The 203,864-nt window shown below is 41.9% G+C and overlaps 6 protein-coding genes, 2 long non-coding RNA genes and 2 pseudogenes across 9 annotated transcripts; 4 read left to right on the top strand and 6 right to left on the bottom strand.

Moving 5' to 3' along the window:
- Nucleotides 1-16,246: 16,246 nt before the first annotated feature.
- LOC146712905 (nuclear factor 7, ovary-like) lies at nt 16,247-18,030 on the bottom strand. The gene has a single exon (XM_085445467.1). It carries the CDS (start codon nt 18,016-18,018, stop codon nt 16,627-16,629), a length of 1,392 nt encoding a protein of 463 aa, XP_085301593.1. The 5' UTR covers nt 18,019-18,030; the 3' UTR covers nt 16,247-16,626.
- A 13,420-nt stretch (nt 18,031-31,450) lies between these two features.
- Nucleotides 31,451-178,679, top strand: LOC146712896 (coxsackievirus and adenovirus receptor-like). Of its 2 annotated transcripts, XM_085445090.1 has the most exons (9): nt 31,451-31,674; nt 37,291-37,617; nt 44,556-44,894; nt 47,582-47,914; nt 48,643-48,981; nt 53,743-53,747; nt 109,950-110,283; nt 176,518-176,856; nt 177,088-178,679. In XM_085445090.1, the coding sequence occupies exons 1-9, from the start codon at nt 31,614-31,616 to the stop codon at nt 177,264-177,266; spliced, it is 2,256 nt and encodes a 751-aa protein (XP_085301216.1). In that variant the 5' UTR covers nt 31,451-31,613; the 3' UTR covers nt 177,267-178,679. The 2 variants fall into 2 exon arrangements, with proteins under 2 accessions (XP_085301216.1, XP_085301224.1); XM_085445098.1 differs by lacking the exons at nt 31,451-31,674; nt 37,291-37,617; nt 44,556-44,894; ... (2 more) ...; nt 53,743-53,747; nt 109,950-110,283 and adding an exon at nt 175,051-175,366.
- On the bottom strand, nt 67,428-69,196 carry LOC146712904 (nuclear factor 7, brain-like). The gene has a single exon (XM_085445224.1). It carries the CDS (start codon nt 69,194-69,196, stop codon nt 67,808-67,810), a length of 1,389 nt encoding a protein of 462 aa, XP_085301350.1. The 3' UTR covers nt 67,428-67,807.
- Nucleotides 84,540-86,792, top strand: LOC146712903 (complement C1q-like protein 2; annotated as a pseudogene).
- Nucleotides 101,055-102,639, bottom strand: LOC146712902 (nuclear factor 7, ovary-like). The gene has a single exon (XM_085445482.1). It carries the CDS (start codon nt 102,625-102,627, stop codon nt 101,236-101,238), a length of 1,392 nt encoding a protein of 463 aa, XP_085301608.1. The 5' UTR covers nt 102,628-102,639; the 3' UTR covers nt 101,055-101,235.
- Nucleotides 117,057-118,040, bottom strand: LOC146712901 (uncharacterized). The gene is made up of 2 exons (XR_014917451.1): nt 117,877-118,040; nt 117,057-117,314 (listed from the first exon to the last, which is right to left on the bottom strand). It is a non-coding gene; the product is annotated as an uncharacterized LOC146712901 (long non-coding RNA).
- LOC146712900 (uncharacterized) lies at nt 123,381-125,656 on the top strand. Its single transcript, XR_014917453.1, has 2 exons — nt 123,381-123,643; nt 125,270-125,656. It is a non-coding gene; the product is annotated as an uncharacterized LOC146712900 (long non-coding RNA).
- LOC146712899 (nuclear factor 7, ovary-like) lies at nt 140,465-142,245 on the bottom strand. Its single transcript, XM_085445502.1, has one exon. It carries the CDS (start codon nt 142,231-142,233, stop codon nt 140,845-140,847), a length of 1,389 nt encoding a protein of 462 aa, XP_085301628.1. The 5' UTR covers nt 142,234-142,245; the 3' UTR covers nt 140,465-140,844.
- Nucleotides 145,623-147,310, top strand: LOC146712898 (urokinase plasminogen activator surface receptor-like). The gene is made up of 3 exons (XM_085452598.1): nt 145,623-145,626; nt 146,436-146,546; nt 146,656-147,310. The coding sequence occupies exons 1-3, from the start codon at nt 145,623-145,625 to the stop codon at nt 146,856-146,858; spliced, it is 318 nt and encodes a 105-aa protein (XP_085308724.1). The 3' UTR covers nt 146,859-147,310.
- Nucleotides 162,176-163,758, bottom strand: LOC146712897 (nuclear factor 7, ovary-like; annotated as a pseudogene).
- Nucleotides 178,680-203,864: the final 25,185 nt, after the last annotated feature.

Genomic DNA, 203,864 nt, shown 5'->3' with positions numbered 1-203,864 from the left:
GAGGTGATGGGGAAGTGGAGGCACCTGGGAAAAAAGCTGACACAAATGGACATAATGACATCACATGGGGAAGAGTAAAACTAAACACATTGGCTGTGTCCAAATCAATGACTGTAGAAAACATGGACGACGCGACAGCGCCTCCTCCCATTGTGCAAAAATGAAGCCAAACAACCTGCCTGCTGCACAGCTGGCTTATGGCACTAAGAGGCACATACCTCCCTCTAGTGGTCACATTAAGTTCAAACATGGAAAAAGTGTTGGCTACCTATAACATAGTCCTGGGATCACTTCCGGGCCATTCACCCCCCCCCCCCCCCCCCCCCCCCTCACACATTGACCCATGTGACCTCAGTAACTCAGTTGACAGCAGGGTGGGTCATCCACTCTCAGGACCTCCGCCAGCATCACAACCTCACTGGGAGTTAAACACCCGAGACTCTCCATCAGCTTTCAGAACTGAAGAGGTGAAGCGCAGTTTGCTTGTTAACGTGTTGACGCCGTCCAGCCCCACGCACGGGGCGATCCGCTGTAGCTCGTTAACGGAGATTTGCCGTGTTGTGGCGTTAACGTCATTTCAACGAGATTAATGCTGACAGCACTAGTGAGAACACAACGAATATGACTGCACATTGACGCCGACATCATCCTAGTGCAAAGACAAGTGGAAGCAGACAAAAACAACAAGCACGCATGCTACAAACTTTACCCGAGTCATTTAGACAGCCGTTAGTACATGATTCTCCTTATGGGGACCTGATATGTTTAATATGCTGCTGAGAATATAGCCCAGAAGAAGCGGATAGTATAGCTTTTATTTTGGAAAGAGACATTTCTCTGTAATAAACTCTCTTTTCCAAAGATGAGTGATTCCTCAATCAGATACAGGGCTTGCAATATCGCTAGCCCGACGTCCCGGAGCTAGCGATTTTTTCATTCGGGCTACCAAAATCTATCTCTTCCCTGCCCGTCGGGCTATTGTAGGAAAAATATATGTCAATGCTTTTGCATTCTTTCAGAAATGTAGCTGGGTAATTATGTCATTGGCATCGGTGAGCCACTGTCAATATGTGACATATTGAAGTCGCGTTTGAATTTGCGCTTGTTTTTTTGCTTTCACTTTGCAATCGTGCGAACTGTGTATAGAGAGCGACAGCACTGATCTGTGAGTGATGATAATTTGTGCACCAATTCCTCTGACATCGTCTTATTAATCGTTAGCTTACTATGCAAACATGACAAGTGAAATCTCCCGCAGCAAGCTTAAACATGTGAGAGGTTGATCGCGCAGAGAATCGCTGAGCTTATGTGAGTGCGTGTGTAAAAGCAGCAGGATTTATATTTCAGTTCTGCTGAGCCAAATAAGACAGGTCAGGGTGAAGAAGTGACAGCCAAAGAAAAGCTTACCACAAAACGGAGAAGTTATGACAAATCAGACTATAAGGCAAAAAGAAAGTGCAGCTTTATGGTTTCATGGACAAAAGAATTTCTGTGGCTGCAATATGACGAGCTAAATAACCAGGGCTGCACATAAGTGGTCCGCAGGTGCGCATTCGCTGTCAAAATAAAAAACACACACAAGGGTTAGGGTTAAATTTAAAAACTGTACTTTTGAGTTAAAATATATATTTATAATTTTAATAAATGACAACTTAAAAATGCATGAACATTTTTTTGTATCGAAAAAATATCGAACCGTGACACCAAAGTATCGAACCGAACCGAACCGTGAATTTTGTGTATCGTTGCACCCCTAAAAAATTATATATATATATATATATATATATATATAAAAACACCCAGCACGCCCCTGCGGGCGGTTTATCCTTCAAGCTCGGGTCCTCTACCAGAGGCCTGGGAGCTTGAGGGTCCTGCGCAGTATCTTAGCTGTTCCCAGGACTGCGCTCTTCTGGACAGAGATCTCCGATGTTATTCCCGGGATCTGCTGGAGCCACTCGCCTAGCTTGGGAGTCACCGCACCTAGTGCTCCGATTACCACGGGGACCACCGTTACCTTCACCCTCCACATCCTCTCGAGCTCTTCTCTGAGCCCTTGGTATTTCTCCAGCTTCTCGTGTTCCTTCTTCCTGATATTGCTGTCATTCGGAACCGCTACATCGATCACTACGGCCGTCTTCTTCTGTTTGTCTACCACCACTATGTCCGGTTGGTTAGCCACCACCATTTTGTCCATCTGTATCTGGAAGTCCCACAGGATCTTAGCTCGGTCATTCTCCACCACCCTTGGGGGCATCTCCCATTTTGACCTCGGGACTTCCAGGTTATACTCGGCACAGATGTTCCTGTACACTATGCCGGCCACTTGGTTATGGCGTTCCATGTATGCCTTGCCTGCTAGCATCTTGCACCCTGCTGTTATGTGCTGGATTGTCTCTGGGGCATCTTTACACAGCCTGCACCTGGGGTCTTGCCTGGTGTGATAGACCCCAGCCTCTATGGATCTTGTACTCAGAGCTTGTTCTTGTGCTGCCATGATTAGTGCCTCTGTGCTGTCTTTCAGTCCAGCTTTGTCCAGCCACTGGTAGGATTTCTGGATATCAGCCACCTCCTCTATCTGCCGGTGGTACATACCGTGCAGGGGCCTGTCCTTCCATGATGGTTCCTCGTCTCCCTCCTCTTTCTTGGGTTTCTGCTGCCTGAGGTATTCACTGAGCACTCGGTCAGTTGGGGCCATCTTCCCAATGTATTCTTGGATGTTCCTTGTCTCATCCTGGACTGTGGTGCTGACACTCACCAGTCCCCGGCCCCCTTCCTTCCGCTTAGCGTACAGCCTCAGGGTGCTGGACTTGGGGTGAAACCCTCCATGCATGGTCAGGAGCTTTCTTGTCTTTATGTCAGTGGCTTCTATCTCCTCCTTTGGCCAGCCTATTACCCCAGCAGGGTACCTGATCACGGGCAGGGCGTATGTGTTGATGGCCCGGATCTTGTTCTTACCATTCAGCTGACTCCTCAGGACTTGCCTGACCCTCTGCAGGTACTTGGTGGTTGCAGCCTTTCTAGCGGCCTCTTCATGGTTCCCATTTGCCTGCGGGATCCCCAGGTACTTGTAACTGTCCTCTATGTCTGCAATGTTGCCTTCTGGTAGTTCAATCCCCTCAGTTCTGACTACCTTCCCTCTCTTTGTTACCATCCGACTACACTTCTCCAGTCCGAACGACATTCCAATGTCATTGCTGTATAGCCTGGTAGTGTGGATCAGTGAATCGATGTCTCGTTCACTCTTGGCATACAGCTTGATGTCATCCATGTACAGGAGGTGGCTGACAACTGCTCCGTTCCGTAGTCGGTATCCGTAGCCAGTCTTGTTAATGATCTCACTGAGGGGGTTCAGGCCTATGCAGAACAGCAGTGGGGACAGAGCATCTCCTTGGTAGATCCCGCACTTGATGGTAACTTGTGCTATGGGCTTGGAGTTGGCCTCTAGTGTTGTACGCCACATCCCCATTGAGTTCCTGATGAAGGATCTTAGGGTCCCATTGATCTTGTACAATTCTAGGCATTCCAGTATCCAGCTGTGGGGCATTGAGTCATAGGCCTTCTTGTAATCAATCCAGGCAGTGCACAGGTTGGTCAGTCTGGTCTTGCAGTCTCGGCTGATTGTTCTGTCTACCAGTAGCTGGTGTTTTGCACCTCTGGTATTCTTGCCAATTCCTTTCTGTGTCCCGCTCATGTATTGACCCATGTGCCTGTTCATCTTAGCCGATATGATGCCTGACAGGAGCTTCCATGTAGTACTGAGGCAGGTTATTGGTCGGTAGTTGGAGGGGACCGGTCCCTTCTTGGGGTCCTTGGGGATCAGGACCGTCCGGCCTTCAGTTAGCCATTCCGGGTGTCTCTCGTTAACTAGCAGCTGGTTCATTTGTGCTGCCAGACGCTCGTGGAGTGCAGTCAGCTTCTTCAGCCAGTAGGCGTGAACCATGTCGGGCCCTGGTGCTGTCCAACTCTTCATACTGGAGACCCTTTCTTGGATATCTGCCACTGTGATGGTTACTGGACCCTGTTCAGGGAGGTCGCTGTGGTCTGCCCTCAGATCCACTAGCCACTGGGCATTGCCGTTATATATATATATATATATATATATATATATATATATATATATATATATATATATATATATATATATATATATATAATTTTTTTGGGGTGGTTTTGGTTGCATTTTTCAGGATTTATGTTCTAAAACATCTGCAGCTCCATGACACTGAAACAAACCAATTACCATGCAGTACAGCAATTTTACATTTTTTCACATTTAATAATCACTTTTTAGTTTAGAGTCCAGTGCGTATGATTAAAAAAAACTGCTGTTGTTTCAACTGGTCAGTTTCAGTCTTCTGACTCTCCACCTTTGCTTCATGCTCTAATGCAAGTGCAAAATGAACTGTGCAAGATCTTCTTCCTTCCGCCATCAATTTCTCTGGAAATTACAGCAATATTGTCATGTCACAAATTACCATTAAGCATAGTCTCACTACCCGACCCAACACTTTACCTTGGATCTTCTTTTCAGACGTAGTATGTGTGTCTGTGCAAACCTGAGCTTTTTATACCATGACAGAAAGAGGGGTGAATGAGTACTTACTTACTTAAGTACTTACTTAAGTACGGAGGCATAAAGGGGATGATATGATAGTTCTATAAATCTTCTAACATGGTGGAATCAACATGTTGTTTAGTTTATGTTCAAGGGCAGTGTGAGTACCAGTCAAATGTAGTGTGGACGGGGTTGTTGGAGTGCAGTCTGCTCGTGGTCTGATCTGTGGAAAAAGAACAAAGAAAACTGCAATGATCTCCATTCAGTCACTGAAAACATAACAGCATCTGTGTCATCTGCAAACGTCAATGATTTTTCTACCTGCAGACAGAAAAATAAATCACTGAGCCGACACAAAGTATAAATAAATGTAACTCTAGAAACATGGATGAAAACAAGAGAGGACAAAGCAGAAAGAAGAACAGAACACTGAATGTTGTTTAAGGTCAGACTCTGAGGTGAGGTTAAGGTTCTTCTCACCATTTTGGACTAAGTTTAAAGAAGTGACTATTTTACTGTGGACAGGCTCAATTCTCTAACAATATACTACACTCTGCTTTTTAACATGACCACAGAAAGAAAAGGCAAATAAAGGAAACATGTTATAAAGCACACAATCTGATCTATTAACTAAAAAGAGAGAAATTATGTTCATGATAATTGGACTCAAATGCAGGACACATTGGTTTACAGTATTTTTTTTATCAAGTTTAGCCAGAATGTGTAATGGGGAGGGCAAGGAGGTCTCTGAGTTTACAGAGGAGAGGACAGTCCAACAGGCACATGGGTGAAGATCCAAGCAGAGGGGAAGAAGCAAAGGTAAGACCAGAGGTAAGCATGAGGAGCATCAGCAGCAGGTAAATACAAAAAAACAGAGATTCAGAGGCCCGAGCAACTGCACCACTGAAACATTCAGTGAGGAAGTGATTGTCAGTGAATCACACCTGCAGTAATGTCACTGCGGCACATGTGTAAAGCTTAACTCATTTTAAATACTTTATATTGTGTTCAGTTTACAGTAATGCATCATTTTCTGTGAAAGAACCACGGATCTCTAAACAGCTTTCAATTAGCTCAGAAAAAAGGCGGATTTAAAAAGGAAAAATGCCACAGCTCAATTTACCCATGGCATATTAAAGTGTTTGTGCTACTTTATGTAATTTTTATGTCATTCTTAGTAGGCAAGTTTTAATTATGCCAAATATTACTCTTTTTTTGCGCTTTGGTTATTATTATTTTTTGTAAAGATACAAATATTTGGGGGACCCATGAGACTCCACTCAAAAGCATCTTATTTTTCCTGCCCAGTTTAAAATCATTTGCTTGTCCTAGTGCCAAGTTTATATCCCATTATTTACATTTTTTGGTACTTCTCCCAATATAAAACGCACCTTTGGTTTCATAGACTGATCATCTCTGCAGTTTTATTCCAAGACTGCAGCACCCCTGTTAGCTTGTTGTTTAGTTTGTATTGGCTGTTGTTTGTGATATTTAATCAGTAGGAGTAATAAACTTTGTCTCTTCCTGATGTGTGTCTTTTATCCTGTCGCCATCTGCCCTCGTCTCTTTTCCGTCACCCCCAACCAGTCACAGCAGATGGCTGCCAAAACACCTATTGGATCAGTGCCTGTATAACCTACGATGGTGTAACAGCAGGCACGTGCAGAGGGGGGGGCTGGAGGGGCTTGAGCACCCGCCCCTTTCCTGATGGGTGCCCAGAGTGCCCTTTTGTTGAGGCAACTTTTAAAATTTTTTTGCGGAGTCTTGTCTGTGCCCCTCAACAATAATATTTAACTATTAATCATAGTTTTGCTAAATAAAAGGATCTGGCTTGCATCAGTCACATGATCACATTTAACCAATGATCGCCCTTGACGGCAGAACGCGCTGGTTACGAGCCGGGAACGAGCTCACAAAGAGCACGCGCATTTTTAGCGGTCCGGAGCTGTAGGAGAAACACAAGTTAACTCAGAGACACAGACTGATGCGACACAACCAGTAAGTAGGTGTACAGCGTACACTGTAGTGTGTAGCACCCAGGAGTATCAGCTTATTACGTACACGTTGGTAAGTTGTCTTGTTGCAACTGACGAACTGAAACAAACGAGCGTGCTGTGTGTGCAACAGGGCGACAAACATTACCTGTCCTTTTATTAACTGCACAAGTAGTGCTGGTCATAGCTGCTGGCTACCTGTGTAAGGCTGTCATGGGTCTGTAGCTCTGTCACCGTTTTAGGGAACATATTTAGTTTTAAAGCAAGTTACATAGCTTTTCCTGCCTTTCTGGAGGGATTATATTCCACTAAAAAACGATCTAATATGCATGTCCACATAATTATGCATTATTATAATTATGATATATTAAAAAACACAAGCTGTATGTAACGTTGGACCCAAGAAATATAAGCTGGAGCGAATTTGACGACAGCCGAACTTTTATTTAATACTGTGCGTTTGTACAGGGACACAGACACTCCCGCTCTCTCTCTGCTGTCATGTCCGCCCTCCTCCTCCGACTGTCACTGCCAACATATAAAGAGACACAATCACTGTCAGATCCCAGCACACCTGTTCACCCCGCCCCTGCACCGCCCCGGGAGCTCACTGCGTCACCCCTCCTCTGCAGCTGGCCAGAGACCACACCCACGCCACACTGTATTTTAAAGAACATACATTAAGAAGCAGATTATATTAGATTTATATTTTAAATAAGACAAAATTTGGATTTTACAGCAGTAAAATTATTGTATCTCTACAGTTTAAACATGTAATAAGCTTTGCCCTGCACAGAGTGGATAGTGAAACAAATGGAATCATCATAAATACATTATTTCATATTTATTACTTCCCCCTCCTCATTGCTTTATTATTGTAGCTCTAGTAATAAATAATAATGTAAGGATTCTGGATCAGCACCGAGATGCCCAAAGTATATACAGTATTCTGAAGGTCTAAAATGTCACTGTGTGTGTGCATGTGTTTGTTTTATGTATATGGATTATTTTTAATTATTACTCATGATATGACATTGTCCAGACAGAATTTTATTGGAATTCCACGTGAAAGACCAACACAAAGTGGTGCACACGTGAGAAGTGGAACGAAAATCATACATGATTCCAAACATTTTTTACAAATAAATAACTGCAAAGTGGGGTGTGCATAATTATTCAGCCCCTGAGTCAATACTTTGTAGAACCACCTTTTGCTGCAATTACCGCTGCCAGTCTTTTAGGGTCTGTCTCTACCAGCTTTGCACATCTACAGACTGAAATCTTTGCCCATTCTTCTTTGCAAAACAGCTCCAGCTCAGTCAGATTAGATGGACAGCGTTTGTGATCAGCAGTTTTCAGATCTTGCCACAGATTCTCGATTGGATTTAGATCTGGACTTTGACTGGGCCATTCTAACACATGGATATGTTTTGTTTTAAACCATTCCATTGTTGCCCTGGCTTTATGTTTAGGGTCGTTGTCCTGCTGGAAGGTGAACCTCTGCCCCAGTCTCAAGTCTTTTGCAGACTCCAAGAGGTTTTCTTCCAAGATTGCCCTGTATTTGGCTCCATCCATCTTCCCATCAACTCTGACCAGCTTCCTGTCCCTGCTGAAGAGAAGCACCCCCAGAGCATGATGCTGCCACCACCATATCTGACAGTGGGGATGGTGTGTTCAGAGTGAGGTGCAGTGTTAGTTTTCCGCCACACATAGCGTTTTGCATTTTGGCCAAAAAGTTACATTTTGGTCTCATCTGACCAGAGCACCTTCTTCCACATGTTTGCTGTGTCCCCCACATGTTTGCTGTGTCCCCCACATGTTTGCTGTGTCCCCTACATGTTTGCTGTGTCCCCTACATGTTTGCTGTGTCCCCTACATGTTTGCTGTGTCCCCCACATGTTTGCTGTGTCCCCCACATGTTTGCTGTGTCCCCCACATGGCTTGTAGCAAACTGCAAACGGGACTTCTTATGGTTTGCTGTTAACAATGGCTTTCTTCTTGCCACTCTTCCATAAAGGCCAGCTTTGTGCAGTGCACGACTAATAGTTGTCCTATGGACAGATTCCCCCACCTGAGCTGTAGATCTCTGCAGCTCGTCCAGAGTCACCATGGGCCTCTTGGCTGCATTTCTGATCAGCGCTCTCCTTGTTCGGCCTGTGAGTTTAGGTGGACGGCCTTGTCTTGGTAGGTTTACAGTTGTGCCGTACTCCTTCCATTTCTGAATGATGGCTTGAACAGTGCTCCGTGGGATGTTCAAGGCTTGGGAAATCTTTTTGTAGCTTACGCCTGCTTTAAATTTCTCAATAACTTTATCCCTGACCTGTCTGGTGTGTTCTTTGGACTTCATGGTGTTGTTGCTCCCAATATTCTCTTAGACAACCTCTGAGGCTGTCACAGAGCAGCTGTATTTGTACTGACATTAGATTATACACAGGTGCACTCTATTTAGTCATTAGCACTCATCAGGCAACGTCTATGGGCAACTGACTGCACTCAGACCAAAGGGGGCTGAATAATTACGCACACCCCACTTTGCAGTTATTTGTAAAAAATGTTTGGAATCATGTATGATTTCCGTTCCACTTCTCACGTGGTCACCACTTTGTGTTGGTCTTTCACGTGGAATTCCAATAAAATTGATCCATGTTTGTGGCTGTAATGTGACAAAATGTGGAAAAATTCAAGGGGGCCGAATACTTTTGCTGTATTTAGCAACCAAGACTCTTCAGCATGCTCTTGTATTGCTTATAAGACTGTTCACTGCATCTGGAGGAGTGCTTGGAGTGGAAGGGTCAGAGATTAATTCATTCTCTGAAAAGCATTGAACACTAGCTTTCTCACCTAAGTGGTCAGAGAAGAAAGAAACAAAAAAGCACAGCTGTGGTTTATTGAACTGGAGTGGGAAGGGTGGTCAACCAAGTGTCATGTTACACATGAAGAGTAGAAGTTCATCTTCAAGTTATACCATGTCAGTGACCTTCATGGTTCCTACATTCACATTGGATTTTCTAAAACAACACGTGCTGATTAATTTTATGAACGGCTGATAATCATTGACATTCACTTGTTTATCTCTTTGTAGTCTTGTACCTTGTAAAAGTTGTAAAGATTACTTTATGCATTTTGTCGCTTAGAGTATTTTTGCTCTGAGTTATTAGAGGAATTCCATAATCAAAGGCAATTACTTCCTCAGTGCCAAAAACTTCCAGATATGTTCTTTCACAGCTGCTTAAACATCTGTATCTGAGCACACATTTTGATATTTGTCCTCTAAGCTCTGGTCAGTTGGTGGAAACACACATGCTCATGTTTTACTATCAGTTGACAATCATTGATACTCACTTGTTCTTCTCCTTGTACTGCATCTGAAGTCATAAAGATTACATTAGTCACTGATTCACTAGAATAAGGTTGAATCTAATGCTACAGTGACCTCCCCTCTGTACTGTGTAATATAAAAGTCAGTCAGGTTTGCAGATGACACACAGATACTGTTGAGTTTTCACTGACAGAATGGAGATCACGCTGTTTTTCTCGCTGTTGCTTCTGGTCTGCTCTGTTTCCACAAATCAGACAGAGGCAGATAATGAAATTCTTGACCAGCAGATTTCAAACCAACAACCCTGTCCACAGGAAATCCATGCTGTGCTCAGAGAGCTGACTGCCTCAGTGGCTGAACAGAAAGTGGAAATCAGGACCTTAAAACAAGAGAATAAAGGTAGAGTATGATGTCAGGTAGTGAGAAAAATGACAGCATGAGGAAACCTTCATATGAGCCCCTGTTACAGAGATATCAATGTCACTTCATGAATCTATCACTAACGTTTCTCATTAATCTTTTTATTTTTATTATTTATTCATTATTTATTCAATAATCTAACCTACTAAAAATGAAAAGATTCAAATGATGCAGATAAATAAAATTCATATTGACTTATTTATGTTCTTTTCTGTCAGACCATGTCGCAAAACTGAAAGACCTGGAAATGCAGAACGTTGAACTTCAGAGACAGAGGTCTGAAATTGACAAACTTAGACAGCAACAAATAATAAATAAATAAATAAACTTTATTTATAAAGCACACTAAAAAAACAAGGGTATACCAAGGTGCTTGACAAAAATAAAATAGGAAAAGGGAGATGGGAGGGAAAAGAGAAAGGACCTGGCACGTATCAATTATAAAAACAATCATAAGATATAAAAGTAGTTCACAAGCATAAAAAATGTACCAGCGCACACAAGTGTTAACTGGGTGGAAAGGCAAGATTAAAGAAATAAGTCTTAAGCCGTGATTTAAACAGTGGCATAGAGTCAGACGCCCGGATAGCGACAGGAAGGTTGTTCCATAAGACCGGGGCAGCTACAGCAAACGCGCGGTCACTGCGAGACTTCAGCCGAGAACGAGGTTGCTCCAGAAGAATTTGGGTAGCAGAGCTAAGTGCTCTGACAGGAGTGTGTAACCTGAGAAGCTCATTGAGGTAGCTCGGCGCAAAGTTATTAATGGTTTTGTAGGTGAAAAGTAATATTTTAAATTGAATACGGTATTTAATTGGAAGCCAGTGCAAGCCAGCAAGAACAGGAGTGATGGAAGAAAACTTCCTGCTACCTGTCAAAAGGCGTGCCGCCGCATTCTGGACAGTCTGCAATCTAACGAGAAGGGTGGAGGAAAGGCCAATGTAAAGAGAGTTGCAGTTCATATCCAGAATCGGATTCTTTTGGTTATTACCCAAAGCTCGTGACCATAGGTGAAGGTGGGGACAAACTGATAGGAAAGAGCTCCTGCCAGCCACACAGCCACCTGCGACAATCACAGACATTTATCTACCGGCTTGACTGGCGGCTGCAAAACATTGCAAGATAATCTTGGTCAGGTATTCTTCCAGTCCACAACTTTACCACGAGTGTTGTTATATCAATTTAATTGTCCCACAAGGGGAAACTTGGGTGTAACAGCAGCAAGAAAACACATATACAAACAAACAGTACACATGACACAGAACAGAAACATACACAATTCTTACATATTTACATGAAGGACAATGGTTACCAAAAACTGAGTACCATACTGTTGTTAAATTAAATAAAATTAAATACAGATAAGAGGCAACCCTGGTTGTAGTGTGAATCAGTTGATAAAACAGTGCACGATACAGCGCTGATGTAAACATCTGTGTTTGTTGGGAGCAGTTCAGATTGTACAGTCTGACAGCTGCAGGGAGGAAGGACCTGCGGAAACGCTCCTTCATGCATCGAGGATGCAGCAGTCTGTCACTGAAGCAGCTCTGCAGTTCAGCAACATCTACATGCATGGGGCGGGAGATAAACTGCTGCTCCAACATACCACACTGTAAAAAATGACAGATGCCACCACAGAGTCATAGAAGGTCTTTAAAAGCGCTCCCTGGACTCCAAATGACCTCAGCCGCCTCAGCAGGTAGAGTCTGCTCTGTCCCTTCCTGTAAAGAGCATCATCCCTGTACTTATACTTTTGTGTTGCTCTCTCATCACATCTTCATTATTCTCATCACTGCTTAAAACAACACACATCTTTTTTTAACTGTCCTTTCTCCAAAACAGAAAGTGGCATTACAGTTGTTTCAGGCTGAGAGACACAAAACACTCTTCGTATTATCATTCATATATCATCCACACAACTATTTTATTTCTTTTTGTCCACTGGGCAGGTGACCTGCAGAATCATGTCTGCCCCAGCTGGATACCTTTTCACACACACCGTGACGTCAGACACACTCACAGTCACTTCATTCGTCAGACTTCTTTTAAGTTTGCAGCAGGCAACGCGACTGAGTATTGTGTCAAGATAAGTAGGAAGACCACGCTATAATGGACAGTTGAAGGAAAAGGTCAAATTTACAGGGAATCTTTTTGTTTTGTTTTTGGACAGAAAGATGAGAGTTTGATGTGTACATGGCTGTGAACAAAAATATAAATGTGGTGGATCATAAATTTGATTAGTTTTGAAGTTGTACATCTCTGTTCCTTACATTTCATGTCATGCCCTTATTAATGTTTTATTTGTTGCTTTGACTGTTTTCGAATAGAATATGCAGTGGGAATATAGAGGGAGATAAGTAGTGAAAGTTTTGCCTGGGTTGATTGTGCGTCGATCCATTGTTAATGCCTCAGGGCTCCAGTAGGTGGGTTCGCGCGCTTCCTCCTTCACTCAATACAGACGAGTGAGAGTGAGAGCTGCGTGTCTGTGCCGCTCTTTCACCTCTCCTCACTATTTCCCCTGTTTAAGGGCACAACATAAACACTGAGGCTTCAAAATGCAGCATCTACAACACTGTCACTCTGCCTCCACCATGGAGACCGTCTCCATGGTGATGAGTACAACTGGCAGCTGAAACTGTTGTGAACTTCTCCATGAGTCATATTTCCTGTTTCAGAGCTGCTGATTGGCTCTTTGGGCCCTTTACCTTCAGGAGGTCATGGACGAAGCACTGAAGTCGTTTATCACGTAAAAAATATTTTTAGTTTATAATAATTTGATAAATAATAAAATATTAATAAAAACTGGAGGTTTTTTTTAGAACTTAGATTTTAAGCTATTTATGCCTTTTTTGCTGCTCTTTTTTAAACTTATTCCCTTTAAACTGTATTTATTCTTTTTAAAATATATTGGTTATTGCACTGTAGAGGCTGCTGAGGAACAGTATTTCGTTTCAGGCTGTGTAACACGAAATGACAATAACCAATAAAGTCTTGAGAGCTGCCATCATTGTTCCAGCAGGAGGCAGTAAAACACCAAACTGCACCTGTTGTTCTGAAAAGGTATGAGCATGTGCAGTAACCCAGTAAGTTACCTGAATATCTCTCTCACACACACACACACACACACACACACACACACACACACACACACACACACAGTACTGATACTAATGACTCGCTCTCAGATCTATTTGGGTTTAATGTCAGGGTATATTTGTGGATGAAAGTTTTGTAGGACACATGATGTGGACAGTCTGGTAATCCCAGAATATTTTAATGTAAGAAAACTCCAGACAGCTCTGGAGAAAGTTTCAGAGTAAAAGCCCTGGAGTGTTTTACATGTTATTCTGTTGGATTAAATCTGACGGAGCTGATTCATAAACACTTCACTGCCAGGTATCAGGTGACCTGCAGAGACTGATCCTACAAACACTCAGAAACAGAGTAAACCAAACTGCACCACAGTGATCAGACGAAACCGTCCTGACATGAACACAGCTCCTCAGTAAAAACTGTGAACCAGCAGAGAGACTACACCCAGCACCATACACCACCTCTCTGACACAGTACACCCTCGGGCAGGTGGTGTCCCCATAAACAGTGTGAGAAGCTCTGATTATTTACTATGTTCAAACAAACTGAGTGTCCACAAACGTCTGAGCTCACAGTGAGAGCTGCTGGCACAGTTTGGAGGTGTTCTGCCCCCTGCTGGACACACAGAGCTACAACATGAGGATCAGAGGAGGCTGGTGCTGCTTCACCTTTAGACACAAGAAGGAGGTCAAAAAATGTAGAAACAGAGATTGTTTTTAAACCTGTAAAGGAGGAAATCCTGACGAACCAATCCACAGCCAGAAAAGAAGACTAACTCTGTGCTGCTCCAATCAGGAATCAGCTCTGTTACTGTGTGAGTGTGTAAAGTCACAGAGTAGCTGGTTTCAAATGTATCTATAAAGTTTATTCACATTTTATTTAGGCTTCAAAAAACAGTCCAAGTTTATTTCTTTGGACTTTGTTCACTTAGCGCCACCTGGAGGACAGTCAGCTCCCTGCAGCAGCTCTGGAGGACTGTTAACTGATGAAGAGCTCGGACTGCACAGCCTGCTTCATCACCGACTTCTTTAAATAAACATGACCACGATCAGTCGCAGCACCTCAGACAAACGTTTGTTACACAGCAGCCGCCTTCACACCGACTGAGCTCCATCACAGCTTCAGAGCTCAGCTTACTAAAGTCAAAGTTTATTTCCTCTCAGGTTTCTTACTTTCAGTAAAGTTTCACTGTTAGAGCCCTGACCAGCATCCTGCAGCATCTGGAGCAGCTGTGTGGTGCTGTCATGGCAATAAGGATCCAAATCTGTGGGGATGTTTCCAGCAGGGGTTATAACCTGCAGTCAGCAAGGTGTGCCTAATAAAGTGGCCGTGTTTATGTCACAGTGCAGCAGCATCAGAAAACGGTGGTTTACATCTCTGTTACAGGAAACCTGAAGAGTTAAAACACAAGAGAAGAAAATCTAAACGTTACACAAAGAACAAAAAAGAAGTAAACTTCATAAAAACTTCACAAATGATGCTTTAAATGAAAAATAAATCCCTGTAAATAATTCAACAGGTCACATGTTAGAACCACCTTAACTAAACTCTGTAGCCGCTCACTGTGGTTTGTCCCAGCAGCTCTTAGGAAACAAACTGCTAACTTCAGTGTCAGCACACACTGTTAGTAAACTATGCAACACTGAATTCAGGTTTCAGTTGTGTTAAGTTGTGAAGTTGTGATGAAAGTCTTCTTACTGACACAGGTAGGATGGTCAGGCGTCCTCTGTTCCTTCACCGTTCATGAACTGTCACTTATAAAATGCTGCCAAACATCAACTACACTCAATAACTAAACGTGTGCAGGTTAAAGTGATGGACGCCCAGATCTGCACTCCAAATACAAACAGACTAAAGGTGTTTCCTCCAGAAACAAAGACAATATTTACAAAGGTCTCACAGGTAAATTGTGAGCGATCACAGCAGCATCTCATCCTGACTAACAGCTTTTAGATGCAGGGAGAGCGTCGTGGTTCAGAGGTGGTTCAGCAGATGATGAAGGCCTTTCTGTTGCATTGTGTAGTGCTGTGGAGGCCATGATGGTCGACTGGGTCTGCTTCTACTGAACTCACAAACACTTCTGAGGTATTTACACCTGAAGCCTCATTGAATGTGAGTCAGAAACAAACGGCTCAGCTGTGATTAATGGATGTTTCCCTGCATTTCTATTTTCACACACTTTATTTCTTACAGCAGGAAAACTGAACAGAATGTATGTAAGAGGTCAGAGTGAGGATGACGTCACTTAATACAGGAAATACATGTTTGTCTGTTTTGATGATGAAGGACTTCTTCAGCTCTGTAAACAGCTACACTTGAGAGGACAGAGGTGATTTCATGGATCAATAACAATGTGTTTATCAGCTTTCATCATCGCAGTGCAGACATGACGTCAGATCTATCAGAGTGAAGGCCGTCTCTCTGATGACGTCACAGAGCAGAGTCCTTCTGTCCAATAAAGGATCTCAGATCAGCTGCTGCCATCTTGTGGCCACAGTTGGTTACTGTCTCTGAAAGTTGTCTCATGTTTCCTGTTGTCCTGCTAACAAAGGCTGGAGCTCATCATGCTGAGAGGGCAGCAGCATTTTGTGGCTCTTCACACATGTTCATTATATTCTGATGATCCTGGATGGAGACAAACTACAGATAAGTGTGTTCAGCCCAACTAGTTTATCTCATTACAGCAGTTTGATGTTTCCCTTTGAATCCCCCTGAAGATCCTGACAGTGAAGCACGTACATAATACTCCAGCCTTTCAACTCTGAGCTTATTTAGTTCTATTAATACACTGAAATCTCATTTGTGTCATGAAGAAAGTCTTTAATCAAACAGAATTCAAAGATCAGAAACATTTCATATATGGAGTTAAACATGAATCATTGTTTCAACAACATATTTATTGTTGTCATAAACAGACAAGAAGACAACAACAAACTGCTCCTCCCATTCAACACATGTCAGTCCATATCCCAGCAAACTAAATCATCTCCATTTACACATCAAATAGAAACATGAATCACTTGTAATGATTAGAAACTTGATAGAATTTCAAATCTAGTTTGGGGAGTCATTCAGTGAGAAACAGTGAAATGATTTTCCATGTGAAAAGGTGGACAGCAGAAACAGAAAGAAAGAGTGAAACTAAAAGAGAAACAAAGAGCTTTGGAACAACGAGGCAGCAGGAGGACAGCTGCAGTTTAACAGCTTCAACTCACTGACAGGAAACAACATTAGAAACATCATCATCCTCAACTCATCTGCTGCACTGACACTGACACCTTCAACGGACACACCTTCACTTTACCACCATCATCAGTGTTAATGTATGGAAACATCCTGTGAGTGAAAGTGTGTGTGAAGGTGTGTATGTGTGTGTTAGTATCAGGATCAGAGAACGACAGCTTTCCTCTGTTCCAGTCCAGATTCACTCTGATCCTCTGGAGCTTCTTCTCTACTGAGAGAGCAGATTCTGCTGATGGTGAGTGTGTGTAGTATTTACCTTTATAGAACCATATTATCCATAATCCAGAGTCTATGTCTCCCTTCCTCTGCACAGACTCTGCTAACACACCCAGTCCCCACCATTTACTGTCTCCAACTTCAACATCCCAGCTTTGAGTCCCTGAGTTAAAGCCCTCAGAGCCCAGGACAGAATAGAAACGATCAATCCTCTCTGGATTATCAGGAAGCTGCTGCCTCTCTCCTCCTTCTCTCACACTGGTCAGATCTTCAGACAGGATGAGTTTTGGATGAGCAGTGTTTGGGTCCAGAATGAGAGGAGTGTAGGAGACCATGTCCTTCATGTTGTTCCAGATGTTGAAGGTCAGGTTGCCCAGGTGTTTGGCCTGGTCTATCAGAGCTCCTGAGGGCAGCTGTGGATCATCCAGCAGGGGGCAGCGCTGGACTCTTTCCACTGCAGCCTTGTAGTTGTGCAGGAATGAGACGTCTTCAGCTCTCAGCTCCTCCTCTGTGGCTCTGACTGTGTCTGAAAGAGCTGCTATCTCTCTGCTCAGAGCCTCCATCTTCTCCTTCATCATCCCACTCTTCTGCTCCTCTTCCTCCCTCAGTGCAGCCAGCCTGGCCTCCTCTTCCTCTGCTAGAAACTGCTGAAGCTTCTTAAACTGCTGCTTAATCTGCCTCTCTGTGTGTCGGGCCTGGACCTTAATGTGTTCTGCTGTTTGATCAAACTTCACTTGAACTTCTTCACAAACCTTTAACTTCTTCTTTAAGGGCTCCAGAGTTTCCTGAAGTTCCTTCTTGTGTTGTTGTGCAGCTTCATCGATGGGTCTGAATCTGTGATTGGTGTGTTTTTCTGAGTCTCTGCAGACGAGACACACTGGCTGCTGATGGTCCAGACAGAAGAGTTTGAGTTTCTCAGAGTGCAGACTGCAGAGAGCCTCTGAAGCTCTCTGATCTCTCTCCTGTAAGAACGACTCACACAGGTTCTTTAAAGCCAGATTTAAAGGTGGATCCTTTGAAGATCTTCTCTTACAAACTGGACACTCGTGTGTTGGTCTCTCTTTCCACCATCTCTTCAGACAGTCTTTACAGAAGCTGTGGCTACATGACAGAATAACAGGATCTCTGAAGACCTCGTGACAGACCGGACAGCAGAGATCCTCCTCTGATCTGGAAGCCATTGAGTCTGTGAGTGAAGCTGAAAACAGCAGACAGGAAGTACAGTCAGTCCTGGCTCCCCTCCCTCCTCTACCACCTTCACTGAAACTTCCTTTGAGTCGTGTTTTTGCTCAAACTCACATTCAGTGTGTGGAGCGTCAGCAGCTTGAAGCAGCAGTGTTGGAGTTTTCCACTTTTCTCTCCTGTAGCTGGACTCACTCAGAGGAAGCTGCTAGTTTGGTCTGAGCTCAGTCTGATCGTCTGTGCGTCTCTCTTTACTGAGGAGGAGGAACTTCCTGTTTCCTGGTTTGTCACATTTGAGTGACGTGAGGGGAGGAGACAAATGTTGCTGTTTGACTTTTAACTAAGGGTGTGTTTCACTCCAAAGTTCAGACATTAACCTGCCAGAAGCTGTAAAAGTTACTGATAAAGAGCTTTTATCTCAGAAAGCAGAAAGAAAAGAAATAAGTGTAAAGAGTGCAGCAAAATGTTTTAGTGTGAGCTGGTTCATCTGATCTGGTTGTGTAAAAGTCACTGCATGACACTGAGTTTTACTTCTGTCACGATTAGTGGAGCGGACTCAGGCGCAGACCACAAGTTTCTTCAAATCAAAAGTGAATTTATTTACAGTGTTCTCCACGGTGACACACACACACACACACACACACACACAACGGTGTCTGGGAAAAAGGGGTTCCAGGGTCCGGGAGTGAAAGGGGCAGGAGTCCAGGGAGGGGAGATTTCCATACAGCCCTCGCAACCACACACAGCTCCTCTTCTTTCCTCCATCACTCTTGCTCACGCTCAGTCACCGTGCACAGGGAAAACAGGTCCAGGGGAAATCTATACACAGACAGAGAAACAGTTAGTCTCCTGGTTCAGACACGAACAAACTTTGCAGAGTGCAGGACGACTGACGCTGATGGCTCAACGATCCAGCAACGAGTAGAGCAGACTCGCCATCTTAAGTAGGACTCCAATTCTCATAATCAGCGGCAGGTGTGCTGATCATCTCCAGGTGCGTGGGCCAGGAGCAGGAGCCCATACTGAGCTCCGCCCCGGCAGGAGAAAGAGAGAGTGGGAGAGGACGAGAGAGAAAGGGAGAGCAGAGGCGAGAGAGGAGAATAAACAAAACAAAGCGCCTGACTGCTGTCAGCTGGAGAGGTGCGGGGACCATGACAACTTCTGTGTTACTGACACTCATCTCTGACTCAGAGAAACGATTTCTCCCCTGTGATGTTCACACAGTGGTGAGTTACATGTGTGTGGAATTTTTCACGTTTTATAGAATTAAATTTCCTCTTACTTTCTTTTTTGTTAACCTGAGTCACTGATCATTTGCAGTATTACAGAGTCTGGCAGTCTTTGCATGATGTCCACGTCACTGTAAGTTTCTAGCTGACTCTCAGGTGTGACAGGTGTGCCAGCAGGAAAGAGTAATAATAACCTGCATCCTGAGGTTTGTCATGCAGGATTAAAGGAGCCAGGCTTTGTTCACACAGCTAGGATTGTATTTTACACTGACCCTGGGTCAGTATAAGTATCATACAGTTTAAACGAAGCACTGAAACTTGCACATATGTATTACAGATGCACTAAAGAAAAACTGGATATTTAGAGTCAATCTGTGGCTGCGATTAAACACTTTACTGGAAACTTTATTAACCAGTAACTTCATCAGTCATGACAGAAGCTAATATTTCTGAGCTAACATCGTTTAAACCAGTGGTTCCCAAACTTTGTTTCACAAGAAAAATTTCCACCCCCCCTTTGTGCGCATGAACACATCCTCCAACCACACACACCCATATTTTGCTCCATTGCATGTGGCTATTTTCACGCCACGCTGTGCGCCACGTTATTGTTGAGATGAATAGCAGAATGGCAGATAGAGACAAAATACTGTTAATCTTACCATCTTCAGGTTTTACACGCTTACATACACACACAGTTACTGTCCCTCCATTTAGAAAGGCAGAGGCGTCACGATGTGATTATTTTACTGTAGTTATTTTTTTTGATGTGTAATAATATTCAATATTACTATCAATGCATTTTCCAAAAAATGCCTCTCTGTGCAAAATGGGTTTAAAAACATAAACAACTGTAGGATCCTGTTTGTCCGTGATTTAAACAGCCCAGCGCTGCTCCTGATGAAGGGAAAACCAATTCTGCAGGGAGACCTACCTCGGCACTTGTGCAGGTGATTTTTCTCTTACTTTCTTTTTTCTGTTATTTACTAAAGAATCTGTCAAAGAAATAATGAATTCTCCACACGTGTTTGAAGGTTGCTGATACGTTCATCTAGCACAGACCTATTGCTGGAACGCCAAGACAATTCTACTACAATGGCAAAAACAAGACGCAAGTCACCAGAGCTCTTTGTGTTGCTCGTGCATGAGGGAGAGAACTGTGACGAGCATCGTTCTCTCTGTTAAGGAATATATTCTAAAATACTTCTTCAGCAAAGACTCAGAGAAGAGAAACACACAGAATTTCTTGCAAGCAAGGGCAGTCTCCGGACTGAGAGACTCGCGCCTGAGAAACTGCCCCGGTCTTTATTTTATACTTCATTGGGTGTGTGTGTGTGTGTGTGGGGGGGGGGGGGGGGGGTGTCAGAGTGTGGCCCCATAAGATCTTCCCTAAACCTGCTGGTCTCAAAGTCCAGCAGTTCATCAAACCAAAAGGCACTTAGACTAAAACAGACATAGCTACGTTAATCCTACCATAAAACAATAAGACAAGGTACGACCTCTCTCATGCTCCTAGGATGTGGGGTGAACACCCTAGAATGTTACATGCAGCATTCTACCATATGCAAACTTATATCACTAAAAGATTATACTGACTACTAAATACAATTTTCCATTGACACCCTCCAAGTAAGCAAATGAATGTTAACAGTCAAACATAGAAATTAACATTTGCAAAATCATTCCAGCTTTGTGGTGCATCTCCTCCAGGTGTGTAAATCACACATGCAGAGTGGTTTGAGTTCCTCAGAGCTTCATAAATGTCTCTTCCAGTTGTTTCTATCACTGTCCATATGACCAGAGTCCAAATGTATGCAGACATGGGTATAACAAACACACCAGTTAGTTTTGCTGTTTGTCAATGTGGCTTTCAGTTATCTTCAAGGCTGCAGGCCTTTGTCAGCACTCCTGTTTTATGGCCTCTATCAACCCTCATCACCTCATTTCATGCATTCTTCCTGTGGGGGGATACTTATGACTCCTCTATTGTCCTTTCGTCTCTGCAGAAAACCTTTTTTGGAAAGGGTATTGGATTCAATGATTTTACTGCTGTTGTAACCCCACCTGTTGAGTCACTTCAGCAGTCTTGTTCATGATGCAAATGACAACAACAATGACACAAAGGAAGACCCTCTTCAGAGTGTCAAAGCATGCATAGCACAGTGACACAGCATTAGGTGATGTTCATAGGAAATTGCTGTCAGTCATTCCCCGTCACCACCATAGCTTCTGCTTTCTGTTCACAGAATCACGATGCCATCCTTGAACTTCCTCTCTGCACTGTCGATTGGAGCTTGGAACGCTCCCCTCATCCTTCAGAATCCATCTGTTGTCCACAATCTCCTCGTGATTACCTCTGGAAAGCCCCGTGGCACAGCTCTCCATCCAGTGCAGCTTTATGGTCATTGCTGTGGTTCCAGAATCTTCTCATGATGACCAGTTGGTCCCCAAACAGCATGACCTTTGACCTCAACCCCTGCCTGGGCTGTCAGCTATGGTCCCTACTTCTCGCTGGGTCTCTGAAGATTTCTCAGGAGATTCCACCCTTGGGATCATTTCTTCCAGCAATGCTCTGCTGCACCTGCATCTCCTCACTAGAGGAAAAACTTCTATTTGGAAAACATGTCAACCATCATCAAACCAAAATTTCCTTTCAGTTCAGTGAACTTCACTTATCAAAAAATATAATTATTTATTATTTATTAATTATATTATTGGTTTATCACGTTTTCACTTTCACTTATAGGCCATCAAAGTGTTTATTATGTTTACCCAAATAATTGGAGCAGAACTTGTTCCATATTCAGTTTTTCAGCAAAACGTGTTTGAGAAAAGATTCATTCTTATATCTGGAGGAATAAATATATTTCAATAAATATTAACGTTAGTCTGCGACTTTGTTCCAGTTTTGAATTTTGGCCCACTGTGTATTTGAGTTTGACACCCCTGCCAGAGAAACAGAGGCAACTGGCAGTCCAGCATGAGCCAAGGGGCCCAGGACACAGGAAAATCTCTCTACTGTCACTGCAGCTTCCTGCAACTTCTGAATGCTGGTGGACTGTCTATTACACACTTTGCAGTGATATCGAGTTAAATCTTAAGGAACTTGTGTATTAACTCAAAAACACAGAATAGGCCTTTGTGAGGTGAGGCATGATTGAATGTGGACAAAAATCAGCTAGATGAGTCAAAAACATTACACTTGTGTGTAGTGGTGCAACGGATCAAACATCTCACGGTTCAGATCGGATCACGGTTTTAAGTCACGGATCGGATCAATTTTCGGATCAGCGAAAAAAGAAAAAAAGAAAAAATTTTAACATTTACTTATTAACTTATTTAAATATATTAAATATTTTTTGCCTATTAAAAAATTCAGCTCAAGACTCATTCCACGCAATTATATAAAAACAAATTAAGGTGCAATATAGGGCAGTACAGGGCTTTGTATCTACCACTGCACTGTGATATAAGGAACTCTCACGGTCACGTGGCTTTCCGTTGACCTGGAGGTCCACCCATTTGTAGTTGGGCAACAGAAGATGCCTGGGACAGTTCAGCCATAACTTTAAACTATTCCTGCTCATATACAACGGATCTTCGGATCATGTTGTAAATGGGCTGAACTGAGGGCGACTGCACAGCAGGCTGAACTGCTACAGGTAGCGGGGCTAATGGCTGAGCTATGGGCTGCAAAAGAGATTGTGAAGTTGGTCCACTCCCACCCGAGGAGTGGGTACAGGTGCGGAGGTTAGCGTTGTCCTGGCGGACCTCACCTCGGGGGTCGGTGCAGATTTTGGCAGCGACTGGACAGCTGCTGTCTACACCCAAGGAGCTGATACGGGTGCAGGGACCAGCCGGCCCCGGAAACTGAAGCAGGGACCAACTGGGCCCCAGCCCCCCTTACCTGGGAAACTGACACAGGTGCAGGGGAGTGGCGGACACCTACTCTGTATCTGGTGTGGTCTGCTAGACAGACCCATCAATGAGACTTTGTAAAAGCAGCTGGTCTGAGTGATGTGATCAGAGTGCAGTAGATAATGTCTGACAGCAGTTTGAAGAGCAAATGGATTCTGTTCTGTTCTTCATCATCACCTACCTGACAGCTGACACCTCACACCTGTTTCTCACCTGCAGGTCACACAGGAGGACAAGAGAAGGATGGACGCAATAAAGGACATCCTGGACTGAGAGCAAGTCTCTCTGTTTTGTTTTTTTTTGCTCATTTTTAAAAGAATATTTTAATTTGAAAATCTGAGTTCACTCTGCTGAGCTCACAGATCTCAGTGTCATGAATGACGTCTATTTACTGCTGCTATGAAAGTTAAATTATTTCACAATGAAACAGCAAAATGAAATGTTTAGAACAAACACAACATCCTGTAAAAACTGTCATTGTTCTTTTTGTACAGAGAGCTTCCTCTTCACCTCCATAATTCATTCAGTTCATTCACGAAAAAAAGCCCAGACAAAACACACAATAGAGTAAATCCAACTGTGATCAACAGTGGTATTTTTCTTTCTTTGTTTATCAAATCTTCTCCTAATATGTTAATAATGTCAATAAACCTTATTCATTACAACTGCTGAAACCTTAGTCCCACCTTCCAGTTTGTATTTGTGCTTCAATCCCTTTTCTTCATTTTAACAGGTGTGTTTGAATTTGTGTTAGCAGTGAGAATGTGGACATTCTTTTCTTTGGAAATAAAACCATTCCTATTGCAAAACTCTGACAGTGTGACAGTGGTGGAAAGCAAAGAAAAAAAATCACCATGTAAAGAAAAGGGTGATGATGACCAGTTTTGCATAACCCAGAATTCAAAATGTACAATAAGCCTGTGGGTTCAGTGGGAACCAGGGGCGATTCTAGGATCAGAGCTTTGGGGGCGCTGAGCACCCAGAGAGCTGCCCATCCAGGCAAGGTGGAGTGGATTTCTGTTGTGCCTGTCACTATTACCTGTCTGTTTTCGTATCTGGTTCTTCCTGACCTTGTACTTCCTCCTCAGGTTCTTTTCCTCTCTCCCTCTTTGGACTGACAATCATACACAAATAGATTCAATTAGATGAAAAAATTACATTAATATGAAAAAACAAATGCTATTAAGATCACTAACAAAAAGTCCTCTCTCAGTGTACTTTCAACCAAAAGGCAAATAACCAAACCACATGTAAGCTATAAATATTGAAACACCGATCCAACATTATCCTTTATTGGCAGGTCATTTGATCTTACACTTTTACCTGAATGTTGTTCCTGGGTTTAATCTTGCCACATGCACATATGACAAAATAACCAACTTCTCTCATTACATTTCAAACAGGACAAAACAAAAACAGGACAGTGGTAACAACAGCAGGCTACAGACAGATTTTAAATAGGCTGTATACATTTCAATGGGAGCAACAGGACGGCCAAATGTCGCTGAATTTACTACAGAGCAGGACGGATTGTAGGGTAGCAAACATCATCGGAAAACACGTTTCCAACACTGCAGGTTACCTGGTGTAATGTTTTTCATCTAAAAAGAAACATGGTCTGAGTCCTACCGAACTATATAAAGAGTAAGTGAAGGTTAAATGCAGCTAATAGGTCCTGTTTTAAGCCAGGCTCTCACACCTCCGCTCCGCTGCGTCTCAGCCACTATCGCTCTGGCAGCAACGGCGCTAGAGCCAGAGCAGAGTGCTTCAGCACCCCCAAAAAATGGGCTAAAATCGCCACTGGTGGGAACAGATAGGAATCAAGAGAATTTATGTCCTGTAGTCCAGGAGGACAGTGTGAGTTTGGGGAAGAACAGTTCCTCCAGCAACAATAATTAAAGTCTATAATTAGATCAAAGATCAACATAATAACAGTCCACTGCCTTCCTCTAGATTAGCTGAAATAATGAAAACCACACGTGCCAGAAAAATAACCTCTAAACTTTATAAGTTCATTTAAATAATATAATAATAACAAAACTACAGATAGAAAAGTGGGAAAAAGGCTGTACCCTATCTCTGACTTCTGGACAGAAATCTGTAACAATATGTTCGAAATGACAAATAATGCAAACTTACAAGTATAAAAGTACAGGTATAAACAGTATAAAACAGCTAATAGGACACACCTCACTCAGAAAACTGTTTAAGCTGAGCCTATCACCAAGAAAACTGGAAATAATCACTCCACCTTAAACACTTGTTTAATATACAGTATTCCTGCGCCACATGGTGGCAGTCAAGTCAAAGTAAACTTTATTGTCATCTCTGCTATACACAGTACAGAGAGATGAGACGAAGAGGCTCCAGTTACATCAGTGCAAAAAAACCAAACAATAAATATAAGAAGAGTAGGAAAATAAATATACACTTTAGGACTCGGGGTAAAGGGATCAATAACAATTTAAAATTTATAATTTACAGTTTGATGATTTAAAGTCTCACACACAACCCATCAAAAGGGGAGGGGCCAGCTGCTTCCAAATAGAGCACATTTCATTTATAATGTTGTAAATACGAGCCCATTATCTATTCATGACTTGAATCCTGGGTTGTGTGAAATCCGAGAAATAAACCTTAGACAAAGCAAATCTTTGAACTAAGGTGTAGGTCTATTAGATCATGTTGTGGTGATCCTCGGGTTGAGGGATTTGTGTTCATACTGGAGTGCAAAATTAAAACCAATTGTCATGGTCCTGGGTCGTGTGACCCAGTGTGTTATGTTTAGCCTATTTTGATGTTTATTGTTTGTTTAGGTTCTCTAAGGTAGTCCAGCCATTTGTATTTATTACCCTTGCATTAAGTCTCCCTTGCCCTTCGTGTGTTTATGTCTGTGTGTCTTATACTGTCAAGTTCATGCTGTCAGTTATGTCATCTCCCCTGTACTAAGTTTCCCTGGGTCATGAGTCCTGTCTGCGTGGTTATGTTTAGTTCTTGTTATGTCTAATCTCCATGTTTCCTGTTTTACTTTGTAAGTCTGTATTCATTGTCAGTGTATTCAGTTTCACTCCTCCTGTCCTGTCGTTAGGTTCATGTGTGTCAGCTGTGATCCCATGTGTGGCCACTTCCCCTGATCATCCCTCATGTGTATTTAGTCTCTGTGTTTCTTATAGTCTGTGTCGCGTCGTCTGTGTTCCCACCCTCCGTGTTTCCATGCCCGGTCTGTTGTAGTCTAAGTCATAGCCTTACCTTAGTTCATTCCCAGTTTAGGTTTCTGTTTAGTTATTGCTTTTGTGCTGCCCTTATTCTTGTTTGTTTCTCTTGTGTTACCAGCCACAATAAAAGGCTCGCCTTCTGTTAAAGCTCACTCCCGTCTGCTCACTTGTGTACGCACCTGGGTCCATTACACGCATTCTCCACTCGGTCCGTCACAGCGGACCGTGACACCAATGTAAGATGGACAAGAAAAGTCCAAAGCCATCAGGTGCTAAGTTTAGAAAAAAGAGAAAAGAAGAGGAGGAGAAACGAGCAAAAGATGCAGGTAAGAAGATTTGTCATTGGATAATGGCAGGTCATCCTGAAACAATCAGAATACTTTATTAATCCCTAAGGAGATAATGTGGGTTACAGTTGCTCCAAGAAGAAATGGTAAAAATAGCAACAGTAACAGACTAAACTCCAAACAATACATTATGTTACAGATTTTAATATTAATTAGTCAATTGTCAATTGTTGATTTGTCCTGTTCTCATTGTATGACGAATTATGATGGCTGTTTGGTAGCCATTTGCATACTATGCATGTGTGTGTGTGTGTGTGTGTGTGTGTGTGTGTGTACAACAGTTTTATGTTAATGTACAGTCCTTAATATGATTTATGTGTGTGTGTGGGGAGGGGACACCAGAGGGAGTGTTCGCCCAGTGCACCAAACAGGCTAGGACCGCCACTGCCAACCATGATTTAATGTCATCGAGGCAGTCTAGCAAAACATTTAAACAGCCTGTAGAATTCTTTTTGAGAGGAAAGTAGATTTGAGAATCATAACAGTGAAATGAGATTCTGTATTTTCTGAAAATAGAGCCTGATGGCAGCATGTCAAGGGGAAAAACGTACAAGGCCAAGGATAGATCCTTAAGGGACCCCACGTGTAACGGGGATGGATGTGAATGAAGAGCGACCAGAAGAACCTCTGTCAGTTAAATAAGATCTAAACCATTCAAGTGCGGTTCCCTTAATACCCTCACTGCTCTCAAATCTTGACAGTAGAATCCCATGATCCACTGTATCAAATGCAGCACTCAGATCTAAAAGCATTCAAATGAGATATCAGGGTCAGCAGTTAATGAAAGATTTTAAAAAGAGACCACTTGAAAGCACATTTTCAGTGCTATACAGCGCTTTGAAACCAGACTGAAATGTTTCTGAGATGCCCCTTAATGTCCAGCAAAGCCTGGAGCTGAAGGAAAACAATTTTCTCCAGGACTTTGGACAGGAATGGTACTTTAGAGATTGGTTTAAAGATGGCGAAAGATGTACCCTTAGGTCCCCTAGTCAAGCAAGCCATTTACGTGAAAAGGAAAGACAACCTCTTAATGGAGGAAGCGGCCTATGAAGAGTCTCTGAGGAACTTTCACCTTTTTCTGATGATTTTTAACCAGCTGACAGGTGGAGCGTGATCATCTTAGGGTTCGTGGACTGTTACTGTGAACACAGCTGAACCATGAGAACACCTTCATTCATGGCTGTCTGTGAGCTCTGACTGAGCTCAGCCTCCATTTTTTACAGGGAGATGCTCAGAGAGGCTTTCAGTTTCATTTCACAGGAACAGCTTTGCTTCTGTTTTACATGCAGGTGCTGCACAGAACACATCCTGTTCAGTCTGTTTGTGTGACTGACTCGAGCTCAGACAAAAGGCTGGATCGCCAGTTCAACAGGTCAGCAGTTTTTATCATTTTCATCTATGCAAAATCCAAACAAACTCCTGTACCTAGTGTTTTTAGTACTGAGGTGAGTCCATGTTTGGGCTTTTCATTCATTTCTACAGCATTTTTCATCCCTGATAACTTCATAAAGCACAGAGACAAAGAAAAAACACTTTGAACAACTAAAAGTTAATGACACATCAAAATAAAATAAATAAATAATAGTGATAACAATAATAATAATCATTAAACATGAAGCAGACTTTGGAAACGCTCTGAAGTTTCTAAAATTTGGAATAAATCAGGGTCAGACATGTGTGAAGGTCTAATGAAGTCTTCTGGATGAAAATTGTTATGTGCAATACCAAAAAAGTAGATTCTGTTCATCTGGACTTTACATTTGCACAATAACTGAAACCAGCGCACTGTTCTTCTAGTGGCACGCATCAAGAAACATTATGTTCAATGATCCAGTTTGACCTCATGCAGGCAGTGCTGTTATACACAGACTGGACAACTTAATAACAGTGTTGGAGTATTAAAGTAAATCTACTTTAAACCATGAACTGTCTTTTTTCTGAGCATTTCCAGAGTGATTTCTGATTAAATCAAATTGTTTGTGTCTTCTTTGTCACAGCAGCAGCCATCAGTGACACCAGCACACAAAAGCAACACAACGGGAGCTTAAAATACTCAGAGGAACAATTCATTTCTAATGTCTGAACAGTTAGTAGTTTATGTGTTTGAGCTCAGTCTAAGAACTTTAAAGTACAAATCACAAGTTTCAAACAAACAACATATAAGGACATAAGATGGAAAGGAAACAAAAACACACAGAGGTGTGAAACAATGTTTGTTTCCTTCCTGGTTTCCTTTTTTTTTTTTTTTTAATGTTGTCACACTTAAATGTTTCAGATCAAACACATTTAAATGTTAAACAAGGAAAAACCCCAAATGCAGTTTCTCAATAGAGGTGTTTGTTATTAAGGGGAACAAATCCAAATCTACATAATAAGGAATCAAAGTGTCTGCAGAGAGCCGTCATGCACTTGATAGCATGACTACAGGACGGCCCTGAGCCCTTAGGGGCCGACACAAAGCTCCGACTGTATATCTGCACATCTCAAACATTCCTCCGTTTGTCTGCAGGCTGAGTGATCTGAATGAGCTCAGCCTCCATTCTCTGCAGGGAGACGCTCAGAGAGGCTTTCAGTTTCATTTCACAGGAACAGCTTTGCTTCTGTTTTACATGCAGCTGCTGCACAGAGCACATCCTGTTCAGTCTGTTTGTGTGACTGACTGCAGCTCAAACAAAAGGCTGGATCAGCTCGTTCAATAGGTCAGCAGCGGTTGTTTGTCCCTGCTGCCGTCCACGCCCAGGTGCTCCACTGGGGCCACACTGCCCGATTCACCTGTCATCCAGGCGTCCGCTGCACCATCACCTTCCTCCTGCGATTTTTCTGGTGGCCCTCCTTGGACAAGGACGCCAGGGAGTACGTTTTGGCGTGTGCCACGTGCTCCCGGAACAAAGTGTACTTAGTGTTTTAGTACTGAGAGGAGAGCTCCTGATGAACACATGAATGGAAACAACAGCATGAAAAATAACCTTAACATAAAAAAACATGTACAAAGTCCAGATGCAGATGAGCAAACAGTCACTGCTCAGTGTGACCAGAATAGTCTGAGCTCCATCCTATACTTCAACACCTGTTCACCAGAATCCTGCTGATTACTGCTCAAAGCTGTTTTGACCTAAAAACTGGGAGATGTATTCTAAGTTTCTGAGGATTTCAGAGATGGTTTGGGAACAACAGGAAGTGGTTACAGATGGATGTCATGTGCAGTTAGTGTAAAGCATCTGATTTACTGTTGGCTGGTTTCATCTGTGAAAAAACAGCATATGAAATGAATTCAAGAGAAGCTGTCAGGCTTTATCTGACACAATATAAAGAAGAAAATCACTTCCATCACAAAGAGGAAGTGTACTCAGTTGCTCTCCTCTACTCTGATTTCTTGTAATTTACAGGAAGTTGCTGAATACCTGATGTGTTCATGCAGTCAGTGACTCTTGGCTTTATTCTAAAACTGTCATTCTCACTAATCCAGTCAAGTTTTTGTCGAAGATTGTTTGACAGATAGGAGATGGAGGCTAAACTCAGTATTCTGGGGATAAAACTTAAACTCAAGAGCAGCTTTAATACTCCAGTGATCGGTCTGTCCGCACAGCAGATACAGGTTCATAATTTTATCAACACATCCATCCACAGATGTAAATCCAGAGCAGCCATGTTTACCCACAGCATTATATTACAGAGGAAGATGTATATTAGTTGCTCAAAGGCACTTCAAAAATAGAGGTTTGTCTGTGATTGCAGGGACAAAAACAATGAAAAAAACGCATTCAACAGGTATATGTGTAAATCTTTATTCAATTCAATTCAATTTTATTCATATATCACCAAATCACAACAAAAGTCACCTCAAGGGCTTTATTAGCCCTTACATTCTGCTCATATTTCATTCATTCACAGAAAGAATTCCCTCATTATCATTGTCTTTAGAAAAATGCCCTTTCCTTTGCAGAGATACAGTGGGGCAAAAAAGTATTTAGTCAGCCACCGATTGTGCAAGTTCCCCCACTTAAAATGATGACAGAGGTCAGTAATTTGCACCAGAGGTACACTTCAACTGTGAGAGACAGAATGTGAAAAAAATCCATGAATTCACATGGTAGGATTTGTAAAGAATTTATTCGTAAATCAGTAATGCTGAAGTCTTGATTTTGTGACCTGAAGCAGAGTTTGGGCCAAGACACGGCTAATGAAGTCTGACTTATCATCAGATAATCTAGGATATGTATTTTCTGTTTTCTGTTTCGTTTTCACCACATACTTACATACATGTATCTGGTGAAAACGAAACAGAAAACAGAAAATACATATCCTAGATGCGTCTTATTAATATAAACTTAAACATAAATCCAAAAACTAGAGAATACAATGAAATATCATCTAAATAATCAAGTACAGCTTAAAACATGTACCTCGCTACGCCTTCCAAATACTGCAATATGTTAACTTCGTCAGAGTCCGGTGTTTTGCTTTAACCTTCACTGAGAACATTCTGGCACATGTGAGCCACAACATCCGGCAGAGCCTTCTACTGGAAACTACCCGTAGATATACAGGCTTATGTCAATAAAAGAAACCCGCACCTGTAAACCTGTTAAACACGCAGACCTGCTTTACATCCCATTGCTTTCGTTATGACGCACTTATTTATGATCGTCCCATAGCCCAACCTACCAAAGACACTATATATTGAATTCCTTACGATATGTTGACTGACAAGTGTAGACGGGCTGAAATACATTTGTTACAATAGTTGATGAATTAAATTTTTGTTTGAACCTTTAATGTAATCTCAGATTTTAAAATCACATTTTAAGTGAGCAACAGAATCAATATCAGACTTGGTCACTTAAACAAACTAAAAGTCAGATCAGCAGATCTTGAGAACACGGACATGTCTGCTTTAACTGCATCACTCTGCTGGACTTTGCTGGTTGTCGTGGTTGCCTCTGCAGGTGAGATTTAACTATTTGTTTCTGGGATAATGAGGAATAAAGTATCAGTCTGGTTTATATTTGAATAATATTTATTACTTATGAGTTATTATCATATAGATTTAGTTTGTCTGTGGTGTGTTGTAGTGTCAGGAGTCAGTATGCAGCTACAAAGCTTTTTGTTCAGTGTATACAAACAGCTGTAGCTCCATAAAGGCAGCATGCAGAGACTCACAGTGTCTTATAATGAGAGGCTGCTTTCTCTCACACATTATGTTCACTTATTATCAGCACATGTTGTTGTTCTGTGGAAGCTAACATCTTGTAGTTTCTGACTGGGGGTGGGTTTGATTATCGATTTATCGATTAAAATCGATTCTAGCTTGGATAACATAAAATTGATTCATTAAAATCGACTTTTAGATATAATTTTATTTCTCCCGAAACGCCAGAATCTCAGGTTAAACAAAATTTCATCAACCACCAAATAGCTATAAACAGATGGTGGTGAAAGCAGCAGAGCACAAAACTGGCACGAGGCTTGCTGCCATTCAGGACATTTGTCTTCAACGATGCCTCTGCAAAGCACACAGCATCATCAGGGACCACAGCCACCCAGCACATCAGCTGTTCTCCTTGTTACTACCTGGCAGACGTTACAGGAGTCTGTCTGCTTGGACTACAAGACTTAAAAACAGTTTCTCCCATCAAGCCATACGACACCTCAACCACAACACTTAAACACACACAACACAGTCCACAGGACGCACTCAGAAGCTACCCTGCAGCTTCACAAGTACTCTGTACAATCTGCACTGGTCACTTCACTTTATTAGTATTTATAGTAAGGGAAAAAATTTGCAATACTGTAGTAACTGCAAACATTTTTTTGTACTACTCAGTCTGCTCATTCCTTTTTGCGATAGATTCTGAAGCTGCAGGTTTTATTTCTCTCCAAACAATATTGACTGAACCAGCAGCAAAAGAAGATCCAAACTACGCTTCACATAAACATCGTCATAAATTAGTTTTGCTTTTTTGCTTTCACTGCGATAAAAATCACACTTCATGCAGAGCTCTCTCTCTCTCTCTCTTCAAGAACAGTTTCCCATCTAAAAATCTGTTTTCTGCATTATTCGCTTGTTTATTACGCACAAGTCTACCGTTGTTTACAGCGCTGTCGGCCGCTGTGTTTTTTTCCCTTTTGCTTACTTCCAAAATGAAAACCTAATTTCTGCCGTTCAATAGGCTAAATGTAAACAAATGTTAATGTTAGGATGCCTGGGTCGTTGACCCAGGAGTTTTGAGTTTATTATATTATTTATACTTTCTAGTCTTTGGTTTCTTTGAGTTCTGTCTTATAGTTTATGTCTCTGTCTTCTCTAGCTGCTCTGTCTCCCCTGTCAGCTGTATCCCCTTGTCTAGTTTGCGTCTCTGTGTCCTTAGTGGCTATATCCCCGTGTCCAGTCAGTGTCTGTGTCTGCCCTGGTCCCACATCTCTGTTCCCTCTGTTGCAGTGCGTGCGAGTCTGTGTCTTTGTTCAGTCTGTGTTATGTGTTTCCTGTTTTACTTTGAAAGTCCATGTCTGATGTTAATGTGTCTGGTTTGCTTCCCCTTGTCTCGTTAGGCCTGATTTGCCCCAGCTGTGTTTCCCTCCTGTTACCCATTCCCTGATTGCCCCCTCTGTGTATTTAAGCCCAGTGTTTCTCTGTGTCCATGTCGCGATCTACCGTTTTCCTAGCTGTGTGTTCTGTCATTTCTCCAGGTTAAGTTTGTTTTGAGTTTTTTCAGTTATGTTATATTTTGAGTATCACATTAAAGCCATTTTGAGTTTATGACTGTCTCCGGAGTCTGCACCTTGGGTCCTATTCCTGTCTGCACACAGCCACACCTAACAGAAGATCGCGACCAGTACATGGACCCAGCAGCACTCGCCCCGTCTGAAGAGCTCAGGGAGGATATAATTTATTCAGTGGATAAATTATGTGACCTGTGGCTGAATCATTCTGGGGAGGAATTTCAGCGTGCTGTAGCGAACCGGCTACAGCGACTGGGTTCTGGTCTCCCCTGGCTTTTGTACTCACTTCACCCACTCATACAGGAGTTTTTCCTTAATGAGCTTGATCTGCATCCCCCTGTTGCTACCGCTCACCTACCCAACTCGGAGAAAGATGTGCTGCCCAGCCCGCCGGACTTGGAGTTGCCCGGCCCATTGGAGCCATCACCGAGGAGGAAGCGGCGGCCGCACCACCGGCGTGTCACCCCACAGCTGGACCCCGGAATGTCAAAACAACCGGCTGTGGTGAGCAAAAAGGACACTTTTTCTTTTTCTTCGGGCCATGGGACTATTTATTCTGGGGCTATATTTTTTTCATCAGCTGCTCAGCCACGGGGTCACTTAGCTGCTCAGCCGTCTGTCTCCGCTGGAGGGTCCGAGGAACCGCTTCAGCCGTCTGTCTCCGCTGGAGGGTCCGAGGAACCGCTTCAGCCGTCTCTTCCTGCTGGAGGGTCCGAGGGGCCCGTTCAGCCACCTGTCTCCGCTGGAGGGTCCGAGGGGCCCGTTTAGCCACCTGTCGTTCAGCCACCTGTCTCCGCTGGAGGGTCCGAGGGGGGGCCCGTTCAGCCGCCTGTCTTCGCTGGAGGATCCGAGGAACCGCTTCAGCCGCCTCTTGCCTCGTCAGCTGGGGGTCCGGGAGGACCCAGCCAGCACGTCCCAGTGTCTGCTGATGGTTCTGGCGAGGCCGTTCAGCTACCACCGGCTCCACCGCCTGGTCCGGCCTCCGAGTCTGCAGCTCCGCCTGATCCTGCATCTGCAGTTCCGCCTGGTCCGGCCCCCGAGTCTGCAGCTCCGCCTGGTCCGGCCCCCGAGTCTGCAGCTCCGCCTGGTCCGGCCCCCGAGTCTGCAGCTCCGCCTGATCCGGCCCCCGAGTCTGCAGCTCCGCCTGATCCGACCTCAGCCTCTGTAGCTCCGCCTGATCCGACCTCAGCCTCTGTAGCTCCGCCTGATCCGACCTCAGCCTCTGTAGCTCCGCCTGGTCCGGCCTCCGAGTGTTCAGCTTCGTCTGTTCCTGCACGGCCTGCACGTCTTGTCCGGCCTGCACGTCCTGCACGTCTTGTCCGGCCTGCACGTCCTGCACGTCTTGTCCGGCCTGCTCGTCCTGCTCGTCCTGTCCGGCCTGCTCGTCCTGCACGTCCTGTCCGGCCGATGACTGGACGTCATTGCCGTCATGGACAGCCCCCTGAACTACGTCGCCGTCGGTGCCTCCCGCCCGGCCGGCCTCCTGATCTGCTCGGTCGCCGTCGGTGCCTCCCGCCCGGCCGGCCTCCTGATCTGCTCGGTCGCCGTCGGTGCCTCCCGCCCGGCCGGCCTCCTGATCTGCTCCGTCGCCGTCGGTGCCTCCTGCCTGGCTGGCCTCCTGACCTGTTTTCTGGGCTATTGGACCATCAGCCTCCGGGCCGCCCCCCTGACCTGCCCGGGTTTGGACTGTTGTGCCGTTAGCCTCCGGGCCGGCCCCCCTGAACTTTTTTGAGACTATTGCCTGGGCCTCTGAGCCTTTCGTGAGCTCTTTTGTTTGTTTGCTTTTGGACTACGCCTGGGCCTTGGTGCTGTTGTTTTGGACTTTGTTCCTGTGTTTTGTTCTGTTGCTTTCCAGGCTCCATTGTTTGTTCTTTTTTTTTTTTTTTTTTTTTGTTTCTGGCTCCTTGTTTGGTTTTGTTTCAAGCCCTCCATCCTGTTTCCCCCGCCGCCCACCCTGGTTGGGTTGTTTTTTGTTTTTTTTGTTTTGATGTTTTGGTTTGGGCTGTCTGGAAGCCAGCCCTTAAGGGGGGGGGGGGGGGGTACTGTTAGGATGCCTGGGTCGTTGACCCAGGGGTTTTGAGTTTATTATATTATTTATACTTTCTAGTCTTTGGTTTCTTTGAGTTCTGTCTTATAGTTTATGTCTCTGTCTTCTCTAGCTGCTCTGTCTCCCCTGTAAGCTTTTACTTTGAAAGTCCATGTCTGATGTTAATGTGTCTGGTTTGCTTCCCCTTGTCTCGTTAGGCCTGATTTGCCCCAGCTGTGTTTCCCTCCTGTTACTCATTCCCTGATTGCTCCCTCTGTGTATTTAAGCCCAGTGTTTCTCTGTGTCCGTGTCGCGATCTACCGTTTTCCTAGCTGTGTGTTCTGTCATTTCTCCAGGTTAAGTTTGTTTTGAGTTTTTTCAGTTATGTTATATTTTGAGTATCACATTAAAGCCATTTTGAGTTTATGACTGTCTCCGGAGTCTGCACCTTGGGTCCTATTCCTGTCTGCACACAGCCACACCTAACAGTTAATGGACAAATGTAAACTTAAAGTTATGCAAAAATTGCAAAACGCTTAGCTGTGCCTCTAATAAAACCTCTAACTTTGCTCTGCCTTACTTCTTTTTTTTTTTTTTTTTTTTTTTTTTTTTACTTTGATTTTTATTAGGTTATTTTATCATTGTGGACATACAGTAAAGAAAATAACAAACAGACATACATATAAACAAACAGAGTCTGGAGTTTACATATCTTTCTCCATTTATCACATTGCAGAAAAAAAAAAGAAAACCTATTATGTTATTTCATTTGTGTCACTTCTGAATGTTTTCCACTTCCTCCATAGTCTGTCGTATTTACCTCCCATCAGTCTAATGTTGAGTGTTATTTTTTCCATCTCTGAGATATCCTCTACAATACTGATCCAATCCCGCTGGGTGGGAGGATCTGGATGTAACCACTTCTTTGTAATTGCTTTTTTTGTTGCGGCCAGAATTATTTTGACTAAATACACGTCCTCTTTTTGTATGTATTCTTTTATGTTTCCTAGATACATCACTTGGCAAGTATTTGGGAATGTATAACTCAAAATATTATCCATATTCATTTTTAAGTCTTCCCAATACTTTTTAATTTTAATGCATTTCCAGAATACATGAGAATGATCCGCTTCCATTTCTCCACACAATCTCCAACAATTTTGTAAACTTGAGGTCAGTTTGCTTTTTATTTTGGGTGTAATGAAAAAACTCTGCCTTACTTCAACAGCATCAGGTAATGTTCATATGTTAATGGTTTTCTTTCATTTTTGATCTACTGCAAAATATTTTTTTAAGGTTATCTGATATAAAATCCCAGACAAGAAAAGTTGCCTTTGTGTTTTTCTGTGTTTTATCCTCAGTTACTTTGACACAAAGGCATCTGCTGTGATGCTTACACTTTTGATAAAGTCTCACAAGTGTCAGATTTCTTTTTATATACATATAAAAACATGGAAATGTACTGATACATAATCAGAATTATAATATTTCTGACGGAGGCAAAATTTCCCTGAATCGAATCGAAACGTGGATCGAATCAATTTGGGACCTTGTGAATCGGAATTGAATCGATTCTAGAAATCAGCGACGATAACCAGCCATATTTCTGACACTTCGCATGTTTAGCATGAGGCTAAAATTCCCCCTCAGTGGGTCACTGGTGACCTGCTGGATGTTCAGAGGTTCATTAAATCCAACATGACTGAAAACTCAAATGTCAAAGGAAATAAAGAAAATATTTAAAGTCAATCATTCTGATCATAATTGTACTTTGACCTTTAACCTCTCTGCTCTGTGTTGTTTCCTCTTTCAGACCAGAAAAACATCACAGCTGAGTCTGGACAGGACGTCACTCTGACATGTCGATCTCCAAACATCAGACGTGTGTATTGGAGCAGAGCTGACCTGTTGCCAGAAAATGTGTTTTTGTACCAGCATGGTCGTTTCGATCCAGACAACCAGCATCCATCTTTTAAGAACCGGGTGGATCTGCAGGACAGACAGATGAAGGATGGAGACGCGTCTTTGATTCTGAAGGATGTGACGATTAATGACGCTGAAACATACGAGTGTTATGTTCACATGGAAGAAACTCACTCATGGGAGCTCATCAGCATCATCTACCTCAGGGTTTCTCCAGGTGAGTGAGTAGAGTTGAGTGTGTGTGTGATCAGAGGTGAAGCTGCTTCCTGGTTGTTGATGTTTGTTTGTTGTATGGATGAGCTGGTGGATGTCAGAGGTAGACAGATGTTTCTCCAGCTGTTGTCTTTGTGGCTGGTAGTCTAGAGTTGTAGAGCAGCATTGTTTGGTTAGAGCAGAAACAAAGACATTTATGAATCCGTCTCTTCTTCTCTTGCTCTCTAACTCGTCTGTAAACATGTGTGGGGAAACTCAATGTTAAAGCCTACAGCTGGAGGGGGAGGGGAGGGGTGAAGCTGGTGGTTGTGAGTCTGTGAAAGTGAATCCTGCCGCTGCCATAGCTGCTGAAAACGTACTTAGTGCAGACACAAAACGTCCATCAGCTTCAAAGTGTGTCAGAAAAATGTCCACATGGTGACTGATGGATGAGAGAGGTCCCATTGTTGTTGTTGTGCACAAATCATTGAACAACACAAACACTTAGAGCTGCTTTCAGTGCTGCCTGTTTTGTTACTGCACACATTTCTGATGGTCCTACAGTCCAACGTAGCAAACATCTCCCTGAAGCCTAAAGGTTGGATCAGAGCGAGCAGCTGAAAGGACACATCTATGAATGCAGTCAGACACTTTCTCACAACCTCACACTTCATCTCATCACAGTTAGGTGGTGTCCAAATTCATGGGCTGCATCCTCCTGAGGCTGCATTTGTAGGCCGAATACGTCACAGTGATGCGACGAAGGTTGTCCCAATTCGTAGAGTCCTGCAAATGCAGCCGACAAATGCGCACTCCTTTTCCCTGAATTTGATGGATGGGTCCTTTGTGTCCTTCATGGCCCTGCCTATACCAGAATTCATAGCGCGGATCAGCCAATTCCAGTTTCCAACAATGGTGGCTGCTACTAAGTTTTTAACATTATTCTTATTACTTTTTCTGGGTGACAAAATAAGTTTTTAAGACATTTTCAGGCGAGAAAGTAGCTGTGTAAACTTCAAATATCTGCATATTTTATCAAGGTATCACATATTTTCAAAAGTGCACCGTTGTTTTCAGAGACGTCTGTTACCCACCTGTTCGATAGCAAGCCGGGGGGTTCAATGATCACTCAAGCCGGTGAGAGCAGCGGACTCCCGGCTTCACTGTTTTCAGACCCCTGCTCTTTCGCCACTCGGGTAAAACATGATATATAAGTCACTCGGATAACTTAAAATTGTTATTGTTTGGCTTTTTTCGGTGTTAATTTGTTCCGGAGTAAATCAGTTTGGCTGAGGGTGAAACATGGGTGAAAAAAGTGAAAAAAACTGAGAAAAACGACCATGACTAGCACAAAATGGTAACATGATTGCGGAATCTATTTGCTAATACTTTACTTAGAAAACATTACGAGAAAATGGTCTGATTGGTCCCCTCCCCAATCTGACCAGGAGTGACATGTTTAGCCTCATGTTCTCCTTAAATTGCTGGCTGTCTGAGTGGTGTCCCAGAAACGATGTGGGCTTCATAGATAATTGGCAAACCTTCTGGAGGAAACCTGGTCTTATTAGGAGAGACGGCATCCATCCCACTTTGGCTGGAGCAGCTCTCATTTCTAGAAATATGGACAAATTTATTAAACCCCCCAAAATATGACTATCCAGAGTTGGGACCAGGAAGCAGAGTTGCAGTCTTACACGCTTCTCTGCAGCTTCTCTCCTCCTGCTACCCCCCCAAAAACCCATCTCCATAGAGACTGTGTCAGCTTCCAAAAAGACAAAAAAACAAACTAAAAACCAGCAACAAACAACTTAAACATAAACAATCACAAAGAAAGAACAATACAGTATCCACATCTGAACCAAAGAGTAAAACAGTGAAATGTGGATTATTAAATATTAGGTCTCTCTCCTCCAAGTCTCTGTTAGTACATGACTTAATAATTGATCAACAAATTGATTTACTCTGCCTTACAGAAACCTGGTTGCAGCAGGATGATTATGTTAGTTTAAATGAATCAACACCCCCGAGTCATTCTAACTACCAGAAATCTCGAAGCACAGGCCGAGGGGGCGGTGTGGCAGCAATTTTTCACACCAGCCTATTAATTAATGAAAGACCAAGACAGACTTCTAATTCATTTGAAAACCTGATGCTTTCCTCCAACTAAATGAAAATAAAACTGAAGTCCTGTTATGTGCTCCAGACAGACATGTACCCAGCACAATGAATGCTCTTGGTCCCCTTTCAACGTTTGTGAAACCATCTATCAGGAACCTAGGGATAACCTTCGATCCTGCTCTTACATTGGATACTCACGTCAAATCTCTGGTTCGGTCTTGCTTTTATCATTTAAGAAATATTTCTAAATTGAGCCCCATAATAGCTCATACTGAACTGGAGATTGTTATTCATGCTTTTATTTCATCACGACTGGACTATTGCAATTCACTGTTTACATGTCTAAACAAGAGTTCCCTGGAGCGTCTGCAGACTGTCCAAAATGCTGCAGCAAGGCTTCTGACGAAAACATCGAAATACTCACATATAACACCGCTGCTTATACAGTTACACTGGCTCCCTGTCGAATTCAGAGTCCACTTTAAGATTCTGGTTCTCACATTTAAGGCTCTTCAAGAACAAGCACCATCATACATCATTGAACTCTTACAGCCCTATGCCCCTAGTAGGTCTCTGAGGTCTTGTGGTCAGGGCCTACTTGTTATTAAGTATACGAGACTGAAAACTAGGGGTGATCGAGCTTTTGCTACTGTGGCCGCCAGACTGTGGAATTCTCTTTCTCAGAACTTAAGATCTGCTGATTCACTGATTACTTTTAAAAACACAGCTAAAAACACATCTTTTTAAAATTGCATTTTGTTAACTTTTGACTGTACTTCGTCTTTTTAATCTGTGTCTATACCTTGTAAAGCACTTTGTTATCTCTTATCTAGAAATGTGCTATATAAATAAAATTTTACTTACTTACTTACTTAACATTGTCCACCCCAGCTGTGAAACTCAGAAACCAGTCTTACTTGTTATCATCTATCGTCCACCTGGGCCTTACACAAAGTTTCTGTCTGATTTCTCAGACTTTTTATCTGATTTAGTTCTGAGCTCAGATAAAATAATTATTGTGGGTGATTTTAACATCCATGTAGATGCTAAAAATGACAGCCTCAACATGGCATTTAATCTGTTATTAGACTCAATTGGTTTCTCTCAAAATGTAAAAGAACCCACCCACCACTTTAATCACACTCTAGATCTTGTTTTAACATATGGCATCGAACCTGAACATTTAACAGTGTTTCCTGAAAACCCTCTCCTGTCTGATCATTTCCTGATAACATTTACATTTACAATAATTGATTACACAGCGGTGAAGAGTAGACTTTATCAAAGTAGATGTCTTTCTGAAAGCGCTCTTGTTAATAATCTCACCTCCTCACTATGTACAACTCTGGATACTGTAGCTCCGGTGAAAACTAAGGTCTCTAATCAGAAGTACCTGACTCCGTGGTATAATTCTCAAACACGTACCCTAAAGCAGATGACTCGTAATCTGGAGAGGAAATGGCGTGTCACAAATCTAGAGGATCATCATTTAGCCTGGAGAAATAGTTTGCTGCTTTATAAGAAAGCCCTCCGCAAAGCCAGAACATCTTACTATTCATCACTGATTGAAGAAAATAAAAACAACCCCAGGTTTCTCTTCAGCACTGTAGCCAGGCTGACAAAAAGTCAGAGCTCTTTTGAGCCAACCATCCCTTTAACGTTAACTAGTAATGACTTCATGAACTTCTTCACAAATAAAATTTTTATCATTAGAGAAAAAATTACCAATAATCATCCCACAGATGTAATATTATCTACAGCTACTCTTAGTACCATTGATGTTAAGTTTGACTCTTTTTCTCTAATTTATCTTTCTGAGTTAACTTCAATAATTACTTCCTCCAAACCATCAACCTGTCTTTTAGACCCCATTCCTACAAAACTGCTCAAAGAAGTCCTGCCATTAATTAATTCTTAGATCTTAAATATGATCAACCTATCTCTAATAATCGGCTATGTACCACAGGCCTTCAGGCTGGCTGTAGTTAAACCTTTACTCAAAAAGCATCTCTAGACCCAGCAGTCTTAGCTAATTATTGGCCAATCTCCAACCTTCCTTTCATATCAAAAATCCTTGAAAGAGTAGTTGTCAAACAGCTAACAGATCATCTGCAGAGGAATGGTTTATTTGAAGAGTTTCAGTCAGGTTTCAGAGCTCATCACAGCACAGAAACAGCTTTAGTGAAGGTTACAAATGATCTTCTTATGGCCTCTGACAGTGGACTCATCTCTGTGCTTGTCCTGCTAGACCTCAGTGCAGCGTTCGATACTGTCGACCATAATATCCTATTAGAGCGATTATAACATGCTGTATGTATTACAGGTACTGTGCTGCAGTGGTTTGTATCATATCTATCTAATAGACTCCAATTTGTGCATGTAAATGGAGAGTCCTCTTCACACACTGAGGTTAATTATGGAGTTCCACAGGGTTCAGTGCTAGGACCAATTCTGTTTACATTATACATGCTTCCCTTAGGCAGCATCATTAGAAGACATAGCATACATTTTCACTGCTATGCTGATGACACCCAGCTCTATCTGTCCATGAAGCCAGATAACACACACCAATTAGTTAAACTGCAGGAATGTCTTAAAGACATAAAGACCTGGATGGCCGCTAACTTTCTGCTTCTTAATTCAGATAAAACTGAGGTTATTGTACTCGGCCCTGAAAATCTTAGAAATATGGTGTCTAACCAGATTCTTACGCTGGATGGCATTACCTTGGCCTCCAGTAACACTGTGAGGAACCTTGGAGTCATTTTTGACCAGGACATGTCCTTCAACGCACATATTAAACAAATATGTAAGACTGCTTTCTTCCATTTGCGCAACATCTCTAAAATTAGAAATATCTTGTCTCAGAGTGACGCTGAAAAACTAGTTCATGCATTTATTACTTCAAGGCTGGACTACTGTAATTCATTATTAACAGGATGTCCTAAAAACTCACTGAAAAGCCTTCAGCTAATCCAAATACTGCAGCAAGAGTCCTGACAGGGACTAGAAAGAGAGAGCAGATTTCTCCTGTTTTGGCTTCCCTTCATTGGCTTCCTGTTAAATCCAGAATTGAATTCAAAATCCTGCTCCTCACATACAAGGTCTTAAATAATCAGGCCCCATCTTATCTTAATGACCTTGTAGTACCATATCACCCTATTAGAGCGCTTCGCTCTTGCTCTGCAGGCCTACTTGTTGTTCCTAGAGTATTTAAAAGTAGAATGGGAGGCAGAGCCTTCAGTTTTCAGGACCCTCTTCTGTGGAACCAGCTTCCAGTTTGGATTCGGGAGACAGACACTATCTCTACTTTTAAGATTAGGCTTAAAACTTTCCTTTTTGCTAAAGCATATAGTTAGGGCTGGACCAGGTGACCCTGAATCCTCCCTTAGTTATGCTGCAATAGACATAGGCTGGCGGGGGATTCCCATGATGCATTGAGATTTTCCTTTACAGTCACCTTTCTCACTCACTATGTATTAACAGACCTCTCTGCACTGACTCATATCTGTTATTAACCTCTGTCTCTCTTCCACAGCATGTCTTTATCCTGTCTTCCTTCTCTCACCCCAACCGGTCGCAACAGATGGCTGCCCCTCCCTGAGCCTGGTTCTGCTGGAGGGAGTTTTTCCTTCCCACTGTTGCCAAAGTGCTTGCTCATAGGGGGTCATATGATTGTTGGGTTTTTCTCTGTATCTATGAAGCACCTTGAGGCGACTTATGTTGTGATTTGGCGCTATATAAATAAATTGAATCGAAAGAGGAGAAAGAAACTGAGAATGACCAGAGCTGCTGTAATAGGCTGTCACACGCAAGGGGCATCGGAAGTGTAAACACGATGTATAAGTCACTTAGATAACTTAAAAATGGTTTGTTTGTTTTTTTACTTTTTTCGGTATTTTATTTGTTCCTCAGTAAATTGGCTTGGCTGAGATTAAAGTTCTAAAGTTTTCACACAGCTGAATAAACGTCCAACAGAAAACTGATTAAACAGAAGTGTGAGATGATCGAGAATTTATGCCGGTATCCTGTTATATCTTAAATAGCATGGAGCACACGGCTGGGTTTATTAAACTCCACTGAGACATCTGGTGACACAAAACTAGAAGGCAAGAACGTCCAATTTCACAGACGCTCCCTTCGGTGTACCAGGCCTCCTGAGGACCTAGCCCACGTAGACCAGGAAGGCCAGGTCCTCATGAAGATGCAGCCCATGGATTTGGACACCCAATTAAATCTGACTTTAAAAGTCTGATTAAAATTTTCAACTTTGTTTTTGACGCCATTGTTGTGTTTGTCACATTAAGCAGGTCAGGTATACCAGTTAGAAACCAAACACAGTTTCCACTGTGTGTGTGAAGGAGACACGAGGCTGGGTGGACACTTAACATCTGTAATCCAGCTGTGAGAGAGACAAAGAAGTGTAATGTGTGTGTCAGTGTGATGTGTTGTAGTGTCAGGAGTCAGGATGCAGCTACAAAGCTTTTTGTTCAGTGTATACAAACAGCTGTAGCTCCATAAAGGCAGCATGCAGAGACTCACAGTGTCTTATAATGAGAGGCTGCTTTCTCTCACACATTATGTTCACTTATTATCAGCACATGTTGTTGTTCTGTGGAAGCTAACATCTTGTAGTTTCTGACACTTTGCATGTTTAGCATGAGGCTAAAATTCCCCCTCAGTGGGTCACTGGTGACCTGCTGGATGTTCAGAGGTTCATTAAATCCAACATGACTAAAAACTCAAATGTCAAAGGAAATAAACAAAATATTTAAAGTCAATCATTCTGGTCATAATTGTGCTTTGACCTTTAACCTCTCTGCTCTGTGTTGTTTCCTCTTTCAGTCCAGAAAACCATCACAGCTGATTCTGGACAGGACGTCACTCTGACATGTCGAGCTCCAAACAACAACATCTTAGCTGTGCACTGGAAGAGAGCTGACCTGAAGAAAGAATATTTGCTTTTGTACCAAGATCATCACTTTGTTCCAGACAACCAGCATCCATCTTTTAAGAACCGGGTGGATCTGAGGGACAGACAGATGAAGGATGGAGACGTGTCTTTGATTCTGAAGGATGTGATGATTAATGACACTGAAACATACGAGTGTTATGGCTTCATGGCAGAAACAAACTCATGGAAACTCATCAGCTCCATCTCCCTGACTGTTGTTGATCCTCCAGGTGAGTGAGTAGAGTTGAGTGTGTGTGTGATCAGAGGTGAAGCTGCTTCCTGGTTGTTGTTTGTTTGTTGTATGGATGAGCTGGTGGGTGTCAGAGGTAGACAGATGTTTCTCCAGCTGTTGTCTTTGTGGCTGGTAGTCTAGAGTTGTAGAGCAGCATTGTTTGGTTAGAGCAGAAACAAAGACATTTATGAATCCGTCTCTTCTTCTCTTGCTCTCTAACTCGTCTGTAAACATGTGTGGGGAAACTCAATGTTAAAGCGTACAGCTGGAGGGGGAGGGGAGGGGTGGAGCTGGTGGTTGTGTCTGTGAAAGTGAATCCTGCCGGTGCCATAGCTGCTGAAAACGTACTTAGTGCAGACACAAAACGTCCATCAGCTTCAAAGTGTGTCAGAAAAATGTCCACATGGTGACTGATGGATGAGAGAGGTCCCATTGTTGTTGTTGTGCACAAATCATTGAACAACACAAACACTTAGAGCTGCTTTCAGTGCTGCCTGTTTTGTTACTGCACACATTTCTGATGGTCCTACAGTCCAACGTAGCAAACGTCTCTGTTACGTCCCCACATGAAAGCTAGGCGAAGAGGGTGGGGTTGACAGTAAGAGTTGGATCCGGGTTGAAATGAAAAGAATGCCAGGCAGAGGTATTTAACACAAAATAAATCTTTATTGTAATCAATTAACTCAATAATCATATAAATAGTAACAACAGAAAGAGACAGCACCGCTGCTTTAATGATAAATCAGACAGGTCAACCCAAAGAGATAGTGACCACTTCAACAAAGAAAACAACTATAAGGCTTCAACAGAAAAAGACAGCAACGCTGCTATTGGCAATAACCAGGCAGGCCAAACCCAATAATGGAGGCCGCCGTTACTTCAGTGAAACCACTGCTCAGTTTTTTTTTTTTTGTTTTTTTTTCTTTTTAAAGTGACATCAGAAACAGCAGCATGTGACATCACGTGATGGCGGAGCTTCAGTTCATCCTTTGTCATCTTTTTTTTTTTTTTAATAGGACAGGGGGAAAGAATGAAAGAAAGAGGGGGAGAGAAAGAAAGAAAACCAAATGGGAGAAGAGACGGTGAGAAGGGGGGGAAGAGAGAAAAAAAAAACAAACAACAAAAAAAACAAACTCCTGGGTCACCTGTATGGAGAAAAAAAAACAAACAAACAGAGGAGATAGCAAACAACAAAGTCCACCCGTCTTTCCTTCGTCCCGGTGCATGCTTGAAACAGCACATGTGCATTCAGTGCTGCCATGTCAATCATGTTATAAAACACGGCGCTGGCCAGTTGCCGTGTTTTATAACTTCCTGGACTTCCTGGTGGAGCTTGCAAGGGAGTTGGCTCACTCTCATGTAGCTGCGAAGAAGGCAAGAAAAGAACAGTTGCTTTGCACACAACCCTCCACAACGAGCCCTGGAAAAAGAGCCACGTGTCAGGTCAAACACAATTGCAAGAACAATCATGCCACTGTGCAATGTGTTCACTGCAACAGATACACATGTGGCAAATGCAGACTACAGATACCATGGCAGTGCCAGGATTGTGAGTGATTGCTGAAAATGTTGAAATGTATACAAATGGTTGGTTTTTTGTACTGTTTTATCAATAAATCTCAGCAACAAAGGACATACACCCATGTGTGTTGATTTCTCCCTAAGATGGCAAACTGAAACACTCCAAGTTGGTGACTTTTGGAGATTTATTTCCCTGGATGATTGAGAATGCATCAAGATGAAACACAAAAGGAAGTTCACAGCTTTTAGCAGCTCCAGCACCCCCTCATCCACACACCCCCACTCCCCTCCCTCCTGCATTCCTTTTTAACAACCTAATATACATATGAATGACTAGCCAATTTAGCTTCCACTTGGCTGAAGCTAAAGCTTAGCTAAAAGCCATTTGGCTGCTCTCTGGGTTTTAAAGGTAGAAAAGCCAAATGGCTGCTCTCTGGGAGTTCTAGTAGACCAAAGGTTGGATCAGAGCGAGCAGCTGAAAGGACACATCTATGAATGCAGTCAGAGACTTTCTCACAACCTCACACTTCATCTGATCAAAGTTAGACTCAGGTTTGAACTCAACTTTAAAATAAGATTTTAATTTTCAGCTTTGTTTTTGACGCCATTGTTGTGTTTGTCACATTAAGCAGGTCAGGTATACCAGTTAGAAAGCAAACACAGTTTCCACTGTGTGTGTTAAGGAGGCATGAACCTGGGTGGACACTTAACATCTGTAATCCAGCTGTGACAGAGACAAAGTGTAATGTGTGTGTCAGTGTGATGTGTTGTAGTGTCAGGAGTCAGGATGCAGCTACAAAGCTTCTTGTTCAGTGTATACAAACAGCTGTAGCTCCATAAAGGCAGCATGCAGAGACTCACAGTGTCTTATAATGAGAGGCTGCTTTCTCTCACACATTATGTTCACTTATTATCAGCACATGTTGTTGTTCTGTGGAAGCTAACATCTTGTAGTTTCTGACACTTTGCATGTTTAGCATGAGGCTAAAATTCCCCCTCAGTGGGTCACTGGTGACCTGCTGGATGTTCAGAGGTTCATTAAATCCAACATGACTAAAAACTCAAATGTCAAAGGAAATAAACAAAATATTTAAAGTCAATCATTCTGATCATAATTGTACTTTGACCTTTAACCTCTCTGCTCTGTGTTGTTTCCTCTTTCAGAGCGGAGACTCATCACAGCTGAGTCTGGACAGGACGTCACTCTGACATGTCGAGCTCCAAACAACAACATCAGACGTGTGTTTTGGAGCAGAGATGACCTGTTGCAAGAGAACGTGTTTTTCTCCCAGCATGGTCGTTTCGATCCAGACAACCAGCATCCATCTTTTAAGAACCGGGTGGATCTGCAGGACAGACAGATGAAGGATGGAGACGTGTCTTTGATTCTGAAGGATGTGACGATTAATGACGCTGAAACATACGAGTGTTATGGCTTCATGGAAGAAACTCACTCATGGAAACTCATCAGCATCATCTACCTCAGGGTTTCTCCAGGTCAGCGAGTAGAGTTGAGTGTGTGTGATCAGAGGTGAAGCTGCTTCCTGGTTGTTGATGTGTGTTTGTTGTATGGATGAGCTGGTGGATGTCAGAGGTAGACAGATGTTTCTCCAGCTGTTGTCTTTGTGGCTGGTAGTCTAGAGTTGTAGAGCAGCATTGTTTGGGTAAAGTTAGAGCAGATCACATTAAGCAGGTCAGGTAAACCTGTTAGAAACCAAACACAGTTTCCACTGTTTGTGTGAAGGAGACATGAGGCTGGGTGGACACTTAACATCTGTAATCCAGCTGTGACAGAGACAAAGTGTAATGTGTGTGTCAGTGTGGTGTGTTGTAGTGTCAGGAGTCAGGATGCAGCTACAAAGCTTCTTGTTCAGTGTATACAAACAGCTGTAGCTCCATAAAGGCAGCATGCAGAGACTCACAGTGTCTTATAATGAGAGGCTGCTTTCTCTCACACATTATGTTCACTTATTATCAGCACATGTTGTTGTTCTGTGGAAGCTAACATCTTGTAGTTTCTGACACTTTGCATGTTTAGCATGAAGCTAAAATTCCCCCTCAGTGGGTCACTGGTGACCTGCTGGATGTTCAGAGGTTCATTAAATCCAACATGACTAAAAACACAAATGTCAAAGGAAATAAACAAAATATTTAAAGTCAATCATTCTGATCATAATTGTACTTTGACCTTTAACCTCTCTGCTCTGTGTTGTTTCCTCTTTCAGACCAGAAAAACATCACAGCTGAGTCTGGACAGGACGTCACTCTGACATGTCGAGCTCCACACAACAACATCTTAGCTGTGCACTGGAACAGAGATGACCTGAAGAAAGAATATTTGCTTTTGTACCGAGATCATCAGTTTGTTCCAGACAACCAGCATCCATCTTTTAAGAACCGGGTGGATCTGAGGGACAGACAGATGAAGGATGGAGACGTGTCTTTGATTCTGAAGGATGTGACGGTTAATGACACTGAAACATACAAGTGTGGTGTTTTCATGGCAGAAACAGACTCATGGAAACTCATCAGCATCATCTACCTGAGTGTTGTTGATCCTCCAGGTGAGTGAGTAGAGTTGAGTGTGTGTGTGATCAGAGGTGAAGCTGCTTCCTGGTTGTTGATGTGTGTTTGTTGTATGGATGAGCTGGTGGATGTCAGAGGTAGACAGATGTTTCTCCAGCTGTTGTCTTTGTGGCTGGTAGTCTAGAGTTGTAGAGCAGCATTGTTTGGTTAGAGCAGAAACAAAGACATTTATGAATCCATCTCTTCTTCTCTTGCTCTCTAACTCGTCCGTAAACATGTGTGGGGAAACTCAATGTTAAAGACCCTAACCCAGCTGAAAGGACACATCTATGAATGCAGTCAGAGACTTTCTCACAACCTCACACTTCATCTGATCACATTTAAAATCAACTTTTTTGCACCTGATAAAAGTCAAAGTCAACCACAAAACCATTCAGAGATAATTAATTATGGATTTGACTTTGTTTTAAAGTTAATATTTTCTTGTTCCTGAAAATATTAGCATGTGGCTGAACGTTTAAGTGATGCACTGGTTACCTGGTGTGTGGCAACCGGTTTAACTAATCGAATCCAGAACAACTCAAAACTAAGATAAACAATCTAAAAATAAAACATAGAAAACAGAATTCCCTCATGATAAGGTACACGTGGTACCATCCTCTCAGCACTTCCTGGGGTTTCTTTCCTCATTTATCGACACTGATGACTTACAGAGACTCTGAGCATCAAACATAGGATAAAGAAAAAGAAAACGATTAAGCACAATAACTGCACTGAATATTAAAAGTAACTCTACACCAGGAAACCATCAAATGTTCTACAAATGTAATTTTACTGAATTTTAACCAGTGAAAATGTCTGAGATATTTATACAGTGTAAAAACTTAAATAATCAATTTTATAGATGCTTGATTGTTGTCACCCCTGAAACATTGTTTTCAGTGTATCAGACTTTATGATGTTTGGCATATAGTGTACTGTACTGGTGGATTTTTCTGTTTTCATTTAAAAACAGGAAACGCAATCGACCAAAACTGCAGCCTCCATATTGTTTTGAAACATGGCCGCCAAACCAAAAGAAAACCCAACAAACCTGCGTTTCCACTATTTCAACAGCGATGGAGGACACACTGTCTGATGTGATGATTTATATTTAGGGACCGAATTTTAAATCTTTTTTTTTTAACATACTAAAATTACCAGTTAACTCGCAGGGTTTTTTAACAACCCATGTGAAGTCAGCCGTCATCTTTGGCTCAATCAGCAGAAAAACGAAGACTGAAGATCTGCGAGAGCTCATTAAAATACGTTATTTTTGAAAAGTAAAATCATCACTAGTTTGAAAATGTTTTTCTTTAGCATGAGGCTAAAACACGGCTGTACCTGTGATCTGGTAAATGATCACAGCTCTGTCCCACCTATCCTAATAACTCTTTATATGTACACAATACACAACTTTGTATAAAGTGCATCAGTCAGTATAAATGCAGACAAGTGTTGAAGGATTAACTGTCTGACTGACTGTTACGTCCCAACGATGAAGGTCAAGGGGGTGTGTGCGGACTGGTAACAAATGGGTCCAGAACAGAATGAAAGGAGAACAGACAGAGGTGTTTAGTAAATAAAGTAGTTTTTATTATAGATAAACTTAACATAAAGAGTCGGCAACGCCGTTTTACCAATAACACTAGGAAAAAGGTCGCAACAACAAAAAACACAACAACCAAACAAAAACTCCACATCACGAGGAGGTACTTCCAGGGGCCCACAAGATCACCCTGTCACTAGCAGCAGCTAGCTTTACTGCTTCCACAACTCAGGCAGAACAATCACACACCTAGAACACAAAGTGGCGACACCAGAGAAAACCACCCTCTGTCATCCAGTTCATCCCCAGCTTATATGACCTCAGAGAGGTGATTGCTGACTGGGCCCAGGTGGTAAATGAGGCCAATGAGCAGCAGCTGTGTCCTGGGGAGAGAGAAGAGCGAGAGAGAGACAGAGGGGCGGAGCAAGAGAGTAGGAGGCAAAGAGAGAACACCACACCCACACAATAGTAGTTTCAGGAGGTCCTGCTAGGGCCGTATCACTGACTGCTTGAAGTCAAGCATCCATCCACTTAGATGGCCTCCATCAGTTTTCTTTAGCACAGTCTTACTCGCTCTGGAATCGGTGTTAACCATCCTCATCTGTGAGAGTGTGAGGCTCCACACTGAGCTCATTTTTTATTAATTAATTTACTTACATTATGTCCTGATAGCTTTAACCTTAGAATTTAAACCATGTGTAGTTGAGCAGACTCAGTCCTCCCTGCATGTTTCAGGTGTTGCTGTTACAGAGAGAGAACGGCTACTGTCAGTCTGCCATGTTTAAATCAAGGCAAAATACTGTAGCTGTGTTTCTGCTAGAGCTGGGCGATAGAACGATAACGATATGTATTGCGAAATAACATTTTCTCGATGGAAAAGTTAAACTATTGCGATAGGCCTCATCTCTCTTGTCCTCTTAAAAAAAAGAAAGAAAGAAGAACAGCCAATCTAAATTAAGTAGCGCAGGGGAAGCAGCCAGCCGCCGTGCCGCCCGGGTAATGGAGGAAATGAGTGTGCCGACTAGAGAAAAATCAACCGAGAGCGTGACCGAAGGTTACCGAAGAGAAAACAGATGATGGTTCCAATGCTGGAGAGATTGTCGAACGGAAGAGCCATAGAAGTTCCGTAGTGTGAAGGTATTTCGGCTTTTTCAAGTCTGACAAAAAAACAGAGCAGCGCTCACTGTAAATTGTGCCGAAAGCAAGTCTGGAAATACAATAAACCGGTGCATGCTCATCTCTGACTGGAAGCGCTAATTCGTCATTCGGCTTTTGTCAGACTAAAGTAACTGTTAAAACTGTTTGAAAAGCTCAGCTATACAACAAGGAGAGATTGAGAACTTCCTTTTAGTTCTCAGTTTATTTGATATTGACAAAACTTAGTCAATTTTGTCTGTTCTTCTGTAAAACAAACTAAGATTTATTTTTAGAATTAATATTTTGTTTCTAAGTGGAATTGACAATTTAGTAGTCTGTTTTGTTTGTTTTATTTTGAAACTTAAACGCTTTAGCGGCTGCCTTTTGTGTAGTTTGCAATATTTGCCTTTATTTATCTGAAGTAGTACATCTACCCTGTTAAACTTATTATGAGAAATAAATATTTAAATCAAAACAAGCTGCTGATTATTTCACATTTTACTTGTGAGCAACGGCACATTTAAATCTTACAAATATAGTTATTTGGCTTGTATCGTGATATATATCGTTATCGCCTGAAATGAAAAAAACATATCGTGATATGAAAAAATTTATATCGCCCAGCTCTAGTTTCTGCCCTCTTGCTGTAATGTTCCTGAGACCAGCTGAGCAGAGTTACTAATCTGTAAGCAGTTTCCAAATTCCAGAATCACCGCCTGGATCGTTCTACAAACTTTGGAGGAGACTGATCACATTGTAAATTTGAAGTGCTTCATATATAAACATTGTAAATTATGTAAACAGTGTAGTTTGTTTGGTGTGACAGAGCTGTTATCACTGAATCAAAGGTTCAGATGTTTCAGCCTCATAATAAACAAACACATTTTCAGAAATTCGAGGATTTGACCTTCCAATAGTCTCATGCATGTTTCAATGATAGTGATGTGTCGGTTGTGAACGAAACGGCTCTTAGAGCCGGGTCTTTGAAGTGAACGACGCGAGCCGGCTCCTTATTGGGAGCCATGGTTTTTTATTTCTTCTTTCTCTCACCCTCTCTCTCACACTTTTTTTCCACTTCACTCCATATGCGAGCCTTGTGCTTTGCGCTGGGCAGAGGGGGGAGGGGCAGTAGTTACACTCTCAGTTGGAGAGAAAGAGAGCCAGGGACTACAATGTCACATTAGAAAGGTATAGTAATCATCCACAACTATTTTTGGTTGCAGATGATAAAGGATTCAGAAAGTTTATTCATGCAGGTCCATATGACAGAGAATGTGCATCTTTTTGTTTTCATATTTTAATTTATATTTAATTGTGTTGTGGTTTGCAGTGTTTTGTGTTGTTTTCACTTTAAATTTGTTTAAAAGGAAAAAGCTGAAAATTTAAAGTTAAAAGTTTATATATTACATTTTATGTGGAGTGAATAAATAAAAGTATATTTACGGTGGTCCCCAGAGACAAAGCACGTACCAACTCCAAAACACGTCAAAACATGTACAAACTCCAAAACACGTACAAAACACAAACAGAAGTGCTCCAGGATGCTAGGCGCAGTGTTGAGCTTTTGTTACCTAGTGGCTACACAAGCCAGGATGTACCAACGACCGGGTTTGGTGTGTGGTAGTAACAGGTAAATTAACAATATTTTATATTATTTGAATATACATGAGTGCTTGTGTATAAATACACACACAATACACACATGCTTTCAATTGTGTAATTTAAGTGATCTAGGTAGCTCTGTTTTGGAAGTTCAGTTAACGCTAGAAATGTGTTTTGGAGTTTGTACGTGCTTTGCCAGCTTGATGCTGGATCCCAGCCAGGCCTGTTTTCTATGGGCCTGGGCCACATACACAAAACTATGATTGGGCCAGATATGGCATGCCATCACATAAATAGTGCCTCATTGCCAGACCTGGCGTACATACACTCTGCCATGACACCAGTCAGTCAGAAGTGCCAGCTTGATACCGCATCAGGGCCAGACCTGCTTGCTATGGGTAGGTGTTTTTTTTATATATTTTTTTTATCTTTTTATGGTGAAAACAAGATTGCAGACTGCAGTTTGGGTCAGATCCTGTTTTTCCCGTTTTTAAACAAAACAGCAGAAAAATCCACCAGCATGAACATTTTCTCACTTCATACATGTTGTCAATTATTGTTTTTTAACCTAATCTCCTGAACTAGAAAAGGGGATGGATTCTGTTCTGTTCTTCACTCATCACCTACCTGACAGCTGACACCTCACACCTGTTTCTCACCTGCAGGTCAGACAGGAGGAGACAGAAATGAACTGTGAGTCAGACGATCTAAGGACAGACACCAATGAACTTTCCTGAACATCCAGCAGACATCTCTGATGATCATCATGCTCACACTCAGACCAACAGTGTGTGTCTGTGCTGTCAGTGACTCTGAACTACAGTTTATTCATCTTCAGGCTGTTCATGAGATTTACTGACACAAAGTCAAACCGTGTTACAAACATACATGAATTTTTGTGAGCTCTAATGTCAGGATCAGTGAGTGTTTTTGTGTTGGTTTAGGTTAGGCAAATTAATTATTTTATGTTGGTGTGGTTGTTTATTAGCTTCATGTGACTTTTTCCTCCTTAAGTACAGCCCACTGGAAAACACTTTGTATAAAAAAAATCTTCTCTTTGCCTGACATTTTTTTAGTTTGTAAATCCATCTCATCAGATTTAAGAGGTTTTACAAACTGTTATAGGGGGTGTCCAAATTCATGGGCTGCATCCTCTTGAGGCTGCATTTGTAGGCCGATTATGTCACAGCGACGTGACGAAGGCTTTCCAAATTCGTAGACTTCTCCGAATGCAGCTGACAAATCTCTTCTCCTTTTCCCCGAATTTGAAGGATGGGTCGGGTGTGTCCTTCGTGGCCCACCGTATCCCAGAATTCATAGCGCGGCCCAGCCAATTCCAGTTTTCAACAATGTCGGCAGCTACTAAGTTTTTAATATTACTCTTATTAATCTTTCTGGGTCACAAAATAAACTTTTAACATATTTTCAGGCGAGAATGTAGCTGTGGAAAGTTCAAATATCTGCTCGGTTTATCAAGATATCACATATTTGCAAATGTTTGAATGTGTGGTTCATACAGAACTTGGTCAGTGACACTCACATAAACACATGAGTACATTACATTAACACATGAAAGAACAACAGTGTGGCATTAATCATTACAGCAGTAAGGACCATTTTTAATCAGCAGCCAGTTTGATGAACTGATGCTCTGTTGTCTGGTCTGACCAAAGCTCTAACTCCAAACATCTCTCCACTGTTAAAGCTTCTGCACTGACTGTTTCAGGTTCAGTTCAAATCATGGATCTTATTTTTATGGCCTGACGGTGTGAAGCCTCCACCTACATGACTGAAGTGCTCCACCCTGCTCGACTTTTTTACTCCTCTCTCTGTGGCCTTCTTTAAACAGCCTCTTGGTGTTTTCTGTGTTGTTTGGTTCATGTGTCCACTGTGCCTTTATGAACACTGTTATATCTCTGCAAAGCAAAGGGCATTTTTTTTAAAGACAATGATAATGAGGGAATTTGTCAGGTTTATATAGTGGATTGTCATTTATGCTTAGAAATTTCTACTCATATATGCTTAGAGTTTTATAATCAATGGTAGAGGTTTGATCCTTAATAGTCTGCAAAAACTTTGTGTGCATTCCAGAGTGTTCTGGCATTCACACCTACGTCCTGGGAGCATGGGAGAGGTCGTACCTTCTCTTATTGTTTTATGGTAGGATAAACGTATCTATGTGTGTTTTAGGCTAAGTGCCTTTTGTTTAGATGAACTGCTGGACTTCAAGACCAGCAGGTTTAGGGAAGTTGTTTATGGGGTCACACACTGACACCCCCCCCCCCCCCCACACACACACACACACACACACACACACACACACACACAGGTAAGGTACTCTTTGTGTGTATGTATACGTCATATGTTAATGAACCTTCAACGCTCCAGCGAATAGGTTTAAGCTACAAACCTATCAGAATTCTTTCTGTGAATGAATGAAATATGAGCAGAATGTAAGGGCTAATAAAGCCCTTGAGGTGACTTTTGTTGTGATTTGGTGATATATGAATAAAATTGAATTGAATTGAATAAAGATTTACACATATACCTGTTGAATGCGTTTTTTTCATTGTTTTTGTCCCTGCAATCACAGACAAACCTCTATTTTTGAAGTGCCTTTGAGCAACTAATATACATCTTCCTCTGTAATTGAATGCTGTGGGTAAACATGGCTGCTCTGGATTTACATCTGTGGATGGATGTGTTGATAAAATTATGAACCTGTATCTGCTGTGCGGACAGACCAATCACTGGAGTATTAAAGCTGCTCTTGAGTTTAAGTTTTATCCCCAGAATACTGAGTTTAGCCTCCATCTCCTATCTGTCAAACAGTCTTCGACAAAAACTTGACTGGATTAGTGAGAATGACAGTTTTAGAATAAAGCCAAGAGTCACTGACTGCATGAACACATCAGGTATTCAGCAACTTCCTGTAAATTACAAGAAATCCAAGTAGAGGAGAGCAACTGAGTACACTTCCTCTTTGTGATGGAGGTGATTTTCGTCTTTATATTGTGTCAGATAAAGCCTGACAGCTTCTCTTGAATTCATTTCATATGCTGTTTTTTCACAGATGAAACCAGCCAACAGTAAACCAGATGCTTTACACCTACCTTCACATGACCTTCATCTGTAAGTGTTGGGCCTGTGTTTCCACAAGCCCTGCTGGTTTAGAAACGTATTCTTGTTAACGACAAAAACAAGATGAACATCTTTTACTTGCTAGCACAATACACACAATACACATCACAGCACCTCCCACGTAAAACCCCCCAAATGGTTCTAAGACAAGGCACTATGTGTGTGTGTGTGTAAACATCTGTATGTGTGTGTGTGTGTGTGTGTGTGTGTGTGTGTGTGTGTGTGTGTGTGTGTGTGTGTGTGTTTGACCTCCTGCTGACCAAAAGGGTCATATAAGCAGGAAGCAACATCACAAGAAACAGATTTTCCAGATTGGATGTATCTGCAATAAAAGCCTCTCCCAGCACAGTGGTCAGAGACAAAGGAATGTCTTGATCCTATAGATTGAACTCAGACCTTACAAATTTAAGAAGCATAATGATAACATTCAACAATTAGACTTAACACAAAGGATCTCTGAAATTCTCAGAAACTCATAATCCATCTCCCAGTGGGTACAGCAACCATGTGTCAAAAGTGGTCAATTGAGAAATGCTAAAAAGCGTGTTCATGTAAACATCGTCGGGTCTGCCCTGGTACAATGGGACTTCTGCTCCTGAACCTCTGCGCACAGCGTCTGCAAATCGGGGCTGTACGAAGTCACTTCATCTTTACGCAAGACTGCAGTATATTTTGGTGATCATAACGGTTATACCTTTTGAAATATTAAGCTTTTTTTGCAATTTTTTGGCCCATTGAAATTAATGGACCACATGACAAGTGTGATCACTGATTTTTCTTGCATGGTGAGCTGTGTCTTAGTTCAGTGAGATGAGCAGCCATTCTCAGAGTGGGAGGCCTGGGTTTTAAGTCCCGCTGATGGCAACATTTCTTTTTCAGTTTGCAGTTAAACTTTTTTAAAAGTCTTTTCAACACAAATTTCAGCTTCTTCAGCTGTTGTCAGCAGAAACTTCAGCTTTGTGACCTCTTTTCTGCGCAAGGTTCTGCTTATTTACAACTTTTCAGTAGCATTGTTCTGCTTCTTCACCCATTTTCAACAGAATTTTCATCTTCTTGGCCTGGTTTCAGCTGAATTTTTAGTTTCAGCTGACCATGTCATTCTCATCTATTGTACATCCTAAATGTGTATAAATGGGATCGGATGATGTCCAATGAAAGTAATAAACAATAAATGTAAATCTCTTTTTTTAACTTTGCAGACTCATTTTACCCACTCCAGTGAAAGCGATAAGAAAAGGATCATGGCTTTAAATAGACTATGAACAAAATGAAATACATTTTGTTTATGCAACATAAAAAACTTCTACCTTTTCCAACTCAGATTTTCTGCAGGACCAACACGGACATCAGTTCAGACTGAAATCCAGTTCAGATGGCACACGCAACACTAACTGTGTTCAACCTTGCACGGAGGCCTTTCAATAAATATAAGAAGATGGTTAAGGTGAGAGATTACTATTCTGTCTTTTACATCGGTACAAAGGGGGGACTAAATGCCAAAAAAGAGAGAAGTTGTTTTTTTTAAATGACGCTTTAAAACAGTTCAAGTATCTTTGTGGGAGAAGGGACTAACTGCGGCCGAGGTTCTGAAAGAGACGGTCGCTTCACCGATGACCCTGGGCTACTTTGAGCTGGTTAACATCAATGACGAAGACTGACTGAGTGCACAGACATAATTGATCATCTGGACAATAAGAAAATCCAAAATATGTTTTCCACAAGGAGCAGATACAGAAATAAAAGATGTAGCCATCCCATGGTAGCAGAAACCTCCACATGCATCAAATAATGCAAAGCGCAGAGGTGCAATGACGGTGTTACATGTAGCACAGCAGAACGGATTGTGTTTAAAAACCCTAATCAAAGAAACGGCAGCAACATTGACCGTAAGGAGGTTTACGATCTACTTTGTCAGCAGTGTCCGCGTCTGAAACAATGGATGGAGAGTAGATTCCCCAGAAATTCTTTCCAGGAAGCAGTGAAATACAGAAAGGAGAACTTTGGAAAGAGCCGACAGTCTTTTACTGAAATTCGCAGTGTTATGTTGCTGCTCGAACTGAGCGAGTCAGTTTGTCTCATAACTGGTTCCTTCATAAAGCAAGGCACAGAGTTTGTGCTACACAGCAAATTCTGGTCTTTGGAATAAACTCTCAGGGAGTTCAGATTAACTACATTTGAGCGTACATGCGTGACCATCAAATGAACTCTAGTGCAGAGTTAGAGTAACTCTTTTCCGGGAGTTGATTTTTCAACTCCTTATAGGAGTTAAAACTAAACTCTCACGGAGTGAAATTTCTACTACCATATAGAGTAAAATTTAACTCATAACTAGAGTTAAGTTTGATATTAACTCTTTTGTAGTGTTACTCATCAATTGAAAAAAGTTTTAGGTTTTAGGTGCAAATTACTACAAAAACACAATTCTGATTATTATGAATGTATGGATTTTATTTATCAAAAATAACATATTCAAATATGAATGCTGCATGGATTAACATACATTCTGTGTAACAGTACTGTAATAGCATAATATCCACCATTATTGGCAGCTAAACAGTTGAGGTCAGATAGGCCTAACATTGGGCGAAAAGAAAAAAAACAGAATTAAAGGAAAAAAATGACTACAGAATAAGCACTTCTTGTAATGCAGTGTTAACGTGAGGAAGACTCTGTAAAGTCTCCATCAAGCCAACAAATTAAGTAATGCAACTCTCTCACAGAACATATGACATTTGGGCATCAAAACATTTGAAATGTCTTACTTTCTCCCTTCCTAGGACCAGTATCTTCTTAGAAGTGGTTTCATTTACCTGAAAAGCAGGACACTGATCATGGAAACACGTTTCATGGTTAACATGCATAACAAAAACAGAGAGAGAGAGAGAGAGCAAGTCTTATTACACACTACAGTTGCAGAGCAAACTACATGAAATACTATATTAAATTATTTTTCTCTAATCTGTTTTATCTTCGTGTTTAAGCTTTTTCAAGTAATGGCAACTAAAGAGTCAAGTATAAGTCAATTAAGTACTGTATCTACATTTCTTGCATGTATGCTGTCCAATAGAGGCTGAACCATTTGAAGTCCGGCATCACTTGTGTCACTGCTCTGACTGCTGGTGGTTGAGACAGACAATGTATCTGTTAGACTTGGAGAGGAGGGCTCTTCCACATGTTGCTTCAGGACAGTCAAATCTGAGGGTGACAAATAAAAATATTAGAATATAAGGTATCTACAATCAAAAACACAACACAACAAAGATACCATTTATGCACACAGGGCCAGTAAATTGCACGGTTTGATTAAATTATACCTTCTCCAGGAGAACAGATGGTTATTTTGTATTTTATTATGGTAATATACAATTTACATACCACAAGGTGTGAGTGTCACATAGTGTGTTAGGTCTGAGCAGTCACGTGTGGTGGATCATAAATTTGATTAGTTTTGAAGTTGTACATCTCTGTTCCTTACATTTCATGTCATGCCCTTATTAATGTTTTATTTGTTGCTTTGACTGTTTTCGAATAGAATATGCAGTGGGAATATAGAGGGAGATAAGTAGTGAAAGTTTTGCCTGGGTTGATTGTGCGTCGATCCATTGTTAATGCCTCAGGGCTCCAGTAGGTGGGTTCGCGCGCTTCCTCCTTCACTCAATACAGACGAGTGAGAGTGAGAGCTGCGTGTCTGTGCCGCTCTTTCACCTCTCCTCACTATTTCCCCTTTTTTTATGTAACTGTCATGCACAAATCTGTATAAATGTGTGTTACTGTTGATTATTACATTGTTATCATTGTTCATTGTAGCGGAAGATGTGAATTGCAGACTATTTTGCTGAGAAGTTCCAGTTAATCTCTGTTGCTGTGTGTCATGTTTTCAATAAAACATCAGTAGTAGTGAGCAAGCTTCTTTATTTTTTTAACGTGGCTCACATCCATGCACGTAAACGTAACCTGCCGCTGCTTCTACAACACAGTATATATCACAATTTGGTTAGACAGCCCCCTAGTGGTGAAGCTGAACTACCCACATAACTCCTATCAACACATCCCCTTTTCTTTAGATGTTAACTGCTGAACAACACTGTGGAAACATACCTAACATTGCATAGCTTGAATTACATCACAAACATTTGTGACAGTGTAAACTACTGAACACACAATAATGCGGAAAGTTCCTTTTTGATATATGTATATATATCTAGCTATATATGTATACACCAACATATACATATATATATATATATGCTTAAAGGTTTAGTCTATCAGGTGGCTTGATAGAGCGTGCTGATCTTCTGACAATGGGTGACTGGTCTCTTTGCTCCACACTGTCCTTCACGGGTGTTGTTGGTTCAAGTGGTGTGTTGTCATCACACTGTCCTTCCGATGGTCCCATTGTCTTTTGAGTGTACAGTAAACTCCTCCGATTTCTCCTTAATATCAGTCCATCTTCAGTTTTCACATTGTACGATCTTGGGTTTACCTCCTCCAGTACAGTTGCTCTGTTTTCCCAGATGTTTGCATCTTCCACTCTGACTGCTTCATTGGGTGCGAGTGGTTTTAGACTTTTTGAGGACTTGTCAAAGTTGATCTTTTGTCTCTTCTGCGACTGTTTCATTTTGTCTCTCACTTGTTTGTGTTTCCTGGTTGTTGTGTAAGGAAGAGTGGTCCGTAGTTTTCTTCCCATTAATATTTCTGCTGGTGACTTGCCATGCTCCAGTGGTGATGCTCTGTAGCTCAGTAGTGCCAAATAAGGATCTGCCTTACTATCTTGTGCTTTCTTTAGTAACTGTTTCACAATGTGCACACCTTTCTCTGCTTTCCCATTGGACTGTGGATGCAGGGGGCTTGAGGTCACATGTTTAAAGTCATATTCCTGAGCAAATAGTTGGAATTCTCTACAACTATAGCAAGGTCCATTGTCACTATGAACAATCTGTGGTATCCCATGTCTAGCAAATATTGATTTCATGCGCGTTATGACACAAGTAGCTGACATGTTGGACAATAATGCCATCTCTGGATAGTTTGACAAGTAATCAATAACCAGCAGGTAGTTTTTTCCTTATGTTGTAGTATGTTTTGCATTCACCTCTTGGCCATTTCCCATTCAACAGTGTTATAACTCTTTGCAGACTAGAGTCCTTTTGTGTTTCAGCCTTGATCTGATGTGATTTTCTGTCTGACATAGGAAGTGACTCTGCTACCAGGTTTACATGTATATTTACATCCATCTCTGTGGAGCTTTGCTCTTTGTTTGGGGTTGTGGCCCTAGAGAGTGCATCTGCTAACACAGTATGTTTACCTGGTGTGTAGATCAAGTTGAAATCATAGCGCTGTAGCTTCATCATCAATCTTTGAATGCATGGAGACATTTCACTTAAGTTTTTCTTGATTATGGCTATCAATGGCTTGTGGTCAGTCTCTGCCACAAATGTTGGCAAACCATAGACATAGGTGTGGAACTTATCAAATCCAAAGACAAGCCCCAATGTCTCTTTTTCTATTTGGGCGTAGCGAGATTCTGTCTCTGTCATTGCTCTTGAGGCATATGCCACTGGCCTCCAGTGGTCTCCATAAGCCTGCAACAACACTGCGCCGATTCCGGCCTTCGATGCATCTGTTGACACTTTTGTTTTTCTTTTTGGATCAAAATACGCCAAAACTGGCTCTGTTGTAAGTGTCTTTTTCAGTTGTTGCCACTCGTTTTCCAGTTCTTTATTCCATCTGAACTCGCAGCTGTCACGATGAGTTGTGTGGCTGTCAGTGGCTGGACCCACGTGCAGGACTCGGAGACAAAACATTAACTTAAACGACAGCTTTATTTGCTGGTGAGTCACCCTTGGCGATACATAAACAACAACTTAAACTAACTAGACTGGAGATGCTGAAGATTGCAGACAATGAATACACACACAACAAACGTGGAGGACGCAACAACTGGCAGGGAAAAACACAGGGCTTAAATACATACTGAGGTAATTAGGGAATGTGAAACAGAAGGAGAGCACAGCTGGGACTCATCAGACATGACAAGACAAGGGGAGGCAAAACTCAACACATTGACATAGTACACAGACTTTCAAAGTAAAACAGGAAACTGAACAGACGTGGACTAAACTAGGGGATACAGTGACAGAAATCAAACCCAAGAGAATCAAAACACATCATGAAATCAAAGATAACTAATACAAACAGAAAAACACTGAGTCCACAGACTCAGGACCGTGACAGCAGCTATTGTGTAGAAGCTGTCTCAGGTGCACTGTTTTGGCTGCCAGGCTTGGGATGAATTTTCCAATAAAGTTAACCATTCCCAGGATTCTCAACACACCTGTTTTATCTTCTGGACGTGGCATTTCCAGTATAGCTCGTAGTTTTTCCTTGTCCGGCTCGATGCCTTCGGCTGTCAGCTTGTCACCGAGAAAGGTAATGTCACCCACGCCAAACTGACATTTTGCTCTGTTCAGTTTAAGTCCATAACGTTTCACTCTTTCCAAAACCTTTACTAGTCTCTCATTGTGCTGCTATAGTGTGGATCCCCACAAAATGATGTCCTCCATATAAACTCTGACTCCCTCGATTCCTTCGATCATATGCTCCATGGTCCTGTGGAATATCTCAGGAGCTGAAGAAATTCCAAAAGGCATTCTCAAGAAGCAGTAACGCCCAAATGGCGTGTTGAACGTGCAGTATTTTGTACAGTCTTCATGAAGCTTTAGTTGCCAAAATCCTTGGGACGCATCTAGTTTGCTAAAAGATTTTGCACCAGCCATTTCACTTGTTATTTCTTCTCTTGTAGGTATCTGGCAATGCTCTCTTTGTATGTTAGCATTTAAGTCTTTCGGATCCATGCAGACTCCAAGAGCGCCGGTTGGTTTTTTAATGCACACCATGGAGTTAACCCATTCAGTAGGTTCTTCAACTTTTCTTATAACTTCCAGTGCCTCCATCCGCTCTAGTTCCTCTTTGAGCTTGTCTTTAAGAGCAGCTGGAACACGTCGAGGTGCATGAACCACAGGCTGAGCTCCTTCTTTCAGCTTTATCTTGTAGGTGAAGGGTAAGACTCCAAACCCCTTGAATATGTCTGGGTACAGATCCACTATTTCTTTCACACTTTTGGGCTCAGAGCTGTTTATAGGCCGAGTCTCTCACATGCTTTATCTCCCAACAGAGATTCATGTCCCTCTGGCACAATGATAAACATCAGACTGTGATATTTTCCTTTTACCCTGAGCCTGCATTTACCTTTGGTTTTGATTGGTTCTCCATTATATGCTTGGAGTAAACTGTTATTTTGGAATATGTGTGGTTTCGTTTTCATTGCTTTCACATCCAGCTCATTCACCAGATTAGCCTTGGCTCCTGTGTCCAGTTTGAAAGTTACCAGGGCTCTGTTCACTGGTAACATCTCTGTCCATTTGTCCTGCTTCACTGTACTGACTGCAGGTTGGTCCATGGGTGTATCGTGCTGCATTACCATTCCCACAAAAAACGTGTCACTAAGAGCAGTTTCTTCTACTGTGTGTACTCTTTCTTTTTGTTTATTCTTTGAAAAACATTGCTTGGCAAAATGGTTTTGTCCATTGCATTTTTTGCATATTTTACCATAAGCTGGGCATTGTTTCCTTCCATGTTTTGTGCCACATCTTTTGCACAAGAAAGTGTCTTTTGATTCTTTCTGTTCTTTTTTGTACGTGCGCCCTGCCTGCCATGTATTCACTGCAGCTACAGCTGTACTTTCCGTGTCTATTTCCCTCGGCGACCCGCTGAAGGTTTTTGCATGTTGTATTGCGAGCTCGCTGGCATGACATACTTTCACAGCACTTGCTAAAGTCAGATCCGCCTCTCTCAGAAGCCTCTCTCTCATCTTTATATCTTTTATTCCAAATACGATCTGATCTCTTATCATAGATTCTTGCAGCTGTCCAAAATTGCATGTTCTTGCCTTTAACTTGAGGTCAGTCAGAAACGTATCAAAACTCTCTGAAGGTTGTTGTATACGTGACCGAAAGACGTACCTCTCAAATGTTTCATTCTTTTTGGGCGAACAGTGTTCATCAAATTTTCTCAACTTTCTTCGTCAAACTTTTCTTTGTCTTCTGCAGTTGCGAACACAAACGTGTTATATACTTCCACCGCTTGTGGACCTGCTACGGTAAGAAGCAGTGCAATCTTCCGTGTATCAGGCTTACTATCTAGGCCGACAGCTTGCAGAGGGGCTTGAGCACCCGCCCCTTTCCTGATGGGTGCCCAAAGTGCCCTTTTGTTGAGGCAACTTTTTAAAAAAAAATTATCATTATTATTATTTTTTTAATGTGTGTGTGCGTGCGGAGTCCTGTCTGTGCCCCTCAACAATAATATTTAACTATTAATCACAGTTTTGCTAAATAAAAGGATCTGGCTTGCATCAGTCACATGATCACATTTAACCAATGATCGCCCTTGACGGCAGAACGCGCTGGTTACGAGCCGGGAACGAGCTCACAAAGAGCACGCGCATTTTTAGCGGTCCGGAGCTGTAGGAGAAACACAAGTTAACTCAGAGACACAGACTGATGCGACACAACCAGTAAGTAGGTGTACAGCGTACACTGTAGTGTGTAGCACACAGGAGTATTAGCTTATTACGTACACGTTGGTAAGCTGTCTTGTTGCAACTGACGAACTGAAACAAACGAGCGTGCTGTGTGTGCAACAGGGCGACAAACATTACCTGTCCTTTTATTAACTGCACAGGTAGTGCTGGTCATAGCTGCTGGCTACCTGTGTAAGGCTGTCATGGGTCTGTAGCTCTGTCACCGTTTTAGGGAACATATTTAGTTTTAAAGTAAGTTTCCGGGCTTTTCCTGCCTTTCTGGAGGGATTATATTCCACTAAAAAACGATCTAATATGCATGTCCATATAATAATTATTATAATTATAATATATTAAAAACACACGCTGTATTTTAAAGAACATACATTAAGAAGCAGATTATATTAGATTTATATTTTAAATAAGACAAAATTTGGATTTTACAGCAGTAAAATTATTGTATCTCTACAGTTTAAAAATGTAATAAGCTTTGCCCTGCACAGAGTGGATAGTGAAACAAATGGAATCATCATAAATACATTATTTCATATTTATTACTTCCCCCTCCTCATTGCTTTATTATTGTAGGTCTAGTAATAAATAATAATGTAAGGATTCTGGATCAGCTCCATGATGCCCACAGTATATACAGTATTCTGAAGAAGGTCTAAAGTGTCATTGTGTGTGCGTGCATGTGTGTGTTTTATTTAGATGGATTTTAAAAAAAAAATTACTCATGATATAACATTGTCCAGACATGGCTGGTAAGGACATGAGGAGGAAACAGCAGGAGCTGTGTGAGGCTACTAAAGGCAGTGCTATAACATTTTTCTGTCATCATTTTATTATAGATTAAGTGCAAGAGTTGTTAGGTGTGGATAATTAGATTATAGTTTATTGCAATAGCAAATTGTGCCTTGTTCTCAGACAGCAAGTGGAGAGTGATATATGAAAAGATGGGATGGAAGGAAGAAGAGAAGCAAAGAGTGATTCACAGGCAGAGCCTAAATTATTTCTCACAGTTTTTTGTTGCCTTATGGTTCCAAGCGCTGTCACCAATCTTTGCATTTTGTTATTATCTCATGACACTTGTTTAATCAGCTACCATCTCTCCTATGGACTTTTTAATGTCTACAGTCTCAGATCAACACAGCCCTGCCCTCCAGCACTATCCACAGCAACCCCTCAACAGCAACATTGTACTCATCAGGTAAAGCATCGGCTACGTTTGCTTTGCCTTGTTGCCCATATTAGATTCTTGATGAATGTGTGTTGTTGTTATTCAGCCTGGTTCAATGTGCCCCTTTTTAACTTTGAGCACCCGCCCCTTTAAACCTCTCTGCACGGCCCTGGCTCACAGTGAGAGCTGCTGGCACAGTTTGGAGGTGTTCTGCCCCCTGCTGGACACACAGAGCTACAATATGAGGATCAGAGGAGGCTGGTGCTGCTTCACCTTTAGACACAAGGAGGAGGTCAAAAAATGTAGAAACAGAGATTGTTTTTAAACCTGTAAAGGAGGAAATCCTGATGAACCAATCCACAGCCAGAAAAGAAGTCTAACTCTGTGCTGCTCCAATCAGGAATCAGCTCTGTTACTGTGTGAGTGTGTAAAGTCACAGAGTAGCTGGTTTCAAATGTATCTATAAAGTTTATTCACATTTTATTTAGGCTTCAAAAAACAGTCCAAGTTTATTTCTTTGGACTTTGTTCACTTAATGGATGTTTCCCTGCATTTCTATTTTCACACAGTTTATTTCTTACAGCAGGAAAACTGAACAGAATGTATGTAAGAGGTCAGAGTGAGGATGACGTCACTTAATACAGGAAATACATGTTTGTCTGTTTTGATGATGAAGGACTTCTTCAGCTCTGTAAACAGCTACACTTGAGAGGACAGAGGTGATTTCATGGATCAATAACAATGTGTTTATCAGCTTTCATCATCGCAGTGCAGACATGACGTCAGATCTATCAGAGTGAAGGCCGTCTCTCTGATGACGCCACAGAGCAGAGTCCTTCTGTCCAATAAAGGATCTCAGATCAGCTGCTGCCATCTTGTGGCCACAGTTGGTTACTGTCTCTGAAAGTTGTCTCATGTTTCCTGTTGTCCTGCTAACAAAGGCTGGAGCTCATCATGCTGAGAGGGCAGCAGCATTTTGTGGCTCTTCACACATGTTCATTATATTCTGATGATCCTGGATGGAGACAAACTACAGATAAGTGTGTTCAGCCCAACTAGTTTATCTCATTACAGCAGTTTGATGTTTCCCTTTGAATCCCCCTGAAGATCCTGACAGTGAAGCACGTACATAATACTCCAGCCTTTCAACTCTGAGCTTATTTAGTTCTATTAATACACTGAAATCTCATTTGTGTCATGAAGAAAGTCTTTAATCAAACAGAATTCAAAGATCAGAAACATTTCATATATGGAGTTAAACATGAATCATTGTTTCAACAACATATTTATTGTTGTCATAAACAGACAAGAAGACAACAACAAACTGCTCCTCCCATTCAACACATGTCAGTCCATATCCCAGCAAACTAAATCATCTCCATTTACACATCAAATAGAAACATGAATCACTTGTAATGATTAGAAACTTGATAGAATTTCAAATCTAGTTTGGGGAGTCATTCAGTGAGAAACAGTGAAATGATTTTCCATGTGAAAAGGTGGACAGCAGAAACAGAAAGAAAGAGTGAAACTAAAAGAGAAACAAAGAGCTTTGGAACAACGAGGCAGCAGGAGGACAGCTGCAGTTTAACAGCTTCAACTCACTGACAGGAAACAACATTAGAAACATCATCATCCTCAACTCATCTGCTGCACTGACACTGACACCTTCAACGGACACACCTTCACTTTATCAAAAGTGTTAATGTATGGAAACATCCTGTGAGTGAAAGTGTGTGTGAAGGTGTGCATGTGTGTGTTAGTATCAGGATCAGAGAACGACAGCTTTCCTCTGTTCCAGTCCAGATTCACTCTGATCCTCTGGAGCTTCTTCTCTACTGAGAGATCAGTGAGAGGAGCTGATGGTGAGCGTGCTGAGTATTTACCTAAACAGAACCCTATTCTCCATAATCCAGACAGTTTGTCTCCCTTCCTCTGCACAGACTCTGCTAACACACCCAGTCTCCACCATGTACTGTCTCCAACATCGACATCCCAGCTGTGAGTCCCTGAGTTAAAGCCCTCAGAGCCCAGGACAGAATAGAAACGATCAAACCTCTCTGGATTATCAGGAAGCTGCTGCTTCTCTCCTCCTAGTCTCACACTGGTCAGATCTTCAGACAGGATAAGTTTTGGATGAGCAGTGTTTGGGTCCAGAATGAGAGGAGTGTAGGAGACCATGTCCTTCATGTTGTTCCAGATGTTGAAGGTCAGGTTGCCCAGGTGTTTGGCCTGGTCTATCAGAGCTCCTGAGGGCAGCTGTGGATCATCCAGCAGGGGGCAGCGCTGGACTCTTTCCACTGCAGCCTTGTAGTTGTGCAGGAATGAGACGTCTTCAGCTCTCAGCTCCTCCTCTGTGGCTCTGACTGTGTCTGAAAGAGCTGCTATCTCTCTGCTCAGAGCCTCCATCTTCTCCTTCATCATCCCACTCTTCTGCTCCTCTTCCTCCCTCAGTGCAGCCAGCCTGGCCTCCTCTTCCTCTGCTAGAAACTGGTGAAGCTTCTTAAACTGCTCCTTAATCTGCCTCTCTGTGTGTCGGGCCTGGACCTTAATGTGTTCTGCTGTTTGATCAAACTTCACTTGAACTTCTTCACAAACCTTTAACTTCTTCTTTAAGGGCTCCAGAGTTTCCTGAAGTTCCTTCTTGTGTTGTTGTGCAGCTTCATCGATGGGTCTGAATCTGTGATTGGTGTGTTTTTCTGAGTCTCTGCAGATGTGACACACTGGCTGCTGATGGTCCAGACAGAAGAGTTTGAGTTTCTCAGAGTGCAGACTGCAGAGAGCCTCTGAAGCTCTCTGATCTCTCTCCTGTAAGAACGACTCACACAGGTTCTTTAAAGCTCGGTTTAAAAGTGGATCATAAACTGATATTTCCTTACAAACTGGACACTCGTGTGTTGGTCTCTCTCTCCACCATCTCTTCAGACAGTCTTTACAGAAGCTGTGGCTACATGACAGAATAACAGGATCTCTGAAGACCTCCTGACAGACCGGACAGCAGAGATCCTCCTCTGATCTGGAAGCCATTGAGTCTGTGAGTGAAGCTGAAAACAGCAGACAGGAAGTACAGTCAGTCCTGGCTCCCCTCCCTCCTCTACCACCTTCACTGAAACTTCCTTTGAGTCGTGTTTTTGCTCAAACTCACATTCAGTGTGTGGAGCGTCAGCAGCTTGAAGCAGCAGTGTTGGAGTTTTCCACTTTTCTCTCCTGTAGCTGGACTCACTCAGAGGAAGCTGCTAGTTTGGTCTGAGCTCAGTCTGATCGTCTGTGCGTCTCTCTTTACTGAGGACGAAGAACTTCCTGTTTCCTGGTTTGTCACATTTGAGTGACGTGAGGGGAGGAGACAAATGTTGCTGTTTGACTTTTAACTAAGGTGTGTTTCAATCCTGCCTGCAGCTCAAAAGCTGTAAAACAGGTTTTGTGTCTTTTCACCTCCACAGGTCACAACATGAAACCTGTTGTGAAGTTTATAAAATAAAGTGTCACTCGGTGGTGCAGCTGTTTGTCAGCTTCTATTTTAGACTTTGTTCTGGTTCTTGTTCAGGTTCCCAGCAGTGGGAGTGTAATGCAGTCACACACACACAGGTGGTGTTAAGGTGGATTCACTTAGTTACAGACAGTGGTGTTATTTCCTGTAACTAAGGGTGTGTTTCACTCCAAAGTTCAGACATTAACCTGCCAGAAGTTGTAAAAGTTACTAATAAAGAGCTTTTATCTCAGAAAGCAGAAAGAAAAGAAATAAGTGTGAAGAGTGCAGCAAAATGTTTTAGTGTGAGCTGGTTCATCTGATCTGGTTGTGTAAAAGTCACTGCATGACACTGAGTTTTACTTCTGTCACGATTAGTGGAGCGGACTCAGGCGCAGACCACAAGTTTCTTCAAATCAAAAGTGAATTTATTTACAGTGTTCTCCACGGTGACACACACACACACAACGGTGTCTGGGGAAAAGGGGTTCCAGGGTCCGGGAGTGAAAGGGGCAGGAGTCCAGGGAGGGGAGATTTCCATACAGCCCTCGCAACCACACACAGCTCCTCTTCTTTCCTCCATCACTCTTGCTCACGCTCAGTCACCGTGCACAGGGAAAACAGGTCCAGGGGAAATCTATACACAGACAGAGAAACAGTTAGTCTCCTGGACGTACTCACGAACAAACTTTGCAGAGTGCAGGACGACTGACGCTGACGGCTCAACGATCCAGCGACGAGTAGAGCAGACTCGCCATCTTAAGTAGGACTCCAATTCTCATAATCAGCGGCAGGTGTGCTGATCATCTCCAGGTGCGTGGGCCAGGAGCAGGAGCCCATACTGAGCTCCGCCCCGGCAGGAGAAAGAGAGAGTGGGAGAGGACGAGAGAGAAAGGGAGAGCAGAGGCGAGAGAGGAGAATAAACAAAACAAAGCGCCTGACTGCTGTCAGCTGGAGAGGTGCGGGGACCATGACAACTTCTGTGTTACTGACACTCATCTCTGACTCAGAGAAACGATTTCTCCCCTGTGATGTTCACACAGTGGTGAGTTACATGTGTGTGGAATTTTTCACGTTTTATAGAATTAAATTTCCTCTTACTTTCTTTTTTGTTAACCTGAGTCACTGATCATTTGCAGTATTACAGAGTCTGGCAGTCTTTGCATGATGTCCACGTCACTGTAAGTTTCTAGCTGACTCTCAGGTGTGACAGGTGTGCCAGCAGGAAAGAGTAATAATAACCTGCATCCTGAGGTTTGTCATGCAGGATTAAAGGAGCCAGGCTTTGTTCACACAGCTAGGATTGTATTTTACACTGACCCTGGGTCAGTATAAGTATCATACAGTTTAAACGAAGCACTGAAACTTGCACATATTTATTACAGATGCACTAAAGAAAAACGGGATATTTACAGTCAATCTGTGGCTGCGATTAAACACTTTACTGGAAACTTTATTAACCAGTAACTTCATTAGTCATGACAGAAGCTAATATTTCTGTGCTAACATCGTTTAAACCAGTGGTTCCCAAACTTTGTTTCACAAGAAAAATTTCCACCCCCCCCCCTTTGTGCGCATGAACACATCCTCCAATCACACACACCCATATTTTGCTCCATTGCATGTGGCTATTTTCACGCCACGCTGTGCGCCACGTTATTGTTGAGATGAATAGCAGAATGGCAGATAGAGACAAAATACTGTTAATCTTACCATCTTCAGGTTTTACACGCTTACATACACACACAGTTACTGTCCCTCCATTTAGAAAGGCAGAGGCGTCACGATGTGATTATTTTACTGTAGTTATTTTTTTTGATGTGTAATAATATTCAACATTACTATCAATGCATTTTCCAAAAAATGCCTCTCTGTGCAAAATGGGTTTAAAAACATAAACAACTGTAGGATCCTGTTTGTGATTTAAACAGCCCAGCGCTGCTCCTGATGAAGGGAAAACCAATTCTGCAGGGAGACCTACCTCGGCACTTGTGCAGGTGATTTTTCTCTTACTTTCTTTTTTCTGTTATTTACTAAAGAATCTGTCAAAGAAATAATGAATTCTCCACACGTGTTTGAAGGTTGCTGATACGTTCATCTAGCACAGACCTATTGCTGGAACGCCAAGACAATTCTACTACAATGGCAAAGACAAGACGCAAGTCACCAGAGCTCTTTGTGTTGCTCGTGCATGAGGGAGAGAACTGTGACGAGCATCGTTCTCTCTGTTAAGGAATATATTCTAAAATACTTCTTCAGCAAAGACTCAGAGAAGAGAAACACACAGAATTTCTTGCAAGCAAGGGCAGTCTCCGGACTGAGAGACTCACGCCTGAGAAACTGCCCCGGTCTTTATTTTATACTTCATTGGGTGTGTGTGTGTGTGTGGGGGGGGGGGGGGGGGTGTCAGAGTGTGGCCCCATAAGATCTTCCCTAAACCTGCTGGTCTCAAAGTCCAGCAGTTCATCAAACCAAAAGGCACTTAGACTAAAACAGACATAGCTACGTTAATCCTACCATAAAACAATAACACAAGGTACGACCTCGCTCATGCTCCTAGGATGTGGGGTGAACACCCTAGAATGTTACATGCAGCATTCTACCATATGCAAACTTATATCACTAAAAGATTTTACTGACTACTAAATACAATTTTCCATTGACACCCTCCAAGTAAGCAAATGAATGTTAACAGTCAAACATAGAAATTAACATTTGCAAAATCATTCCAGCTTTGTGGTGCATCTCCTCCAGGTGTGTAAATCACACATGCAGAGTGGTTTGAGTTCCTCAGAGCTTCATAAATGTCTCTTCCAGTTGTTTCTATCACTGTCCATATGACCAGAGTCCAAATGCAGACATGGGTATAACAAACACACCAGTTAGTTTTGCTGTTTGTCAATGTGGCTTTCAGTTATCTTCAAGGCTGCAGGCCTTTGTCAGCACTCCTGTTTTATGGCCTCTATCAACCCTCATCACCTCATTTCATGCATTCTTCCTGTGGGGGATACTTATGACTCCTCTATTGTCCTTTCGTCTCTGCAGAAAACCTTTTTTGGAAAGGGTATTGGATTCAATGATTTTACTGCTGTTGTAACCCCACCTGTTGAGTCACTTCAGCAGTCTTGTTCATGATGCAAATGACAACAACAATGACACAAAGGAAGACCCTCTTCAGAGTGTCAAAGCATGCATAGCACAGTGACACAGCATTAGGTGATGTTCATAGGAAACTGCTGTCAGTCATTCCCCGTCACCACCATAGCTTCTGCTTTCTGTTCACAGAATCATGATGCCATCCTTGAACTTCCTCTCTGCACTGTCGATTGGAGCTTGGAACGCTCCCCTCATCCTTCAGATCTCCATCTGTTGTCCACAATCTCCTCGTGATTACCTCTGGAAAGCCCCGTGGCACAGCTCTCCATCCAGTGCAGCTTTATGGTCATTGCTGTGGTTCCAGAATCTTCTCATGATGACCAGTAGGTCCCCAAACCTTTGACCTCAACCCCTGCCTGGGCTGTCAGCTATGGTCCCTACTTCTCGCTGGGTCTCTGAAGATTTCTCAGGAGATTCCACCCTTGGGATCATTTCTTCCAGCAATGCTCTGCTGCACCTGCATCTCCTCACTAGAGGAAAAACTTCTATTTGGAAAACATGTCAACCATCATCAAACCAAATTTTCCTTTCAGTTCAGTGAACTTCACTTATCAAAAAATATAATTATTTATTATTTATTAATTATATTATTCGTTTATCACATTTTCACTTTCACTTATTGACCATCAAAGTGTTTATTATCTTTACCCAAATGATTGGAGCAGAACTTAAAATCTATAAGCTGTAAAAACTTTATATTTGAAGACTGAAAGAGACCCAGGAAGTGGTCACAGGACGAGGGTGACAGACTGTCTGAAGCAGTTAGAACAAGACAAGGCTGTTGGACCAGGTGTGCTTGCTTTTGAAACTGTGTCTTAATTCCACCTGTTTCACATACAAGGGTCAGTTCTACAGGCAGGAACGTGGGTGTGCCGTGGGCTCCCCAGTTTCACCCACTGTGGGCAACTTGTATATGGAAGACGTGGAAAAGAGGGCTTTGCTATCCTACCCTGAAACACCACCAAGTCATTGGTTCAGGTATGTGGATGACACCTGGGTGAACACACAAACCTCCATCTCTGGTTTCTTTGACTGGAGGTTGTTGAGGATTTGCTGCTTTCACAACACTGTATGTGATGTCACTGGTGATGTCATCTTCTCCATCTGCTGAAATGAGTTAAAGTAAACACTTTTATGATTTAAGAATCTAAATGGACCAAATTATGATGACAGAATGGAAACAAAATACCACGATGAATAAGAATGAATATGTACAAACCTTCAAGTTTCCTGTGAACACATCGTCTCACCAGCAGAACCAGTAACACCAGTAGAATCACAACATAGACTACATATAAGTAAATCTTATAAGGCTTACATGATTTACTCATGAAAGTGGCCACTTTCTCATTACTGTCATATATTGTTTTAGTAAGTAATTCAAAGAACTGTTTAGACGGAGCCAAAGTTCAGTAGAGATAGTTGTGATTGGGAAAGCTCAGAGATATTAAAAGAAGCACTGAGGCTCCATCCCCACCAGAGATGTGACACGCCTCGTCCCTTCGCTAGAATCTTTAGCGAGGGATTGGTTCACCAGAGACCTCGCTCCTGGCTGCTGCCCAGCACACATTGCACCCTGAAGATTCTTGTTTGTTTGCAAAGAAAATTAATATCACTCTCTCTGTCCAAATGCTGTACGTCCACGATTTTAGCTACTTTGTTAGGCTACTTTACTTTTCTAAGGCTTAAGTAAATTCAGGAGTGATCCCCAACAATGTCAGAGTAAGAATCTGCTTAGATACGATATTACTAAGATTTTCAGGGCCGAGTACAATAACCTCAGTTTTATCTGAATTAAGAAGCAGAAAGTTAGCGGCCATCCAGGTCTTTATATCTTTAAGACATGTGTGTTATCTAGCTAACATGTAGTGAGTCGTTTAATCTTTAAATGGCATTTGTAGAATTTGCCCACTTCCTCTCACCCACCAGTGAAAGGAGAGGAAAGGGAGAGAATCCTGTGCATACACAGAAATGAACAGCTGGCAGAATTCAATTCAATTCAATTTTATTTATATAGCGCCAAATCAAAACAAAAGTTCCCTCAAGGCGCTTCATAGATACAGAGAAAAACCCAACAATCATATGACCCCCTATGAGCAAGCACTTTGGCGACAGTGGGAAGGAAAAACTCCCTTTTAACAGGAAGAAACCTCCGGCAGAACCAGGCTCAGGGCAGAAAGTGGACCCTCGAACAAATGCTCATCCTCTGAAAAGGTCTGCAAATGTTTTCACTGTCAGTAGCAGTAGTTTCCACTGAACCAAATGATCCTAAAAATGTTTTTAAACCTTAAACCTATGAAGGCTGCAGGCCACAACGTGCTGGTCAGGCAACCAAGTTGTTCTTCATATTACTAAAATGTTGGAGCTTGTGCCTCTTCAGATGTTTGCTCTTCTTACTTGCAAATAGCCGAGGGGAAATGCCCGAAACCTCAGTCCTGATTCCACAGCTTTATTACATCAGCCTGGTAGAAAATAATTTTTCACTATCAAATCAGGCCACCAGGGGGCGGAGCGGTCCCAGAAGTTCAGTCGTGAGTGATATCTAACCTCTCCTCTTCCTCACAGCTCTGATTTCTCTGAGGGAGATGTTGTGACTCTAATCTGTGAGGAGGACCAAAGCTTTTCTGATTGGACTGTGAGGAGAAACACAAGCAAACTGCAGAGGGCTGAGTGTGGAGATGGGCGGGGACAACAGCAACGTGATCAATCATGTTCAATCAGTACGCTGGTGCCTCACGACACCGAAGTTTACTGGTGTGAGTCCAGTAATGGTGCCATCAGTAACCTGGTTAATATCACAGTCACTGGTAAGCTGATCACTCTCACTTTACTTCTTATTGCATCCACAAATTGAGCTGAACATGCAGGTACATAGATTCTGTGCTGTTCTTCACTGATCACCTACCTGACTGACAGAGTAATGAAGGACTTCCCTCCCTCGGTGCTTCTTAATGTGTGAGGATATTCTCCATTACTGAGTTAAGACTTCCTTATTTAGATCTAAGCTCTGGATTATCTTGCACGTCTCGTGGCTCCCAAATGTCTCTTAAGTTATTATCCTCTGTAGCCTCATACTTTAGCTTTACTTGGCAAATGTGAATGCTTTGTGTGCTGACAAACCCTTTTGCATGTAGTGTTTTTATGAAAAGCCTTATAATTGCCTAATTTTGTGTTTTTGTTCTGTCACAAAAGCAGGCATTCTTACTGTTGTTTAATATTTTAATCAAACCTTTAAGTTTAATTCAGCACAAAAAGCCCCACTGTAAACAAATCCACAGAACAGAACCAAACTCAGCAGCCAAACAGTTTGTCCTCAGTGCAGGTCGACATTCAGAAAAATCAGCTGCCTCAGCTTGGATGGGCTGATGTGGTTTCTCCTTAGTATCTGCCCAGTTTTTGAGAAGACCCTCCAAAGGAACAGATGTTGCCACAATGCACAGTCTCCCCTCCATCACCTTCAACAGGTAGGGAAAGACTGTGGCCTTGGCCTCCCACCAGCTCTGTGGGCCTTCTCCTTGTTGGATGAGGGGCTCCTCAAGATAACATTTCATCTCCATCATAACATCGGCTGTAGTATTTCTCTTTGCAGCATCTCCTGTAGCTCTTTCATCAAAGAGGCTCCACACAGCAGACGTCTGTGGCTCCTCCTTCACTTGGCCCTGTAATGGTGGAGCTGGGTGGGAGTGCACTTTGCTGCTGCAGTTATTCTCTGAAGTGCCTCATCAACAGCTCTGTTGTCACTGAATGCAAGCTTTTTAAATCTACCATCCAGTGATGCAGCTTCTGAGTGGACGGTGTTGAACTCCACACACAGAAACTTTTCACACTCACTGCTAATTTTGTTTTACAGTGAAGCCACTCTGCTCTGCTAGTCCCAATATCTTTCACCTGCAGCAGATGCTGCTTCGTTTGCAGCTGTCAGTCATATTTCTGTGTTTTTGTGTCGCACTCTCCTCCACACTGCTGTCTGTCATCTCACAGGTATGATGTGCGGAGCGATGCTGAACTTCCAATCCCAGCGTTTCATGTTGCAGGATCAATTCCCATATGAAAATATCAATATCTAATTTGATTACATTTGTTTTTCATCATAAATATGACAGACAAAAGTAAATTCGGCAATTAGCGGGATGGTCTGCAATACCCTGTCAATAGGAACTACACTCACCACCTCTCATTCATGTGCGTGTTACGGCTCTGCAAGAGTGTGAGCCAATGAGAAACCAGAGGCACAAAACTTTAGACCACAAAACACACAATCTGATGTTGGTTTGTAAAGATGTTGCTGATGAGACTTTGTAGAAAGCAGCTGGTCTGAGTGATGTGATCAGAGTGCAGCAGATAATGTCTGACAGCAGTTTGAAGAGCAAATGGATTCTGTTCTGTTCTTCATCATCACCTACCTGACACCTCACACCTGTTTCTCACCTGCAGGTCACACAGGAGGATCTGTTGGACTGAAGGTCAGCCTGTCAGTTCCTGCTGTGCTTCTTGTTGCTGCTGTTTTCTTGATGTAGAGAAAACAAAAACAACAAAGAATCAGGATCCAGCCTCATGTTGAGCTGCAGCAAAATAAAATGTCTGAATCTTTTTAAATCAGCACTCTTAGTCTCCCGCTGGTGGTTTCAGCGTTGTCAGTGAACCTGGGGAACATGAGATGATGCTGGTAACAGAAATCAAAGGGAGTGAACAGCAGACAGGGATCAGCTGCAGGTTTAATACACGTCCTGAATTTGGTTTAGTTTGAAGTTTCTGTAAAATAAAACCAAACGTTGTGATTTGTCTCTTTATAAATAAAGTTGAATTGAATTTCTCTCTGAGCTCCTGTTTCTGTTGTCTGTCAGTGATTTTATCAGTTGGACATCAAGTAAAACTTTGGATAAAATGAAAACTGTGTTCACACAGTGTCTGTAAATCCACGGGTGAAAATAACACATGTAACATTCACACAAGTCCACGAGTGATTGAATGAAATGTGATCATGGAAAAATAAATTCAAAACTATTCAAGACTTTTACCATTAACTGTCATTCTATTATGAAGTAACAGGAAGGTAATAACACTATAATATAATAATAATAAAGAAAATTAAAAAATATGGTGTAACAGAGCTCACTGCCTCACACTGTCGATAGCAGCATTTCTTTTTAACCTTATTTCATTTAAGGCTCAGACGATCATCTGTTTCCACTTAAAGTAGTCTAGCTCTGATATCACTTTAGCCTCTGGATGGAGGATTTGCTATGTTAACTTATAGATAATAAACTCAACGTATTACAGACCAAAACCAAACACGTCCGTAGTATAAGACTGGATTTAACTCCCTTCACACCTGTCTCGACACAACAGTCAGGTCAGTCCCTTCCCTTTTAAGAAATCCACCTTAAATGTATTTTAAATGTAAGTGATGCAAAATGAATTTAATATTTTATCTTTAGTTTGTCAGGTAGCATCAGGTCAGATGGATGATGTTGGGTGAGATGGAGCAGACAGAGATGTCATCACAGCTGAGAGGAAGCAAAAGCCTCAACATCCAGGCTTAAAAGTGATGTAGGGAGCTAAAGCTAAAGCTCTGCTTTCTTTGTGTGCTTGTGCTAACAGCAACTAATGAGAAATGTGATGACAATTGTCCAGCTTTGTCCTTTTATATTCTACCAAATGTGAAGTGAACCTGTGGTTATACAGTAACGATAAGAGCATCTTTATTAGTCCCACATGTGGGAAATTTGTTTTGTTACAGCAGGAAGTGGACAGTGCAGTTACATAGCAAACATGAGAGAACACTGGAATAGAATAAGAAACTGTACACAACTGTACCCAATAGAATAGAATAGAATGATAGGATAAAAATAGAATACACATGCTACATACAACTGAGTACAAATACAACGTTGTCAGAAAAAGAGTGTTACACTTAGTCCTATTGCACATGTGTGTGTTTGATCAGCTGCAAAGTCTTTGTGGTGGAGTCTGACAGCAGAGGGGAGGAAATCTCTCCGCCCACATCGTGGGTGCTGCAGCCACTGAAGGAGCTGCTCTGAAGCGCTATAAAGGTTTGTGATGATCAATACAGGTTTACAGCTCAGATCATACTGAGTTCATTATGACTGATATAAATATGTGATAGAATAATAATAAATCGAGTAAATTGTGATTGACAAACAGTTTTAAAGAGAAAGTTTGTTAGTTTAAATTGTGTGAAAGGTCAGAGATGGAGAGAACACCAGGCTGGGGCTGAATATCAGTGTATTACATGCAAATCTGATTGGATGACAGGACAGAGCATAAACTGAAGCTGGCATGGATGTTCTGGGTCTCCTGCCTCTGTGAGATCAGCAGGTCAAAGATTCAATAGCAAAACTTGGTTGTTCCAGCAGCGACGCCGAGGGCAGTGAGCTCTAAAAGCCTCCCAGATGAAAACGTGCCCGATCGAGAGGTGATCTGCTGCTGATGGGTGACGAACCTACTCAGGTCTCCAGCTCTTATCAGAGGAGGCAGTGAAGACACCTGAACTTCAAGGCAGTCGGGCTGGGCGAGTCTGTGATGACTTTTATCTAAGTACAATCTGAGTATTTTACCTGTAAGTAATCTTACAGTATTATGTTATATTGTGAGTCCTTCTTACAGATCTTCCTAGGTTGAAAATTAAACAGTACTAAATGTAACAAGTAGACAGCAGCACTAAAGTCATCAGTTTAATGGACACAGAGGAAGCTTTTCAAAGGCTTAAGAAGAATAACATGATGCTAGAACATCACATTTTATAATATGACAGTAAAAATAACTCACAGAGATCATCTTCTATGTTTTCCTTCATAAGGGCGGCGAGCCTGGGTCCAGCTATTTGAGTGGTGTCTTGTTTTGGTGAAGCTTTTAAATTGCTTGGCCTTTGAGGCCTGCATGGAGCTCAGGCTGACACTAAGCACAGAAAAGGCCCACAGTGGGTGCACACACAGGATACAGATCTGTCAGGTCATAATTGTAAAGTCAAAGTCAAAGTCAACTTTATTTGTCGATTCTGCCACATGTACAGGACATACGGAGAATAGAAATTGCGTTACTCTTCACTCCCTAGATAAATAGCAAATGAACATTTAAATATATTTAAATATAGAAGTGATTAAAAAATGCAAGTAAAATAATTAAAAAGTAAAAATTTAAATAAATACAATTTTACATATAACAAGAAAGCTATATAATATACAATATAATGTAAGTGACATTGGGTGTAAACCAGGCAGAGTAGTGCAAATAGGCAAATGATCAACAACCACTGACCAAAGCCCACTGATCTCTGACCTCCCAGCCCATTCTTCCTTCAGTGGGCTGCTTTCAGTCATTATGCAAATGTTCTGTTTATAAGATTGAGGAAACCTGCAGTCAGCTGAGACTGAAGAAGTCACCTGGATGAGTGACGAAACGTTTCTCCCACAAAACGCTGCGTCCAGATGAACAGAATCAACTTTTGGAGATTTACTTACCTGGATGATTGAGCATGCATCAAGACGTTTGGCAGCTGTAGCAGTCGTGGAAAATTCCCTCTGTGGCAGAAAATCTCGCAGATGCAGTCTTGATACCAATAGATGGATAAAAACTGGAGGAAATCCTCAGAGGCCGTGAAAACTCCTAAATGGAAGTAGCTTCTTCTGCTGGGTCTATTCTGTTGGTCTGACACTGGCTTCCCTTCATTGGCTTCCTGTTAAATCCAGAATTGAATTCAAAATCCTGCTCCTCACATACAAGGTCTTAAATAATCAGGCCCCATCTTATCTTAATGACCTTGTAGTACCATATCACCCTATTAGAGCACTTCGCTCTCGCTCTGCAGGCCTACTTGTTGTTCCTAGAGTATTTAAAAGTAGAATGGGAGGCAGAGCCTTCAGTTTTCAGGCCCCTCTTCTGTGGAACCAGCTTCCAGTTTGGATTCGGGAGACAGACACTATCTCTACTTTCAAGATTAGGCTTAAAAGGGAGACAGAAACCCTTTTTCCTTGTTGATAAAGCATATAGTTAGCACTGGATCATCTCATCCAATGATGAAATTAGTTCTTTTTATTTTTGCCTGTCCTGATTGGTTCTTTAGCCTTTACCAAGTGGATCATCCATTTGATTGACCTTTGTTTGTTTGCAGAACCAGGAAAAGGGAGGAGACAAGACAAGATGTGGAAGAGAGCCAGAGATTAATAATAACTAATGATTAAATACAGAGGTGACCACCTCTGTATTTATTTCACTCACCACGTGATCCCATCTGCCTGGACTGTCTCTCTAATCTGTTTAAAGCTTTAAACAGTGAAATCAATAACCAACGTGTCCCAGCTGTGTCCCGATTCATTAAAAACTATCACAAAAAAGGAGGTAGACTTTAGAAACACTGAAATTTCTAAAGTCTCCACTAAATCAGGGTCAGATGTGTGTGAAGGTCCAAGACGTTTGCTGGATGTGAATTATCATGTGCAATGCTCCAGTTTGACCTCACGGGGGCAGTGTTGTTTTACACTCAGACTGCAGGACATAATAACAGTGTTGGAGTGTGAAAGTAAAGCAGCTTTTCTCTCAGTGTATGCAGAGGGATTTCTGATGACATCAAACTGTTTGTGTGTCTGTTGTCACAGCAGCAGCAGCCATCAGTGACACCAGCACACAAAAGCAACACAACAGCAGGTTCAAATACTCAGAGGAACAATTCATTTCAATGTCTGACCAGTTTGTAGTTTATGTGTCTGAGTTCAGTTTAAAAACTTTAAAATACTGATCACAAGTTTCAAACAAACAACATATAAGAACATAAGATGGAAACAAACAGAGTGAAACAGAGTTTGTTTCCTTCCTGGTTTCCTGGTTTTTGTATGTTTGTCACACTTAAATGTTTCAGATCAAACACATTAAAATATTAAACAAAGAAAACACAAACTGAAGTTTGTAAATGAAGATGTTTGTTATTAAGGGAACAAATCCAAAGCTACATCATCCTGATCTGAAACATTTAATAAGTGTGACAAACATACAAAGAACAGGAAATCAGTTTGAGCAGCTGTAATCAAACTGTCAACCTTCACACGTTTTACTAAAACCTTTAATTCTCACTAACATCACTTTGTATCCACGGTCACTCTAATGGACCCTAGAAAATAAGATAAAACACATTCAAAGACTATTTTGTGTTGAGAAGAAGTTTCTGGCTCTTATTATATTTTCTAAAGGAGGCAAACAGCAAACAGGACTCTCCAGCTGCCCCGGAGCAGATTGTAATCATTGCTCTAGACGAGCTTCATCGTGTTGCAGACACACCTTCATGCTCAGGGCAGCCGTTACCTGTGTGCTCTAAGAGAAGCAGGAAGATTTAGGGTCAGATTTACTAACATGTGGAGCAGCAGCAGCCGCATCACAAAGTTTAGTATGTTATGCATTTGTAATTTTGAGTTTTATATCTCTTGGAGAGAGATATCATTTGTATACTTATAAATGCACCATGTGGTAAGCTGTATACTGTGTCTACTGCTGTACTGACAATAAAGCTCTTGAGTCTTGAATGTGTATCTGTAAGAGTGTCACTGTCAGGAGACGTGTCTGTCATAGTTGCTGCTGGGAGGTTATTACTGGGAGGGAGATGTTATCAGAGTCATCAGAGCTTCATCGGCTCAGAGTCGTTATCGCAGCACCAAAACTTTGTCTCTGTCAGTGAACTGGAATGAGCTGGATCTGAAACAAAGGCAGCTGTTACTGTGTTAGATTCACGTCTGCATGTTGAAACATCTTATTAAAAGTAAAGATGTGCACATACAGTGGGGAAAAAAAAAGTATTTAGTCAGCCACCGATTGTGCATGTTCCCCCACTTAAAATGATGACAGAGGTCAGTAATTTGCACCAGAGGTACACTTCAACTGTGAGAGACAGAATGTGAAAAAAAAATAAAAATAAAAAATAAAAAAATCCATGAATTCACATGGTAGGATTTGTAAAGAATTTATTCGTAAATCAGGGTGGAAAATAAGTATTTGGTCACCTCAAACATGGAAAATCTCTGGCTCTCACAGACCTGTAACGTCTTCTGTAAGACGCTTTTCTGTCCCCCACTCGTTACCTGTATGAATGGCACCTGTTTGAACTCATCAGCTGTATAAAAGACACCTGTCCACAGCCTCAAACAGTCAGACTCCAAACTCCGCCATGGCCAAGACCAAAGAGCTTTCGAAGGACACCAGGAAAAGTATTGTAGACCTGCACCAGAGTGGGAAGAGTGGAAGGGAGAAGAAAGAGAAGAAGAAAGAGGGGGAAAAAAAAAAAAATACCATAAACCTGACGCTCTGGCCACCTCTATCGCATTCGGTGTGAACACAGGCCGTCACAGAGCAGCTGTATTTGTACTGACATTAGATTATACACAGGTGTACTCTATTTAGTCATTAGCACTCATCAGGCAACGTCTATGGGCAACTGACTGCACTCAGACCAAAGGGGGCTGAATAATTACTCACACCCCACTTTGCAGTTATTTGTAAAAAATGTTTGGAATCATGTATGATTTTCGTTCCACTTCTCACGTGGTCACCACTTTGTGTTGGTCTTTCACGTGGAATTCCAATAAAATTGATCCATGTTTGTGGCTGTAATGTGACAAAATGTGGAAAAGTTCAAGGGGGCCGAATACTTTTGCTGTATTTAGCAACCAAGACTCTTCAGCATGCTCTTGTATTGCTTATAAGATTGTTCACTGCATCTGGAGGAGTGCTTGGAGTGGAAGGGTCAGAGATTAATTCATTCTCTGAAAAGCATTGAACACTAGCTTTCTCACCTAAGTGGTCAGAGAAGAAAGAAACAAAAAAGGACAGCTGTGGTTTTATTGAACTGGAGTGGGAAGGGTGGTCAACCAAGTGTCATGTTACACATGAAGAGTAGAAGTTCATCTTCAAGTTATACCATGTCAGTGACCTTCATGGTTCCTACATTCACATTGGATTTTCTAAAACAACACGTGCTGATTAATTTTATGAACGGCTGATAATCATTGACATTCACTTGTTTATCTCTTTGTAGTCTTGTACCTTGTAAAAGTTGTAAAGATTACTTTATGCATTTTGTCGCTTAGAGTATTTTTGCTCTGAGTTATTAGAGGAATTCCATAATCAAAGGCAATTACTTCCTCAGTGCCAAAAACTTCCAGATATGTTCTTTCACAGCTGCTTAAACATCTGTATCTGAGCACACATTTTGATATTTGTCCTCTAAGCTCTGGTCAGTTGGTGGAAACACACATGCTCATGTTTTACTATCAGTTGACAATCATTGATACTCACTTGTTCTTCTCCTTGTACTGCATCTGAAGTCATAAAGATTACATTAGTCACTGATTCACTAGAATAAGGTTGAATCTAATGCTACAGTGACCTCCCCTCTGTACTGTGTAATATAAAAGTCAGTCAGGTTTGCAGATGACACACAGATACTGTTGAGTTTTCACTGACAGAATGGAGATCACGCTGTTTTTCTCGCTGTTGCTTCTGGTCTGCTCTGTTTCCACAAATCAGACAGAGGCAGATAATGAAATTCAATCAATGTCACTTCATGAATCTATCACTAACGTTTCTCATTAATCTTTTTATTTTTATTATTTATTCATTATTTATTCAATAATCTAACCTACGAAAAATGAAAAGGGATTCAAATGATGCAGATAAATAAAATTCATATTGACTTATTTATGTTCTTTTCTGTCAGACCATGTCGCAAAACTGAAAGACCTGGAAATGCAGAACGTTGAACTTCAGCGACAGAGGTCTGAAATTGACAAGCTTAAACAGCAACAACAAGGTACTGTATGTACACATGTTTCATTGTATAACAGAATATTAGTGATTCATTATTATTTGTTAGAGTTCATTTATTCCAATGTGTGAGATTAATAATTATAGGTTAAAGTATATGAAATCATCAAAATTTGTGCTTTTTATGGGTTCAGTGGGGAAAATGTAATATGTACTAATATGTGCAAAGTATAATTTATCTAAGGGTAGTTTCAACCCAACCATACATCTTCCACTTATCCAAGGCTGGGTCGCAGGGGCGGCAGCTTAAGCACAGAAGCCTAGACATTCCCCTCCCCGGCCCCCACCTGCAGCTCATCCGGGGGAACACCAAGGCATTCCCAGGCTTGAGAAAGCTCTTTTCCACTGTTTTTATCCAGAATCTGATTCTTTTGGTTATTACCCAAAGCTCGTGACCGTAGGCGAAGGTGGGGACAAACTGATAGGACAGCCCGTTCTCACTCCCGAGGCGTAACATGTCGATGTTTTGTCACGTCCCGCGGCGTTCCTGAGGAACGCGAAAGGAGACCTTCGGCGTTCTTATGGTGCGCGGCGGGTTATGGCTGGAATCCAGTGCAATGACGCTCCCGCGGTAACAGACGTTCCAGCCCTGTATTCCAGCCGTAAACCTGACCTTATCCCTAGCCCTGACCATAACCTTATTCCTGACCTCATCCAGGACTATAATGATGTTAAATAACGTGTTTCTAAGCGATTTGAAGAAAAAGAGTGAAAACGTGTAGATGGAGTCCAGACGGTTCTCATATTTCCTCTTTTTTCCGAGGTCGTCATTTAGGAACGTTGTGGGTAGCCGGAAACGTAATATGTTGACGATTTGTCACCTAGCGTAAAATGTTACGCTTTGGGAGTGAGAACGTGTTGCAACGTGTTGGATAGGAAAGAGCTTTACTTTTTCACGCAGCTGTCTCTTCACCATGATGGACCGATACAGTGTCCACATCACTGCAGCCACAGCACCAATCTGTCTGTTGATCTCCCACTCTCCTCACTCTTAAACAAGATCCTGAGATAGTTAAACTCCTCCACTTTGTGCAGGAACACGTCCCTGACACGGAGTGGGCACTCTACCCTTTTCCACTGAGGACCATGGCTGCATACTGCTCCAGTGGGAGCTGGATGCCAGGACCTGTTGAAGGTCAACATTTTAGACACATGTCAACCAAGACAGCTCAACAACATTCAGACCCTTCAAGAACTCAGGACGAACCTCATGCACCCCAGGGGCCTTGCCACCAAGGAGCTGTGTAACTGCCTCAGTGACCCCGCCCCCGGTGATAGACGAGCCATCCTCCTTGTCCACAGACTCATCTCCCTCAATGGAAGACATGTCAGTGGGATTAAGGAGGTCCTCGAATTATTTCTTCCACCACCCGACGATATCCTCAGTAGCACTCTGTAGTTAGAACAATAATTAAAACTCCTAACACACACACAGGGTATTTATACATTTTTAGAGAATGTTATTTTTTAAACTGTTTTTTTTCAGACAATGCAGCAAAGTTGGAGGAAGTGGATAAGCAGAGGACTGCAATTGAAAATCTTAATCAACAGCTACGAGGTAATGTGATGAAGTCAACATGGCTCTGATTATTTTCATCTTAAAATATCTGGCCCATTTAACACACACACTACGCTTGTCTTTAAACATCTTGTCACAAACATTGGAAATGCCTACAACCCACACACAGGTAATAAGACTGAATGTCACTTCTCAGCTATGTTGATGTCAGACTGATGTTCACGATGTTCGAACATCTGATTTTCCACTTAACAAATGTCCCACAGGTATTTTCACTGCACCAGTGAGAGGAGCCTACCACTTTGAGTGGTACGTATGTGGACCTGGAGATCCTGTTTATGGTGTAGCTGTTGTGTTGTTTAAGAATGGAGAACGCATTTTTTCAGCGTGGGAGCGTCAGGCCTCACATTTCGGAACAGCTTCTAATGGAGCCTCACTGCGTCTAGAGACTGGAGATCAGGTGTTTTTACGTCTCTGGGTTAGTTTTAAAATATATGACAATCATTTTCACCATTCCACCTTCAGTGGTCATCTTCTTTTCACCATGTAAAAAGGGAAACGCTTCCTTAAGTTGTCTTCTATTATCCACCAGCTTCTGATGTTTTAAAATGTGCATTAATTCAATAGGTGGCAATCTAGTTATCTTAAATATCTAAAACCTCATAAATCATTTCTACTTCTAAAAGCAGTTAATAATATTTTTATGTAACGATTTGCAAATCTGTTAGTAAAATAATGATAAATTTGATTTTAAAAAATCAAAGTGACTGTCTGATTATTTATTTGCTGTGTGTGTGTGTGTGTGTGTGTGTGTGTGTGTGTGTGTGTGTGTGTGTGTGTGTTGGAGAGCTGTATTAAAGACTAACACATAACATGTGTAGTTATTATTTTATTGTATTTGCATCAATTGTCAACATCAGGATATTAAAACCTATGAAAGTTGGTTACACACATGTTCCATATCTTAACTGTGTGTAGCAACAACAGATAACACACATGTGTGGGCCTCATCTGAGCTCTGACACATGTAGCTCAGTGACAGCACTGTCTCTCTCTGCCTCTCTGTCTACATGGCTGTGAACAAAAATATAAACACTGAGGCTTCAAAATGCAGCATCTACAACACTGTCACTCTGCCTCCACCATGGAGACAGTCTCCATGGTGATGAGTACAACTGGCAGCTGAAACTGTTGTGAACTTCTCCATGAGTCATGTTTCCTGTTTCAGAGCTGCTGATTGGCTCTTTGGGCCCTTTACCTTCAGGAGGTCATGGACGAAGCACTGAAGTCGTTTATCACGTAAAATATATTTTTAGTTTATAATAATTTGATAAATAATAAAATATTAATAAAAACTGGAGGTTTTTTTAGAACTTAGATTTTAAGCTATTTATGCCTTTTTTGCTGCTCTTTTTTAAACTTATTCCCTTTAAACTGTATTTATTCTTTTTAAAATATATTGGTTATTGCACTGTAGAGGCTGCTGAGGAACAGTATTTCGTTTCAGGCTGTGTAACACGAAATGACAATAACCAATAAAGTCTTGAGAGCTGCCATCATTGTTCCAGCAGGAGGCAGTAAAACACCAAACTGCACCTGTTGTGCTGAAAAGGTGTGAGCATGTGCAGTAACCCAGTAAGTTACCTGAATATCTCTCTCTCTCTCTCTCACACACACACACACACACACACACACACACACGCACACACACACACACACACACACACAGTACTGATACTAATGACTCGCTCTCAGATCTATTTGGGTTTAATGTCAGGGTATATTTGTGGATGAAAGTTTTGGTAGGACACATGATGTGGACAGTCTGGTAATCCCAGAATATTTTAATGTAAGAAAACTCCAGACAGCTCTGGAGAAAGTTTCAGAGTAAAAGCCCTGGAGTGTTTTACATGTTATTCTGTTGGATTAAATCTGACGGAGCTGATTCATAAACACTTCACTGCCAGGTATCAGGTGACCTGCAGAGACTGATCCTACAAACACTCAGAAACAGAGTAAACCAAACTGCACCACAGTGATCAGACGAAACCTTCCTGACATGAACACAGCTCCTCAGTAAAAACTGTGAACCAGCAGAGAGACTACACCCAGCACCATACACCACCTCTGTGACACAGTACACCCTCGGGCAGGTGGTGTCCCCATAAACAGTGTGAGAAGCTCTGATTATTTACTATGTTCAAACAAACTGAGTGTCCACAAACGTCTGAGCTCACAGTGAGAGCTGCTGGCACAGTTTGGAGGTGTTCTGCCCCCTGCTGGACACACAGAGCTACAAGCTATTCTATTACAGTTTTTCTCGATTGCTAAAACACATTTCTTGAAACTACGCCTCATATCCTCATAACAGTGTTGCGAGATCGATCAACTTTAGACCAGACAACAAACGACAGAGGCTCTGGAAAAGTGCAATCAAACGATGAGTTTTATTGTCACAGGAGAACAACCAACCATCAGCATACGGAATGTGTTGCTCTGACAAGAATACATTGAGTTCTGGTTTTATAGGACAAAATATCACACCTACGTCAATACAGTTCAAAAATACATGGTGACAGACGGGCAAAAGTTCAACCCGTGCAGACAAGGGTACATCACGTACATATAACCTTACACCGACATAACTTCTCCTTTCTTCATTACTTGCCTTTTAAGGTAATAACTTCAGGTCTTAGCATCTCTAAGAGCTAATAATTGGACCCTCGTCATTAATCACTAAGTAGAGTACTTTGCAGCCAGTCTCAAACTGAAGAAGAAGACGCTTAGGCCTTCACTCAAACCTGCCACTAGATTAATATGTGTATTGTAAGCATGCATGCAATTAACCTGCTATGTTCTCATCTTCCCTCAGCATGTATCACCTGGACAGTCACGCCAGCGAAGCTTTAGACCTTCTAGAATGGAACATCAACTCTTAACCAAGCACATTCATGCATTGTGTATAAAATGAACTCAACCTGTAAAAGTAGAAAGGTCAATGTAATGACAGACATATTCAATGCAATATAAACCCTGTAGGAAATATTACTGATAAATGATACTGTGAAACATGTTATTAATACATTCTTCATAAGGCAAATTATATGGTATCAATAAAAGAATCTCTGAATCCCAACATTCCCTCTTTTGACATTCCAACAGGAATGTCACCATACTCCATGTTGTATCACTCCCTGCCCCACTCTATGGGTTCCAGGTTCATCTGGTAGATGCCCTCAACCCAGCCAGGGTTCGTAACCCTTGCCACTATCTTTACCAACAATCCTCTGACACAAGGAATGATACAACAACCAGCGATGACCAATATTCCCAAAAATACAGCCAATGAACACATCACTGATATAGCCACATCTTTCCATTGACCAAACACGGATGTCATCCAGAATGCCAGCGGTTTTTTCAATACCTGAGTGCTCATGCATCGTTTTAGACAAATTTTCCGGCCCTCCAGAGCTCGGGTTACTGAGCCATCTGGGGCAGTATTGTTGTTCCATGGCGTCCCTGGTAAGGCTAGAGAGTCTCAGCAAGTTGTAATGAACGTAGTTAATGCGGTCATCATTTTTATTAAGCATTATCCCAAGGAATATACTTTCAAACCCTGAAGCTAGTGGGTCTGCCAGCTTATACTCGTTTGGAACTCCCCTAGGCACTCCTATGGAGTCTATCCTAGTCGGAGAGTTTAACCAGGGGTCATATGCATGTATACCCTGGGTCCCTCTTTTTACCAAAACATGTCTCTTATGTCTGGCTGCTAAGGTACGTGTGTTGTGTTGCTGAATAGTCTTTACCTGATTTCCAATCAGCATGAGTGGAACTCCCAGTCGCACCATCGCACATGTCCCTACGCTTCCCATTGGGACACGAACCAAAAGGGTGCTTTGCCCACAATAATAATACAACCCACTTCTTGCCCATGTTCCCATTAATGTGCTCAGGTCACTCACATTATTCGTGGTTCTTCCCGTGGGTGTGACGGCACACCAAGTAGGGTTGATTTCTCCCACGTGGTACTTTACATTATCTGTAGAAAACCTCAAACATGTATAGTTATCTTGTTTTGGCATAAATGAATTGGCATTCTCCGCTTGCCCTATCGTGTTTGGAGCTGAGATTATTAGTTTATCAGTTAGATTTGTCATTGAGTTTTTAAGTGTTACTCAGGCTTTGGGGTAAACTAAGTGTACCCTAATTACCCCAAACGAATCTGTTCCTGACATGTCCACCCTGATTACCAGATAGAATACGCCTCCCGGGCTCTCTGCTTCAGGCAGTATGTTCCATGGACCTAAGAAGATAGTGACAGGGTTATGAAAAAGAGAATAAACCCTTTGAATTACTACTCCTTGCAGGCCTTCTGGCACATTTGGCTGCCATCCTACTCCTGTCCAACCTACCTCATTTTCCCAGGAGCACCACTGACCTGCTGTGTATGTATGGATGTGTTTGCCCCAGGAGGGGCTTTGCAATAAGCATAACTGGAGCATATCATAGGGTGATTACAGACCCACACATCATATGCTCTCCAGCTGCTACTAGCTCCTGCACACTTAATGACGTCACACAAATCAAACGTGAATGAGCTGGTGGACCCTTTAACATAATTTAATTCTATGCCGTTGTATGTGCTGAGACACTCATCACCTTTACCTGACACCTCGCGCTTTAGCCTTTCTACCGATCCCGTTTTAGCAACTATTGTCTCAGGAACTGCTGTGCTGGACTGGCCTCCGTGTTCAGACAAGGGGTCCGGAGTGCCTTGCAAAATACAGACAAAAGACAACAGAGCCATGGTTACTATTATTGCATACAATACACATGTAGTTGTAAGGAACATTTTAATACATTTCTTCCCATTACGTGTCTCTGATTCGTTTGTTTGCATCATGTTATATAAACTTTGTATTCTAGAATTGTTATAGATTTTAGATTCTGGACTGAAACTCCCCTCTTTGTGGAGCCTTTAACTTATCACTGCCCCTTTCTGATGGCGTGGAGACCTTCTAGGCTGCTCCTCTTCTTTCTTTCTTTCTTCAGCCTTCCAGGTGGACCACTGGATGGCCCGTTGCACAGGTGAGAGGGTTTATTCTGCCTCTGTTCGTTGACACCTGTGTTGGTTGAAGCCTCTTTCTCAACCAAGCTCTCATGTGCTGGTGCACACTGCGACCAGTGGTACCAGGTGTCGCCTTTCTCTTCCAGTTGAACTGCTGTAGTCGTTCTGGTAATGACCTCGTAAGGACCCTTCCAGCGTGGTTCCTTCCACTTTCGTTTGAGCACCTTCAGCCACACCACCTTTGCCTCCGGGGTCGCCCTGTTCACAGCGTGTACTCCAGATGTGACCTGTTTTGTGAAACTGGAGATTCTCGCCACCCCTGTGGCCGCTGTGTTACTGGAATGTTCTCCTGTAAAGGATAGAAAACAAAAAGCCTCTCTCTGCTACACCTCACTAATCTACTGTGTTCATCTAATGTTCCCTTAATTATTCAAAGTTGGTTCAAAATATCATGTTCTGGGCTCTATCCTTTATATTAACTTTACTTAATCTCAATGCTCTTTATGTGTGTAAAGAGTTTATCTTCTAACCAGGATTCAGTTCATTTTAATCCTTCAACTTAAACATGAAAATAACAATTTCTGCCTCAGTTTTACCATATCTAAATCATCAAACACCCCAAAAGTCCTAAAATGATCCTAAACCCATTTCAAATTAAACCTTAAATCCCTCTTTTTGTGACACATAAGATGTGTTACAAACTCAAAATGCTTCACCTGAGCTTAGAAAATTAAAGAAAAAGGTTAGTCATATCATTTCACACCTCAGCAATCCTCCTCTCAGGTAAACAAAACCTGTGTGTTAACCCAAACTTCACATTTCATACTGAGTTTTCCTCACTTATGATCCAATCTGTGTTATAAGAAAGAAAACTTAAAACAGAACAGTCATCAGTCATGTGCTTAGCCTTAGTCCAGTCTTTACCTCAGTGTCCAGTTGGTCCAACCTTAGTACACCTCGTCCGTCCAGTCACCGTCCATCTACACACATCCATTCATACGTATTCACACAGGTATTGCTAATAGTGGAGACCCTCGCGCAAATAATCAGCCTCTCCACTCTCAGCAACATGAGCTCATTCATTTGTTTTATTCTGTTTTGTTTTTTGTTTCTTTTTTAGGAAACTAGTTCTTGATGCTTTTGACTGGATTGAATCGCTACAATCTTTTTTGACAGGGACTTAGACCTGATCACAGGTAGGCTTCTCCTCAGCCAGTTGAAATCTGGAAAGCCCACCTTATATTTGCTCTCCCCGAGAATTTGTCAGTGCTGTTGCAGGCCTGCTTAGAACGAAAATGAGAAAAAAGAGAGCTGATTATTAGCTCATGAAAGCACAAAACAAAATCACCTGACAGGTTTTCTTTAAGTGCACTGTTACCAAAATAATGGCCCAATTCTAGACATGTCCATGTTTAATCAAACTCCCTCTACTAAAACAACAAGAACATCTAAAGAAAACTGACCGAATCAATCCATCACCACAACAACCTCAACAACCTTAAGCACAAAAGTTTTTGCCACCTCATAATTTCACCTCCTCAATACACCGAAAGTCTCATTAAAACCACACAATTTGCACACAACAATCACCTCCTTTATGCTCTTTAACATACTTAAATTCAGCATAAGACATAACTCCCTTACGACAACATATAATCACTAAACTATAAATTTCCTACCCAAATCTGCACTTTCTCTTCTGTGGCATGCTTCCTCTCCTGAAAGCCTCAGTCACACACACACAGGAAGCTCCTTCGTCACCACTCACTCCAGCTAATTTGCATACTGAGTCATATCTCAATGATTTGCTGTAACAAGAGAACTTAGCCAGGTTTAATCAGTGTCTATGCATTAATCATCATGGGCTTGTCTTGTCTTTATAAGGTTAATGCATTTTCTGCTTGTGTGTGTGAATTTGCATATGTTGCTTCTGCAATGTGTCAGACTCCTTCATAATTTTGCCTTTAAACAGTCAATTTTCTCCTTCCCAAATTTGCTAACCCAAATTCTGATTTTCCACCTTAAATAGCAGCATTCCTTGTCCTCAGCCAGAAGTTAGGGCTCCACTTGCCACTTACCACCTCCGCCTCAGCCCAGCGGCTTTACCCTTGAAGTCCCCGTCTTCTTCACTTCATCTCACCAGTGAGTCTGAGCTCACAGGGACTGAGGCGAGTAATCGTGACTGTGCCTGCCTTAGGTTGTCCCAGGGTTTCGAGGTGGGATCTTACCCGGCATGGGCTATCCAGCCTTCCATACTCGCCTGATACGGGGGCCAAGGGGGCAGGGTGCTATGAGGGGAGGGGACACGCTGGCTCTGGAGTGTAAGCTGCTTCCTTCATTGCATCTTATATTAAACTATCTCACTTCTGATTCTTTCCTAGAATAATTTCACATATGGCACTTTGTGTATGTATGTTTTCTATTCATTAATGTAATTGTCAGTTATTTTCTCTCTTTATTTTACTTTTTTATCTGTTTGTTTGTGACGTTCTACTTTAGTTCTACTAAATCTTGATGTAAAAACAATACACCCTCTTTTGACGCACACACTCTGCAGTTTGCCTACGCACACACTTCTCTCTCAGACTTCCTCTGTTCACACACTCGCCTATGAGTTATTATTATTAGTTATTTATTATTTTGTACACATCACACCTAAGCCCTCAACTTATCCCGTACTAATAAATCTAAAACCAAGAAATCACCTTACATTATATCAAAGCTTTCTCCGTTTTGCACAGCCTACCACATGTTTAACAAAAATTGCTGCCCGAGAAGGCTCCCATATATCAATGTGGTCGTTCTCACAAATTTCAAGCTGACCCTCAAATAAAAGAAAACAACGACCCAGGCAGGCTTCCAGTTCAGCCTCCTCTATCTCTATGCACACTGAAAAATCATTGGGTGACTCCTCTGTCTCCCCGTGCCCCACACAATTCACCTCCAGACTATCCCCTACAATTGAAATTTCAATCTGATATGACGCCAAGATTAGCATTCCCTTATTTATGTGTAACTATATGTAACCTGAATTTTCTCTCTTTTATCAAATAACAAAGGTTATCTTTAAAATTTGTTATTGAACTACTAATTAAGTTTCATTTTATAGTATCGGTGGTAAACTACCCCTAAAAAGTCCACCTAATTGCGTGCTCATTGAGTTACTCCTATTAAGGCTATTTAACAAGTTCAATTTACATATACTCATTAATCTGTCACGCTTATTAGTGGCTCATGGTTGCTTAAAGCCTATCTGACTTGACCACAGAGTTAGAGCATCATTCGATCCTTTCAGGATGACCACTCCACTTACTCTGCATCCAGACAGCTCATAAATTAACAGCCCTTTCAGACTGTAACCCTTTTTACTAACATCACACCTTTATTTCTTGTATATACCTTCAAATCCACCTTAAATCTTCTTACCTAAACGTTGGTTTTAAACACAAACAATTCTTATATTCTACTTAGAAACGCCGTCACCATTCATATATTTACAACAATCATTCAAATCGAGTACTCACAACATTCACACACTTAGAATCACTCAAAATACGCTTTCCTAAGAGTATTTTTATCAAACATGCTTTCAAGAATCAGAAAGAGGAAGTAGACAACACTCAGTAACTGTGTCTGTCCTCTTAAAAGAGAAAAGAAATAAACACATATGGGACAATTCTCCCCATCTTAGACAAAATGTGACCTTAAATGTCCTTTTCTAAGTCATGTTCTTCTCTATACACAACTCTTGGCCTCCAGGGCATAACCTTTGGACTTATAACTCTGATATGAGTCCACACAGTACAGAGAACCTGCAAGTTCAGTTTTTTCTTTTTTAAATTCTCCACACACTTGAAGAACTGTTTGTCATTTATCTGCCCAAGAACTTCATCAAATGGACCTCGCCGGGTCCAGTAGTCTTTAGCACATGTATCTCACCGCTGCCAGTGAGGATTTAAAACACTTTCTTGTCAGCATTCACTTATCAAATGGACCGCAGCCGATCCAGCAATATCGACACAATTGTGTATCCTCATGTACACAACTTAATCTTCACTTGTATCACAGCACATCTAGTAATATCTTCAGAATTACTTCATCATAGTAAACATTGATTTTCCTTTAAAATCAATTTACCATTAGAACTCAAGATCACAGCTGACTCGATTCTCTGAATCCTGAGTCAGTTAAACACCTTGCTCAACTCACGGTGTCCTTTTCTCGGGCTTCCTTGTCTGAGCTCACTCTTTTTACCCCGGCATGCGCATTCAGAAGATCCCCTTCTCACGGTAATTCAATTCTCATAGACCCAAAAGTAAGCATATTATCTTATTATTTTTCTGGACCTCAGCGGATCCACCAAAATTCATGTAGGTATATCAACCATTCACCGATTTATTTCTTCCTCAGACCACGCCGGATCTGTTAATATCAACAAAGCTGCACACTCAGAATTGTACAGCTGATTCTTCCCATCAGACCACGCCGGATCTGTTACTTCAGCACAATAAACACTGATTTTCCTTCAAAATCAGTTTACCAAGAGCCACAAAACCATTTCTGACTCGATTTTCTGAACTTCTGTGTCACTTAAACATCCTGACAGCACCAGGTGTTTTCTGTCGGACTTCCTCTTTGAAGATCAAGTATAAAGGGTGTCCGTCCTGCAAAGTTTTTGTTGGGCAGCACATAATTTCTCCACATATTTCCTTACAGCTTTGAATTCTTTATCTGCTGCTTTAGTTGTTCTTGCACAAGACATGTGGATGGCTTTGGTCAGCTGCTCCAGCTGATCATTTAGTGGCTTATATAGCGTTGGTTCACTAGATGTCATAGTTGAGCTCTTTGTTTTGGTTCCTCTGAGATTTCCCCAAAATGGCTGCTATATGACTCCTCCTAGCAAGCTCCTTGAGGCAACTTCCCTATTTCTTTATCAGATGTCCTGCAGCCACCGAACAGTCACTTCCTCTTTTCGTACCCTGCTTGGTATAACACTCACTGACCAGCACTGGGTCAGAACAGCATTTGCTTCATAAATTCTCAAAACAGCCACAATTATCAGCGCTACAAAATAAACACACCACACCAGCTGCAACTCTTGCTCTAAAAACCAATCAGAGCTTTTATACTTCATGCAACTTGTAGACCGATCCTCAGTAAAAAGAGGAAGTGCGGGCCAACCCAAAAACTGCGCAGTTGTATATTTCAGATACCTTAGACCTGCACAAAGTTAAAAACAATTCTCTTCTCTTTCTGTTAGAGTCAAACTCACACCGTTCAGCAAGGCCTGTTATTTTAAATCACCAAGAGACAAGCAACGTTATTTCTTTTAATCTTAAAGAGGCCTACAGTGCTGGTTTCTTCTCCTGTTAAAAGGGGAAGTAAAAAGGGGAAGTAGGCTGCACCCAAATATTAACTGCACACTTTTTCGCCAGAGAGAAAAGAAAGGAAAAAGAGACTTTTAAAAAGCCTCACACAGCCAGCCTGCAGGCGCTTTAAATTATGGCACTTTAAATTATTTCAGACAGTTTCTTACGTCACAACCATAGTTCAGTTCAAGCCGGATATGCACACTGCCGCTCGTCTTTCAGACGGCAATAGGAATAATCGACAAAAACACAGCCTTTCACGGACCACGGCGGGCCCAAAAATGCACAGGTAATAGCAGACTTCTCACTTTCAATAATCAGCACACTTCACTACATGAGCTTTGCCTAAGTTTCTCTTCAATCATATATCAACACCTCGGACCTTCTTGTCCGGTATTTATTCTCAACACATGTCACTTCAAACTCAATTTACTGTGCCCCTCAAGCTCACAGCTGGCTTGAGTCTCTTAAATCCTATGTCAACTCCTCGGACTTCTGTCCGGCATTTACTCTTAAAACATGTATTTATTAAGTGTCTCTCAAGATGATCACCTCTGCGATCACCAGGGCTATATCTGAGGCCACAAAGTCTCAGCGGGGCCCCACCCCTAGTTTAGTACCCAGAAAACGTCTTTCCGGGGGGTGGAATCCTTCGGTTCCGTGACTTTAGACACTTCTTAATCCCTTTATTCCTTACACACAAATCAGTCTCTCTTCTCTATTTCTTCAACAATGACGTCTCAAGTTACTTTTAGCTCAGTACTGCTTTTTCCTAGTCAACCGTGAATGCAACAATTCTCTGACCACACTGTGACTCTGCCAATTCTCTCAAATTTCACTTTCGTTGCAAATAAAGATTTCTATTTTAAACAAAACTCAAAACAGAGATCAACGGATGACCACTTGACTACTTGTTTTAGAATTATACTCCAATACAGCACAATTTCTGTTTAAGAGGTTTGTGCCTTACCTTTTTGTTCTGTGGGCCCAATAGTCAAAGTGATCACCGTGACGTCTGCCGTCTGATCCACCGATCCGGCCTCAACCTTCGCCGACAACAAACACCTGAACCTCGTTCTACTGATCCTCAGTTGCCCGCATTCTCCACCAAATGTTGCGAGATCGATCAACTTTAGACCAGACAACAAACGACAGAGGCTCTGGAAAAGTGCAATCAAACGATGAGTTTTATTGTCACAGGAGAACAACCAACCATCAGCATACGGAATGTGTTGCTCTGACAAGAATACATTGAGTTCTGGTTTTATAGGACAAAATATCACACCTACGTCAATACAGTTCAAAAATACATGGTGACAGACGGGCAAAAGTTCAACCCGTGCAGACAAGGGTACATCACGTACATATAACCTTACACCGACATATAACTTCTCCTTTCTTCATTACTTGCCTTTTAAGGTAATAACTTCAGGTCTTAGCATCTCTAAGAGCTAATAATTGGACCCTCGTCATTAATCACTAAGTAGAGTACTTTGCAGCCAGTCTCAAACTGAAGAAGAAGACGCTTAGGCCTTCACTCAAACCTGCCACTAGATTAATATGTGTATTGTAAGCATGCATGCAATTAACCTGCTATGTTCTCATCTTCCCTCAGCATGTATCACCTGGACAGTCACGCCAGCGAAGCTTTAGACCTTCTAGAATGGAACATCAACTCTTAACCAAGCACATTCATGCATTGTGTATAAAATGAACTCAACCTGTAAAAGTAGAAAGGTCAATGTAATGACAGACATATTCAATGCAATATAAACCCTGTAGGAAATATTACTGATAAATGATACTGTGAAACATGTTATTAATACATTCTTCATAAGGCAAATTATATGGTATCAATAAAAGAATCTGAATCCCAACAACAGTAAACACAAACCCATAACATCTCACTCAATTTCCCAAACATCCTATTTCCAGGTCAAAATGAAGCTCTACACCCAAAACTATTCACTCCTGCTGAAAAACCAAACTTTGCCCTCAGACATCAAACAGAAGCCCTCAAAAACACACACACTACAACAGAGTTTTGCACACTGGTACAATTAATTCAAAACAATAGTTCCAAAACAATTAGGTTGCTTATGGTTCTCCCCTTCAAAACCCTTGTCACATGATAAACACAAAAGACGCAACCAATGTATGTACAGTGGCACATTGTCATTCATGTACTATACAGTACAACACACACCAGAAACATTATCCCACCTCAGCATCTTGTCTTTGGTCTGGGTCAGGCCAGAGAATCTCATCCACATCACAGGCTATATTGGCCCCAGCCAGGCAGCGGGGGTAAAATCCTCTTGCATGCCTGATCCACCCCTGGCATGCATCTACTGATAAGTCTAGGCAGGCCTCTTCCATGGCCTGAAGGAGGTGAACACGGACATAAGGTTCTCGGTCATACACTTTCCACCGCCATGCCGAAAATAACTCCTCTATCGGGTTTAGAAAGGGAGAGTATGCAGGCAGAAAGATATTAGAAAACCTTGGGTTATTGGTAAACCAGTCACGAACCAGAGCAGCGCGATGGAAGCTGACGTTATCCCACACAACAACGTAGTGAGGCTGCTCTGGCTGTGCTGGTTCCCTGTAGTCCAGCTGGAACATATGTTGTCTTAAACCATCAAGAAAAGCAAGGAGAAGCATAGTGTTATAGGGTCCTAGTACGGCATGGCGGTGGAGTACCCCTCGTTGGCTGATGGCTGCGCACATAGTGACATTCCCCCCACGCTGACCAGGGACATTTACAATAGCCCGATGGCCAATTATGTTCCTCCCCCTTTTCCTTCTTTTGGTCAGGTTAAAACCTGCCTCATCCACAAAGATTATTTCATGGGGAAGAGGCCGTCCTTCAATCTCAAAGATTCTCTGCAAAACACATAACACAGTAGAGTCAATCGGTACCCTGAACCACAGTTCAAGAGTGCTGCAATGGCAGCATAAACTGCCATGCTGTGATGGTACACAATACTTTATACAGTATCAAAACTCATACCTGAACATATTCCACACGTTGGTTTTTCACTCTGTCAGAGTTTCGTTCGAAAAGGGACTCGGTATGCCTGTTTCATCCGGAATTGATTCTTTCGGAGGATGCGGTCAATTGTGGAGAGGCTGATGGCATGTATGCCTCGAAAAAGATGATCATCCTCAATCACTCTCCTTTGAATCTCTTGCAGGCGGATTACATTATTTGCAATTACCATGTTTACAAGTTCCCTCTCTTGCTCCTCCGACAAAAGCCTTAACCTGCCTCCACCAGGTGGTCGTCTCTGTGTCCTACAAAAATAGAAGCACTCATTACTGTAACTGTCACACATTCATTTTACAGGAAAATAATGGAAACATACTGAAACTCAAGACACATAAGTTCAGTAACTTAAACGTTACTGTACAAAGCAGTCTTACTGCAAGTACACCTACCTGTTTTCCTCCCTGAAGGTTCTGATGATGGAGGCAACAGTGAAGCGACTCAAATTTGGTTGTACTCGTTGCCCAGCCTCCCTCATAGTCATCCCATGGACAAGGACATGGTCAACTAAAGTGGCTCGAATTTCATACGAGACTGACTGTCTTCATGCCCTTGCTCTTCCCCTTCCTTGTCGCCGTCGTTCTCCACCTCCACCTCCTTCACCACGTCCTCCTCCTCCTCCACCTCTCCCTCCTCCTCCACCACCTTCCTGTTGTCCTAGACCACCTCCTCCTCCTCTTCCACCATGTCCTCCTCTTTCACCATGTCATGTCCTCTTCCTCCACCACGTCCTCCTCCTTCACCACGTCCTCTTCCTCCACCACGTCCTCCTCCTTCAACACGTCCTCTTTCTCCACCACGTCCTCTTCCTTTGCATCTCTTTGGATCCATTGTTTCAAACCTGAATGAGCTGACTTTGGCCCTTTTATCTATCCATCGCAGGTTCTGATTGGTGTGTGCTAAATTTTGACTCCTAGTGTTTCCACCTGGTTAATTGTGTGCTAATTGAGCTCAAGCTATGCTGACTTAAGTTAACATTATTGCATGCTAGTGCTTTCTAAATGACTACATGGTGTAAGCACTGTAAAATGTAGGGATTTGCAGTAACAGTTCACCAAATTTGAGTTATGTGTCAAAGCAGGGAATAGTGTTTATAGTTCAGGGAAATGGGTGAGCTTTTTGAAAAATAGCGTTACGGTTTTGAAATTTTAGTTTAAAAGCCTGGTTATAGTGTTTAAGCAATCGAGAAAAACTGTAATACACTGAAATCTCATTTGTGTCATGAAGAAAGTCTTTAATCAAACAGAATTCAAAGATCAGAAACATTTCATATATGGAGTTAAACATGAATCATTGTTTCAACAACATATTTATTGTTGTCATAAACAGACAAGAAGACAACAACAAACTGCTCCTCCCATTCAACACATGTCAGTCCATATCCCAGCAAACTAAATCATCTCCATTTACACAATTCTAGTTTGGGGAGTCATTCAGTGAGAAACAGTGAAATGATTTTCCATGTGAAAAGGTGGACAGCAGAAACAGAAAGAAACAGTGAAACTAAAAGAGAAACAAAGAGCTTTGGAACAACGAGGCAGCAGGAGGACAGCTGCAGTTTAACAGCTTCAACTCACTGACAGGAAACAACATTAGAAACATCATCATCCTCAACTCATCTGCTGCACTGACACTGACACCTTCAACGGACACACCTTCACTTTACCACCATCATCAGTGCTAATGTATGGAAACATCCTGTGAGTGAAAGTGTGTGTGAAGGTGTGTATGTGTGAGTTAGTATCAGGATCAGAGAACGACAGCTTTCCTCTGTTCCAGTCCAGATTCACTCTGATCCTCTGGAGCTTCTTCTGGACTGGGAGAGCAGTGACAGCTGATGGTGAGTGTGTGTAGTAAATACCTTCATGGAAAAATATTGTCCATAATCCAGACAGTATGACTCCCTTCCTCTGCACAGACTCTGCTGACACACCCAGTACCCACCATGTACTGTCTCCAACCTCAACATCCCAGCTGTGAGTCCCTGAGTTAAAGCCCTCAGAGCCCAGGACAGAGCAGTAATAATCAATCCTCTCTGGATTATCAGGAAGCTGCTGCCTCTCTCCTCCTCTCACACTGGTCAGATCTTCAGACAGGATGAGTTTTGGATTTGCAGTGTTTGGGTCCAGAATGAGAGGAGTGTAGGAGACCATGTCCTTCATGTTGTTCCAGATGTTGAAGGTCAGGTTGCCCAGGTGTTTGGCCTGGTCTATCAGAGCTCCTGCGGGCAGCTGTGGATCATCCAGCAGGGGGCAGCGCTGGACTCTTTCCACTGCAGCCTTGTAGTTGTGCAGGAATGAGACGTCTTCAGCTCTCAGCTCCTCCTCTGTGGCTCTGACTGTGTCTGAAAGAGCTGCTATCTCTCTGCTCAGAGCCTCCATCTTCTCCTTCATCATCCCACTCTTCTGCTCCTCTTCCTCCCTCAGTGCAGCCAGCCTGGCCTCCTCTTCCTCTGCTAGAAACTGCTGAAGCTTCTTAAACTGCTGCTTAATCTGCCTCTCTGTGTGTCGGGCCTGGACCTTAATGTGTTCTGCTGTTTGATCAAACTTCACTTGAACTTCTTCACAAACCTTTAACTTCTTCTTTAAGGGCTCCAGAGTTTCCTGAAGTTCCTTCTTGTGTTGTTGTGCAGCTTCATCGATGGGTCTGAATCTGTGATTGGTGTGTTTTTCTGAGTCTCTGCAGATGTGACACACTGGCTGCTGATGGTCCAGACAGAAGAGTTTGAGTTTCTCAGAGTGCAGACTGCAGAGAGCCTCTGAAGCTCTCTGATCTCTCTCCTGTAAGAACGACTCACACAGGTTCTTTAAAGCCAGATTTAAAGGTGGATCAGACTTTGAAGATCTTCTCTTACAAACTGGACACTCGTGTGTTGGTCTCTCTCTCCACCATCTCTTCAGACAGTCTTTACAGAAGCTGTGGCTACATGACAGAAGAACAGGATCTCTGAAGACCTCCTGACAGACCGGACAGCAGAGATCCTCCTCTGATCTGGAAGCCATTGAGTCTGTGAGTGAAGCTGAAAACAGCAGACAGGAAGTACAGTCAGTCCTGGCTCCCCTCCCTCCTCTACCACCTTCACTGAAACTTCCTTTGAGTCGTGTTTTTGCTCAAACTCACATTCAGTGTGTGGAGCGTCAGCAGCTTGAAGCAGCAGTGTTGGAGTTTTCCACTTTTCTCTCCTGTAGCTGGACTCACTCAGAGGAAGCTGCTAGTTTGGTCTGAGCTCAGTCTGATCGTCTGTGCGTCTCTCTTTACTGAGGACGAAGAACTTTCTGTTTCCTGGTTTGTCACATTTGAGTGACGTGAGGGGAGGAGAAAATGTTGCTGTTGGACTTTTAACTAAGGTGTGTTTCAATCCTGCCTGCAGCTCAAAAGCTGTAAAAGAGGTTTTGTGTCTTTTCACCTCCACAGGTCACAACATGAAACCTGTTGTGAAGTTTATAAAATAAAGTGTCACTCGGTGGTGCAGCTGTTTGTCAGCTTCTATTTTAGACTTTGTTCTGGTTCTTCTTCAGGTTCCCAGCAGTGGGAGTGTAATGCAGTCACACACACACAGGTGGTGTTAAGGTGGACTCACTTAGTTACAGACAGTGGTGTTATTTCCTGTAACTAAGGGTGTGTTTCACTCCAAAGTTCAGACATTAACCTGCCAGAAGTTGTAAAAGTTACTAATAAAGAGCTTTTCTCTCATTTCACATGTTGTCCACAATCTCCTCGTGATTACCTCTGGAAAGCCCCGTGGCACAGCTCTCCATCCAGTGCAGCTTTATGGTCATTGCTGTGGTTCCAGAATCTTCTCATGATGACCAGTAGGTCCCCAAACAGCATGACCTTTGACCTCAACCCCTGCCTGGGCTGTCAGCTATGGTCCCTACTTCTCGCTGGGTCTCTGAAGATTTCTCAGGAGATTCCACCCTTGGGATCATTTCTTCCAGCAATGCTCTGCTGCACCTGCATCTCCTCACTAGAGGAAAAACTTCTATTTGGAAAACATGTCAACCATCATCAAACCAAAATTTCCTTTCAGTTCAGTGAACTTCACTTATCAAAAAATATAATTATTTATTATTTATTAATTATATTATTCGTTTATCACGTTTTCACTTTCACTTATAGGCCATCAAAGTGTTTATTATCTTTACCCAAATAATTGGAGCAGAACTTGTTCCATATTCAGTTTTTCAGCAAAACGTGTTTGAGAAAAGATTCATTCTTATATCTGGAGGAATAAATATATTTCAATAAATATTAACGTTAGCCTGCGACTTTGTTCCAGTTTTGAATTTTGGCCCACTGTGTATTTGAGTTTGACACCCCTGCCAGAGAAACAGAGGCAACTGGCAGTCCAGCATGAGCCAAGGGGCCCAGGACACAGGAAAATCTCTCTACTGTCACTGCAGCTTCCTGCAACTTCTGAATGCTGGTGGACTGTCTATTACACACTTTGCAGTGATATCGAGTTAAATCTTAAGGAACTTGTGTATTAACTCAAAAACACAGAATAGGCCTTTGTGAGGTGAGGCATGATTGAATGTGGACAAAAATCAGCTAGATGAGTCAAAAACATTACACTTGTGTGTAGTGGTGCAACGGATCAAACATCTCACGGTTCAATTTTCGGATCAGCGAAAAAAGAAAAAAAGACAAAATTTTAACATTTACTTATTAACTTATTTAAATATATTAAATATTTTTTGCCTATTAAAAAATTCAGCTCAAGACTCATCCCACGCAATTATATAAAAACAAATTAAGGTGCAATATAGGGCAGTACAGGGCTTTGTATCTACCACTGCACTGTGATATAAGGAACTCTCACGGTCACGTGGCTTTCCGTTGACCTGGAGGTCCACCCATTTGTAGTTGGGCAACAGAAGATGCCTGGGACAGTTCAGCCATAACTTTAAACTATTCCTGCTCATATACAACGGATCTTCGGATCATGTTGTAAATGGGCTGAACTGAGGGCGACTGCACAGCAGGCTGAACTGCTACAGGTAGCGGGGCTAATGGCTGAGCTATGGGCTGCAAAAGAGATTGTGAAGTTGGTCCACTCCCACCCGAGGAGTGGGTACAGGTGCGGAGGTTAGCGTTGTCCTGGCGGACCTCACCTCGGGGGTCGGTGCAGATTTTGGCAGCGACTGGACAGCTGCTGTCCACACCCGAGGAGCTGATACGGGTGCAGGGACCAGCCGGCCCCGGAAACTGAAGCAGGGACCAACTGGGCCCCAGCCCCCCTTACCTGGGAAACTGACACAGGTGCAGGGGAGTGGCGGACACCTACTCTGTATCTGGTGTGGTCTGCTAGACAGACCCATCAATGAGACTTTGTAAAAGCAGCTGGTCTGAGTGATGTGATCAGAGTGCAGTAGATAATGTCTGACAGCAGTTTGAAGAGCAAATGGATTCTGTTCTGTTCTTCACTCATCACCTACCTGACACCTCACACCTGTTTCTCACCTGCAGGTCAGACAGGAGGACAAGAGAAGGATGGACGCAATAAAGGACATCCTGGACTGAGAGCAAGTCTCTATGTTTTTTTTTTTTTTTGCTCATTTTTAAAAGAATATTTTAATTTGAAAATCTGAGTTCACTCTGCTGAGCTCACAGATCTCAATGTCATGAATGACGTCTATTTACTGCTGCTATGAAAGTTAAATTATTTCACAATAAAAGAGCAAAATGAAATGTTTAGAACAAACACAACATCCTGTAAAAACTGTCATTGTTCTTTTTGTACAGAGAGCTTCCTCTTCACCTCCATAATTCATTCAGTTCATTCACGAAAAAAAGCCCAGACAAAACACACAATAGAGTAAATCCACCTGTGATCAACAGTGGTATTTTTCTTTCTTTGTTTATCAAATCTTCTCCTAATATGTTAATAATGCCAATAAACCTTATTCATTACAACTGCTGAAACCTTAGTCCCACCTTCCAGTTTGTATTTGTGCTTCAATCCCTTTTCTTCATTTTAACAGGTGTGTTTGCATTTGTGTTAGCAGTGAGAATGTGGACATTCTTTTCTTTGGAAATAAAACCATTCCTATTGCAAAACTCTGACAGTGTGACAGTGGTGGAAAGCAAAGAAAAAAAAATCACCATGTAAAGAAAAGGGTGATGATGACCAGTTTTGCATAACCCAGAATTCAAAATGTACAATAAGCCTGTGGGTTCAGTGGGAACCAGGGGCGATTCTAGGATCAGAGCTTTGGGGGCGCTGAGCACCCAGAGAGCTGCCCATCCAGGCAAGGTGGAGTGGATTTCTGTTGTGCCTGTCACTATTACCTGTCTGTTTTCTTATCTGGTTCTTCCTGACCTTGTACTTCCTCCTCAGGTTCCTTTCCTCTCTCCCTCTTTGGACTGACAATCATACACAAATAGATTCAATTAGATGAAAAAATTACATTAATATGAAAAAACAAATGCTATTAAGATCACTAACAAAAAGTCCTCTCTCAGTGTACTTTCAACCAAAAGGCAAATAACCAAACCACATGTAAGCTATAAATATTGAAACACCGATCCAACATTATCCTTTATTGACAGATCAGTTGATCTTACACTTTTACCTGAATGTTGTTCCTGGGTTTGATCTTGGCACATGCACATATGACAAAATAACCAACTTCTCTCATTACATTTCAAACAGGACAAAACAAAAACAGGACAGTGGTAACAACAGCAGGCTACAGACAGATTTTAAATAGGCTGTATACATTTCAATGGGAGCAACAGGACGGCCAAATGTCGCTGAATTTACTACAGAGCAGGACGGATTGTAGGGTAGCAAACATCGTCGGAAAACACGTTTCCAACACTGCAGGTTACCTGGTGTGTAATGTTTTTCACCTCTGATCAGCACATAGCCCAGAAACAAAGACATTTATGAATCCGTCTCTTCTTCTCTTGCTCTCTAACTCGTCTGTAAACATGTGTGGGGAAACTCAATGTTAAAGCCTACAGCTGGAGGGGGAGGGGAGGGGTGAAGCTGGTGCTTGTGAGTCTGTGAAAGTGAATCCTGCCGGTGCCATAGCTGCTGAAAACGTACTTGGTGCAGACACAAAACGTCCATCAGCTTCAAAGTGTGTCAGAAAAATGTCAACATGGTGACTGATGGATGAGAGAGGTCCCATTGTTGTTGTTGTGCACAAATCATTGAACAACACAAACACTTAGAGCTGCTTTCAGTGCTGCCTGTTTTGTTACTGCACACATTTCTGATGGTCCTACAGTCCAACGTAGCAAACGTCTCCCTGAAGCCTCTTCTTAGAGACCAAAGGTTGGATCAGAGCGAGCAGCTGAAAGGACACATCTATGAATGCAGTCAGAGACTTTCTCACAACCTCACACTTCATCAGATCACATTTAGGGGGTTTCCAAATTCATTGGCTCCATCCTCCTGAGTTCTTTAAAGCAGCCGTCCCCAATCCCCGGGCTTCGGACCGGTACCGGTCCGTGAGTCGTTTGGTTCCGGGCCGCAAGAGTTGAGCGTCAGGTGTGAAATGTATGGTTTTCAGGGTTTTTTATCGGTTTTCAGCATTATTTTGTTATCATTTTTATCGTTTTTATCGTTTACTCAGTTTTCCTGGGTCTTTTCACGTGTGTTATGAATAAATCTTCTTTTTTTCAGTACCGGTACTAGTTTTATTTTGTTGTATTTATCTGCGACACCTTAAAGGCCGGTCCATGAAAATATTGTCGAGCATAAACCGGTCCGTGGCGCAAAAAAGGTTGGGGACCGCTGGGTTGGGAACCATTTCAAATCTTTCAAAATAAAATGTATTATAAATTGAAGTTGAGTAGGCTAAAATAAATACGAGCACAGCATAGACATATATTAATGGTTTATTGCCATTTCGTAGTTACCAAAAGACAAAAAGGCATTTTAACCCTCAGCACAACATCACAACTAATACATGTCACTTATCAGTCATTTAAACAGTGATAATAATATTTTTTACTATACTATAAATAAATATATATCAATACTATATCTATAGATAACACAACAATTAATACATGTATTGTTTAATTAACAAAACATCAGAAAGTGATAAAAACACATTAGAAATAGCAATAGCTTCATAACAGACCAATAAAGACATTGTCATCAGCAGATGTTTGCATGTTCAGTAAAAATATTTAAACAACAAGTTTTTGATTAAAATTATCAATGAACTGCAGTGTTATGTAAGGTAAGTTTCATGTTGGACTCATGGTCCTTTGTTAGTCCAGTTTAGGACAATATCTTGACGTATGTATCATATCAAATATATGTCATATCAAAACAAGCCCACACCTGCAGTTGTTTCAGTTTTTCACAGGTGTTTCCTGTCAGCTGGTCAACCTCACTCAGGTGGACATCCATATCAGCCAACCAAACGACAAGCTCCTCCCTTTGTGCTTCAAATCCCTCCCACTCTGAGACAATAAGTTTAAAGAGAAAGAAAAGAGTCAATTATAGAGAAAAGAGAAAAGTGAAACCCTCCTCAGAAGGTCTGACTCGCATACCTGCAGTCGATCTGTGATAGATGCCAGTTTGGCGTTCACGTCATCCCTCGCCAATGCCAGCAGCCGAGTCTGCAGGGTGCCCTGGAAGAGCTGAGTTAATGTTCGACTCCTCCTGGTCAGGCTCTCCAGCTGGATGAGCCGAGGTCTCCCCAACCGCCGCTGTCTTTCAACACAGAAACACAACTTGCATCTGAAGCAGGAGGTGCAGATTGTTTTTGCTATTCTTTTCTAAATCCAGGCTTGATCACGTGGAGGTATTTGGAAAACTTATTTGGCCAGCAGATGACTGTTGTCTCACAGAAAGTCAAATCAAATGTATGAGGTACACAATCAATTCACAAGAACACATTTAAAAAGAAAGTCCCGTTCTTCCCTGATTTCAAGTGAATTCTGCATCAAAACAGGGTGACAGAAGTAAAACGAGTGTTTGCAGCAAATGTGAGCACAAAGCCTCACTTTATACAAGCCTGCTATTAAAGTTCTCCTCTATGCAGATGACTTTCCTGTTTTCAAGGCACAACTTGAATCTGCTGTACAAATCTTATGGATACACACTAAAAGAAACAGTAGTGTGCACAACTCCAGATTCTGATCCCTCGTCCTCATATGGTCCCAAAAGGCTCACAAAAACCCACATAGCGATAGCAATAAAGCAAATGTTGAGGCTTCAAAATACAAAGTCCATAAACCAATGTCTGACATAGGTTTTTAAGGGTGATAAATATACAATAAATATACAACATATGGTCATAAGACTAAAAGTAAAGAATGCCATTTGTGTGTGAATGAGACATGAACCTGGGTGGACACTTAACATCTGTAATCCAGCTGTGACAGAGACAAAGAAGTGTAATGTGTGTGTCAGTGTGATGTGTTGTAGTGTCAGGAGTCAGGATGCAGCTACAAAGCTTTTTGTTCAGTGTATACAAACAGCTGTAGCTCCATAAAGGCAGCATGCAGAGACTCACAGTGTCTTATAATGAGAGGCTGCTTTCTCTCACACATTATGTTCACTTATTATCAGCACATGTTGTTGTTCTGTGGAAGCTAACATCTTGTAGTTTCTGACACTTTGCATGTTTAGCATGAGGCTAAAATTCCCCCTCAGTGGGTCACTGGTGACCTGCTGGATGTTCAGAGGTTCATTAAATCCAACATGACTAAAAACTCAAATGTCAAAGGAAATAAACAAAATATTTAAAGTCAATCATTCTGATCATAATTGTACTTTGACCTTTAACCTCTCTGCTCTGTGTTGTTTCCTCTTTCAGACCAGAAAAACATCATAGCTGAGTCTGGACAGGACGTCACTCTGACATGTCGATCTCCAAACATCAGACGTGTGTATTGGAGCAGAGCTGACCTGTTGCCAGAAAATGTGTTTTTGTACCAGCATGGTCGTTTCGATCCAGACGACCAGCATCCATCTTTTAAGAACCGGGTGGATCTGCAGGACAGACAGATGAAGGAGATGCGTCTTTGATTCTGAAGGATGTGACGATTAATGATGCTGAAACATATGAGTGTCATGTCTACATGGAAGAAACTCACTCATGGGAGCTCATCAGCATCATCTACCTCAGGGTTTCTCCAGGTGAGTGAGTAGAGGTGAAGTTGCTTCCTGGTTGTTGATGTGTGTTTGTTGTATGGATGACCTGCTGGATGTTCAGAGGTTCATTAAATCCAACATGACTAAAAACTCAAATGTCAAAGGAAATAAACAAAATATTTAAAGTCAATCATTCTGATCATAATTGTACTTTGACCTTTAACCCCTTGCTCTGTGTTGTTTCCTCTTTCAGTCCAGAAAACCATCAGAGCTGAGTCTGGACAGGACGTCACTCTGACATGTCGAGCTCCACACAACAACATCAGAGCTGTAGAGTGGAGCAGAGATGACCTGAAGAAAGAATATGTGCTTTTGTACCGAGATGGTTACTTTGTTCCAGACAGCCAGCATCCATCTTTTAAGGACCGGGTGGATCTGCAGGACAGACAGATGAAGGATGGAGACGTGTCTTTGATTTTGAAGGATGTGACGATTAATGATGCTGAAACATACAAGTGTTATGGCTTAATGGCAGAAACAAACTCATGGAAACTCATCAGCTCCATCTCCCTGACTGTTGTTGATCCTCCAGGTGAGTGAGTAGAGTTGTTTGGGCTCAAAATGTGGTCATAAATATTTTGTACTTGTAAAAAAGATTTGTATGTGTAAAAAAGATTTGTGTGTGGACTTAGCCCAAAAACCCCTGCAAGTTACAACTACGAATTTTGACCCTATTTTTCTTCCTTTCATCTGATTGGTGAATGTCATGTCAATCACAAATGTAACAATCCAATCAGAGAACAGATGGGTTTGGCTGTCGGAGGGGCGCTTTTTTTTGAACTGCAGGTCTTTGAAGGGAATAAATGCCCTTTTACATGCCAACCCAGCGTTTTCCTTCATCACCACGAAGGAAAACAATCTGTGGTCGTCCGAGTTTGGTGATTTTGTGTCACAGGACTACGTGTTCAATACAGGGACTTCCACAGCCTTTTCAACAGCGCTGGAGATGCAGGGTGGGGGGGGGGGGCAGTGCTTTGGAAATGACAGTCTTCATTACAAAGCTTTCTTCGTTATGAATTAGCATACATGTTTTTATTGAACATTTGAAGAACTAGCAAAAAGAAAAGAAGCTCTTGTAGAGGACATAAAGTCAGAGATAGAAAAGACAAGAAGCAGGTGCATCTAGTACAGGTAGAGCTGCTGCAAAAACCCACAGAGCCCAGCAGCCAGCAACAAATTCTGGATCCTTTGCTTTTAGTTAGCAGTTAGCATTAGCAGCACATCCTGCATCCGATGTGAAAGGACTTTTATGCTGCGCACTGTGACTCACAGCAATGGTCCCGGGTCAGCCCTGACGTTGTGTTAAACTAATCCTAAAGTAATAATGGTATTTCTAACCACTGATATACCACAACTTTATCCTTTCAACAGCTGCTGAAAGTTAGGGGACCTAGCTGCTATCGGATATTTATATAGAGATCATCCAGCTTCAAACTGTATTACCCTTCAAGGACCTGCAGTTCAAAAAAGCGCCCCTCTGACAGCCAAACCCATCTGTTCTCTGATTGGATTGTTACATTTGTGATTGACATGACATTGACCAATCAGATGACAGGAAGAAAAATAAGGTCAAAATTCGTAGTTGTAACTTGCAGGGGTTTGTTTTGGCTAAGTCCACGCACAAATCTTTTTTACGCACGCACAAATCTATTTATGACCACATTTTGAGCCCATAGAGTTGAGTGTGTGTGTGATCAGAGGTGAAGCTGCTTCCTGGTTGTTGATGTGTGTTTGTTGTCAGTCTGCCATGTTTAAATCAAGGCAAAATACTGTAGCTGTGTTTCTGCTAGAGCTGGGTGATAGAACGATAACGATATGTATTGCAAAATAACGTTTTCTCGATAGAAAAGTTAAACTATTGCGATAGGCCTCATCTCTCTTGTCCTCTTTTTAAAAAAAAAAAAAAAAAAAAAAGAACCGCCAATCTAAATTAAGTAGCGCAGAGCCGAACCAATCACAGCCGCAGCATCACATCACGTGACTTGTTACGTACAGCCCAAGTGCCAAGCCGCACATGTGTATTTGTTTGGGAAGCAGCCAGCCGCCGTGCCGCCCGGGTAATGGAGGAAATGAGTGCGCCGACTAGAGAAAAATCAACCGAGAGCGTGACCGAAGGTTACCGAAGAGAAAACAGATGATGGTTCCAATTGTCGAACGGAAGAGCCATAGAAGTTCTGTAGTGTGAAGGTATTTCGGCTTTTTCAAGTCTGACAAAAAACAGTAGCATAGTAGTAGTAGCATAGTAGTTTAGTAGTAAACCGGTGCATGCTCATCTCTGACTGGAAGCGCTAATTCGTCATTGGGATTTTGTCAGACTAAAGTAATTGTTAAAACTGTTTGAAAAGCTAAGCTATACAACAAGGAGAGATTGAGAATTTCCTTTTAGTTCTCAGTTGATTTGATATTGACAAAACTTAGTCAATTTTGTCTGTGTTACGCCCCACTTACAAATGAAGTGTTGACTGGGGTGAGGGGTAACACAAAGTGAAAGAGAACACATGAACTACTGGAGAATAGATGTCATTAAACATGATTTATTGCCCAAAACTACTACAGTAAAAATAAACACAGGGAAGCTCTTTTCTTCAGGGTCTCCAAGGCCAAAACAAACAAAACACCCCCTTTAGCTAGAAATCAAACCAAGTACTCACTAACCAAAACAAGATACAATGGCTGAGTTCCCTGTCTAACCAAAAACAGGAGAAAACAGTTGAAACTAAAATGGCAGAGAACCCCTACCTGCTTCCACAACAATGAACTAATTAACACAATAACACAATCGCACAACCTTTGCTTACAATGAAAGAAAGAAAACCAAAGTTCCACAGAGTTTAAGGTCTCACACACATACACACTAAGGCCCGCTGCCCAAAACACAACAGCTCACAGCTCCGGCAAAAATGGGGGAAGTGGCAGGGGTGTGGCAGTTTAGGATGGCAGACTATATGCCGTGGCTGACGAACACACCTCAGCTGTGGCTCATGAGGCAGACCTGCAACACAAGAAAAGGAGAAAAGACACTCCTCCACAGAGGGAGAGCCACTAGAGGTCAGCGACCGTAACAGTCTGTTCTTCTGTAAAACAAACTAAGATTTATTTTTAGAATTAATATTTTGTTTCTAAGTGGAATTGACAATTTAGTAGTCTGTTTTGTTTGTTCTATTTTGAAACTTAAACGCTTTAGCGGCTGCCTTTTGTGTAGTTTGCAATATTTGCCTTTATTTATCTGAAAAAGTCTCATGTTCCTTAAGTACATCTACCCTGTTAAACTTATTATGAGAAATAAATATTTAAATCCAAACAAGCTGCTGATTATTTCACATTTTAATTGTGAGCAACGGCACATTTAAATCTTACAAATATAGTTATTTGGCTTGTATCGTGATATATATCGTTATCGCCTGAAATGAAAAAAACATATCGTGATATGAAAAAATTTATATCGCCCAGCTCTAGTTTCTGCCCTCTTGCTGTAATGTTCCTGAGACCAGCTGAGCAGAGTTACTAATCTGTAAGCAGTTTCCAAATTCCAGAATCACTGCCTGGATCGTTCTACAAACTTTGGAGGAGACTGATCACATTATAAATTTGAACCTCTCATGCTGAAATCATCAGTGATCCCTGACACATCTGGACCAGCTGTGATAAATTGTTGTTCTCTTACATCATCATCTCCTCTGAATTTTGTTTTAAAATTAATTCATTCATGGTTGAGAACATACGAGCTGATCTTTGTACTATAAACTGACAAACCCCAGTTTGCCTGTGTAACAACTATATTAGGAAATTAAAGATAATTAATTCAATAATTATCAGGGTTAATGACACAATCACACTGAGCTCACTGAGGTGTTAAAATAATCCTCTTTCAGTTTGCACTTTTAGTATTATTATCCTAGTATTTGAAGTGCTTCATATATAAACATTGTAAATTATGTAAACAGTGTAGTTTGTTTGGTGTGACAGAGCTGTTGTCACTGAATCAAAGGTTCAGATGTTCCAGCCTCATAATAAACAAACACATTTTCAGAAATTCGAGGATTTGACCTTCCAAAAGTCTCAGGCATGTTTCAATGATAGTGATGTGTCGGTTGTGAACAAAACGGCTCTTAGAGCCGGGTCTTTGAAGTAAACGACGCGAGCCGGCTCATTATTGGGAGCCATGGTTTTTTATTTCTTCTTTCTCTCACCCTTTCTCTCGCACTTTTTTTCCGCTTCACTCCACATGCGAACACTGAACACTGTTATATCTCTGCAAAGCAAAGGGCATTTTTTTAAAGACAATGATAAGGAGGGAATTTGTCAGGTTTATATAGTGGATTGTCATTTATGCTTAGAAATATCTACTCATATATGCTTAGAGTTTTATAATCAATGGTAGAGGTTTGATCCTTAATAGTCTGCAAAAACTTTGTGTGCATTCCAGAGTGTTCTGGCATTCACACCCACATCCTGGGAGCATGGGAGAGGTCGTTCCTTCTCTTATTGTTTTATGGTAGGATAAACGTATCTATGTCTGTTTTAGGCTAAGTGCCTTTTGTTTAGATGAACTGCTGGACTTCCAGACCAGCAGGTTTAGGGAAGTTGTTTATGGGGTCACACACTGGCACCCCCCCCCCCCCCCCCCCCCACACACACACACACACACAGGCAAGGTACTCTTTGTGTGTATGTATACGTCATATGTTAATGAACCTTCAACGCTCCAGCGAATAGGTTTAAGCTACAAACCTATCAGAATTCTTTCTGTGAATGAATGAAATATGAGCAGAATGTAAGGGCTAATAAAGCCCTTGAGGTGACGTTTGTTGTGATTTGGTGATATATGAATAAAATTGAATTGAATTGAATAAAGATTTACACATATACCTGTTGAATGCGTTTTTTTCATTGTTTTTGTCCCTGCAATCACAGACAAACCTCTATTTTTGAAGTGCCTTTGAGCAACTAATATACATCTTCCTCTGTAATTGAATGCTGTGGGTAAACATGGCTGCTCTGGATTTACATCTGTGGATGGATGTGTTGATAAAATTATGAACCTGTATCTGCTGTGCGGACAGACCGATCACTGGAGTATTAAAGCTGCTCTTGAGTTTAAGTTTTATCCCCAGAATACTGAGTTTAGCCTCCATCTCCTATCTGTCAAACAATCTTCGACAAAAACTTGACTGGATTAGTGAGAATGACAGTTTTAGAATAAAGCCAAGAGTCACTGACTGCATGAACACATCAGGTATTCAGCAACTTCCTGTAAATTACAAGAAATCCAAGTAGAGGAGAGCAACTGAGTACACTTCCTCTTTGTGATGGAGGTGATTTTCGTCTTTATATTGTGTCAGATAAAGCCTGACAGCTTCTCTTGAATTCATTTCATATGCTGTTTTTTCACAGATGAAACCAGCCAACAGTAAACCAGATGCTTTACACCTACCTTCACATGACCTTCATCTGTAAGAGTTGGGTCTGTGTTTCCACAAGCCCTGCTGGTTTAGAAACGTATTCTTGTTAACGACAAAAACAAGATGAACATCTTTTACTTGCTAGCACAATACACACAATACACATCACAGCACCTCCCACGTAAAACCCCCCAAATGGTTCTAAGACAAGGCACTATGTGTGTGTGTGTGTAAACATCTGTATGCGTGTGTGTGTGTGTGTGTGTGTGTGTGTGTGTGTGTGTGTGACCTCCTGCTGACCAAAAGGGTCATATAAGCAGGAAGCAACATCACAAGAAACAGATTTTCCAGATAGAATGTATCTGCAATAAAAGCCTCTCCCAGCACAGTGGTCAGAGACAAAGGAATGTCTTGATCCTATAGATTAAACTCAGACCTTACAAATTTAAGAAGCATAATGATAACATTCAACAATTAGACTTAACACAAAGGATCTCTGAAATTCTCAGAAACTCATAATCCATCTCCCAGTGGGTGCAGCAACCATGTGTCAAAAGTGGTCAATTGAGAAATGCTAAAAAGCGTGTTCATGTAAACATCGTCGGGTCTGCCCTGGTACAACGGGACTTCTGCTCCTGAACCTCTGCGCACAGCGTCTGCAAATCGGGGCTGTACAAAGTCACTTCATCTTTACGCAACACTGCAGTATATTTTGGTGATCATAACGGTTATACCGTTTGAGATATTAAGCTGTTTTTGCAATTTTTTGGCCCATTGAAATTAATGGACCACATGACAAGTGTGCAAGCCGTGAGACCAGTTTTCCCGTGATTCACTCGCGTACGTCAGTTTGAAGAGGAAAAAGAACTCCACGGGACTCCGATGTGAAAAGATGTAACAAAAAATTTATTCCACGGTTTTGCATCTTACAGGAGTGGTCAGGTTTAACTTGTCCTCAACAAAATAACATACTACGGTAGGAAAACCGTGTGGCTCTGTTCTACCCTGCTGCCCCGTATATCTTATGCCGTGTTAACTCTTTTTCTCTCTCTCCCCCCTCCCGCACCGCATGCACTAATTTGCATACATCCGTGATGCCCGGATTTTACTATAAACACGAGTCTTTAAGGCACATGTATACATGGTACCACATAACCTAGTTCCACCATAAACATGCATCTATTTCCTAAAATTATTAATTACACAACCAAGCTTAACAACAGCGAAATATAAATACTAAACATATGAACTATCTTAACTTGGCTCCTACAACAAGTGTGATCACTGATTTTTCTTGCATGGTGAGCTGTGTCTTAGCTCAGTGAGATGAGCAGCCATTCTCAGAGTGGGGGGCCTGGGTTTTAAGTCCCGCTGATGGCAACATTTCTTTTTCAGTTTGCAGTTAAACTTTTTTAAAAGTCTTTTCAACACAAATTTCAGCTTCTTCACCCCTTTTCAGCAAAATTCCAGATTCTTCAGCTGTTGTCAGCAGAAACTTCAGCTTTGTGACCTCTTTTCTGCGCAAGGTTCTGCTTATTTACAACTTTTCAGTAGCATTGTTCTGCTTCTTCACCCACAAAGCAAATCCAGCATGTCCAAATTAACACTGTCGGATTTGATTTCAACACTATTAAAGTGTCTATATGGGTCCACACCAGAGAGTGTTAATTTAACTCTTTTTGGAGAGTTGGTACGTTAACTCTGATTTAGTGTTAAACACCAAATCTGTCTGGAGTTGATAATTTAACACTTGGTGTTAAGACTTTATATATTAACTCTCAAAGAGTATTTTAGTTTAACTACGTAAGAGTTATCTTCTAATTCATTCTAAAAAGCAGGAATTTTACTGTTCTGAACTTCTAGAAATTTCTTTTGGAAATAAACATTTACTAAAAAGATGCAATGGTTTTTGAAAAACATTTATTCTGAACTGTGCACCACAATTTCAAAACATTTTCTGAAAGATGTAACAGTGTACATGTTCTCACTTTCATTAGAATTGTGTTTATCAAAAGGTCTGACATAGGTGAGCTGGTAAATGCAAATAACAGCATTCTCATCACTTATTTCTTCAATACAATATGCATGTCCTTCATTCATCCCTTTGTGGAACTTCAACGCACTTCTGCTCTCCCCCATATTCCATCTTCACAAGCATATCCTGTGCGGAGATTGAATAAAAATTAGTTGACACTAATTAATGGCACAAATAATCCAGTAAACAATTGCAGCACAGTAAAAAAAAAAAAGGAATCCTCTTTGAGCCATTACTTGTGTAAAGTATTTTCCCAAAAGACAAAGACACAGGCAACAGGTAATACTGAACTAAATGTAAAACCTCAACCTTTTTCATTTTTACCTAAACCGTGTGCACAAAACTCTGGAGGGATCTATGCTAACGTAGAATCCAGTCAGGATGCCTGCTACTGCTGTTTGCTCGTTTTCAGGCTTCAAGCAGCACCATTATACCAACATTTCACATTCTAGACATTGTTTTAGGTGTATTTGACCAAAGGTTTGACTGAAAATTCACATGCAAGCTTTTTTTCAAGGCTGTGGTATTTGCCTGCAAACAATACCTTTCAGCTAGCTAAAACAGAATGTTATGCTATCAGCGAGCAACATGGCTAATGCCTTTCACACAGCTTTGTCTCAACTCCAAAGAGCCACAGAAGTAAAAGCTCGTGATAATAATTGAAACAATCTTTGAAAGAATGACTTACCAAGCATGGCAAACAACTCAAATATGTAGAGCAAAATGTTCTGAAACGGCTTCACTTCAGCTTCGATTGGAGCCGTGCTGGGGGCGGAGTCTGTGAATTTACTCTATTGGTGTCATAGCCCCTGTAGGAGTTCAGAGTTAAGAGGTCAAGAGTTAATGTTTCCATTGTAACACCTCCAGATTTGACTTAGGCTACGTTCACACTGCAGGCGAAAGCGCATCAAATCCAATTTTTTTGACCCTATGCGACCCATATCCGATCATGCTATGACAGTGTGAACAGCGCAAATCCGATATTTTCAAATCCGATCTGGGTCACTTTCGTATGTGGTACTGAATCTGATACATATCCGATGTTTTAGAAAGCGACTGCTGTTTGAACGGTCAAGTCGCATTAAATCCGCCTTTTACGTCACCGACACAAGACTGAAGCCAATTATCAGCGCCCGAGAAGACATCGCGAACGCTTCCTAGCCATCCAGTGTAGATGTCAGTGAAACTGTTGGGAAGACAACGTAAACATTTTATTTGTACTGTATAATCTGCAGATTCTGACAGAAATCTGCAGCTATCCTTTGAAGCACCGCTCCTCTCTTAAACAGCAATAAGGATCATTATTAGGTTATTTACATTATTATGTAAATAACAAAATAACTTAAAGCAAAAATTGGGAAACGTAAAGTCCAAAGTCTTTATATTAACGGCCATCAGTCAAACAATACTGTTTGTTCTTGGTCTAAACAGAGCGCGTTGTGTGTGACATCTTCTTTTGCGCATGCGGGCCGCTTTGAGCGTTCACACTAGAGCGCGTTTGCTGTCGCATTTTATTTGTAGTGTGAACGAGGGGACAAAAAAATCGGATTTGATCAAAAAATCGGAATTGAGCATTAAGACCTGCAGTGTGAACGTAGCCATAGAAACACTCATTTTTAACACTCGATTTTAACTACTATCATTTTACACCTCAGAGTTACATTAAAAGAATGTGACTCTGCTTAGAGTAAAATTAACTCTACTTTTGCAAGAAGACTATTAACACCAAAACATTTAACACTTTTGAATTTGCTGTGCATTTTCAACAGAATTTTCATCTTCTTGGCCTGGTTTCAGCTGAATTTTTAGTTTCAGGTGACCATGTCATTCTCATCTATTGTACATCCTAAATGCGTATAAATGGGATCGGATGATGTCCAATAAAAGTAATAAACAATAAATGTAAATCTCTTTTTTTAACTTTGCAGACTCATTTTACCCACTCCAGTGAAAGCAATAAGAAAAGGATCATGGCTTTAAATAGACTATGAACAAAATGAAATACATTTTGTTTATGCAACATAAAAAACTTCTACCTTTTCCAACTCGGATTTTCTGCAGGACCAACACGGACATCAGTTCAGACTGAAATCCAGTTCAGATGGCACATGCAACACTAACTGTGTTCAACCTTGCACGGAGGCCTTTCAATAAATATAAGAAGATGGTTAAGGTGAGAGATTACTATTCTGTCTTTTACATCGGTACAAAGGGGGGACTAAATGCCAAAAAAGAGAGAAGTTGTTTTTTTTAAATGACGCTTTAAAACAGTTCAAGTATCTTTGTGGGAGAAGGGACTAACTGCGGCCGAGGTTCTGAAAGAGACGGTCGCTTCACCGATGACCCTGGGCTACTTTGAGCTGGTTAACATCAATGACGAACGTAAGACTGAGTGCACAGACATAATTGATCATCTGGACAATAAGAAAATCCAAAATATGTTTTCCACAAGGAGCAGATACAGAAATAAAAGATGTAGCCATCCCATGGTAGCAGAAACCTCCACATGCATCAAATAATGCAAAGCGCAGAGGTGCAATGACGGTGTTAGATGTAGCACAGCAGAACGGATTGTGTTTAAAAACCCTAATCAAAGAAACGGCAGCAATATTGACCGTAAGGAGGTTTACGATCTACTTTGTCAGCAGTGTCCGCGTCTGAAACAATGGATGGAGAGTAGATTCCCCAGAAATTCTTTCCAGGAAGCAGTGAAATACAGAAAGGAGAACTTTGGAAAGAGCCGACAGTCTTTTACTGAAATTAAGCCAGTGTTATGTTGCTGCTCGAACTGAGCGAGTCAGTTTGTCTCATAACTGGTTCCTTCATAAAGCAAGGCACAGGCTTTGTGCTATTTGACAACTTTGTCTTGACCAACGCCCACTTATTCAACTACTGGGTTAAATCAAACACACCTAACTGGCGTGAATTTGTAAACATTACCGTGGTCTTAAACTTTGAAGACCAAGAATTGGACAAGAACAACCTTAACGCTAAGGTGTACTTTATTAAAGAAGGCACATGTTAACAGCACAAACACCAACTGACTAAAAACAAAATGGCTTTCTTTTATACTCTACCTATTCAGGTGAGCATCCGGACTAGCCCAAGTATGGGGGTTAACTAATCAAAATGAAAACACAACCCTCCACACAAACAAACATACAATAACATTAGAGCACATAACAAACATATACATATTTCCAAAACGTACTATAAACGAGTCAGTAACACAAGCTTTAACCATTACTATCTAAATTAAAACCCTATCTAAATCAAATCACAACAACAGTTGCCTCAAGGCGCTTTATATTATGAAGTAGATCATACAATAATAGATACAGAGGGAAACCCAACAATCATATGACCTCCTATGAGCAAGCACTTTGGCAACAGTGGGAAGGAAAAACTCCCTTTTAACAGGAAGAAACCTCCGGCAGAACCAGGCTCAGGGAGGGGCGGGGCCATCTGCTGTGACTGGTTGGGGTGAGAGAAGGAAGACAGGATAAAGACATGCTGTGGAAGAGAGACAGAGGTTAATAACAGATATGATTCAATGCAGAGAGGTCTGTTAACCCGTTAAAGCCGGTCGGAGCGGACATGCTCCATTTTTTTTTTTTTTTTTTTGCCTGTCCCATTTGGTTCTTTAGCCATCAGAATTGTTGTCTGAAGACCAACAAGGAAGACCTGTTAATCTTCACCAGGTAGTGACAAAGAATTAACATCCACCTCCAACTCAGAAGGCAAAGGAAGAAGTGAATCGATACCGGGACGTTGAGCCTGTTGCACTTTCTGAGGATCCTTTGATCTGGTGGAGGGACCATGAAAGGGAGTATCCTCTCTTGGCTCTACAAGCAAAGCAGTATCTTTCCATACCTGGGACCAGTGTTCCTTCTGAACGAGTGTTTTCAACTGCTGGTGACATTGTTACCGCACAAAGGAGCTGCCTGACTCCACAACATGTAGACCAGCTTCTCTTCTTGCAGAAAAACCTTACAGTCTCAAAGAAGTGAGAGGGTGGTTATAAATAAGGCTAAATTGCATTAGTTTCACAGAGGTTTTACAATACTGTTCAATATCTTTTCATTTTTTGAAGTATTTTAAAAGGCAGTTTTTCATTTTCTGATCGGTCAGTTTCTGTCAGTTCACTTGTACATGCTGTGTTATACTGTGTGTCTCCAAAACACAATAGTGGATTTCAGAAAAGCTGTGTGAGACACTAACAGCAAAACTATTTCTCTGAGGTTTTACTGATGTTTACAAAACATGTGTTCTATTTGCACTGGATCCCTGATCCACTTGAAATGTATGTATGAAAAAATATATATACTAATGTTAATTAAAAATTACATTATTTAACTGCTTTAGTATCTGTTCTTAATTTTGAAATTTATGTAATTCATTCACAAGGCTTAGAGGGTTCTTTTGACAGTACATATACAAGGTGAATTATCATAATTTTATATATATTATGGTTCATATAATAATATTTCGGACTGATTCAAAATCGAATCGAATCGAATCGAATTGAATCGAATCGTGGATCGAATCGATTCGGGACCTTGTGAATCGGAATCGAATCGATTCTAGAAATCAGTGACGATTCCCAGCCCTAATCCTTAATGTAAAGCATTAAAGTCTTCCTCATTTACGACATCTGACTTACACCTTGAAGATTCTTGTTTAATATCACTCTGTCCGTCCAAATGCTGTACGTCCACGATTTTAGCTACTTTGTTAGGCTACTTTACTTTTCTAACGCTTAAGTAAATTCAGGAGTGATCCCCAACAATGTCAGAGCTCTATGTTTGTTTCTATGGTTACAGTGCCCCTCCTGGTAGTTCCTCTCAGTGCATATTTGACAGAGCGTAAACATTTCCCTGATTTAGTTTTAGACGGTAGGGGGGAAATGCGACTGCTTCAGTAAAGCCAAAGTAGTTTTTTGGATCCTTAAAATCATGAAAAATAATTTCAGGATGACCAAAAGGACAGGTACTGCTGACGTACTGATATATAGCATTTGTGTAGCACTGCTGCTATATTTGTATTGCAGCAGCGCTACACAAATACATTCTTTAAAAATCATACAATGTGATTTCCAGAATTGTTTCTTCAAAGCTGTCTATCACAGTGGGAATGCATCTACTCCATGATTTCTAACTGGGAGAACTTGCAAAATCGCAGGGAGTTCAAATACTTATGTTCCTCACTAGTCTCACTTTTATTGTGATTATTTTTTCCTGTTAAACAAACACAGATGAAATGAATTAAAGCCTTCCAACGGGGCATGCAGACTCCAGCTCCAGTTCCTCACAGCGTTACTGGAGGCCAAGTTAATGCCATCCAGAGTAAGAATCTGCTTAGATACCATATTACTAAAATATTCAGGGCCGAGTACAATAACCTCAGTTTTATCTGAATTAAGAAGCAGAAAGTTAGCGGCCATCCAGGTCTTTATATCTTTAAGACATGTGTGTTATCTAGCTAACATGTAGTGAGTCGTTTAATCTTTAAATGACATTTGTAGAATTTGCCCACTTCCTCTCACCCACCAGTGAAAGGAGAGGAAAGGGAGAGAATCCTGTGCATACACAGAAATGAAGAGCTGGCAGAATTCAATTCAATTCAATTTTATTTATATAGCGCCAAATCAAAACAAAAGTCGCCTCAAGGCGCTTCATAGATACAGAGAAAAACCCAACAATCATATGACCCCCTATGAGCAAGCACTTTGGCAACAGTGGGAAGGAAAAACTCCCTTTTAACAGGAAGAAACCTCCGGCAGAACCAGGCTCAGGGCAGAAAGTGGACCCTCGAACAAATGCTCATCCTCTGAAAAGGTCTGCAAATGTTTTCACTGTCAGTAGCAGTAGTTTCCACTGAACCAAATAATCCTAAAAATGTTTTTAAACCTTAAACCTATGAAGGCTGCAGGCCACAACGTGCTGGTCAGGCAACAAAGTTGTTCTTCATATTACTAAAATGTTGGAGCTTGTGCCTCTTCAGATGTTTGCTCTTCTTACTTGCAAATAGCCGAGGGGAAATGCCCGAAACCTCAGTCCTGATTCCACAGCTTTATTACATCAGCCTGGTAGAAAATAATTTTTCACTATCAAATCAGGCCACCAGGGGGCGGAGCGGTCCCAGAAGTTCAGTCGTGAGTGATATCTAACCTCTCTTCTTCCTTGCAGCTCGTCTGATCGTGAGTCCCAACAGCTCTGATGTCTCTGAGGGAGATGTTGTGACTGTAATCTGTGAGGAGGACCAAAGCTTTTCTGATTGGACTGTGAGGAGAAACACAAGCAAACTGCAGAGGGCTGAGTGTGGAGATGGGCGGGGACAACAGCAACGTGATCAATCATGTTCAATCAGTACGCTGGTGCCTCACGACACCGGAGTTTACTGGTGTGAGTCCAGTAATGGTGCCATCAGTAACCTGGTTAATATCACAGTCACTGGTAAGCTGATCACTCTCACTTTACTTCTTATTGCATCCACAAATTGAGCTGAACATGCAGGTACATAGATTCTGTGCTGTTCTTCACTGATCACCTGCCTGACTGACAGAGTAATGAAGGACTTCCCTCCCTCGGTGCTTCTTAATGTGTGAGGATATTCTCCATTACTGAGTTAAGACTTCCTTATTTAGATCTAAGCTCTGGATTATCTTGCACGTCTCGTGGCTCCCAAATGTCTCTTAAGTTATTATCCTCTGTAGCCTCATACTTTAGCTTTACTTGGCAAATGTGAATGCTTTGTGTGCTGACAAACCCTTTTGCATGTAGTGTTTTTATGAAAAGCCTTATAATTGCCTAATTCTGTGTTTTTGTTCTGTTACAAAAGCAGGCATTCTTACTGTTGTTTAATATTTTACTCAAACCTTTAAGTTTAATTCAACACAAAAAGCCCCACTGTAAACAAATCCACAGAACAGAACCAAACTCAGCAGCCAAACAGTTTGTCCTCAGTGCAGGTTGACATTCAGAAAAACCAGCTGCCTCAGCTTGGATGGGCTGATGTGGTTTCTCCTTAGTATCTGCCCAGTTTTTGAGAAGACCCTCCAAAGGAACAGATGTTGCCACAATGCACAGTCTCCCCTCCATCACCTTCAACAGGTAGGGAAAGACTGTGGCCTTGGCCTCCCACCAGCTCTGTGGGCCTTCTCCTTGTTGGATGAGGGGCTCCTCAAGATAACATTTCATCTCCATCATAACATCAGCTGTAGTATTTCTCTTTGCAGCATCTCCTGTAGCTCTTTCATCAAAGAGGCTCCACACAGCAGACGTCTGTGGCTCCTCCTTCACTTGGCCCTGTAATGGTGGAGCTGGGTGGGAGTGCACTTTGCTGCTGCAGTTATTCTCTGAAGTGCCTCATCAACAGCTCTGTTGTCACTGAATGCAAGCTTTTTAAATCTACCATCCAGTGATGCAGCTTCTGAGTGGACGGTGTTGAACTCCACACACAGAAACTTTTCACACTCACTGCTAATTTTGTTTTACAGTGAAGCCACTCTGCTCTGCTAGTCCCAATATCTTTCACCTGCAGCAGATGCTGCTTCGTTTGCAGCTGTCAGTCATATTTATGGTTTTGGTGTCGCACTCTCCTCCACACTGCTGTCTGTCATCTCACAGGTATGATGTGCGGAGCGATGCTGAACTTCCAATCCCAGCGTTTCATGTTGCAGGATCAATTCCCATATGAAAATATCAATATCTAATTTGATTACATTTGTTTTTCATCATAAATATGACAGACAAAAGTAAATTCGGCAATTAGCGGGATGGTCTGCAATACCCTGTTAAAAGGAACTACACTCACCACCTCTCATTCATGTGCGTGTTACGGCTCTGCAAGAGTGTGAGCCAATGAGAAACCAGAGGCACAAAACTTTAGACCACAAAACACACAATCTGATGTTGGTTTGTAAAGATGTTGCTGATGAGACTTTGTAGAAAGCAGCTGGTCTGAGTGATGTGATCAGAGTGCAGCAGATAATGTCTGACAGCAGTTTGAAGAGCAAATGGATTCTGTTCTGTTCTTCATCATCACCTACCTGACACCTCACACCTGTTTCTCACCTGCAGGTCACACAGGAGGATCTGTTGGACTGAAGGTCAGCCTGTCAGTTCCTGCTGTGCTTCTTGTTGCTGCTGTTTTCTTGATGTAGAGAAAACAAAAACAACGAAGGAATCAGGATCCAGCCTCATGTTGAGCTGCAGCAAAATAAAATGTCTGAATCTTTTTAAATCAGCACTCTTAGTCTCCCGCTGGTGGTTTCAGCGTTGTCAGTGAACCTGGGGAACATGAGATGATGCTGGTAACAGAAATCAAAGGGAGTGAACAGCAGACAGGGATCAGCTGCAGGTTTAATACACGTCCTGAATTTGGTTTAGTTTGAAGTTTCTGTAAAATAAAACCAAACGTTGTGATTTGTCTCTTTATGAATAAAGTTGAATTGAATTTCTCTCTGAGCTCCTGCTTCTGTTGTCTGTCAGTGATTTTATCAGTTGGACATCAAGTAAAACTTTGGATAAAATGAAAACTGTTCACACAGTGTCTGTAAATCCACGGGTGAAAATAACACATGTAACATTCACACAAGTCCACGAGTGATTGAATGAAATGTGATCATGGAAAAATAAATTCAAAACTATTCAAGACTTTTACCATTAACTGTCATTCTATTATGAAGTAACAGGAAGGTAATAACACTATAATATAATAATAATAAAGAAAATTAAAAAATATGGTATAACAGAGCTCACTGCCTCACACTGTCGATAGCAGCATTTCTTTTTAACCTTATTTCATTTAAGGCTCAGACGATCATCTGTTTCCACTTAAAGTAGTCTAGCTCTGATATCACTTTAGCCTCTGGATGGAGGATTTGCTATGTTAACTTATAGATAATAAACTCAACGTATTACAGACCAAAACCAAACACGTCCGTAGTATAAGACTGGATTTAACTCCCTTCACACCTGTCTCGACACAACAGTCAGGTCAGTCCCTTCCCTTTTAAGAAATCCACCTTAAATGTGTTTTAAATGTAAGTGATGCAAAATGAATTTAATATTTTATCTTTAGTTTGTCAGGTAGCATCAGGTCAGATGGATGATGTTGGGTGAGATGGAGCAGACAGAGATGTCATCACAGCTGAGAGGAAGCAAAAGCCTCAACATCCAGGCTTAAAAGTGATGTAGGGAGCTAAAGCTAAAGCTCTGCTTTCTTTGTGTGCTTGTGCTAACAGCAACTAATGAGAAATGTGATGACAATTGTCCAGCTTTGTCCTTTTATATTCTACCAAATGTGAAGTGAACCTGTGGTTATACAGTAACGATAAGAGCATCTTTATTAGTCCCACATGTGGGAAATTTGTTTTGTTACAGCAGGAAGTGGACAGTGCAGTTACATAGCAAACATGAGAGAACACTGGAATAGAATAAGAAACTGTACACAACTGTACCCAATAGAATAGAATAGAATGATAGGATAAAAATAGAATACACATGCTATATACAACTGAGTACAAATACAACGTTGTCAGAAAAAGAGTGTTACACTTAGTCCTATTGCACATGTGTGTGTTTGATCAGCTGCAAAGTCTTTGTGGTGGAGTCTGACAGCAGAGGGGAGGAAATCTCTCCGTCCCACATCGTGGGTGCTGCAGCCACTGAAGGAGCTGCTCTGAAGTGCTATAAAGGTTTGTGATGATCAATACAGGTTTACAGCTCAGATCATACTGAGTTCATTATGACTGATATAAATATGTGATAGAAGAATAATAAATCGAGTAAATTGTGATTGACAAACAGTTTTAAAGAGAAAGTTTGTTAGTTTAAATTGTGTGAAAGGTCAGAGATGGAGAGAACACCAGGCTGGGGCTGAATATCAGTGTATTACATGCAAATCTGATTGGATGACAGGACAGAGCATAAACTGAAGCTGGCATGGATGTTCTGGGTCTCCTGCCTCTGTGAGATCAGCAGGTCAAAGATTCAATAGCAAAACTTGGTTGTTCCAGCAGCGACGCCGAGGGCAGTGAGCTCTAAAAGCCTCCCAGATGAAAACGTGCCCGATCGAGAGGTGATCTGCTGCTGATGGGTGACGAACCTACTCAGGTCTCCAGCTCTTATCAGAGGAGGCAGTGAAGACACCTGAACTTCAAGGCAGTCGGGCTGGGCGAGTCTGTGATTACATACTTTTATCTAAGTACAATCTGAGTATTTTACCTGTAAGTAATCTTACAGTATTATGTTATATTGTGAGTCCTTCTTACAGATCTTCCTAGGTTGAAAATTAAACAGTACTAAATGTAACAAGTAGACAGCAGCACTAAAGTCATCAGTTTAATGGACACAGAGGAAGCTTTTCAAAGGCTTAAGAAGAATAACATGATGCTAGAACATCACATTTTATAATATGACAGTAAAAATAACTCACAGAGATCATCTTCTATGTTTTCCTCCATAAGGGCGGCGAGCCTGGGTCCAGCTATTTGAGTGGTGCCTTGTTTTGGTGAAGCTTTTGAATTGCTTGGCCTTTGAGGCCTGCATGGAGCTCAGGCTGACACTAAGCACAGGAAAGGCCCACAGTGGGTGCACACACAGGATACAGATCTGTCAGGTCATGATCAACAACCACTGACCAAAGCCCACTGATCTCTGACCTCCCAGCCCATTCTTCCTTCAGTGGGCTGCTTTCAGTCATTATGCAAATGTTCTGTTTATAAGATTGAGGAAACCTGCAGTCAAACAACATATAAGAACATAAGATGGAAACAAACAGAGTGAAACAGAGTTTGTTTCCTTCCTGGTTTCCTGGTTTTCGTATGTTTGTCACACTTAAATGTTTCAGATCAAACACATTAAAATATTAAACAAAGAAAACACAAACTGAAGTTTGTAAATGAAGATGTTTGTTATTAAGGGAACAAATCCAAAGCTACATCATCCTGATCTGAAACATTTAATAAGTGTGACAAACATACAAAGAACAGGAAACCAGTTTGAGCAGCTGTAATCAAACTGTCAACCTTCACACGTTTTACTAAAACCTTTAATTCTCCACTAACATCACTTTGTATCCACGGTCACTCTAATGGACCCTAGAAAATAAGATAAAACACATTCAAAGACTATTTTGTGTTGAGAAGACGTTTCTGGCTCTTATTATATTTTCTAAAGGAGGCAAACAGCAAACAGGACTCTCCAGCTGCCCCGGAGCAGATTGTAATCATTGCTCTAGACGAGCTTCATCATGTTGCAGACACACCTTCATGCTCAGGGCAGCCGTTACCTGTGTGCCCAAACTGAGTCTATAACAGTTTGTAAACTCTGTCAAATTTGATACGATGGATTTACAAACCACGGAGAACAAAGTACAAGCTGTCTCCCAGTGGGCTGGACTTAAGGAGGAAAGTCACATGAGGCAGGAAAAGTCACACGAGGCAGGAAAAGTCACATGAGGCAGGAAAAGTCACATGAGGCATCATCAGTTTCTTTCTGTCCTTGATCATCTGTTTTTCATCATGCTGGGTAACAGTGACTTCATGCAACATCAGGCTCAGCTTTATTCAGCTTTGAATACTTTTGTGTTTTTAGTCATGTTGGATTTAATGAACCTCTGAACATCCAGCAGGTCACCAGTGACCCACTGAGGGGGAATTTTAGCCTCATGCTAAACATGCAAAGTGTCAGAAACTACAGGGTGGCCTTTTGTTGTGGGCAGTCTGAGGTACACCTGTGCACTACTCATGATGTCAGATCAGCATCCTGATGTGGCACACCTGAGAGGTGGGACGAATTATCTCAATATAGCAGATGTGCCCACTACCACACATTTGGACTGATTTGTGACCACTGTTTGGGAGGGATGGTTATATTGTGTATCTGGAATGAATTTTAGGTCTCTACGTCCATCCCATGGGGAATGGGAGCAGTAACAAAGGTGTTGCGTTTATATTTTTGTTGAGTGTATATAGACATAGTATATTGTTACACACTTGTAAATGTCTCATTGGAGACTGGCACACACATTATTTTGCAACAACTAAATAATATAAAATATTTGAACCATCAGAACATTTTAACCAAATACAATATTGTAAAGAAAAGATTACAGGGGCAGGGTGCCTTGTTTTTGTCGATAAAGCTTTTCATGTCCTTAAAAGTGCTATTTTTTCTCCTGCTTAAAAATTTGGTTAGTGACAGTCCCTGGATAAGCAGAGGAAGATGGATGGACTAAATTTGCTTAGTCCATCCATCTTCTATAGAGCTGAGGTGTCAGATTCTGTGTAATATTATGCCACAATCCTGTCAGGAATCAGGATGATTTTGTTGTGTTTTACGCTTTGGAGGGACAAAATAACGTCAGGTCTGCTGGATTAAAAAATTATTTTGTGAGGTCATGCTTATGTGAAACTAGTGGAGACGTTTCTACATAATACACACAGTTTGGACACAGCTTTTCATTTTTACTTCTTTTTACTTTATTTTTACTTCTTTATTTTGTAGATTGTTACTGAAGGCACCAAAACTCTAAATGAACACATGTGTAATTTTGTAGTAAAGAAAAAAGAATGAAATAACTATAAATAAATATGTTTGGTTATGTTTATGTTATATTTTTTTAAATAGTCAACCTTTGCTTTGATCACTGCTTTGCACACTCTTGGCACTCTGTTGAGGAACTTCATGAGGTATTCAGCTGTGTTAAGGAAGAAACGCTTTTATAAGGTTTATGTTCAGCAGTCATTGATCAATGATTCCTCTTCCTGATTTGTTTGCTTGGTTTACATACCAAGCAAACATACTTTATATACATTAAAGTATATGTTCATATTTTACTCTTAATAGGAAAAGAACAAAATGTACTACTCGCTCTGTCTCTAGAAACAGGAAGTTCACCCTGTGACATTTACCGCAAGAGATTAACACACACACACACACACACACACACACACACACACACACACACACACACACACACGTATGCAAAATTAAAGGAAACTGCTATGCTTGTTTCACCCTGCTTACTATAAATAAAGACAAACTACTGCAGCTCGGTGTGAGTGAGTCTCTCTCTGAGCTCTCACCCGTGCAGCACGTTAACTGTCTCCAAGTGTCTCAGTGTTGTTTATTCACCTAACTGTTTGATAACTGTAAATCTCTAACAACCTGAAATATTATTGTTATTATTATCTTAAAGTAATATTATTATTGCTTCTAGGCTGGACTAATGTAGTTCATTATTATCAGGATGTCCTAAAAACTAACTCCAAAGGCTGAGTGAGTTCTGAACAACCAAAAAGCTCAATCAGACCAATGTTTTGCCACTAAGCAACATCCTCCAGCAGAACTCTATGTATCAGGTTGGTCCTGATGCACAAACATGTTTTAGATGGACTCAGCGGTTTAACATTAAGATGTTATTATGAAAGAAAAAAAGTTTTGCTCTGACAGCTTTTCTGAGAGATCTAATAAGATCCCAAACACATTGACCTCTTTGTAGAACATTATTAAATAAGCATATTATTTAACCTTTTAAACATTTTAAACACTGGGTTGTGAATAGAAGATGGAAAAACAAAACAACTAAAACAAAGAGAAAAAAGCTACGCAGCACACAAACTCTGGAAAGGGGACCTTTATGTCACTGAGCACATTATTATGTATGCATTAATAAATAACAGCTTAATAAAGATATTACACTCTTAATTTGTCGTTCTGTCACGGCTGGGGCGGCAGTCGTGTGGAGGGTGAGAAAGGAGGATCCAATAGCAGACAATGGCGGAGGTGCAAGTGGGTTTTATTTACAGTGCACAAAACCAAGGTGTGGGCAGAACCGAACATAAACCTAAACTGGGAAACCTAATGCAAAAATGGAGGACATGAAGCGAGGAGCAGAGAGACACGAAGAAACATGGAACAGTGCAGACTACACGGGAGGTTCACAGAGAAATACAGACGACGCCACGAGAAGCAGACACCAACTATAAATACACACACCAGGTAATCAGGAAATGGCACACAGGAGGGGACACAGCTGGAACTAATGGGCATAACGAGACAGGGGAGAGGTAAAACTGAACACACTGACATGTGATATGAACTTTCAGAATAAAACAGGAAACAGACACAGAACCAGACAGGACACTGAACTTGACAGGCAGACTCATGAGCAGACACAATAACACCATGGACAGACAGAGGGAACACAGAGAAGTGGGAGCAGGCAGGCAGAGAACAGAAAACCTAACAAATGGCAAAATCACAACAGAATGCACACTTGGAATGAACAAAAGCATAAAGAAACACAAAACACTGAGTCCTCAGACTCAGGACCATGACAACTCTAAAGCAATAGGTAACCCAAGTTGTTTCAGTACCTTGCCATTCCGGGTTTCTAAACAGTTCCAATATCTTGGAATAAATGTCACTCAGGATTATTGTGGTTTATTTAAACACAATCTCTCTAAACTATATGATGAAACCAAAAATAACATAGACAAATGGATTAATCTACCAATTTCACCAGCAGGGAGGATAAACATTGTTAGAATGAATATTCTTCCCAAATTCTTATTTTTATTTCAGTGTATCCCTATTGTGATTAATAAAGCCTTTTTTAATAAATTAGACTCCTTAATATCCTATTTCATATGGAACAGAAAGAATCCAAGAATCAAGAAAAGCTACCTGCAGAGACCGACATGTCAGGGAGGGATGGGGTTACCATGCTTCCGTCTGTATTATTGGTCATGTAATGTTCGTTCCATGTCGTTTTGGTTGCGGACTAAGGGGGCCGACTGGACAACGATGGAGAATGAAAGCTGCTACCCCTCCTCATTAGAAGCTGTGATCTATTCAGCTCTCCCTATCCCTAAACATGACTTTAAAAATCCTGTAGTCTCTCATACAATTAAAATCTGGACACAGATAAGGAAACATTTCGGGTGGAAGGAAGCTTCCATACTAACTCCACTCATGAATAACGCATCATTCGCACCATCACTCTCAAACATTTAATTCTCCAATGGAACCACAAGGGGCTGCACTCAATAAAGGATTTATTCATCAACAAGGTTTTTCCCACATTCCGGCAACTGCAAGAAAATGTGACTTGCACAGTAATGACTTTTTCAAATACTTACAGATCAGAAGCTTTGTAGGGAAGCTTTTTCCATCTTTTCCAGGTCGGCCCCCAGACTCTGCCTTAGATAACTTATTTCAGTTTGATCCACTCAAGAAAGGACTAATAACAAAAATTCACAACGCTTTGTCACAACTGGATGGAACTGTCACACTTGACTATCTGAAAGAGGCCTGGCAGCGTGACCTTGGTACGAGAATTACAGACAATCAATGGAAAAAAGCCCAGGAAAATGTACACTCTTCCTCTGTTTGCATTCGTCATGGACTCTTACAGTTTAAAGTGCTACATAGACTCCATTTATCAAAGTTGAAACTGTCAAAAATGTTCCCCAACGTAAACTCGTCCTGCAAAAGATGCAAACAGCAACCTGCTTCACTGGCACATATGTTTTGGACTTGTCCCTGTATAACAACATATTGGAATAATGTCTTTCATATCTTGTCTAAAATTCTAAAAAAAACACTTAAGCCAGACCCAATCTGTGCTTTATTTGGAGTGAAGCCGGTTGTTGTAGACCTATCAGCCACCCAAAATAATGTGATACGTTTTGTGACGCTGCTGGCACGCCGTTTGATTCTATTAAACTGGAAACAAAAGGTGCTTCCTACCATATCAGCGTTAATACAAGATGTATTGAGACACTTGCAGCTGGAAAGAATTAAACTCCTACTAAAGGGGAGGTTGGAGGAATTCCATTCAACCTGGCAACCTTTTATAGATTTCTTCAATACTGTACAGATATAAATGGTCACTGAGCCTTATTGGTAGTTCGATAAATAGCATCCTCTGTCCAACGTTGTTTGTTGTTGCCTTTTTTGTTGTTGTTGTTGTTGTTTTGTTTTTACTTTGTTTTTTCCTATTGTATATATGCAATCATTTATATTTGAATCTTAGTAGCCTTTATGATAAAGAACACTGGAAAACCAAATAAAGAGATTTGAGAAAAAATAAATAAATAAATAAATAAATAAATATTGAAATATCTTTTGAATTAGTTAAATGTCAGAATAAAGAGAGACAGAGCTATTTTTATCACTTTCATCATATTTAGGAGTACATGTACACTAAGTTTATTGTTAATTAATAAGAAAACTCCAGACGATTCCATTCTGAGCTGAAGAAGCTTCTGATAGGTTAGTAGAGTCCATGTGAGTAAACTGGTGGCACAGCTGTGGATGCATATAAGGCAAAACACAGAGCCTGTTTCTTTGACATGGCAAAATCAAGAGACGTCAACCAAAACACCAGGAAAAGAATTGTGGAGCTCCATAAGTGTGGCTCAAGTTTTGAATACAATTTGGTGCCATTTACAATTAAGAAATACAGATAGTTTCTCTCTTTACTCTTAAAGTTAACAAATATTGTTATTGATAAATAATATATTTATCAATCTAAAAAAATAAACATTTAGTCTGATTTGATGTTACAATTAAAAAGTGTTTGTTTTTATCTGAAGAGTTTGTAAATATCTGGTTTCAACTGTATATTTGATGATTGTCAGCACAAAGAGGGAGAGAGAGGAACAGAACAGAGATGAACAAGAGCAGGTGAGACACACATGTTAGTCAAATGGTTGTTTACCAAAAGTATCACTGTATCACAGGTACTCATGTTTCTTTTTAGGTTTGCTTTTTTTCAAATTCTGTATTTATTAAGTTATGCAGGCTTGTTTGCACAACAAGGCTAAATAATTATATAAAATTTTCCATCCATCCATCTTCATCCGCTTTATCCGAGGCCGGGTCGCGGGGGCAGCAGCCTAAGCAAAGAGGCCCAGACCTCCCTCTCCCCAGCCACCTCCTCCAGCTTATCCAGGGGAACACCAAGGCGTTCCCAGGCCAGCTGAGAGAGATATAATCTCTCCAGCGTGTCCTGGGTCTGCCCCGGGGCCTCCTCCCGGTGGGACATGCCTGGAACACCTCACCCAGGAGGCGCCCAGGGGGCATCCTTGTCAGATGCCCGAACCACCTCAGCTGGCTCCTTTCGATGTGGAGCAGCAGCTGCTCTACTCTGAGCCCCTCCCGGATGGCCGAACTTCTCACCCTATCTCTAAGGGAGAGGCCAGCCACCCTTCGGAGGAAGCTCATTTCTGCCGCTTGTATCCGCGATCTCGTTCTTTCGGTCACTACCCACAGCTCGTGGCCATAGGTGAGGGTAGGGACGTAGATCGACCGGTAAATTGAGAGCTTCGCTTTTACACTCAGCTCCCTCTTCACCATGACGGACTGGTGCAGCGTCCGCATTACTGCAGCTGCAGCCCCAATCCGTCTGTCGATCTCTGGCTCCCTTCTCCCATCACTTGCGAACAAGACCCCGAGATACTTGAACTCCTCCACTTGGGGCAGGAACTCATCCCCAACCCGGAGTGGGCACTCCACCCTTTTCCAGCTGAGAACCATGGCCACAGATTTGGAGGTGCTGATCCTCATTCCCGCTGCTTCACACTCGGCTGCGAACCGTTCCACTGCGAGCTGGAGGCCCTCACCCGATGAAGCCAACAGAACCACATCATCCGCAAAAATCAGAGATGAGATTCTGAGGCCACCAAAGCGAAAGCCCTCCGCCACTTGGCTGCGCCTAGAAATCCTGTCCGGTGTGTTGGTGGTTCTTTGTGTCTGGGGGTGGGCGTCCGGGTACACACCGGCTCACTCCTTGGCGGCCGCTTGTCGGGGCCTGGGGCCTGGGGCTCGCTCGGGCCCCTTTGGAGGTGGGGTGCCCCCGGCCTCTCGGCCTAGGGCTCGGTCACTCAGGCGCAGCTGGGGGCCGGCGGAGCTCACGGGCGCGTCACTGCAACTCCCCCTGACTTCTGCTCCGCGGCTGCTGGGCGAGCCCTCATCTGGGACTCTCCTCAGCTCTTACTGGAACAGTGGCGCGGCTGCCCCTCTGTTGGTCTTCCATGGTCTCTTGTGTTCTGGGGGCCTCTGGATGTCTGGAGTTTTGATCTCCTCCATACCCGCTTCACACCCTGGAGGACGGGGCTGTGGCCCCCCCACACTCCCTAGCAGATCATTACATGGAGAAACCTTTGGAATGCAAGCATGCTGATCCACACAGGTATGCACACATGGGTATTCACAGACGCGGACTAAAGCTTTCTTGGCTGCTGCCTCAAAGCACACTGTGCGCTGTCTATCTTGCGTGCTGCACAATATCGTTTATTACTTAGTAAATACTGATATCTATGACTAGCTAGTTTATTGTGATGGTGCTTTGTTTTCTCTATTATTATGTTGCTCTTTGTTGTTTGCTGTCTCCTCTGTTTGTTTTTGTTTGTTTGTTTGTTTTTTTTTTTCTCCATACAGGTGACCCAGGAGTTTTTTGTTTTTTTGTCTCTCTTCCCCCCCCCCTTCTCACCGTCTCTTCTCCCCTTTGGTTTTCTTTCTTTCTCTCCCCCTCTCTCTCTCATTCATTCCCCCTGTCCTATTTATTAAAAAAAAAAAAAAAAAAAAAAATGACAAAGGATGAACTGAAGCTCTGCCATTACGTAATGTCGCATACTGCTGTTTCTGATGTCATTTAGAAGAAAAAATAAATAAATAAATAAAAAATAAATAAAATAAATCCTGTCCATAAAAATTATGAACAGAACCGGAGACAAAGGGCAGCTAGTCGAACCTCGGATAAAAAATTTTCTGAATCTAAATATTGTACTTTGGTAGAATTAAAAAATAAGTGTAGTGCAGGTCTATGATGATTTTTAGTGCTACTATCATCTAGTTCTGATTCTGGTTCTGTCCTGGTTAAGTCCTCAGTAGTCCTGGTTTTGAACTGTTGTAGTCCTGTTTTAATTCTGGATCAGTTCTGGGTCTGGTTGAATTGAGGTTTAGTCCTCGTGTCTTGATGCAGCCCCGACCTTGTTCTGCCTTGCTGCTTAATTAAAAAACTAGTCTAAGGTGTCCTGCACATGTGATATATATTTTTCCCGATATGAAGTCATTCTTTTTTGAACAAAACTCAAAACAGAGCCAATTAATCATTCAGTCATTTCTAACCCCCCCCCCCCCCCCCCCAAAAAAAAAAAAACAAAAACCCCAAAACAAACAAAAAACAAACAAAAAAAACAAAACCCACATGCATACTACCCTTTAGGGCTAAGCCCCGGGCGTTTCAAATGTCTGGCTCCGCCTCTGGTCTATGCCAAACCAGAATTTTAAACTGCTTTTCCAATTCGCCTCTCAAAATTTCTGATTCACAGTTAAGAGTGTGGCATGTGCACATGACATGTTTTCACCATTTGTAAGCCAGAAGAGTGACTGCTCTTGAAGCCTGGTTGTTGCACAATACTAATACTCTTACTGCCACTACTTCTTGTTCTACTAGTACAGCTACTTCTACTGCACAAGCACCTCAGAGGGACATATGCAACAAGGCTTGGAGGTCAGACACCTATAGGGCCAGCAGGGTGGGTATTGGTGCCACATGGTGTTGCAGCTGATAAAGCCATAAACTATGCCCATTTTGTTGAAGTGATCACCAGTTTGCTGGGTTTTTTAGAGACACAGAGTGAGAGCGATCATGTTCTATATTACTGTTTTTAATGGATTTTCAGAGCTGTTGATTTATGAAGCAGTCTTCATGGAAACATGTCAAGTCTGTTTTTGGGATTGAGTGTTAAATTGTCACAGTTTTAATAAAACCTGCATTTTCCTGCAATGATACTGGAGAGCAAAGAAAAGTTAGACGATGTTTATCCAGCTCTTCCAAAATGTACCTCACAAACATCTGCTGGATCCTGAATTCAACATTCTAGGGCCTATGAACAGGTTAACACTGAATGTTCTACGAATACTGGCCCAAAGGTAAAAGGTGAGAATTCCTCCGGTAAAATCGTTTGTTTTTTTTTCTTTTTAAATTGTTAGAGCCTTCAGGCACTATGGCAACAGGAATGCAAATATTAAAATGTGAAGAAAAGCTTGAAAATAACATTTTCACCCACAAGCACAAAACCAAGAGCCCTAACATGTGATTAGTTTTGACTTGCTGCTATAACTAAAACATGGTGTAGCTGTTGTGTTGTTTAAGAATGGAGAACGCATTTTTCAGCGTGGGAGCGTCAGGCCTCACATTTCAGAACAGCTTCTAATGGAGCCTCACTGCGTCTAGAGACTGGAGATCAGGTGTTTTTATGTCTCTGGGTTAGTTTTAAAATATATGACCATCATTTTCACCATTCCACCTTCAGTGGTCATCTTCTTTTCACCATGTAAAAAGGGAAACACTTGTCTCTGTCCACAGTCAAAGATAAAGAGCAGCTGTACCTGGGCCTCCTTGTTCTGATGGTTGTTTGTCCATAACGGACGTCTTCAGTTCTCACTGCTGAGTAGATCACAGCTGAATCAGTCTCTGTACAATAAACACATTAAAATTACTGCAACAGTGCTGTGATATTATTACACTACAGCGATGGAGATATTTCATTCTGTTCTTTTAAGCTTATTAAAAGCATTAAATGGTGTCTTTTTATAAATAGCAGCAACTTTTCACAGTGTTTATTTTATTTTAACACCTCTGCTGCAAAACAGTGAGAACAAAGAAATCAGGATGTTTCTGAGAAAAAGAAGAAGGGCGGCCACAGAGCTGCAGACTGATGCACTTTTACCACAGAGCATGAAGGAAACATGCATGACCAGTGTTATCAGCCAAACCCAAACACACTGCAGCAAGAAGCTCCATCAGTGTCACACTAACTCGAGTCAAAAAGAAGCAGAACAAGTTTAAAAGAATAAAAAGTCACTGATGGATATAAAGGACATTTTATCTGTTCAGTCTCTTCATATGTCTCATGTTCACATGTTCCATATCTTAACTGTGTGTAGCAACAACAGATAACACACATGTGTGGGCCTCATCTGAGCTCTGACACATGTAGCTCAGTGACAGCACTGTCTCTCTCTCAATTGGCAGCTGAAACTGTTGTGAACTTCTCCATGAGTCATATTTCCTGTTTCAGAGCTGCTGATTGGCTCTTTGGGCCCTTTACCTTCAGGAGGTCATGGACGAAGCACTGAAGTCGTTTATCACGTAAAAAATATTTTTAGCTTATAATAATTTGATTTATTTTTATTTATTTATTTAGGACAGTGCATGTTAATGAACATAAATGTAAAAAAAAAAAAAAAGATTTATAGCCAAAGGCTAATTTCCATCTGTTGTTAAATAATAAAATATTAATGAAAACTGGAGGTTTTTATTTAGAACTTGGATTTTAAGCTATTTATGCCTTTTTTGCTGCTCTTTTTTAAACTTATTCCCTTTAAACTGTATTTATTCTTTTTAAAATATATTGGTTATTGCACTGTAGAGGCTGCTGAGGAACAGTATTTCGTTTCAGGCTGTGTAACACGAAATGACAATAACCAATAAAGTCTTGAGAGCTGCCATCATTGTTCCAGCAGGAGGCAGTAAAACACCAAACTGCACCTGTTGTGCTGAAAAGGTGTGAGCATGTGCAGTAACCCAGTAAGTTACCTGAATATCTCTCTCTCTCACACACACACACACACACACACACACACACACACACACACACACACACAGTACTGATACTAATGACTCGCTCTCAGATCTATTTGGGTTTAATGTCAGGGTATATTTGTGGATGAAAGTTTTGGTAGGACACATGATGTGGACAGTCTGGTAATCCCAGAATATTTTAATGTAAGAAAACTCCAGACAGCTCTGGAGAAAGTTTCAGAGTAAAAGCCCTGGAGTGTTTTACATGTTATTCTGTTGGATTAAATCTGACGGAACTGATTCATAAACACTTCACTGCCAGGTATCAGGTGACCTGCAGAGACTGATCCTACAAACACTCAGAAACAGAGTAAACCAAACTGCACCACAGTGATCAGACGAAACCTTCCTGACATGAACACAGCTCCTCAGTAAAAACTGTGAACCAGCAGAGAGACTACACCCAGCACCATACACCACCTCTCTGACACAGTACACCCTCGAGCAGGTGGTGTCCCCATAAACAGTGTGAGAAGCTCTGATTATTTACTATGTTCAAACAAACTGAGTGTCCACAAACGTCTGAGCTCACAGTGAGAGCTGCTGGCACAGTTTGGAGGTGATCTGCCCCCTGCTGGACACACAGAGCTACAACATGAGGATCAGAGGAGGCTGGTGCTGCTTCACCTTTAGACACAAGAAGGAGGTCAAAAAATGTAGAAACAGAGATTGTTTTTAAACCTGTAAAGGAGGAAATCCTGACGAACCAATCCACAGCCAGAAAAGAAGTCTAACTCTGTGCTGCTCCAATCAGGAATCAGCTCTGTTACTGTGTGAGTGTGTAAAGTCACAGAGTAGCTGGTTTCAAATGTATCTATAAAGTTTATTCACATTTTATTTAGGCTTCAAAAAACAGTCCAAGTTTATTTCTTTGGACTTTGTTCACTTAATGGATGTTTCCCTGCATTTCTATTTTCACACAGTTTATTTCTTACAGCAGGAAAACTGAACAGAATGTATGTAAGAGGTCAGAGTGAGGATGACGTCACTTAATACAGGAAATACATGTTTGTCTGTTTTGATGATGAAGGACTTCTTCAGCTCTGTAAACAGCTACACTTGAGAGGACAGAGGTGATTTCATGGATCAATAACAATGTGTTTATCAGCTTTCATCATCAGTGCAGACATGACGTCAGATCTATCAGAGTGAAGGCCGTCTCTCTGATGACGTCACAGAGCAGAGTCCTTCTGTCCAATAAAGGATCTCAGATCAGCTGCTGCCATCTTGTGGCCACAGTTGGTTACTGTCTCTGAAAGTTGTCTCATGTTTCCTGTTGTCCTGCTAACAAAGGCTGGAGCTCATCATGCTGAGAGGGCAGCAGCATTTTGTGGCTCTTCACACATGTTCATTATATTCTGATGATCCTGGATGGAGACAAACTACAGATAAGTGTGTTCAGCCCAACTAGTTTATCTCATTACAGCAGTTTGATGTTTCCCTTTGAATCCCCCTGAAGATCCTGACAGTGAAGCACGTACATAATACTCCAGCCTTTCAACTCTGAGCTTATTTAGTTCTATTAATACACTGAAATCTCATTTGTGTCATGAAGAAAGTCTTTAATCAAACAGAATTCAAAGATCAGAAACATTTCATATATGGAGTTAAACATGAATCATTGTTTCAACAACATATTTATTGTTGTCATAAACAGACAAGAAGACAACAACAAACTGCTCCTCCCATTCAACACATGTCAGTCCATATCCCAGCAAACTAAATCATCTCCATTTACACATCAAATAGAAACATGAATCACTTGGAATGATTAGAAACTTGATAGAATTTCAAATCTAGTTTGGGGAGTCATTCAGTGAGAAACAGTGAAATGATTTTCCATGTGAAAAGGTGGACAGCAGAAACAGAAAGAAAGAGTGAAACTAAAAGAGAAACAAAGAGCTTTGGAACAACGAGGCAGCAGGAGGACAGCTGCAGTTTAACAGCTTCAACTCACTGACAGGAAACAACATTAGAAACATCATCATCCTCAACTCATCTGCTGCACTGACACTGACACCTTCAACGGACACACCTTCAGTTTATCAGGCCAAATGTATGGAAACATCCTGTGAGTGAAAGTGTGTGTGAAGGTGTGTATGTGTGTGTTAGTATCAGGATCAGAGAACGACAGCTTTCCTCTGTTCCAGTCCAGATTCACTCTGATCCTCTGGAACTTCTTCTGGCCTGAGAGAGCAGTGAGAGGAGCTGATGGTGAGAGTGCTGAGTATTCACCTTCATCAAACAAAATTGACCATAATCCAGAGTCTATGTTTCCCTTCCTCTCCATAGACTCTGCTGACACACCCAGTACCCACCGTGTACTGTCTCCAACTTCAACATCCCAGCTGTGAGTCCCTGAGTTAAAGCCCTCAGAGCCCAGAACAGAGTAGTAATTATCAAACCTCTCTGGATTATCAGGAAGCTGCTGCCTCTCTCCTCCATATCTCACACTGGTCAGATCTTCAGACAGGATGAGTTTTGGATTTGCAGTGTTTGGGTCCAGAATGAGAGGAGTGTAGGAGACCATGTCCTTCATGTTGTTCCAGATGTTGAAGGTCAGGTTGCCCAGGTGTTTGGCCTGGTCTATCAGAGCTCCTGAGGGCAGCTGTGGATCATCCAGCAGGGGGCAGCGCTGGACTCTTTCCACTGCAGCCTTGTAGTTGTGCAGGAATGAGACGTCTTCAGCTCTCAGCTCCTCCTCTGTGGCTCTGACTGTGTCTGAAAGAGCTGCTATCTCTCTGCTCAGAGCCTCCATCTTCTCCTTCATCATCCCACTCTTCTGCTCCTCTTCCTCCCTCAGTGCAGCCAGCCTGGCCTCCTCTTCCTCTGCTAGAAACTGCTGAAGCTTCTTAAACTGCTCCTTAATCTGCCTCTCTGTGTGTCGGGCCTGGACCTTAATGTGTTCTGCTGTTTGATCAAACTTCACTTGAACTTCTTCACAAACCTTTAACTTCTTCTTTAAGGGCTCCAGAGTTTCCTGAAGTTCCTTCTTGTGTTGTTGTGCAGCTTCATCGATGGGTCTGAATCTGTGATTGGTGTGTTTTTCTGAGGCACAGCAGACGACACACACTGGCTGCTGATGGTCCAGACAGAAGAGTTTGAGTTTCTCAGAGTGCAGACTGCAGAGAGCCTCTGAAGCTCTCTGATCTCTCTCCTGTAAGAACGACTCACACAGGTTCTTTAAAGCCAGATTTAAAGGTGGTTCATTCCTTGAAGATCTTCTCTTACAAACTGGACACTCATGTGTTGGTCTCTCTCTCCACCATCTCTTCAGACAGTCTTTACAGAAGCTGTGGCTACATGACAGAATAACAGGATCTCTGAAGACCTCCTGACAGACCGGACAGCAGAGATCCTCCTCTGATCTGGAAGCCATTGAGTCTGTGAGTGAAGCTGAAAACAGCAGACAGGAAGTACAGTCAGTCCTGGCTCCCCTCCCTCCTCTACCACCTTCACTGAAACTTGCTTTGAGTCGTGTTTTTGCTCAAACTCACATTCAGTGTGTGGAGCGTCAGCAGCTTGAAGCAGCAGTGTTGGAGTTTTCCACTTTTCTCTCCTGTAGCTGGACTCACTCAGAGGAAGCTGCTAGTTTGGTCTGAGCTCAGTCTGATCGTCTGTGCGTCGCTCTTTACTGAGGACGAAGAACTTCCTGTTTCCTGGTTTGTCACATTTGAGTGACGTGAGGGGAGGAGAAAATGTTGCTGTTTGACTTTTAACTAAGGTGTGTTTCAATCCTGCCTGCAGCTCAAAAGCTGTAAAACAGGTTTTGTGTCTTTTCACCTCCACAGGTCACAACATGAAACCTGTTGTGAAGGTTATAAAATAAAGTGTCACTCGGTGGTGCAGCTGTTTGTCAGCTTCTATTTTAGACTTTGTTCTGGTTCTTCTTCAGGTTCCCAGCAGTGGGAGTGTAATGCAGTCACACACACACAGGTGGTGTTAAGGTGGATTCACTTAGTTACAGACAGTGGTGTTATTTCCTGTAACTAAGGGTGTGTTTCACTCCAAAGTTCAGACATTAACCTGCCAGAAGTTGTAAAAGTTACTGATAAAGAGCTTTTATCTCAGAAAGCAGAAAGAAAAGAAATAAGTGTAAAGAGTGCAGCAAAATGTTTTAGTGTGAGCTGGTTCATCTGATCTGGTTGTGTAAAAGTCACTGCATGACACTGAGTTTTACTTCTGTCACGATTAGTGGAGCGGACTCAGGCGCAGACCACAAGTTTCTTCAAATCAAAAGTGAATTTATTTACAGTGTTCTCCACGGTGACACACACACACACACACACACACACACACACAACGGTGTCTGGGAAAAAGGGGTTCCAGGGTCCGGGAGTGAAAGGGGCAGGAGTCCAGGGAGGTGAGATTTCCATACAGCCCTCGCAACCACACACAGCTCCTCTTCTTTCCTCCATCACTCTTGCTCACGCTCAGTCACCGTGCACAGGGAAAACAGGTCCAGGGGAAATCTATACACAGACAGAGAAACAGTTAGTCTCCTGGTTCAGACACGAACAAACTTTGCAGAGTGCAGGACGACTGACGCTGATGGCTCAACGATCCAGCGACGAGTAGAGCAGACTCGCCATCTTAAGTAGGACTCCAATTCTCATAATCAGCGGCAGGTGTGCTGATCATCTCCAGGTGCGTGGGCCAGGAGCAGGAGCCCATACTGAGCTCCGCCCCGGCAGGAGAAAGAGAGAGTGGGAGAGGACGAGAGAGAAAGGGAGAGCAGAGGCGAGAGAGGAGAATAAACAAAACAAAGCGCCTGACTGCTGTCAGCTGGCGAGGTGCGGGGACCATGACAACTTCTGTGTTACTGACACTCATCTCTGACTCAGAGAAACGATTTCTCCCCTGTGATCTTCACACAGTGGTGAGTTACATGTGTGTGGAATTTTTCACGTTTTATAGAATTAAATTTCCTCTTACTTTCTTTTTTGTTAACCTGAGTCACTGATCATTTGCAGTATTACAGAGTCTGGCAGTCTTTGCATGATGTCCACGTCACTGTGAGTTTCTAGCTGACTCTCAGGTGTGACAGGTGTGCCAGCAGGAAAGAGTAATAATAACCTGCATCCTGAGGTTTGTCATGCAGGATTAAAGGAGCCAGGCTTTGTTCACACAGCTAGGATTGTATTTTACACTGACCCTGGGTCAGTATAAGTATCATACAGTTTAAACGAAGCACTGAAACTTGCACATATTTATTACAGATGCACTAAAGAAAAACTGGATATTTAGAGTCAATCTGTGGCTGCGATTAAACACTTTACTGGAAACTTTATTAACCAGTAACTTCATCAGTCATGACAGAAGCTAATATTTCTGTGCTAACATCGTTTAAACCAGTGGTTCCCAAACTTTGTTTCACAAGAAAAATTTCCACCCCCCCCCCCCCCCCCCCCCTTTGTGCGCATGAACACATCCTCCAACCACACACACCCATATTTTGCTCCATTGCATGTGGCTATTTTCACGCCACGCTGTGCGCCACGTTATTGTTGAGATGAATAGCAGAATGGCAGATAGAGACAAAATACTGTTAATCTTACCATCTTCAGGTTTTACACGCTTACATACACACACAGTTACTGTCCCTCCATTTAGAAAGGCAGAGGCGTCACGATGTGATTATTTTACTGTAGTTATTTTTTTTGATGTGTAATAATATTCAACATTACTATCAATGCATTTTCCAAAAAATGCCTCTCTGTGCAAAATGGGTTTAAAAACATAAACAACTGTAGGATCCTGTTTGTCCGTGATTTAAACAGCCCAGCGCTGCTCCTGATGAAGGGAAAACCAATCCTGCAGGGAGACCTACCTCGGCACTTGTGCAGGTGATTTTTCTCTTACTTTCTTTTTTCTGTTATTTACTAAAGAATCTGTCAAAGAAATAATGAATTCTCCACACGTGTTTGAAGGTTGCTGATACGTTCATCTAGCACAGACCTATTGCTGGAACGCCAAGACAATTCTACTACAATGGCAAAGACAAGACGCAAGTCACCAGAGCTCTTTGTGTTGCTCGTGCATGAGGGAGAGAACTGTGACGAGCATCGTTCTCTCTGTTAAGGAATATATTCTAAAATACTTCTTCAGCAAAGACTCAGAGAAGAGAAACACACAGAATTTCTTGCAAGCAAGGGCAGTCTCCGGACTGAGAGACTCGCGCCTGAGAAACTGCCCCGGTCTTTATTTTATACTTCATTGGGTGTGTGTGTGTGTGTGTGTGTGTGTGGGGGGGGGGGGGTCATAAGATCTTCCCTAAACCTGCTGGTCTCAAAGTCCAGCAGTTCATCAAACCAAAAGGCACTTAGACTAAAACAGACATAGCTACGTTAATCCTGCCATAAAACAATAAGACAAGGTACGACCTCTCTCATGCTCCTAGGATGTGGGGTGAACACCCTAGAATGTTACAGACCTCCTAGGATGAGACATTCTTTCAATAAGCCACCAACTATATACTTCTACACACAAATGATTACATGCAGCATTCTACCATATGCAAACTTATATCACTAAAAGATTATACTGACTACTAAATACAATTTTCCATTGACACCCTCCAAGTAAGCAAATGAATGTTAACAGTCAAACATAGAAATTAACATTTGCAAAATCATTCCAGCTTTGTGGTGCATCTCCTCCAGGTGTGTAAATCACACATGCAGAGTGGTTTGAGTTCCTCACAGCTTCATAAATGTCTCTTCCAGTTGTTTCTATCACTGTCCATATGACCAGAGTCCAAATGCAGACATGGGTATAACAAACACACCAGTTAGTTTTGCTGTTTGTCAATGTGGCTTTCAGTTATCTTCAAGGCTGCAGGCCTTTGTCAGCACTCCTGTTTTATGGCCTCTATCAACCCTCATCACCTCATTTCATGCATTCTTCCTGTGGGGGGATACTTATGACTCCTCTATTGTCCTTTCGTCTCTGCAGAAAACCTTTTTTGGAAAGGGTATTGGATTCAATGATTTTACTGCTGTTGTAACCCCACCTGTTGAGTCACTTCAGCAGTCTTGTTCATGATGCAAATGACAACAACAATGACACAAAGGAAGACCCTCTTCAGAGTGTCAAAGCATGCATAGCACAGTGACACAGCATTAGGTGATCCATCCATCCATCCATCCATTCGCTTCCGCTTATCCATGAATGCATTTTAGAAAATATATATTAATGTGAACAGTTAAAAAAAACCCTTTACAGCCTTTTCTTTCATTTTTGGAATCAAACTACAATATTAGTAGAAATATGTGGAAAATGCATGCGATGAAACATGTCTGGGTCTGATCTTTTTTAATTGAATATACCATCTCAAGATGTCCCTGGTAATTCACACCATGTTTCTTGGTATTGTGGAATAGTATTTCCTGTTGTGATAAATAACTAGATTTTATTAATTATGTGGAAAAAAGTTACAAAATGAGGTTTAAGACAATTTATTTTTTCACTCACCAAGTTCACTTGATGAGAAAGAATCCAGTATTTGCGTATCTGAAGTTTTTTGGCACTTGATGAAATAATCAATGAAAGAAATATGACATATATTTTTGTGCTTCATAGATTGGATTCCCTCTCCAAATGGGAAAAAGTGCTTCCAGTGTGATGAAAAGGACTGCACCAAAACTCTCAGCTGCAATGGAAATGAGGACTACTGCATCTCAGCAGCAGCAGGTAATGGGCCTACAGCATTACGTTTCTGCATGTTTCTTCTTTTCTGCTTAGAGGAACATTCAGTGATTCTTTTTTCAAACTTGTAGTTGAATATTTTCTGTTTTCTCAGTGAAAGCAGGAGTGACAACTACTAAATTAAAGGGCTGTGCCTCCAAGACGATTTGTTCACATTCACAAACTGAACAGCTCTCAGCAGACATTGGAGGAGAAATCAGCTGCTGCCAGGGTGACCTCTGCAACAGAGCCAGCAGTACAACAGCCCACCTCCTGCTTTTTCTGTCCCCGCTGATCTCTTTGGTCTTTTTCTCTTAGCTGATGGGGAAAAGATCACAGTCCACTTTTCTTTAAACCACTTATTTACCAAGAGTTGGATGAAAATATAATTTCATGAATAACAGTCTTTACTTTTTATCCTTCCTCAAATATTTTAAAATTTGCTCCTTTAATTTCTTTAAGTCCTTTATACATTTATACTGTTTTCTTTAACATTTCTAAAACATTTTGACGTACAAAGTGTGTATACTCATCATTGTGTTACTTGAACTCTCCCAGCAGCTTCTATGAAGGACACGCACACTGATGATGTAGATGTAGAGTCAATGTTCATTTGAATGTGGCAGCTTCAGTCTTGGTGACACATCAGATTAACCTGTACTGACACACAACTGTTTTAGCTGATCTTGGCTCTGTAGAAGCTTTAGCACCACTTCTTAAAAGATTTCAGTGAGTCTATGTAGATATTTAAGCCTGAAGAATTTTTGTGCTTTGTGTATTAGAGAAAATCTCAAATAAATGTATACCTGTGCACCCAAGTCTTGTTCTTTTAAGAATCTAAAGATATATGTTGTACAATCATTCAATTCTGGAAAAAAACAGCGAGATAATTCCAAATCTTCAAACATCATCTGGTTCCAGTTGCACAACATGTGTACATAATTATACGTACAGTACAAGCCAAGCAGGGAAACATAGAGAGAGAGGGAAAAAAGACGTTTCCACCTCTGCCAAGAGAGAAATTTTAATGAAGCTGAAATATCAATCAAATGAACGCAATTAATAAGACAACAATTCAGTTCTTTAAAGAAGTTTTAACACAGTCGCTCAGCAAGATCAGGATTAAAAGAATAATGCAACACGGCTTTTATTCTTCTTTAATTGTGGAGATTTCTAATTAGTATTTAAGTATCTAGACCCAAAGCACTGCGCTATGGACCCCGTGAAGCCTTACATCTTTGCCCAGTTTGTTGTTTATCTTTGCAAGCAACAGATGAAAACTACACTGCTACATTTAACACAGAGGTCACATTATGAGTGACTTTGTGTTACACAAATAAAACATGGATAATGTCCACATGAAGAATTCTTTAAAATGTCATATGTTACACACTTTGATTAAAAAGAATTAGGCAGCTTTGTGAGTCTGCCTTTACTGTATCTTCTGCAATATATAAAAACACTTTTATACACTTGTACACAGTTTCTTAGGCGCACTGCATTATGGTGAGTGGCCTGGCTTGTTTCAAACTCGAAACACCGATACTTCTTACAGTAGCATAGATGAAATAAACATAAACAGAAGATGTGATTCCCAGGTCTGAATCCACTGTGATTACAGCCCAGTACAGGTGGAGATCCACCACAGCGCCACGAGGTTTCCACACGAACGGGCAAATTAGCTCCAGCTGCTAATCGGTAGCATCATGGCTAATCTACATCACTGTAAGGAAGAGGACTCCCTTACTGCATTTATTTATATTATATGTATAGCACTTTAGAGCACACCTTTCACTTTATTAAAAGCACCTTATCAAGCACTTTATGAGCATTGCACTTTAAGCATGGATTTGCACACAAGAAGTTTAAATATTTATTGACTATTTATTGGGAATTTTAAAATCAGTTGGTGGCCTTGTTTCAGATCCTGCACAGCTGCTCCTCATCAAGGAATGTGGTGGTTGTCTGTCAGGAGAGAAGAATGGTGATTGAGATTGTGATTAAGGTTTACCAATAAGGAAAACTAATGCAAATGTGTGTGTGAAATCTAGGGAAAAGTGTTGCAAATAAGTGTTTGTAAGTTAATGATTACTCACCTTTCTTGCCTGTGTCCTCTTCAAGGTGTTTGGGCAAATGTTTCCCTGGGGGTCCAGACACCATTTAAAGGTTCCGGGAGAGACCATGGGTAAAGAGTGTGGTGAATCTTTTTGTGCTTGGGTTTCTGGGTTTTTATAATATTGGGTTTGGTGTAACATTAAAGTGTGAAGTATTTATTAATATGTAAATGTGAAAATGTATTTATGTATTTATTTATTCTTATTGATATATTGTATACTGTGGTGGAAGGTTGGGATTTAAGAATTTACCTGAGAGTGGAATAATGGTTGAGTCTGTGACAGCTGAACATATTTAAGGCTGCCAGTTGTCATTAGAGGGGGATTTTTGTGCTGTGAAGAGGCTCGACAATTGTTGTAAGGAGAGCCATATAGCGAATAAATACTTTGTTCCACTACACTTGCCTTGGTCTGTCTCACTGTGTGTCCAGCCGCTAAGGGCTGCCCTGTTACAATCACTACCAGTAATATACAGTAACCACACATAATGGGAATTAACAGCCAACTTTCACACATTCCCTGCAACCGTGTGGACTTATCTTTAGACCAAGGTCAAACTATTTACTGTTTTTATCTCTTTACCTGCAAATATATAAACATAGTATATTGTTACACACTTGTAAATGTCTCATTGGAGACTGGCACACACATTATTTTGCAACAACTAAAGAAAAGAAAATATTTGAACCATCAGAACATTTTAACCAAATACAATATTGTAAATAAAAGATTACAGGGGCAGGGTTTCTTGTTTTTGTCAATAAAGCTTTTCATGTCTGTCAGGAGATTTTTATTAAATACAAATCATTGAGTGTAATCAAGTAAAAACAAATATGCTTTTTATTCAAATGCAATATAAACAAGTATGCCTTATAATCGAGTGTTCATATATTCTCACATAACCAAGCTTATTGTTAAAAGAGAACACAACGCACTCCTTGCTTAAGTGTTTAAGATGTTTGGACAAGACATGATATATTTCTGTATCCTTACTTTAAGCGTGAAAGATCAGATAAGCATGATATATTTCTGTATTCTTATTTTAGTGTGTGAAAGATCAGATAAGCTATGTCTGAACTTTATGTCTGAACTTTATGTCTGAACTCTCCTCTTTTCTGGTAAAAGAGGAAGTATTGTTACCCGTTTTTTGCCTTATAAATAAAGCACCCAGCATGGCTCTCAGTGTGTGTGATCTCACTGAGAGAACAACACCCATGCATGTAAAACTCTGAGTTGGTCTGCAGTGTCTTCTTTATCTTACTTGTGTTGAATTAATGTCTTATTTCACTTACTTGTGTTTGAAAAAGTGTCTTAACCCCTAACAATGTCCTTACAAGTGCTATTTTTCTCCTGCTTAAAAATTTGGTTAGTGACAGTCCCTGGATAAGCAGAGGAAGATGGATGGACTAAATTTGCTTAGTCCATCCATCTTCTATAGAGCTGAGGTGTCAGATTCTGTGTAATATTATGCCACAGTCCTGTGAGGAATCAGGATGATTTTGTTGTGTTTTACGCTTTGGAGGGACAAAATAACGTCAGGTCTGCTGGATTAAAAATTATTTTGTGAGGTCATGCTTATGTGAAACTAGTGGAGACGTTTCTACATAATACACACAAACAGTTTGGACACAGCTTTTCATTTTATGGTTCTTCTTTATTTTGTAGATTGTTACTGAAGGCACCAAAACTCTAAATGAACACATGTGTAATTTTGTAGTAAAGAAAAAAAGAATGAAATAACTCAAATATGTTTGTTATGTTTATGTTATATTTTTTAAAATAGTCGACCTTTGCTTTGATCACTGCTTTGCACACTCTTGGCACTCTGTTGATGAACTTCATGAGGTATTCACCTGTGTTAAGTAGGAAACGCTTTTATAAGGTTTGTGTTGCATTAAAGTATATGTTCATATTTTACTCTTAATAGGACAGGAAGTTCACCCTGTGACATTTACCGCAAGAGATTAACACACACACACACACACACACACACACACACACACACACACACAAGTCCATATCCGCTGCATAGGTTTAACACTAGGACTCCCAGGCTTCTACGTTTCTACCTAGAAAACCCGCCACCAGCCAAATGACTGGTAGGCTTTTAGCTAAGCTTTAGCTTCAGCCAAGCGGAAGCTAAATTGGCTAGTCATTCATATGTATATTAGGTTGTTAAAAAGGTATTCATGAGGGAGGGGAGTGGGGGTGTGTGGATGAGGGGGTGCTGGAGCTGCTAAAAGCTGTGAACTTCCTTTTGTGTTTCATCTTGATGCATTCTCAATCATCCAGGGAAATAAATCTCCAAAAGTCACCAACTTGGAGTGTTTCAGTTTGTCATCTTAGGGAGAAATCAACACACATGGGTGTATGTCCTTTGTTGCTGAGATTTATTGATAAAAACAGTACAAAAAAACAACCATTTGTATACATATTTACATATTTATTAACCCTTTACAGCCGATCGGAGCGGGCACGCTCTGTTTTGCGTAACTATTTTTAAATCCCGGTAGCTCTGCAACCACGTAAGCTAGCGCAATAATTTTTTTTGCATATGAAACTGGAGGAGTTGTACTCACATCTTATGCCATCAGCTTGTCCTAGGTCACAGTTTCCTTCCACATATAGCTTTGCAAAAACTGCATAAAAATCACTTGCAGCAACAAAAACATGATATTCCAGAAACACGCTTCGCCGATCCATCAGCTGTTTGTAACACTTCCTACGTCCATCAGCGCGAACTATCACATGACCGCATGACCTGCCCGAAACCGGAAGTGACGTCATTTTGCGGAAATGTAGTTTTTTACTATCGGGGCCTTATGAGCTTGTGTTTTACTTGTTATGTGTTTTAAAAAGTTATGTTTGAGTTTATGACTTTCTGTGTCGTTTCTGGGATGCTTAGGACTCATATTGCACTGCTGGAAATAGTTTATTTTGATGCATATGCTGTTATTTTGCAAATTTGCACTATAATATTTATTTTCGTTTTTCCTGCAGTATATAAAAATTGGTGTATTTCAAAAATAAAACTATGAAGACACTCAAAATAAATTTCCTGTGGTGGGAAACTAGTTTGTGTAACTTTTTTGTATTTACAGTTTTGAGGGATAAGCCTCTTAAATTTCTCTAACTAGAAATATATGTTAAAAAAACAAAAACAATTTTCAATTTTTTTGTAGTTTATTGCACTTTTTTGCAATTTATGTAATTACTATGCACCTAATGCAGACATATTATTAAAGTTTGGGCTATAATGGTTGTATTGATGTATAGCAACTTGAAATGCTCCCAAAAATGGCTCCACAGCATGTAAAAATATAATATAAGCTCTGGCGAACTTGGTTCTATGGTAGGTCTTAAAGGGTTAAGATTTGACTAATAAAATCTGAATTTGAATTTGAATTCGTTTTACATATTCCTCATGTTCCTTAGTTTAGCTTTCCCAGTCTATGTTTTGTTAGTTCCTTCCTGTTCCTTGCCTTCTATTTCTGTTTTGTTAAGCCTCTAAAATAAAGGCTCTCCATTTGTTATTCATCTGCCCTTGCTGCTGTGCCTGCATTTGGGTCCAGAATCTCCTCACGCTGTGACTATATGTTTTGGCTGTATCAGTAGATCTAATAAATAAACACATTTATTAGGAGCACGAGCCAAAGAATTTCATAATGGGTAAATGTGACTACGCTTTTTATCTGTACATGACAATAAAACTTGAAACTTAAACCTGATATGAAATTTTAAATTAGAAATAAAACTGAAGTTAACTGAAGTGCAGTTTAAGGAAAGTTTAAGGAAAAGGTCAAATTTACAGGGAATCTTTTTGTTGTTTTTTTTGACAGAAAGATGAGAGTTTGATGTCTTTGAAGTCTGAGCTCTGGGCTTGAGTCACAATGTGGTTTGGTTAGCTTAGCTTAGCATGATGGCTGTAAACAAGGTGAGCAGCGAGCTCGTCTCTGTCCACAGTCAAAGATAAAGAGCAGCTGTACCTGGGCCTCCTTGTTCTGATGGTTGTTTGTCCATAACGGACGTCTTCAGTTGTCACTGCTGAGTAGATCACAGCTGAATCAGTCTCTGTACAATAAACACATTAAAATTACTGCAACAGTGCTGTGATATTATTACACTACAGCGATGGAGACATTTCATTCTGTTCTTTTAAGCTTATTAAAAGCATTAAATGGTGTCTTTTTATAAATAGCAGCAACTTTTCACAGTTTTTATTTTTTAATCTTAACACCTCTGCAAAACAGTGAGAACAAAGAAATTAGGATGTTTCTGAGAAAAAGAAGAAGGGTGGCCACAGAGCTGCAGACTGATGCACTTTTACCACAGAGCATGAAGGAAACATGCATGACCAGTGTTATCAGCCAAACCCAAACACACTGCAGCAAGAAGCTCCATCAGTGTCACACTAACTCGAGTCAAAAAGAAGCAGCACAAGTTTAAAAGAATAAAAAGTCACTGATGGATATAAAGGACATTTTATCTGTTCAGTCTCTTCATATGTCTCATGTTCACATGTTCCATATCTTAACTGTGTGTAGCAACAACAGATAACACACATGTGTGGGCCTCATCTGAGCTCTGACACATGTAGCTCAGTGACAGCACTGTCTCTCTCTGCCTCTCTGTCTACATGGCTGTGAACAAAAATATAAACACTGAGGCTTCAAAATGCAGCATCTACAACACTGTCACTCTGCCTCCACCATGGAGACAGTCTCCATGGTGATGAGCACAACTGGCAGCTGAAACTGTTGTGAACTTCTCCATGAGTCATGTTTCCTGTTTCAGAGCTGCTGATTGGCTCTTTGGGCCCTTTACCTTCAGGAGGTCATGGACGAAGCACTGAAGTCGTTTATCACGTAAAAAATATTTTTAGTTTATAATAATTTGATAAATAATAAAATATTAATAAAAATTGGAGGTTTTTTTAGAACTTAGATTTTAAGCTATTTATGCCTTTTTGCTGCTCTTTTTTAAACTTATTCCCTTTAAACTGTATTTATTCTTTTTAAAATATATTGGTTATTGCACTGTAGAGGCTGCTGAGGAACAGTATTTCGTTTCAGGCTGTGTAACACGAAATGACAATAACCAATAAAGTCTTGAGAGCTGCCATCATTGTTCCAGCAGGAGGCAGTAAAACACCAAACTGCACCTGTTGTGCTGAAAAGGTGTGAGCATGTGCAGTAACCCAGTAAGTTACCTGAATATCTCACACACACACACACACACACACACACACACACACACACACACACACACACACACACACACAATACTGATACTAATGACTCGCTCTCAGATCTATTTGGGTTTAATGTCAGGGTATATTTGTGGATGAAAGTTTTGGTAGGACACATGATGTCATGGTCCTGCGGCCATGACTCAGTGACTTTATGTTTATGTACTTATTGTTATTACTTTCATTATTATTCATGGCTGTTTTGGGATGGTTTGTGTTTGGGGTTTTAGACACTGGGATCTGGGTTTGTGCTCCCTCTGTTGGTCCCTGGTGTTAGTGTTCCCCTGTCTCGTCAGGTTAATCAGGTCCAGCTGTTTCCCCCACCTGTGTGTGATTTCCCAGTATCTCTTTGTGTATTTATAGTGTGTGATTTCCTCTGCTCCTCGTCGCGTCGTCTGTGTTCATACCTGGTGTAATCCCCTGCGTGCTCTCCCTGCTGTTCTCCCTTCATGTTCAGGTTTGCCACTCCTTTGTGTAGTTTCACCCAGTTTAGTTCATCCTTAGTTCTGTTTTGCCCTCTCCACTTTATGTTTGATGTCATCAATAAATCACCCTCACATCTGAAATAGTGCTGCGTTTGAGTCCTCCTTCCACCCTTCACACGGCCGCTGCCCCGGACCGTGACAGTACGACGCGACCACAATATGGACCCAGCAGCGCTTAACCCATCCAAGGATCTACGGGAGAATCTAATCGATGCCACGCAGGAGCTCATCGACCTGTGGCTGGAAGGTCCGGGTTGGGAGTCCCAGCACGCTATAGAGAGGCGGCTACAGCGTCTGGTGACCGGTCTCCCGTGGCTGCTAGGCTCGCTATGTCCGTGGGAGCGGGAGTTTCTCCTTTTGGACCTTGGACTTCACCCTCCGTCTGCATTCACTTTCGAGCAGCCCGATGCGGTGAGTGAGCGGGATGCATTGCTTTCCCCAGTTTCCGGGACTTTATTTTCTGGGGCTATTCAGAGCGGGATGGGAGACTGTACGGATCGCTTACCCACCTTCGTGGTAACGGATCCCTCCCAAGTGGGCGTGTACAAACCCGCTGCTAAACTGACAGACTGTGTCTCTGCCGCTCCTTCTGAGCCAGGACTGTATCGCCATTCTCCGGCTCAGTTCTGTGTCCAGCTACAAGCTTCCCAGTCTGTAGCTCCTCCGTTAGCCTCCCTAGGGGCACAATTACATGTTCTACCGCCGCTCCAGTCAGCCACTCAGCCACCACCACCGCTAGCATCGCTACAGCCCACAGTTACGGTAATGGCTGAGCCACAATTTTCGCACTGTTTTTCCACCGCTGTTTCTGAGCAGGGAGATAAACTGTTTCACTACGGACTTGTTCCTCAAAAGCTGGCAACCTTAGAGACTGTTGCTCTCTCCGGGGCTTCCCCAGAGGCTGGGTTACAGCCCTCAGCTTACTCTGGACCCCTAGTGGCCAAGATGCCAGCTGTGAACTGCACCGGGCTATCACTGCCTGAGCAGGGTCAGTGCTCTGCGCAGCTGCAGCCCTCCTTATGTGTGCCAGAGGCCCACGTGCCTACTGGTTTTGTTTCACATGTGCCAGAGGCCCACGTGCCTACTGGTTTTGTTTCACATGTGCCAGAGGCCCACGTGCCTACTGGTTTTGTTTCATGTGTGCCGGAGGCCCACGTGCCTACTGGTTTTGTTTCACATGTGCCAGAGGCCCGCGTGCCTACTGGTTTTGTTTCACATGTGCCAGAGGCCCGCGTGCCTACTGGTTTTGTTTCATGTGTGCCGGAGGCCCGCGTGCCTACTGGTTTTGTTTCGTGTGTGCCGGGGGCCCCGGTGCCCACTGGTTCTGCGGCTGTTTTCGCTGGGGGGCCCGAGGAGCCTGTCCAGCCTCCTGTTTCGCCTGCTGGGGGGCCCGAGGAGCCCGTCCAGCCTCCTGCTTTGCCTGCTAGGGGGCCCGAGGAGCCCATCCAGCCTCATGCCACACTGACTGCCACGTCGGCTGGGGGGCCCGAGGATCCCGTCCGGCCACCTGTGGCTGCTTCTCCACCTGTGGCTGCTTCTCCACCTGTGGCTGCAGCGCCGCCTCCTGCAGTATCATCACCTGCAGCGCTACCACCTGCTACTGCCACGCCTCAGCCTGAAGCTTCATCCTCGCCTGATTCTGGTCCAGCTTCATCCTCACCTGGCCCAGCTTCAGCTACAGCGTCAGCTTCGCCTGGCCCAGCTTCAGCTGCAGCTTCTTCATCGCCTGGCTCGGTTTCATCCTCGCCTGGCCCGGTTTCATCCTCGCCTGGCCCGGTTTCATCCTCGTCTGGCCCGGTTTCATCCTCGTCTGGTCTGGTTTCATCCTCAGCATCGTCTGGTCCAGCATCATCAGCATCGTCTGGTCCAGCATCAGCTTCATCTCCGTCTGGTCCAGCATCAGCTTCATCTCCGTCTGGTCCAGCTCCAGCTTCATCTCCGTCTGGTCCAGCTCCAGCTTCATCTCCGTCTGGTCCAGCTCCAGCTTCTGCTTCTGCTTCATCCTCGCCTGGTCCAGCTCCACCTTCTGCATCCTCGTCTGGTCCAGCCTTCGTGTCTGCATCCTCGTCTGGACCAGCCTTCGTGTCTGCATCCTCGTCTGGTCCAGCCTTCGTGTCTGCATCCTCGTCTGGTCCAGCCTTCGTGTCTGCATCCTCGTCTCTGCCTGCTGCGGTCCCGGCTTACGTGTCCTCAGCCTCGCCTGGCCCGGCCTCGTTTGGGTCTGGAGCTAAACGGCCGTTTTCTGGTCCGCTGGCTAGGCTACTGGCTGGGCGCCATCGCCTGAGCGGCCGCCGTTGCCTTCCGCACGGCCGGCCCCCGGACCGCCAACGCCTGAGCGGCCGCCGTTGCCTTCCGCATGGCCGGCCCCCGGACCGCCAACGCCTGAGCGGCCGCCGTTGCCTTCCGCCGTTGCCTTCCGCACGGCCGGCCCCCGGACCGCCAACGCCTGAACGGCCGCCGTTGCCTTCCGCACGGCCAGCCCCCGGACCGCCAACGCCTAAGCGGCCGCCGTTGCCTTCCGCACGGCCGGCCCCCTGAACTTTTTTTGCGCGCCGTCACGGCCTTCTTCGTGGACAGCCTCCCGGACTCTTTACACGCCGCCACGGCCTTCTTCGGGGCCGGCCGCCTGAACTGTGCTTCGGACTCTGCTCCCCTGTGACTTTTGTGAACATTTGTTTGGGACTCTGGGGCCTCCGTTTTGGTCGTGGCCCGGTCCCTCCGTCCTGGGCCCCCTGCCGCCCGCCCGGGTCTGGTGGTGTGTTTCTGTGGCTGTCTGGGGCCAGCCCTTGAAGGGGGGGTACTGTCATGGTCCTGCGGCCATGACTCAGTGACTTTATGTTTATGTACTTATTGTTATTACTTTCATTATTATTCATGGCTGTTTTGGGATGGTTTGTGTTTGGGGTTTTAGACACTGGGTTCTGGGTTTGTGCTCCCTCTGTTGGTCCCTGGTGTTAGTGTTCCCCTGTCTCGTCAGGTTAATCAGGTCCAGCTGTTTCCCCCACCTGTGTGTGATTTCCCAGTATCTCTTTGTGTATTTATAGTGTGTGATTTCCTCTGCTCCTCGTCGCGTCGTCTGTGTTCATACCTGGTGTAATCCCCTGCGTGCTCTCCCTGCTGTTCTCCCTTCATGTTCAGGTTTGCCACTCCTTTGTGTAGTTTCACCCAGTTTAGTTCATCCTTAGTTCTGTTTTGCCCTCTCCACTTTATGTTTGATGTCATCAATAAATCACCCTCACATCTGAAATAGTGCTGCGTTTGAGTCCTCCTTCCACCCTTCACACGGCCGCTGCCCCGGACCGTGACACATGATGTGGACAGTCTGGTAATCCCAGAATATTTTAATGTAAGAAAACTCCAGACAGCTCTGGAGAAAGTTTCAGAGTAAAAGCCCTGGAGTGTTTTACATGTTATTCTGTTGGATTAAATCTGACGGAGCTGATTCATAAACACTTCACTGCCAGATGTGCCAAGATGGCGCCGAGTATGGCAGCCTCGTCGCAGCCTCCCCCAAGCAACGGCTTTCTTCTGTGTTTAATTTTACTTTTCCTTTATTTTTTCACAAGCAGCACTTGTCTCCTTGTGTATGACCGACAAACCTTACTGGACATAAAAGACGGTCTTTCTTATAACTTTCCGGAGTTCAAGTTTTGCAACACGGACGCTCCGTTTGCAGACCCCCCATTCATCTCACCTGAGACGCCTTTGTTCTCTGTCCCTGGAGGCCGCAAACGCCGACGCAGAGGGAGAAGATCTGGCGTTCTGGTTCGACTGAGACGGCGCACTTACAGACCACCGTTACCCAGTTTATTACTGGCTAATGTGCAGTCTCTGGAGAACAAGCTGTGCGAGCTTCGGGCACGGATCTCATTCCAGCGAGAGATGCGGGACTGCTGCGTGATCTGCCTCACAGAAACCTGGCTATCGGACAAGGTACCGGACTCCGCAATACAACTACCGGGGTTCTCTGTGCATCGCGCGGACAGGTCACAGGATCTTACTGGGAAAAGCAGAGGCGGTGGTGTATGTTTCATGATCAACAACAGCTGGTGTGATTATGCAAACGTGCACCCGGTCAAATCCTTCTGCTCACCGGACCTGGAGTACCTGATGATTAAGTGCCGGCCATTTTGGCTACCGAGAGAATTTACAGCAGTGATTATTACGGCTGTTTACATTCCCCCACAAGCCGACACTGACCGAGCACTCAGGGAACTGTACAGCGCGATCAGCAGTGAGGAAACCGCACACCCAGAGGCAGCGTTTATCACAGCCGGAGACTTTAATAAGGGAAACCTGAAGAAAGTCTCACCAAAACTCCATCAACACATTCCTTTTAACACACGTGGAGACCGGCTACTCGACCACTGTTACACCTCTTTCCGGGATGCGTACAAAGCCCTCCCCCGTGCCCCATTCGGCCAATCAGATCACTGCTCCATCCTGCTCCTGCCCGCCTACAGGCAGAAGCTGAAACAGGAAGCTCCAACCCGGAGGGCGGTGCACTGTTGGACGGACCAATCGGAGTCTGCGCTGCAGGACTGTTTTGATCACGCGGACTGGGAAATGTTTCACGTGGCCGCTAGAGACATTGATGAGTACACAGACTCAGTCTGTGGATTTATCAGGAAATGCGTGGAAGATGTCGTCCCATCCAGAACAGTTAAATCCTTCCCAAATCAAAAACCCTGGATTAACGGAGATGTTCGCGCGGCACTGGCGGCACGGAGCACCGCTTTTGCCTCCGCGAACACATCGGACTACAAACACGCACATTACCAACTCCGGAAGACGATCAAAGCAGCCAAACGTGAGTACAGGGACAGGGTGGAGCAACAGTTTGACAACCCTCGGAGTATGTGGCAGGGACTAAACACGATCACAGACTTTAGAGGGAAAACCAGCACACCGCAGACCACGGCCTCTCTGTGTGAGGATCTAAACGTATTCTACGGTAGATTCGACACAGCGAACACCAAGAGACCGGACAGTGTGCGCACCGCGGATGACGTCAGTGCGCACACTGTGTCTGAGGAGGATGTGCGGAGGTGCTTCAGGAAGGTGAACGCGCGCAAAGCTACTGGTCCGGACAGGATTCCCGGCCGCATCCTCAAGTCATGCGCGGCTCAGCTGGCTGGAGTGTTCACACACATCTTCAACCTTTCCCTCTCTCTGTCTGTAGTCCCAGCCTGCTTCAAAATGGCCACCATCGTCCCTGTACCCAAATCCTCCACCATCTCCTCATTGAACGACTGGCGACCTGTAGCCCTGACCCCCATCGTGAGCAAATGCTTCGAGAAGCTGGTCAGGGACTTCATCCGCTCTGCACTACCCGACTCACTGGACCCTCTACAGTTCGCATACCGCCACAACAGGTCCACTGATGATGCCATAGCCCTGACACTACATACTGCCCTGTCACACCTGGAGAAGAGAGACACGTATGTGAGAATGCTGTTTGTAGATTACAGCTCAGCATTCAATACCATCGTTCCCTCGAAGCTGGACAGGAAACTGCAGGATCTAGGACTGAGCAGCTCCCTCTGCAGCTGGATCCTTAGCTTCCTGTCTGACAGACGCCAAGTGGTCAGACTGGGCAGCATCACCTCATCCCCCATCACACTGAACACTGGTGCTCCACAGGGGTGTGTACTGAGCCCTCTCCTGTACTCACTCTACACCTACGACTGCACAGCCACTAACAACTCCAACATCATTGTGAAGTTTGCGACGACACTACAGTGGTGGGTCTTATCACCAACGGTGATGAGACGGCTTACAGGGAGGAGGTCAGCGCCCTGACCCACTGGTGTCAAGACAACCATCTCACCCTCAACGTCGCAAAGACAAAGGAGTTGATAGTGGACTTCCGGAGGTGCAGAGAAGTACACACCCCCATCACCATCAGCGGTGCTGCTGTGGAGAGAGTGAGCAGCTTCCGGTTCCTTGGAGTACATCTGGCTGAGGATCTTACATGGTCAGTACACACAAACAAAACAGTGAAGAAGGCGCAGCAGCGCCTCTTCTTTCTCAGGAGACTGAAAAGATTCGGCATGAGCCCCCGCATCCTCAGGACCTTTTATCACTGTGCCATTGAGAGCATCCTCACTGGATGCATCACCACCTGGTATGGCAACAGCACCGCCTACAACTGCAAAGCTCTCCAGCGAGTAGTGCGGTGCTCTGAACGGATAATTGGAGGTGAGCTTCCCTCCCTCCAAGACATCTACAGGAAGCGCTGCCTGAGGAAAGTGGGGAGGATCATCAAGGACTCCAGTCACCCCAGCCATAAACTGTTCAGACTGCTTCCATCAGGAAGGAGGTTCTGCAGCATCCGGTCCCGTACCAGCAGACTGAGAGACAGCTTCTTCCATCAGGCCATCAGACTGCTGAACACGTCATAGACACCTCAGCTTCACTACGGGAACTTCAACATTATGCACTCCACACTGTATATAAATGCCACTTGTTTTGCACATATTCAACTCTGTATATTTTTATATATTTTATTTATTATTATTACTATTTAATTTGTAAAAATGTGTATACACACACACACACACACACACACACACACACACACACGTAGGATAATATTTAGTATACACATCCAGAAATGCATACACTATTATATATTGTACATATATTTATTAGTTTCAGATGTAGCCATTCTTGTATTTGCTGGTTTGTGTTGTTGTGTTTGCACATCTCTGTTGCTTGTGGGGCTCGCACACAAGAATTTCACTCGCATGTGCTGTGCCAGTGTGCCTGCACATGTGATGTGACAATAAAAGTGATTTGATTTGATTTGATATTTAGGCTTCAAAAAACAGTCCAAGTTTATTTCTTTGGACTTTGTTCACTTAATGGATGTTTCCCTGCATTTCTATTTTCACACAGTTTATTTCTTACAGCAGGAAAACTGAACAGAATGTATGTAAGAGGTCAGAGTGAGGATGACGTCACTTAATACAGGAAATACATGTTTGTCTGTTTTGATGATGAAGGACTTCTTCAGCTCTGTAAACAGCTACACTTGAGAGGACAGAGGTGATTTCATGGATCAATAACAATGTGTTTATCAGCTTTCATCATCGCAGTGCAGACATGACGTCAGATCTATCAAAGTGAAGGCCGTCTCTCTGATGACGTCACAGAGCAGAGTCCTTCTGTCCAATAAAGGATCTCAGATCAGCTGCTGCCATCTTGTGGCCACAGTTGGTTACTGTCTCTGAAAGTTGTCTCATGTTTCCTGTTGTCCTGCTAACAAAGGCTGGAGCTCATCATGCTGAGAGGGCAGCAGCATTTTGTGGCTCTTCACACATGTTCATTATATTCTGATGATCCTGGATGGAGACAAACTACAGATAAGTGTGTTCAGCCCAACTAGTTTATCTCATTACAGCAGTTTGATGTTTCCCTTTGAATCCCCCTGAAGATCCTGACAGTGAAGCACGTACATAATACTCCAGCCTTTCAACTCTGAGCTTATTTAGTTCTATTAATACACTGAAATCTCATTTGTGTCATGAAGAAAGTCTTTAATCAAACAGAATTCAAAGAGCAGAAACATTTCATATATGGAGTTAAACATGAATCATTGTTTCAACAACATATTTATTGTTGTCATAAACAGACAAGAAGACAACAACAAACTGCTCCTCCCATTCAACACATGTCAGTCCATATCCCAGCAAACTAAATCATCTCCATTTACACATCAAATAGAAACATGAATCACTTGGAATGATTAGAAACTTGATAGAATTTCAAATCTAGTTTGGGGAGTCATTCAGTGAGAAACAGTGAAATGATTTTCCATGTGAAAAGGTGGACAGCAGAAACAGAAAGAAAGAGTGAGAACTAAAAGAGAAACAAAGAGCTTTGGAACAACGAGGCAGCAGGAGGACAGCTGCAGTTTAACAGCTTCAACTCACTGACAGGAAACAACATTAGAAACATCATCATCCTCAACTCATCTGCTGCACTGACACTGACACCTTCAACGGACACACCTTCACTTTATCCCATGTATAAATGTATGGAAACATCCTGTGAGTGAAAGTGTGTGTGAAGGTGTGTATGTGTGTGTTAGTATCAGGATCAGAGAACGACAGCTTTCCTCTGTTCCAGTCCAGATTCACTCTGATCCTCTGGAGCTTCTTCTCTACTGAGAGAGCAGATTCTGCTGATGGTGAGTGTGCTGAGTATTCACCTTCACCAAACCATATTATCCATAATCCAGACCGTATGTCTCCCTTCCTCTGCACAGACTCTGTGAACACACCCAGTGCCCACCATGTACTGTCTCCAACTTCAACATCCCAGCTGTGAGTCCCTGAGTTAAAGCCCTCAGAGCCCAGGACAGAGATGTAATTATCAAACCTCTCTGGATTATCAGGAAGCTGCTGCTTCTCTCCTCCTCGTCTCACACTGGTCAGATCTTCAGACAGGATGAGTTTTGGATTTGCAGTGTTTGGGTCCAGAATGAGAGGAGTGTAGGAGACCATGTCCTTCATGTTGTTCCAGATGTTGAAGGTCAGGTTGCCCAGGTGTTTGGCCTGGTCTATCAGAGCTCCTGAGGGCAGCTGTGGATCATCCAGCAGGGGGCAGCGCTGGACTCTTTCCACTGCAGCCTTGTAGTTGTGCAGGAATGAGACGTCTTCAGCTCTCAGCTCCTCCTCTGTGGCTCTGACTGTGTCTGAAAGAGCTGCTATCTCTCTGCTCAGAGCCTCCATCTTCTCCTTCATCATCCCACTCTTCTGCTCCTCTTCCTCCCTCAGTGCAGCCAGCCTGGCCTCCTCTTCCTCTGCTAGAAACTGCTGAAGCTTCTTAAACTGCTCCTTAATCTGCCTCTCTGTGTGTCGGGCCTGGACCTTAATGTGTTCTGCTGTTTGATCAAACTTCACTTGAACTCGTTTGCAAACCTTTAACTTCTTCTTTAAGGGCTCCAGAGTTTCCTGAAGTTCCTTCTTGTGTTGTTGTGCAGCTTCATCGATGGGTCTGAATCTGTGATTGGTGTGTTTTTCTGAGTCTCTGCAGACGACACACACTGGCTGCTGATGGTCCAGACAGAAGAGTCTGAGTTTCTCAGAGTGCAGACTGCAGAGAGCCTCTGAAGCTCTCTGATCTCTCTCCTGTAAGAACGACTCACACAGGTTCTTTAAAGCTCAGTTTAAAGGTGGTTCATTCCTTGAAGATCTTCTCTTACAAACTGGACACTCGTGTGTTGGTCTCTCTCTCCACCATCTCTTCAGACAGTCTTTACAGAAGCTGTGGCTACATGACAGAATAACAGGATCTCTGAAGACCTCCTGACAGACCGGACAGCAGAGATCCTCCTCTGATCTGGAAGCCATTGAGTCTGTGAGTGAAGCTGAAAACAGCAGACAGGAAGTACAGTCAGTCCTGGCTCCCCTCCCTCCTCTACCACCTTCACTGAAACTTCCTTTGAGTCGTGTTTTTGCTCAAACTCACATTCAGTGTGTGGAGCGTCAGCAGCTTGAAGCAGCAGTGTTGGAGTTTTCCACTTTTCTCTCCTGTAGCTGGACTCACTCAGAGGAAGCTGCTAGTTTGGTCTGAGCTCAGTCTGATCGTCTGTGCGTCTCTCTTTACTGAGGAGGAGGAACTTCCTGTTTCCTGGTTTGTCACATTTGAGTGACGTGAGGGGAGGAGACAAATGTTGCTGTTTGACTTTTAACTAAGGTGTGTTTCAATCCTGCCTGCAGCTCAAAAGCTGTAAAACAGGTTTTGTGTCTTTTCACCTCCACAGGTCACAACATGAAACCTGTTGTGAAGTTTATAAAATAAAGTGTCACTCGGTGGTGCAGCTGTTTGTCAGCTTCTATTTTAGACTTTGTTCTGGTTCTTGTTCAGGTTCCCAGCAGTGGGAGTGTAATGCAGTCACACACACACAGGTGGTGTTAAGGTGGATTCACTTAGTTACAGACAGTGGTGTTATTTCCTGTAACTAAGGGTGTGTTTCACTCCAAAGTTCAGACATTAACCTGCCAGAAGTTGTATAAGTTACTGATAAAGAGCTTTTATCTCATTTCACATGTTGTCCACAATCTCCTCGTGATTACCTCTGGAAAGCCCCGTGGCACAGCTCTCCATCCAGTGCAGCTTTATGGTCATTGCTGTGGTTCCAGAATCTTCTCATGATGACCAGTAGGTCCCCAAACAGCATGACCTTTGACCTCAACCCCTGCCTGGGCTGTCAGCTATGGTCCCTACTTCTCGCTGGGTCTCTGAAGGTTTCTCAGGAGATTCCACCCTTGAGATCATTTCTTCCAGCAATGCTCTGCTGCACCTGCATCTCCTCACTAGAGGAAAAACTTCTATTTGGAAAACATGTCAACCATCATCAAACCAAAATTTCCTTTCAGTTCAGTGAACTTCACTTATCAAAAAATACAATTATTTATTATTTATTAATTATATTATTGGTTTATCACGTTTTCACTTTCACTTATAGGCCATCAAAGTGTTTATTATCTTTACCCAAATAATTGAAGCAGAACTTGTTCCATATTCAGTTTTTCAGCAAAACGTGTTTGAGAAAAGATTCATTCTTATATCTGGAGGAATAAATATATTTCAATAAATATTAACGTTAGCCTGCGACTTTGTTCCAGTTTTGAATTTTGGCCCACTGTGTATTTGAGTTTGACACCCCTGATCTAACCTCTCCTCTTCCTCACAGCTCTGATTTCTCTGAGGGAGATGTTGTGACTGTAATCTGTGAGGAGGACCAAAGCTTTTCTGATTGGACTGTGAGGAGAAACACAAGCAAACTGCAGAGGGCTGAGTGTGGAGATGGGCGGGGACAACAGCAACGTGATCAATCATGTTCCATCAGTACGCTGGTGCCTCACGACACCGGAGTTTACTGGTGTGAGTCCAGTAATGGTGCCATCAGCAACCTGGTTAATATCACAGTCACTGGTGAGCTGATCACTCTCACTTTACTTCTTATTGCATCCACAAATTGAGCTGAACATGCAGGTACATAGATTCTGTGCTGTTCTTCACTGATCACCTGCCTGACTGACAGAGTAATGAAGGACTTCCCTCCCTCGGTGCTTCTTAATGTGTCAGGATATTCTCCATTACTGAGTTAAGACTTCCTTATTTAGATCTAAGCTCTGGATTATCTTGCACGTCTCGTGGCTCCCAAATGTCTCTTAAGTTATTATCCTCTGTAGCCTCATACTTTAGCTTTACTTGGCAAATGTGAATGCTTTGTGTGCTGACAAACCCTTTTGCATGTAGTGTTTTTATGAAAAGCCTTATAATTGCCTAATTTTGTGTTTTTGTTCTGTTACAAAAGCAGGCATTCTTACTGTTGTTTAATATTTTAATCAAACCTTTAAGTTTAATTCAGCACAAAAAGCCCCACTGTGAACAAATCCACAGAACAGAACCAAACTCAGCAGCCAAACAGTTTGTCCTCAGTGCAGGTCGACATTCAGAAAAATCAGCTGTCAGTCATATTTCTGTGTTTTTGTGTCGCACTCTCCTCCACACTGCTGTCTGTCATCTCACAGGTATGATGTGCGGAGCGATGCTGAACTTCCAATCCCAGCGTTTCATGTTGCAGGATCAATTCCCATATGAAAATATCAATATGTAATTTGATTACATTTGTTTTTCATCATAAATATGACAGACAAAAGTAAATTCAGCAATTAGCGGGATGGTCTGCAATACCCTGTTAACAGGAACTACACTCACCACCTCTCATTCATGTGCGTGTTACGGCTCTGCGAGAGTGTGAGCCAATGAGAAACCAGAGGCACAAAACTTTAGACCACAAAACACACAATCTGATGTTGGTTTGTAAAGATGTTGCTGATGAGACTTTGTAGAAAGCAGCTGGTCTGAGTGATGTGATCAGAGTGCAGCAGATAATGTCTGACAGCAGTTTGAAGAGCAAATGGATTCTGTTCTGTTCTTCATCATCACCTACCTGACACCTCACAGCTGTTTCTCACCTGCAGGTCACACAGGAGGATCTGTTGGACTGAAGGTCAGCCTGTCACTTCCTGCTGTGCTTCTTGTTGCTGCTGTTTTCTTCATGTAAAGAAAACAAAAACAACAAAGAATCAGGATCCAGCCTCATGTTGAGCTGCAGCAAAATAAAATGTCTGAATCTTTTTAAATCAGCACTCTTAGTCTCCCGCTGGTGGTTTCAGCGTTGTCAGTGAACCTGGGGAACATGAGATGATGCTGGTAACAGAAATCAAAGGGAGTGAACAGCAGACAGGGATCAGCTGCAGGTTTAATACACGTCCTGAATTTGGTTTAGTTTGAAGTTTCTGTAAAATAAAACCAAACGTTGTGATTTGTCTCTTTATGAATAAAGTTGAATTGAATTTCTCTCTGAGCTCCTGCTTCTGTTGTCTGTCAGTGATTTTATCAGTGGACATCAAGTAAAACTTTGCCTTTGGATAAAATGAAAACTGTGTTCACACAGTGTCTGTAAATCCACGGGTGAAAATAACACATGTAACATTCACACAAGTCCACGAGTGATTGAATGAAATGTGATCATGGAAAAATAAATTCAAAACTATTCAAGACTTTTACCATTAACTGTCATCCTATTATGAAGTAACAGGAAGGTAATAACACTATAATATAATAATAATAAAGAAAATTAAAAATATGGTATAACAGAGCTCACTGCCTCACACTGTCGATAGCAGCATTTCTTTTTAACCTTATTTCATTTAAGGCTCAGACGATCATCTGTTTTCACTTAAAGTAGTCTAGCTCTGATATCACTTTAGCCTCTGGATGGAGGATTTGCTATGTTAACTTATAGATAATAAACTCAACGTATTACAGACCAAAACCAAACACGTCCGTAGTATAAGACTGGATTGAACTCCCTTCACACCTGTCTCGACACAACAGTCAGGTCAGTCCCTTCCCTTTTAAGAAATCCACCTTAAATGTGTTTTAAATGTAAGTGATGCAAAATGAATTTAATATTTTATCTTCAGTTTGTCAGGTAGCATCAGGTCAGATGGATGATGTTGGGTGAGATGGAGCAGACAGAGATGTCATCACAGCTGAGAGGAAGCAAAAGCCTCAACATCCAGGCTTAAAAGTGATGTAGGGAGCTAAAGCTAAAGCTCTGCTTTCTTTGTGTGCTTGTGCTAACAGCAACTAATGAGAAATGTGATGACAATTGTCCAGCTTTGTCCTTTTATATTCTACCAAATGTGAAGTGAACCTGTGGTTATACAGTAACGATAAGAGCATCTTTATTAGTCCCACATGTGGGAAATTTGTTTTGTTACAGCAGGAAGTGGACAGTGCAGTTACATAGCAAACATGAGAGAACACTGGAATAGAATAAGAAACTGTACACAACTGTACCCAATAGAATAGAATAGAATGATAGGATAAAAATAGAATACACATGCTACATACAACTGAGTACAAATACAACGTTGTCAGAAAAAGAGTGTTACACTTAGTCCTATTGCACATGTGTGTGTTTGATCAGCTGCAAAGTCTTTGTGGTGGAGTCTGACAGCAGAGGGGAGGAAATCTCTCCGTCCCACATCGTGGCTGCTGCAGCCACTGAAGGAGCTGCTCTGAAGCGCTATAAAGGTTTGTGATGATCAATACAGGTTTACAGCTCAGATCATACTGAGTTCATTATGACTGATATAAATATGTGATAGAATAATAATAAATCGAGTAAATTGTGATTGACAAACAGTTTTAAAGAGAAAGTTTGTTAGTTTAAATTGTGTGAAAGGTCAGAGATGGAGAGAACACCAGGCTGGGGCTGAATATCAGTGTATTACATGCAAATCTGATTGGATGACAGGACAGAGCATAAACTGAAGCTGGCATGGATGTTCTGGGTCTCCTGCCTCTGTGAGATCAGCAGGTCAAAGATTCAATAGCAAAACTTGGTTGTTCCAGCAGCGACGCCGAGGGCAGTGAGCTCTGAAACCCTCCCAGATGAAAACGTGCCCGATCGAGAGGTGATCTGCTGCTGATGGGTGACGAACCTACTCAGGTCTCCAGCTCTTATCAGAGGAGGCAGTGAAGACACCTGAACTTCAAGGCAGTCGGGCTGGGCGAGTCTGTGATTACATACTTTTATCTAAGTACAATCTGAGTATTTTACCTGTAAGTAATCTTACAGTATTATGTTATATTGTGAGTCCTTCTTACAGATCTTCCTAGGTTGAAAATTAAACAGTACTAAATGTAACAAGTAGACAGCAGCACTAAAGTCATCAGTTTAATGGACACAGAGGAAGCTTTTCAAAGGCTTAAGAAGAATAACATGATGCTAGAACATCACATTTTATAATATGACAGTAAAAATAACTCACAGAGATCATCTTCTATGTTTTCCTCCATAAGGGCGGCGAGCCTGGGTCCAGCTATTTGAGTGGTGCCTTGTTTTGGTGAAGCTTTTGAATTGCTTGGCCTTTGAGGCCTGCATGGAGCTCAGGCTGACACTAAGCACAGAAAAGGCCCACAGTGGGTGCACACACAGGATACAGATCTGTCAGGTCATGATCAACAACCACTGACCAAAGCCCACTGATCTCTGACCTCCCAGCCCATTCTTCCTTCAGTGGGCTGCTTTCAGTCATTATGCAAATGTTCTGTTTATAAGATTGAGGAAACCTGCAGTCAGCTGAGACTGAAGAAGTCACCTGGATGAGTGACGAAACGTTTCTCCCACAAAACGCTGCGTCCAGATGAACAGAATCAGCTTTTGGAGATTTACTTACCTGGATGATTGAGCATGCATCAAGACGTTTGGCAGCTGTAGCAGTCGTGGAAAATTCCCTCTGTGGCAGAAAATCCTCGCAGATGCAGTCTTGATACCAATAGATGGATAAAAACTGGAGGAAATCCTCAGAGGCCTTGAAAACTCCTAAATGGAAGTAGCTTCTTCTGCTGGGTCTATTCTGTTGGTCTGAGACTGGCTTCCCTTCATTGGCTTCCTGTTAAATCCAGAATTGAATTCAAAATCCTGCTCCTCACATACAAGGTCTTAAATAATCAGGCCCCATCTGATCTTAATGACCTTGTAGTACCATATCACCCTATTAGAGCACTTCGCTCTCGCTCTGCAGGCCTACTTGTTGTTCCTAGAGTATTTAAAAGTAGAATGGGAGGCAGAGCCTTCAGTTTTCAGGCCCCTCTTCTGTGGAACCAGCTTCCAGTTTGGATTCAGGAGACAGACACTATCTCTACTTTCAAGATTAGGCTTCAAACTTTCCTTTTTGCTAAAGCATATAGTTAGGGCTGGACCAGGTGACCCTGAATCCTCCCTTAGTTATGCTGCAGTAGACGTAGGCTGCCGGGGATTCCCATGATGCATTGAGTTTTTCCTTTCCTTACCTTTATGGTTATGTAAGTTCCAGCTGGAAGGTGATCATCGGTTGGAGATTGAATGGGGACGACTACAAGACTGGTTGTCCCTACCTATGCCCCATTTCCAATCAGGCTGTGCTTACTTGTGTGATGAAGTTTCTGCATCTAGAAGAGCTAAATTAGTTTTTTGTAGAAATTATTATTATTGTAATTAATTATACATTTTTGTAGCTGTAGGAGTGGGAAGCCTTTTACGTCATTTTTGTTTCCTTTCTACAAGGCTTTGTTTGTTGTGTTAGATGTGTCCCTCTGATGTTCCTCTAAAGACAAATAAAACATTTTGTTTTGGTGAAACTGTAAAACTTGCTGTGGCATTGGTGCTTGAATGGGGAAGTCATTTTTTGTGTTGCATACATCTCTGGGCAGATATTTGGGCAGTAATTTTGAACACCATGTAAAAATGTCAGTGGACATAATGCAAAACCCAATGCTTCAAATCACAGCATCTAAAACCAAAATTGTGCCAAAGATGCCTCATTTCTGTTTAATAGGATAAAACAATGCTAGCTATGTTATAGACACAGTAACCCAAGGAAAGCAGTAAGTACACTGACTGACATTGTTACTATGACAACAACAAGCTGACATTTGGACAAAAAAAACCTTGGAGTAATTATTGAGAAAAACATTAAATTTAAATAAAGTTTTAAAAAACACATGACCAAAAATGTAACTAAAACACATCCTCTGGATGTTTCCAGAATATTTTAAATAAATAAATAATTTAAGGAACAACAACAAAAGAAGATCTATAATCAGCATTTATCTCTTCTGTTTTATTTGATGGTGGGGAAATCATAATCATAAAGAGGCTTCTGATTAGAATTTATTTGTTATAAATGTGATTTATATAAACTTTCATTTAGTACGGTGTTTTGATTATATGTAATATATTTTACTTATTATTTATTTATATTCAGTTTGTATTCCTGAGGATTTTGGGTTTTTTTTTATAAAAACTAAAATCAGGACAGAATAATTATTTTGCTGTCTTATTTAATGAATCATTTCAATGTAAGCAGCTATCTTTTGAATATGTGGCTTTACAGCTGAAGGCCCCATCCAAAGTTGTGTTTCTTAATGTTTACAGGCCTCCCAAATACTGCACAGACTTTTTTAATGACCTCAGTGAACTGCTGTCTGTGATCTGTGTTGATTTCGACTGTGTAATTATTGTTGGGGATTTTAACATCCATGTGGACAACCCTCAGGACAAAGGGACTAAAGACCTGAGTAACACTCTGGGCAACTTTGGGCTGACTCAGCATGTAACAGAGGCCACACATAATAGAGGACACACTCTTGACCTACTGATCTCCAAGAGCCTGAGCATTTCAAAGGTTACTGTGTCTGATGTGGGCGTGTCTGATCATTACTGTGTTTTCTTTGAAAGTAAAATCTCAGCCCACATAAATATATCAACAGCTGTGATCACAAAACGGTGTATAACTGAACACAGTAGTGAGATCTTTAACCAGGTCTTCCCATTAACACCTGACCTGTCCAAAGGTTCAGTCAATGAGCTCGTCAATAGCTTCAATGCTAACATGTTAAATGTAATGGACACTATTGCTCCCATTAAGGTGAAGGTTATCTCTGGAAGGAAAAAGTCTCCATGGAGAAACTCCACACTGGTGAAAAATGAAAAAAGAGAGTGTAGGAAAGCTGAGCTTGAACTTCATTCGACCATGGCCTGCAATGACTTTGCCAAATTCTTCACAGAAAAAATCCAAAAGATTAGACAAGCAATTGGTACATCAACAGCAGATCCAGGATATGTACTGTGTCCACCAAAAAACTGTTTAAACACCATGAAACAGTTTCACCCGATTAACAGCAAAGACCTGGAGGACATCTTAGGTAAACTGAACTCCTCCTCCTGCTGTTTAGATGTCCTGCCAACAAGTTTTTTCAAAAAGGTCTCAAAGACTTTGGAGTCAGACCTGTTACAGATCGTCAACTTTTCTTTAATGTCAGGTGTGTTTCCAGAACCACTAAAAACTGCTGTAATCAAACCTATACTGAAAAAGGACAATCTTGACAAGACACAAATGAACAACTACAGGCCGATCTCAAATCTCCCATTTTTAAGTAAGATCATTGAAAAAGAAGTTTCTCAACAGCTCAATTACTTCTTAAAACAGAATAACTGCTACGATGCCTTCCAGTCAGGTTTTAGACAGAACCACAGCACTGAAACCGCTCTGACCAAAGTGTTTAATGACATATGTCTGAATACAGACAGTGGAAAAATGTCAGTCCTAGTTTTACTGGATCTCAGTGCAGCATTTGATACAGTTGACCACAACATATTACTCAAACGACTGGAGAACTGGACAGGTCTTTCAGGAACTGTACTAAACTGGTTCAAAACATACTTAGAAAACAGGAAATACTTTGTATCAATAGGTAACTTCACATCTGAGCAGACAAGTATCACATGTGGAGTTCCCCAAGGTTCCATCTTGGGACCCCTTCTGTTTAACATCTACATGCTCCCACTGGCACAGATTATAAAGAACAACAAAATAAACTATCACAGCTATGCAGATGACACACAAATATATATCACAATGTCACCAGGAGACCGAGGCCCTGTACAGGCTCTTGGTAAATGCATTGAGGAAATTAATGACTGGTTGTGCCACAATTTTCTCCAGCTAAACAAAAAGAAAACTGAGGTAATAGTCTTTGGCGCCAAAGAAAAACGATTACAGGTCACCAGAGAACTTCAATCTATACATCTAAAAACCACAAACCAGGCGAGAAATTTGGGTGTAGTGATGGATGCAGACCTAAACTTAGAAAAACACATTAAGACAATAACAAAGTCAGCTTACTATCACCTCAAGAATATTTCAAGGATAAAAGATCTGATGTCTCAACAGGACCTGGAAAAACTAGTCCATGCATTCATCTTTAGTAGGCTTGATTACTGTAACAGCATCTTTACAGGTCTACCTAAAAAATCAGTCAGACAACTACAGCTCATTCAGAACTCTGCTGCTCGAGTCCTCACTAAGACCAAAAAAGTGGACCACATCAGTCCAGCTCTGAGGTCCTTACACTGGCTGCCTGTCCGTCAGAGGATAGACTTCAAAGTTCTGATGCTGGTCTATAAAGCTCTGAATGGTTTAGGACCAAAATACATCAGTGACCTCCTGACCCAGTATGAACCTTCCAGATCCCTCAGGTCATCTGGATCTGGTCTTTTATCAGTTCCCAGAGTCAGAACCAGACACGGAGAAGCTGCATTCAGCTTTTATGCTCCTTATATCTGGAACAAACTCCCAGAAAGCCTCAGATCAGCTGAAACAAATAAAGCACCAAATCCACACTTTTAAGCTTAAATTTCAAAACTTATATTTTAACTACTGATTTTATCTACTGTTCTGATTTTATCTACAGTTTTTTTAAATCATGCTTTTTATTGTTTTTGTTTTTTAATGTCTCTGTAAAACACTTTGAATCACCTTGTTGTTGAATTGTGCTATATAAATAAACTTGCCTCGCCGCTTTCAGCCACATTTACAAAAACGCTCCTCCTGTTCTGATTTTTCTGATTATAATCTGAGAGAAAGTGCTGAACTCCTCCTCTGAGCTGTTACAGGAACAGATGTTGGCAGATGTGTCAGTGACAGAGTTACAGTTAGAGAGGTCAGTGAGCAGGATTTCTATCAGGATTCATGTCAGATTTATTATAATGATGTCTGTTGGTTCACACTCACGGCTGCTTTGGACTGATTCCAGCTCAAAGAGCATCAACATGTTTTCATGTTTCCATCATGATGAGGAGCAGAAACTCTGAGGATTCTCCTGAACTGACTACAGTAAGTCATCCACAGCTTCTGCTTTATATTCTACATATTATTCAGTAAATAATAGATAATTACTGATAATTAGACACTTTCAGAGGGACAAAAGTAAAAAAAAAATAAAATCTGTAGTTAAGAAGTACAGATACTCAAGCTGTACAAATACTCTGGTAATAGCTGAAGTACTCATTAAACTTCTTTACAGAAGTAAAAGTGAAAACTATAGGCTCTGAAAAGTACTCAGGTCCTACCGTAGTACTCAGTAAAAGGTAGTCTGGGGTTAAAGTGGATGTGGCAGGTAGAGGAACTCTACGACTGAGTGCAGCAGGGATAAAGAAATAAGTCAGAATCATTTGTTTTGTGAGCTCCAGCTGTTTCCAGGCTGTGATCAGCTGATCTACAAGCAGACGTGAGCCATCAGCGCTCGTGTAACACAGTACAGTACAGAGCTGTCAGAATGAATCACCCAAGTTTAGTCTCACACTCTTTATCCAGGTTGTTGGCAATTATTAATTAATCGCCCTTCAGTGTCACACCAACACAGTGTCAACACAGCAAAGTGAATGTGCCACACACTCCATGTGTCATCTACTCATCACCATCTGAAACTATAACCTTCATGGGCCAATCACAGAGGACGAGACAGACGAAGTAAAACTAGACACAGGAAGTAGGACTCACTGGTTCTCCATAAAGAACAGAGATTTTCAGTTTTTTAGGTAAAACGTTTCAGTTTTCTTGGTTAACGTTTGGTTAACATCAACCCACAAAAATATTTGAACAGAAACTCCAAAAACGAGTGAAACTAAATTTAAAATATAATTTCATTTTCAGTGGATGTTAACCATGAAAAGCCTGAAAGATCATTGGTAGAAAATTCAAATTATATTGGTCGAACATATCAGACTTTCAAAGCATCTTCAAAGTGTTGAGTTTAAACGAGCAGCTGAACAACAGATCAGCTCTAACCCTCAGGGACATTCAGATTTATTTAAACCTTTAATCTGATCTGATGTGTTCAGGTTTAAACTCGGGTTCAGTTATTCAGTGAAAACACCAACAGACTCAGACATTTAGAACAAACTAAGAGTCAGATGAGCAGAAACAGAGAACACGGACATGTCTGCTGTAACTGCGTCACTCTGCTCCACGCTGATGTTTATCCTGTTCGTCTCTGCAGGTGAGATTTAACTCTGAGATAAAACAGGAAGTTTTGGCTGCACAGTAAAAATATTTCCCTGAGACTTATTTTCATATTGTTTCAGTTTTTCTGTTTGTGGCGATGAAACAAGAATCAAACTGCCGTCAGAAACAAAACGTTCTTCTGCTTCAGCGACTGAAACACAAACTGTTCCTACATGACGACACATGAGAGGTTCTGATTTTGTTCTGTGGAGATCGTTCAACAACTGAACACTAAAACTTTTCTACTTCGCCTCGTTTGTTGTGACGCACTCATTTCTGCGCATCCTCAGTCCAACCTACCAAACGTCACTCTAACGCCACGTCCTCACGAGACACGGAAGAGTTTGAACCGCAGCTTTAACTTTATTTAAACCTTAAAAGTAATCTGATGTGTTCAGGTTTAAACTCAGGTTCAGTTATTGAGTGAAAACACCAACAGACTCAGACATTTAGAACAAACTAAGAGTCAGATCGGCAGAAACAGAGAACACGGACATGTCTGCTGTAACTGCGTCGCTCTGCTCCACGCTGATGTTTGTCCTGTTCGTCTCTGCAGGTGAGATTTAACTGATAGAAACTAAACTGAGTTTATTTCTGAGATAAAGAGTCTCAGTCTGGTTTACATGCTGATTATATTTCTCTAAGAAGTAGTTTGTTACTCATTCAGTGTTGCGATCGACACAAAGCTGGGTGGAGTCTGTGTGTTGGTGCAGTTTGCAGCACAGACACAAAGAAGTGTAATGTGTGTGTCAGTGTGATGTGTTGTAGTGTCAGGAGTCAGGATGCAGCTACAAAGCTTTTGGTTCAATGTATACAAACAGCTGTAGCTCCATAAAGGCAGCATGCAGAGACTCACAGTGTCTTATAATGAGAGGCTGCTTTCTCTCACACATTATGTTCACTTATTATCAGCACATGTTGTTGTTTGTGGAACAGAGTTATTGTAGTTTTTCTCATTAGTTGGAGTTTTTATTCCATTTGGACTTTTTGTGTTTAGTTCAGTTTAGTTTCCAGATGATTTTCTTCTTTTTCAGGTTTGATTATTTATTGCTTGAAGAGTTTTAATAGTTTTATTCTTTTTTCATTCTTACTGTTTGGAGGTTTGTGTCAGAGGCCAGATTCAGGAGCATCAGTACAGCTGTTACAATAAAAAGCAGTGACTCAGTCTGACAGACGTCCAGAGTCTCAATGAACTCGTCCATCAACAACATTTTATCAAACTAACAGATTCTAAAACCAAAGATTTGTTTTTCAGATGATGTTTTTCATCCGTCTCAGTCTTTGCTCATGAACTTTGTCTCCAAACGTCTCAGCCTGAGCTTCCCTCTGATGAACTCGTTCATAATCTCGTCCATTCTGCTCTCAATGAAAATCTGAACATGTTCAGCTCGGCCTCCTGTCTTTGTGTCAGAGTCTCCAAAGCAAACATGACAGCAGCTCACTGCCATCTTCAAACCTTCCCTTTCACTCTTGCTGCTGTCCTTCTGTCACAAATCAGCCCTGATGAAGATGCTCGGGATCAGGTGAGGAGGAGGAGAAGACTCGCTGTGGTGACGCCTGAAGGGACACAAGAAGAAACACAATCAAAGATCATCATCTAATAATAGAAGACTGTCTTTTATTGTGTGTTTCTGATTGGCTGCTGTAGAAGTGAACAATTGTACTTTGACCTTTAACCTCTCTGCTCTGTGTTGTTTCCTCTTTCAGACCAGAAAACCATCACAGCTGAGTCTGGACAGGACGTCACTCTGACATGTCGAGCTGCAAACAACAACATCATTATTTTAGAGTGGAGCAGAGCTGACCTGAGAGATGAATATGTGTTTGTGTTCCGGGACGGTCACTTTGTTCCAGACGACCAGCATCCATCTTTTAAGAACCGGGTGGATCTGCAGGACAGACAGATGAAGGATGGAGACGTGTCTTTGATTCTGAAGGATGTGACAATTAATGATGCTGGATCATACGAGTGTCGTGTTGTTCAGCGAGTGAGAGGACCTATGACTCTAATCATCAGCACCAACCTGACAGTTTTTGTTCCTCCAGGTGAGTGAGTAGAGTTGAGTGTGTGTGTGATCAGAGGTGAAGCTGCTTCCTGGTTGTTGTTGTTGGTTTGTAAAGATGTTGTTGATGAGACTTTGTAGAAAGCAGCTGGTCTGAGTGATGTGATCAGAGTGCAGTAGATAATGTCTGACAGCAGTTTGAAGAGCAAATGGATTCTGTTCTGTTCTTCACGCATCACCTACCTGACACCTCACACCTGTTTCTCACCTGCAGGTCAGACAGGAGGACAAGAGAAGGATGAAGACAAAGAGAAGGAGGATGGATCTGTTGGACTGATTGTTGGTCTGTCAGTTCCTGCTCTGCTTCTTGTTGTTGTTGCTGTTGTTGGTTTTTTGATCTACAGAAAACATAAACAACAGCAGAGAGTGGAAACAAACCAGCCTCCTGTTTAAGTGCAGCAGGTTTAAAATGTCTCAGAGGTTTTTCCAGCTTTGAGTCTGCCGCTGCTGTTCAGAGTTCTGGGTGTTGTCAGTGTTTAAAATCCTGCAGAAACAGATGAACTGAGCACGTTGTGTTAGCTGGCTCAACTAAACCTGAAACTGCAGTCAGAGACAGCAGGTATCACCGTGGTGATTATCACCTTTCTCTGCTTCAGGCTCTGAGCACGCTCAGATGAAAAGGAGCGTTTCATGTATCATGTGACTTTTCTTCTACACAAAATGGTCCCTGTGAGCGCCACCCAGTCCAATCAGAGACGTTACTCACTGATAACTTCACTAATGTCTCCACTACATGAATACAGGTACATTGTAACAGTGTGATGTGCAGTTTAGCTTCACTCAGTGGCTTCAGCAAGTTACAGTTTAACAAGCTGCACATATGAAACATTTCCTCCAGCAGAGAATCGACATCACAGTGAAAACGTGGCTCTAACAGCTGATTTAAAAACAAAACTCTGAACATGAAATGCTCCTGACCAGGTGATCTTTCACCATCAGTTACCATGGTGATTTAGCCTCTTTCTGACACAGAAAGCTCTGACTTTGAGTGTGACACAGCTCACTGAGACATTTTGTTGTGCACGCCTACTTTTAACTCTTCAAACAAATAAAATCAACACTTGAACATTTTTCACTTTGATGGTTTTGTTTCCACTGACTGTAGTTACATCATTTTGAGCTCAGATTACATATTTATGAAGTTTTTCACACCTGAATCTTTCAATCATCAAGATCTGGTTTCAGTTTTCTCTTTATCTTTGTGAGCTGTGTGTGTTGTTTACCCTCAGTATCCATGAACAGTGTTACAGACCTGGGATCAGTGTTTTTGTTTATAAGATCAAATATGACCTCATTATGTGAGTGTGAGCTGTGGACCACAAAACCTCAACAACACTAATCCTCGATCAGCTGTTTCAATAAAATTACATCCAAGTATGAACTCATCCCATCGTTCATGCATCAATTTGTAGCTGACAGATGGTTATGCACATCCCTGGTTGCCTAGGTAACCCTCTAACCTTAGATAACGCTATTGTTGTCACTCAGCAGTATGATTTAATGTAGTTGTTTCAATAGATCTCAAAGATAAGAAAAGTTCACCTCGGTACTCGCTGACTTCACATAAGTGATCAGTTATTGCGTTTAAAAAGTGTAGCTACTCGTGTTTGACCTTGTATGTATGTGTGTTTATGCTCTGATTGTATTTTCCTGCTGCTCACACAGCATTAGAAAAGCCTGAAAACTCAGTGTTCACAGAGTCTGTAAGCCCCAAATGTTTGTATGAAGGACAGAGAACAAACAACAAAGGTCAGTGTGAGAGTGTCTCTGTATTTGAACAATAAACTCTTACTTTGGTTTAAATTATTTATTCTTTCATTTGTGTTGTTGGCAGAGAAGCTACATCATGTGAACTTCATCATATTGTCACATGTCATCACAGATTCAAAAGATGTAATATTTGTGTGTTTGTTATTAACAATCGTGCCCCCAGACGCCAAAACAGTGCCAGCAAACTGAAACTGAAAAAACTAACTTTAGAGATGTTGCGTAAATGGAAGAAAGCAGTCTCACATATTTGTTTAATATGTGCATTGAAGGACATGTCCTGGTCAAAAATGACTCCAAGGTTCCTCGCAGTGTTACTGGAGGCCAAGGTAATGCCATCCAGAGTAAGAATCTGGTTAGATACCATATTTCTAGGCTTTTCAGGGCCGAGTACAATAACCTCAGTTTGATCTGAATATTTATATTTATAACAAGGTGCAATAATAATTAATGTGCAATAATAACAGTGTGCAATACACATACACTTATTCTTCTTTTTTATACTAAGTTAATATACTGTGTTGTGTTGTTTGTTACGTTGTGATGTGTCATATCGTGTCGTGTTGTGTTATATATAGTGCCGACGTAGGACAGTTTTTCCAATTTCATTGTACTACTGTACTATGTATGACTGTGCAATGACAATAAAGAGTTATCTTATCTTATCTTATCTTATCTTATCTTATCTTAATTAAGAAGCAAAATCAGTTTATTTCTAAGCTCAGTTGATCTGACTGAGTGATCTGAGTGAGCTCAGCCTTCACTTTCTACAGGGAGATGTTGTTTTCAGGCACAGAAGTAAAGACATGTTTACCCACAGCATTCAGTTACAGAGGAAGACGTTGCTCTAAGGCACTTCAGAAACAGAGGTTTGTCTGTTATTGGAGGGACAAAAACAATGAAAAGAGAATTCAACAGGTACATGTAAATCTTTATTAACACTTACACACTTACATAGTGCTCATATTTCATTCAATCACAGAAGGAATTCACTGATTGTCATTGTCTTTAAAAAACAAACTCTTATAAGGCACACATGAACTGAGAAAAACCCCACAAACACCAAGAGGATGTTTCAAGAAGGCCACAGAGAGAAGAGTACAGAAGTGGAGCAGTTCAGTGATGTAGGTGGAGGCGTCACACTAGGGCTGCTCGATTATGGCAAAAATGATAATCACGATTATTTTCACTGAAATTGAGATCACGATTATTTGACGATATTTATTTAACCCTTTAAGACCTACTATAGAACCAAGTCCACCAGAGCTTATATTATATTTTTACATGCTGTAGTGCCATTTGTGGGAGCATTTAGAGTTGCTATACAACTGTTATAGCCCATATTTTAATAATATGTATGCATTAAGTCCATAGTAACTACATTAATTGCAAAAAAGTGCAATAAACTACAAGAAAATTGAAAATCGTTTTTGTTTTTTTACATATATTTCTACTTGGAGAAATTTAAGAGGTTTATCCCTCAAAACTTTAAATACAAAAAAGTTGCAAAAAATAGTTTACAACAACAGGAAATTTATTTTGAGTGTCTTCATAGTTTTATTTTGGAGATACACCAATTTTTATATACACTGCAGGAAAAACAAAAAAACAATCCTATGATGCAAATTTGCAAAGAAAACAGCATGTGCATCAAAATAAACTATTTCCAGCAGTGATGTTTGAGTTCTAAGCATCCCAGCAACTATTCAGAAAAGTCAAACATGACCAGTATAGGTTTTTAAGGCCTACAAGTAAAGAACTACATTTCCGCGAAAATGACATCACTTCCGGTTTCGGCCAGGAAATGGCGGACATGTGATAGTTCGCGCTGACGACTTTTTCACTGTGGGAAGTGTTACGAACAGCTGATAGGAACGGCAAAGCGTGTTTCTGGAATATTATGTTTTTGTTCCTGCAAGCGCTTTTTATGCAATTTTTGCAAAGCTGTATGTGGAAGGAAACCGTGACCGAGGACAAGCTGATGGCATAAGATGTAAGTACAACTCCTCCGGTTTCATATGCAAAACAAATTATTGCGCTAGCTTACGCGGTTCAGGTTCTACAGGGATTTAAAAATTGTTACACAAAACGGAGTGTGCTGCTCTGACCGGATTTAAAGGGTTAACAATGACTTAAAAAAATAATATAAAATAGTGTGCAACACCACTGAAGTTTTTTTTTAAACTCTCTTTTCAACCAACGGCAGTCACTCTCCAAATAACTTCTGCTTAGCTTTCCGAGCTTCCCTCGGGTCCTCTTAATCAGCGGTCTCCAACCTTTTTTGCGCCACGGACGGTTTATGCCCGACAATATTTTCACGGACCGGCCTTTAAGGTGTCGCGGATAAATGAGGGAGGGGCTAATAATCGGCTCAGTCATTTTTAATGATCGTTGAAAGCCCAGATCGTATTCGTGATTAAAATTCAATTAATTGAGCAGCCCTACGTCACACCATCAGGCCATGAAAATATGAACCATGATTTGAACCTGAAACAGTGCAGAAGCTCTAACAGTGGAGAGATGTTTGGAGTTAAAGCTTTGGTCAGACCAGAGATCAGAGCATCAGTTCATCACACTGTCCTCACTGCTGTAATATTAATGCCACACTGTTGTTCTTTCATGTGCTGATGTGATGCACTCATGTTTACATGCTAGTGTTACTGACCATTAAGTTCTGTAGGAACCACACATTAACACACAGCATACACGGATAAATAAAAAACACCCGTTGATGTCTTTGGACTGTGGGAGGAAGTCAGAGACCCAGAATCCACTTCAGGAGATACATGTATGACCTTTGTTCCTCATGCGCTCCATGTGTTACTTTACTAATTCACAGTCTGTTTCTGTGGGCAACAGGATGACTGTGACCTCCGACACTGCTGTCTCATTACAAATCCACACAAACATGATGTGTATATTTATACATTATGAGTGGCAAGTTTCCCTAAAATCACAATGTTTCTAACTTGAGCCAAACTGGTGGATCTGAAAATCCATCTAAACAAATGAGTCAAACTTCACCCAAAAGAGCACCAGTGTACAAAGGTTTGCATCATCTATACAACAGTATAAAATGTGACAATATGTTTCATATTTTTGTCTTATGGGTCTGTTTATGAAAAGTAATCAGGTCTCAACCCAGCAAAGTTGTTCAGGATGTTTTGCTGGTGTCAAAGGTCAAAGCAGTTTAAATCTGACCTGAACAGTGTGTCATCTTAAAGAAAAGTTGAAGAGGTTGTCAAACTTCTCAGTGCAGGATCAGAGAGAGACGTTAACAGTTTGTACAATCTGTTAAATTGGGTAAGATTGGTTTACAAACTAAAAACAATGTCAGCCAAAGAGATGATTTTTATACAAAGTGTTTTCCAGTGGACTGTACTTAAAGAAGAAAAAGTCACATGAAGCTAATAAACAATCACACCAACATAAAATAGTTAATTTGTCTAACCTGAAGCTCCAACACTCACTGACTCTGAGATCAGAAATTCATGTGTGTTTGTAACACAGTTTGACTTTGTGTCAGTAAATCTCATGAACAAGATGAATAAACTGTAGTTCAGAGTCACTGACAGCACAGACACACACTGTTGGTCCGAGTCTGAACATGATGATCATCAGAGTCGACTGCTGGATGTTCAGGAGAGTTTCTGTCTGTCCTCAGATCGTCCGACTCACAGTTCATCTCTGTCTCCTCCTGGCTGACCTGCAGGTGAGAAACAGCTGTGAGGTGTCCTCTTCTAGTTCAGGAGATTAGATGAAAAAATCATTCATAACATTTATAAAGTGAGAAAATGTTAATGTTGATTTTTCTGCTTTTTATTTAAAAACATGATCTGACCAAAACTGCAGTCTGGAATCTTGCTTTCACCATAAAAAAATCATATTTTTTTTCAAATACACAGGTCTAACAGCTGCTTCGGGGTCAGAGGTCATGTTGGGTTGATCCAGCTGTTCTTTATAATTTGACCTGTTTGGCTGCAGACTGTGAGAGCTCATTAAAACATGTCTGAGACTTTTGGAAGGTCAAATCCTCGAGTCTCTGAAAACGTGTTTGTTTATTATGAGGCTGAAACATCTGAACCTGTGATTCAGTGACAACAGCTCTGTCACACCAAACACTGTGTACACAGTTTACTACTTTTATATACGAAGCACTTCAAACAGTGCAATATATCAATACCATGCAATATATAATACTATATACCAAACATCATACTTACAGTTTGATATAATTGTTCAAAACAACCAAACATCTAAAAAAAAACTGACTTTTTAGGTTTCTACACTGAATAAATATCCAAAAACATTTTGACTGGTTAAAATCACGTTTGCAGAAGATTTGGTGGTTTCCTGGTGTAGAGTTACTAGAGTTAGAATAGAGTTAATATTCCTTCTTTAATAATCCTTTGTTGTGCTCACTGCTTGTTTTATTCCTGTGTTTGATGATCAGAGTCTCTGTAAGTCATGAGTGTCAATGAACGATCAAATGAGAAACTCCAGGAAGTGCTGAGTGGACTGTGCCATGGGGGAAATATGATGTTGTTTATGTTTAATATTTATGCTGTTTAGCTTACATTTGAGTTATTCTGGATTTGATTAATTGACCTGTTAACATACACCAGGTCACCAGTGCATTACTTAAAGCTTTAGCAACATGCTAATTAAACATATGTTCAAGAAATAAAAAATATTAACTTCATCTGATCCAACATTCAGATTATTTTAAATGTGCGAGTCTGTAATCTCAGCGACTAACAGAGAACCTGAGTGTAAATGTGACCAGATGAAGTGTGAGGTTGTGAGAAAGTCTCTGACTGCATTCATAGATGTGTCCTTTCAGCTGCTCGCTCTGATCCAACCTTTGGTCTCTAAGAAGAGGCTTCAGGGAGACGTTTGCTACGTTGGACTGTAGGACCATCAGAAATGTGTGCAGTAACAAAACAGGCAGCACTGAAAGCAGCTCTAAGTGTTTGTGTTGTTCAATGATTTGTGCACAACAACAACAATGGGACCTCTCTCATCCATCAGTCACCATGTGGACATTTTTCTGACACACTTTGAAGCTGATGGACGTTTTGTGTCTGCACTAAGTACGTTTTCAGCAGCTATGGCAGCGGCAGGATTCACTTTCACAGACTCACAACCACCAGCTCCACCCCTCCCCTCCCCCTCCAGCTGTAGGCTTTATCATTGAGTTTCCCCACACATGTTTACAGACGAGTTAGAGAGCAAGAGAAGAAGAGACATAAATGTCTTTGTTTCTGCTCTAACCAAACAATGCTGCTCTACAACTCTAGACTACCAGCCACAAAGACAACAGCTGGAGAAACATCTGTCTACCTCTGACATCCACCAGCTCATCCATACAACAAACAAACATCAACAACCAGGAAGCAGCTTCACCTCTGATCACACACACTCAACTCTACTCACTCACCTGGAGGATCAACAACCAGTTTGATGAAGCTGTGTTTGAATGAGCGTGCTTCTACCATGAGGAAACGACACTCGTATGTTCCAGCATCATTAATCGTCACATCCTTCAGAATCAAAGACACGTCTCCATCCTTCATCTCTTTGTCCTGCAGATCCACCCGGTTCTTAAAAGATGGATGCTGGTCGTCTAGAATAATATCACAACCAACTCGGAAAAGAACATTTCCTGACTTCAGGTCAGCTCTCTCCCACTCTAGAGCGAAGATGTTGTTGTTTGGAGCTCGACATGGCAGAATTACATCCTGTCCAGACTAGAGATGGCACGATACCACTTTTTTATGTCCGATACCGATACCGATATCATAAATTTGGATATCTGCCGATACCGATATGAATCCGATATAGTGTTTTTTAATCAACAAAACTGTTTTTTTTTAAATATCTTGCTGCATTTTGTATATGTTCATACTCAAGTTTAAAACAACAACTACACTAAAGCTATTCTGTTATACCTATATGCAAAAAAAATTTCATAGTTCAGCAATACTGATCAATCTAATAAACTTAAACCTACACCATCCTCCCTATTCTGGTATTTTAAAGAGTACTTAGCGTAAATATTAAGCAACCTAACTAATAGGGTTCCAACTCCCAGCAACAACAAAAATAAATAAATAAAAAATAGGGAACCACCCCTCACGCTCCACCTCATGATGCTTAATCGACGTAATCAACCTTAATTTGATGCAGTGTGAAAAAATAAATGCACAGAAATCAATTATTTTTCAAGAAATATTAAATAGATTCAACATCTTTCTTCAACAAAATTGCAGACTGCACAGATGGTACCTTCCCAAAGGAAAAAGTACTATAGCTTACTAGGGTATATATATTAGACTTAATAGTCACTATATACAGTAATTGACTTCTATTCATTTTACATCAAATTAAAACTTTGGGTGTCAGATAATTATTTATTAAAAGCTCGACATTTTAAATGAGAATAAGAAAGAAAAGTATGTCTTTGTGCCCCCTTTTCCCTGTTAATGCCCTATCGGCCCCCCTGGCTAAACTTTGCTAGATGTGCCCCTGCACAGTTACCAGCGTCAGCTACGTAGAAAAAGATCCTGGTGTAGAAAGTAATATTAAATACATTCTAACACAGCTGATCAAGCTTAAACGTGCTGCTGTTGTTCAGCCGCTGGTTTCCTCTGTCTGGTGCAAAGTGGGCCAAAAGCAAACAAGAGACACGGACTCCCAACAGAAAAGCCGATCAGCTGATCATTAAGCAGTTTCATGATTGAAGTAGCAGCCGGAGAGCGAGAGGCAGTCGCTCGTTAAGCTTAACGCAGGAATGCTTTACAAACATTCAGAGATGGACTTACACACTTGCTTTACTTCTCTCGGGGATAACTTTGTCGGAGATGAAATGCCGGGTTGCTAGCAAAACTCCACATGCTATCCAGACCACCGACAGGTCCCGCATGCCACAGCCGCTCTATCACGTGATGCATACTGCTCCAGCGTGCTAACGTTCTGAGGTGAGTTACGGCGTGTTGCAAGTTTTGTGAGGTGCTTTCCTGATATTTAATGGATCGGATTACATTTTTTATTTTTCTCCGATATCCGATCCAGTAATTTAGGTCAGTATCGGAGCGATACCGATACGTAATATCGGATCGGTCCATCTCTAGTCCAGATTCAGCTGTGATGGTTTTCTGATCTGAAAGATGAAACAACACAGAGCAGAGGTTAAAGGTCAAAGTGCAATTATGATCAGAATGGTTGACTTTAAATATTTTGTTTATTTCCTTTGACATTTGAGTTTTATTTATTTTTTTCATTTTATTTTCAGTTACAGCAGCATGTTAATAGCAAAACTTTGAACATACAGTAGTTTGCTGTTCAGTTTTTACAATACCCCAAAAGATAACAGAAAGAAAACAAACAAATAAACTAAAGAAACCCCTACAAAACAAAAAACAAACAAACAACAACAGCAAAAATAAAATGGATGGATGGTATCTGGTCATGACAATGTGGTCATTTTAAATGTTTCCATGTACATTAGAAAAGGCTGCCATGCCTCAAGAAATTTGGTGGTTGAACCTACCAGTGTATATCTCATCTTTTCTAAATGCAAAAACTTCATGAGCTCTGCAAGCCTCTGTTCATGTGTGGGAGGAGCTTCCTGCTTCCATCTTAAAAGTATAAGGCGCCTTGCAATGAGTGAAGCAAAGAATTTGAATAGTATTTTGGCAAAGTGATGTTTTGAGGTATCACCCCAAAGATTAGAGCAGAGGGATCATAATTAACGTTATATATCTCTGAAAAGGTGTTAAATATACCCATATGGAAAAGAAATAGAAAAAACTTATAAGACTTGCATAAGATGTGGCCTACTTCATACAGTCAATCATATAAGGCTTATATGATTTACTCATGAAAGTGGCCACTTTCTCATTACTTTCTTATATTGTTTTAGCAAATATCCAAAACATACAAGTTTCATTTATATGATTTTCAAGGGATCTTAATCTGTTTTCACTCTTGTATGCTTTTCATACAAGCTTCACACAAGACCGATACAAACTTTATAAGATTTATATGCATCTTTTCCGTATGGGTAGACACCCAATAGTTATGAAGATTGGGGCCAAAAACTATGAAGGAGTGAACCTGTTTCTGCTTTACATCTGTTACACAGGGGGTCAGCCCATGTCTGGCACATATAGAAGAAGAGTGTACCCTATGGAGAAAACATAGAGCTCATCTGTTAAAGTCATCCCAAGGTCTTTCTCCCACTGAGCTTTAAGGATGGAGAGAGAAGGAGATTGAAGATCTAATAATATAGCATACATTTCTTTAATCGCCCCTCTCTTATGAGTGTTTATATTAATAATTTTATCCAAAGAAGTTTCCTCAGGTACTTCTGGAAATGAAGGAAATCGACTCTTTACAAAGTGGTGAACTTGTAAATAGCGGAAAATATGTTTGCGAGGGACATTAAACTGCTTCAGGAGCTGCGTGAATGAGAAAAATTCCATCTGCAAAAAGGTCTTTGATATTTCTAAGTCCATTACCTTCCCATATTTTAAAGGCAGAATCCATCATGGAGGATGGGAACATATGATTTGAGCTGATAGTGTAACCCAAACCTTACATTGCACCCAGATTCTGAGCGAGTCATACAACAAAGGGTTACATTTATAGGTGTACAGTTCTAATGGGAGAGCTGAACTCAACAAAGCTGATAGGCACATTTTGCCACAATTGGATGAGTCAATTTGGAGCCAAGCTGGAGTCTCTGTGGTAAAATTACTGATCCAGCATATTTTGAATATTTGCTGCCCAATAATAAGACTGAAAAATTGGCAAGGCTAATCCACCCATTGGCCTAGTCCTCTGCATGAAATCTTTACGAATTCATGGACTTTTGCCGTTCCAAATAAATGCAGGGATATGCTTATTCAGTGTTATAAAGGCTCTGACATATACAGCAGGAGATCGTCAGCATATACGGATATTTTGTGCTCCTGGTCAGCTCTGAAGATGCCCTTAATGCAACTGTCAGCTGTCAGCTTGTCTTTAATCGCCAATGGTTCAATTGATAACGCAAAAGGAGAGGGGATAAGGGACATCCTTGTCTCGTACCACGGAGAAGTGGGAAATAAGAAGAGAATAACAAATTTGTTCTAACACGTGCCATAGGTGAGGAGTCAAGTAACTGAATCCATGAAATGAAATTAGGGCCAAATCCAAATTTATTTAGAGTATAAAACAGATAATCCCACTCCACCCGTTCGAATGCTTTCTCAGCATTGTGTAATAAGGCAATTTAAGGGGCTGTAGTTGACTGTGATTCACTTTCACAGACTCACCACCAGCTTCACCCCTCCCCCTCCAGCTGTAGGCTTTAACATTGAGCTTCCCCACACATGTTTACAGACGAGTTAGAGAGCAAGAGAAGAAGAGACGGATTCATAAATGTCTTTGTTTCTGCTCTAACCAAACAATGCTGCTCTACAACTCTAGACTACCAGCCACAAAGACAACAGCTGGAGAAACATCTGTCTACCTCTGACATCCACCAGCTCATCCATACAACAAACACACATCAACAACCAGGAAGCAGCTTCACCTCTGATCACACACACTCAACTCTACTCACTCACCTGTAACAATCAGGTTGAGGCTGCTGATGGACTTCCATGAGCGAGTTTCTTCCATGAAGAAACGACACTCGTATGCTCCAGCGTCATGAACTGTCACATCCTTCAGAATCAAAGACACGTCTCCATCCTTCATCTGTCTGTCCTGCAGATCCACCCGGTTCTTAAAAGATGGATGCTGGTGTGTTGAATCAGGGAGACCATCCTGGTACAAAAGCACATAATCATCTCCCAGGTCAAATCTCTCCCACTTTATTACTCTAATGTTGTTGTTTGGAGCTCGACATGTCAGAGTGACGTCCTGTCCAGACTCAGCTGTGATGGTTTTCTGCTCTGAAAGAGGAAACAACACTTTGACATTTGAGTTTTTAGTCATGTTGGATTTAATGAACCTCTGAACATCCAGCAGGTCACCAGTGACCCACTGAGGGGGAATTTTAGCCTCATGCTAAACATGCAAAGTGTCAGAAACTACAAGATGTTAGCTTCCACAGAACAACAACATGTGCTGATAATATGTGAACATAATGTGTGAGAGAAAGCAGCCTCTCATTATAAGACACTGTGAGTCTCTGCATGCTGCCTTTATGGAGCTACAGCTGTTTGTATACACTGAACAAGAAGCTTTGTAGCTGCATCCTGACTCCTGACACTACAACACATCACACTGACACACACATTACACTTCTTTGTCTCTGTCACAGCTGGATTACAGATGTTAAGTGTCCACCCAGCCTGGTGTCTCCTTCACACACAGACAAACTGAATCCAGATGAAAATAATCCTCCTGTACTTCTTGTTATCTCAGAGAGAACCTCAGTTTAGTTCAATCTCACCTGCAGAGACGAAGACAAGGACAAACAGCAAAGTGCAGCAGAGCAGCGCAGTGCCAGCAGCCATCTCTGTGTCAGTATTTGTGCTGATCCGACTCTTAGTTTGTAATAAAGCTGAAAGTCTGCTTTGAAGAACAGATCTGACTTTCAGCAGCTCACTCTTACCCTGTAGTTTGTGGTTCATTTAAGAACCTTGGAAACCTTGGCTGTTTAGTTGAATCAACAGGTATTATCAGGCTGACGTCAGCATGATGTCATAAACACACGATAAAACATCAGAGTTTTAGTACAGCCTCTTGTTCTCTCCTGTAGTCTGAGTGTAGCCATTATAACAGTGAGACGGCACTGCCACCATGAGGTCAAACTGGAGCATTGCAGGTAATAATTCTCATCCTGAACACTGTTGGAACATCAGACCTCCTCACGCTTTGAACTCATTGTGATTCTAAATATTTCTAGTTTCACTTTGACCCCAACCCTAACCCTGAAATGGGCTGTACAGCTTTTATACTTTGACAATGACAAAATATTATTATCTTCTCCCAAATCCAACGTGGCAGTCTGCTGCGAATCCTCCCCGTCCACATCCGACCTCACCTGGTATCTGCTCCTCCTGGAATCAGAAACACATGGACACAAAAACAGATCCTGCCTTGATTATCTAATGTTATCCTTCAGCTTATTCTAAGGCCCAGTTCAGGACGTCATGTTTGGACTTCCTGACCCAGAGACTTATAGAAAACAATTATCAGTGTATGTGTAAAAATCCTCTGCACTCTGCGTGTACCTGCAATATTTCAGATCCAGACAATATCGCTGAATGAATCTGTTAACTCTGAAAACACAGAGTCAACTCATTTATGAGCACATTTGCATTATGTATATATTCATTTAATAAAACAGCTTTATTTAATTTTTTTTAGAAACAATTTATAATTTTGCCTTTCACACCTATTTTCCATGTGAACAAAAGAACGTTCAGCTGTTATCAGGTTCCTCTCCTGTCTCGGTTGTGGAGTGTATGTAGACGACCCACGAACAGACATAGGCAGAGAGATGGAACTTGAAACCAAAAGCAAGCCTTTATTTGGCTGGTGACAGGAGAACTAAGAAACCTATGAACAACTATGACATACTGTGATAATATGAGGGCACTATGACACACACTATGACTCTGTGACTATGAGGACATGGGGGTGGGAACACAGACGAAGCAACAATGAACAAAGGGAGACAGAAGACTTACATACACATATGAGGTGATGGGGAAGTGGAGGCACCTGGGAAAAAAGCTGACACAAATGGACATAATGACATCACATGGGGAAGAGTAAAACTAAACACATTGGCTGTGTCCAAATCAATGACTGTAGAAAACATGGACGACGCGACAGCGCCTCCTCCCATTGTGCAAAAATGAAGCCAAACAACCTGCCTGCTGCACAGCTGGCTTATGGCACTAAGAGGCACATACCTCCCTCTAGTGGTCACATTAAGTTCAAACATGGAAAAAGTGTTGGCTACCTATAACATAGTCCTGGGATCACTTCCGGGCCATTCACCCCCCCCCCCCCCCCCCCTCACACATTGACCCATGTGACCTCAGTAACTCAGTTGACAGCAGGGTGGGTCATCCACTCTCAGGACCTCCGCCAGCATCACAACCTCACTGGGAGTTAAACACCCGAGACTCTCCATCAGCTTTCAGAACTGAAGAGGTGAAGCGCAGTTTGCTTGTTAACGTGTTGACGCCGTCCAGCCCCACGCACGGGGCGATCCGCTGTAGCTCGTTAACGGAGATTTGCCGTGTTGTGGCGTTAACGTCATTTCAACGAGATTAACGCTGACAGCACTAGTGAGAACACAACGAATATGACTGCACATTGACGCCGACATCATCCTAGTGCAAAGACAAGTGGAAGCAGACAAAAACAACAAGCACGCATGCTACAAACTTTACCCGAGTAATTTTGTGTATCGTTGCACCCCTAATATATATATATATTAGGGGTGCAACGATATTCGTATCGATATTGAACCGTTCGATACAGTACAGTCGGTTCGGTACGCATATGTATCGAACAATACAACATTTGTAATTTATTTTATCAATTTTCCTTCTGACGATGCTGTCTGTGTTGAGCGCTCAGTGAATCTGTGTTCGACTACTCCGCCTAGGCTGCACTGTCGAGCGCAGATCCACTGAGCGCTCAACACAGACAGCATAGTCAGAAGGAAGAGCGCAGGGCAAGCTAGCGAGACAGAAGTTAAGCTCTACTTGCAACAGGCAAATTGAACCTCATTCAGATCTGGCGTTTGGAATTATTTTGGTTTTCATGTGACGTATGACCCTGAAGGTAAGCGAGTCATGGACTAAAGTAAAACAGTATGTTGGATGTGCCATGCAATGCTCAATTACATGGGTGGGAACTAGTGTGTTAGCGCAGTTAGCTCGTTAACGTGTTGGCCGTCTAGCCCCATGCACGGGGCGATCGGCGGTAGCTCGTTAACGGAGATTTGCCGTGTTGTGGCGTTAAGGTCATTTCAACGAGATTAACCTGAAAGCACTAGTGGGAACACAACGAATATGACTGCACATTTACGCCGACATCATCCTAGTGCAAAGACAAGTGGAAGCAGACAAAAAAAAGCAAGCATGCTACTAACTTTAGCCGAGTCATTTAGACAGCTGTTAGCACATGATTCTCCTTATGCTGCTGAGAATATAGCCCAGAAGAAGCGGATAGTATAGCTTTTATTTTGGAAAGAGCCATTTCTCTGTAATAAACTCTCTTTTCCAAAGATGAGTGATTCCTCAATCAGATACAGGGCTTGCAATATCGCTAGCCCGACGTCCCGGAGCTAGCGATTTTTTCAGTCGGGCTACCAAAATCTATCTCTTCCCTGCCCGTCGGGCTATTGTAGGAAAAATATATGTCAATGCTTTTGCATTCTTTCAGAAATGTAGCTGGGTAATTATGTCATTGGCATCGGTGAGCCACTGTCAATATGTGACATATTGAAGTCGCGTTTGAATTTGCGCTTGTTTTTTTGCTTTCACTTTGCAATCGTGCGAACTGTGTATAGAGAGCGACAGCACTGATCTGTGAGTGATGATAATTTGTGCACCAATTCCTCTGACATCGTCTTATTAATCGTTAGCTTACTATGCAAACATGACAAGTGAAATCTCCCGCAGCTTAAACATGTGAGAGGTTGATCGCGCAGAGAATCGCTGAGCTTATGTGAGTCCGTGTGTAAAAGTAGCAGTATATATATTTTAGTTCTGCTGAGCCAAATAAGACAGGTCAGGGTGAAGAAGTGACAGCCAAAGAAAAGCTTACCACAAAACGGAGAAGTTATGACAAATGAGACTATAAGACAAAAAGAAAGTGCAGCTTTATGGTTTCATGGACAAAAGAATTTCTGTGGCTGCAATATGACGAGCTAAATAACCAGGGCTGCACATAAGTGGTCCGCAGGTGCGCATTCGCTGTCAAAATAAAAAACACGCACAAGGGTTAGGGTTAAATTTAAAAACTGTACTTTTGAGTTAAAATATATATTTATAATTTTAATAAATGACAAATTAAAAATGCATGAACATTTTTTTGTATCGAAAAAATATCGAACCGTGACACCAAAGTATCGAACCGAACCGAACCGTGAATTTTGTGTATCGTTGCACCCCTAATATATATATATATATATATATACACGTATATATATAATTTATTTTTGGGGTGGTTTTGGTTGCGTTTTTCAGGATTTATGTTCTAAAACATCTGCAGCTCCATGACACTGAAACAAACCAATTACCATGCAGTACAGCAATTTTACATTTTTTCACATTTAATAATCACTTTTTAGTTTAGAGTCCAGTGCGTATGATTAAAAAAAACTGCTGTTGTTTCAACTGGTCAGTTTCAGTCTTCTGACTCTCCACCTTTGCTTCATGCTCTAATGCAAGTGCAAAATGAACTGTGCAAGATCTTCTTCCTTCTGCCATCAATTTCTCTGGAAATTACAGCAATATTGTCATGTCACAAATTACCATTAAGCATAGTCTCACTACCCGACCCAACACTTTACCTTGGATCTTCTTTTCAGACGTAGTATGTGTGTCTGTGCAAACCTGAGCTTTTTATACCATGACAGAAAGAGGGGTGAATGAGTACTTACTTACTTAAGTACTTACTTAAGTACGGAGGCATAAAGGGGATGATATGATAGTTCTATAAATCTTCTAACATGGTGGAATCAACATGTTGTTTAGTTTATGTTCAAGGGCAGTGTGAGTACCAGTCAAATGTAGTGTGGACGGGGTTGTTGGAGTGCAGTCTGCTCGTGGTCTGATCTGTGGAAAAAGAACAAAGAAAACTGCAATGATCTCCATTCAGTCACTGAAAACATAACAGCATCTGTGTCATCTGCAAACGTCAATGATTTTTCTACCTGCAGACAGAAAAATAAATCACTGAGCCGACACAAAGTATAAATAAATGTAACTCTAGAAACATGGATGAAAACAAGAGAGGACAAAGCAGAAAGAAGAACAGAACACTGAATGTTGTTTAAGGTCAGACTCTGAGGTGAGGTTAAGGTTCTTCTCACCATTTTGGACTAAGTTTAAAGAAGTGACTATTTTACTGTGGACAGGCTCAATTCTCTAACAATATACTACACTCTGCTTTTTAACATGACCACAGAAAGAAAAGGCAAATAAAGGAAACATGTTATAAAGCACACAATCTGATCTATTAACTAAAAAGAGAGAAATTATGTTCATGATAATTGGACTCAAATGCAGGACACATTGGTTTTACAGTATTTTTTTTATCAAGTTTAGCCAGAATGTGTAATGGGGAGGGCAAGGAGGTCTCTGAGTTTACAGAGGAGAGGACAGTCCAACAGGCACATGGGTGAAGATCCAAGCAGAGGGGAAGAAGCAAAGGTAAGACCAGAGGTAAGCATGAGGAGCATCAGCAGCAAGTAAATACAAAAAAACAGAGATTCAGAGGCCCGAGCAACTGCACCACTGAAACATTCAGTGAGGAAGTGATTGTCAGTGAATCACACCTGCAGTAATGTCACTGCGGCACATGTGTAAAGCTTAACTCATTTTAAATACTTTATATTGTGTTCAGTTTACAGTAATGCATCATTTTCTGTGAAAGAACCACGGATCTCTAAACAGCTTTCAATTAGCTCAGAAAAAAGGCGGATTTAAAAAGGAAAAATGCCACAGCTCAATTTACCCGTGGCATATTAAAGTGTTTGTGCTACTTTATGTAATTTTTATGTCATTCTTAGTAGGCAAGTTTTAATTATGCCAAATATTACTCTTTTTTTGCGCTTTGGTTATTATTATTTTTTGTAAAGATACAAATATTTGGGGGACCCATGAGACTCCACTCAAAAGCATCTTATTTTTCCTGCCCAGTTTAAAATCATTTGCTTGTCCTAGTGCCAAGTTTATATCCCATTATTTACATTTTTTGGTACTTCTCCCAATATAAAACGCACCTTTGGTTTCATAGACTGATCATCTCTGCAGTTTTATTCCAAGACTGCAGCACCCCTGTTAGCTTGTTGTTTAGTTTGTATTGGCTGTTGTTTGTGATATTTAATCAGTAGGAGTAATAAACTTTGTCTCTTCCTGATGTGTGTCTTTTATCCTGTCGCCATCTGCCCTCGTCTCTTTTCCGTCACCCCCAACCAGTCACAGCAGATGGCTGCCAAAACACCTATTGGATCAGTGCCTGTATAACCTACGATGGTGTAACAGCAGGCACGTGCAGGGGGGGGGGGGGGGCTGGAGGGGCTTGAGCACCCGCCCCTTTCCTGATGGGTGCCCAGAGTGCCCTTTTGTTGAGGCAACTTTTAAAATTTTTTTGCGGAGTCTTGTCTGTGCCCCTCAACAATAATATTTAACTATTAATCATAGTTTTGCTAAATAAAAGGATCTGGCTTGCATCAGTCACATGATCACATTTAACCAATGATCGCCCTTGACGGCAGAACGCGCTGGTTACGAGCCGGGAACGAGCTCACAAAGAGCACGCGCATTTTTAGCGGTCCGGAGCTGTAGGAGAAACACAAGTTAACTCAGAGACACAGACTGATGCGACACAACCAGTAAGTAGGTGTACAGCGTACACTGTAGTGTGTAGCACCCAGGAGTATCAGCTTATTACGTACACGTTGGTAAGTTGTCTTGTTGCAGCTGACGAACTGAAACAAATGAGCGTGCTGTGTGTGCAACAGCGCGACAAACATTACCTGTCCTTTTATTAACTTCACAAGTAGTGCTGGTCATAGCTGCTGGCTACCTGTGTAAGGCTGTCATGTGTCTGTAGCTCTGTCACCGTTTTAGGGAACATATTTAGTTTTAAAGCAAGTTACATAGCTTTTCCTGCCTTTCTGGAGGGATTATATTCCACTAAAAAACGATCTAATATGCATGTCCACATAATTATGCATTATTATAATTATGATATATTAAAAAACACACGCTGTATGTAACGTTGGACCCAAGAAATATAAGCTGGAGCGAATTTGACGACAGCCGAACTTTTATTTAATACTGTGCGTTTGTACAGGGACACAGACACTCCCGCTCTCTCTCTGCTGTCATGTCCGCCCTCCTCCTCCGACTGTCACTGCCAACATATAAAGAGACACAATCACTGTCAGATCCCAGCACACCTGTTCACCCCGCCCCTGCACCGCCCCGGGAGCTCACTGCGTCACCCCTCCTCTGCAGCTGGCCAGAGACCACACCCACGCCACACTGTATTTTAAAGAACATTTTTTACAAATAAATAACTGCAAAGTGGGGTGTGCGTAATTATTCAGCCCCCTGAGTCAATACTTTGTAGAACCACCTTTTGCTGCAATTACAGCTGCCAGTCTTTTAGGGTCTGTCTCTACCAGCTTTGCACATCTACAGACTGAAATCTTTGCCCATTCTTCTTTGCAAAACAGCTCCAGCTCAGTCAGATTAGATGGACAGCGTTTGTGATCAGCAGTTTTCAGATCTTGCCACAGATTCTCGATTGGATTTAGATCTGGACTTTGACTGGGCCATTCTAACACATGGATATGTTTTGTTTTAAACCATTCCATTGTTGCCCTGGCTTTATGTTTAGGGTCGTTGTCCTGCTGGAAGGTGAACCTCCGCCCCAGTCTCAAGTCTTTTGCAGACTCCAAGAGGTTTTCTTCCAAGATTGCCCTGTATTTGGCTCCATCCATCTTCCCATCAACTCTGACCAGCTTCCTGTCCCTGCTGAAGAGAAGCACCCCCAGAGCATGATGCTGCCACCACCATATTTGACATTGGGGATGGTGTGTTCAGAGTGAGGTGCAGTGTTAGTTTTCCGCCACACATAGCGTTTTGCATTTTGGCCAAAAAGTTACATTTTGGTCTCATCTGACCAGAGCACTTTCTTCCACATGTTTGCTGTGTCCCCTACATGTTTGCTGTGTCCCCTACATGTTTGCTGTGTCCCCCACATGTTTGCTGTGTCCTCCACATGGCTTGTAGCAAACTGCAAACGGGACTTCTTATGGTTTTCTGTTAACAATGGCTTTCTTCTTGCCACTCTTCCATAAAGGCCAACTTTGTGCAGTGCACGACTAATAGTTGTCCTATGGACAGATTCCCCCACCTGAGCTGTAGATCTCTGCAGCTCGTCCAGAGTCACCATGGGCCTCTTGGCTGCATTTCTGATCAGCGCTCTCCTTGTTCTGCCTGTGAGTTTAGGTGGACGGCCTTGTCTTGGTAGGTTTACAGTTGTGCCGTACTCCTTCCATTTCTGAATGATGGCTTGAACAGTGCTCCGTGGGATGTTCAAGGCTTGGGAAATCTTTTTGTAGCTTACGCCTGCTTTAAATTTTTCAATAACTTTATCCCTGACCTGTCTGGTGTGTTCTTTGGACTTCATGGTGTTGTTGCTCCCAATATTCTCTTAGACAACCTCTGAGGCCGTCACAGAGCAGCTGTATTTGTACTGACATTAGATTATACACAGGTGCACTCTATTTAGTCATTAGCACTCATCAGGCAACGTCTATGGGCAACTGACTGCACTCAGACCAAAGGGGGCTGAATAATTACGCACACCCCACTTTGCAGTTATTTGTAAAAAATGTTTGGAATCATGTATGATTTCCGTTCCACTTCTCACGTGGTCACCACTTTGTGTTGGTCTTTCACGTGGAATTCCAATAAAACTGATCCATGTTTGTGGCTGTAATGTGACAAAATGTGGAAAAGTTCAAGGGGGCCGAATACTTTTGCTGTATTTAGCAACCAAGACTCTTCAGCATGCTCTTGTATTGCTTATAAGATTGTTCACTGCATCTGGAGGAGTGCTTGGAGTGGAAGGGTCAGAGATTAATTCATTCTCTGAAAAGCATTGAACACTAGCTTTCTCACCTAAGTGGTCAGAGAAGAAAGAAACAAAAAAGGACAGCTGTGGTTTTATTGAACTGCAGTGGGAAGGGTGGTCAACCAAGTGTCATGTTACACATGAAGAGTAGAAGTTCATCTTCAAGTTATACCATGTCAGTGACCTTCATGGTTCCTACATTCACATTGGATTTTCTAAAACAACACGTGCTGATTAATTTTATGAACGGCTGATAATCATTGACATTCACTTGTTTATCTCTTTGTAGTCTTGTACCTTGTAAAAGTTGTAAAGATTACTTTATGCATTTTGTCGCTTAGAGTATTTTTGCTCTGAGTTATTAGAGGAATTCCATAATCAAAGGCAATTACTTCCTCAGTGCCAAAAACTTCCAGATATGTTCTTTCACAGCTGCTTAAACATCTGTATCTGAGCACACATTTTGATATTTGTCCTCTAAGCTCTGGTCAGTTGGTGGAAACACACATGCTCATGTTTTACTATCAGTTGACAATCATTGATACTCACTTGTTCTTCTCCTTGTACTGCATCTGAAGTCATAAAGATTACATTAGTCACTGATTCACTAGAATAAGGTTGAATCTAATGCTACAGTGACCTCCCCTCTGTACTGTGTAATATAAAAGTCAGTCAGGTTTGCAGATGACACACAGATACTGTTGAGTTTTCACTGACAGAATGGAGATCACGCTGAAGTTCTCGCTGTTGCTTCTGGTCTGCTCTGTTTCCACAAATCAGACAGAGGCAGATAATGAAATTCTTGACCAGCAGATTTCAAACCAACAACCCTGTCCACAGGAAGTCCATGCTGTGCTCAGAGAGCTGACTGCCTCAGTGGCTGAACAGAAAGTGGAAATCAGGACCTTAAAACAAGAGAATAAAGGTAGAGTATGATGTCAGGTAGTGAGAAAAATGACAGCATGAGGAAACCTTCATATGAGCCCCTGTTACAGAGATATCAATGTCACTTCATGAATCTATCACTAACGTTTCTCATTAATTTTTTTATTTTTATTATTTATTCATTATTTATTCAATAATCTAACCTACTAAAAATGAAAAGATTCAAATGATGCAGATAAATAAAATTCATATTGACTTATTTATGTTCTTTTCTGTCAGACCATGTCGCAAAACTGAAAGACCTGGAAATGCAGAACGTTGAACTTCAGAGACAGAGGTCTGAAATTGACAAACTTAAACAGCAACAAATAATAAATAAATAAATAAACTTTATTTATAAAGCACACTAAAAAAACAAGGGTATACCAAGGTGCTTGACAAAAATAAAATAGGAAAAGGGAGATGGGAGGGAAAAGAGAAAGGACCTGGCACGTATCAATTATAAAAACCATCATAAGATATAAAAGTAGTTCACAAGCATAAAAAATGTACCAGCGCACACAAGTGTTAACTGGGTGGAAAGGCAAGATTAAAGAAATAAGTCTTAAGCCGTGATTTAAACAGTGGCATAGAGTCAGACGCCCGGATAGCGACAGGAAGGTTGTTCCATAAGACCGGGGCAGCTACAGCAAACGCGCGGTCACTGCGAGACTTCAGCCGAGAACGAGGTTGCTCCAGAAGAATTTGGGTAGCAGAGCTAAGTGCTCTGACAGGAGTGTGTAACCTGAGAAGCTCATTGAGGTAGCTCGGCGCAAAGTTATTAATGGTTTTGTAGGTGAAAAGTAATATTTTAAATTGAATACGGTATTTAATTGGAAGCCAGTGCAAGCCAGCAAGAACAGGAGTGATGGAAGAAAACTTCCTGCTACCTGTCAAAAGGCGTGCCGCCGCATTCTGGACAGTCTGCAATCTAACGAGAAGGGTGGAGGAAAGGCCAATGTAAAGAGGGTTGCAGTTCATATCCAGAATCGGATTCTTTTGGTTATTACCCAAAGCTCGTGACCATAGGTGAAGGTGGGGACAAACTGATAGGAAAGAGCTCCTGCCAGCCACACAGCCACCTGCGACAATCACAGACATTTATCTACCGGCTTGACTGGCGGCTGCAAAACATTGCAAGATAATCTTGGTCAGGTATTCTTCCAGTCCACAACTTTACCACGAGTGTTGTTATATCAATTTAATTGTCCCACAAGGGGAAACTTGGGTGTAACAGCAGCAAGAAAACACATATACAAACAAACAGTACACATGACACAGAACAGAAACATACACAATTCTTACATATTTACATGAAGGACAATGGTTACCAAAAACTGAGTACCATACTGTTGTTAAATTAAATAAAATTAAATACAGATAAGAGGCAACCCTGGTTGTAGTGTGAATCGGTTGATAAAACAGTGCACGATACAGCGCTGATGTAAACATCTGTGTTTGTTGGGAGCAGTTCAGATTGTACAGTCTGACAGCTGCAGGGAGGAAGGACCTGTGGAAACGCTCCTTCATGCATCGAGGATGCAGCAGTCTGTCACTGAAGCAGCTCTGCAGTTCAGCAACATCTACATGCATGGGGCGGGAGATAAACTGCTGCTCCAACATACCACACTGTGAAAAATGACAGATGCCACCACAGAGTCATAGAAGGTCTTTAAAAGCGCTCCCTGGACTCCAAATGACCTCAGCCGCCTCAGCAGGTAGAGTCTGCTCTGACCCTTCCTGTAAAGAGCATCAACCCTGTACTTATACTTTTGTGTTGCTCTCTCATCACATCTTCATTATTCTCATCACTGCTTAAAACAACACACATCTTTTTTTAACTGTCCTTTCTCCAAAACAGAAAGTGGCATTACAGTTGTTTCAGGCTGAGAGACACAAAACGCTCTTCGTATTATCATTCATATATCATCCACACAACTATTTTATTTCTTTTTGTCCACTGGGCAGGTGACCTGCAGAATCATGTCTGCCCCAGCTGGATACCTTTTCACACACACCGTGACGTCAGACACACTCACAGTCACTTCATTCGTCAGACTTCTTTTAAGTTTGCAGCAGGCAACGCGACTGAGTATTGTGTCAAGATAAGTAGGAAGACCACGCTATAATGGACAGTTGAAGGAAAAGGTCAAATTTACAGGGAATCTTTTTGTTTTGTTTTTGGACAGAAAGATGAGAGTTTGATGTGTACATGGCTGTGAACAAAAATATAAATGTGGTGGATCATAAATTTGATTAGTTTTGAAGTTGTACATCTCTGTTCCTTACATTTCATGTCATGCCCTTATTAATGTTTTATTTGTTGCTTTGACTGTTTTCGAATAGAATATGCAGTGGGAATATAGAGGGAGATAAGTAGTGAAAGTTTTGCCTGGGTTGATTGTGCGTCGATCCATTGTTAATGCCTCAGGGCTCCAGTAGGTGGGTTCGCGCGCTTCCTCCTTCACTCAATACAGACGAGTGAGAGTGAGAGCTGCGTGTCTGTGCCGCTCTTTCACCTCTCCTCACTATTTCCCCTGTTTAAGGGCACAACATAAACACTGAGGCTTCAAAATGCAGCATCTACAACACTGTCACTCTGCCTCCACCATGGAGACAGTCTCCATGGTGATGAGTACAACTGGCAGCTGAAACTGTTGTGAACTTCTTGCTGCTCTTTTTTAAACTTATTCCCGTTAAACTGTATTTATTCTTTTTAAAATATATTGGTTATTGCACTGTAGAGGCTGCTGAGGAACAGTATTTCGTTTCAGGCTGTGTAACACGAAATGACAATAACCAATAAAGTCTTGAGAGCTGCCATCATTGTTCCAGCAGGAGGCAGTAAAACACCAAACTGCACCTGTTGTGCTGAAAAGGTGTGAGCATGTGCAGTAACCCAGTAAGTTACCTGAATATCTCTCTCTCACACACACACACACACACACACACACACAGTACTGATACTAATGACTCGCTCTCAGATCTATTTGGGTTTAATGTCAGGGTATATTTGTGGATGAAAGTTTTGGTAGGACACATGATGTGGACAGTCTGGTAATCCCAGAATATTTTAATGTAAGAAAACTCCAGACAGCTCTGGAGAAAGTTTCAGAGTAAAAGCCCTGGAGTGTTTTACATGTTATTCTGTTGGATTAAATCTGACGGAGCTGATTCATAAACACTTCACTGCCAGGTATCAGGTGACCTGCAGAGACTGATCCTACAAACACTCAGAAACAGAGTAAACCAAACTGCACCACAGTGATCAGACGAAACCTTCCTGACATGAACACAGCTCCTCAGTAAAAACTGTGAACCAGCAGAGAGACTACACCCAGCACCATACACCACCTCTCTGACACAGTACACCCTCGGGCAGGTGGTGTCCCCATAAACAGTCTGAGAAGCTCTGATTATTTACTATGTTCAAACAAACTGAGTGTCCACAAACGTCTGAGCTCACAGTGAGAGCTGCTGGCACAGTTTGGAGGTGTTCTGCCCCCTGCTGGACACACAGAGCTACAACATGAGGATCAGAGGAGGCTGGTGCTGCTTCACCTTTAGACACAAGAAGGAGGTCAAAAAATGTAAAAACAGAGATTGTTTTTAAACCTGTAAAGGGGGAAATCCTGACGAACCAATCCACAGCCAGAAAAGAAGTCTAACTCTGTGCTGCTCCAATCAGGAATCAGCTCTGTTACTGTGTGAGTGTGTAAAGTCACAGAGTAGCTGGTTTCAAATGTATCTATAAAGTTTATTCACATTTTATTTAGGCTTCAAAAAACAGTCCAAGTTTATTTCTTTGGACTTTGTTCACTTAGCGCCACCTGGAGGACAGTCAGCTCCCTGCAGCAGCTCTGGAGGACTGTTAACTGATGAAGAGCTCGGACTGCACAGCCTGCTTCATCACCGACTTCTTTAAATAAACATGACCACGATCAGTCGCAGCACCTCAGACAAACGTTTGTTACACAGCAGCCGCCTTCACACCGACTGAGCTCCATCACAGCTTCAGAGCTCAGCTTACTAAAGTCAAAGTTTATTTCCTCTCAGGTTTCTTACTTTCAGTAAAGTTTCACTGTTAGAGCCCTGACCAGCATCCTGCAGCATCTGGAGCAGCTGTGTGGTGCTGTCATGGCAATAAGGATCCAAATCTGTGGGGATGTTTCCAGCAGGGGTTATAACCTGCAGCCAGCAAGGTGTGCCTAATAAAGTGGCCGTGTTTATGTCACAGTGCAGCAGCATCAGAAAACGGTGGTTTACATCTCTGTTACAGGAAACCTGAAGAGTTAAAACACCAGAGAAGAAAATCTAAACGTTACACAAAGAACATAAAAGAAGTAAACTTCATAAAAACTTCACAAATGATGCTTTAAATGAAAAATAAATCCCTGTAAATAATTCAACAGGTCACATGTTAGAACCACCTTAACTAAACTCTGTAGCCGCTCACTGTGGTTTGTCCCAGCAGCTCTTAGGAAACAAACTGCTAACTTCAGTGTCAGCACACACTGTTAGTAAACTATGCAACACTGGATTCAGGTTTCAGTTGTGTTAAGTTGTGAAGTTGTGATGAAAGTCTTCTTACTGACACAGGTAGGATGGTCAGGCGTCCTCTGTTCCTTCACCGTTCATGAACTGTCACTTATAAAATGCTGCCAAACATCAACTACACTCAATAACTAAACGTGTGCAGGTTAAAGTGATGGACGCCCAGATCTGCACTCCAAATACAAACAGACTAAAGGTGTTTCCTCCAGAAACAAAGACAATATTTACAAAGGTCTCACAGGTAAATTGTGAGCGATCACAGCAGCATCTCATCCTGACTAACAGCTTTTAGATGCAGGGAGAGCGTCGTGGTTCAGAGGTGGTTCAGCAGATGATGAAGGCCTTTCTGTTGCATTGTGTAGTGCTGTGGAGGCCATGATGGTCGACTGGGTCTGCTTCTACTGAACTCACAAACACTTCTGAGGTATTTACACCTGAAGCCTCATTGAATGTGAGTCAGAAACAAACGGCTCAGCTGTGATTAATGGATGTTTCCCTGCATTTCTATTTTCACACACTTTATTTCTTACAGCAGGAAAACTGAACAGAATGTATGTAAGAGGTCAGAGTGAGGATGACGTCACTTAATACAGGAAATACATGTTTGTCTGTTTTGATGATGAAGGACTTCTTCAGCTCTGTAAACAGCTACACTTGAGAGGACAGAGGTGATTTCATGGATCAATAACAATGTGTTTATCAGCTTTCATCATCGCAGTGCAGACATGACGTCAGATCTATCAGAGTGAAGGCCGTCTCTCTGATGACGTCACAGAGCAGAGTCCTTCTGTCCAATAAAGGATCTCAGATCAGCTGCTGCCATCTTGTGGCCACAGTTGGTTACTGTCTCTGAAAGTTGTCTCATGTTTCCTGTTGTCCTGCTAACAAAGGCTGGAGCTCATCATGCTG

The sequence above is a fragment of the Copadichromis virginalis genome, linkage group LG3 (genome assembly GCF_057382275.1).
Source record: "Copadichromis virginalis isolate Kocher_CV1m ecotype Utaka linkage group LG3, C_Virginalis_male_GT1.1, whole genome shotgun sequence".
NCBI lineage: Eukaryota > Metazoa > Chordata > Actinopteri > Cichliformes > Cichlidae > Copadichromis > Copadichromis virginalis.
Note: the sequence above shows the minus strand (reverse complement) of the source record. Positions and strands in the feature narration are given on the sequence as shown.

Coding starts and splice junctions, on each gene's coding strand:
- LOC146712905 (XM_085445467.1), bottom strand. CDS start 18,018: ATGGCTTCCAGATCAGAGGAGGATCTCTGCTGTCCGGTCTGTCACGAG.
- LOC146712896 (XM_085445090.1), top strand. CDS start 31,614: ATGTCTGCTTTAACTGCATCACTCTGCTGGACTTTGCTGGTTGTCGTG. Junction 37,618..44,555: donor CTACCTCAGGGTTTCTCCAG/GTGAGTGAGTAG, acceptor TTCCTCTTTCAG/TCCAGAAAACCATCACAGCT. Junction 44,895..47,581: donor GACTGTTGTTGATCCTCCAG/GTGAGTGAGTAG, acceptor TTCCTCTTTCAG/AGCGGAGACTCATCACAGCT.
- LOC146712904 (XM_085445224.1), bottom strand. CDS start 69,196: ATGGCTTCCAGATCAGAGGAGGATCTCTGCTGTCCGGTCTGTCAGGAG.
- LOC146712902 (XM_085445482.1), bottom strand. CDS start 102,627: ATGGCTTCCAGATCAGAGGAGGATCTCTGCTGTCCGGTCTGTCAGGAG.
- LOC146712899 (XM_085445502.1), bottom strand. CDS start 142,233: ATGGCTTCCAGATCAGAGGAGGATCTCTGCTGTCCGGTCTGTCAGGAG.
- LOC146712898 (XM_085452598.1), top strand. Junction 146,547..146,655: donor CTGCATCTCAGCAGCAGCAG/GTAATGGGCCTA, acceptor CTGTTTTCTCAG/TGAAAGCAGGAGTGACAACT.